Genomic DNA, 288358 nt, shown 5'->3' with positions numbered 1-288358 from the left:
AAGTTATTATAAATCACTTCTATTGCTATTTGAGTGAAAAGTACTCTTCTATAATGAAATTGCACTCACTGAATGATTTATTTATTGTCTTTTGTTAAAATCTGATCCGAAATTTTAAATTTTCTGAGAATCCTAGGTTCTTAATGCTGGTGAAATTTGTTCAATTCATAATTTTGTGACAGATGCTATGAATAGTTACAAGATTAGATGAGGGGCAGATCCCTTGATCCTAACGTGAGGATATAAGTGTTAAACTCTGCAGGGGAAAATAAAATCCTGGATGTGGTGGTTTGAACAGCAGGGATGTACCTGAAAAGAGCCCTGATTATCCTTGGAGTGGGCCCAATGACTCCTCAGAAAATGCAGGAGGAGGAGAGGAAAACTGCTAGATTGGTCAAAGAACTGTTGATCTAAAGGCTGGCTTATGCAGAGCTTGGGATGTAACTCAGAGGTTCAGCCCAGTGAAGGTGTTTGCCAGCACAGACAAGAAGCTGCAAGTGTTTGTGTTCCTGCTGCTTTTAACTTTCTGGTTTCAAATGCCAACAAGGAGGGCCAACACCAACAGCATGCAGCAAAGTGCCAGATCTGTCCCAAACTCCTCAGGTTTGTGAGGTGAGAGCACATAGTAAGTGTTGTTTTCTCCACTTTAAGGATGGGCAGCTGCAGCAGCTCTTGTGCTGAGGAGCTGCTCTGTTCTGCTCAGCCTCAGCTCCCGGGCAGCCAAGGGCACCAGGCAAAAGGCAGTGTGCATTTCCCTGAGTTTCAGGATGTGTCTCTGGTGGTGCACTGAGATGTGTGTGCAGGTGTGCCTGTGCTGAGCTTGAGAAAGCTCATGAACAGATATGCTATTTGTCTCTCAGAGTCCCAGGGCACAGCAGCATCATGGCACAAATGCACCTTACTATTCTCCTGCAGCTCCAGGGTGTTCCCATCAAGCAAAAATACTGCAGCCTTTATCCATGAATGGGGTTAAATGTATCACTGAGGCCAAGGAATTAGAAGGACTGACTACTGCCCTCCTCCTTGTGCAGCACTGATGGTGGCTGCAGGACACGCTGAATCCGTTGCAGTGGAGCTTGGGCTGAGCTCTTCACTTTCCTGACAATTAGACTGGAAACCATACTATGCTGATCATCTGCTCTCCTGATTACCTCACTGCAGGAAAGACCTGAGGTGTGAGGGAGAAAATGCCTTTTTTTGCAGCCCTTCTCTGCCCCAGAGGTACTCTGACTTTTCACCACTGTCAGGCAGGAGGGGATACTGCCCTGCCAAGTTGATCTACCCATGTAAAATACCAAACAAAGGCCATGTTTGCCTCTGTACCACCTCAGCAGTAAATGCCCTTGTTCTGGCCACAAATTACCTCACTCTTGTAAATCTCTCTTGCTGCTTGGAGATTGCAACATCTCAGGTTTCCCTCTGGGCTCTTAGAACCACAGGCAAAGACCCTCCATGCACATACAAGACTAAAAGAGTGAAATAACACAATGTGTTGTACAGGATTTGGTAGCCCCACGTCCTTCCACGGGCTGTGTTCCATGGGCCAGTGGGGAGTGGGTCTGCCAGCACCTCCCAGCTCACCAGCCTCTCTGCAGGACTCTGCCCTTCACCACAATCACGGCACAAAATTGCACGGAATGCACAAATGCCATGGGGGCCTCCAAGTACAGCAGAAGCCCCACCACTGTCCCCCCTGCAAGAAAGCACTGGAAGTACCTGCCTGTCCTGTCTGCTCTGCAACAATGCCAACCCCATGGGAATCTCCCTTGCTAGAGAGATGTCCCATCCCACTCTGACATTCACTGTCTTACTTTTGTCTATGGCTTTCAATGATGAGATGGCCATGACTGCTACCTCCATCTCTCTCAGCAATATGACATCTTAGATTTACAGAGTCTGATGCTAAGCTAATGTCTCCTTGTGAAAAAGGGGTAAGGTTTGGGCAGAAAAAGCAGGCATGAAATGGAGAAGGATGACTGCTATTGCCTATTAAGAAGGACAACATGCAAAACTGCATGAATGTGACGCTGAAGGTGTGAATGCAAAAGGGCAGGTAATGCGGAAGTTAGACCCCCCACTTTTAAACAAGCAAAAATAATGAATTAAGTTGCAAAGTTGTGATACAAAATACTCTGTGTGACATGACCTCTGTTCATGGATTACTTTGGTATGCATAGTTGGGGCCAGAAAGAAAATCACTTGGAGATCTCTGTTAAAATTTCTTCTTTCACCATTGCTTTATCTGCTTTTATTCTGATGTCATTTATCCTTGTTTTTTTCTGGGCAATAGTGACACATCATCCATACAAGGTGCAAAAGCAAAACATTCTCCCAACTTTAGACACCAATTCTCACTAATATACAACTGAGATTTTTCAATTGAGTTGCGCAGTGCTATGTGCTTCATTTGAGTATGTTGGATCCAACCTTGCTTTGGTTAAGGAGGTGTTTAATTAAAAGGACAAAATGTTAGCAATTCAGTAAATATCACATTAATTTAAAATCATGTCATAACTAAATGTGCATTAATGAAAGATTCATAAACTGCACTCATAGTTGTTACTTTAAAGATTGCCTAGCTCTTTTGAATGATTATGCAGTGGTTACAGTTGGTCTTGTTTTGCAGAGGCTGTCCTGCTCATCAGCAGCCATCACATTGCAGCATCTGGGGTTCAGCAGCCCCTCTACTCTGGCTGCCATTTACACCTTGGCACTGCAATGCTGCCGTGTTGCCTGCAGCAATCCCCAGGCTGCCCACAGGACCCTGCCGAGCGCTCCCAGTGCTCCCTGCAGTGCTGTGAGCAGTGGAAATGGCTGCTGGTGAGGAGAGGATCCTGAAGGTGCTAACAGTGGCATCATAATGAGTGTGAGGCACTTATGTATGGGTTTCTTAATGCTGCTCTCCTGGAAAAATCTGACACAGTGGTGCCTCTTTCCACAGGGAGTTTGCACCACCCAATGACATCCTAGAAGAAGTGTGAGCTATAAATGCTGCTTGGTTCAATAGGTTAGCTCTTCAGTTCTCCAAAATTTAAATAATTCTCTAGTAAATCCCATCTGTTATTCAGAGCAATTTCTTTGAATCCCATCGGTTTCACCCCTATTATTTCTCCAAGTTTCACTGCTCATGGTGAGTCAGCATGGTCTAAAAGGCTGAGTGCGAAGAGCCAGAAATGAGACATTTTTCCAGGAGGAAAAGTACATAAGCAGGATGTCCTTTCCAGATGCTGAGTTAGGGAATTTCATCTCGCTTAGCTAAATTCCCCTTGCAGTTTCTGGTAGGTGCAAAATTTTTCTTTATGTTCTGTCATAAACTCCTCTTCTGTTCTGCACTGCTGAGTACTTACCTCCAGCTCCAGGTTGCATTTCAGTGGTAAGAAGAGTCCTATTGGTTTGTGTTTCTTTGTGTTTGTAAATGCTTGGATGTCCCTCTCTATAAAAGGTGCTGCATAAAGTGTAAACTATATTTTAGTATTATGAGCACCATCACTTGCATGGGAAGCTCTAAATATATTTCACACTCGTTGTAGCCTATCAAATTAATGTAATGATGAACATTAAGGACTTTCAGCTGAAGGATGTAATTTTTTTTTTCTCAAATTCTTAGAGAATGGAATAAATCCATATGCAGAGATAGTCCAAAAAGCCCCATTTTAGTCTCCCTAAGATCTCTCCCTCTAAGATATTTTTTGCTCTTGTTCTTTTTCTTAAAAAGTATGAAAAGACAGGTAGTGTATTAGATTTACACCGTGGCCAGGTTATGGCAGAAAAAGTCACCTCTGGAATTCCTCAGTACAATTTTCAAAGGTGGAGATGTGGTGCTGGCCTTGGGGGAGGAGGGAGGTGTTTGTAAACTGGATGTGTTCAAGTCTATATGATTTGGATAAAAAAAGACCTCATTATTCATTCATGAAGAAGGTGGAGCTGGTCGCTTCTATCAGGGCATGGTGAGAGGCCAAGAGACAACAGGGACAAGTTGAAAATATGACATTGTAATATTGATACAAGGAGGAGAATTTCCCCACACTGAGGCAGTGCCACAGGCTGCCCAGGGAGCTTGTGCAGCACCCATCCTTGGAGCTTTGCAAGGCTTGACAAGAGAAATCCCCAAGCAGCTGATCTGACCTCATGGCTGAGCCTGCTTGAAGATGGTTGGGTGAGGATCATGCTGAGGTCTCTTCTAACCTGAATTATACTGTGACTCTGTAGAAAATTTCTGTTGAAATTTTCCAGGCAGAAGCAGTAACAACTGCATCAATAGTTATGGCTAAACAGACTGCCACATCATGTTTACAAAAAATATTTTCTGGGATTGGGAAGATTTCCGAATAATTTTCTTTCTAAAATCCCTTTTTGCAACTTGTCCAAACTCGCTAAGGAAAAAAAAGTTTTCCTATGGGCTGAAAAAGAAACTGTTAGGAAAATGGTTTGCATGGAAAGAGGGGGACAGCTAGAAGAAAATCAAACATCGGGTGCTCAGCAGGTACTAATTGGGTGGTTAGTTGTGAAGAAACTGTTTCCCTCAGGTACTGAGATAAGGCAGCACACAAATGACTTGAAATATGGATGTGACCCAATACCTCCCTTTTAATTCAATCTTTTTCCAGCCCATCGCTGGAATTTACACAACGTTTTATTGACTATGGTATCAGAAGCTATCAATTTGCTGCAGCCTCATAAAAATAAAATAGTGATACAGAAGAGAAACTGCTGTGTCAGACACACTTCAGCTATTCCCAGCTTTCCTCGCCCCTTCATCTACCCTCTCATCATAAACATCACTATTCTGTTTGCCTCTTGCTTCTCCTAACCATTAAAACAGGGAACCAAAACCACAGCCCATAGGCTGTTAACATAAGATCCAGAAATGTGTCAAATATTTGGTGTTTGAAATATTTCTTGGCTCCAACTAGTAGAAAGGAACAAACAAGAAAGCAAATAGCATAAAATCAGGTGTGTCTGTGGGCAAGAGAGAGATAAAAGCAGGGCTATATATTTAAAGTGGAGCAAGAGTGTTTTCTCACACCATGATTGCTATGGTAATCACCCATTTTAACGCATATTAGTGCAAACAGCTGTGCAAAATTCATATAAGTGGTGGAACATAAGCAATACTCTTTAATTAAAAAAAATTACAAGGGGTTGGGGTTTTTTTCAATGAGTTAAATGTATTTTGCTTATCGTGCTTGATCCCTTTCGACATTTGTATCTCTCAGGGACCAGTGACAGGATGCACAGCAATAATTTACCTCTTGGTTTAATTCCATGTGTATTAAAAACACCTTTTTTTGGTGAATTCAACAGTGATTTTTGGAATAATACCTTTGATTTGGCCCTGAAAATCATATATTTTCAGCAGCACTGATGCTGTTTACTGCAAATCATGCATAGTCACACGTCAAAGACAGAGTATTTAACACAAAAAGTAAGATAGTTTGGGGTAGTTATAGTGCTTCTGTTGTGACTGTGCAAAGTGGTTCTAGTAAAAAATATTTAGTAGTGGGAGCTGCAGGTATTTGGACAAAAATTGCCCTGTGTTGCTTGATGCCATGAGGAACCACAGCATTTTTTTTCATAAAGAGACAAAATGTTTAGGACAAAACACAAGATGAGATCCTAAAACTGCAATGTTCCCCAGGAAGTTTCAAGTCATTCACTATGGCATTTGCTGACAAGAATTGTTCCCATAAGTATATACCCAAAGAGATAAACTTTATGCTGTATGCCAACTTTATGATGTGATAAAAGTTTGTGTTTGAGGTACCTTACTGATTATCTATTAGGTGGAAGAAAAAGAATAAAACAACCAATTAAACAGTAGCTCTTGTATCTGTAACTTAGCTAACCTGGTAATTGAAAAATGGCCCCAATTTTTCCCTCCCCCACCCATTTCCATGTAGCATTTCAAGAACTCTGTCCAAGAATATCACTATATGAAAAAAACCCCATCATCTCAAAATTATTAAAATCTCTGTGGGAATTCATGATTAATTTTAAGGCCTGGCAGATTAAAATACATTATTATGTACACTCTAGTGCATCCTTTCAGATATTTTCAGAATCTGATTTTGCTCTCTTGATACACACCAATGATTCTACATGTATCTAGTAGATTGCAAGGAATAGATTAGCATTAAAGAGGCAGTATTGTGTTGTTAGGTTGTTATGTGTAACTTGTGCTCATACATTAAGAAAAATGTAGCTGGCATTCCCTTGGACATGACCAGACCCCTTAAAAAAAGGAGAGAATTATTAGCAGTTGGTTGTAATGAATTTGTAGAGCACTTCTGAAATTCTGACCTTTAGTACATTAACTGGCTGTTTTTACCCAGCTCCCAGGTAAAGTAAGATCTACAGTACCCTGTTTAGGGAATGGAAATAATGAATTTATTAGTAGCATTTGTTAAACTTTTGATTCCTGAACATTCTGCCTTTAGCTCTGGACCTAGCTTTCCAATGATTCTATTGCTCTAATCAGCAAAATCAACAGCATTCAACATCAAGAAGACCAAAAAAGGTGGGTTTTATTTGGGACAGACTGACCACTTGCTCATTAGTGCAAAGTCCTTCATTCACAGTTCATGTATGGTAAGGTTCCCACTTCTGCCCCTGCAGCTGTTGTATTTCTGACTAGAAATCTGAAGACCCACTTAGCATCAAAGAAATACCTTTATCCTCCATCCTGACCTAGTGAGTAGAAGTTTTCTCATGTAATTCTAATGTAATTATGTTTGATGCTCTTCCATATTCCACCTACAGCTTGGCCTCAGCCCGTGTGAGTTGTGGTCACATAGGCAGGGCAAAGGACTCCCACAGCCCTATGGCTGACACTGCAGTCTCGTGTTGGTGTGCTCAGAAGTTACACAGGGTACAGGATCAGATCCAGCTGACTTGTCATCACAATTCCCATCTTTTTCCCTGGCTCTGTTAGGAAGATATTCCCTCCCTTTCAAGTATTTTCCCCCTAGGTACCGCATATATGGCTTTGTTGAAATTGCTGGTGTTTTGCACCCATTGTCCCATCAATCAGACCCTCCTGCAGCAGAGATCTCTGCAGGTCATTATTTAATATGGCCACAAATGTCATGCCATCTGCAAACTCTTTCGTAATGATTTTATCTTTTCTTCCATGTCACTGATAATGTTAAATGATAGACAGCCAAGAACCAATACCTGCAGAACCCCAGCAGCAACCACAAACACAGGCAGTGGTGATTGTTCCTTATAACTACACCTTGAGGCTTATCTTTTAACTAACTTTAATGCATTTAATATGAGCCACTCTGGTTTTCTGTCGCTGTACTATGTTAATCAAAATACTTTGAATAAACAAGTAGAATACTTTACAGAACTTCATCTATACTACCTCAATGTAATTATCAATTAAATTAGCAATCTCATAAACATCTTAGGAAGTTAGTTTTACAAGAACAGTTTTCTATAAAACCATGTTAATTGTCACTAGTTAAACTACATTATCTATCAATCAAATTCTCTGTCAATAGTCCCATTTCAGAGCTCAGGACTAACACCAGACTGAGGGTCCAAGAGCTAATGAGGCCATAGTATTTTCTCTTCTTTAAACACTGGCAAAATGCTGTCTTTCTGTTTCTCCTCTGCAACATCTGACTTGTTTCAAAAATTACTGAAAATCAATCTAAAGGAACTAATCTAAATAAAACATCTCTACATCTGATGATTTAAAATATTTAGCATTCAGATGTCTGTCTATCTTCAGCATTACACATTGCTGGGAATGCTGAAAAACAGTTCAGCAACAGTTTCTTATTGCTTGGATATAGATCTATTTTTTTACCCTAAATGAAAAAGACACAATTTTTGAATGTTTCCACCATCTTGTATTATAAATGTTTATTCTAATAGCTTCATCTTCTTCATTATAAACCCCCTTCAAGTAAAATTTTTTATTCTTTTAAGTCTAAAAAGATTCTTCTTTTATTTTTCTTTTAATTTTTTATCCGTAGATTTCCTCTTGCTCACTAGCTTGGATTCTAGGGTTTTTCTCATTTTCTACTTAATGTGTATTCATTAATATTGGCATCTCATTTTATAACTTTTTTCCTTTTTGTTTCAGTGTTTATAGTGTCTTTATTTCCATGCTTTCTTAACTCATATAGCCTTTCTTTCTGGACTTATGTGAATTTGGTGAGATAATGATTTCTCAAATAGTTTGTAGCTACCATTCATATTTTCTGCTTAAATTACGCAGCTCAGATATTTTAGGCTGTGTGAAATACACCTTTCCTAAAGCAACAAACAGATGTACTGGGGGGTTAGGCTGTATTCTGTTTTCACATAACAAACGCAGCCAATTTACAGTCCTGAGCAGTTGTCAGATTTTATTTCAGACATAAATTTCTCTTCTTCTATTAGATGAATTCCTGTATAGCTCTCACCATGTTGGATACAACCAACATGGGGTCTTTTGTTGTTCTGTAAGTTACAAAGCTGTCATCCATGCTTTTAAAAAATTCCAAGGACATTTTAGTTCTACCAGCCAGACACTTCCTGCACATGTCAATCACACTGAAGTCTGTTCATGTAATTATAGATTTTTTCCTCCTACATCTTCATATAAAGAAAGATGCATAAAGGAATGGCCATCCAGTTCTCTTGTGTGATTCGGAAACCCAGAGAAGTTGTCAATTGTGACTTCATCTTACTCTGTATCTGCTGTACTTTTGATCACAGCATTTGAGATCATTTCCTTCAGAGCTTCCAATGACTCAGAAGCAAGCAGTGATGTAGTTGAGGCAGAGTGCTTTTCTTCCTCTTCCTTTGCTCATCTGGCTCTTCCTAAAAAACAAACAAACCAAGAAAAAAACCCAACCAACCAACTGAAAACCCCACAAAAAACACCCCCAAAAATTTGAACAAAAAACCAAAAACAAATGACCAAAAAAACCCCCCACACAAACAAAAAAACAACGACAAGAAAAAACAATAAAACCTAAAAAACCCCTTATCAAACCAGGCATGAAATTATTTTTATTTCATAATAACCACTCAGTCAAATAAAGGAGTTGTTTGGGTTTGAAAATCACAGTTGCTTTATTGATTCACAGAAACATTTTCTACATAGCATTGCTTAGACTCAGGACATTCCCAAGCCAGGGGGACTGTCTAACATGTGCTTCCATTTCATTGCAGAAATACATAAGCAATAGCAAAATACAAGACAATTCAGAATCAGGCTAAAATGAGGGTAGATTTCACACCCTGTTGTTTTCAAAGGTGGTTCCCTCTCCAAGTGCCTCAGTTCCTGGCATCTGAGCAGCATGAGAACATCTGCACTATCAGAGGCACCACACTTCCCATTCCCACTGTAATTTACTAAGATCTCTTACTCTGGAGTTCATTCCCTCCTCTCTCAACCTTAGGTGCCTCTGAGGTAGAAGTCAAGCTCTGGCCATGTGGGCTGCTCCCTCAATTCCTACTCATGAGCTCCAGACATTGTTTTTGCTGGTGTGGCTGTTTTCTTCCCTACACTTCAATGCACCTGCTTCTATGAAGCAGAAATGGTGAGAATAGTGGGTGTGGAGAGAGAATTCTTTGAGGGCCCTGACACCCTAAGGGATGTGAGCTGTAAAATGGATTATGGAACATGCTTCTGCAGGTCCAGTGGTACCTTCTGAAAAATGTATCATGTTGCCTTCTGTGAAAGTCAGGAGCACTGATGAAACTTTGCATCTTATAGGCACTGATCTACTGTCAAATATTACCTTTTGTTTCTTTCGCTCTTTCTTTGCTTCCCCTTACCTTGCAGAGGAGTTATGTTTGTTTCTTAGTTAGTACAGCTCTGAAGAAAACCTCTCCTTCCTCTGCCACAACTAGAAAGTTGCCTGAATCTTGGAGTTTGGTTGAGCAGCCTCAGGATTTCCAACCATCCCCACAGCTAAGCAGGTACAGCAGCTTTATGTCCTGTCACCTCCCGTAATGACTGGGTTGGCTGCATGGGCAGACAGAAATAACAGATGCACCTCTTCAATCAGAGAAATAATGCATGTATCTTTAAATAAGGGTTGGAGAAACTACTCTGCAAGGCATCAGATATTGGGGTAGAACAAATTTGTGACTCTTGCTCACTACCCAGATCTGAGACTTGCATCCCTACTACAGTTGTTACATGCAAAACTGAGTAGGTTGATGGGCTGCTGCAGTATCCTGCACCAGAGGCCTCACCTCACCAGCAACCATGGGAGAAAGAGAGAATAATGATAGAGAATAAGGAAATAAGGAAATAATAGAGAGTAAGGAAAAGCAATGAAATTGCAGGGCAGTTGTATAAGATCAGTCTAGACACAGGAGAGAGAAAAAAATCAACAAACTGAGGTAGTGGTCACTTTTTGAGATGTATCTGAAGGTTTGTTTCGAAAGTGCTTCAAACTAACTGAAAAGCTCTTCCATATATTTTTATTTTCTTGGTTATGTGGGTCAGAGACTGAAGAAATGTATGCAAGAAAGTAAGTCAAAACTGAATGCAATTAGTCACAAAATGGAAATGAAGATTTAGAAGAGAATCACATGAGAATCAACCAATAAACTTTCATTTCCTAGAAAAATAACTGGCATTGGTGCATATTTTACTGCCCTTGACACTCTTTTTAACTAAAAAACCCCAAACCTGCAAGAACTCAAGCAGTTTGCAGTGTGTGTTCTTTCCTTAACAATACAAATAGCAAACTCTTTTCCTATGTAGAAAAACCTAAACCATCTCACTGCATCATTTGTCCACTGGACCTCAACAGCAGGACTATCTCAACTTCAGAGAGACCTCCTCTTCCTGCCAAACATGTGAGACCACAGCTTCTCCACCAAGCTGTCCACACCTGGGTGGGAGGTACCATTATTTTGTGCTGCTGCTTTGCACCAAAACTGAACCCTTTTTGTCCGCCAGGTGGGAAGAAGATTAAATATACAGCATCTGCAGTGACTCAATAGGTACATTTAGTGCTTAGCAGCTTAAATATCTCCACAAGGAGTTTCATCCTGGGTACTTATCTGCTGGTGACCCAAATGGACTAAAGAGGAGGGACTTGGGCATGGAGGAGGTCAGGGTGTGGAAGTTACAGTACTCATGTCAGGAGGTGATCAGAAAGCTGATGCTGTGCACTTTCCTGCTCCTCAGTGAACTGATTCACTCTGAATGGTTCATTTATTTATGTGACCATCTAGGGGGAAAAAGTCTTTAATTGCAGGCTCCATAATGTGCTCTTCACATTAAATTCCAAAGTGCTGATTTCAGTGGATTCTGTTTAGAGGTCCATATAGTTTTGCTGGTGAACTGTGCTCATTCTTTAACTCTCTTGGTTTTGTTGACATTATATTTTTTATAACACTATAAATCACCTTTGGAAGGCAGCTAACTGTTACTAGCCCCTTTGTACAAAGGAAAAACAAATTATGACACTAAAAATAGTAATATACATTTGTCCCAGTGAAATCTATGTAGGGATAAAGTATAACTCAATATAGAAAAGAGAAGTGAATTCCATACTTTGAAGTGAAGATCATCTTCTTAAACCCTAGTTTATTTCATATTTTGGCAAAGGTAGATACATTTCTTTCTCTCATCTCTCTTTCCACCTTTGAGCAAGTAGAGGTTTTTTGCCCCCAAAGACACTATCTTTCCATGTCTTCCAACAGCTTTTGTAGCTGTTCTTACAATAAACAGGAACAGTCAGAAAAGGCCACCCAGAAGTTCACTGTCTTTCAATGCACCCAGAGATCAGTCTCAAGAGTGCAGAAAACTTCATGACGTCTAAAACAAAAAGACCAGTCTTGGAAGTCAGCTTTTCCAAATGTTAGAGATTAGTTCTTCAGGAAACTAAGTCCTGCCAAGGATTTCTCTGACACAAGTGTGTTTATTATGTGAGTAAATTTGCTCACATCTCTTTTCCAGAAACCCAGGTGTTGTGTATGACACACAACTCATCTTCTAGGATGTGAACTACGTTTTACCCCTCTTTCAGAGATGCTAAACCCATGGATGATGGTGAAAAACAGTAAGGTGAACTTGCCTTGCAGCCCAGATTTTAAAAGCATAATAACTCTACTTTTTAGGTAGTCAGAACTTAGTGAACCATTGAAAATGACCCAGTTCATTGAGCACAGCCAAACAGATGGAATTCCAGCCTTGCCATGCTTGGATAACTCTCTGAACAATACAAAATCTTCCTTCAAATCTGTGTCCACCGAACTTCCTGCCTCATGCACATAATATTTGGGTACATTTTGGTCACTTGTCAGTTCAGATCACCATGTCTTGGGATAGAGTAGGTGGCAAATTATTGGTCTATTGTTAGGGGTTTTTTTTTCCCTACAGCTTCTAAAACTTTGACTGTTTTGCTTCAGGCTTTAAAAACAAGAAAAAAAAAAGAATCCTATAGTATGGTCTTTGTTGGAAAAAACTCTGGTCCCTGAAATTTAGTGGCTATTTTTCCTTTTTTTCATTTGACTTTCCTACCCCTGAATGCTGACAAAACATATTTACTGCACTTTTGTGATTTACGGCAAGCTCCCTGTTCAGCAGCTTTAAAGGACATGGTGGCCCTGTGGCCACCAAAGATAAACCTTCAGTACCACTTGTGAGGTGCCTGCTGCAGCTGGGAAATGAGGGAGAAGATAGAATAATTATGGCAAAAGTGAGCATAAATACAGTCAGAAGGCTGCCGTCACTTCCTGTGGGACAAGAGCAGAGAAAGATGAAGGACGGAAGACTTAGAGTAAGGTATTGTTTGCTAAATCAGTGCTGAGCATGGCAGAGACCTTCTCTTGGAGCCTGAGTACTGTATGTTTGCCTAAGAGCAAATTGTCCAGGGCTCTGGTGCTCATGGACTGGCAGCAGTGAGCAAGCCTGGTTGAGGTGGGCTTCAATCTAAGTGCAGGAATCTGTGCTCACAAGTACTGTAGGGTATAAATCTTCCACCATGCCTGAACACCTTGGAAAAAGATCTCCATTCCAAATTCATTTTTAAGTACCTTTAGCAAGCTCCCTATTCATCTTGCTCAAAAAAAGTAGTAGAATCTAAAAACTAGTAGAATCTCAGTGTTTTTTTTCTGTTTTAGTGAATTGGGAGTTGATTGAATAGATACTGCTTGGTGTCCTGGTTTTTTCTGGGATAGAGTTTGTTTTTTCTCAGTAGCTGGTACAGTGCTCTGTTTTGAATTCAGTATGAGAATAATGCTGATAACACACTGATATTTTAGTTTTTGCTAAGTACTGCTTACCTTGAGCACTTATTTGCCAGTTGGGGTTAAAGAGTGACACTTGGGAAAAGAAGGACCCATACTAGTACATCAAAGGGTAACTCAGGAAAAACAACCTGCTGAAGCCATTCAGCCTGGGCAGTGTCAGATCACATAGCTGTGGCACGAAGAGGGAAATGCTCATCCACTGTGCAAGGACAAGGCATCATCTGAAATAGAGAGGTGACTAAAACACAAGAAAAGGAGCATGGTCTGGACAGGCACAGACAAGGGCTGGAAGGCTCAGGGGAATGAAGATCTTTTTGTATGTGAGACTATAGGGCATTTATTTTGTGTAAAAAACAAAGGCTCTGAAGAGATATTTCCCCTCTGGCTGTGTGCATCCATAAGGCAAGTAAAAGATAAACATAGGGATGGAGAAGAGTGTACAGGACAGTGTAGGCAGAGTGGGTATAGTCTGATTAGGAGGGCTTCTACTCAACTAGAAGGTGGCTCTGAAACACTTGAAGAAAGCTCATTGGCATCCTGCTAAACTGGGATAAGTAAGACCAAGCAGAGCTCAGTGGCTATATCTGGCATGGCCTTGCATTAAGGAGGGGCTCCCTGGCCCAGGGGTCATTTCTCAAGTAAAGATGCCTGCACCTGTAACTAATACTTGGTATTTGTCCTAGGAGATACCTCTATCAGGTGTAAAGGCAAAATCTTTCCTCTTTTCCAGGTTGGTGTGATGACCCTCTCCCAGGGCAATGCAGCCAGGTTTGTCATCTACCTTTGCTATACCCATTTAACAAATGAAAGGCTGTTATTCATATGCTTTCCACCTGTACTGTCTTTTCTTTAGGAATGCATTCCTGAAGCCTGTGTGGCAATGGGGGACAGTAGAAGTACCTGTAATCCATTAACCCCAGCACCAATAACAGTGATAACAGCGTTCTTGGCATGTGGGCAAGTCCCTATCTTCCTGGAAAGGTTTTAACCAATTTGTACAAGTGCCTCCCTCTTGTGTTCCTCTGTGTATGTACACCAGCTAGGTCACAGACAGCTCTGCTGCATGCAGACAGCTGCAGCCACACCTGTCATGGCCCTGTTCATCACAGCCTTGGTCAGCAGCCCCTCCTCAGACAGGCATCCAGTGCTGAGTCATGAGCACATCTGCTCCCTTCCTGGGAGCTGGCACAGATACCTGCTGCATTACCTCCTGGGTGAACCAAGAAGGGAAATAAAACGCAAAGAACTTACTGATCATCAAAAATAGTAACTCACATGAGAGGAGCTCTCCTCTGGTAGCTGTCAGCTCACACTATAAAACACATGGGGATGCTCCAGTGGCTGGGTGAGGTTTATATCCATCCCCTGAATTCTCCAAGTACTCCTTTTTGGGGTACTCTGGGATTCACTAACACTAGGTAAGCCACACCATAGCCCTGTGGTAGGCAAAGTTCACACAGGTTTGTAACCATACACTGGCCAGATAGGATGCTGGGGTAGCCTGACTACTGCCTCACAAAACCATTTTCTGTCCTGTCTCCACCAGGGCAATTGCCAGCAAGCTCTCCCAGCTCCATGCAGCCCCTGAACCTTGCAGCAGGCACCCTGGAGTCCAGGGCTACCATCCCCTGGCCCCCACTATCAGCACAGATGGGGTTTGATTTGCTAGCTCCTAACCCCTTTGATGGGCTGCCCTCACTGGGCAGAGGGCAGGGCAGGCACTGCCAACCACCCTGGTCTGGAGCACCTTCCCCTCTTGGAAGGTTGCATATTCTCTGCTGAAGGCAAATAATCTTTGTTAAGTCTCTGCCCTAGCCACAGTGGCACCCATTTAACCAATAGAGAGAGGCAAAAAGCAATCATCTTGTGTGATCCAGCGGGAAGCTGGACAGGGAGAAACTATTCACAATATATTAATGCCTGGCTTGAGCCTAGTAAGTGTTATAATTAGGTGGCATTAATTAGTGCTGGAAAAGACTGTCATGTTTTATACCAAACCTTCAGCTAAAAGATAGGGGCAGAATACTTTTCTTGAAAAAAATGCCATGTATATTTTCTTGTTTTACTAGTAGGGATTTTTAATCAGTTGAATGAACTTGTATGTACTAGTTAACTTCGCTGGAGTTTAGTGGTTGTATTTAAAGCAGATTTTATCCTAGAATGATATTAATTTGATAGGATCCCTGATCTGTAAAACCATTGGTTATCTTGGTCTCTCCTGATAAGAAAAAAAAAGTGCCGAGGGTTTCCAGTTGGTGAGCACATTTGGGCAGAATCTTTCACACGTCACAAATTGCAGATGGGAGGCAGTGATCTCGAACATGCAGTCACATTGCGTGACCATCTGACACCTTCCATTTAGAAAAATAATACTTTCCTCACAGCATACGCTCCCTGCTGCAACCAGCACCAAAAATTATGCCTGGGAGAGCTGTTCCTCCTAGACTAAGGTCTTAAATATTTCTTAGGCTGCTTTTAAAAGATTCATGCAGCAGCACCACCTCGCTCACATCCTGCTAAACCAGAGAAAATACTGAAATTCTTCCCCAGACGGTGTTAATCACAAAATAGCTGAAAAGAACAAAAGGGGGAAAAAGACAGCTGGGAAAATTATATACTCACACTAGCAGAGTGAACAATGGAAGGCTCTTGTTGTATGTGTAATTCAAACATGTCCATGTAAAACACTGCATGGAGTTATTTCCTATTGCTATCAGTTTCTCAGCTGCATAAAATCCCATAACTATGTGGAAGTTCAGCTTTCAAATGCCTTGGTTTTGTGGATAATTCCTTTTGACAATGTGGTGTACTGATGTTCATTCATTTGAAATAGCAATGACCATTTCAGGGTGTCCTTTGCTATATATTGAGGTGTCAGTAGTGATAAAAAGAACCTTTACTGTTTAAGGACAAAGCCATGTGAATTTATAGGGTGACATCTCACACTAGCCTATTGTGTCCTCTTTGTTACCAGGTCCCAGAAAAAACCAAGAATAAAAATTAACCAACACTCATTCTTTCTACCCAAATTACAAGGCTGACTAGGAACATACATATTAACCCATGTTATTATCAGCTGTAGCTTGGTGTGACCTGAACCAGGAGGCAGCTCCTTCTGTTCTGCCTGAAGAGTGTAATCTTAAAGACTTGACCATGCTTTCCTATTCATCTGCCTAGTTGATGTGCCCCACAGGCACACCAGCCAAGTATTAAATTTCTGCAGTGTCTTCCTTCCCTCATCACACCATCACCATTTCAGCCTCTGAGTGCCACTGAGATCTGTGAAGAGGAGGTGCCTGTTTACTGTTAAAATGTTGGTGTTTTCCTAGAGGGTGGGGTGCTGGCTGATTTTTGTACAGGTGACATTTACCAAATTGATGGGAGGGCAAACAGCTCACCTCATTTTGGACTCAGGCATATGCTGCTCTGGCTGCTGTGCATGTCACATGAGCCACAGAAAATCCCTGCAAGGACCTCTCACATATACCTAGCAGGCTGAGTCAGGACCTAGGACATCTCTCCTCCCGACACTCTAGCAGGGGCTCCTCCAGCCCCCAGCAGTTTTATTGGCAGCTTTATGTCACTGCAGATTTCCAGCCATTTTGGCCATCCTGAACCCCCATGCAGAAATAGGGGTGTTGTAAACACCCATCATGCAGAAATAGCAATCAGTGTCTGCCACCATGGGCCAAGTGTGAGCTCATGGACCAGAGAAGAAAGGCTCTATCTTCTTTCCTGTCTTCCACATCCAGATGTGCCAGTAGCTCTGGCGAGGCCACACCTCAGCACTGGTGAGGCTGTGCCTTGAGGGCTCTGTCCAGATCTGGGTGCTTACTACAGGAAAGACAGCGTTGTGCATGTCCAGGGAAGGGCAGTGAAGCTGGTGAAGGGTCTAGAGAGCTTCATGTGAGAGAGATGGGGTTGTTTATCCTGGAGAAAAGGACTCTCAGGGGAGGCCTTATCACTCTCTAGCACTGCCTGAAAGGAGGTTGTGGCCAGGTGGGGGTCAGTCTCTTCCCACTGCAAGCAACAGGATGAGAGGATATAGCCTCACACTGGACCAGGGTTGGTACAGGTTCAACATCAGGAAAGGGTGGTTAAGCACAGGAATGGGCAGTGTAGAAGGTTGGACTCACCATCCCTGGAAACTGTCTAGAAATGACTGAATATGGTGCTTAGCACTGTAGTTTAGTTGGCATGGTCATGTTCAATCAAAGGTTGGACTCAGCCTTGGAGATCTTTTCCAGCCTTAATGGTTCTATGATTCTATGATCTCAATGCCCCAAGCCCCAAACTGGCCCTTTGAGACCCAGTTTGAGAGACTAAATTCTCCAAGCTCCTGTTTTGTACTTTCCAGCTCAGGCCTCTACATACTTCTTCCTTCCCACAGCATCCTCTCCTTCAAGGTCTCCCTTGCTATGCTGCAGCTGCACCACTTTCACAAGGCACACATGACTTTTGTGCATGGTGTTACCCACTGCCTCTCTCCTGGTAGAAGAAGGTGAGCTCCCTCCCTGGCAGAGAGGTGTGTGCTGCACCTCTGGTGCTGGTGCTGCATGCAGTGTGCAGTTCGTGGGTCTACGCCAGGATCTACAGGCAGGGAAAGCACTGTGCATGGAAGCTGGGAGGATAAGGAAGCACTGGCTCATGGCAAAGAGCCAAGATGGGCATGAGGGAGATGTGCAGCTGCCTGATTCCTCCTCTAGCCCCCACTATGGATTGCACACCATCGTGGCCAGCATCTCTGCTTCCTTCCAGGTGGGTGTCCCCTGTGTGGTGTTTGGCTACACAGAGGCCCTTCCTGCCCCTTCCACCAACAGCCTTGCTGGATTGTGCTGGTGCCTCCTGACCCCACAATCAGCTGCTCCATCTACCCGTGTGGTCACGGGCTGCCTTGCACAGCGTTGTGAGAGCAGGGGTTGCAGTTTTAGGGTGTTGCAGGACTGGTTCACTTTGGGCACTGAGACAAAATTTTTCCCCTTGGAGCTAAAATTATCTGATTCTGAAGTGTCTCCCTCCTGGGATTATTTAAGCAGAATATGGACTCAAACCTTTCATTTTAACAGTTTATAGGCACCTATATAGATCACCACAGACTATGATTGCTGCCTTGTAAGGAACACAGGCCTCAGGTTTTCTTCACAAAAGCAAAGACCAAATGGTGGTCCTAATGTCCATCACAGAAAGGAAAAAACTAATGACTTTCCAGAATAAGCTCTCCTCCCCAGTGGTGGTACTGGCTGCAGGATGAAGCCTGGGGGTACTCAGAATGGGAGCCAAGTCCTCCCTGTGGCTCAGGACAGGCTACGTTATTTTGGGGCAGATGGTTGGACACCCAAACCCCAGACTTTTCCATCTTGAATCCCACTCTTCTGACCTATCATATTAAAAGTTGTGACCTGCTTCTTAGATCTCATCCTTGTGCCTGCCAGGAGTCATCACTGTGTCTGGATCAGTAAGGCTGAGCCAACTGGTGAACTTGTCTCATTATCTCCTTGCCGAAAACTTACAAGCGTTACTTATTCTTGGATACTTGTAATTTTTATGCTTTTCCTACCCAGAAGATTAGCTCAGGCATAGCAGAGCTCAGAGCACAAACCCATCTTTTGGCATTAACTTATCCTGGGCTGGCTGTCATTTTACAGTACTTGCACAAAAAGAGTAACTAGCAACAGCACTTGCAAATCATAGATTATATTGTATTGGTTTAGCTCATATTGTTTGCCTTAAATTTATATTGTGCTTTAAATGTCATCCATTAAAATTATTAGGGCAAGGTTTGCCCTCAGTTTACAGCCCCTCTCCCCAGCAGCTCATAAGAGAAGCTGCTGCACAGTTGTCCTCACCTCATTTTAGTTGTGCCGTAGAAGTCAGAGAGAGTGTCCAGAGAGTTGTAACACAGCCTTGAGCTGTTTCATTTCCAGAGATTTCAGTTTGTAAACCCAGGTACCAAACTAGGCAAAGTGCCTTAGAAAGAAGCATTTCCTTTCATTCACCCCACCCTAAATTCTTGTCTTCTGCAATTATTCAAAAGTGAATAAGGGACCAAAAATCCCCACCTTGATTTTGGCAATAGGTTTTTCTGAGTTCCCATCTAAGCCTAAGGAAGGCCATTCCTTTTTCTAGGAGAGTACTTTAATTAATGTATTCCTTCTGACTGTTGTTATTCTGTCTCATGTGTTTCTCTGCATTTTTCTGTCTGTCCTCACATTTCCTCTACAACTCAGTTCTTAAATAGCTTCAGCCATGCATACAGAACTTTCTGTGGATGTTCTTAATCTGTGAAAACAAGATCTGCAGCAGAGACAGTAATGCAGCCTTAAGCACAGAGATGGCAGTGACACTTCTTTGGGGCCTTTAAACTGGTGAATGTGATCTTATTTTGGCTAGTGACAAATCCTGGTGATGAAATGTCAGCAGTCTTTACACAGAAGTCAGACAGTGAGAAATTAACCCTTTCCAGCCCTGCTCTCAGAGCAGAACAAAGCTGTTGTTTCCTTCTGTGAGGATGAGGATGGCAGAAAAGAAAGAAACTGGTATGGAAGAATTGCCAAAGGCCCATCTGGAGGGTCAGCAGAGACCACGTGAAGCTGGCCATGCTCTGCGTGACAAACTGAACAAGCCATGAGTTTCTTCTAAGTTGTCCTGGGCAGAGTTTTCCAGACACACCCGATGAGGGCAACATCACAATTTGTGCAGATTTCCTTGATGTGAGTTTGAACCAAAATCACAGCTATCTTCCAATGTCATCTTTGCCATTGTATACTTGACACCCTGGTCTCTCAGCTTCTGTAGAACAGTTTAGGTGTGATACAAAACTAGGCAAAGTTTAAGTGAGAAACTGGAAATATATTTTGCCACATAACCCTCTGACTGCTCATTAGCAGTGTGGGTAGAGCCTTGTGCAAACCTGATGTTTTATTTCTACTGACCAAAACAGCTGTAAAGCTGAACTGAAAGAATAGGTCAGCTTTGAGTTTATGTGCACAGCAATACACAAAGGATTACAGACTTTGTTGCTCTCTTGTTGGCTTTCTCTGGAGCAAAGAGAAGTGCTAGCTGTGCCTGAGAATCTGTAGGGTTCCCTGCACTGGTAAGGGAGGAAAGTGTTAATGAGGAATAATTTACTTAGTCAGAGCTATTAACCTGTCTCTTTCAGAGATTTTATTACAGCAGCAATACCTTTTTTTCTTCCAGATGTGCTGAGCAATTCTAGTTCCCCTGGAAGTTTAAGGTAGGTGCAGACATTTAGTTGCTTTGAAAATTGTGTTGTATCACACTCACCATGTGAGCTCAATCCTTAAAATGCTGCTTGGAAGCAACTGCCCTATAGCTCTTGATTCTGAAATGCAAGCTGAATTAAACATAACCACCAAAGACAGACTAACTGTGGCCTGTGTCTCAGCTCATGCTTTGGCAAAATGCAGGTACCTTTTACACGCAGACAAGTAAGATAAGGCATAAAGCTTCACACCTGATGCAATACACACTGAAAAGCCAAAAAACAGTGATAAGAAAGAAAACTATCAGGAGAGGTCTGAATGTTTGCTTCCTGGTACAGTTTCTTTCAGGAATTCCTTTTAGGAATTTGATTTTAGGAATTTGATTTAGGTTTCAAATGCCCCTTATAGAGAAAGAAATGGCAGCCTTGTTGCTGAGGCTTTAGAGTAGCCAAACTCCTCTCTCCTTGCTTTTTGGTCATTGGTTGTGCTCTTCAGAGGCCATTTCATCATGTTGTAAGGTAAGACAAGACTGTGACCCAGATTCTTTTCTCTTGGGTGCTGTGGCTCAGCTGTATATACTAATGTTGCTTGGGGTTTCACTGTTTCCACCCTTCCTACTGTTCAGTTAAATTTGATTTCCCAGTGCAACACATAAAGAGCAACAATACATGCTCCAAGGCATCATCTCACACTTCTTTGTCCTCAGCCATGAGAAAAAGTCCCTTTAAAAGGCACTTTGCTTGCATTCATCTGGCTTCTGCTCTTCTTTATATTATGTAATATTTTCATTGTGTTTTCCTGTGATTCTTTCCCCATGATCTTAGATAAACCACAGAACACTAAACAGACTTGCAGTTACTTCCCAAGGCAATAAAAGCTAAGGGTCAAATGAAGGAGAAAACATGACTTCAAGGTAGATGTATAAAACCTTGTTCATTTCAGGGGCAGCACGGGAGTGTGCAGTAGAGATGTCTGCCTAACAGCTGGTTGCCATGTCCTACAAACACTTTTCCTGCTGGAAGCATGTTGGAAGGCATTTTAAGGGCAGTGCCAGTTAAGGAGAGTCAGCCCAAAACTCAGCATGGAAAGACCATTGGAGTCCTGAATGCAGACTAATTCCCAAAGGATCCTTTTATATTTCACGTGACATAGTATTCTTCAGGGTTTCATAGTTCTTTAATCAAATATCTCATGTGCATGTGGTGGTGTACATTTTTCACTGGTCCCTCAGGGGTTCCTCTGTGTCCCTCTTGACTTGGCAAACTGGAATTACATATCCCTTACACTTGTCAGTTGAGAGAACACATTATTGACTGCACCTCTTGCTGGTTACTTATGGATTGGAGAGAACAAAACAAGCATAGGGCCAGGCATGGCTTGAGAGGAAAATCCCCCTCTTCGGAGCCATGGCCAACTTACTTATTGTGATGAAAGACAATAATAATGCTAAAAATGAAACAGACAACATAGTGCTGACAATGTTCCTGAGAAAGGGATAAAGGATTTGAAAAGGTTCTGAAGTATTTTTCAAAGAGGCCACTTTGCCTATGACAGAAAAGACAGAAATGTGGCAGCAGCGGTGGTAGCACGCTAGAGCTGGGGAATAACATCTCACTGCTTAATTCCAGGGTCTGAAAGGGTCATATCACCATCGATTCCATTTCAGCAAATCATCTTCTATGCAAAGCTTGTGCCTGTTTGTTGTTCCTTTCTTAGCAGCAGAAGAGATGCTTCTGAATGTGCACGTCTGCCCTACACTAATATTTTTTAAAGGCTTTAAGTTTTATGCTCGACATCTTCTCTGCGTGAAGTCCCTTTCTTCAGACAACTCAAGAATACTTTGCAAATATTTTTGTATTGTAATTCTGGTGGCCACAGCATAGGGAGCATTCAGAAGGATGCAGCTCACTGGACTGGAGCGACAGGGAGGGTGGAATTCAGCCCCCAGCATGCTTCACCAGGCTGTGCCCTGCCAAGCTTTCTCCTGCCTTGCCTCTTCAGAATTGCCCTGTGCTGGTGAGCTAAAAGAAAACTGCAGCCCTATCATGGGGGCCAACAACGTGGAGGGACAGCGTGAGAAGCACTTGTCACCATGAATAAACATTGAGATGTATTTTTTTTAAAGTTGCTAATTCCACTTTGGCATTTCTGAGTCCGGCACTGGAAGCATCCATCTTGTTAAAAAGTGATGTCATTTGTGACAGTAGTAGTATTAGAAGAGACTGCAAATGAGTTTTCAACCTGCTTTAATAATGATTTAACAATGAGGAAAGTAATCTATATTTTAGGGAAAAATTTTCTACCATGCCTTCAGTAGACTCCATTTTTGCCCACCCAGAACCGTGTCTACAGATCTGCTGGTGAAAATATCTCAGTGCATGTGTCAAAAATGTACATGGGCAATAATAAACTTGCAACACTTACAGCCCAGCACTGAGTTTATACTATGAATTCATGAAGTGAATTAAAAATCCCTTTGTCTTTATCCAGTGTTTGATAAAACCAATCCTATCTATCTCTCTGATGAATCAAGAAAATAAATATTATTCCTGTTTTCTCTTACATATTCTTGTGTTTAAAAACAGCCAAAAAAAAGCTGAACAATTTTTGATATAGTGCAATATCTAGTACAAGGCACCAAAATGTCATTTACTGATAGAATTGGATGACATTTGAATTTCACATCCTGGTCACAAAATGAGATTATGGCATTCTAAAGTGCTTGGGTAATTGATGTGCAGATGCTTTTTTAAAAAAAAGTGGATTATCCAAACTGAATGGTTTACAAAGGAAAAAAAAAGGAAAGCTCAGTTTTCTTTGTTTTTAATACTGATTCATTCCATTGCTATGCCACTAAAACCAGAAGCATTTCAAATGGCTTTGGGGTCTTGTTTGTTTGCTTGTTTTGGCTGAGTGAATTGTTTTTACACCATTTCACTCCTACATCAGAAATATTCTTATAAGATTATTTAATCAGAGAGAAAGTTCCTGAAAAGGTAGGTGTGGAATCTATGTCCTCCCTTCTTGTGAGAAATAGACTAATATTTTCTGGACTGGGTAATAATTAGATTAGTCTTAAATTAGTCGATATTTTAACTGAAAAGTGCTCTGAAGTTTTTAAACCTGAGTCTCTCAAAATCATTATTCCCCTAAAAAATATTGGTCCTGCAGCAAAATTCTCTGTCTGGCCTCATTTTCCTGAGGTTCTTTTAATATATCCCCGAGATAGATAAATATTCACATTATTATTAAGCAAGTCATACTAATGCTAATAGTAGCATAATGAACTTCGGTTGGTTTATAAGAAGCTTAAAAAGAAGCTTAGATGATCTTTTAGATAATTAGAAAATAATTAGGCACAGAATATCCAAAGGGTTGATTTCTAAGGGCCTTGTTTCATGTATGTTCAATTCATTAAGTCACATTCCCACTTTGAAGTTAATGGGAGTCACTTTCCCTACAGCATCACAGGATTTGACCCAAGGTCGTGGATGCCACAATACCGATGAATAATTTTGCCATCTTTTTTTTCACAAATAAAATCCTTGTGGATATTTGGCTAGTGAATGATTCATGGTGATAGTCTTAAAATCTTGTTTATGTTTAACAAGAATAATAGCTACATTTTCATTTTAGAGCATATGCGATAAACACACCTTTGGAAACCGATGCTCAACTCCCCTGGAGCTGGATTAGGATCTATTTTTAGTGGCAAGGCAATTGGATTATTCCATGCAGGAGATGCTCTGAACTTGACATCATCATTAAAACTTAAAACTTGACATCATACACGATTTTACAAGTGTAAAAGAACCAAATGACTTCTCCCTTTTTCTTTTAATTAAGACATTTTCAATCTGGAGGTGGCCCAGCTGTCATAGAACACAACAAGGGAAGTCAAGATGGCATGGTTGGGTTTATGTTGTGGAGGCTAGGAGGGCAGGGACAGGGTGGGACAGGTGCTAGGGAGCTGCTGGAGTCCCCACCTGAGCAGAAAGGCTGGTCCAGAGACCAAGCTGCAGGTGTGCAGTCCTGGGTCAGGCGTGATGGAAAGTGCCACGTGTGACAGGAAAGGGATGAGGCTGTGGGTGGTGCTGTGCACCTCTGTCACTGTGCCCTGCTCAGCTCTGTGAGGGGATGAGGGGATCCCTCACCTGCAGGGCAGATGTCAGGTGGAGCAGCATTTCCTAGCAAGTGGCAGGAATTATTAGGCAGGTGGTGAACAGCTGTGGATGGAACACAGCATGAAATGGAGTCACATTGCAAGGGGCAAAAAGTGAAAATTGAGAAATCCCGACACTGGGACATTTTGCTTAAATGATATGCTACAGTAAAATCTTTCTCTGTTGGGGGACCTGAGATAAAAGTTGACAGTAAGCGTCCCAGAAAGCTAAACATTTCCTTTCCTCTGGTCTTTACTTTAAATTTATCTCAGATTTGATTAGAAACCAGAGCTGCATTTTCTGACTACCATTCACCAATCCTCATACAACAGTGGCTATGACCCTACCAGTCATTCCAGATGTTACTGACTTAGAATATCTGTGTCTCCACAAAAACATGTGCACCTGTGTGGGAAGATATGTGAGAATCTGTACTCCCATGCCTAGCACAAAGCACCAGCCCAAGATTTCTTTGCTTACCAACTCTGAAATCTGTGAAGTAGAGGAAATATTTATTTTTAGAGTGCAGAGTGACCTTTCCTGGAAGTAGAGAGGTTTAGACAGGATGTCACAGGTACGAAGGCAAATGTTTCAGTTGTCTTTATGAGCATGTTTCCAGTAACTTAAGTGAGTGTCTACATGTATTCTTGCAAAGTGAAGCCTTCACAGAAGCAGGCAAGGCACCTTTCAGAGAGGATGGTGCAACTGCTGGGAGGTGCAAATAATCCATGCAAGCTTCAGCGTGGTGTCTTTTTCTCCTGCCAATCAATCAGGCTCAGCAGCCAGGCAGGGTGTGCCACTGCATACCAGGGCATCCAGGCTGGGAAGTGAGAAGATTTGGGAAGCTTTGGTCCTCTGTGATCCTGAGGAAGCTCCAGCTTCCCATTGAACAGGAAAGCAATGCCAGGTATAAGGTGTTGCACTGGTGAGCTATTCAATACACACACAAAAAGAGAATGAAAATAAATCTTGGCTCTCCACATTGGGCCAGTGCAGATATCCAGTCAACTTAACACTGGAGAACAAGGTTCCAGTCAGCTGGAGTCTTATTCTTCCCCTGAAGAGCCCTGAAAAAAAGTTATATTGAAATAAACCTGACCAGAACATATGCCAGAAAAGGTTTCCACTGGAATATATTACTTCCATGACTTGATATCTTCCTGCAAAAAATATCCCAGAGGTCTTCACTAGCTTTCCTACTTTATTTTCTGACTGTGTGAACCCAGATCCTCCCAAAGCTACCCATTTGCCCATGTTCTCTCAGTCTACCAAGCAAAACATTTGCAAAGCACTTTACTAAACCAGAATTTTTAACAAATTTCTCTTCCCTGTGGAATTAAACAACACAACCCTACACCCCAGCAAGCACCCTAGTTTGGAAATTTTCATTTTGAATAAGAAATATTTTAAATATGTAAGCAGGCAAACCGTGATGTTTCTATTCTTAATATTTCTATAATGTATGTGTTCCTAGAAAGGAAGAGGAGTGGGTATGAGGAGGAGTATCATCACACAGATCTCAGGGTTCACTGAAAGGCAGAGAACAGGGCAGGGAAGAGAGAGCCACAAGTCTGTACAAGTATACACCATTAGTTACAGGCTGCAACATTCATGATGGGTTCCTGTTGTCTGATTTTGTTGCAGGTGTGCTCAGCCCTTGAAAGCCTTAAAAGTACAGGAGCAAGGGGTGACAAGTGGTTAAACGATTACAGGATGGTACAACCAGGTCACATGTTCTTGGTCCTTGGTCTGACCCATCTCCTGACCTGTTACACAACTGCAAGCAAATTCTTTAACTGTTCCAGGCCAAATCCTGCAGTCTGCATCCAGGTGAAACAGTTCTTGCAATAAAATCCTGTCCTGCTGAATGTTTTATGGGTAACCACAACAACACTCTTTCCTTCCTCTTGCCCACAGCAAGATCTTCTGGTACCACAGTCCCCTGAGGGACAAGGCTAAATGTGCCACGATTTGGCAACAGGCTGTGATCAAAATCAAATCTAACACCAGTGTATAGCAGTGGTGACCCACTTTCACTCTTTATTTTCTCCTCTCCTCTGTGGTTCTCAAAAATCACTTGCCTCTAGCATAGTCACTTCTTTAACTCCCAGCCTAGGAGATCTGCTGTGCCAGAGCACCCCATGACTCAGAGAGATCCAAAAAGCCTGAGCTTAGCAGCATGCCTACTGAACTGAGACAAATAAGATGAGCAGGTCAGTCTGACGAGCTAATCAGAACTCTCCTCTAGGAAAGATTATGCTTCCAGGACATACTCCACATATTGCAGAAAGCATGTGGAATGGTGCCAAGGCAGAGATACCAACTCCAGCATAACCCACGTTCCCTCAGTCTTGCACATCCTCAAGGACAGTTTGTCTTTTGACCTAAAACTACAAACCTTTAGAAATATTAAATATCTTCTCTTCCTTCCCGGTGAGGGAGTGTTTCTCATCCCACCATTTTCTCTGGTCCAAACACTGGGATTCTGCAGCTGCAAAAAAAAAAAAAAAATCTCCAAGTGCCCAAAACAGAGTAGGTACAAGACAGGCCCTCTGATATTCCTCAGTTCTCCATGTGAGCCCACAAGGCCTGCATTTGTGACCCCAGTGAGTCTTGGAAGGTTGCTTAGCTATGGCAATAGAACTGAAGCTATTACTTCCCTGTCTCAGGCAGGAAGAGCACATGCTGTGACAGAAGAGCTGCAGACGGCACCTATTGAGTCTATACGGCCTCATGAACATCATTCCAACTTCAATTCCAGTAACATTACCTAGACAAACATTCTGAAGCCTGAAACTCATCGTTCCTCTCTCTATTTTTTTCCTTAATCACCCTACGGTGCATTTCTCAGTCTTGAAAGTACAACAGATCTCTGTTGAAAGAGCAAATAAACTGCTGATTTACACTCCCATGTTTTTGAATCTGAGCTTGTCTTACCTAGACAACGATCCAATGCTTACTGTTTATCAGTAGTCCTGTTCAAATATAAAAACCACATCATATGGGCCAGATGGTGCTGTGGGACTGACCCACTGTTCAGATCTAGCTGTGGTCATATCCGTTCTGTGCATGGTCTGGCTTGTGTGGCTTTGGGAAAATGGCACAGAACTGATGAAAAGCAGCCCCCCTTTGCTATGGTGCATAGTGATCCACATACTACTGGCTAACACATGTGTGAACCCCTTTGGAAAAAATAAATTACACAGCCCTTCTAAGAAGAGCCATTAAATGACATAGCGAGATTTTGTTTTTCTTTGCTTCCCTTATGTTCTGCTTAGGAGAACTAGTGCTAAGTCTCCATTTCAGAATTTTGGAGATTGCTATTTTGCTTTGGGCCACAAGTGAAACAGCCATTTTCAGTTCCACTCTTTATAATTTCTGCACTGGACAGAGCCAGTAAGACTTTGCATACTGATACCCACATGCTGAGGAGAGATCTGTAAGAATAATGCTGCTTTTATTTGTGATATGGCTTTTTAAAAAGACTCACCTACCACTGCTCTTTTGTTGTTGTTGCACCAAATTTACATGCAGGTCTAACACTGAAAATAAATAAGCTCGTGTGGCTTGTGTGTGCGTGTGGTGTGTGTAGTGTAGCAGATACTGGGGCAGATCGTCAGCTGGTGTAAATCAGCCTAGGTCCATTGACTTTAATGGAAACTTGCCAACTTACCCCAGCTGAGAATCTGATTATTGTTTTGCAAGTTCTTGCATTAAAGATAAGCATTCACACTCTGCTCTGTTACACTGGTGTAAATGGGGGTAACTTCACTGAAGACTGTGGAGTTTTGTTACGTGTACCTTACCTGAAAAGCAAAATTCGATTCAAAATTTTAATGACAGTTAAAACAGTCTTTAGCTCTACTACATTTAATGTCTCCCCCTTTCCTTAAAAAAAAAATAGAAACAAGGTAAGAAGGAAAAAATATCAGTCTGTCATGGAAAATCTCAACTAAATCTTATTTTTCTCTGACTCTCATTTCCGGGCTTTGTGCAAATAGTTTCTTTGATTTGACACCTACTGCACAAAAGGTTGCCCCTTCTGTTCTATCGAAGCTGGTATCAAGAAAAGAGAGAGAAAAATCGCACAGCTGGTAATACAGAGAACCCAAAAATATACAAAGACGTACCAGAGGGAATAGTCATCAACATAAAGTGAACAAGCACCCAGACTATTGATTACATGCTGCTCACAGAACACTAGGCATTTCTGCCAACTTCTTTCCACTCTTACGCTGAGCTGCAGACAGCATGTTGTACTTTGCATCATCAGTTTTGATGAATAATGCACTGATAAACACTGCAGCCAATATTCTGGAGGAGCTGAGAAGCCAGATGTCATCTGGACCTCCAATAGTTTTAACCCTGGGTCTCTGACAGATACTGAAATAAACACTAGACATGCACTGCAGAATGGGCGATGCCCAAATGTGAGGTTAGGCACAATATTACACTGGCAGGCGTATGAAAAACGAAGGGACCTTGTAATCCTTTCAACTAACAACTTCCCGAGGCACTGAGATAGTGAGAAGGCAGCACCCTGGTGTGAGCTGCTCACTGGAAACACCTGCCAGGTGCAGCATCCCTGTGTGAGCAGGGGTGCCTGGACAAAAGGAATGCCATTATCTGTGTCATTCTGGCCCTGCAAGACACTGCTGGCTCCCCATGGGAGGGACTGAGCAAGGGGCTCAGCAGATTTAGCCCCCTGAGGAAGCAGGATCCTTGTTTGAAACACGGATGAGCTCCTCCCGTGGCCGCGGGCTGGGTGTGTTTGGATGTCAGCACGGCAGTCAGTCGGGCACCTTAGTGATACACCGCAGTCTTTCTGCTCACAGGCAGCAAAACCTAGCAAGGGCTCTCAGGCCCTTAAGCTTTATTTGGTATTTATTTTACCTGCATCCTTAACTGTTTTAAGCAACAGGCCCCTTAGCCCCCCCCCCAGTAAAGCCAATGCTCAGGGGACCTTGAGACCTGTGAAGGTTTCGTTTCACTGAGTCTCAGCAGCACCAGGCTCCATTTAAAATCGCACACAGTTTAGCAATATCAGCAGTGAGATTATGCAGTTTTGGAAGTAAACTATTCTACCCACCCACCTCAATAATCCAAGATCTCAGCATGCCATGTAAGAGTAAAACTTTCTCTTTTTTAATAAATGAGGGGAAAGGCTCTCTCTTGCTCAGAATTACAGTGTAAAGGACTGATTGCTACCTTGAAATTCTGTTTAAGGAAGATCTGCTTATACAAAAAGCCAAATTAGACTCTCAAAGGCTGAGTGTATGCCTAAGCAATGGAAGAGTGGTTTCTCTCTGCTGGCACTGCAGCACTGCTAGGGTCAGGAAGCCCCCTCATGGTTTGCTCACCAGGAGGAGGGTTGTATTATTTGAAGCATCCTAAATGTTCTGCTTTATTTTACCACCAGAATTTTCCAATAAAAATTGCCTGTCGAAAAGAATATATGTGGTTTAAATATGGAGGTGTTTTCCCTCTATTTACGTTCACCACTTTCTTTTGCACCTGAGTAACCATCATTGGCAAATTCTCTGAGACATGCCCACATTGAGGGGAAATCCAAAAATAGGTAAAGTGCTCCTTATAATGCTATTTCTTTTCCATTCAGCTTGTCAAATAATTGAAAAATGTGAAGCATGAATAAGGACCTCTTCAAGGTATGAAATAATCCAAAAAGGAAACTGACATGCATGTGAGAAGTGGTTAAAACAAAGTAGTAGATCAGGAAACACTTAGATAGATAAGGGGTAAGCTGCAAAAAGGCAGAGGCAGTGACTACAGTGGAATTTCAATTATACTGACATTGATGGGCATAGCAGTAGTGGAGTCATTAAGGATGGATGCGTGCTTCTGAGTGCAGTACCAAAGAGGTTTTTTTTCGGTTTGAGGAGCAATCAACAAGACCAGGGGCTATTTTGGACTTAGTCCAAGGAAATGAGACTAGGTGAAATGAATAATGTGGAAGATAATAAACCCTTAGGGCTAGGTTATAATATCATCACATTGGAAGCACTTCTGAAAATATTTGTGAATGGTTATAAAAGTACAATAATTCTGAGGACAGAATGAGTTGTAGAAAGTTGATTGGAATCAACTGTTTGTGGACAATAATGGAAAAGCATGCAGTATTTAAGAAATGGAGAGACTGCTATTTCTATTCAGTTTATTAAAATCAAAGTCAAAATGATAGCAAAAACAAGCTAATGTGGCCTCAAAAAATGTAATAAAGGTATCAAAATGCTTTCCTTATTTAAAAGGCCAGGCATCCTTGAAAAATGGGAAGGTTTGGCAGTTTTAAAATGAATGAGAACAACATCAGGAGAATACCAACAATGAATAATATCCATTAAATATTTCAATCAAGACTGAAGCCAAGTTGTTCAACTGAATGCATGCAATGTAAATGGCAAAGAAGAAGAAGAAAAATAAGAAATAGGATAGTGAAAGATGGAGCACTCATTTGTATCTATTTCCACAAATAAAACGACCAGGTCTCAGCCTTCCATTCTGAGAGTAGCTGCCATGGCTGTGGCAGAGAGAGGACATGAGTTGGGGCTGTTCAGGGAGTATATCCTTAATGAAGCTGCTGGCAGTGGGAAACCAGGTTTACTACTTTCATACAAAAGGGTCTGATCCCACTCTTGTGGTGCTCAAGACCACTTAAAAGTGGATGCATAAGAGTTGGCACAGGGTCTACCCTGGTGATAGGGTGGCTATTCTCACTTGCCGTGACAACGTGGAAGAGTCAAGAGGAAGAAGTGCATCTTGACCCATGCAAATTACTCCAAATGGTTAAATGGTCAGAGATGTGGTTCAAGCACACACATTTCATTTCACAGAGATGCAGCCAGGTACTGTGCCTCTCCTCAGATGGCTGCTGCATCCAGGCGATGGGTGCTGTAACCTTTCCCAGTAAGCCAACTCAGCCCTTCCCAGTTTACCTAAGCTTTCAGCTGCCTTTTCTGAGCAAACTGAATCTTCTCCTGAACACCACAGTTTCTCACACCAGAGAGGCTCCTTTTCCTTCTGCTCAGCTGGTGGTGGGTGGGTCAGAGTCATATGGATAAGTGTTACTCTGGGACGGAACAGGAAGATGTTGCCTTATAAGAGACCCAGCAACGAAATGGACAGACAGCAGACGGATGTGAAAACAGGAGGCTGTGTGGTGGGTAAAGGGGAATGTGCTGGAATGTGCTGACTCTTCCTGAGGAGAAACAGGGTGCCCTTGGTGAGAGCATGCTGCAGTCAGCAGAGAGCGTGGCCAGGCAGAGCCAGGGCTGGTCGTGCCTGGCTAAGCAGCACTTTGTGCCCCTGTAGGGATGTGATGTTCAGCTGGCAGCATCTCCTGCTTCTGCACACAGCCTGTGACAGGGGCTGCTGCTTCTCCCTGGGAAGGAGGTACCAGAGCCTTCTGTCTTCCTTCCCCACAGTCATGTATTTCTCAGCCCACACCACCAGCCAGCCACACCCTGAAGTTAAACTCCAACCTTCTCCAGTATCCAGAAAGGCTGGAATTACTTCTTTCAGTTCAAACTTGCAAAGTGGAGAGCTCAAGACACCAAGGTGCATATTATATCCCAGATTTCAAAGCAGGCCTCATAGCTGGCACTCAAGCTCCAAGACAACTTTTCTGATTTTACAACATGCTTAAGCTGAGGACAAAATGGTGACCTTTCCTCTGCTGCACTTGTACCTATCAAATCAGAATCTAAAAAAAACCAATTTAATTGTAGGGTTTTTCCATCACTTACAAATTCTGGCCTCCATGCTCTCCAAGTGACTTCAGAACAAAAGACTGCCATGTTGTTTCAAATATAAATATGAAAAGTAGTTGATTTTGTCCAGTTATACATTGTAGTAATGAACCAAGCACAAATTAAGCTTACCAAGTCCCCAAGTAGATGGGGATCTTTTAGTTTTGTGTTGGGGTGTGAAATGTGTCCAGATATGAGCAAAGATCATTCCTTTGTGTGGTATCCTTCACCCATCTCCTTGGAGACAGAGGATGGCACAGTGTGGAACAAGAGTTTATTGCATGAATCCTCTCCCCCTAAGCCCTTTGGCACCTATCAAGCACTGAGCATCCCCCACCTTTCCCCACAGCCTCCTCTCCCTGCAGCTGCTGCACCACTGATTCAAATGCCTCACTGGAGCTTGCAGGACCCCTACTAGCCTCTACTGTAAGCTGGCCTGAGGAGATGGTTCACACTGTGCTCACAAAACCCACAAAACTCAGTGGAAATTTCAGCCCTGAGATAATGATCCAAATTTCCATGAGCCCATAAAGCAATCTAAAAAATTAGCAGGGAGAGTGCAAGATCATGCATACCTGTGCAGAATTACTTGTCACCTAGGCAGGGAAGCAGAGAGAGGATGTAAAAGGAGGAGGTTAGTGCAACAGCAGGGCTACATTTCTCTCTCTAGAAAATTCAGAACCGTGGAGGTACAAACTACTGTTCCCAAAGAAAATGGATACCTTTGTTTATAAATCTGGCGAAAACAAGAACGGCAGTGATCCACGAGACCCTGGAAAGCCCAAATCATGATGTCCTCCTTTTATCAAAGCATCCATATAAATTAAGAACAAAGAAAGGATTGCATAAGTGCAGAAACCAGACTGAATTATTATTTTAATATTTGAAAAATTCTACCATACAGCCTGGCCATGAAGAAGAGCAAGCCCCAGCCTTTGTGGCAGTAGAACCTGCCACATATTTGCCCTGGGTAATGAGCTCAGAGGAGGAGATTTGAAAGAAGACTTTGCATTGTTCGAGGAGGCTCTGGAGCAGAGGGAGGGTGGAATTCCATCTGTTCACTTCCGTGCGGTTCAGTGAGCTGCTTCACTTTTAATGGTTCACTAGGCTGTGACACTTAGCAGAAATTACGGTAAATGTTTTTTAAAACCTTTACATTATCATTTAAGAAGCCGCATGACAAGATCACTGAAAAGCTAACCCTTTGATCTCTGTCTCTTGTGAGGTTTTTTTGTCTGATAATGGAGACAATGTACCATGTGCTATTGAGGCTGGATAATGTGTTGATGTGCATACGTTCACTTTGTCCCTTGTCCTAATGACATTCTCTATGGGGTTTTTTTTTATGCCATTGCAAAAATAAAAGCAGATTTTTTGCCCTTATAATCTATAGTCACCTCGGCAGTTCCCATATAGCTCTTGGCACGTTAGGAGAGCTGACAAAGAGCTCAACTTGCACTTATATGCACTCCAGCTCAGATGGGAAGTACCCCATGTTACTGATCAGGTGGAATTCCACTTTGCCTGCTTGAGTGACTCTGTGAACAATGTAAATCATTAAGTAAGTCTTTGAAACAGTGCAGAAAGGTGATGGGGGAAGGGAGCTCTGTATCTGGTGCTCGTTCAATGTAATTTCACAGGAGGACTGTTTATTTTTCATAAACCTTAGAAAAAGACCAAGTGGTAGCCAACAAACTCAGTTTGACTTGAACACTGGGACAGGAAATCATGGGAAATGCTTCTACTTTTCTGTGTTTAATCAGCATTTAGGACTTTTTTTTCTCTTTACATTTTATCCTCTCCATCAGAGTTTTCAGCACTTTATTGGTCTTTTCCATCTGGAGAAAAGTCTATGGAGTGCCTGGAAGACTTGGAACAGCCATTTGGATATCTTCACTGCTGTAGAAATTGGCTAGAAGTACCAACAGAAAATCTTTATCTTTTTGCAAAGAAGGGAAACAAGTAAAAACGAAGTCAGGCTCCCCACAGATCCATGGCTCTCAAAGCTCTCTGCTGCCTTTGCCCTAGTCACAGGAAAAGGTTTGCAGCTTCTCTAGACAGACAACACTTCCCCATCAACTGCACTGCATAGGCAGCATGTCTCAGGCAGCCCAAAAAACAAATATAAGCTACAAATTCCAGACCTTAGAGATCATTCTTATGTTTTCAGACCTTTAAGCATTAAATTTTAACTGCTGTTTTGGTGTTGGGGACAGTTATGTGCAGATTCAGAAACACTTTTTTGCTTTTGTCAGTTTTGTCTGATCCAAGTCATGGGCATGAGTTCACAGCACGAGTTCAAGCCCTCCACTATGTGAAGATATTCCATAGGAAATAGATATCTCTGAGATATGGATTCTGAACTGGGATGGTGTCCACAACACTGGCTTCATTCTGTTCATTTTACCAAGGATCATGGTTGTCAACACACTTTGCAAGTAGGAATTTGGCCATCACAAGGGACAATTCTGCAGCAAAATATAGTTAAATGAAACCAGTGAATTCTTGCTATATCTCTGCTACTTTGTTGACCCTCTGGATTAAAAACAACCATTTTCCTCCTACAAGGGGAAATAGGCCAGAAAAGAAAGGCTGCTCAGATCATTAATGAAAAGCCTGATAACTACTTGCTGAGAATAGACAAAGAGAGGTCACCAGAGAGGGAGAAGGAGAAAGAAGGAAGGACTGCAGCTGAATTTCAGGTGGAAGAGTATGATACTTTGGATAAGCCAGTAATAATGGAAGGGAAGGAAGGAGACTGGCTGGTTGGGATTCCAGCTATGAGTATCTTAACATCGTCCCCTCTAGCTGTTGACTTGAGTAAGGTACTAGTGATCTTGAGAATTTGCCTAACATTTAAAAGAGCACAAACAGATTAAACAGAAGCAAGCAGCTAAATGTTGGCTGTTTTGTATTGCTCCCTGCATCAGCTCCATGCTGTTCTCTGCCCCTGATCTGAGATCAAGCACACAGCTCAGGAGAATCCAGGCTGGGGAAGCCCCCACACAGCTCTGATCACAACATGGTTGCTTCTGGCTGTCTCTGATTTGTCCCAAGAGGGCACAGAGGCAGCAAGACACCCCCATCTACTCTCCCTCAACTGTGCTGAAATGTAATTTCAAATATTTCTTTCCAAGAAGTTGCCAAGTCTTTTTTTTCTTCCCCTCCTGGGGATTTGTAAAAGCTTATTTGAACTCCAGTGTCCCTGTGTTGGTGTAGTGGCCAGTGAATGCTTTTACAGAGGGACATGCTGCCTCAAACTGAACGTGGAATCCTTCCTGCAGAAATATCCCGGTCTCATGAAATTGGAAAAGCATGGCCAATATAGAGCAAATAAATCTATCTGCATGTGGACTTTGACTGGTATCAAACTGGCTCATTTATTGCCACAACTCTTTGCTGGGAGATTTTTGTTCTGCTGTAGAGCTGCTAAATTCCCCTTGAGTACTATTAGTGTTGCTGCTTTTTATGTCTCTCTCCATGACACTACTCAGTGCAAGTTATAATTAACTCAGAGAAAGTAGAAGGGGATGGACTCTGTCTGTTTAGGGGGAGATGGGTAGAGATTGGGAAAAGATAATGCCAAATAACCTTTGAGCTTTCTAGTATCCCCTGAACCTCAATTATTTTTAGACCTCACCTTTCTACTGAAAGACAGCCAAAAAAAGCCTGTTGTCTGCTGCAAACTACAGCAATCAGCAACGATTTTCAGGGCTGAGGGAGGACTCGAATAACTTGACTTGTAAGACCTTTGTACTGGCCTTTTTGCACAAGACTAGCTTTTAACATTGGAGAAACACAGAAGCCACCCCTGGCTGGGATCTTAGTATCAAAGGTGAAAATGTTCCCATTTTCCAGCAACGCTGGACAGTCTGGAGAACAATTTACTGCTTAACTATTAAAGATATAAACACCAAATGCAGGAGCTACACTAGGCACACTCAAGCTGAAGGGCTTGTATGCAGCCCAGGGGTGCAAAAGTAGGCTTAGAGAGGGTAGCACAAGATTTCTGAAGGTGCATGCACATATAGAGGAGCCTAGCAAAGTTTCTTGCATTTCTTAAAGTAATGAATTGTGGAAGAAGAAAAGCACAGAAAAAATAGCATACTAGTGGTCATATATGCTTTGGACACAGAAATATTTCTCCTGGCAGCAAACAGTGAGTGCTAACATGGTCTTTGTGATCAGCTCACAGAATCTTTGGAAGTTGACAAGGAAAAATAAAGTCTCCTTTCTGACTTTGATGTCTCTCCTTCAGGTAAATTCAGCCATAAGCAACATTATATAGCTGAGGAAACCTACCGAGTTCAGCAGGACCACTTTCATGTGCACATGACTCACATGGGCCCCAGGAATGCACACTCACAGTCGAAATAGTTGATACTTTTGAACTATTCAAAAAAGTGAATTTCTGAACCAAGAAGCAATTTGAATAACTAGTGTGCTATTTTGATCTGCATTCTAATTTGAAAGCTCATCATTATTTACATGATAAATATAAATGGTGCATTTGGAGTTGTTATAGTCCATCATGTAAATCCGTATTTAAGCATTATGAAAAAGAGGATTTGTGACTCAGTAGATCATATTAGCTCTAGGGCAGTTATTCCTGTTGATCAAATCTATTTTCTTACTGCCCAATGTGCATCAAGTCCATGTGATAAAAAATCCTTATGACATATTTACTGCTGTGTGAAATGATGTGGTCATTTTTAATTCCTTTGATTTTTTCCTATAACATTCTAAGCAGCCTGGCATTCCCAGAGGAGAACAGCAGTCTTACTCTAGGTGGCTCTACTTTAATCTCAGCTAGATGACCACGAATGATGAGATGCCATAGGTTTAACAAAGATTCCTAGAAATATTTTACACCTCACCTGATGATGCCTGTGATGCCTTCTTCACAGAAAAAAACCCATGCCCATTCCATATATTCCTTTCCCAGACAGAAAACAGCAAGTGTCTACTCTCATTTCCCTTGCTTTGTGCCATCATCCAGACTTGTTCACCCCAATAGCCTGGTAGCACTTAGAGCTGGTCTCCTTGCCCTGACACTGTTTCACTAAACTGATTCAGAAAAAATGAGCTTGGTGGTCTCCTGTCACCACTGCTCCCTGGGGCGCTGCGCTCTCCTGCCAACAATGACTCTACAGCAGTGGCTCTCACAACCACTGGGTCTGCACTACCAGAGGAATAGGTAGTCAAAAGGCACACCCATTTTCCTTCTGTTCCTCCCAGGCAGGCAGATGAAGGTGTTTCCCACATGCTGGAAAATCTCTACAGCTGGTGCTGAAGGGAGGGACAATCTCTTCTAGCTGATGCACAGCACTGCATGCTTTTATTGCTTCATGCTGGGCCAAAAAGACCAATTTCATTCTTCTTGCTGCTGCTGTCTATGTGGCATCAAATACATGTGCATTCAGAGGAGGCTTTCAATGTAAACCAGAGAGATCAGCTTTAGCATTTGACCATTCCTTCTTGTTTCCACCCCAAGGGCAATCAGAAAATACCCGCAATTACTGTGACTTTATTTATATGGCACAAAGCTTTTAGGCACTGTTAATGAGCTAATGTTTTTAGGATAATCTTAAATGCCATCATTTTGTGTACACTTGCACGTTTGAAGGGGGAACAGGGATGGATTTTTTTCCCCTCAGTCTCCTGCAGCAGAAGGACCCTCTGCTCTTTCCATTGTCTCCAGTTTAAGTTTAAAGTTTAAGCCTTGTTTTGCCAACTAAGGGATAACAAACTTAAGTCCAGATCATCAAAGATTTCTAGTAACCTACACACTTCAGAAAGCCAATGCTTTGTTATTAAAATTGAGATTATCTTCACAAAGCCCTAGTGGTTGTTGCTGATAGCCAAAGCTTGTACAAGACCCCCCAGAAATCCTGTTTCCATCGGATATGAGCACAGCAAGCAGTGAGGCCACACCCCATGCACCATGCACCCCTGGGCATTTTGACCTTCTTGAGTAAAATCTGAAGCAATCTGAAGCTGGGAAATGGGTCAGAGAACACTGAAGGAAGATGGGAAAGGTAAACAAATGAAATGTTAGGATAAGGGCAACATTTTTATTAGCAGATGTCTGGTATTCCCACGGTGTTGTTACCTTTGTTTAAATATTTGAGTAATCACTCTTAGTTTAATAAACAAAACAGATGCAAAATCTGCAGCTAAGTGTTAGGAGTGCATGTCAAGGCACAACAGGCAACCTCCATCTCCACTGGGACTGTGTTTTTTGGTCCAGGATAGGAAAACTGTTGTTAAAACTGTTCCCAGATTATATCCCACTGGCCCTGATTACCTTGATGTTGGGAAAATGTCTCAAGGGACGTAAATTGCCTGGAATCATTTGCAACAGCTGCCAGCAACTGCAATTCTATGTTATTACAAAAGCTCTCTCCCTTCCTAGGAATTTGATTTGCAAAAATAGAAGAATTAATAGAAATAGAAAGAAAGGTTTTTAAATCAGTTTCCAAAACCAGGCACCCTTTTTTGACACAAGTATTCCTTATACTCGTAAATGGGAATAATTATAGAAATGACTGTCACAAGATGGTACCTGCTTATGAAAAATAAATCTCTCCCTGAAATTTAGGCAGGCTCGAGTCAGTATTTCTTGCAGAAGAAATCTCTCTTTTAAGCTCAGTATATTTTCTGGAACAATGGATATTGAATTGTGTCTGTTAATATAATCACTTGACATCTACCATTTTGTATATTTCGTGTTCCAATGAAACCTTCTCTGTATTGCTAATGAAATAATTTTTTTATGTTCTCAATAATCATTATTCTCTTTAATGAAAAGTTAGGGCAGATCTTTCAGTCCTTACATGTGGGAATAATTTCTACCCTCACATTGCTTTCTTGAGTTGCTTAAACTGACTTGAGTGAATTAAAGTTTTGTAGGGATGGCTTGTTCATAACTTAAGTGTTAATTGACATCTATTTCAGAACATGATATTCTGGAATAAACCCTACTGCAAGACATTATTGCAATTACGGTTTTTATAACAATTAGTGTAATTATGTTTGGGATAGTAACTAGTAAGTCACTGCAGTGGAATGTAAGGCAATGTCTCCTACCAGCTGCCTTTGAAAATCTCACTGTCAGAGACAGTGAGAAAGATGTGTCCTGAGTCACATAGAACATCTCCCACAAATATGGTGAAATGAAAGGAGACACAAGACTTCTGTCCATTAATTTTGAGGAACAACTAATTCTAGTGCTTGGAAATTTCAGAGTTCTGTTATCACAGATGAAACAAATTGTTTCACTTCCATGCCTTTGCATCAGGTACAGTGGTCAGTATGATGAGTGATTGGAGAGATAAAGTGAGCCACTGGTACTTTAATTCCTATGCCCTGCTCTGCCTCCTCTTTAACACCCAGGTAACTGTCAGAAGGGGACCCAGCTATTACAGATGACAAGGGGTAAATGCCTTCATGTTGTCCTCCAAAGGTTAAGGTTTACCAACCCCAGTTGGAAGCCACAATCTCCAATAACCATTAATCCACTAAACTCCAGTATGAGTGAACATATTTATGGCTGCAGTCACTAAAGGGTGAAATAAAGATTAGTTTTTAGTTAGGAACGCAAAGCTTTTTAGATCAATATAGACCCACTGCTGAAATCAATCTAAAGTTTGGAATTTTTAAGTAAAGATTTACTGGGCTTCCTTGTACAGTTAATTTTCCAAAGGGAGAATAGTCTCAGCAATGTTACATAGTAATCAAATTGAGTAAACACTAGTCAGTTCGTAAACTGACCTCAGTTATGCGCATAGCAAATGAGTGTACAGCAATAAAAATACCCATAATGTGGATAGTAAACTTGCCAATAAACAGGTAAAGCCAAAATGCACATATAGACTAACATGATAAAATATTAGTAGCTACATTTGCCTATTTGAAAACATAAATAATCAATAGACATTAATAATGAAGTTGTTCATGCATTTCTTTATTACTGTGCATATTAAGTGTTTCAATTATTTCTACTTAGTTTGATAGATAAATGTATATGTACATTTTGTGCCTTGAAAAGAACATAGGATTACTCTTCAAAACAACAGCTACTGTTTAGATGAAAGAACAAGTGGACTGGAAATACACAGCTTGTTATACCCCTCTGCTGTTCATGTTTGATGCATGTATACAATTTATTATGCAATTTCTTGAGATTTGACAAAGTAATTGTCTGGCAAACCATAGCTTTAATGATGGTTTTTCTGCTTCAGACAAAAGGTCTGAAGGTAGTGTAGGAAAATGACTTAATAGATCAGTGTCTATAAATGCTGTTAATGTGTATTTTATATATATATATATATATATATATATATATATTTGCAATGGTAACCCAAGTTATTTTCTGAGTTACCGCACAATATGTTGTGAGATTCCATGTGGTAAATTCATTTTTGTCATCAGAGCTACTGCATGAAATCTTGTATGTTGAGCTGTAACTCCAAAATAACTCAGGTCACTGCCCTAGTTTTAGTCTGGGTGTCTGTCACTAGTCAGTGTCTGTCTTGACAGTGGACCTGAGGCTGTGAAAAAGCCTGGATGTTACAGTAGTGCCATGGTGGCTTAAAGACAAAAAAAGACAAAATTTCCATTGTTAACCCGATTTTAAAGGGTTTGTCACTTGGCACTTAAAATCCATTCAGGTCTGAAACCAAAGCCAAGGAGCAATAAATAAATTTCCTTTTAATCTCGTTCTTTTTTAATCATCATCATAGCTATTCTTGAGACAAGAAGCACAGAAATCCCAAGTTTTTATTATTTTGAACAGTTTTGCAATCTTTTGTAACTAAAATATGTCTAATTTGGAAAAAAAAAATTAATTTCTCAGCAAAAGGATGCTATTAATTCTGCTTGTCCCCCGGTTTTATCATAGGAAAAATAGTAGTGGGCCAGATTCACAGCTTGTGTGAGCAGTTACTGGGTCCACCAGGACTGTCCCTTTATATCAGCAATGAACTGTCTGCTGAAGAGCTGTATCCAAATGAAGTTAAAATGGAAGCCTTTTCTTTTTTTTCTCTGGTGTTACTTCTCAGCCCTAGAATTTTTGGGATGCTTATTTATATCTTGGTGTAAATGAATAGGAGGCATTGGGCAGACAGGAAGATGTTATCTTGTGGGCAATAGGTACCTGAAAATCACCCAGGCAACTTGAGCCTAAGGGGAAAAAAAAAAAAAAAGATTCAAATCTCATGACTGGGCTCCAACATCACATATTGCTTTGTTTTATTTCATCACCACTCTTTAGGATTAATGACATCTCTCTTCACACCCACTTTTTTAACCTTCAATACAGGGCTCATGAATGAGTTTGTTGATATCTGAGAAAACTAGTCTTCTCTTCATCCTCTGGTACAACAGAAATAGAGCTGCTGTTGATTTCCTCACTTTTCCCATTTGACACCATGGAAATCTTTGAAAAGGTGCAGGGGAACAATTTCCAGCTGTGAATGGCTGGCATATCCTTCCTGACAAAGAAGAAAGCAGATGATCTGCTTGTATTCCAAGGCAATGTCACTCAGAGCCAAATAAAAGGATATTTTTATTATGTGAACTAAATGCTGGGCTGAACGAGCTGGCTGGTGACACACAGAGCCATGCCAGCCTTTCAGTGATGACTTCTTTTTGGTTTCTACTGCTTGGGCCAGATTTGAACCACAGAGAGCTGGACACAACTTCCCACTTTGCTGAGAAGCAGAGGAACACCTGAACAAAGGAAAGGGATTCTTTTCCTTCTCACAATTCCCCTCCCCCCCACCCCGATTATCTGATACCAAATTTATATAACCCCAGATTAAAAATAAATAAATAAATAAATAAAAAGTGGTGTTTTTACAATGCTACACCAGCCTCAGACAGCTATTCTGCAGTTGGACCTGGTGGAAACAAGACAGAGGACTTGTTTATCTGGGTAGCTAGTTGGGTTCAGTTGGAGCCACTGCTGGATTTCACTAAAATCACCCTCACCAGCTAGTGAGGGTCAACGCCAGTTAGGGGAATAATGCTTGACCTTCACTGACTACATAAAGTTAAAGATTACCTGGTTTTAATCTCATGGAGCCCTGTCTCAATGTTTTGTGTTTGTGTTTTTTTCTCTCAGCAAACTTATTTGAATGATGAAGTCTTGAGTTTAAGAATATAATCTGGGGAAGGGGAGAAGCAGCACATTCACTGTTTCCCAGTGGTGCTAAGTCTGGTTACTGAGAAAGCAATGGCACATGCTCTCCACAGAGAGACCAAGAGACATCACCTTCTTCCCCTCTGCAGCAGAACAGGACTGTACTATTTAAGCACAGCCCTAGTCTACAAGCAGCCAGGTCACAAGGTGCTCTGTGTTGTCTTAGAAAGGTGGAGAAAACCAAGTGGAAGCCGTAAGTCTTAACTCAACTTTCCTTTTATTTTTTACACCTGTGCCGCCAAAATTGTTAATGAACAAGCATTTTGGTGGTCAAAGCTAATGCCACAATTAATTTCACGTCATTATTCCACATGAAGGACTGGACATCCAGCGAGTCCTCTCTGCTGCATCCAAAGGGACAAGACAATCCTGGGTCAGTTAAAATGGAGCACTATAGGAAAGATTTCTGTCCCCAGAGCACTTAGACTGATGGAGAACAGAACTCTTTGTCAGCAGATTTTGCTTGAAAGGGATTTTAAAAAATTTTTTGCAACTCCTCTCTCCCTTAAAAACTGATAGTGCTCTCTTGGGGCTTATGAGAGTCACAATAAACCTATGTATTATATATTTCTTCAGTAGAAAAATGTGCTCTAGCTACTGCAATCCAGTTAGCTCCTGTTGCTCTGAAGCTTGCCCTTTCCCCCATGTATCTCAAAATGCTGCCTCGAGAAACCAAGCAACTGGGATGTAACACTTACAAAGCCCGACTGTGACTTTTGAGAAATCATCAGTGTCACTTGCTCCAGTGTATCCTCCTTTTAGTTTTGCAATGAGTCCTGTGGTGCACCAAGCTGGGAAAACTCAGCCAAACTGACTGGCAAATGCAGACACATATCCCACAACAGGAAGGCATTCCCTTTCAAGAGAGTACTTAAGAATATGGTTTAAGAAATGCTTAAATGCTTTCCTGAACAGAAATGGACTTAAGCACGAGAGAGTATCCCTTAATTGGGAGTACAGTGCAGACACAATCACTAAAGCTCGTATTATATGCCTGAAAATCGAGTCCCAGAGCGTAAGCTTTTCCAAGTGATGGTTAGAGGGTTCCTAGTTGTAGCATGGTTCTGTACAGAAGGATTTGCTTAATCCACCTTGCTTTTAGATTGCAATTTCCCCAAGCTTAGCTGCTTCTTTTAACAGTTCTGAGTTCTGCCTCCCCCCCAAGTTATTTTAATAACTCTTTCAGAGGGAATACCTTATATTTTGATATCTCAGAAGCTGGTTTTCTACAAACTTTATTCATGTCATCTTGATTGCACAGCATTGCATTAAATTACTTTTTTTTTTTTTTTAATGTCATTTACTCTATTGCCTTTTTGTGGACTGTGAGAGAAGGAACAACTTGCCTTTCAGTCCTCTTAGGAGCACTCATTTAGGGTACTACGTAGCAGCACTCAGTCCACCCCCATTAGAATTTTGGGTAAATAGGGCAAAAGTCTGAATACTTAATAGTATTATGACTCTTTGTTACAGTAAAATTTCTGGGTTTTATACACTCAGGCACAGAAACAATACTTCATAATGTATCTGTGAGTATAAATAGAACCAGTCAGTAGTCCTGGAGGAATCTCAAAGCACTAGGCAAGCATGGATTAATCAGGGCACCTCACAGGCAAGGAGGATGCCTGTGACACCTCAGGACCCAGTTGTGCCAGTCTCTACAGTCACACGGTGCCAGTAGCCACTGGCATCACAATTGCGATAGTAAACATTCAGAAATACCCAGCTGGGTGTGAAGCTGGGCAGATGTGCTCAGCAGGGCTGAGGAACCACAAGCTGGGAGAGGCTTGGACTGCACTAATGAAAACCCTTTTTAGCATTTGTTAACTGAAGCACAGAGATATTAAAGAATGCACCTGGGTCAAGGTTGTTAACATCTGTATTATTAGACTCAAGACAACTTTTCATTCTCTTGCCCTCCCAGCTCCTAGCAGTGCCTCAGATCTCCTTGGTTTCAGGGCAAGGGTTTCCTCAGGGAACCACAAGGCACTCAGGAGCTTTGGATAGTTCCCAGGTGCTAAACTAAAGTGTGCAAGCCAGCATAAGTACAGTCAACTGTGTACCAGTGGTGGGAATCCAGCTGTCCAGACTCGTGGGTCTAACAACCACCACCACAGCCTCCTGAAATCCTCCACTCCTGCCTTACTCCTACACTGACACTGCCAGGGATGAAGTGAGTAGTTAATCTGTACTCCAGGAGCAGTGCACTGGGATCCCAGGTCTGCCCTCAGAAGTGTGAGCTTACAGACTGCCACGTCAGAAGCCCCAGGGTGGATTATACAACAAGGTTCAGCAAGAGTAGCAATGCCATTGGGAACTGCCACTACTGCTCTTGTTCATCTCTTCGTGCAGCACTTGTACCTCAAAATGTGCTCATCTCAAAAGGGACCCGTGTGCTCAGATCTGTCCAAACAGTACAGCTTGCTGTCCAACAAAAACAACCCAGCCCACCTGTAGCCTTTACCTTTCTGGAAGGCCCTTGGAAAGAACTTTCTTTCCCTGTGGTGGTAGATCCCATCCACACCCAGGTGGCTCTGGTGAGTGCCAGAATCACTGTTCTACCATTTGAAATGCAACACTGGCAGAAATGCAGGCTGTTGTTGAGAGAGTTCAGCAAGCCAGATGACTTGCACAAAAGACAAATTCTGTGCCCCAGAGAGGGGAGGCAGCTGAAGCTCTGTTTCTGACAGCAATCTCAATGACAAAAGGGCAGGTGTTCAGAATTGACACTTACTTCAGTTCTTAACAATAAAGATACTGTGCATGTAACTTGATTTTGACATATATCAGGATACCGGTATAGATCACAACAAAACATGCAAAAAAATCCTCCATAAAACATCAGTTGTGCAGAGATATATTTTTTATTACAAGCAGAGACAATAAAAGCATTCAAAATTTCATTTTTTTATAAAATTAATCTTACTGAAATGTATTTCACTTGTATATTTACTGAGTTTGTTCTCTAGGATTTCAATGACTTTTATCCTGTCTTGATAAAAGCTTCTTCTGCACTAGGACCTCTTCCTTAAACAGCAAGATGTGATTTGGATCTTTTAGCATTGACCTCCCCATCACGAGCCTCTGCAATCGAACTTTGGTAAACTGAGGAATCTGCAGGGATGGAAAGAGCTGAGGAAAAGGATGATGACTAAAACCACAACATCCCCAAACCTCTGGCTTTGAAAAGATGAAGGCATGGGCCACTGCCCACTGTTCTTTGGAAATCCAGTTTAGGAACAGATCCCTATAGCTATGATAGAGAAAACTTCAGGGTTCTTACATATTTAGTGCCTCAGGGGAGAGGGTCTTTGCTCCCAGTGGTTGCCCTGAAGTCTGTGACTGTTTTAGATAGATATATAAATTAGAGATATGAAGTCCCTGCTTAAACAAGTATAAAGTACACCTACTTTTGCTCCAAAGAGAAAAAATGGATAATTTTTACATGATGCAGGTCTGGGAGTAACAGATGAAGAAAGCAAGCACATTCTGTTAACAGCTGCCATCTGTAAGAGATGAAACTTTAATTTTCTACTTTGAAATCAAGCACCCAACTTAGAAACTTTGTAAGTTTCCCTTCAAAATATTTAAGACTGTTTAGAAAATACCATACCATACAGGATTTTGGAAATATTTCTCCAATGTATTTCATAAGTCACCACAAATCATACACGTAAGTTAAGACTGAACTTTATTTCAACCCGAGTTAGTGTAGCGAAGTTAAATAAAAATTAACCAGGTCTTTCCACTAAAGAGCAAAACATACCAGAATGCTAGTCCAAGAAACTTGCTACCAGGATGTATTTTGGCAGCTTACAGTGGTGTGTGTGACACATCAGTCAGTGCAAACTGATAAAAAACCACATGGGGTTTATTTACAGCAATTATGGCAGCAAAGTTCAGCATAAAAAGCGTGATATAAAAATCATTCTTCCCATCTACTACAGTTGGGAGACAACTCACATCACTGAAGACACCAGCTACTATCAAAATGGAGGCATCTTGTGATTCACATTTCTCTTCATCTCAACAGGGTCAAAATCTGTGTGGCCAACACGATACAGCAGGGAGGAAGCCACAATTAGAGCAAATCAAAGAAAATGGTTTTAGAAACAGCATAGGATGGTGTCATTGTGGGAAGAATACCATTCCCCACAACACCAGCTGCCTTACCTCTCTTGGAAATTTCTTGCAGAAGTAATTGACATCCAAGGGAGGGGGAAGAGATCTATCTGGCAAGGAAAAAGAGAGGGATATGGCAGAACTTCTTTATTAAGCTCACCAGAAAATAAATAAAAGTAAAAACTGCCTTGATGCCTTTCAGTTCCAGTCCTTTGCATTCCTGAGCAATCTGACTCCAGCTCTGTAAATGCATTGGCATCCTTGGCCAAGTCAAAGACCATGAGACCTGGCATTCGAAGTCCCACTCCTGGTGTGTGTTTTAATTAATGGGAGCCTGAGCATCATCTGTGAAAGGGGATGGGGCTCAAGGCTTTCACACCAGGTAAAACTTTCTGTGAGTGCTTGTTCCAGTCTCCTTTCATGTGCATTTCATTCAAGGGCACACATTCCACCTTTTTTTTTTTTTTTTTTTTTTGACAATTGGAGGTTTGACAACAGAAGAACAGAGCCATAAATGTGAGGGTACAATATATCATGAGATAAAGTGTGGAGAACATGTCCTCGACCAAAATGTCCTTTGGTGGAAAGAAAAAGGCCAAAATGCCTAGAATAAGAATTCCCTCTGCTTCTTACAACTATAAAGGAGCAAAAACCAAAACAAAGCCCTAGCCCATGGGCTGTGCTATGCACGTTTCTAGGGTATCAGCTCTGGCAGAAAGTTGAAAGGTTATGTTTGTGAAATAGCAGCTGCTTTCCTGCCATTTGGTTCAGGCTTCTGCTTTGCGAAGTCTTGAAACCGAAAGACAAATCTGACAATATGCTAATCTTCCAATAAAAAAATGTGACTTCTGAACCCTTATCTGTTGAAGAGCTGACAGTGAAGTTCAGAGACGGTTGTCTAACCAGAAAAAACGATAGAGAAAATATGCCTTCAAACAAGATCATAAATCTTGAACAGTGCAGGGGAACAAATGTAAAAGGAACGTTTTACCACTAACACCATTTAGTAGCCTCACTTTCTCTCCCTTCCACCCCTCCAGCCTCATCAGACTTGCAAGGAAGGAGGATGTATCCTGTCAAAGCAATAATACGAATACAAGGGGATGGGGGGTGACAATGTATTGGCTACTGAAACCAGACATTATTTTCATCACTCCTGGGGTGTGGGGGGAGAACAGAAATACAAAGCAAATACTGTGCAACCTGAATACAAGACTTACTCCCCTCTCCCCATCCATCCCCCCCCAGCAACACATACACACAAAAGTTTGCATATTGCACAGGGCCCTTGAAGATCATAAATCTATGCATGAGAAAGATGTAGTGGAAATTTTTGGGGGGATTAGAGTTTATTTTTGTCATCTCTGTGAGACAGCTACTCATTCATCCAGATCACAGCTAAGAAAAAAGCTGGTCACAGAAATTAGCAGTTTCAGCTCAGCAGCAAAGTCGCCAGCCTGTGAAGGCAGAGAGAAATTGACTAATTAGCAATGCGCACTAAAACTTGACGGTTCTTTATAGAGAGAGAGAAGAGAGAGGGAGAGCGAGAGGGAGGGAGGCGGGGGGGGGGGGGGGGGGGGGCTCGCTTTTTCCCCTTCTTTCTTCCAAAGATGTTTGAAATCGCAGTCATTTACGCTCGACAATTTTTACAATAGCCTTGAGCCATAATTTTGCGAGTCTCTCCAGCATCCATCCCCCTGTATGGTCTCTCTCCACTGGCCATGCACGACCGTTTCTCTCCCCAACCGTGGATTTCCTATTACTCTCGTTACGACTCACTGAGCCCCAGGCCCAAGGATAATGATGTGTTGTTTCTTGGTAGCATAATTTGTCACACGTACATTTTTTCTTCTTCTTCTCTTGCAGAAAGCTCTGCGCTCTCTCTCTCTCTTTCTCTCTCTCTCCTTCTCTCTCTCTCGTACATTTTCTTGCTGTTGCTAATTCATGGTGATCAAATGATGTACGACAAAATAAATTGTAAAGAGTGACTGCTCCGAGTTGGGAACCAGAAGGTTTTTTTTTTTCTTTCTTTCTTTCTTTCTCTCTTCTCTCCTTTTTTTTTTTTTTTTTTTTTTTTTTGGAAGGAGCGAGCAAACCTTTAAAAAGGAAGGACAATTGATTTTTTTGGGGGGGAGCTTAAGTGAACCTTTACTTTGGCAGCTGGTTGTGGAGCAGGTAAGTTTCTGGCCTTGTGTCTAACCGTCTCCGTGCATTTGCTAGTGCCTCCTGATTTGTTTGTTGCTGGGGGAGAGGAAAGGGGTGTCTGTGTGTGCGGGGTGGGGGGGCAGTTGTGTAACGAACGCGTTTGCGGAATAAACTCCGATTGCAAGAAATGGGCAAAACGAGAAAGAAAGAAGGGGAGGGAGAAGAGGAGGAGTGTGTGTGTCTGTGTATGTGTGTGCATGTATGTATGCGTGTGTGTGTGCGTGTGTGTGCGGTGGGGAGGGGGGGATTGACCGGGTCCACTTAAAGGGAGAGCCTCCGGGAGGTTTCTGTAGCCGGCGGCGGGGCGCGGAGCGGGGCTGAGCGGCGCCGGGGCAGGGGAAGCGGCTGGAGGGAGCCCCTCGCTGTGCCGATAAATGGGGCGAGGCGGGGGTGAAGGGAGGCAGAGGAAGCCCAGTATTGGCGAGAAGCGACTGAGCGCGCTGCAATGGCAGGAGCAGGTCTCGGCGGGATCCCGCTGAGGAGGAGGAGGAGGAAGAGCGGCGGCGGCGCTCCGCGGGGCGGGATGCGGTCAGCGCGGGTCGGTGGCTGCGCAGCCTCCGCAGGTGCGGCCGCGGCTCGGGGCAGCCTCGCCCGCCCCTCTCCCCGGGCCGGGCACGGGGCCGGAGCTGGGGGGGCGGCGGGTCCGGCCGGACCGGGGGCCGCCGGGCACGGCCCCCGCTCCCCGCCGCCCGCTCCCGCCTCCCCCGTCCTTCCCCCAACTTGAACTTCACGTAGTTACCGGAGTTACGGCCGCGGCGCCGTCGCTGCGAGGAGAAGCAAGCCGGGCAGGACAGCGCCGGGCGGCCCCTCGCCGGGCCCAGGGCTGCCGCTTCCATCCCCCCGTGCCCGCTCCGGGGTGCCAAGTATTGCAGCCCCGCGCTGGGCCGAGCAGTGCGGCCCAACTTCGGTGCCGGAGGCCCCGCTCCGGGCACGCCGCCCCCGGGGGGAAGCGGGTCCTGGCGCCGCCGAGTTGCCAAAGCGGCCGGAGGGGAGCGGGGGCTGGCGGCGAGCGGGGCGGGCAGGGCTGCTCGCCTGCCCGGCAGAGTTTCACTCACTTGGTAGTTTCTCTGGGCGTCGCGGAGTTGGGGGGCGGGGGTGTGGTGGTGTAGGTGTTATTTGGGGTGTGTTTGATTGCTTAGGTGTTTGGGAGGGGGGAACCTGCGGGGGGGTGGCTCAGCCTTGAAAATGTCCCCGGCTTCCTTGCTCCTCCCCTGGAGAACTGCCCGGTTTGCACCGAGGAGGGAGGAAAACGGGGGCGGGGGTGAAGAGGGGAGAGGCAAAAAAACCCCAGATCTCCTCTCGCCCTCCCAAGTTGCGGCCCCTCCGAGCGAGCCCGTCCGTGTCCCGGGCGGGGGGGGCGGCTCGGCTCGGCGGGCAGAGGGGAGCCCGTCCCCCGGCTGCGCCCCTCGCCACCCTTGCGCACACAGCCCGGATGCGCCCTCCGGGCCTCTAAAGCTCTGTGTTTATTGTTGTGTCGTCCCGTGTGTCCCCCCACCCCGCTCTCCTCCCCACCCCTCTGCCCAGGTTGGAGGAGGGTTTAAAAGGCAGGTGTGCCGGAGGCCGCTCGCCATGTCCAGATCCGGGGACAGGACCTCCACCTTCGACCCCAGCCACAGCGACAACCTGCTGCACGGCCTCAACCTGCTGTGGAGGAAGCAGCTCTTCTGCGACGTGACCCTGACGGCCCAGGGCCAGCAGTTCCACTGCCACAAGGCCGTGCTGGCCTCCTGCTCCCAGTACTTCCGATCCCTGTTCTCCAGCGGCGGCGGGAGCGGCGGGCACCCGCACGCCCTGGGGCTGGGGCCCGGCGCCCAGGACGGGCTGGGAGGTCCGCCGAAGGAGCCGCCGCCGCCGCAGACGCAGGAGGAGCCCGGCACCCCATCCTCCTCCCCGGAGGACAAGCTGCTGGCCAGCCCGCGGGCCATCAACAACCTGGTGCTGCAGGGCTGCTCGTCCATCGGGCTGCGGCTGGTGCTGGAGTACCTGTACACGGCCAACGTGACCCTCTCGCTGGACACGGTGGAGGAGGTGCTGTCGGTCAGCAAGATCCTGCACATCCCGCAGGTCACCAAGCTGTGCGTGCAGTTCCTCAACGACCAGATCTCGGTGCAGAACTACAAGCAGGTGTGCAAGATTGCCGCCCTGCACGGCCTGGAGGAGACCAAGAAGCTGGCCAACAAGTACCTGGTGGAGGACGTGCTGCTGCTCAACTTCGAGGAGATGCGCGCCCTCCTCGACTCGCTGCCCCCCCCCGTCGAGTCGGAGCTGGCGCTCTTCCAGATGTCCGTGCTCTGGCTGGAGCACGACCGGGAGACCCGCATGCAGTACGCCCCGGACCTGATGAAGCGCCTCCGCTTCGCCCTCATCCCGGCGCCGGAGCTGGTGGAGCGGGTCCAGTCGGTGGATTTCATGCGCACCGACCCCGTCTGCCAGAAGCTGCTGCTGGACGCCATGAACTACCACCTGATGCCCTTCAGGCAGCACTGCCGGCAGAGCCTGGCCAGCAGGTGAGCGGGGCGGGCAGGGGAGCTCGGACCCCGCGGGGGCTGCGGGAGCGGGGAGTCCCGGCGGGCTCGGACCCCGCGGGGCCGGGGCCGGGGCCGGGGGCGGCGCGGGGGCCGCAGCGGCTGGAGGGGGGCGGCGGCGGGGCCGAGCCGCCCGCCCCCTGCACCACCAAACTTTTCGTCCCCTCCCCTCGGCCCTCTGGCCACCCGCGCGTTGGGAATCTGGGTTTAGGGTTGTGGGTTTTTTTTTTTTTTGACAATAATTAATAATTCTTTTCTCCCACAATGTTATTCCTTAACAAGGAGTTAGGTCTTTAAACTGTAATAGCCAAGACCTACATCTCTTATTTTCATAAATAACTGCATCATCTATGCACACCCTGATGTTGCTGATGGTGAGGTGATGTCCCTGTTTGTGCGTGGAAACTTGTGACTTCATAGTCCTTACATCTACAACATGTCAGTTATTTTCATTTAATAAGGTCATGAATCATGATGTCAAAGATTGAATATGAGGTTGGTGTTAGGAAGTGAACACACGGCACGTAGTTTAACCAGGACTAAACATATTCAAAATTGTTATCTTCTTTTAAAATATGTTTGTACTTCATTCACAGATGGAAAGATAATACCATCTTCTAGTGCTGGTATAATACAGTGGTGTGGTAGCACAGAAATCAAACCACACTTTGTATTATTCAGCTTATTACAGGCTTTTCAACTAATGGGTGCATATTACTAATGATTTGACAGCAGCAAGAAAGAAACTAGTACATTAATAAATATTTTAAATAATACACTCTATTAGCATTAATGCACGGGATTCTTTATGTAATGGGCAGTACTCAGATGGTTTAACTTTGGAGATGGTGTGCCCTCTTATTCTGGCTAGCTCACTGTGTTAGTGTTCTGTCATGCTTATCATCTTGTTGTCTAACTGATTCTCACTCTGAAATCAAAAACATCAAATACAACTATTCTGCAGCATAAAGTATATCTGAGATGCCGCTGCTGTAAGTTGGTGCCTACCCTTTGCATTTCAACACTCAAAAGTGATGACTTTCAAAAATGCAAACCCCATGAACTCCTCAGGCAAGATTCTGCACGCCACCGGGGGCAAGCTGATGCTCGTGTCCTGGTGGATTGCTGAGATACCAGCTGGCTTGGTTCAGTGGAGATACCTTTCCAGCTTCAGTGGTCCATGTCATTTGAAGGATATGTAGTGGTGTTCTGACCACTGAATGCTTACAAATGTCATGGATGCTGCAAGAATCTGATACTGCTGGTACTGGGAGCTGCTTTCCCTGTAAACGGGAGCATACACTCCCGTTTAAAAGGAGCGCGCTTTAGGTAGTCCTAGATGAGAGTCTTAAGTTGCACTTAATGACTTACAGGAGACTCCAAATACCACAAATGCTGCTCTTTTTATTTGTTATAGGTCTGCATGTCTGTGCAGACAGTGGTATTTCAGAGACCCTTAAACCACAGTGGGTGAAAACATGCTGTCACCTTCCCAACTTTACTGTGTGTCTAGTAACAGTCTTGTAACTAGCTTCTCTTGATTGGGTTCTTTAGTGGCAGTGAAATGGGAGGAAAACTGTTCTGGTTTATTTATAAGCAGGCATTAGAACTTACTCCAAATGTTAAAGTGTTGGAGATGTTGAAATGCTGAGTAATGCAGAATGAAATTGTTATATTTTCATTTTCAGTCTTGGACGATATTCCTGGAAATTCATAAAGGTCACAAAGGCCCATCTTTGAATCTTAATCACTTTAGGATTTTGCCAGGCTGCCTAAGTACAAATGCCTTCTTAAACACTTAAACATGAAGGAGTAAAAAAAAAGAAACATTCAAGACTACAGAGATTTCCAGATTTGTCTTCTCTGTTACTCATAATTTTTCTAAAGTAGCAATTTTAACAGGTTGACATTCATTCAGTAAAATTTTAAGGAAGAATATCTGCAAAGAGTTCCTTAAGTTACTAATTTCCAGAAGGAAATCTTTAAAGTACCTAACAGTGAAGTACATGTGCAAATACATAAAAATTATTACGCAGAAAAAGACTTCAAAACTCGGATTACTTTTTTTCTGTGAGTAATGGTGACTTTGGTAATTTGGAATTTAATGAAAGGTCATTCACCAAAGATGCACATGTCTTTAGAAAGAGATTAACTGTTCCTCTTGTGCTGTGTAATAGCTCCTGCATAGTACAGTAAGGGTTGGTGAGAAATGCAAGCAGCCCAGTGCTATAGCCACCTGCTTCCTGCCTGTTCAAGAAATGGGAATTGCACTCAGTGTTAGAATTTGCCAATAACTTTTCTGCATTTTTAAAAACAACCTTTTTCTTTTTTAAAACAAGCTACTATAAAAAAACCCACCTATGTTATATATCCATATGCACACTTTGGAGTACATTGATATCAGGGCTACTTCTATTTCTTAATGGAAATGAATGTAATGGGAAGCTCAAAATATGCTGATTTCCCTCTGAAATGTAACTATAAAGTTAGTCCTGTGGTCAGGGCTGGAGGAAAAAGAGATTTAGGCTAACAAGAGCCAGTGTGTGCTCTGTGAGTAAAGGTATTTAAAATGTTTGTGCCACAAATGCAGATCCTGCAGTGCAAGTGATGCTGGGTTTAAGAAGTACCTGAGTTGTCTTTTGTGCTGCAGCGAAAAACAGTGTTTCCCTACAGAGAGCCTAGGGCTTTTTCATGAAATTTCCTACGAGAAATGCTTCAATGTCCTGATGTCTTTTTGTAAAATTAACTTTCAAGGTGCAACAATTAAGTGATCAGAATTTAAAAAGTTGAGGAATTATGTTCCTGACTTGTGAGCCTTGCTGTGCACTCTGAGTTTTAGGACTTCACCATAGGGCAGGGGTGTTTTGGCTTTGATTTGACATTTCATCAGGTGCTCAACTCTAAGCAAAGTTAGTAATACTGCTGGCTCAGTGATCCTCAGCTCACCAGGGCCTCAGCATACAAGCTGGAGACACAGTCAGTTCTGATGTCACTAGGAAAAATCATAGCTGATTTCAACTTGGAGTGGGATGAGTGATCCTGAACATTAGGCTTAAATTATGTTTTTCTATCCCTGAAAGAGACACGTAGCTCTGTGCTGTATCATCTTCTGTAGTTCTGGGAAGAAAATGCATTTAGATCAAGAAAAGTTCATATTCCAGACATTTATTTGACTGTCGGATCTTCACCAGAGTATTGAGTTTATTAAAATGTCTCTGTGCTTTATTGTGTAATATAATGTACTTTATGAAATATATGGTATGTATTTTCAATTTTTTAAAAGTTTGGAGATAGAGCATTACCACCTGCAGCTCCTCTCACCAGTGTTTGGGCTGGTCTGTCCCTCCCAGGATCTGCGGGCAGAGCAGCTGCAAATACAGCTGCATATCTGAAGGCGGAGGGCACTGAGGGAAGTAAAACTGGGAGAGAGGGGGAAATGCAGAAAAAGAAAGGAGTTGAGATACCCCAGGGGGGTAAGTAGTGGAAGCAGGAAAGTACAAATCAGGGAAAACATGAGAGAAGAATAGTTTTGAAGGGAGAAAAATGTAAAAATACATACCAGACAGGATACCAGACAGGAAAGGAAACTAGCAAAAGAAAAAACACCCTGGCAGATAAAAAGAAGATAGGGAATGAAACAAAAGGGGGAACACTAATTCTTAAAACAGCAGAAACAGCATCTGTTGTCAATGGCAGCTGAGTATTGCAGTTTCTGGAAAAGCTTTTTCAGATTTGGGGGAGGAAAAATGGATGGAGATCAACCAGCTGACATAAGATAGGAATAGTCCTAGGCAGAAAATACAGAATTAAAGAGCACAAGAGAAAAGAGGGGAAATAAGGAGACAAAGAGATAAGAAGGCTAAGCCTACCCGTGCTGTTTTATGGTTTCAGCAAAGTCCCAGCATGTACAGACCCAGCTGTTTTTTTATACTTTTGTTCCCTGGACTACTAGACCTTAGGGAGATTAGAAGTGCAAATTCTGATCCTGCTAAAGCTAGTTGTAGAGGTGATTTGGTTTACTGTTTGTTTGGTTTCTTAAGTTTCATTTCAGTGGAGAGAGGGTGTCATCCAGACTGTTTGATGGTAGGCAATATTAGTGAAAGTGATAGCAAATTAAACAGTGACAGGTGATGAAGATGATATGAACAGTTTTCATTCAGTAGGAAGATGATAACTGTTGATGAAGAAGGAAAATGTAAGGTGCTGAACAACGTGAGACAGTGGCATTTATGTGGAAGGCATATATGCCTGGTCTGTTTTACTTTCTACAGAGGAGATTAAAAATTTGAAGAAACCAGCTACATCCCTTGGCAATTAAATAATTTCCTTCTTGCATACACTATTTGTCTCCAAATCTCACAGACCGTAGTTCAGTTTGACTTCTTTTTCTACTGAGATTTTTGTAGAATCTCAGCAGGACATGTTTGGTGGTTGTAAGAAAAGTGTGTGTTTTTTCATTGAAATGCACTCTGTCTTCTGGTTACAACCACCTACCTGTCCCTTTGGGATCATAACAGCAGTATTTGGATTTTTAACTAATATTCTTATTCATGATTAATTGCAAGTGAGAAATACTACAGATCCTGAATTTACATCCTGATAAGAAAAACACATCTTAAAATGTATATGAATTATTAAGTTTTGCGTTGCAGTATGGATGAAGTGGATGTGAGGCTCTGGTTTATTTTAGTGAGCTTTGGATCAGTTTTTATGTGCCTGAATTAATATCAGGAAATTGTACATGTGCCGGTACTCTCTCAGCTGAGCTGCAGAAGGGAGACTGACACATTAGAGGCTGTGGGGTAGTGAACCACAGACCTGTAGGCAGTTTAATCCTAGTTAGTGTCACCTACTTTCCTTACCTGCCTCATGTGCATTCGTTTTCCATTGGAGACAAGCTTATGCTGAAGTGTAAGTGGAGAGATGTGGAGTTTCCAAAAGGGTGGGAGCCCTGGAGCTCACATTATGGACAGAGGGAGAACCACTGTCCTGAAAGGACTGCTGTGTGTCAGGAAAGTCCTTGGGAGCCTTTTTAGAGACATATGTGTCCTGGCTGATAAAATCCTTGAGAGCTGCAAGGTGATACCATCCTTGAGGTGATAGCCATTTTTTTGGCTCAGTTATAGTATTTGTTAGGAGAAACATAATTTATGAAGAACATTTAACAGCCTTTTTTATGGACAGCCATCTTGCCAACAGCTGCAGGTGAAGAAGGGTTGCCAGGCACATTGTGCAGGTACTTGCCCTGCCAGCCAGTTTCCCAGTCAGAGGCACTACCTGGAATAGTGTCCTCTGTGAACTGGCAGTCCCTCCTGATTCATGTCCTTAGATGGTAGGGCTCTTCCCCAGTAGATCCCATCTACTGAATTTTATCTGTCCCCTCTCCTGAATCCTCTGTTACCCCAAATCCTGAGTGTCCCTCCCACCAGGCTGCCAACCTCACACACACCAATCCCCACTGCTCCAGACCTCTGTGCTGGGATCTGTTCAGGCCGTTGCAGTTCGCTGAACTCTGCTCTTCCTTGGCTTTGTCACCCTGCCTTTTTAGCACTTGAAGCAGCTTTAAATACCTGCATCTGCATCTCCAAACTCTTTTTATGAGGAGAAATCTTTCACTGTATTTCATAACAGCTTGTTCTAGAGGGGATATTAAACTAAGTTTAAAAACGAGTAATCTTAGTAAGCCACTCAAACTCATGAGAAAGTGCCTTTGAAAATGAGAACTTCTTCCTCAAGTGCTGGGGCAAAAATGCCCCTCTCCACCACCCATGCCAGTCTATATAGCAGCTTTACAAGTCATGCAGGTTCCTAAAAGCAGTGTTGCCTGCCATGAGTTCCTGTGCTGTTCTTGCCCATCCTTTGGCAACACAATCCATCTCTGTCCTGTTGGGAAGTATGTAGGTCACGAGTGGTGCAGAGCCTTCTAGACAAGGAAGTCCCATTTCAGACAAAATCCTCCTGGAATGATTTCTGCTAAAGTGTACCTTTTACAAACTGAGTGCTGTAGGATCATGGTGAGCATCAGACATACATGTCTTTGCTACTGATTTCTGACTTTGCTGTTCACTCTTTGCCTGATGTGCATCCCCTACATGTGGACAGAAGAGATAGAAAGGAGAGGGTCTTAGAGGGCATGTTGTGGCCTGGGGTCATCATAGTTTTTTCTTTATAGCAGAAGAATATGGAGGTTCTGAGTCTGTAACTGCTGAGCAGTAAATGGAACAGAGCTGTGATGGTGTATTTGTTTGGATTTGTACTTGAAGAGAAAGCACAGGGAGCCTTGGGGGTAAGGGGAGTGAGGAGAGGTAATGTAGAACATAAAATCAACAGAAAAAAGTTTGCCAGGAAAAAGCTTTGGTTCTGATAAACTCATGTTATGAAAAAAATCATACAATCTGTAAAAAACACTGTTTCGTCTTTTCAAACAACTCCTGTGTTTTAAGAATCCAAAATGTTTTCTAATCAGAGCAAGGTTTGTTATTATCCTTTGCTCAGCATGGCCTGGAAAGATTGAGCAGGGAATAGGAATCCTAAAAGAAGGGTTTGAGCTGGACTCCCCTGCTCTGTAAACATCTCTTATGATGGTTTTGTTGAAACAGATTCTGTCTGGTATTACACTTTTACCAAAGGATCATCTGAAGAAACTGAAGACTATGGAAAGTTGAAAACTATTGGTAGATACTTCCTGGCATAATTTTTCATATTTGCTGCTTCCCTGAAATTTTCTTTAAAGACTGTCATGCCTAGTACTTAGTAGTCAACACTTGCTGTATTCTTGGAAAGCAGACAATAAACTGAGCAAATATTGTCAGCTGCCAAGTTCAATGGAAGCAGACGGTTTGCAGTGAAGCTGGAAGTAAATAGAAGTTAGTGCCACAGTTGGTTCTTCCTGTGTTCCCCAACTGATGCCTTCTTTCAGTTAAAAAAAAAAAAAAAACCAAACCCAAACAAACCAATGGAAAAGGTAACAAGTCATACCTTGAGTGAGCTGGCAACAAGGTGCGTTTCTTTCCTTCGGCTTCCTAAGGAAAATGAGCCTCAGCTGGAGAGAGCACAGCCTCTGATGCTGTGTCTACCTTCTGTTGACATGGACATCCGACACAGAATCAAATAAAAAAGGACTTTCTTGACTTTACACAGTCTGAACATCAAAAAATAACAGTTGAAATTTCATAGGGGACAAAATTTAAAAAGATGATTTGATGACTTTGAAATATTCTATAAAGCATTTCCATTTTACAGCCTCTGTCAGAAAAATATAAAAAAAAATCCCAAACAAACAAAGCAAAAAACCAAAATTCCCCAAAATAACCAAAAAAGGGAACCAGCCAACAAACCAAACCCAAAAAAAGGCCAAGCAAAATGATGTGAGGAAGGGAAGCAATTTGCAAAAGCATTTAGCTTTGACATTTTCCTTTTTCTTTTTTTAAATTCAGGATAAAGATAATTACTTAAAGGTTTTTGAGAATTTCCATCAGTGAGGAAAATCTTTGAGCAGTTCTACCAATAAGACTCATGAAACAGGAGATTTCGTGTCTCATTCACCAATTTGCCTTGCTAGTAACATTCCTTTGGATTCACTTCCCTTGCAATGCTCCAGATGCTCAGTGTGTGGCTAGTGAGGATACCTCCAGCCTTCAGATCTGGTAGTGCAAGGAGGCAAAGATGAGAAGGACCCTTCTCTGTGTTCTTCCCAAAGGAGCACTGGATAGGTGTCACTCTTCCAGGATAGTTGTCACTGCTAAGCTACATCAGAGGCCTTTACCCCAAAAAGGAAGGGACATTGACTTTAAAAAATCTTCCAGCTAAAAGCTGGAAGGTAACTCTTAAATATTAACTTAGAGATCAACAGTAGTGGGATTGCTTTCATAAAGAAAAATGGGGTTTTCAGAGCTTTAAACAGCTTCTAAGTTATTTCAATACAGGAGATGGAAAATTACCGGACAACTTTAGAAATAAAGGAACATTTAACTTGCAAGGTAACTCTGTAACAGTTAAGTGTGGCCTGCCAGGTAAAATATTCACTTACCCTTAGACTTCTGCTTTTAGAAGGAAAAGGAATGATTATTGTTAAAGCAAACATTAACTAATTCTTTTCTATGCTTTTCTTATAAGTATTGGACAAAATTTAAAAAAAATTCAAGTAGATTCAGAGGAGGAAACCAACAATCAAAGCCTGTAGCAAATCATTCTCAGCTTAGTATTTGTCTTCCTAAACTTCATTCTGTCAGTGGTCAGCAACATGTATTAAATGAGCATCCTCTTGAGTGAACATTACTGTGAGCTCTGCTGCAATGAAAACTAGGGTCTTCTGCCAAGCCTGCCTACATGGAGAATAAAAAGATGAAAACCAAAATCTTCATGATAAGACTGGTTTCCAGGTTTTTAGTATTTCTAGAAAGCTTTTTCACATTCATTCTAGTGTGCCTGGGGCAATAGGTGCAAATTAGAAGAGTCAAAAAAATCCATTCATAAAGCAACTTCCATACATTCAGGAAATTTTTGAAAATTCTTTGAACTGAAGAACTAAAAAATCATTTGCAAGAGACTTTATCGTGCTTTACATTTTGACAAAATCAGGATGTTTTTAATGTCTGTACTTTATCCATAAGGGGAAAGGCATTATGCAGGATTTGGTCTGTTGATTGTGAGAACTCAGGTCCTTCCCCTAGCACTGATGTAGGGTTAGGAAGAGATTCTGATGCCTATTCACCTATAGGTTATGATGTTTGTTAATTCATTTTATGTGATGACAAAACCTCATAAAATTCCTTTGTCCAAAATAAATTTTTCATTGTACCTTATGGCTTTCATTGAGTTCATAGTTAAACTCCTGGATAATTAGATTTCCTCTCTATTAAACATGTGTTACTAATCATGGCTATCTTTGCAGTCAGCTATGGAAGCCAAAATCCATTGAAATAAGCAGTTTTCATATGACACTTTTGTTGTACTGAAATGCCCATCCAGGAGCTGGGAAGGTAATTGTTGAAGATCACATCCCATGTTCTCGATAGCAAAACATTTTTTTCAGTCATGGGCAAATGGATGCTTGCAACATTTGTTCAGTTTTGCAGCCTGAAACTAGATTGTCAACTACATTTTTTGTTGAACACAGCATCCATTCAGATGCCTTTTGAGAAGAAAAGGGTTGCTAAAGACCATCCTGGTTTCTGAAGATGAAATTAAGTTATTGGCGCTTACAAACAAAAGGTCTGCAACTGAAATGTTGATTGGGATAGTATGTATCTCTTCTTTTCTATTACCAAGAGGTTGGTATCTAAACCACTCTGAAATAATTTGTTTCTGCTGCAGGTTAACACAGCCCCCTCTTCTGAGATTCTTGCTACTTATTTTGACAGTATCGCTGTCAGACTCTGGTTTCTCAAATCCTTTGATGTAATGAGATATGAGGATGTAAATAAAACTCATCATGCATTCACCTGCCCTTGCAGAGGCTGTGCTGCTCTTATGGCTGATTTTGTCTGTGCTTGAGTTCAGTGGGCAAACACTCGGGAATTCCATTTGGCTCTGCTGTGTTTAAGGTCAGCACTGAAGCAGGAGCAAGGATGCCATCATATCTGTCAAGTCCCTGTTCTGAAGAGCTACCCCTACTTAAAGCCATGGTGATAGCCTATATGAAAAGATAATTAATGATCCAGGCTTCTGGGTTTACTATAGCCCTGAGTTAAGAGAAAAGTATACTTGAATATGCTTTTTTTTTTTTCATTGATGACCATGATCACTTGTTTGTCTTAGGATGCATTTCTCTTTCTGCTGTGTAACACTACACTGGATGCATTAAGAACCACAGGACTGCTACTTCATGATTGTATTCTTTCCATTTATTTGCATTCCCTAATACAGGGGGCAGAGCATTGTTTAAAAACTGGAAGAGTCTGGAGCAAACCTGTTGTTGAGGCTTGTTTTCTTGCCAGCTTTTGTAGAATAAACTTGTACTAATTGCCCAGATAAGGAAAACCCACCAGTGCAAGATTGATGGATATGTTAATAAAGAAAAACAATGTACAAGAAGAGTATTTCCCATTCATGCTTGTTTTCCATTAACATGAGGCCATCAAGGTTGCAAAAGAGTAGGAGCGGTTTCAGGAGTGTTGAGGTCTCTTACAGCCTTTTCTACTGATTTCTTGTGAGTATATAAACTCTCTTGGGCTCAGCCTCTTGCCATGAATACTCATGGTTAATTTAGACCATGGACTGGTGATCTGAGTTTTAGAGCTGACGGGCATCTGCTGCTACCTTTGAAGTGAGTAGGATTTACTTATGTTGATGGGTATCTCTGTAAATTAAGCCACTTCTGCGAGTACTCAAATTCCTGGGTTTGTGTGCCCGAGGGAAACTACACAAGTTTGAAAATGTTGACTTTGAAATATACTTTGGTTTCCAGTCTTGTAAGTAGACAAAATAAATTTCACACCACATGAGGTACCCAGGAACTTAATTAAGGTGAATTAAGTGTTTTAAAATCTTAGCCGAACAGAAACTGCAAAGTGTGTGCAGAATAATAACAACACATGCATGTTCATCAGTGAGAACTAGAGTGTTGGAGTCTAAATCTAAGTAATGCTTTCAAGATAACATGTGGATAAATTTATCTCAACTTTTTTGCCATGGGATCAGCCTGCCTGTCCACAGTTTAGCCTTCCCTGACCAAGACCCACTACTGTTAATGGAATACAAGGTGATCATAAAATCCTTGCTGGGGACACTGTGAACCATAGCATTAACTGAATAGAATATTAGACTGTAAAATAAGGACTGTGAAAAAAAGAAAAAAGAGTGTGTCATATATAATGAAGAACCTTTCACATTGTAATCTTGAGTTATCCAAATAGCAAACATGTAATAACACATGAGAGGGGGAAGCTTTATCTTGCTCAATGTATTACACATATTTTTGAATCCTGTCTTCATCACAGTGTTTCACTGAATAACATTTTTATTAATATTTGGAAAAGTCTTCTGCATGTAAGCAGTGGCCATTTACATGTTTTTCATATTTCAGAATGCATTGTAAGATTCTAACAGTACTGCTTAGTGTGATATGAAACATAAATATTATATAATAAAGAAAATCTTTTTCAAAACCTAAATTGCAGCATTTCACATTAAAACTTAAATCTGGATTTGGCTCCAAGGAGACATATCAGTTTAAAACCTGCATGTCTTTAGCCACTGTATTACCTTTACTTGGTTCATTGGAAGAGCTCTCAATGCAGATGAATTAGATATTTTGAGTATAAGTACCCATCTCTTCTTTGCCATGTGAAATTTCCCTGTGCTTTTGGTAGAGACTTTGCTGACTATTAACTTCTTACTAAACTTTTACTTAAAGTCTCTGTTTTTGCTACTTCCCATTTTAAACATATTTTAAAAATTAGTATTTTTTAAGCATACCAATATAGCAGCACTGCTCCTTCTCAGGAAACAGTAGCTTCTCAGGCTGTTTGGCTGAAAAAGTAATGTTAAGGATAGTTGCAACTGCCAAAGTCTGGAAACTCAGAGTTATATCTGACATTTCATTCTTCACCTTAACTATTGAGCCTTGGCCATTCATTGGATTTTCACAGTGCTTTGGAGTTAGAAGGGAGTTTTACAGATGAAAGATGAAAATCAAAATAAACTCCTTTATCAAGTAAACCTTTGCAAGGGCATTCTGAATTTTACAATGCACAGGGAGTTGATTGTGATATAACATACAACACAGGAGGGTTGGAATAAACAATTTATTCTCTATTGTTAGGGATGGTCATGCATAACTGACTTATGGCTCTGGTTTGCTCTGCCACTTGTTACGTGTGCAGTCATCCCTAACTCATACCAAAAACAGTTTATCATACTCCCATGTTGCATAGAACATATCAAATGTTCTCTCATTAAAAACTTTACTGGGGAGACTGAGTGTTATAAGATGCTGGCAGTGCTTTCGTAAGCTTTCCCTAGAGCTTGCTCTCACTATGGAATCTGTGCTGACAGTGATCATGGGATGGTTCCTGATATCCTACAGAGCCACAGTCTGCTGGGCAGGTAACAGTGCTCATTGACAGCACATAGCAGGTGCAGTGCAGGCATCAAAGGCTGGCTTGTCAGAAAGACTGAGGGACTGCAGGGGCTCTCCCCAAGCTGGGAGAGAATCAAGGGGTAGGACAGTGTGGGACAGTGTCACTGTCCCCATGGTTTAACCCTCCTGCTCCTGCACTGAGGGTTTTATTTCATCCACTGTCAATTCATGACCTTCTCTGAGCCCTAAATTTGTTTAAAAAACAGATAAGGCCATATGCCAGATAGTTCCCCGGCCATCCTTGTCATAGATGCATCTGTAGTCAATAGTTGTCTTTGGGACAGCCATTTGACAGATTTTATTCTGGAGCATTGTGTGGATCAAGCCCTGAACTGTGTGTTCCCTTCCTGAAGGATGTTCTTTGTGGTTGGTGCATGTCTACAGCACAATCTAGTTTGGTTTTGCCCATTCTTCTCAAAAGAAGATGCAGTTCTGCTACAAATGTGAATCATTGGTTCACCAGCACACATTCTAGGCAGCAGCTGGAGTGAAGCCGTGAGTGTGCCTCAGTTGTAAAGCTCCCACTGCTGGGGTGCGCTACTGAGCTTGGAGCTCCTGGGTGGTGCTTTGACTCCACCATGAGCATCTCTGATGGTAGGCTTTGGTTCCTGGTGTTCTGTGCCTTTATTGGCCGGGGTGTTTGCTGCAGGCTGACACACGGAGTGCTACACAGGTGTTGTCATGCCTGGAAAAATGGTGTTTGACAAGGGTGCTTTCCATCAAATGCATGGTCCCACTGCACAGTCATTCACATGGATGGCTGTTTTCCAGGCTACATCACCTTCCTACCTTACAGGAACACTTTGAGCCTAGACCTTTATTTCAGTGTTATCTCACCCAAGCTGAGTATAACCGGTGAAAGTTCAATTATATGCAAAGTGACTATTAAAGCATCAGGGCTCATCTGGGGGTCTGTGCCTCCCCTCCAGTTTTCACTTACAATTGTGCTGAATCCCTCCATGCTGCAGAGAAATCGTACGTTCATCAGGTGGGGCATTGGAGGCCAGGGTGCAGATAACCACTTTTACTGCAGATGAGACATTGCAGTCCTGTTCTTAAGAACTGCCAGGCAGATTGGGAATCACGGTCACGGTTAATAGCAGCGAATTGCCAGCTCTTGATGGGTGGGTAGTCACTCCTTTCAGTGGTTGCCCCCTGGGGGAGAAGGTAGAAAAACAGAGGGAGGGAATTAGAGTGACTTTGCACAGTTGAGCAGGTTCATGCCGCTGGATCAGTGGCAAGCATTGGCAGGGCTCCACTCTGGGGAGGCTCACAACAACATCACAGTCTCATTTTTACCAATTGGTGTTGCTATAGCCAGTGGTGCACAGGGGGAGAGCAAAGACGAGGGGGGCAGCCGGGGGGGAGAATGAAAGCAAGAGTCTGGACTAAATTAAACAAACAAAAGTGCTTGTAAGTAGCATTTAACCCATAACCATTAGCCCAGTGCTGCTAATTGTACTAAACTATATATCTGAAGTTCAGTGTGTGATTAAAGAGTTGGCTCACAAACTCTCTGCATAACCTTAATTTTTTCAAGGTTCTTTGAGTGTAGAATGGCTTATAATAATGATTTTGACTAATACAATTTTTGACATGCAACTTTAATGCTTAACCTTAGTACAACTCCAGAGCATTTCATGTGTATTCAGCTGTAAAGAGTGATGATTTAAAGGGATAATATAAGAAAAAGGTCGTTCTAGAATGAACCTCTAACAAATTGCATAAAGGAAGCTTATTATTCCATGAGTAGAGAGATACGCAGCTTTTCTGATCATTTTTCTGCTTGGTTCAAGAAATTGTTGAGACATGATTGGGAAAAGAAACACAAAAAAATGAAATAGAAAACTGCAAGCAGTGAATATTCTTTTGATGGTTATGATTTTGTTTCCACTAAAAATACTCCTCAGTAATGTGGTTGTTCATCTTTCCTCTTGTTTTGGGTGAAGAATTCGTTCCAATAAGAAAATGCTGTTATTGGTTGGAGGATTGCCTCCCGGACCTGACCGGCTACCCAGCAATTTGGTTCAGTATTATGATGATGAAAAGAAGACGTGGAAAATACTGACAAGTAAGTGGTTTATTTTTGTACAGTTGTCTTGATGAATTTAAAAACATGGTTAATCAAATTAGACACTTTATTGATTTGTTTCTCTTCAGAGATTTGTTTATGTATCACAAGGGGCTTCACAATGGAGCAATAAATTGAGATTGCAGAAGATGCTAATTCTATAATAGGATAGGCCTAAATTAACATTGGCTTAAAATCATTCCAGTAAGTTTTTTTTAAGTAAACTTGTAAGTCTTTCAAGCTGCAACATAAACCCATGCATATTTATGTATATATGAATAAAATCTGGTTTAGGAAAAAAAAAAGGCATTTTTTTCAAGACATTTTTCTCAAGAGTCAGATCCCTGGTAAGCCTTAGTACTAGAGCACACCTTTGATTCTGTTTTGCATTTTCATTTCCTTCTTCCAGCTTTATCTGTTGTCCACAATCATTAAAGAAAGGTTTCCTCTGTACTACCCTGCGTCCATTGCTGACAGAAGCATTGGTGGAATATATCAGCTACAAAAAACAGTGCATGGAGGCTGCTATCACAAAATTCTTTCCCACCTTCTTTTAATAGTGGATTGGTTTTAGAGTAAGTATTTTGCCTCGAGCATCGAGATTTGGAACTTATTGTTATGTTGGTTGTGATTCCCAGTCTGACTTGGTCATGGAATCAAATCATAGCTTCTTGAGTGCAGCAGGCTGTGTGTGCATTAGTCCCCTTGTGGCTAAACTGGCTGCATTGGTCAATAAAACTAAATTTTAACTGTCAAAATTGCCCAAAGCAGTATAGATAAAATAATAAATGAGCAATTTTGATCCATAAATCAAAACCATACTTCTAAAACTGGACAACTGGTAAAACCTGGATTTCCTATTAGACCTGCTTTTTTTTTTCTCCCAGTAAAATACATTTTACAGAATTTTTTTCTTCTCCCTTATCCAAAGCCATATAATGGCATACATCCACATTAATATTACATGCACAGATTAGGATGATTTTTTTTTTTTTAATTGCTATGATGCAGGACTTGAAATGATGCCCTTGTAGACTGATTTTCTCCCACGGTATATTTAGGAGCCTTTTACAAAGTGGTGCCACATAAAGACTGTTTACATATAGACGACCTGGACTAATAGTTGAGGGTGTTGTAAAAGAATGACAATTAAAAAAGGTTATATGAGGTGTACATTATAAAAGTTTATCGCATCTGTGCTAGGGAATATATTATGCTTCACATTTTTCAGAATAATGAGTTACAATACCCACCTCTGTAAACTACTTCTAAGAAAATCCTGAAGATGGTAAGTCAGTGAAAAATCAATGATACTGCCTAAGGCAGGTGTTTTTTTCATTTGCTGTGTCTAATCCAGTGGCTCAACAGGAGAGGCAGAAGGAATGGATCTCTTGCTTCAAGATCTGAACTCTCTACTGAATTAAAGTAGAAAGCTTTTTTCCTGAGTCTTAACTAGCTGTAGATTGTCAGATTTTGTAAGAATGGAATTTACTCAGCTCTTGGTTATTTACATTGTGTTGCAGTTTCCAAGAATGTGGGAAACTACCCAGAGGCAGGATACCTTAATGCTCTGGTTTAATGTCCAGCATCTCTAGTGTTGAACCAACTGTCTGTGGTGGTGATGAGAGATGTTTCAGGATAATTTTATGTAGAGAATTTAGTCTTTTCTGTGTTACCTTTAGAAATAGGGAAGAAAAGTTCTCTTTCCACTATGGAAGTGCACATAACATTCTGCGCTGTGGTTAAAACCAAGGCATTTGTTACAGTCCTGGCCAGCTTGGGCTCAAGCATTTGCTGATCAGCACTGGAAGCCCTGGAGGTCCCAGGATCTGTCCCAGTGCTGGCTGAGGCAACAGCTGCCAAATACAGAGCCATCTCTTGACATGAGTAACTCTGTTCTTACAAATCCTGCCAGAAAAGGATGCCCTCTTGGCCTGGGCTGAAGTTTGAAGAACACAGAGGAGAATGCCTGTCTTTTCACACTGAAAGACAAAATGTTAACAAGCATAATTTCTTAGAAAATATTTTACTACTTACAAAATGGTAACAATAGCTATTTTTTAAAATAGCTGGTTCAAATAAGAGTTTCAAGTATCCCTTTTTTTTTCTAGCTTATGAGAGAATGGGAGATAAGTCCAAGCAGATCTTCTGTCCTTTCTGTGAAACATTGAAGAACTACAGCATAGGAGTGTAGGGACTTGAAGAAGTGTGACTGAAAAGTCTTAGGGAACACAACAAACTGTACAAGCTTAAAACAATAGTGGTAGTTCATTGCAGCCATGGTGTGCTGTCAACATACTGTGACATTTATGGGGGGTGTAAATTTAAGGACATAGTTCTGTCTTTATTTATCATGTATTTTATTTTTGCAATTTATCAAAGAGTTTTCTTTCTTTACCTTTTTACCTCTCTCTCAATCCACTGTTGTCTTATCAGAGATATACAATCAGCAGCAAAGGCAGAAGATTTTTTTCTGTTTGGTTTTTTTTTTCTTATTTAGATAATACTTTCAGTCCCAATGTTGCAGTTCATTCTCAACTTGTCAGTGCAAATGATGGGTTTGCTCCTTAGTGAATAGGGAGAGAGCAAAAGCTATGTCCTGCTCATGAGGCTCTGTGATGGGAAGAATTTCAGTTCCTGTACTCTGGTATTTCAAGATGTTCTATTTTATTATCACCTTAGGTGTATTTGATTTTCTCCTGTTACAAAGTTTTTTCTTTAACCTTCTGGCTGCCAATAGGCTCCCCCACACACCAACAAAATGCCACATTTTACACTTAGAGGCTTACTGATCCAATGTAAGTGTGCACAGAAAGTCCCTCTCCCTTCCTCCAAACCCATTTGCATTCCTCATTTTCTGCTCTCTGTGCCAGTGGCATCTGGGGGTAGGGATGGTGGAAAGGAGCAAACTCTCAGTCTTGGGTGCTGTGGCAGGGCCATTAAGGAGGAGGTGGATGTGAGGAGCCTGAATCTCCTCTTGTCACTGTCCGCTGAGAGGAGCCCCAGCAGTTACTCTCAGGGCTTGCAGACCCGTTTGAGAGGGAGCTGCTTGCCTGTTTCCTTTTGCCTTCTCAGCAGGGAGAGTGGCTCACTCTCAGCACTCAGTTGCTTAGGGCTCTGTGTCCTGCCTTGTGTGATGCATAAGGAGCAGGAGCAGATCAGCCATCAGGAACTACTGGCTCCATGGCACTGCAGCTGGAGCTGCGGGGACGGGTGCGGGTGGAGCAGCACGAGCTATCGAGTATGACAGCTCAGCACAGGAGCAATCTCATTTTGTTCCCTAGACAAGACTAGATCTATTGGCAGGGGATCCTGCCCACCTCTCTCTGCCTGGGTAGCCAAAGCACCAAATGCATCAGTACTAATGGGAGTAATTCGAAAGGTATCAGGAAAACAACTTGCCTTGTTCATAGACCCGGAGAGGAGGGGAAGCATGCACCCATTTCCAATTTTTTAATGTCATCATCTATAGGCAAGAATGCTATGGCTCAGGGGATCGGTAGATTTTTCACAGTCTAGTATTACTGTGTATTTTTCCTATCTGGTATTTCTCAGAGAGTTATTGTTTATATGTTGACAACATAGAGGCAGAATAAAGAGTAAAAGAAAGGAGTAAGTTAGTGGCATTCTACAAACATTTTTGGCCACCTAATTTTGCTTGATATGGGCACAATCCTAATCTGAGATTATAAATAATATTATGCACATCATAATGTGTACGTTGGTGTTTAATTTGAAACACTTACTGCACAGTTGTGCCTGAGCAAAGTTGAGGCTTTTATAGACTTTATCATAAAGTACAGCAAGTATCTTCACTGCATGGTTTCTTTTCAGGCTTGCCTACATGTGCACAAACACTGTTCACTTTTTAGCTGGGTACTACATAGGTCACGTAGCAGCAACAGGCTACCATTGCCCAGTGACAGAAATGGAACAGCTGAAGGGGGTGTGACAGACCTCAGTAACAGCAAAAGTCGTGCTCTGTTAATGGCTTTTCATTATTTTGTGATATTTTGTAGTCTTCATAACTACTTTCTGGATGTGGGGCTTTGGGGGGGGGGGTCTCAGTGTCACCACCTCATACCTCACTGCTCAGAACCAGGAACTGCTGCTTGGGTTTTAATTACCAGTTATGGTCCTGCCAGGAGTCTAATTGTGTTTAATTCTAGAACTCCTTTGGTTGTTTGTTTTAACTGAAACGTTTAAGATTAATTAAACTTTAAGGAAGTGAAACAATGTTTTGTTTGTTAGAGTTATTCTATAATAATTGCAAAATCCAGAGCCTATAAAGATTTTTTGTGTTCAGAATTGCATAGCTTTCCCAAAAACCCTACTGCTAAGGCAATGATGTATTACTTTCACTTTCATTATATGTTTTTAATCAGAGCGTGACTTCACACTAGACAAAGCGATGCTTTATGCATGGTCTCCCTTGTTTTTTGCTAAAATCTTTTGACATGATTAATTTTACTTTAATGCTTTTGTCTTGTTGTAATGGTAAGGATGATGGGTATAAACCAGGGCAAAAAAATGCATGCTTTTCTGTCATAATGCTTCTAAGCATTTAAAAATATATTAAATGAAAGAAAAAAGTATCACAAGAGAATGATCTAACTGGAATTAAATTCCTTGCTATGTGAACAGAGAATGCAAGAAATAAATAAAAATGATGCAGTCATTGTTTTAGGTGAGGTTCTTTTTTGTTTTTTTTCTATAGCAATTTATCCATCTGTCTGATCGGAAGTGATGACTAGAAGAGAAATTGGGTCTTATAGGTTTCTAGATATACAGCAATTCCTTGCTTCAATCTAAAAATTCCTTTTTCTCTGAAGCACAAAAGGTAAAATGTTGGAAGCATTACTGAACACTTACATGGCATGTTCCATCCATGTGAAGCTGCAGCTGCAGCAGGTACTGTTTTCATATCAATACTTTCTTTTTCAATAAGATGTTAATTGTAAAATTGCTTAACTTCCCTAGTTCACCACATCATGTGGGTGAACCACGGAGAGAATTCAGTGAACTTCACAATAATGGCAAATATATGGATGGGCCATAATGCATTTATGCTTAGGGATTGCACTAGGTTTGGATTTTAATCCAGCATAAAGGCCAACATCATTGTCCAATGAGAACTGTCTCATATTTTTTTTGGGAAAGACAGGGAAATGTCCAGAAATTTGACAGATTGGAGAATTTAGTCAGGATGATCAGCATCTATTTTCAGGTTTCTTCTTCTCCTAGTTATCCCTTAGTCTTTTTTTCTGTTTGTCTTGGCCTTCCTGCCCTTTGCTAGGTATGTTTAAGTCAGCTGTGTTTGGTCCATGTGTAAAGACAAACAATGAAGCAGGCACCTTGATTTCCTTCCCAAGCCCTCTCCTTCCTGCCAGCAACAATCACACAATGTTAAAGAGTTGTCATCTTCATCTGATTCCCTGACCATAATGAGCAGTCAGAAACCTTTCCACCCCTGATGCTCTGATAAAGGCAGTCCATCTTTTCTTTCCTTCCCCAGGCTGGATGTGCTTTCATTTTTACATGAAGCAGTCCCCTGCAGGTAGTCTGGTCTAAATACAACATATGTTATTTCTGTCATTTTGACTTTTTAAATTTCCCTTGAATGTGTTCTGTGACAGTGCAGCAGTCCTCTGTCTTCAGTAACAACATTTTTGCATGTCAGCCAGCATTTAGGCATACTGATGGTTCTCAAAACCCTTTGAACATCATTATTTATGTACTTTATCCAAAGAAGTCAAGTGCAAGGAATTAGAATGGTTTACTTCAAAGTCAGCAATAGAGAACCCAGGTCACTCCAGTCCCCAGCCTGCATTGTTTCTGCTGGAATAGGTCATATTTCTTCCTTCCATGTTTTCTTTGGCAGTTCTGTGGTTCTCAGTTGTATCAGCCTTTCCTATACTGAATGATACTTTGTCTTTCCTGAGGAAATTAATAACAAAACTCATGTTCATCCTTTTCTGAAATGTCTTTGGAGTCTCTGAGAACTTCTCAATCCTTCATGTGTTGGAGTGTTTTATCCAGTTTTCTATTTTCCAGGTTGGCTACTTATAAGACAAACAGTATGATTATAGCTCACATCAGAGGTTCTTGGAAGAAATTTTCAAAGGCTTAAGTGTCAGCTTGAGTACTACTAGATGCCTAGCACACACTGTGCCTTTGAAAATGTGGTGTCTTTCAAGTAAATACATTCAATCACTGTAAAGCTTTTGCTTTTTTGAAGAATGGTATTAGAAGTGAAGGTTTTCTCCTTCAATTTACCCCAAAACAGTTGGTAACTGAATAAAAGAAGTGATGTTTGCAAAAAATGTGTGAAATCATATGGACAGGTTGTCTTGATAAATGCTTGTTCTAATTTCTTTCTTCCCCCTCCTTTTTTTTTTTGTAGTTGTGAGAATAGTGCACACTTATGTTAGTCAAAAAATGTGTCTTGATGAGCACTTCTTGGCAGCCCTGATAAATTTCATCTCTCTTACTCCATTTATCCAGCAGTTGGGGATGCTGCAGCTTCTGCTTCAGTGCTGTGTCAAGGATGGTTTCAGCACTGCATTGAAAAGCTTGAGCAAGCATTAGCATATTGCTAAGCCAGAAGTCTTTATATTATCCACTAGACAGGTTTAGTAAATGTGGTAGGTGTATGTAGAAGTTGTGCATGTGCACATATACACATGCTTCTATGTATCTTCCTTAAAGAAACACATGGATTGCACTGAAAGCTAATTTTAAAACATAAATTCTATCTATATTTTTCATACTTAGACCTTTTTAAAAGGTTCAGAAGCAGGAAAATACAGTCACAAAGGAAGGAAGATTCACACACAGAAAACTTGGCTGGTTGGTATGACTATCCAGCTTTAAGCCTGAATTTAGATTAATTCAAGGTGGTCATACACACTGCCAATAAACCACATGTTTTACACCTACAGGGAAGTAAGAATATAGAAGTGAGGAACAGAAATACAGTGAAGAGTATTTTCTACATGTGACATAGCAGAGGTTAACCACAGCTCCCGTTCTGAGGATGATGCGTGGGAGTTCAGCTGTGCAAGTGCCATTAATGGCGCACGCCTGCGTGTCTAAGAGCAAGGCAGAAGTCTGAGAATGAGTAAAACCTAGCGGCTGAAAACATAGCAGGTTCTCACAATGATTGCTTTATTGATGTGTTAAATATTATTTTCTTCTGCACTGCCGTTTGAGATAACTTCCAAGAAATGTCAGCCCTCTTTCAGCGCGTTTTTGTTTTTGATTACAATGTTGTCAGCTTCTCCATTTACACAAGTGTTACTTGATTGTTTCTTCTATTCCCTGTGCCTTACTTGTAAAAAATGTGGCGTGTTGTAAATTCTGGATAGCGTTCTATTCCTGTGTTCCCAGTGCCTACACATGTTGCTGTGGTGTGTCTTTGAAACAACTCTTTTCACTGCATTCAGTCTGTTTGTGCTAAAGCTCTCAACAGCCTTTCAGCTTCTCTTGGCTGCTCTCTGTCTTTTGTTATGAACTTGTGAACACCCACCCGTGTGGAAACCAGGCTGTTCATTTCCTCTTGCATATACAAAGATGCCTGAAGATACCTACTAGTCTTCATCCTCAAAAATGCCATTGGCAAACAGTTACTTCCAGGGAGAGTCCATAAGTGTTACCTGAATGTCCCGTTCCCTGCCTGTGCTCAGCCAGGACCCTTTATGGTTGAAAACCTGAGGGGGATGAGAGAACAGGGCACAACTCGCTTCCAAAACACTGAGGAGTGCCCCTTCCTCAGGCAGGCACTCAGGCAGGGGAGAGCTGAGTGAGAAGGCAGCAGGGGTAAGAGAGGTGAGTTACCCCATGATTGGTGCCATTTTCACAGCAGATGCTGATGTCAGGCTGCTGTGGGGACATCTTACAAAGAAAGGTGCTGGCTCCTGGAGATGCCACTCCTTGTTACATCCTTGCAAGACCATCAGAACCTTTGACTCAAAGCCTTCCTCCTGTATCACAGAACTTACCTTTTTCCAAGTCATCTTTCAACGTGAGTTACATATCTTTACAGATGGCTTGAGGATGACAGTTCCATTTTGCAGCAACTTCTACTGCTTAGTTCCAAGGCAAAATGAACAAAAATATTTCAGATGTTTTGGCAAAACTATAGTCACATCAGAACATCCCTTCTCTTCTCAACATCTCTTGTGAAAGAGGGTCGCAGTTAGAGCACAATTTTTTAGCTTGTGAATTCTTCATGTATGTCCCAAGGGGTATTTCACAGCTCCACCAAAGAAAGTTTTGTCAAGCTTTGCAAGGCTAACTGCAAACCAGAAACTGTCTAGCTACAAGTGACAAGTTGCTTTGACTTCACCAGGTGATCTACAGAATGTAGATACGTGGGCTTAGCGCCACCCTAGAGGCTCTGCAACATTTTGAGTCCATCTCAGCCTATGGGCATTGTCTGTCTGCTATGTAGAAACATCTGGTCCAGTAGGAACTGGGAGCTGCCTTGTCCTGTCTTGTGTCCAAAGCAAGTGTCCCACCTGGCTAGATACAGACTTCAATAAAGTCACATCATTTCTACCTCACCAAAATGTTCTCACTAGACCTGTTTGTGTAGGTCCCTCAATAGTATATGGCCACTGTCTCTAAGAAATAAACCATTTGGAATAACTTTAACACAAAATTGTATGTCACTGTGCAAATTCAGTTCTCCTTGCAAACCCATTGCTTTCTGGTTTTTAGTTAATTCTAGGTAAAATTTGTGTGTTTATTCTACCTACTTGCTCTGGGATTATGTAGCATTAATGGGAGCTAGGCACGTATGGAGATGAAAATGAACTCAGATGTGTTTCTAGATTCTTACTTTGAAAAGCATTCCCTTTTCCAGTGGCTAATGTAGCATTTATGTAAAATGGGTTGAAAACAGGATGGCAGAACTCTTGTAGCTGGGTAAAATGTAACAATAAAAAATTCTCATTGAAATCCTCTGATTTCTTTGAGAGATAGGTACATTTTATGAATTTTCTCCTCTCAAATGTTATTAAAAGGCAGTTTCCTTTTCAGAAGTGTACACAATTATTTGCAATACAGATTTTTGAAGCCTGCCTTAGCTTTCTCCATTTTTCTAAGTGCTTTAGTGGTAAGAAGTGAAAATTTTGCGTCCTTGACTTTATTTGCTGTTGTACGTTCTTACGGTGTTGTACAGGCTCATTGTTTATAGGAAGTCATTCTCTTTTCAATTTTCCTCTATTTTCTCACAGCTTAAGTTCCTTTCTCCCTTCCCTTCCCATCACTTTCCCCTTCCCTACTGCCTCTCCCCATTCCCCTATCTTCCCCCTTTTTAAGACAGAAATAAAATTTATTACATACTTGAGAAAGGTTTTCTCTGAGCTTTCTGTCTCATACCAGGTGTTGTATGAGCTACTGCTTTGATTTAACTGAATGCTGGAGTATCTGCAGGAACAGACTAATATGTCTTTACAGGGATGGGTTTTGGTATGTTGTTTTGTCATATTTATATATTGTGATTCTGCTCCCAAATGGGGATTGTGCTACTATACAGGGTATGCAACTGCAGAATGACTGTTCACACCGAGAAAAAAAGTGTTAACAAATTGAATAGTAATGAATTAACCTGCAGAAAAAGCATTTTGCCCTAGTACACAGAAACCCTGCATAACTAGAGCATATAATTTTAAATGAAGCAGGCTCTAGGAATGCCTCAATGGATGTGATGTCGACAGTAGCTCATAATTCATGGATATGAATTATGGCTGAATATCAGGAAAAAACTTCCTGACATTGAGATCTATTAGGTTGTGGAATAATCTCCCATGGGAAATGTTGGAAGTCCCATTGCTTACAATCAGACTGAACACTGGGAAAGGGACAAATCCTGGCCTGGCCTGGCCTCAATCTTTTAGGGCAAATTAATTAATTGCTTTAACATATGCCTTCCCATCAGTCTAGACAAGTGGTCTCTTCTGGTATTTGCCAGGCAAGAGCAACAAAGGCAGCCCCACAGCTGTGCTGCCTCTGCTTGTGAATAGATCACCCCAGGCTGATAAAAAGGGGTGCCTTTGAGCCCCTCCAGAGCTGTTCTGGAGAATTGCTCTGATGGCTTCTTGGGGGCTGAGCGTGAAATAAATGGGGCTGTGTTTTTGGCATGGAATGGTGGCTGGTTTCCTGCTGCAGTGCCCTGGACTAACCTGCATGTGAGGGCTCTGGTGGGTGAGCAAGCCCAGCACCCCAGCTGCTTGGCATGAGAGATCCCACCCAGGATCCTTAAGGCCACAAAAGGGAATAGTAATCTTTTCCACAGTGCAAACATCTGTTTTCCATGGAGTGGGTAAGCTACCCGAGCATTCCCTGGGCTCAGCAAACGCTCAGAGCGGCCAGTGGCTGATGCAAGCCTGTCGTTTGCAGCAACAAATTATCTGTGACTGAATCATCTTAAAAATTCCCATTTTATTACAAGTAGATAATGTATTTAATGCACACTATTTAGCTTTAATTTGGAGGGGGGGGGAAGTCTTCAACTCTTGAGATGGCTGTGGCTCAAACTATTAAATCAAGCTTCTTTCCTTGTGAGCAGAAACTGCAAGTAAATGCAAGTGATGGTTCTGCAGTGATGAAATTAATGTATATCAGTTCTGATTGTTTTAAATATATATATACATGTACATATATATATGTATATATATATGTATATCTATATCTATATATTATATACATATACATATCTTTGTTAGTCTATAATCAAGAAAAAAACCAAATCTGGTTCTTTCTTTCTGATCCTGCAGCTCTTTGACATTCCTTTCATGTCACTTCAATCAGAAAAGTATCTTTTACATTTCTTACAAAACACATTCACACACATACACACACACACATATATATATATATATATATATATATATATATATATATGTATGTGTATTGAAAATGGATTGAAAAAAAGGTTTGACTCCAGAACTTACTAGAAGATGTTCCTCCTGGACTAAGCAAAAAAGGAAAAATTGAGAGAGAAATGTGCTTGCACCACTTTGAGGTGGGGAGGCTTGGCAAATTATGTTGTTAGAAATCATTAAAATATATTTAAATAGAATTACCATGATGAGTGATGTATGAGCCATGTTTCTTCTCTTCTCCTCCCTCCCCCCCACCCAGTTTTACATGCAGAATAACAAATGTGTGGCTCCAATCTGTACTCAGCAGCAGCTGCTTGCTTGTTGGTCAAGAATTGCAGCTGCTGTATGTGCACGGCCTTAACCAACATACACACCGTATGTAACAAATACTTTTCTGATTGAAGTGACATGAAAGGAATGTCAAAGAGCTGCAGGATCAGAAAGAAAGAACAAGATTTGGTTTTTTTATTGATTATAGACTAACAAAAAATAAGTCCAATTAAAAAGAAGTCTTCTGCCCTCATGCATATGAAAGGCATTGTGCAGGCATAACTAAGGCAGAATTTGACTCCCAAATTAACTCATTTGCTGGATGCAAAACTGAAAGAAAATCCTTATGTCCAGTTTATAAGTGTATATAATGAAAAACTGCAACAGCAGAAAAATGTATTCATATTATATCTCTAATTCAGCAAAGTATTAATCACACTGATGTTCAGCAGCCTGTTTAAATACATGCTTAAGTACTTTACTAAGTACTGCCTGTAAACAGCTCTATATGATGGTGCATTAACATAGGGCAGAGTTTATCTATAGACTCTCTCCAGAGGACTGCAATTATTTTAAGTACTGTGGCAGCCAGTAGCAGAGAGCTGGATGATCTGTGGTGTCCAAATCCCAGCCTTCTGGCTAGTTCCCCTGCAGCCCTTGTCTGCCAGCTGCATTACCACTAATGTCCACACCAGCTCACTTAAACTTTGTTTTATTCAGCAGAATCACCACTGCTGGAATCAGCTGGGCATTTACTGGCTCCCATCAACTTCAGCTCCAGGAAAGAGAGACATGTTCAGGGCAGAGATGTCCCATGTAAGGGTTTATCCAATGCTCAAGCCTCCAGCTTAAGTCCTGTTAATGTGCAGGATGTTTTAGGGGTTTTCTGCACCAGGACATATTTCACCCAGCAAGATTGGAGCCACTGTCCTTTTTTTTGTCATCTCCCATGCTGTCTCTAGCACTGCTCCAAGAAATGATCACTTCAGCACTCAGAAATTTGATTTTTCTTAACTGCAAAGATTTACAACGTCAATAAAGCCCTGACATAGCATCCGTTTTCCTGAAGCCACAATTTGGCTTCACTCCATCAGCTTTATTTTAGCAGCCTGGCTTTTCCTCAGAGAGGCAAGGCTGCCATGAACAGGGGTTCTCCCCCAGGTAATGCATTGGTGCCCACCTGAAGTAGTTGCAGTCACTGCAGGGCTTTGATTTGAAACTTTCAGTATTGGAAAATAATTCATTGTCATTTGAGAAAATAATGGAGGGAAAAGTGTTCTGGCTTCACATGGCACAAAGCAGTGCTGTTCAGTGGGAATGAAGCTACATCTTGACACCATGTTTTTTTACCTCTTCTTCTGAAGTCCCTAATTATCTTTTAGCAGTATGCAAAAAATGTTCTTGAGGGCTCTGTGTTTCCCCTGAGGTTCAGAGGTTTTGCAGGGTGCTGCAGGGTTAGGCTTCTGTGGCTGCTGGAGTGGCCCAGGGGTGCAAAGCCAGGGATGGGAATCCTCTTCCTCTTCACAAAAGCAAGGCTGCAAAAGTAGCACCAAAGTGGGGAATGAATGATTACACACCAGTTTTGGGTGTCAGGAGCCCTACAGAGGGTGCAGCTAGGGTTGGGGAGTGACTGGTTTTGGTTGGTTGGGTTGGACAATGAGGGCAGACACCAGAGCTGGAATCCTTCTTGGGTGGCCTCCAGAGACTGGTGCAAAAATGTCAGGCAAGTGTAGCAGGAAGTAAAAAAAAAAACCCACACAAGAAAAGGAGAGTCTGGGCTACTAGAGGTAAGCAAAGATAATGGTGTGCACCAAATTCATATCACTCTGTGAAAACTATTCGTGAAACGTATTAATAATTTAATGTCTGTTCTACTTGTAAATGATTTGTGGTTATCCAGTAGAGCAACCCACAGACAGATACTAAAAACTGGGAAGAAATATTCAATTTACCCATTTTTGGTAATTTATAGATGCCTTTTTAATGCACTTTTTCCTGCCACTGGTGGATACAGTACCTACTGAACTCAGGCCCTTGACCAACTGGGACCTTTAAAACAAAGGAGAACTCGAGAGCACACCAGTTGGGGCTGGGTCAGTAACATGAAGTTAGCTCAGTTATCACTACACCACACCATAACAATTTTGGTACTCACAGTTCTCCCCTGGGACTGTCCCCTGAGAGCACAACAATAATGCTGCCCTTTGTCATGGGCCCAAATAAAGCGTAACTGAGTACCTAATTCTGATTACTTCAGGGAACTTGCTGCAGAGTTACATTAGCTGTGTTGCCAACAACTTTATCTCTGATCTTGCACATTTAGTATATTAAGACAAAGCTGTGTGATTCAACTGATTGTTTTCAAATGAGAGGTTTTGATCTCATGGTTGAAAATTAAAAGACAATTGAAAGCAAATTGAGGAAAGTAAATTGAAGGGGCATCAAGCATATGTAGTGTCTTGGATATAGTGGTGTGGCTTGTAATTTTTGAAAATGTTTTGGGTTATCAGCACTTGTACTGTAGAGTAGAGAACAAATAACTAAGCCTTCATGGTAATATGATTTGAAGGCAAAAATTTTATAAACTTGCTTAGTATTCATTTTTATCAAAACTATGTTTATGCACCCTGGTGCTGCAATAGGAATGAATTTATTTGTGAAGATCCAGTGAAATGGATCTCAGCACGTGTCCCAAACAGGTTTTTGCAGTTGTTCAGATGTTCCACATATTGCAGAACACCAAAAAGTACTTTATATCAGAAAACAAAATAAATCAGAGGAGTTACCATTTGAAAGCTTACATGCAGCTGATCATGTGGAGCTGTCTTCTCAGACTTAATGGCTAAAGTTTGACTTTAAGGACTCTACAGAATTTTAACAAAGTTATTTCTGCAATAAATATTCCATGCTGCTTCTTGGGATGGGTACAGTCAGTGCAAAATTTCAGAGTTTTAGTAGTGTATAAATAGGGTACACTGGCACAAAGAGTAGGTTGCTTTCATCATCTCATTCTGCAGGTGGTTGCTGTTCTTATCACCTGTGGAAGTTTATTGAGTCAGGATCTTGTGTAATTCTGTTGTGGCCAAAGGGTTGCAAGAGATCCAGTCGATCTGCTTTTCCCCGAGGTAGCATCCAGTCTCTGAGCCACAATGCCTGCTAGTGCTCTGCTCCTAAGTGGTTACAAATGTAAGGTAAAATGTGCTCATTTAAACAGTGTAATCAGTGCTTAAGGTAGTTTAAGCTAGTGGCTTCTTCTAATTGCAAAAGGCTAGGAGCAATTACCACAGCCCAGCTGATAAGTGGTGACTTCCTCAAGCACAGTGCTGCACCAAAGCAATAGTGTTGATCATCTGTTTGTGCTCTGTAGGATGAGCCAAAAGTGTTTGTATCAGTGGTAACCTAATTTGTGTAAAAACACATTTATTTTAGCCAGATGTGGATCAGCAGTCTCCATATTAATATATATGATCAAATGCACTGCACTTGGGATTATATTCTGTCTATTAATTTATATAAAGACTGCAAAGTCCTTAGGCAGGATCGGTTTGCATTAATGTCTAGGAGTGATGCACTGCACATTTCATCAGCATTTTTGCAATGAATTAAAAAAACAACAGCTCAAATGCACTTTCTTATTTTATTTCCTTTGTGTTTCTTTCTCTGCCACATTTTTTACATCTGCTTCTCTTTGTGAAAGTCCAAATTCATCGGGAACGAAAGTTAAATTGAGTTTTCACCTGCAGGGTATGTGACAGGACTCACTGTTGGGCAGGCACACATCTGTCTGCCTGTGCTCCTCTCCCAGTTCACAACTCAAGTGCAATCCTCACAAATCCAAGTGCTGCACAGCCACTTGGGTATACCCCTGCATATGGCTCTTTCAAGGTGGTTTTTCACTTGCAGGGAAATCAGTCTGTGCAGTATTGTCTGTGACAGACTGCAAAATTCAAGTTGTTCCATTGCTGGGGTAAAGAGGAGAACAGAGGGTGTGGTTACCTGTAAAAGCAGTTCCCAGCGCTGTGAATTTTTCCTTATATAGTCCTTGTCTTGTATTTTTGTCAAGGTTTAATAAACCTTTTTAAATTTTCAAAGTAAGCAGTTGTTTCTCAGACCCCTGACTGTACTTCTGCCCTGTGTTAGGAGCATCCCCAGCAGCTGCTCTCAGGCAGTCTTCCTCTGCTGAGCAGGGGGACTTTCCCCATTCGTACCATACAAAGAAAAGACTGACTTCAAAATCATCCTGGCTTTTTGCTCTCCTGCTCTTGGCCCTGGAGAAGGAGTCTGTATGAGCTTCCAAGGCCGGGCCAGGTCATGAGAGGGTACTGTGCAGGGGATCTCGAGGGCTGGTATTTTTGTGGGAAGCTGGAAGAAGCTGGATGTTGGGAAGGAGGGTTTGGTTGTATTTCATATAGAGGTTTAATATAAGTATTGTTATTGGAATGCATGGTGCCTTCAGAGGGACAATTCTTCTTGTAAGCTGTTGGGGAAGAGTGAGAGAAGGAGTAATTCAGCAGCGGTGGAAATGCAGGTAAATACAAGTCCCTTCACTCCTTCCTGGACGGACTAGGCATGCTTCAGCTTCATCACACCTTCTCCAAAAGATCATTCTTCAGGAAGATAAGAGGGCTGTAATCTGGCCACCATTATGCAGTTCACTTGGGGACTGAGTAAAGCACTATCTTCCAATTGGAAAGGACTGACTGTTTTAGAAAGGATTTTTTTCCTTTAGTTCTGTAGTTGTTTTTTTTTTTTTTGTGTCACAGTTTCCTCACATCCTCTTTCCTCTTCCTTACCCTTGTAATGAGGAAGCACGCTCTCTGCTAAAAGCAAGCACGTTGTTTTTGCCCAGCTTCCAGATCATTACTGAGAGCGAGAGGGAGAGAGATTTGGCGGTGTATTGGTGGGGACGGGAAGCGTGCCTGCTGTGTTTCACTGGGACTGGCGCGTGGAGTAGAAAAGCAGATGTGTGTGGACTGCCAGGGAAATCGCTGACTGATCCTTGCGCAGCCTGGGTTCGAGGAGCTGAGACAAGACGAGGCAAAGCAGGTATGACTGATACCCGTGCCAAAGCCTGAGCACCTGCCGTGCCCATTGCAGGCGGCGGCGGCTCCGCATCCGCCAGCATCGACGCACCGAGCATTCCCGGGGGTTCGCGTACTCCGTTTGATTTCTTCCCTTTCACGCCGAACACGAGGAACAAGCAGAAGTGAACTGCTTGGGAGGAAGCTGGCTATGCCTTTTTTTGTGCTGCGTTTCACCTCTTTTGTTTTGTGGTTGGCTGCAGAACCTGAAGCCAAAAGATGACTGAAACGCCTCTCCCCGGGGCGGGGGGAGCCGGGCACACCGCACCCCATCTAGCGGCTTAGCCTCGCACTGCCGGCGGGAGAGAAATGCGGCAGCTCAGGGAGGGAGAGCAGGAGCAGGAGGAAGAGGAGGAGGAGGAGGGCTCCTGCAACTCCGGCCATGGGCTTCGTAGGCCTCGGACTCCGCGACACCTGCATGGGTGATGCGGAGATGCTGAAGCAGCGGGAAGGTGTTGGTGTCTGTCAGACCGGGGGTGAAGCACACACCGAGGGACTCGCACCCAGCTCGGAAAGAGTGTTAGACAGACAGCGATACTAAGCCCTCTGGAGTTCAGAAATGTGAGAATTAAGCTGCCTCTGCAACCTTAATTCGGCCTCTGTTTGCATAAGCACTAAGATAAAATCTCCAATGATATCACACACTATTCTTTGTCACACATCAGTGCACAGAAGGGACTGGCTGCATTTCTCCTCTGGTGTTCAGCAAGTAGATCCTGTCTGTCACAAGCTTCTGAAATACTCTTCAGAAGATGGAATCTTTTCACAAGGTTTTCTTCACAGACTTCAGAACAAGAGAGGCCAACTGCTTCATGGACATTGATTGTGGTATTTTTGTACCATCCTCTTTGTGAGGAGCATGGTCTATCATTGTTCCCATTTTGCAGATGAGGAACAGAGGTGCAATGTGATTAAAGTAAAAGGTATCCTTTATTTTGGGGTGCCTATTTTAAGACCCCCTCAGACCATGCTTTCCAGACGGCCTCTCCCACCTACTTCTGTTACAGCAGTGAGCACAGAGTGCTCCTGCGTATCAGGCACAGGCGTCAAATCAGGCTCTGAAAATGAAGCACAGATAATCAGTGTTCTCAGAACAGGAGAAATGGGTAGCTGTAGAAAACAAACAGCTTAAACTGAAATGAAAATACACTTTCTTCTTTTCAGGATCATTTTTCTGCCAGATTCTTGCTTTGAAAGGACTCACTGGGGGATTCTGGATTGCCTGGGCTGTAAGAGGGACAGGGCCACAGCAACCCTGGGTTAAACCCATTTCAATGGCTTGGTATTATGTGCTGAGGTTCTAGTTTCACAACCATTCCAAGCTGATCCAAACTGGTGCTGCTGTTAATACATCGGTCCTTCACTTCTTCTTGTGGCCTTGCACTCCTGCTCACTCCAATTTGTGTGGCCTGGCAGGGAAGCCTAGTGGGGAACAGATCAGGGTTAAATTCAAAGCACCTTAAAAAAATAATGTGTTTTCTCAATTGTTTATTTCTTGGCTTCATGTGTGCACAGGCCATCACAAAGAATGATGGATCATGAGACAAGAAGAGGCTGAAGTGTTTTTTGCAGTGGCAGTTTCCACAGACCTCTGGTGTGCATGGGACTGGACCTACAGGAAGGTTCTCCTGGGGGGTGTAAACATGACTGGGTTCCACCCAGATATGCTGACAGCAGAGGAATTCGAAGATGGCAGGACTCAGAGTTCTGGATCAGTATGTGCTGCTGAGTTTGCAGATTTTGCTGTCTCTTCCTTCCAACCCAGTACTTTTGCTGTGTCCCCTCTGACCTGTGCTGATCCATCCATGCCCTTTTCAGTTTCATTCCCTCTTCAGTTCAGTCTCCACCAGAACCTGTTCCAAGCCATGTTTACTAGCACAGCGAGTCCCAGTTCAGTTCATGCAGACTCTGAGTCTCAATCCTCGCTTTTCCTTCACCTAACTAACTGAAAATTACACCTTCCTGAACAATTCTCTTTGCAAAATAAATGTCTTCAACAAAAGATGCAAGTTGTTTGTTATTTATATTAAATATATTATTATATTATAAAATACACCGTTAGGTATATTTTAAGTCTCAGGGATTGATCACAACAGCTTTACTTTAGTCTGCTGTCTGTGTTGAATCTGGCAGTGCCAGCATGGCCAGTGATTTGAATTAACATGACCTTTCATCCTGTTTGTCAGCAGCCCACAGCCATGCAGTAGTGTGTGATTTGTGAATTATTTGTGATTCTATGTGAATGTGGTTCAGCCCATGAATTTTGACACCTCTTGATTTAAATAGCAGCCACTTGTGCTATGATACTCAGCTTGGTGTTCAGTTTTGAGAAGCATGGTTTTTGGTCCGTTTCCTGACTGGATGCTTTATAAATCCACAAAAGATTTTTGAGAACACAGGGGTATGAGTACTTACATGGAGTGGAGTTTTGGGATTGTTATGAGTAGGCATCACAACACATTTTTCAAAACTGTTTTTTTATGAAAATATTAAACAGTACCATTTTGATACAAAGCAGAAGAAAATTAATATAAATTTAGTCCACATTTATTAATGGATTTTTTTTTCAGCTATACATTCTGATTTTGTCTTCTGTGTATAGATTTGCAAAGTAAATCTGTGCAAATTTTACCTAAGTGTGTGGTTTTGCTGCCTAGGTCATTTCTTGCCCTGAATTTGAAAATTTTCCGTGAGGCTGTCTCTCCCTTCCTTAGGAGGTCAACTGTGGAGAGAGGTCTAGGGGAGAAACATTTCTGCCTTGTTTCTGTTGGAGAAAGCAGTCTTTGGTGTTTCTTAATGTATGTGGTTCAACTCTTGTGCTTCCTTCTGTATTTGTATTTGTCTAGCTACTATGTGGACAGTCCTGCTTCTGCGTGCTGTGATTGGGCATGCTGGAAGTTAGACATGTTGGAGTTTTAGACTTTTCTTCAGATACCCATATGAAGTAGATGTCTTCTGGGAAAGGAAGATTTTTTTCCAGGTGGTAGGCATTGGACAGTTCCTTCCACCATCTTCTGCTTTAGGTCTAGTGCTTTAGGTATAGGCTGGACTTTCTTGTAAACAAAACCTTTCATTTGCAAATATTGAAGTATTTAAAATGAAAACTTGAAAAATATGTAGCAGTGAATTTTAGCAGTGAATTCCATTTCATCTGTTGTGAATGAACTTAGGTGTATCAAAACTGCTTTTTTAATAGGGTGAAATACGGGTATATCCTTCCTCCATGTAGAGTTTTCCAAATGGAAAATCACATTTTTATTTCCCTGGGATGACTTCAAGAGTTAGTGGGAAGAAACAAAACCCTAAATAACTCTAAAATTATATGTCAGTCAAGAGCTGAGAGCAGAATAGTGAGACTGAGAGAGAAGATTGTGGAAGACTTGGGGTGGTAGGGGCCAAGTAAGATACTGCTGCATGTGATGAATGCCTTTAAAGACATGGGTCCCCAAGGAGCATCAACAGGATCCAGCCAGGGAAACACAGAGAGGGCTGTGATTGTTCTGAGCTTGGAAGGTTGCCATCAGAGGGGACCAGGAGAATGTGTGCATCTCAAGGTCAGGTAGAAATTGGGCCATAAATGAATACAACTGGTCACAAGCAGTTGGGCATTAACACACCACTCCTGGTTACAGTGTTCTGCCCTGTGGCACTGTTGGAGAAGGGAATGCATGTCCTTGAGCTGACATCTTGGAGAATCTGAAAGCCCCCGCTGGGACAAAATAGTATTTCTTTCCAGAGCTTTCTGGGAACTCTGCAGTGGTTTTCTCCCATCAGGGACTGCTCATCATTTCGTCCATGAGAAGCTTTTGTTGTGCAAAATGTCACATCATGAGACTGTTATGATGTGACGAGATGTCATTTCCCAGGAATACATGTTGGGCTCCACTTCAGCGACTGCAAACCCAGGCCTGAGTAGGTACACAAGATATTCTACTGGGGGGCAGCCATCACTGAGGTAGCATTGCATAACTCATGGTGGTGGACAAGTGTCCCTTGATAAATGCTCTGTGGAAATCCGTGGGGCATCTGGATGGTGAGGGGCAACCTTCAGCAGGTAGGTGGGTAAGCAGGGAGTAATAAAACAAGAAAAATTTGTCACTTTGAACCTTTCTGCAGGACCATGCATTGCATCCTCTGCTCCAAGTTGTGCCAAGATTTTTGGTGTATTCACTTACATGAGCTTCTGAGACCTATATCAGCAGCTCAGCTGCACAGAGTCATTCCCATGGGGGAGGCAGCAGGAGAGCACAGCAGGGTGTGCATAGGTTTTCTGTGCACTTCATGGGGAAGATTGTGTCAGGTTTTTGATATAGGAATATCAGTTTTTAAGGTGGGAGTGCAGTATTTATCTACCTTATTTAAACACTGTTGATCCAAGTAGACAGCTTTATTCAAATGAAATCCAAATGGATGCTTGCAGCTTTGAAAATGTATGGATAAAATTGGTCCATGCAAGCAGTCAAATGTATATGTTGCTGAAAACCCAATAGAACATTCTCCCACATAGGATGAGTTTCACCTACAGAAACAGACAGGACTGTACTCAGAATTTGTGTCCAAGTAACTTTAAACAATTTATCTCAGGAGGGAGCTGAGCATGCCAGATATTCCTGATGTTATGTTTGCCTGATGTGTTGTGTCAGCATGAATTTAAGTGTCTTATTTTAGATGCTCACATACGAAAATTTTAGCTCACTAAAACAACTAAACCAAGGAACTCCCTGACCTCTGGCAAAACATGGCTGGTGTTAAAAAACCTGGCTGAATGTATAAAAGAATAACTCTTGACAGTTGAGTGAAAAAAAAATTGTTAAGAAATATCTTTACAATGAGAAATACCATAATTGACGTGAAGTATCATTCACTGTGTTGTGAATGGACTTTGATCTGCTCAGATAACTCTTTCTTGGTGCTTATGTTATCCTGTAGCCTCAGGAGAAGTATGGACTGTATCCTAGATGAACTCAGCAGCTCTGCACCCATCCTGCTTGTGATGGCTTGGATGAAGTTGCCACAAAGCTGGCATGGGAAGGAAGAGGTGGTGAGGTTTCCAGCTGAGCTGATGATGTTCTCAGTGGTGCAGCTGGGCCAGAGCTGTATCAGTCATAATCCCTCAAAGGTGACTTTGAGACACAGTGCTTCATCATAAAAGTTTCTGCTTATGGTAACTGCTGTTGGGTGGTCCCAGCCTTCCCCCAATGAGTTGAGCTCAAACTCAAGGCTGGCATTGGTATGTTACTAGAAAAAACATTTTGCATGTATTTCCGTGAATTTGAGGTGACAATGCAGTTTGGCCAAGAATATTAACAGGGGTATTTTCCATCTATGTTGATCATTCTCTTAACTTTCTTTCATTATCTTTTGAGCAGAAAATAGCAGTGGATGAATATCTGATGCCTTTAAAGCCAGTGCAAAACTACCACCATGTTCACTGAGGCTAGAATTTCATACTTGTTGTGGTCAGTCTTTCCCCACAGTTATTAAATAACAAACAATTGAAGAGAACAATTCACAGAGGAATTGTAGTGTTTATTTATATAACCTCCTTGGTGAGAAATAACAAGTAGCATTCTGTAATAAATGCGTAGTCTTTCTGCAAATGATATATGAAACACAGAAAGGTGAACAGTATCTGATATTTTGTTCTCAGGAAATAATTGGACCAGCTGTGGTCTGCCCAGCATTTTGCTGATAGCATTGGTAATGAAATGAATATTGTGTCTCTGCATGAATATTGTGTCTCTGCCATGATCAAATCACAGTCTCCTAAAGTGAGTCTGTGGGTGCCTTCTGTGCTGGAAAGAGACATCTCTCATTGCACTGCCCTCTTCAGAGCTGTGGAAATAACCAGTTTTCAAGAAGCTGTAGTTGAATATTATGTAGTCAATAGGATAGGCTGTTAATATTGTGGAAGGTCATTATTGAATCCATATGTCCTCTGATAATGACATCTTTGTTCTGGAAACACTCTCTTGCGTCATCTGCACAGGTCATTAGAGATGCTGATCATGACTTCTTGGTGTGTATTGAGTCTTGAAGGGGCTATGCTCAAGCTGTGCAGCAGTTGAGGAAGAGATTAAGAGATTTCTTGGCTTTCCTTACAGTACCTCCTGTATCTCAAGCAGCTGACTGCTTCAGGGCAGTGAAAAATCTATGGTGTTGGGATTTTTTGTTGTTGTGGTTTGATTTTGGGGGGTTTTTTGGTTGGTTTTTTTTTTTTTGTTTTGGTTTTGGGTTTTGGGTTTTTGTTTTTTTTTTGAGTAGAGGAATCAAGTAGAATTTCTGGAAGGAGTTTTTAGCAGAGCAGGGGAATCAATATAGCCTGTATCACAGATTTCAGATCTCCTGGGACCTGAGCTCATTCTCCTTCTGTCTTGAGAAGTGCTATTCTAGTTTTCCCTTTTTCCCTGGTAGTTAGTCTTGAAGCGACAGTAGATGGGGAAAGGTGTAAGGAGGAGGAGGAACTGATGACCCTTTGATTAATTTGTGGAGAACAACCAGATGCTGTTTCCTAAATGTGCAATAATTGGCAGAAACTAAGCAAAACTGGGTAAGACAAAGAGCACACATCATTGCTTGTTAGGTGCATAAGGTGTATCATGGAGGTGCCTTTGAAGCATCATTGCATCTGGTTGACCTCACAGGCTCCATATTTGAGAGTGTTTAATTTCATGAGCATTTGGCTATAACCTGTAGTCTCTGATTTTGACAGTAGGTCCCAGAACACTGTCTGGTACTTTTTATTAGCTGAGCTTTGGCATATATGAGGAATTTCTTCTTGGGATATCTATCCTAATATGCAGTGCTGCTGTGTCTTCGTCCTCATCTGCATCTGAAGAACAACTGAGTGTCACCTCCTGCACAATGTCACTGATGTTTGTGAAGTATTTCTTAGCAAACACCACTGTAGTCTTGGACTACACTGCCTTCCAGATCATTCTCAAGTATAAATCTTCCATTTGGTTTTGACCTAGACAGCTTTGCATGTTACATATCTGTACCTGAGAAATTTCCTCCCACCTTACCAAGAGTCTCCTACCAATCATACATCAGTGCATGGGAAGGAGGCTGGAGGGAGTGCTGTCTTTAGCAGGGCTGTTTGCACTTGTTTGTGCTCTTGGTGCAGGAAAGCGGGGGCATCCTGAGCTTTGGGAAATGTGTGTGAGGGGCAGGGACTTGGGAGAGGTGGTTTCTGCCCACTGCAACTACTCTATATCTGTCTCTCTCACATATTTCCCTGGCACCTATCACCTTGGAATGTTTCTCAGATGACCATGGCTTTTTTTATCTTCTCCTCCTTTTAACAGTGTTTTCACCTTCTTTTTAAATCGGTCTTTAATAAAGTTAAGAATTTTTGCCCAGGGTTTTATAAACATGTGTTATTAAATTTTAAATCTGTTTTGAAAGTGCCTCTATCCTACTCCCTCCTAGTAAAGTGACCTTTTTAAATGGAGGGAAGTGGGTTTAGATGACAGTCATGATAAATGCGGTCATGTTCACTCAATAAAATAAGGCCCAGTGCATTTGAGGATAAATCAGTGAAATGTACAGCCCCACCTGTCTGTCTCCATCATTCATTTCCACTGTCACTTTCACAGTGGCTGATGGATCACAGTTGCTGTAAAATTAGACAGCCTTTAATCTCATTTCATCCTGATTAGCTTCTCCTTACCCTTTCCCTCTAACTCACTGACTGACACGCTAAAAACTCATGCAGGGCTGTGTTTGAGCGTGGCGTACAAACTTCTCTTCAAATACCCTTTTTGTGGGGCAGGCAGGTGTTCCAATGAGTTGAGATAAAAAAATGAGAAGATGGGATTTTCACACTATTAAAGCCAAACAGCAGACAAAGACTCATATAAAATTAATGAAAGCAGCAGTTTGGCCAGACTGTGTGATGGGCCAAATTCTTCCTGTTACACCCTGGCAAGCCCAGTGAGTTTGAGAAGATTGCTACTACCAGATACTGAATTTAGCATGCCCACTGCCATGTAAATTTGACTGTTGTCTATGAAAGTTAGGTTCTATCTGGGTGTATGTCCATAAGAATCATAGTTTTTAGTGCAAGTTTTCTGTGCTCTTAAGGGATATTTTATAACAGAAAAAAGGAAAATGTTCTTTTGATTTCTGTGTATAACTGCCAGTTCTGAAGGGTCAAGGAGAATGTGAGGTGGTTGATTTCTCAGTAAGAGTCCCTTCCCTCTTAGATGTCCACAGTGCTGCTCCATTCTCCCGGTTTTGTCCAGCTCCCTTCAGTCCCATGGGTAGATTCACGAGACTAAGAACAGTTTTCCCCAAAGCTCTGAGAGAAACAAAGGTCACAGTAAAGGTCTGCAGTGTTTTATTGCAGTCACCTTTCTTTCTGAAGGCCAAATACTACCCTTCTTTCTAAGGCAAGCCTCCTTTTAGCTTTCCTGTGAGTTATGGATGGTAGTTTGGGTTGTTTGGGCCCAATCCTATATCATTGGGAATGTTGCCATCAATTTCAGTAGGAGCCAGGATTAAGCCATTAGTTTTCAAGGTTTAATTATCATAATAATTATGGGAGTCTTATTGCATACCTTATATGCATGGTAACAGCAGAAAAGCTTAAAGCGGAATTTCTTCCTCTGCTGATTCTGTTTGTGTCAATATGGTGGATAAATAAGCACAAATTTTTGCAAAAGTGAAAATACAATGGAAAAATATGCATGTGTGCTGCCTGCAGACAGTTTTTCCTATAAATGCTGGAGCTCTCCAGACTGACCAATAGAAGAGGTTGAGGGTGCAACCAGCAGCTTGGACCTAATTGGAAACCATAAAATAGAGCACTGTATTACTTAAAACTTGAAGCCCTTACAGACTGATCCTGGGGAGTCTCTTCTTGAGAGGAAGGGTCCCAAAAAACGTCTAAGAAAGGCAGCAAATTTCTCATGAGGGACAAAATTCTTTATTTACCATAAGCATCCACAAAATCAAGAAAAGTTCTGTGGTTTTGAGAGAGAAGATTTTAAAAGAGGAAAATTTCTAAGACTGAAGAGTGAGATAATTATCATATGGTGTCTCAAAAGATAGCAAAAATGGACTTCATTCTTTCATCCTACTGTAGGAATCTCTAGGTAGTATAAAATCTTTGCAGTGAGATTAGTTCCCAGTTAATATAATTGAATCAGTAACAAATAACCTTAATTAATGAACTTTCACTGTACCTGGCTGCCTAATTTAAGAACTGCTTCACTTACATGACTTGTAAGAGCACAGACTATGAAAAAGATATTCGACCTTCACTAGAAACTAAAAACATACCTTATTTATTCATCATTGCCTAGGCAAAAACTTCAGTAAGAAGCTTAAATGAGCCCACTTGATCTTTAAGAAAATGTGTCCTAAATAGCAAAGCTGTGCGTATTTCTTCTTATTATTATTTGCATATGCTATACTGCACAACTGCATTCTGAGAAAAATAAAAGATAATAAAACAAATGAAATGAGAGATATATCACCCAAAATAATCCAAGTGTGAGATAGGCTGCCTCTCTTTTTTTTTTTTTTTTTTTTGGCATTGGCAAAAGAGCACAAAGTAAGAGCTGGCCCTGAGTCATATTGATTTCCCACTGCACTGGTTTCCTAAGTGCTCTGTTGATCCGTGTCAAGCAATAAGTTCCCTGCCTGTACATGCACATCACCTCCCCATTTGTCCTCACCTAGATTTAAGGTGCCCATATGATGAGCTGAACAAGGACATCATTTTTCCTACTGGTGCCACTGGGCCAAAACTACTCTATGTGGTATAGTAATAATGCTGTATAAGTTTGCATTTTCCATATAATATCATTAAAGTGGGTATGGCACACTGCAGTAATATCTGTGCCATGTACACGTAATCCTTGTTTTTTGCATTTTACCATTTGCAGTGGAAAAAGTAAATATTAAGAAATAGATGTTTGCATCTGTAGCTGGTCCATAGTAATCATGATACCTCCCCCCGCCAAAAAAGGGATGTTGCAAACCTAATGCCACAGCTTTGATCTTTGTTAACAAAGGGCTTCCTGATTAGATGAATAGAAGATGTGTGATCGTGCTGCTAATGACATTGTACAGGAAATTAAGCGTATACATTTGTAAAAGGCATTAAATCAGCAGGACCTTAATTTAAAAACTTAAAACTGTATGGAAATGCAGCTTGTTCATTGCTGTGTAATAGAAAGCTACTGAACATACTGACTCTTCTTGTAGAAACATTACCAGCAGAACAAAGCATGGTTGAGGTTTTTTTAATGTTTTCCAGCATACCGGGATTCCTAGCATCTGCTTATTTTCAGGGAAATATCATGCAACTTCACCCCCTTTTACAAGTTATTTTTAGATCAGCATGTATGGTACTTGGGCAGGTGAGGGGGCACTGAGGGACCAGAATTCCTGATTTTTTTCCTTAATTATTTGCAACATTGAATTGCGTAAGTTTACTAATAAGTGGCTTTGTCTGCTGCTAAAGTCAGTGTTCATACATGCCTGGGGTGACATTCTCATATTATTTCGTACAGATGGTAAAGAGGAAATATTTGATAAAATCAGTGTCCTGAGCTGACAAGTAATTCTTGCTTTGTTTGCAGTTATGCCATACAACAGTGCCCATCACTGCGTCGTGGAAGTGGAAAACTTCTTGTTTGTGCTGGGAGGAGAAGACCAGTGGAACCCTAATGGTATGTACAGAATACTAAAAGGCAAAGGGAACATCTGCCTTCCTGTGCCTCCCTGGCTGTCAGGTCAGCTGATGTAGTGATTAGCAAGGGATTTTGAGGACCTTCAGCCCAATTGTTAAACCTAGTAAAGGCTACTCTTTGATATTGATGTTATAAATATCTGGTACTTTAGCATTAGCATCTCTGTCATTCATCAGCTCCCACATCCCTTGAGAAATGCCACAGGCAGCAGAACAGACTCTTTCAAGTGCATGCACCAGGCAGCAGCTGTTAAGAATTTTAACCTTCATTTCCAGGCTCCTTCCAGTCATAATATAATAATGCAATTGCAGTAGATGAATGCTTCTTTTCTATTGTCAAACAAGATACTCGCAGCTCAAGTTGTTAATGTGTTAATTATCTATACTTTGAGATTCTTAAACTGATCCTTTTTTCAGTCTTGTGCAAGAGCTTCTCATATAGATTATCTGCTGCTACCTTCTTTCATTTGATTACTTCATAAATTTACCGCAAAGAGAAATTAAACAATTTAACAGACTTCTGAGCAAAGCAAAAGGAGAATACCATGCCTTGCAAAATTCACAGAATTGTCAAGACACTGTTAAAAAGCTTTCACATGAGGAAAGAGTTGTAGTTGTAGCAGTCTGTGTAACAGAGATAATTATGACTGAGAAACCATAAAACAGCTTGCAGGTACACATTTTTACTTTAAAACACCAGAGGATCCAGCTGAAATTACATATACTGCATATATTTTATTGTGAATGCCCCATTTCAGCATCTGCACCAAACCAAATTATAGAATATAGTTACATCTGTTCACTCCCTAAAACCTGAGACAAACAATCCAGGCCACCCTATAAGCATGTTTCTGGTGTAGTTAAGAATATCACTATATGTCTTAGGAGAGGGCCCTTTAGTTCTATTGTTGAATATTGCTGAATGTCTTTAATTTGAAGCAAGAGATAGTGCAGTATGACAAGAAATGACAATTTCTTTTAGGATCATTGGCCACATCCATCCAGTGAGGAGCCCTGTTGCATTTGGTGGTAGGCATATGGACAGGCAGACTTCATTCCAGACAGTTTATAATTAAATGGCCATGTCACATGGAGGGTAAAAGAAAAGAAGTGTAATTACCCACATTTTGAAGATGTGGAAACTGACTTGCAAGGTGATGGAGAGATGGTAGAAGGGGTAAATATCTTGCATCGGAGATAGGAGTCAAACACAGTTGTTTGTGAGATGAATAGTACCCAAGGCCTGAGATTGCCTAGATCTGGGTCAACTCCTGGGCTGAAGATGTTGCTGAAAACATCTTCTAATTTCCCTGACCTGTGAATACCAGTGCTGGGATTTTTTCCGTAAAGAAGATAGCAATAAGAAAGGTATGAGCCTTGCTGTACTGATCTCTTTATCAAATGGATCTTACTTGTCACTGAAAGTGAACCTGAAATCATAAACTACATCCTGTGCTGGGCATATTCTCTCTTGTAACCATTTTGCTCTAAATGTGCAGCTACATGGGGGCAGCTCACACATGCCCACTTGAATTTGTGTAAAGGCCCTTGTCTACTATCCTCAGAGCACAGGAGGGACTTCAGATGGACCTACTTGGATTCATCTTGCCAGGGCTTTACAAAGCTTCTGCTTCAAATTAGACTGTTCCAGGTGTATTTTCCAATGTAAAGAATTATATTAGAGATGGTGGCAATGGTAAGATGTTGCTTTAGCCATCACACCATCTGGTTGTTGAGAAAATGTGTGGACCCCAAGGAGTGCTCACACCTCCTTCATGCTCCACTGACTTCCTGACAACCCACAAAGTATGGGAGACATTTTTTCTCACTTTTTTGCATCCTCCAGTAGCTATGCCTTTCCAGTCACAAGGGGTTCTTGCATGAGTAAACACTGATGAAAGCAGGGTGCACACCATAGGCACAGATTTAAAACCAACCTTCATAACCTTCAGAGCCCGTCACCTTCTAGCATGGCTGCCGAGCAGAGAACAGTATCTGCCTTCTTTTGTGCCATCATCCTGATTTGCTAATCCTGATTTTTGTTCACTTGTCCCAAGTTCTGTGTTCTGACAGAACAGATGCATCCTAAGATGTGCAATCTCCTGGCTGATAAGCAAAGCAAAACATAGATAGAGTTCTCTTTCAAACAGAACTCCAGACTTATACTGCAGTCAAACCAGTTACATCAGGCAGATTAAGTAGATCACCAAGTCCTTTTCCTGCAGTCACAGGCATCATACAATCCCATTTTGTAAATTTTTAAAGCTGCATTTGAAAAGCAGTTGTATTTCCAGCCCCCACTACTCCTCTTGGAAAGCTGTTACAGAATCCAATTGCTCTAAATGACTAGGAGTCTTATTCTGATATCCAATAAAATGTATTCTTTGACTGTCTAAATCACCTTGTTCTTATGCCAAGGCTGGCCTTTAGTTTAACAGTTTTTCCCCTCCTGGAGATTTGTTCCTCTAAAGAATTACAGGCAGCACTCCTATCCCCTTTCAGCTTTTGTATTTCTAGGTGCAACAGGCCAAGTTCTTTGTCTCCTGCCATAAGGTAAACTTTCTGTTCTTCCTGTTGCCATAGTAGCTCTTCTCTGTGACTGTTCTAGTTTGATTTCATCTCCCTTCCTGTGAAGGACCCAGATTTGTATCCTGCACTCCCAGTCTAGGCTTACTAAACCCTTCTTCTACCCTGCACTTTACAATCTTCTACATACATGGTGTTTGTAGTGAGTATGTGTATGACACATTAGGCAGCCAAATTATAGATCTGTATGACAACAGTGAACAAACTGCTGTATAACTAATGAGCACTGAAGTCCCAGTAACTCTGAAGGAAGCAGTTAATTACAGCAGCCTTAAAACCTAGGAAAAAAAATAGAAGTTTGAACTTAGGATCTATATTTATATTATTTTGAATTCCTGCTTTTTGAAATACAAAGAGATTAGTAAACGTCTTAGACAGTGAAACCTAGAACCTGTTCAAGCTTGCTGTTACTGTTTTGCTGCTTATTGAGTCTATAGCTCTCGATGCCTCTTTTTCTAAATTGTCTGTGTAGACTAAAGGAATCCAGATAAGGACCAAAAGCAAGGCCTCACTTCACTAAGCCCAGTGGCAGAAGGATCAGTTGCCCTTACAGTGGGGGAATCTCACCCTGTGTCTTGAGGTGGTGCTGAGATGGTCTTATCTTTGAGTGGCACTCAGCAAGGTCCTCGTTAGGCACCATGCTGGATTTGAAGGGTAATGCTCCATTATTCATCAGTCTTCTGCTTTACCCTCCTTATATAGAACATGCTTATAACATGGCTGGGAAATCAGTTTACTTCCAAAGCGGTCAGTGTGGTTTCTTTCTCTGTTTTCTTGTAGAACATGAACTTAAATTATTACGACTATAAATTCTAACTGTATTGTTATTCTTCTCTACTGTCTTGATGGTGTATTTACACATGCTGAAGTAAGTGTGGAATGAAGCAGGCAAAGCGAGCCAATGCTGCAGAGGCTTGTCTGATGCAAAAATATTCACCTTGTAGAATGCCCAGTGACCATTTATAGAACTGTGACATACGCAGTTAGGTTATTCTGCTGGCCTGTGAAGCCTCTAATTCAATTTTTTAGTCACACATACATAAACAAAGGTTTCTGTTTTCAAAATGCTCATCTATTGAAGTCTCAGGTGTTACAGAAATTGCCATGCACTCTCTTGCTTCAGTTTTCTTGCTTTGGTGTCAATCTGCATGTAAAATAAGGTGAAATCTTAATATCGTGAAGACATGAACACAGTTCTTGGTCTTGACAGCAGGGAGAAGCTAGTTAGCTGGTGTATGTTGCTCATGCTTCATATTTTAGCTAACAGAGTTGGAATAAAACTCTTAAGAGTGTATTCCCCCTTCGATGCACATCTGTAATTCCTTCTAACTTACACTGAAAGTACATGGTAGAATAAACTATCTAGTGCAAATACTGCATACCCCATGCTGATGGCTTATGCAGCTCCTGGTTATTTGCACAATGGGTTTTTGCCATGTTCCACACAGAGAGAATATAAGGAGAAAGAAAAGAATATGTTCTCCCTTTAATTTTTTTACCTGACAAAATTCTAGTCATAAAAATACTGTGGGGATGCCCTCTTTGGGCAGTAATTTTGTTTAGTGCTGTGATTTATTGTGGCTGTGAAAATACCACAGCTTGTGTAAGTAAATTTAAATACACATTTTCAAGATCTTATTACAAAGACCAAGAATAATCACTATCTGCTTTTACTGCTAGTGACTGCTAATTCAAGCCTTGCAGTGCCCCATTTGTTGAATTATTACTGTACACACAGTGTAATCATACATTGTTGTAAAAGGGGGAACCCTTCATAAAAGGTGTCAACTTGTGAAGTATATGTAATATATATTACAATCATGATGTTAAATACATGAAACAAACAGCTGAGTGTCAAAATAATCTATCTTTACAGGGAAACACAGTACAAACTTTGTTAGCCGATACGATCCCAGGTTTAACAGCTGGATACAACTTCCACCCATGCAAGAGAGGTAAAAACCTGCTATGTGTTTTTCAATTTCTGTTTTCTCATCCTAGGGGCAGCTGAGGTTTGTCTTAGTTCTGGGAATAAGGAGGCCTATAGAAGCATTGAAAACACAGACAAAACTGCAGCATGCAGTTGTGTCCCATTTGCTTCCTAATTTTTAAAACTTTCCAAATTTGGAACTCCAGTTGCCAAGTCCTGCAGTGCTAACTCATGCAAAAGCCATGGACTTTATGCAATTACTGGTTGCCTGAGTACAGTCTGAAAGATTTTTCTGAAGTCTCCATAGTGTCCTGTCATGTTCCCTGACTGAAGTGTCATGATGAGTTTGGCAGTAAACAAGCAGTAATTATAGTCAGATATCTTAGAGGGAACTGAAACCTTCACATGTTGACTCTGTCCTGTTTCACCACACCAGCTATGAAAAGCTCTCCTGAACATGTCTCCACTTGTCAGAGGACTCTTAATCCTAGGTGGTCTTTGAGTGAAGTTGCTGTCAGTAAATGCATATTAGAGTAGCTCATATTTTAATCTTGCTGTGTACTAAAGAGCAAAGGTGGATGTGGACTTGAGCAATGACTTGTAAAGATGATGTAAACTGAACTGTGGATCCCAAATGCCACCCTCAAAGGAAAAAATTCCATAAACCTGAACAGAATTGTGCATGTTTTGTAAGAAGAATCTCAAAGGCAGAAGATCCAAAGTTACAATGTTATTGGAAGAAAATATTCAGTGACCTTCCTTCACTTAAACACCCATCTTCTCATCGATCCCATGTACAAAAGATCTCACAGTGTCTCCCTCAAATGCTTTCTTTATTCCGTGCCACTATTACAGTTCTTTTTTTTGTTGACTGTCTACACTATTCAGGTGTCTGGCAGTCAGAAATATATCGAATTCAGTGCAGTGTTGTGATTCAAGGTGTGTCTTATGAGATGCTTGGAAATATGGCTGTTTTTTCAAATTTGTCTGCAGAAGTTTTGAAGGACCTTTGTTCAAGATTCAGTTTGTTTGACCTAAGTCCCTGCTTTGGCAGCACCTAGCCTTCTCCCTCATTCCCACCAACACTGTGGGATAACCTTCACAGCTGTGATTGTTTACTTTAAAACAGAGGGACACCTTCCCCTCTGGTTCAGCTTCCTAGAGTGAGTCACCACCAGTTTGGGTGTTGACATGGGGGAGACAGGAGGTGAGCTTCAGAGTGGGCATCACTGTGCAAGTCATCCTTGCTGAGCTGGGAGACTGTCTAGAAGACCAACTGGTGTTTGTATGGAGCCTGGAGCTCTTCTGTGGAGCCTAATCTGAGTTCTAATCAGGCCCTCTGGGTATCTCTGAGCCAAATTCCTGAGGGGTGTTGGCAGCTGGCTGAGCAGTTGGGTTTATTTGGCTGACAAACTTCAGAAAGCAGAAGTAGGCAGCTGAGGGCTGGAGAAAGGAGGCAATAGGAGTTTTCTCACCTCCACATTGGCCAGTTGTGTTTCCCTGGAAAACCATGAGGCAGTTGACTGGCTCTGTGCTCTGGTGGAAGCTGCTGCCTTCAGCCAAGAGGCCAAAACTCATCTGTGCCCCACAGCCCTGCCCGTAATAAACTGTAATGTGTGAACACCACAGCTCCCTACAGAGGGACTGAAATACAATGGTCCACTCATACATAGTTCCTTCTGCAAGGGGCTTTGCTATGACAACCTTAATTGTCACCTCTTTTGTTCAGGATACATAGCTCATGGGCTTGCATGTTGGTTTTTTTTAAAGGCTCCTAAGCATTAGGGCTATTGTTGGAAAAAAGAGATTTTACACTCACTTTCTAAAATGGCTTTGATGGTTTGTTTGCTCAGTCCTAATGACTTCCTCAGAGTTATAGCAGCTTTCAGAGGTATGGACTGGCCCAGTTTGTAGAAGATCATGCAAATAAGAGAGAGCTTTTATGCAGTTTTCTTTCCCAGCTCCTTTAGTGAGATAAAGTTCCCATTAAAGTCAACAGGCTATTTTCCCCCTGCTAGGAATACGGGGTCATGCCCTGTCTCTGCTGGCATAATGCAGGCACCATTGACAAGACAGACTGTTAAATGGGTTTTTCTGAGTCATTATGGTCCATCAAGTCAAAACCTATTTAGGAATTTTAGTCTGAGAATAATTGGCTGCATAGACTATAATAGCTCCTTTGAAATGACTGCCAGGTAAATGTGGGACTTGTTCACAGGCAGTATATTCTCAAGTCAAAAATCTGTATGAAATATTTGATAAGTAAGCTTTTATCTCACATGCCAAAATCCATATCTGATTGATTTTACTGTGTGAGCTATAAAGAAAAGTCTAATCCCATTATAGATTCAATGTTGCCAGTGTATTTTCTTCAAAGCTAAGTTTGGTTCCTTTTCCCTTGAAGAACATCCCAAATATAAACGCTTTTGAAAAATACATACTATTTTCAGGAGTTTGTTGTTTAGAGAACAGCAAGTGACTCACAAGCTTTGGAAATACACATCTGCCTGGATGATGCCATAACAACAGGAAGGTTTTTGGAGAAGAGTTCAGTTAGACTATGATGGCTGCTGAAGGAGCAGTGTTTAGAGCAGTTGTATCTGAACTTGAGGTGGGAGCCTCAGCTAGACACCTCAGGCAGAACTGCTGCACCTTGCCAGCTCAACACAGAGCTTTTCAAGGTGTGTGGAGCAAACCAGCATTTTAAACCAACTTGCTTTTTCTTATATTCTGAGTTCAAAATTTTTGTTTGAAGACCAGCTAAAAGCATGGCATTGTATCAAGTTCTGAAGAAGCACAAGTGGAAGTGGGAAGTAAGCAGGTCAATGTACTCTCTGAGGCTGAGTTGAGAAAAGGCGCAGAAAAAGAAATACAAAAATTTCACATTTTATTTTTGTCTTTGACTTTAATAATAGTAATGTCAACCCCTATTAAGATTATTTATTTTTTAAAAGCAAAGCATGCACTCTATAAATTACTCTGAAATCTGGTCTAGATATTGTGACAATCAGTAGCAGCACTGGTAAATTTAAATCTCAGACTGGTAGATCTATTTGGTGTTTCAGGGCATAAATTCATCATGTGTGAAAATCATGAGGAAAATCTTCCCTTTTATATGTGTATACTTAAAAGAAGTTGGTTGGGTTAGTGGTTGGGTGAAGAGGTGTGAAGGAAAAGCGTTTAGGAGACCAGTGAACATCGAGTACTTTCAAGTTCTGAGGAAAATCACAAAATAATTGTTTTACTGTCCATATTTAGATCTTGAGGTACATTCTAGTTACCTGATTAGAATGGATAGTGTCTTCTCAGTAGTGAGGGGAACGTTGTCATGCAAAGATTGCTGTATTATAGTTTAATCTGAATCATATTTTACAGCAGTTTAAAAGTCATCACTTGACAGCATGCCTTTGCATGCTGTAACAGCATGCCCTTACACACTGTATCATTAAAAACTAAAAAAACCCAAAAAGCTTAAAATATTTGTGACAGAAGCTACTGAGTGAATGTTCACATCCAAGCAGAGGAGTGAAGTATGCTGATGCTTTCATTTTTGCTCCTTATAGTGACACTGTGTGGATGAAACCAGGAGTACACATACAGAATATCATCAGTGAAACCCTAGTTAAGAGAATAATGCATGCAAGTTGTGTCTACCTCTGGTTATTAAACCTGACCAAAAAAAAAAAAAAAGGCAAAACATGCTGAGAGTTGTTTGGTAATGGGTTCAGCAGAGAAGGTCAGAGGAGTGGATGTGGGAGCACTGACAACAGGCACCCTCTGGTTTTGTGCCTTGTGGTTGCTGGACACAGGAGGGTTGAAAAATGGGCACCTGACTATGCAGGCTCTCTCATATCTAATAGGAGGTGACCTCTGCAGCTTTTCCTACTTTTGGGGCAACTGTGGGCTGTGTTGCCTCTGGCCCATCACATATTCTCAGAAAGCTTATATACATTTGATTGCCTGTAACACCTATAGCCTCTGTCAAATTAGAGTGAAATCAGTCAGCAGAGTTTTTTTTAAGAGACAACAGTAGGCAGACATGGGTACATGTACAGTGTAATCAAATTAGCTTTGTTTCCATAGAATATCAGGCTAAAAACATAAATGCACAATTTGCTGCCCGACCATGCAGAGCAGAATATGCCATCAGCTTCTATCTGCCCACTGACAGATAAATTAAATAGTCTTTTTTAATTCATCAGTTGATCTGAAGACACTTGCCAGTATTCCTGTCCTGCTATTTAAACAGGGTTTTTTTCAGAAGTCTTCCCTATGGTGGAGCTCCGAGCCCCACTCAGAATGGGGTTCTGCCCCACACCGTCCAAGTTGCCCATGTGCAGGCAGGGTGAAAGCAAAGAAGTGAACAGGAGATGTCCAGTGACCCTGGCTGGTGAGGAGCCCTGTCAGCTGTGCACCAAATCCAAAAAGTAAGGTCAGAAACTGGCAGTGATGCATCAATCTGTTCCCTGGATGCCCAGCCAGCCCTGCTGTTTCCATGGCTGTATCCCTTGGTGTCTGCCTGACTTCTCTTCCAACTTATAAACCACCAGCCAGTCTCAGACTTTTAACTAAGAGGAAAATTTCTCCAAAAGGTTAAAGGATGCTACAAACTTTGTGAAAATAGGTAGCTGTGCAAAAGAGCAAGATCTTATTCCTGCATTCACTGAAGAAAATGCTCCTGAACATGCCTGACTAGATGCCTGGTTAGGGACAGGGCACACCAGACTTTGCCAGCTCACCTGGTCACAGGATGGCTCTCAGGAAGCCCAGGAAGGAGTTGGACTTGGAAGCTGTTCACTGATGATGCTGCTGTGTGTGCCACTGCTCATCCAAATGCTTTGCAGTGGTCTGCAGGTTCAAGTCCTTGATGGTGCAGCTGACCATCAAGGCCCCAAGATTTATTGCATGATTCAGGAGTGAAATATGCAGCTGCTCCCAGATTCAAATTAAGGCATCTGGGCAGGAACCAGAGTGCATTGAATCAGCCACAGAGCAGGGTTTGGCAAGCTACAGCCGCACTCCAGAGTGCTTTGCAGGAGCTGTCAGAGCTACACTTTGCTGTGCCTGGCCTGCCTGCTCATTTCTGGGCTCCCATGTCATTCTGATTTCACCCAGGAGAAAACTTTATGTTGGGGACTGACGACTCTTCTCATTCAATATTTTGTTCAGCTCTTCATCCTAGCCCAGCTGTGCTCTTTTGCAATTTTCTTCCTCATGTTATTGCAGCTTGAAATTAAAGGTCTCTACTCTAGCAAACCTTCCTGTTGCTGAATGATCCAGGGAGCTTTCCCCAGAGTGGATTACACCAACCAAGGTCTCTCAAAATCATCTACTGCTCAATTTTTACTTCAGCAAGAAACACTCACCATTGATTTTGGAGGCACAAGGAAGACAAACTAATATATGCCTGACAGTCCTGACCAGAAAACTTAATTGTTTTCCTACACACCTGAGTTGCATGTAAAAGCAGACAGGTGGCTAAAACTTTTCTCAGGGTTAGTTGGATGGAGACAGACCTCATTTGAGTTAAAGGGTGGAAATGTAGTGTTGTGGCTAGCATAAGGAAAGTTGTTTGCAGTACTGCAGAAGGAAGAAAAAAATGATAATTGAAGAAAAATTTTGATGATGTGGTTCTCTTAGTAAATTGGGAACAATGACCCTTGAAGGACCATAAAGAAAGTGAATGTCAAGATAATTTATTATTGTTACATTATCTACCTCATTTTTCACTTTGTCTTACTGAGTTGTTATATCCCTTACAAGGTAATGCCCCATACATTAATGAGCACCTTTTTATCTTTCACGGGTGTGAAAAAGAAACAAACAGCTTTGAAAAGGGGTATTTTCTGGCAGCTTTAGGTGTGCCTAATTGTTTTGACACAAAAAATGAAGTATTTTTTGATGTGGAGTATTGTGTATTTGATTAGCACAGCAGCCACAGTCTCTAGGATAGCTGTAAGCACGCGAAGCTTTCTGGAAGCTACTTCTCCCTGATGTAGCATTTGAAGGAGCAGCTCTCTTAGTTCAGGGAGTCAGCTGGAGAGGGGAAAGAAATGTTTGACATGGCTAATTGGTTTGTTGTTGGCTTGTTTGTTTTGCTCTGCCCTGTCCTCCAGGAGAGCCAGTTTCTACGCCTGCCGCCTTGACAAGAACTTGTATGTCATCGGTGGAAGAAACGAAACTGGCTACTTGTCCAGCGTGGAGTGCTACAACCTGGAGACAAACGAGTGGCGCTACGTGTCTTCACTACCCCAGCCCCTGGCAGCCCACGCAGGAGCCGTCCACAATGGCAAGATATATATTTCAGGCCAGTGTCTTGAGTAATTCCTGCTGTATGACCAGAAAACTAACCCAAAACCACCATAAAAAATAAATAAACCGCAGAATCCCAAAACCAGGGAGCTAAATTCCTGCTGCAGCTCAATGTCTTTATTTATATTAATGAGCTGATGTGTATTTACTTTGCAGGAGGTGTTCACAATGGAGAATACGTCCCCTGGCTGTATTGCTATGACCCTGTGATGGACGTCTGGGCCCGAAAACAGGACATGAACACAAAACGAGCAATTCACACTCTGGCTGTAATGAATGATCGACTGTATGCAATTGGAGGGAACCATTTGAAAGGTCACATTTTTAATAGCAAAAAAGTATCTCAGTGTCCCACATCTCTGATAAAGAATATTTTTGTTAGACAGTCACTGTTAAATACATTGAAAGCCAAGCAACACAATTTAACAGGACACTTGAGCCAGCAATTTTAAAAACATTTTATGCAAATTATTTTAAAATTATAACAGTACATTAAATATATGAGTAATGAATGCTTTAGATAATAAAAATGGGAGCTTCCATTACTCAAAGGCATGGACAATTTGTCATTACCAAGAATTCAATGAAACAAACAGATTATTCTTTGACCCGAAAGTACCAGCAATATTTTCCTCTGTAAATCATTTTCCAAAATGTGCAGTTAAAGAGAGCTTTATTCAGAGCAACACACAAAACCCAAGCTCCTGATTTAATGAAGAGAAAAAAAAAGCAAACTTCCAGCCATTAAATAATAGGACTAGGCTCTTTAAATCCCTTTTTAGTATTAAATGCAGCTTGTTTATTATAATTCTTTTTAGAGGTCTCTTGTTTTCATCTTTTGAAAAGGTCTCATATTAAAATAACTATTGCTTGGGCATTTGGTAATTTTATCCTAATACCTGTATGTCATTGATGTTAAAGATGTTTTTTAGTCCAGCCACTTAGACAAAAAGCACACCTCCTGCTCCTTTCTCCCATGATAATATTTGATAGTTAATATTCAGGTTTTTTTTCTTCTTTCTCCTTTAATGTTGAAAACCAAAAAATAAAAGACTCTCAACAGCAAAAGATAAAATCATGATATAGAAGAAAAAGTAAAAAAATGTGTTAACTGCCAGTAAGACCAGGTCATGTCTGACTCCAGTCCCTGGGTCCCCATGACACTGTAAAGCCACATGCTGCTTTTGGAGATCTGAGTGTCTGTGGAGCATGCAAGGGACAAAGTCCCAGATGTAAATTTTCCCTGATAAATAGTACTGGTGCATAAACCCCTGCAGGCAGGTTCAGTGCTGCTGTGCCTCCACTCCTCACCCTCAGCTGGGATGGGTGGTTATGGACTGGACCTTATAAGGTGAAGAGGGCTTGCACATGAACAACTGCCAGGTTTCAGTGCTTCCCAGTGTTGGCTTTTCCTCCTACAAAAGTAAAACCTGTCACAGCTCTCCTCAAGCTAAAGCACATGCTTTGGTTTGCAGAGGCTCGAATTGCTTCTATTCTGCCACCTTCTTTTTTTTTCCACATAGTTTCACCTACTTCCAATAAGCCTTGCATTTTTGCCTCTACGGCTGTTGTCCTGGGTGCCTTTGTTATGCTTGAACTGCTCACTGTTGTGAGGAGTGTTTAGCATCCAGGCTTCTGGAAAGATGTGGCTTTCTGGTAAAAGAACTTTTTGGAAAAAAATGGTTTCTCCTATACAGTGAAACAAAAGGAAGAGCTGCAAGGACAGGGAGGGGACTGAAGTGTGGATGAAATGTTACAAATTCTCCACTGGCAGGGAATAGCAGGGCTCCATGGCAAAGCCCTCCTTTGTGAAGCTGAACTGTGTAGTAGTGTTAGCTGTGTATTTACCACATCACAGCAGTCATGTGCATACTGCAGTTTGTTACAGAGCTTTTGACAGCTTCTGGGTGCACGGCAGTGGCCTTTTTATGGTGCCTTGAAAACCTTAAAGCAGCAAGTAATTATTTCATATGATTATGAATGATTTCATATTATTTCATACTCATTCCAGACATAAATAATATTCAAGCAAGCAGCTCCCTTGTGAAGTGTCAATATCACCAAATACCCTGTTTTACAGAAAATCTTCCTTCTCTTTGCTGTCATACTTTGAAGAGAAGACAGATGGGTTAAGAAAAGCACTTCAGCATATTAAGAAAGCCATTCTTTTACTGCAGTTCTCTGATAAAGAAGGTAGTTTGAAATAGGGAATTGCCTAAAATTAGAGCAGGAACCAGGACTCTTGTGTTCAATGTCTTTGTTTAGCTCACTTGATTCATATTAACTGATACAGTTTGAGAATCTTGAGCTAAGACCCCTCTGCCCTTTGGTGATCAAACAGCAGCAGTTGCTTGGAGCATTTTTTGGCCTACCAGGGAAAGATGGGACCACCATTTTTGTGGTTACATTTTTTTGTCACCTTAAAGACTTTACCCCAGCTGTGTGCTTTAGAGTATACCTTAAGTCAGCTGGAAAATTGAAACTGGTCCTGCACATCATGTCCATCATGCTAAGCACTTTGTCCCTCTAGAACCAATTGGCTTCAGCTGTCTAAGCTCTCCCTGGACTTGTTAGACATTGATTTCTGAGCAAAATTCAATCTGTTCAATTTTGAATAGATTGGATCTGCTGAATTTTGAGAAAGACTGCCAGGACAATCTTTTCCTATATGGTCAAACTTGTATTAGCACTCATAGGCAAGGAGGAATTTTGTTTGAATCTGCTTGTGTCACTGATAAGTTATTACTGAGTGTTTTCTGGTGTAGTCAGATTTTATATGGACTCATGATTTGTAGAAGACTGTAGAACTAATGGTAAAAACTTTCAACAGATTTATTTGAACTGAAATTACAAAGCATTAATATTACAGAAATTGGCTTAAATGTATATGAAAATATTTTCTTTAAAATGTTTACAATTATGTTATAATTGTAATAGTATAATTGTAACTATAATTTAATAAGTTTAACAGTAAAATAAGCAATAAAACAGTATGTCATAACACATGTTCTCTTTCCTGAATGCCCTCATCCAGGTTTCTCCCATCTCGACGTAATGCTTGTGGAATGTTACGATCCAAAAGGTGACCAGTGGAACATCCTGCAGACTCCTATTCTGGAGGGTCGCAGTGGCCCTGGCTGTGCAGTCCTTGATGACAGTATTTACCTTGTAGGAGGCTACAGCTGGAGTATGGTGTGTACCTGCTTTCTACAATCACCTTTCTATTCCTTCTGAGTTCTTGTGGCCAGTCCATATCATATGCAGATGGGATGGAGAGAAGAGGGGAATTAGCTACAGGGACAGGTTCACTTGGTTTTCGGCTTATACAGAACATGGAGTGTTTTTTCACCTTTGTGCTTCTCTATTTAGATAAGTTATTATTGTACTCTATTCACTGATATGGAGTAATTTAAAAATCAGAAGGAATTTTGAAAAAATGATTGATGGGACTGTATGCTTACAGCTCTGCTTATGAGGTGCCTGTAAAGGAGACTGATTTTCAGAGGCTGGGTGCTGAAAAACCCGAAAACCTCTTGAAGAGCTTCTAAGTTTGAGTGACCCCGAGTCACTTTCAAACATCGTTAGAGCTGACGTGTGACTTGGATTTTACCAAAGCCACATTTAATATGACATTTTCTTCTACTACCAGGGAGCCTACAAATCTTCTACTATTTGCTACAGTCCTGAGAAGGGGACTTGGACAGAGCTGGAAGGTGACGTTGCGGAGCCCCTAGCAGGACCTGCGTGTTCGACTGTGGTATTGCCGGCCTGCGTCCCGTACAACAAGTGATGGGCCAGGAGCACTGACACGAACACTGAGTGCATTTGGGAAAACAATGACGGGTGACCTAAATATTTTATTAGAACAGAGTTCCTGTTAAAACAAAGCTACCATAATTGACCCCTCATTCCATGTTTATGCTTTAGGAGCAAACTAAAAGAAAAGAAAAACCAAGTGTTGTCCCATCTCAGATAGGTGCCGGTGTCTTATGAAGCGAGACACTAAAACACACCGAACATTACATGCTGACAGACTGCCATTTCAGACTGATTTAAACTTTTCCTGCTGCAGAGACACTCCTCACATCAAATTTAACTTAAAAAAAATGATGGCTAACTGTTCAAATAGAGCCTGAAGAGACAAGATCAGTATTGTGCATTGTATCTACCTGCATGTGATCTGTGTTGAAGTCATGAGGATGTTGTTTTCATGAATGTTTCAGAATTCAGACAGTGAAAAGCTCACACTGCATTGCAGAATTGTCTCCTCCTCTGTAATCCTAACCTACAACTACTTCATATGCTCTGCAAGCAACACAGCATCAGAAGATTATAAAAGGTAAAGAAATATCATTCAGTTTTTGCACAGCTTGGCAACTAATACACTCTGCCTTCAAAGTCCCCATGTGCAAGTGCAGCAGAAAGCAGACTACAATGAAAGCTATGCTTTACAGAGCACTTCTTGCAATAGCAGCTTAGGGATTAGGATCAAATTCTGCTAATCACACTCGTGTAAAGTCAGAACCATTTCACTAAAATCACATGGAATGACTGGTTCTACATTAGTATAACAGAATTTGGATCCTACAGCTTAAAATCTGGCTTTGAAAAGTAAGTTATTTCTATGACCACTTAATGAAGCACCAGAAATCTTACTTCCTTTTCACTAACCTGTTAGATATCAGCATCTGTGCAAGTTCTTTCCAAAGACAAGAAGACTGCATTTAATCATAAATTTATTGCTTTGGACTCTGAAATGCTTATGCACATTTTTGGAGAGACACTGGTAAGTAGTTAAAGTAGTCCTGTGTGGTTGATCTTAAGATGCACTCTGAGAGAGTTTTACTATTGATCCAAAGTAATATAAGGCTAGACTTTCCACTGCCTTATAGCCTGTGTAATTATTTACACACTGCAAAGCGAGTTCAGAATGCTCCCACATGGGACCAGTAGCATTTAGGACTTGCTTCATGAAGTCATAGCTGCTTGCACAAATCAGATTGTCTGTGTGTTAAGCTTATGTCTTTCTGTCCTGGCTTTGCAAAAGCAGTGACAAAATCTGAGCCTGATTCTTCACCACCTTGCAGCTAACAGACATAATCATCTTCACCTCATTAAAGTATGTGCATAATTCTTCCACTGTGGTTTACTAGTGCTGCATCCATTACTCTCAGGACCATCCTCTTTGCTGGTGTAAACTGACATTGCTCCATCAAAGCCAATGGATGTTCTTTATGTCAGATTAATATCTGGCCTTTAATTTGCCTAGCTGTAGCTGGCTGCACCAGATAAAGGCAAAGGACACTCTGATCCTGCATTTTCAGCCCTGCACATATCTTTCACGACAGGACTTAATGCTAGTGCATTAAGCAAGGAGTAGGCAGCTACTGGAGGTTGGTTTCAGCTGCAGAAGCAATAGATGGGAAATAGACTTCATTATTTGCTTTGCAAAATAGAAAAAGGGTGAATGTACACAGAAATTACACTATATATTGATGCTTGAGAGCAATATAAATAACGGAGAGCAAATATCATGGGACTGTTTCTCTCTGGCGTCAGTCCAATTTTATTGCAACTCCCTTGCTTGCAGCAGAATTACACAACTTGTAAAATTGGAGTAATGCAGTAAAGACTGGTACCACACAAATGCAATAATCCAATTGATGAGGTAGCTGCACGCCTGGAAAAAAATGTTTAAACAAAACAATTATCTGAAGATGCTAATATTTGAATGTGCCCTTGGTGAGTTCTCCAGTGAGCATCACTAAGGAACTCATAAAGGTGGAGTGTATATCCTGAAATCTCAATCCATTTCTCCTACATAGTGCAATCTTAGTTGGTTTTGTATTTATTTATATTGTTCAGATCCAAGGGATCCCTTGTAAAATATATTTGGTGCAATCATGACTTTTTTTCCTTTCCTGTTGAAAGTATATAAATATAAATATATATAAAAAGGAAACTGTTAAGATACTAAATGAGGAAACCTTGTATGACATTTAAAAGGTCTGCCACTGAACATTGTCTGTCACTTGTCTCTACTAAAATGTACCATTTTTAAAGGATACTTCTTGTCCTTTTAAATGGTTCCTTTTTTTACCAAGATAATTTAAAGATTTATGAGGATTGTATCTAAATCTTTCTATCTATCAGGAAGGCATGACCAAGGAAACAATGCTAACTAAATAAGTCACACAAAAAATGTAAATTTTGTACAGTACTAGACTGTGTAAATGAAGCTTGCTTGTAGGGGGGAAACTTTAAATAAAACTTTATGTACTAATTCAACTGTCTGCCATATTCCTACTTATAAAGTGTATGTATAAATAATATCTACATTAAATTCTTTGGAACTTTTTTTATCATGTAGATGTGTGAACTTCCTTTATTTTCTGGTGTTACATAACGGCCTCATTGTTTTCCAAGTGTCATTACTCAGTGCTTGTCAGTGTGGTGGCCACAGTAAAAGGCGGGCTGTAGTGAGTTGGTCTCCCCCAGAGCACAGTGCCTGGCCTGGGAAAGCAGCACCTTTTTCCAGCAGGGAAAGCTCCACCCCTGTGCCTGCTCTCACTGGAGAAGCCACTACATGCCTGTGAAGTGCCTCTGCCTTGTGCTGCTCCCTCTGTTCCTCTGTCCCACCGTAAGTGAAAAGGACCCTGCTTTGTTAAGCCCAGTCTTGCTTTGGGGAATTTAGTGCTTGTGGCAACTTCATACCTCTTCAAAATGTTCCTCCTGTGGCAACTGACCCTTCTAACTGTGGGTATTTCAGTTCTTGGAGGGAAAGTGCTGGCTTGGGTGTGCTGTAGAGGAGTTGGGACAAGAGGTATTGTGAGGCTAAGACAAGGTAAAAGCAGGAGGTTCTACCAGGAAGCAGAAGCATCATCAATGCCAATTACTATTCATGCATTGTTTATTCATGCCTACACACCTTAGTCAGGGACCAGAATCTGCCTATGCAAACCAGAGGGGTGCACTGAGCAAAGTGGCCTCTGTATTTAAAGCAGGTGTGGGCTGTACTGGATAGCACTAAGATAGCACAATGAATAGAATTGTTTCACTAATGAGTTTATTGCAGCAGAGGAAGGAAGGGAGATTTATGCTTTTCTTTAAGTAATGTGGGAGAAGGATGAAGAGGAGAAACTGGAAACAATGGGCAGAGATATGATTTAGAAAGGAAGGGAACACAGTAAACAAAAGGAAAAATCGAAAATGAGACTGTGAAAGGAGAAGGTGGGATGTTTTTGAGAATCAAGGGCACAGAAAAAAATCAGGATTAATGAGGAAAGCAAAAATGGTTTTTGAGAAGCACATATCAGAACAAGGCTGAAAAAAAAAACTAGAGGAAAGGCAATACAAAGGGCAGAAGCGAAACATAAGAAAATTCAATAGAAGACAATATGAGATAAACATGAAACTAACTAAAAAAGCCCTTGGGTGATGGTATTCAGCTAATAATTTTCAGTGGTCCTGCTGTTAAGCAGAAGGATAAATCAGCAGAGTACTTAGGTGTTGCAGTGTTCAAGTTCTAATGCACAGACTTCAGCACAACAAAACCTATCAAAGACCTGCCCAATGACACCTCTCTGCAGGGCCTGGGCTGTGGCAAACACCCAACCACAGCCAGCCCCTGTGACAAGGGAGGAGAGCTGATGCTGGTGGTGGGAAGCACAGGAAGAGCAGATGAGCCACAATTCCTGGTCCCAGCTGCATTGAGAACCCTTTTCATTTCTGATTCTCAGATGAGAGTCATCTTTGGGAGCTGGACACATGGACTGTTCCATAGTTCTCTTGGCTGCCTTTCCTGCCAAACATTAATCTTCTCCATTTCATCCTCAGCATGACAAATTTGCCTAAGTACTTTTGCAGAGTGGGACCTGAAAAGCTGGATTGGTGACTGAAGGTATTTTCCTGATCTTGAGCTATGGTCCCATCCACTGGGTGACAAGTGTGAGAAGTATGATTTGCTGGTGACTTGTAACCTGTACCCATGCCCTTAAGAATGACCAAGAGGGCATTTGAAAAATATGCTTTTCAATAATTACAGTGCTGTCTTTGAAGGTACTCTGCACCCACCTCGCAAAAGCTGGCATTGCTTTCCCTCATGTGTTTATCCCCCTTTCTGCTTTTAATACAATGGTTTCCTCTGCTAGCTGCATCTGTGAGTCAATTTCTGAGAAAAATCCATGCCAAACCTCATTATATATACTGGTTTCTATTGTATTATAATCACTCATCAATAAAGTACTCTATTTCCCTTGCTTTTAAGAGAGAGGCCATATTTCAATTTAAATAGAGCTTTCTGGTACAGACAAAGGAGAAGGAAATCCCAAGCAGTGCTAAAATACCCAAGGTAAGTGCCAATGCACACACTCCAGGGCAGTTTTAAGAAACACATTTAATTTCTGTTATTAGTGCAGCAGTGGAGAGGAGTCAGTGTTTCAGCCTCTTGGGTCCAGTCGAAGGAAGCAGTGATGGCAGCGCTGGAGGTCAGGGGGGTTTGCAGGAAGGGAAAGCACACTAATGTATTCTGGAGGGCTTGTAATGCCATAAAAGATTCAGTTAATCTGCAGCATAGATGTTGATCAGCAAAACTGAACCTAACTCTCTGGACCTTGTCAGATGTATTCTGTGCATGTCAGTGTTCCACACCAATTACAGATTTTAGAAGATGCTCTCATGCAAAACTATGCGCCCTAATATATAAGCCAGCTCAGATGTAACTAAAATTAAAATCTGACTGTGGCAAATCTCTGTGATCCTGATATATGAAAATCCAAATAAATGATTTGTTCCCAGAAATGAAAAATAACTTCAGCAGGAAATTTCAAAATTACTTATGCAGGATTAATCCAGTTCAATGAATGCATCTTGCGTTGATTAATAAAGCAATCCTGAATTGCAAACTAAAACGAGAGGAGACTTCTGGTGCTGATATATTTGTGTATTTCTGAAGCTGGAGAGAAATGTGCACTTGTGAGAGATGTGGTCAACCGGTGTAAACAGAGATTGAATACAAATAGTGATTTTCTAATTGTCTGTCTTCTCCCTGCAGCAGAAAACTACCTTTTTGTCATTGATCTTTTCTTGAAGAACATAGGTGCTATGTTACCTGCCACATATTGAATGAGAACAGGGCATCTAACATGATTGTACAATGACTCCAATTAGTATCCAAATGACATCTGCAGTTTTATATGGCAAAGAAAAAAAGAACTTGAGCTACTTTCTGCTGATTTTCTTGCCATACAGAGTAGAAATTTTGTCTAGTAGCATTAGTTTTTGTGATCTGCTGCCCTTGAATTTAATTTGGCTTAGAGGTGAACAGATACAGGGATCCTATTTAGAAAGGAGAAGGAGATTTAAATGAATGTAACATTTTCCCAAAATTTTCATCAGTGTCTACACAGACAAAAAAAAATTGTTTTATTTATTTAAAGGGCCCCATCATTAAATCCAAGAACCTGTTCTTCAGTTTGGAGAATTACCTTCAATCATTGCAGTGTTTTAAAAAGGAGTAGTTATGAATGGTTGAGGTATTTTGCAAATATCATGAAAATCCTTATGGTTTTATCTTTAAAAAACGGTTTCTCATGTCACCCTTAAACATATTCCAGAAAATCACACCTGCGAGATTGGATTTGTAAAGCTTCCTTAATATCTTGGTATGTTGTGTGGTATTCGGTTCCTGATCTTTGAAAAAAAACTGATTTCCATTTTTGTTTCCATTTGTGCAAAATAATCCAGTTTTCAAAAAACTTGGACTGACCAAGACAGTTTTATGTGAATGGTGAGTGAACTTAAAAGGTTCTTCACTGCGAATAATGAATACCAAGGCTGATGATCCTTTTCATAAACCTTAACAAGAAAAAAAATGGTTGCTTCCTATGTAGGGGTTTTGCAAAAAGTATACAAATTTATATGTACACATTTGCACTCAAAAAATGACAAGTTCATTGGCCATAGCAAGGACTGCTGTGACATTGTTTTTGCTAAAACTGTTAACTCAGTAACAGCACTGAAACTTGGATGTTTTTCTTTAAAAACCACCTCTTTAACTGCAAAGATGCCATTAGTCACAGCAGGGAGCATAACCAGAAGGAGGATGTCTGTAACTATAGCAAGAGAGCACATTAAACTGTAGGTCAAAATCACGACTGACTGATTACCTTCAGGGTGAAAGTAAATCTTCAGACTTGCCGGAGTGAGAGGGAACAGCACTGGCTGGGGCTTGCCAAGGTCATCCCTGCCTCCCCCAGCACGGCGGGGCCGGCGGTGTCCGGCGCACTCCCAGCAGACATTTGCTGACTCGCCTAACCTTCGTAGCCATGTGTGACGGGATGGAGTCACCGTCATCATCAGAAAATGCCTCCTAATGGCTAGCTTCAATGTCTCATTAGTTTAAAGAGGTGATTCCTGGAAAAACCTAAAATAGAAAACAAATATTTTCCAAAAGTCTAAGCCCGTAATTGAATAATCTAAAACTTTCACAGCAGACAGAATCTTTAAAGCTGCTTTTTCTTCTCCTGCTTTCAGTGGAATAAACAGGAGAACTGTTTATTCTCACTCTGCAACAGCTTTTTTTTGCAAACCCAAAGACTACCAATCTTCACTATTTTCTAAGCCTGTGACTCAATCTCTCCCTGACTATGGAATTTATATCCACCAGCGGTTCTGGTTTTCCCTTTTTAGCTGATCTCCACCTGGCCCACATCTTCACCAGGAGGTTTCTGTCTAACTTACAGTAATGCAGCCCAGCATTGCAATGGACTGAAGCTGTGGAATGAGGTCTTTCCATCCCTTGGAAACTTCATATAACTTGCCCAGGTCACATCTGATCAGACTGATATTTTGGCACAAGACAAAACATCTCCCTCTTACCAGCGCTTCCACTGAAGATAAGGATGAAAGCTGTCATCTGGCTGTGCAAGGTTCAGGTAGGGAATCCAGTAAACTTTAGTGAATGGAGTTTACATACAGGACTGTGATTAATTAACCTGCTGTGTGAAAGTGTGGCACTTTAATCAGTGGGCACTCAGAACAAAATTACTGATGTCTTTTAAGTGCTTTTGCTTCTTCTAGTGGAATAATATGAAAGATATTGGTGAAGAAGTATGTCTGGCACATCATCTCTTGTGAATTATTCTCCGAGCATTCACTTTTGCCATGATATATTCCAGTGTTTTCAAGAGCTGCTGAGCACTTCTGGTACCTGAACTGAAAAGATATATTTCTCCAACAATGGTCTGTTTTGACTAGCACAAGGGTTTCATGCTCTGGACTGCCTGCTGTTGTTTTTAGGCAGTTGCTCAGGGCAATTATTTTCATAGACTGATGTATTCATGCTTCTGAAAAACACCAGGTCTCCTGCTTGCCCTGTAAAAAATGTCATTGGACATCAACTTCATTTGATTCCAATGTGGATACTTACTCCATCCCTGGCCCTGTAGTTCAGAGTTTAATCAGAAAACCTTTTGTTGCAATCCTTAGTGATACTGGATCTAGTAACTAAGTCTGTGCATTCAGGGTTGCAGTAACACTGGCCATTCCTCTTACAGTGGAGGAAAAAAACCCCAAAGAGCTGTAGCTTTGGTCTGCAAAGTGAACAGTGTATTAGACTCCATGCCTAGTCCAACCCAAAACATAACTGAATGAAGCCTTGGAGTAGCCCACACCCCAGTCACTACAAACAACAAATTTCCATGCCAGCCTATCGGGCTGTGTGGCTTCATTCCCTCCTCTCTCCTCCATTCCCTGGAGATAAGTGACAGCTCTTCCAAATGCCCCGTCCCTGCTGTCACTCCTGGTATTCCCCAGGCTGTGCCCAGCCCTGGCCTTCCCCAGGGCCCACTGTCACTCACGGATGGGCAGCAGGGCTGGCATTGGCCATGTGTCAGTGTCTGCCACTGTACCCTGACCACATTCCTGTTTCAGATGAAGTAATTAAACTACGTTGCTTTGGGGAATTAACTGTGAAAACATTTTAGGACCCAGCTCCAGAAGAGAATTGACACCCTCATACTTTACCAGAGGGCACTTATTGGTAGCTGTGGAGATAACTCAAAAATAATTTTTAAGACCTGAACAACATTTAACAGATGAGAAAAAGAGTAGTCATTCTGTACTTATTGGTTCCAATTAGAGGATGAACTGTCCTCTATTTTCTAAAGCATGTTTAATTTTGAATGGGTTTCTCATGAGCAGTGGGCTACCATAGGCAAATCTCATTTTGACAAGTACTAATTATGGACAACGCAGTGGCAGACTGTAATCTCTGTCATGAGAGCTATCAACAGGGATACAGCGAAGGCTTTAACAGTGGGTGGCAGTACTCTGGGTCAAATTAATCACCACCATAATGACAATGAAATCAGTAGAGCTTTGGGATGTTAAGTTTGATAAAAGAAGCCATTCTGTTCTCTGTCTGGCTATTTACATTAAAGCCTGGCCTCAGCTTGAGCTAATCCTTTGTCACGGTGTTCAGGGCTGGATTTTTTTTGGCATGGGGGAGAGAGAACAAAGAGCAGTCCTCCTTGCAGAAGAAATGTTTTCATGTCCAGGTCTGAGTGGCTGAAAATGGATTACCTAAGTGTGAAGGAGACAGCCCCACAGGCTGCTGTTCTGAGGCACGTGAAAGGACTGAAAAATACAAGTGGGATTTTTGGGGGCACAGCATTGGAAGTGCTGATGTGCTTGAAGCCAGCACTGTTTGGCTTTGGATTCTTGTGAAAGAGCTTTAGGAAGGTCTGTTTTCCTCCTTTGCCTCCCTTTGCCATGGCCACAGGTTGAGGTCTGAACAAGTACCCATCCCCCCTGGAGCACAATGTAGGCAAATGCCAAACAAAGAGAGACACAGTGAGTGCAGACACAGCTGGAAAAAAAAAAAAAGAAGAATCTAGAGAATCTAGGAATAACCAGGTGAGACAATTCTGCATGTAATGATGCTACATAAACTGTGTCAAATCTGAACCCAAGTCAGCTCTGCCCTACAGCTATGGACTTGCTCACCATGAGTGCCTCATAGCACTTAATTCTGCTTTAGATACATGTTTCATGCTCTGCTGCTAATGGCAGTTTCTATAATGCTGAGCCTTGGAACATTCCCTAGCAGTGTTCCATGTACCAATGTGTACCAATGCACAGGCTCCCTCCAGACCCACAGGAAGGGCAGGTGCAGAGGTTGGACAGAAGCTGCTGCCTTCCCTGACAGCTCTTAAGGCTTCACATCCCAGGCAGTGGGGCCCAAGGCGCTGTTCAGTGCATTCCACAGGTCCATGTGGACACGGACACAGCGATAAGCTGTGCTGCTTGTGCTCTGCTGTGGCACAAACATGGAACACCTCCTTGTTTAGCCACACAGGGCTCCCCAATCCCCTCTCCTGCCCCCCTCAGGGTTATTGTTCCATGTTCTCTGCATCTTCTGGCAACTTAACAAATACCGCTTTGATGATGGTGGTGTAGCCCAGCGTTTTGTCTGGGGCTACAATAGAAAATTTTAATTCCACCATCCACAGTCTCATATAAATGGAAGAATCAAATGTAAAACAGTGTCTTTCCATTCATCTATTTAGTACCAGACTGGTTACAAAAATATATAAGTACCCTAAAACCCAAATAAACTGCCAACCATCCGTTTTGGATCCATTTTGTAACTGTGCAGAATAATCTATTCTTTTATTAGTATTTATTAAAGGAGATTTAGAGGGAGGAAAGAGCATGGTGACTTCCAAGGGAAGAGTGAGTGATTCAGTGCAAAAAGGGTAAATTTCATCTGCACATTCTTAACTGCGAGGACATTCTGCACATCTCAGGAGTGCACTAAGTGGTGCAGTAAACCAGTAAATTAGAAGAATGTAAATTCTTTAGTAGGAATTGCACGCAAGGGAAAAATGCTTCCTCATGCTCATATTTGTTTTCATGAAAATAATGTACACTCTTCCTAAAATCATACTGGTACAGGGCTGAGTAAGACATCAAAACCAGTAATAGATATTACACTGGACTAAGAAATGGCAATGACACAATTATCTTCAGTGTTTCTGATGATCACGGTGATAAAGCCAGGAGCTGGAGTACTTAGAGCCAGCTTGTAGCACTGTAGCTCCCTTTCCCTCTCACTCTGTCTGTCTTATTTATCTCTCATTAAACTAAATTGTATTCTTATTGGCTGACTGACCTCTGATACTGTTATTAATTGATTTATATAGTGCCTTTTGCAAGCCTCAAGGCACTTCAGAGAATTGAAAATATATATAAGGATCACTTCACCAATCACCTCAGTGCAGCCACCTCTGGGCTGGAAACTGATGGCCACTGCAGTGTCACTGGGAAAAGTTTGGGTTAGAAAAGGAGGCAGGGTTGTGGAACCAACACTTCCAGCAGTTCTACTGCCAAGCTGCTGCCTTGCTATCAGACTAAAGGGTAAAAAAACTTTAAGAAAAAAGACTATTTCTGGCAAATAATGAGTCAACAGAATATGTTCAAAGGCAAGCTTGAGGCAAAATATTTTCATGGTGAATTCAGTGCCCAAGGTCTGTGGAAAGACCTGTGTTTTTTCAGGAGGTCCTGAAGACCACAGGAACCCCCTGGGTGTCGTAGACATCTTTTGTGAAAATCCTTTTCTTTCGGATTTTTCCCTTCTGAGAAGCTGAGGCCTCAGAAACAAAATGTAAACAATGGTTATCTGCTGCTGTGGAATGCAACAGGTTTGTCTGTGATTGGGCCATCTTGAATGTTTACAATTAATGGCCAACCACAGACCAGATAGCTTGGACTCTCTGTCCAAGCCACAGACCTTTGTTATCCATTCTTGGCTATTCTTAGTTAGCTTCTGAGGAAACCTTTCCTTCTATTTCTTTTTACTATAGTTATAATGTAATATATATATATCATAAAATAATAAATCAAGCCTTCTGAACATGGAGTCAACATTCTCGTCTTTTCCCTCATCCAAGAACCCCTGTGACACTGTCACACCTGGGCATCATTCCCTCAGAGCGTCTGCCCAGCATCTGCCTCCTTGCAGCACTGACGACTTCCCCACTGGCTCCATGGCACACGTGCAGTGTATCCCCAGAAGCTCAAAGGGCTGCTGCAGGTGCTGCCATGGATAAATGCCATGCACAGGCTGGACAACTGAACAGCTACTGGGAGCCAGGTCTGGTGCTTCCTCCTCTCACCATGCCAGGCACTTGGGACCCTGAGAGGGATTTCAGAACAAACACTGGGGCTTCCTGGCTGTCTGAGCCCTGTTTAGCTCAGGACATAAAGCATCCCACGCAGTGTGGGATGGCTGCTAGCACCGCTGCTACGCTTCCTTGATGCCTGCACTGTTATGAGTAATGAAGAAAAAAATGTAAAAATAGGCAAACACACATAGTGGGTGGCCACCCTGACAGGAAGGGATCACATACAACAAAGAAAGGATGAAGATCTTCTCCACAGAAGGGCACCCCAGCCCTCTTTCCCTTACCCTCGGTGGTGATTCCCAACACCACAGCAGAACCACACCTGTGGCCCCTGTCAGCATTGGTGCCAGCTTCTCAAATGTAGCAAGGCTGTAGTTTTTCTGTATAATAGCTTGAGCATTCACAATAAACATTTTTAAGACTTTCCCATCAATCACAGATGAGAGGGCTTTGTGTTTTTTCACAATATTATAGTTTTGACTTCATTTGAAACATCTGAATGCCTCTAATTAAAAAAAAAAAAAAAGAAAAAATAAAGAAATCTTTCCAAAGGTGCAACACAACAGAGAATATTAGAAATCTCCTTGATTATGTTAGGTCATGAAAGCCACTTAGCAAAATGCTTTATATAGATCTGAAGGTTTTGAACCTTTCCCCATTAAAATGAACCCTGAACATGAAAATGTGCACCCCTTTCCAGAGCAGAATTAATTTCACTAACTCCATTAACAAGCAGGTCTGCTCTCGTCTTATCTTTCAAGAATTCTCTACCTGATTGCATTTATGTTCTCATTTAGCATCTCAAAATGGGCACTTTCTCTCAAGAAGGGTTAGTGCATGACTCACCTGCTTAGTTAATCTGACTAATTAGCATACAGTCACCCATTAACAGCATTAGAACAACAACTGTAGCTCTCACTACCTCACTGTCTGGAAAACAGACCTCTTTTAGACTGCAAGGACATTGGTTGCTCCCTGTCTTTTGACAAGTGTGGGGTTATTTATCACACCAGTACAGGATTTGCAGATAGCTCTGGAAGGGGTGATATAATTCTTAATATCCTGCAAAAACCCTCAGCCCATAATCTTTCCTAGCAACTTATTGAAAATTATTCTAAAATTAAGTCCTTAAGTCTGCAAAAACCTCTCTGACATCCAAGCTGCTCCCATGCATCTCTTCCAACTTCATTGAAAGAAATCAATGGTGGAAATGAAATAAGTTTTTCTGATGTGTGATAAGCCACAATAAATGTATTAATATTAAAATCTTTCATACTTCAACCATTCACAGTTGTCTTGGACTTATTTCCCACATCTATTCTAGATGTATCAAGACAGAAGTAAGATTTGTGGGTGCTTAGAAAAGTAATTTTCTGGGAAGCATGCCTTGCAAACCAGGAACATTTTTATTCATGGAGGTGCTGCTGGGAACAGCGGGTTAAAAGACTGAACTAGGGAGGCAAAGCCAACAACTGCCAGAGCTCCTTAAGACAACTGCAAAGTGCCCAAGGTACTCAAGGAGATTTACACACCCAATTTCAGCCTGCCCCAAATAGTCTGAAAAGCTGTAGAACCCAGATAGGTGTGAATTTCTATTATTTATTTCAAAGGGTTGTTCACTGGAAGCCTAATTTTGGTCACTTAAATGCCAGGACAGTTAATCTTTCCACTGCTGCTCACCACACCAGAAATCCCTATAACAGACTTCTCCTGCGCCACCAGCACACAGGTGAAACCCACCAATGCTTTCACACACCTTCACACCCAAGGAATAGACCTGCAGCTTGACTGTGCCTGCCTGCACAGTCCTCAGATGGTCCTCAAAGCATGAGGGGAAGTATCTAAAGCCCCTTGCTGTTAGCATGAAGCTGTTGGATGCTGGTGTTTGCCTGGGTTTTTTAAGTGGCTTTGTTGGGTGCCTTAGAGCCAGCCCTGGTGCCTGCAAGACCTTGAGGTTTTGTAACCTCTGTACCTCACGTCCTCCTCAGCCAGCAGTGAGAAGCAGCAGACATCATAGTTGAAAACACAGTTATTAAACACAGCCTCACAAACTTTAGAAATCTGAAATGCTTAGTGGACCTGCAGGTTTTACCTGATGGCAATGTCACTGTTCACTGTCAACATCAAACCCAGTCTTTGGGCAGGCTCAGGCTGAACAGTGCCAGAAGTTGTGCTGAGTGAAGTTTCTATCTGCTTTGAGCAAAAGCTGAGCCACAGATCCCCTGACCAAAGATCCCTTACAAGAGGTGATGCTGCTTGCACCCCCTCTCCTGCTGCACAGCCAGTGCCATTCGTGATGACTGTGCCTCCACAGCTGGGACTGAAAAGCAAAAGAGCTCCTGGCACAGATGGGACAACACCAATGTCCCCGGAATCTGAGTCAAACTCTGGTTTCAAAGTGCCCCTGATGGTACCAACAAAGATTTTGTGCAACTCACATTAGCAGTTAAACTAGTTTCAGGACCAGTGGAGGGCAATATTGCTTTGGCTTCCTTGAATAAAGGGACGGAGGCACTAGCTAGGGCACAGAGCTGCTGTTTGCAAGGCAAAGCTCTTACTCTGGGCACAGGATGACACTTTTTGCTCCACAAGAACCAGCCCCCAGTGTGTACAGCCTCTGGAGTACCAGCACCGCCTTGTGGAACGCCTCACTCGCTGAACACCAGCTTGCTGTAGAAATTGATGGTTTCGAATAGACACCATTTCCCCAGACTCATACACAGGATAGACAGAGGTGGAAGCAGCTCCAGGGTGAAACAGATTCTCTGTATTTACCAGTCCTCTTATGACTTCTGTTGTTTTCCTTATTAGAAGCTTGACTCAGCATTCAAAAATTTCCCAGTGCTGCATTTACCACAAGTTCATGTCTAAGTAAATATATGAAGGGGGCAAAAAACCAGTACTTAAGCTGTATTTTGTGGAAATAGAGTCTAGTTAATTCAGGACATTAAGTACTTCTGGATTTGAGCAAAGCATTCAGAAGTTGAAGTCAGCAAGTCTGCAAAAGCAGCCTGTGACTTAAAATACTTGCCCTTTGTAGAAGTGGCTCCTTAGACCCCTTTCATAATTTCACATTGCTTATTTTAACTTTAAGAGGGAGTATTCTTATTTTGTGTTGATTCTCTTAGCACTTTTGAATCAATCTTGCAGTTGTATGGCTTATTCTGCTATAATTTCTCTCCCTGGAAAGTAATACTTTGCACTTGAACTCAATGAAGAGCTGTGGCATTCCTCCTTTTCCATCTTTGGTGTCTGTGGCAAGTGATGGCTGCTTGTTGGCAGTGATGGAGCAGGTGGCTGCTGCTGGGGTGGTGAGTGGGCTTTCTGGAAAGATGGGACAAGAGCAAGAGGGCTGAAGCCTGGTTGGATAGACATGGCAGGACATTGTCCAAACGTGGGACAAAGCTGGGGCACCTGAGGGGAAACTAAAGTCTGATGGGGTTTGCAGGATAGATACAGGGTTTGTGGGGGCAAATATGAGGTTTTTCCTTCTACCTCCTCATTCACTGGCTGCTGCCACATCCCTGCCTTGTCCTACTTCCACTGTGTCAGGAGGACCACAGTCCCCATGAAAGGTCCCACAGCTGATGCCAGCACAGTCCCAGCATTGACCACCAGGCTGCAGTGGGGCAAATCTGTCAGGAGAAATTCTATTTCTTGTTAGACCCGTTACTCAGTTGTAAAACCACAGAAAAGCTTCCTAGCTTTTTTTATCTGCAGAGAAATTTGTGCCTGAAAATGTATTTCTTCCCAGCTATATCAGTTGCTGCAAGGGAAAAAAAAAAGTTTAATTTCTTAATGCAATCTGTGTCTGTCATATCTGTAGATATGTATCACAGCTACATCATGATTTGGAATTTAACACATGACATTCAGTGTGAGCTGCAGATCGGTGCCTGCTGAAATGCTATCCAAGAGCCACAAGTGCACGTCAAACCATTTTTTAATTGCAACCTGTATATGTTCAACCTGACCTTTAAAGACACCAGAATTTATTTACACAGCATGGAAAGTGGTAGAAGATTGGAGGCCAGGAGAATCTTAAAATGCTATTGGGATTCCTTTCTTCATGAGAGAAGCACCTATATTTTTTACATATAACTATTACATATAACATATAACTAATGACAGGATAGCAGCAAAGACAAGTGGCTTAGTGGAGGCTAGGTACTTCGAAATTGACAGAATTGAAAAGATTGACAGAAAATACCTGCATTTCACCTTTAACATGTGACAGCAAAGAACAGGTTTGCAATGCACAAATCATTCCTCTTATTGTTTCTGAGAGAGTTTTGATATTAAAACTATTGTCAAAAGCTTTAGTGAAGACCTGAAATAATCACCAAATAGATTCTTCAAAAAACTTGAAATCAATTTGAAAGTTGTCTGGTGATTTGGTGATTCCACCAGGGACACAGTGGAACCACGAAGGTTCAGCTGCTTTTTTCTTCCTTGTTGTGGTACTTCTGCCCAGGGAGTTCCATATTATTGTAACATATGTAGAATGTTTCTGGCTCCAGAAGACAGGAAAGAACCCAGTTGAAAAGCCTCTACTTTTAATGACAAGAGGGGCTCAATGTTCAGTGGTTTTAGACTTCAAGAAAGAAATATACTGTATGTGTGAAGACTTGCACCATTGCCTATCTGCAGCTCTGATCATAATGAGAGAATCCAAAGAGGTTGTGCAGTTAAAAGAGTGCTGGCACATCACATGGCACAAGAATGTATTGATTTTACTCCACTGATACCATTTAGTGCCTCTTGAAATCTATGCTTGTCCATCCCCTTTAATTTGCATACTTGCCAACAGCCATGTCACTGCTCATGTCAAGCTAAGCACGCAGGCAGGGTTAGTCTAACTCACCTGTGAAAACCTGACAAAGAAAATATTCTTTTCCTCTATTGCATTTAGTGTTCCATTACCAAAAATATTGAATTAGACCTTTACTTAATTAGAATTAGTAATTATCACATGGGTCTTTAGCTCATTTGTGAGTACAATTATCTTCAATTCACAATCCTGTTGGCTTTTAACACATGATCACAGGGAAGGTCACCATACATCCTCAGGTTGTCATTTGATATGTCTGTATTCCTCAGGTCACTCTAACAAAAGAATCACTAAACTTTTGGCAGCTGAGAAAGTCACAGAGAGAAAAGAATTTATCATTTATCAGGAATGGCATCTCACTCTTCTGCAAAACTGGCAAAATCTTCTCAAAGAAGGGAGCTTTAGATCAAAAAAGCTTTGTTCCCTTAATCTTGTTTAGAGGAAAATAAGAAAATTTCCAGATCTACCTTACTTCTACCACCTTCATCTTTCTTTAGGTCCTAAATGTGTTCAAAATTGGACACCATTCTCCAGCTGAACACCACACCTGCACTGAGCAGAGGAAGAAAACTTCATCTACATTGAAGAAAAAGGGCATTTTTTAAAATACATTTCAGTACAATATTTGCAGTTTTGCCATATAATTAACTCATTTTCACGGTGACTTCCAGATCTTCTCCATGGCTTTTATAGTGTTGCAGCTATTTCCAGGTTTGTGGGGTTTGAAACGCAGATTCTCATTTCCGAGTGTAGGGTTTTTCCTTGTGAACTCACCCAGTGTTTTTTTCTTATCTCCTTCTCCAAGACACCAAGAACACTCTAGATCCTAGCTCTGTCCTGAAAACTGTGTGCAACTCCCTTAGCTTGGTGTTTTCTGCAAATTTAATAAATTCACTATTTACTTCATCACCCATGTTTCACTGAAATTTACTCTGAATGAATATTCAACACTAATACCAGGTCAATGACAGATCTCTGGGACATTCTCTCTTGAAACATGCTTCAGTGTGACAGTCATCTACTAATTATTCCCTTTAGTTTTTGAAGTGGCTTAGGACTGATGTACCCAGAGTGTATTTTCCTTGCGTGCTTATGGGAATTCCATGTGTAACCATGAAAAAATCTCCCTGAAGTTGTGATTTACAGACTCTTATTCCTTCTCCCCTAATCCATAAGGCCTGTTATCCTGTCACAGAAAGAAATTAGGCTAGTTTAATACAATTTGTACTTGACAAATCCCATTTGTCCTTGAAGCTTGTTTGATTATTTGTTCCTTTAGTCTCTGGCTCTTCTTTTCCCTGCTTTCTAAAGATAAGCTTTACATTTATCATTTTCCAGGCTTATCCTGTGTAACTTATCTGGCACACATTTCATTACTTGTTTTCATCTCCAGCTTCCTCTGAAGGTGAGATTTGGTCAACTTCACCGGCCATCAAGCAGCGCTCTTTTAAGCTGACACACTCCTGTGCACTTTGTAATGTGCATGATCAATGGCTCCAGAAGAGCTTTGGAGCACTCCCTCAGTGCTAACTATCCTTATTTCACAGAAGGTATCAGTGCTCACGCTTGTGGATAAACTACAGCCACAGCTGCCTTAGTCTCCACAACCATAGCACCACTTGTCTGCTCTTCTTTGCTTAGCCACAGTCTGCAGTAGCCCACAGTAATTTTGTTCCTCCATCTTAAAAACCACAAACTCCAAATTTCAAAGTCATCTTTGAGGCAGGTGACCTCTTGGATTTTGATTTAATTTAAGAAACGCCATGCCACCAGTGTAGCACAAACAAGTGTGGTTTGTAAAGGACAGAAGGGTTAAGTTTCACAGTCTGCTTCAATCTTCTAACAACTCACCAGACCCTGTGTCTCCCATCCTGGCTCTTCTCACCCTTTTGGTCTTTCCATTTCACCAGGCCCTATCTATGCCTTGTGAAGCACAATGTTGGAGAAATATGCAAAGTGGAAAACTCAGGAGGGTGTGGAAGATGATGGATGAGGCAGCAGTGAAAAGAGAAGAGTTGTATGCAACATCTGTGGTGGTGCATTCGACCCACAGTCCACCTCCACCTGCCCCCCATCCTCCCTATTCAATTTCTGTTACAGCATGAAGCAGAATTTAGAAAGTTATAGTTTATTTGAAAAAATGACAGACTGTCTCCAGAACCATTGGTTTCAGTTCGAAAACAAGATGGGAGGTGATGACATTCTATGGATTATTGGCGCTTAAATACCAACATGGCCCCACTAAAAGCTGCAGTACCCAATGCTGCAAACCCAGCAGCCACACTACAAGTAGCCACACATCTATGGATGGCAGCACTGGATAGAAAAGATATGATCTTTATGGTCTCCTTACAGGAAGACAATAAAGAGAAATTTGCTTTTACTTGGGAGGGTGTCCAATGTACCTTCAGCAGACTCCCATGGGGGTATAAACATTCACCCACCATTGCTCATGCTCTGCTTGCTGAACTTGCTGAACTTTTACAGACAGTCTCACTTCCTCAGATGCAAAATTATGTTAATATAGACGATATTGTAATTGCAGGAGATTTGCCTGAAAAGACATGGTAGCATCAGTAACAGTGCAAGCCCTGCATAAAGAAGGTGAGACCTCACCAGAAACACATGTCAAGGGCCAAGTGAAGAAGCAAAGACTCTGGGCACTTGGTGGATAGCAGGCAGTGCAGTAAGAAAACGCCTTAGGAAAAACAGAACAGCTGCAGTCATCCCAGTCTAGGAAAGAGTTACAAAAGTTAATGAAAACTTGGGAGAAAACAAGTATCTGGATTTTCTACCACTGCTTGCACATTATATTCACTTTTATGAATGGGAAAACTGTGGAGGTGGAATTTGGAACATGAAGAGGCAGTCAAAACCTTAATGCAGGAATTAAAACCATCAATCACTAGGACCAGTACACCTCCATGACCCTGTCATAACAGAATGGGGATTTGCTGAACAGGGTACTTCCAGTAACCTATTTCAAAATGTTTCACTGATGCTTCAGCAAAAAAGATAAATGGTAAATGGCAATGTAAGGCTGCTGCACTAAACATTAACAGTGGCAAACAAAAAATAGAAGAAGGTGAAGGTAGTACACAAGTAGGAAAATGAAGGGTAGTTATTTTGGAAGCTCAAAATGGAGGAAAAAATATATATGTGGAGTCCTGTGCTATGTAGATAGGCACTGCACAATGGTTCAGTCAATGGAAGTATCTGAACTGGGAAGTAGGCAGATCTTCAGTTTGGAGAACTCAAGACTGGCAATTACTTCTTGATATAGACAGAAAACATCATTCAAATTGGGATGGGTGAAAGCTCATGCCAAGGGTAATAAACCAGGCACAAACTGCTATGAAAAGGTGGATGATTTTGACTAAAATTAGGGAGATAAAAATAGGGAACTCTTTAAATCCTGAGTGGTATCAATTGGGAGAATAGTCACATCAGAGATTAGGTCACAATGGCAAATCAGCACATTATTTTGCTGCACAGACCAAAGGCTGAAAAACTTGTCGAGCTACTCTTATAGAATGTCATCAATGCAGCTTAAAATACAACCAGATCACCCTGCTAAAGCATCAATCAGGGGAAAACTTTATGGTCTACATGGCAAATTGATTGGATCAGGCCATTCAAATCCTCTGTAGGATACCAACCTATTCTCACAGAGTGTAGCAGTAGTCTTCCAGTTTACCAACAGTGACTAAGTGCTGAAAGGATGATGGATGAAAGTGCAGGGGTTATGATCTTGGTTCTTGAGTCTACTTACTCCCCATAATGTGATACTGGCTCACACTTCTCATGTGCAAAGGTGGAAGGATGGGCCAAACAAGCAGAAATTCAATGGGTATTACCCCAAATTACCCCAAATAAAATGGGATGGTAGAAAGACCTAAGGGTTTATTGTAAAGGAGCCTTAAGACACATAATGTTCAGTGGGATACCTGACTTTCCAAAGTGCTTCATCAATTGAATAATCGGCAATCTGTGAGTCAAGCATTCTCTCTCTCAAAAGCTGAACTTGATGCTTTACCTTCCACTCGTAGAAAATATCAGATAGCATTACAGCCAGGACAACCCAATATGGTAAATTTACCACAAATAGGAACTGTGCCTGTGACTCTGACTAGACCCTATGGCTTACTTGCATGGGAAGCTACTGATAGGAGTGTTGAAAAATACAGAATCAATGCACAGTGGATTTATCCTGCATCACAAAAGGGATAACCAATTCTACTTTCCCTATCAAAACCTTTTATTTCTTTTCTTTTACAGCAGATATATATATCTTTATATTGATAGCAATGAAAACAGCTGTATAACCCAAACACAGTCTTGGTTTTCCACTTGATTGAGAAGATATAATCCCTCCAGATCAAACACAAAAGCCTTGGGATCATGCACTCCATTATACTGGAACATTGGGGGATCCTGCCAAAAGATAAGGCAAGCTTGAACCTTACCACTTTGTTTATACATTGAAATGAGGTATATTTAGAAGATAAGTGAAGATGGAAGAATTTCATGGGAAAATAATTGGAATAATAATAATTGTAATACTAGGAGAGGAGATAAAAAATAAAAATAGGGCATTGGGCAATCAACGGCTCTACCCCAGAAAGTCCCATCAAGATTAATAAACACTATACTGATTTTTTCAAACCAAGAAGTAATGATTGTCAGAACCAGAACATTGGTTCAATTTTACTTTTACACAACCCATACTCACATTTTGCCTCTGGATAAACACAGTGTAGAACTATTATTTGATTTCATGATTGTTAAGCACAAAATGTGGAATTTGTGTACAACAGGGTGTCTATGGGTTGATGCATATGTAATTCTAAACGTAGCTATGCCTGATCTAAATATATCAGCAGTAGCACTACGCAATAACTTCATATGTAGGCAGGAATGAATTCATACAAATGAAAATGATAACCAATAACTTCCATCTTTAAAGGGACCTGAAGGAGATACAATTTTGACAATACTTTGGGATACACCATAAAGCTAATCATTGTGATGGGATCAAATCAGCATGAAACTATATCAGATAGAACATAGACTATGGGGCCAAGAAAATGGGCACAAAGCTGTTGATGTTGGTGCCTCTGCTGTTCAGAAACAACAGGGATTTATTTGTGAAAGTAATACCCTTAAGACCCAAGACATTTGTTTGACACTGAACAATTGTTTGTCATTTTGAAATGCATCCTGATGAAATCCCAAAATTGTACTTGTATATGTCAGAATTGGATTTTGGGTATTTTGAGAACTCTTTGTGATTCTATACTTAGAGATAACACCACTGTAGAGACAAGCAATCAGTCAAATATCTGTGTCTGTAATTTTACCAAATTTAGATGCAATTTTAACCATTCAGCTCCTGCCACAACCCATCAATTGTTGCAAATTAACTGCATCTCACATCAAGATTTACCACCACTGGCATGAATTTTACCTTGGTAAAGAAACTACTAGAAAATGATGACCTGAGTCAAAAAGCACAACATACATGTCTAAAACCATGGACATAGGAATCTAAGCACTGTTCATTACACCACAGAAGATATATACCCTGTCCTAGAAAGAGCAGAGAAGGACAGAGAACATCACTAGTAGGATACTTTATTTGGGTGGTTCTCATCACCAACAGGAGCCCTAAATTGAATACCATTGTAATTTTATTTCTTTATCTCATATTATGGTTGTTATTCAACAGAGTGTGGAAAATAGCTAGATGGGTGGCACAGTTGCGAAGTCCTCCTTACATATGCAATACTACTCAATCATGTTTAATAAAATCTAAATAATTACATAACAACCAAAAACTTCCCTCAAATTATAACTGGAATATGGCATTAATTCCTTTATAGGCCCAGAGGCAAGAGGTGACCCCATCACCACTCCGTGGAGCAAGACAAATTGACTTTAAGTCATGGTGCGGGTTGTGGTGGTGCATTTCCCACACCCTCATGGCCCCCTTGGACCTGCTCTGTGACTTCAGCAATTCCCATTAAGCCTTGACCATACCAGCTGGGCAGTGAAGCGTCCCTTGACTGTACGAGTTGGGCAGTGAAGCATTCCTTGACCAGACCAGAATTACTTGAATTGCACAGCTGGGAGCAGCCCTGTTCATACAGAGGACATCCATTTCCTGACCAAGGTGGAGAACAAGGGATAATCAATTATGCCCTGACAAGTTGGAACATTACTTAGCTGCATTGTAGCCAAAGTGGAATGGCACCATTGTTATCAGACTTTTGAAAAACTTCAGTGGTTACTGACTTGGGTTGTGGCCAGGATTATGGCCATATTGATTAAAGTCAGTCATTTTGTGACCCTATAAACAGGGGACTTAAGGGAGGTCCTTTGAACTCTGATGGACTGTAGTGGACAGTACCCCTGTCTGAGGGGGATGCCTCTCAGAGCCCACAAACTCTCAAGTCCGTGATACTTGAAGGGCCATCACCAAAAGCTGATGGGGCATGAGCTGATACCCTCCACTCTTCTGATGCTCAGCCCTCACCCTTTGAGAAGTGCAGTGCACAGACCTTCAACAGGAGTATTTCACTGAACTTAAGGGGGATGTTTAACAGATACCTATATACATACATATATATACCTCTGCATCTGTGTATATGCATTTCTTATTTGGAAGTATTCATATTCATATTTGGAATCGATCCAAATTCCCTCTAACATGCATAGTATGAATGTTGCCATCCTCAATCTGTAATTAAGTAGTTGTCGTGGGTGTAGTAAACCCTGTAGGATCACTTTATAAATACTAATCAATAATTATGTGCTGCTAAGCCCTTTAGAATCGTTGCTCAAGTATGGGACTTAGATTGGACTTAGCTACATCTAGGATGTTTCAGGAGTTTAGAAAGCAATGGGGTCCTCTTTGAACTTTGTGACTTAACAGAAGGTTCTCCCTTATCCTATTGCACTCTTACCCTTTTGCATCCTCAGTCTCAGTGTAAATCATTCTAAAGTGATTCTAAACTGACTTTCCTTTGTATTCTTCTTTTCTGTAGTGAGTAATAGAGTGAACCTTGCCATTGAACTGTGTTAAGCCACACTTTTGCAAATCAATATTAAAACCTGCTTTTTCTAATACCTTTGGTGATGATTTTTTTTTTAGTGGCCTAAACTACTTGTTTTCAAGAGTAGCATATGGGGAAAATGCTCTGCGTGTGGCACACTGGCCAGAACAACAGCTTCCTCAGCCATGCTCCTTTAAAAAGTCCTAGCAGTGACTTCAGAATTTTTGGTGTACAAATAACCAGAGAAGGTTAGCAATAATAATATTGAGCAGAATGGTACTGTCCAAGAAAGCAAAATTTCATTGGCTTGTTCTCTCTCTTAAAGGTTTCCAGGCAAACTGTGAACATGAATTATAACAGAATTGCAAAACTGATAATGTGCTTTCTGTTGGAATGGAAGAGAGCTTGTCATGCACAGGTGTACAACCTGTGTCCCCCACTGCAAGAGTCCGTTTTGCTAAACAAGGCACATACCGCCTTTCTCAACATTTTTTTACTCTCTCTCCAAATAACTTTCAACTGCTTGATCAATATTTCAAATGATGTGCACAATAACTCCTTCACCTTTGTGTGTGTGTGGGGACCTGGATGAAAGTTTGGGGTTTTTTTAACTGTAAATCAAAGAAAATGTTCTTGATTTAGATGTCGCTTTTACTTAAGGGAGGCATGCCTTTAAGAAGGTCAGACTGAGTTAGAAGTGAGGATTGATTATTTCATACCTTTGTGTCAAAACTGCACCTTCTGGTTTTTTCTCTCTTCAATGGGTAGTAAGCATTCATGTTTCATATAGCTTCCCTCCCCTGCATACCACCCTCAAGGCATTTTTAATATTTTTTAGACAGGAAGGGGAAGATACCATCCCTGTTGCTTAGGAAGCTGTAGAGACCAAAAGGCAATTTATTTATTCTTTCTTGTTTTACAGTTATTGTTCTAATAATTCATCAGAGGGTGTGATTACATTAATTACATTTTACTTTCACCAAGTGCTTTATCTCAAAGAACAGCACAAGAATGTTAATCCCCAAAGTAAGGTTTGTGCACCAATGATGTGACCAAAAAAGAAAACATGAGATGAACTATCAAATTTTCTCAGGTATCTTCTACCCCAAAGGTGCATTTCAGGCACTCTGGTTCCAGATTCCCAAGGAGCAGTGCCAATCACAAACTGATACTGGGTATCAGTGGTCAGCCTGTCAGCACTGCTGGCTAGACTTATGTGCAAAGTCCCCAAGGCTTATACTAAATATCTTTAACTGTATCCAAATTTTCTTGGAAAAGCAACCAAAATGCGAATGTTTTACATGGCTTCATGTGGGCAAAAATACTTTTTTTTCACCAGGGCAACATGGAAACCATCTACTCCAGCAACAAGCAACTGCATAAGTGGCAGCAAACAGAAAAGCTGCTGTGGCCACAGTGACCCTCTCAGCCTTTACAGGAGCACCAGAGGATTCATCAATCTGTGACCAGATCTGGGCCCCAAAAACTGGATCCTGACAAAAATTCCAAGCATAAGGAAACCCACTGCACTTGTGTTGCTCACTTGAGACAATACATCACTATGCAAGATACAGAAAAGAAAGTACATTAAATTCTTTAAACTCCCAACATATTTAAGATACTGTTAAGAACTTGTAACCTTAAGTTACATCATAAATTAAAAAAAAAAAAAGGCAATAGCTTAGTATTTTGAAGTTATCATTAAACAGATTACAATTTTCAAACATTGTAATTTACTGCATAGTTTTATCTGCTTTCAAAAGTAGCCTTAAATAAAAGCTGAATAAGAACTGAAAAATAACTAATGTTTCCCTGACAAATACTTAGGACTCAAAGTTGTTTCAGTCAACATGTTATTATGTAAGAAATAAATAGACTGCATTTGTTAACACTAAGAAAACATTGTATCAGAAATACTATTTGTCCAAATGGTGCAGGCAGTGATACCAGGGAAAATGAGATCTTCCAACAGTCAAACTACAAGGGAAACTAGAGAGGAAGAAAGACAATAGTGAAACAAGTTAAGAAAGAGGAAAGGAATGAAATATGCCCCACAAAAATCCTATGTTTCAAGGGCTGAGGTTCTCACATTTAGAATCACTGCTTTAAACCTGTGAGGAACAAGTGAGGCATATAAGAGAGGGCCGCAGCAGTTAGTTTCTGTCTGTCTAGCGTATTATAATTTCATTTTTACAGAACTGTTAGGTTCCTCAGCTTCTTCTGTGTTGACCAAATATACTTCCCTTCAGCTGAATCATGCAGTAAAATCCCAATATGTCTTCTTTCCAAGGCTGTTTTCTGCAGCCAGTGCTTTTATGGGACTTAGATGAGGTTTTGGTGATTCATAGTACTTAAACTACTCAAGAGCACTTTTTCAATTGGAAAATTCACTTGAAGTAAATGCATCATCAGCATGATTGTTCATGCATGAAAGAACTACAAGCAAAACAATGAGCACCATTTTTTAAAACCTACACTTAAGCCAAGAAAAACAGTTATCATGAAAGATATTAAAAGACCTTATTTTTCAGTTTCCATGAATCTCTTATGGAAAACATGGGTTATCCTTGTCTCTGCATCTCCTATTCTGAGAATCACAAATTGCAACTGAAAAAGAAATATAATGTGCACATTGGTTTAGAGTCATTAACATGATACATAGCAACATAAATTAGATTATCTACAACAGATTAGGGTACTACTGATTTAGCCTTATTCTTCTACCAGACTTTTCCAGGAAAAAAAGTCTATAGGATCTAGGCATCAAATAATCTTATTATTCCCTACTTTGCTTTCAGAAGGCTAAATATAATATATATATAATATATATAATGCAATTTAAATCTTTTCACCATTAGCGGAAGCTGATCTGATTTTTGCCAAGCACTGTGGATTTGAAGACTATGTCAGATACTTAAATGAAAATGGATGCCTGAATTTTTTACATTTATCCCAAGGAAAACATACTCTCTGGGGGTTATGCATGTGCATGTGCCTATTCGGCATATTCACAGATGATTTGATAGTGGTACTTCCAAAATATTTCTACTCCTAATAGCATCAAGGCAATCTTTCACTCTTATTCCATTCTGGGAGTGTTTATTTAATTATTCACTTAAATAGATTTATATGATACATAAAAAGGTCTATCTGCAACTCTGCATGCTTTTGATATATAGGAAGATATAGTCATACTAGTGACAACACGTATAAATGCAGCAACCTCCATTAAATCAGAAAACAGTCACTGAAAAATAAATTAAAAACCATTGCCTGCTCCAGACAGTCATTCAGATAACCTCCACTAACCAAAACCAGGAGGCCACTTGGAGAAGGTGGCTTCAAATCTTAAGAGCATTTAAAAAATGCCCAGCTCTGAGTACACCCAACCCAGTCCCAGCTTTTTGTTCCATAACTAGTGGGGGACTGGAGATGGAGCCATCAGATCTGAAGGTGAAAGGAATTAGGCAATTCCACAGGGGAATGGTACAGTCCAGATGACAGAGCTCCTCACCAGGATGCAAAGGAGAGGATACAAGTTCATGTTGCCATTTATATGTAGTTTTGGGGAAGCTGGATGCTTTGGACATGTATGGAGACTCCTGCCATGGAAAGCTGAATTGTCTGGAGAGCTGCTAGCTACCTTACAGTTTGCTAATCAAGGTTCAGAGGATTAAACACCACCATCAGCAACTACCAACACCTCCTCTCCAAAAGGCCTGCTCCACCAAAGGCAGCAGGGCTGTGTCCTCAACTATCTGTGATGGGCTGACAGTCACCTCATAGCTGGAATAGCAAGTCTGGATATAGAAGAGAAGCATGTGGCATGGGAGTTAGCAGGACCAGCTGTGGCCCAACACATGGAGACAAGAGCAAGCCAGTGATTGACAGCCAGGGGAAATGAGCTAATACCTACTGGATAGATGGAGCATTTTCACTGGTTTACTCCTCTAGCAACTTCGCTTGGTGAACTTGAACTGAAATATGGATATTTCTACTGAAGGTGATACAGATGTAGCCTGTGTATTCTCAGGCTCATCTATAAGCAGTCTGCTTGCATGGTTTCCTATTTGTTTCCATCACTGGGTAAAAAAAGTAATCGGAAGAGTACATCAAAGCTTACCTTCAAAGATGACTGTCACGGCTGCTTGGCCTTTAGTTTGTGACCTCTCTAAGCCACATACTCCATTTAGATCCTCTAAACTGCTGTAGGAAATAATTCCCATAAATTGTACCTAAAGGCCCCTGCGAGGATGAATTCAGTCCTTCACCTCTACATCTGCTCTAATTTTGTACTCTCCATCCCCCTGATTTGGAGATCAATCATCTCCTTCCATCCACACCGCTCCTGACATTACAGAATAAGCGCATGTACTTAGCGTCTCCCTCCTACTCCTAATATCTCAATGATAACATTTCTTTTCACTCCTCTTCCTATTACAGGGCTCTTTTGGTAATGCGAGGATGCTTCCCAAGTTTGTTTTTTTTTTTCAAATAATAGAGATTCCTGTGGCAATTCCTGTGGATGCTGTTTACCAAGATATCTTCTGTATTGTTTTTGTAAAGCCAGGTTTTTGTAGGTGGGGTGGGCCACATGGGTGGCTTTCGTAAGAAGCTGATATAAGCTTCTCCCATATCCAGCAGAGTCAATGCCAGCTTGCTCCAAAATGGATCTGCAGCTGGCAAAGGCTGAGCCCACCAGCGATGGTGGTAGCACACCTGGGACAACAGTGTTAATCACAGAAACACAGAATGGTTTGGGTTGGAAGGGGCCTTAAGGATCTTCTCATTCCAAGCCCTGCCCTGGCAGGGCTGCCATTCATGAGACCAGGTTGCTCCTGGCAATAATCCAACCTGTCCCTGAACACTTTCAGACGTGGGCTGTCCACAACTTCTCTGGACAACCTGTTTCAGTGCTTCACTATTCTCTTTTTCTTCCTAACACCTAAACTAAACCAGCCTTCTATCAGTTTAAAACTATTGCCCCTTGTCCTGTCATTATCTGCCCATATAAAAAGTCCCTGTCTCTCCTTTTTATAAAGTCTCTTGAGGTACTGGATGGTATCTGTCTTCTTTCCTCCAGGCTGAACAACCACAGTTCTTCCAAGTTTATCCAGGTCAAGAAGGTGGGGGGGAAGTTTGGTGGGAGTCCCTGGGCAACTGCAGCCAGAGAGAGGAATGAGAATATGTGAGAGCAACAACTCTGCAGACACCAAGGTCAGTGCAGAAGAAGGGAGAGAAGGTGCTCTAGGCACCAGAGAGAGATTCCCCTGCAGCCTGTGGTGCAGATCATGGTGAGGCAGCTGTGTCCCTGCAGCCCATGGACATCCATGGTGGAGCAGAAATCCACCTAGAGACTGTGGAGGAACCCACGTTGGAGCAGGTGCATGACTGAAGGAGGCCATGACCCTGTGGGAAGCCTGCACTGGAGCAAGCTTCTGGCAGGACTTGTAACCCTTCTTTCTCTGTAATGTATCAGAATCCTTCTTACTTGTCTTTATAACTAAAACATTTCTCTTAGCCTCAATTACCTCTCCTTCTGATTACAGAAATCATCACATCTTTCATGTATTCTCCTTGCTGTTCTTGAATCAGCTGAAATTGCCTGTTACTGTGACCACTGCACTGCCTCTTTCAAATATATTGAGAAACATGGCTTGGAATCCAGAGATATCAAGGGATACATGAACTGAGGAAAATAAGCCAAGGCAGAATGTAGTGCCGTTGAAGAAAGTAAAATTAAAACCTATTGCAAATCCCAAGTGGATCGTGAGCTGTTACAAACAATGGGTAACTCATCGCAATCACTTTTCAGCAGTTTTTATCAGTAACCACACATTTGAGTCATTCTGATGTGTAGAGAGAGATGTCCTATTCTCTGATGAAATCTTAAAAATTATATACTGGTTTGACAGAGAATCCTATCTCCTAAATAACTAAAAGACTTTACAGTTGGCCTAGAAATTTCATTTAAGGATTAGTGAACCCTGTTTTGCCTATCATGAGTAATTTACCTCAATTTTGTCCACTCAGAAGTGGTTTTATCTTAACAGAAATGAAAGCAAAAAGTTCCACTTTGGTCACTTAAGAGAATCTATTCAGTGAGTAATCTTGACATGAGCAGTGACTTAGTACTGAGCATTTTAAATCCAAATTAAGCCTCGCTCTTTCTTCTCATTATCATTTTTAGCTTATATCTCCAGCTCAGGAAAACTTTCATGAATATGCTGCTAATATTTGTAATTGCATTAGTATTCTAATATTCCATCAAAATAATTTCAGATGGAATACATTGAACCACTTTGCAATATTTTGTAAGCTTTACTTCATGAAGGAGGAAGCTTCATTTATTAAGGAGGCTGTGGCATCTGTAACAATACTATTATGTTTCAAAAGAATGCTTCTTCATCTTTGGCTCATATTTATGTTCTTCTCCTAAAATTTTTTTTTTTAATGATGGTTGCTAGCAAGTATGCGCAAAGCAGGGTTAGTGACAAGATTATGCTGCATGGTTTGCATTAAATATTTTGCTGAAGAATCTCTGTGGTTCCTTCCTGCATTCAGAGCACTTTACAGTACTTTCTGTAACTGCAGTGAGGAATTGGCCCACTTTTGTGGGGGTTTGGCTCTATGAAAAATCAGCTTCTTTATCAACTTATCAGGAGAGACTGGGGCTATATGCCACATAGTGAAAATTAGGAGGTGTGAGCAGTTTGAAAATTTAAAATTATGGCATTATTTGCTTTGAGACCAACTGGAAAAATTTACAAATATTGAAGAAAAATTAATGTGATGTTTTCATAATCTAACATTTTATAAAATTATATTATAATAAATCTAGTAATTTTTCTGTATGAAAATTCAACAATCTCCCACTAAAACCCCCTTTAAAATTATGTCTTTATTACTAGTACTATTAATCATGTTTTTGGATAGAGTCAAGAAATGTCAGCGAACAATCAAAAAAGCTGAATGAGAAGAAAATGCATTATTTTCCAAAGATATATCAATAAGCATAATGGAAACTTCATTTTGTGCTTTGCGCTGATTATTTTGTAGCCACAGTCATTATTTTCAAGTCATTAACTTCATTAAACTAACTTTGCTTATGATTAGCCCTGTAAGAACAGTAATAGCATATATATAAAGTTCTGGAACTTTTTTCTAAAGCACGAAACATGTACTTTAAAAAAATAAATTTCATTCATTGAATGGTAGTTTTTCAAGGAGCTAACTTTTAAATGGTTTTAGTCAGTGGTAAGAGATGGAAAGACTGTCCCCTTGTGGATAGGAATATGAGGAAAAGTGATACTGTAACTCACTGAGAGCAGCAGTAACCCCAGGTATTTGGAGTCTCATTAGGAATTTGGCTAGAATCCTGCCTTGCGCATGGCTCATAAATCAACACTCGAATGTACAAAATGCTATGGAGAGCCTTTTTATTGAAATTGGTTGGCCTGATAGACAGCAGAGGGTAAAGACTGAGCTAATGTAGCATCCTTGTTAACACCATCAGTTCAGGCTAACACGTAAATCTAAGTGCTGCAGGCAGCTGCAGCATTGCCTGCCTTTGAAGAAAGCTATTTTGAGAAGGACAACCTCAGAGCAGACAATTGAGAAGGCTCCACAGCAAAGACAAAGCCTTAAGGAATATCTGTAAAGCAGTGTGCTGCTCACATGCATGCATGCATCTGTCCACCCCTGCTACAGCACCCATCAGAGGACACAGGACACAGCACCATTGTCCTCGCTCCAGCAGCCTCACTGACAGACGGACCAGAGCAGGACAGACACACAGCTGCCTGCAGGAACTTGTCTGTGCCTGCTGATGTTACATTATCTGTGTTGGAGTTCCCCCATACACATCATCACCTCTGACCCATGAGAAATAGCAGAAGATGCCAGCACCCCATCTTCCCTCAGATTCGGGATAAACAATGGTAACTTCAAATTTCCGCATGGGAAAGCAGAACTTCATGGGGCTGCTGAGATAGCAGGGGATCTTTCTCACAGGAAGTGTTCTGGTTGATGAAATCCAGTCCTTCCTTACTGCAGGCAGTTACAGCCTGCCAACATGTTCTTCTCGTTTTGCCTTTATGAAGAATTTTCTCCCAATTACCTCAACTGCAAGAATTTTCTGAAATATCATTAGAACCCTCACAAATTTTGGCTTAGATATATTCATGGTCAGTGTATATCTACCTATTCACTATATTATTCTTTATTTTATGCAGCTTTTTTTGCCTCCTTTTAGTTGAATCCCTGGGAAAGAGTAACCATATTCCCTCCTAGCCTTTATTTTGTTGAACTAAGCAAGCCACATGCCTGCTGCTTTATTGTACAAGTCAGGCTCCCAAAACACCTTCATTATGTGAGGTGTCACCTGAAAGTATCCTGTGGGCTCAACTTTTTCCAGCAGTTACTTAAGAATGTATTCAGACTCATCAATACACAACCTTACTCTGTCCCTAATGGAAACACTCTAACTGATGCCTTCTTTTGCAGCGTTGGGTTTTTTACACAGAGATCACTCCTAAAAAGCCCACTGAACTCAGTAGTTGATTTCATCTGTTGTTTCCTACTCCTTATTTCTCAGCTTGTCGCAGAAATTCTCATTTTTCCAGCAATGAAGGACATCTTACTGTCTGAGAAACAGGTTAATGACATCCTTTGGAGATTTTCTACCACAAAGTCCTAAAGGTCACCAAGTCCAACACTGGCAAGCTGAGGTGCAGGTTGGTGTGAGGGATGAAGGGGACATAGCCTGAAATAATACTTGGCCTTTGATAAGAGGACATTTGTGAAGTCAGCACATCTGGAGGTGTTTAAGAGTTGTCTGTATCTGGCACTGGTGATACAGTTTAGTGGTTTAGGGGTTACAGTGGCAGTGCTGGGTTGATGATAGGACTGGATTATCCCAAAGGGCTCTTCCAACCTTGATGGTCCTGATTCTGTAATTCTGAATCATGCTAGGTGGAGCTCACTGAATCTTAAATTGTCCTCCACAGAAAGCGAATGTGTCACATCTACAGCTCTGATACATAAAGTCATCAAGTTGTTGCTTGAAGAGTTGAAGGTGAAATCCCATGGGAAGTCATTGCAGGCCTAGATAGACACAAATATTTGCAGATATACATTAGCACTTTTCATTCAAATATATCCTGTTCCTAAATTTATGACATTGGATGAGTTCCATGCCCATGCTGGCAAATGGCCATGGCCTTATAATCTGGACAATGCGGGATTCTGATAAAAAAAAACCATCCAGACACAAATGCAGCAAACCTACACTGTTGATATGGGGTTTTTTGGTTTGGGTTTTGTGTTTGTGTGTGTATGTGTGTTAGAGGTCACTTTGACTGTCAGATGACAATAAACTAAAAGTGAAAAAGAGGAAATTATTAAAACCTGTTTCCTCTGCCTCTGACCTAATGCTAGGAAGCAATGTGAAACCACTGTTTATTTCTGTACTTCACGGGGGAAGCGTCATGGGGGTTGTGAAAGTTCCCCGCTTCCTCCCTGGTGATAAAACTTCTTAAAAAAGAAAAAAAGTGTATCTTTGCATAATTTCATAACGCGGGCTCGGGGCAGCGGCTGGCGCTGGGGAGGCTCCGGGCCCGCTCCCGCCCCGCCCCGGCGCGGCCCGGCCCGGCCGGCACTCGGCGCCCGCCATGGCAGGGCTGGGGCCGGCCGCGGAGACGCGGCCGCTGCTGGTGAAAATCGTGATGGCCGGAGAGTCCTGCGTGGGGAAGACCTCCATCGTGCGCAGGTACACGGAGCCCGGCTCGCCTCCCGCCGGCTCTCCCGCCACTTCGTATTTGGCCACGATCGGTGAGTGCCCGCCTGCTCCGTGCGCCTCCGCCCGCCTCGCTGCCGCCCCTCGCCCTCCCCTCGCGGTGCCCGCGGCTCGCACACGGCCGGACCGGCGCTGTCAGCGCGGCTCTGCCGGGCTGGGAGGTGTCGGACCTCCCTGCGCTGAGCTGTGCGGGTCTGCAGCCGCGTCCAGCAGTCAAACCTTTGCCGGGGTGTCAGGACATGTGTCACACTGGCTCCAGAGCCACTGCAGAGAGCTGGCTTGTTACACTGTCCTTGCTGCTCGTCTGGGCGTTGGGAACCTGCTCCTGGGGTAAACTTGTGAAGACTTGTTCCTTCTTATTGCCCACTGAGGCCCTGCTGCTGTACATCGGTGCAGGTGCAGAGAAAACAGTACAGAGCCCCAGATCAGCTAGGTTGGAAATGGCCTCTGAGATCATCGGGTCCAACCTGTGACCAAACACCGCCATGTCAAACAGACCATTCACTGAAAAGTTGGAAATAACAACCAGAATTAAACACCTCCGGGGTGACTCCACCACCTCCCTGGGCAGCCCATGCCAATGTCTAATCACGCTTTCTGTGAAGAAATTCTTCCTAATGTCCAACCTAAACCTTCCCTGGCACAGCTTGAGGCTATTTTCTCTTGTTCTGTCACTTGTTGCCTGAGAGAAGAGGCCCATCCCCACCTGGCTACAGCCTCCTTGCAGGTACCAACCTCAGAGAGCTGTCAGATGTCAGTAGTAAAAAGCCCAGTTAATCAATATTTCAGGCTAGAAAGGGCTTTAACTTTGTGTTTATAAATTTAATAGTATAAGGATATCCTCTACTGTAGTTAGCAGTGTGCATGATGATTAAAGCAGAGCTGTTGCAATGATGGAAATCATTAACCCTGCCAGACCACGTTATTTCTGTCCTGGCACGCTGTAGCTGGTGGGTGATGGGGAGCTCCCCACTGCCTTGGCACTGCCAGGCTCACAGTGCCATGGGGAATGGCAGGATGGCAGGATGACTGTCCACATGCTGAAAACCTTGTCTCCAGCATGAAGATGTGTTATGTGAGCACAGTGGTTTGATTTGCTGTGGACATTTTCCCACATCCTCATTAGGAAATTTTAATTTTTAAGAGTTTGTGTGTAAGAATATTTTTTCTTTGATTTGATTTGATTTGATTTTGAAGAGAAAACTAAATTATGCCAGGAAATGGTGTATTCGTGCATTTGGAATATGCATGGTTCATTTACACTGTTTCAATCTGGGAGATACTGGCATAGTGGAATTAAATACCAGACAGTAGCTGTGGCAGTAGTTTGTCCAGGGAATACTTAATGTACACAAGATGACTTGACCTGCCCACATAAGAATGGCTGAACTTTGACCACTTTCTATTTTCTTGCCCTTTCTTACAAACCAGTTTCTGAAATCAGCACAGACAAAGAGGGAAGAACACAACAGTAAAGTCAGGAAATTGATCCTAATAATAGGCAACTTGTTGCCAGGCTTAGCAAGAAACCCTAAAGAATGGCTGTAAAAATAAATAACAGCTTTGTTGATGTGGTTTACCTTCTGACCATGAGGTTATTTATTATTTTGAGACGTAATTTATTTTACACCTGATTCAGTCCACCGCAGACTCAAAAAACTTTTATATGCTATTAAGTATATATTTCCCAAGTTGTGACTTGAACTATTTCAAGGAATAGTGAAGATAATAGTTTTTGTGACAGTTTATGGACTAAGATTAATCTCTTTAGTTTCATTAGTGGCAGCTATTATTGAGATATTTAAAAACTTTTTTTAAAAGTGCTTATCTGTAATATAAATGAATAATCCAGACATGGTATTTGATACCTGAATGTGTTTTTAAAGTTATTTCTGAAATACTGTGTTACATTTAATTCCATTTTACTATGTGTTTTAGAGCTTGGACTTTGAAAACAAATGGGATTATGAGTGGTGTCTTCCAAAAGTAATGTTGGAAGTGGAAGGTTCCTTCTTCATTGAGACAGCTGGAATGGAGAGGATGCTCTAGAGATTGTGGCTCCTAGTGTTGGAAAGGAAGAAGACACATAGTGTTTTCTCAGTTTGTGATGTCTCCTTCCTTACTGTTGATACCATCAGAACAAATAACTGTTTTTATCTGGATGCCTGTTTCATACAAACTCAGTCAAATGATTCCTTTCTGTTGTAAAACCTATTAAATGCTCAACTGCTCTCAGGTGATTTTTCACCTTACTTGTCCAGTTGAAACAGTGATTTGAGTAGAGGGAAGATTATCCTGACTGTGCAGTCTTACAACTTCCTGAGTTCCTTGTCAAAATCACATGCCATCACCTTCCTTGGTGGCAGAGGGTCATAGGCACAGAAGTTAAAAGGTTGTTGAAAGTCTCTTTTCTATGTCATCATGAATCACAAATTTGTGTTACTAGGAGAGATCCTATTGTTATTGCAGGGGGGAAAAACCAGACAAGCATTTTGTAGTAGGCTCTGGTAGTTTCTAAAATTATGTATTCTATGAGAAAATGCAAAAAATACATCCACTGTAAATTTTCATTGAAAGATTCTAATGCAGCACTTAAATACTCAAGGCTGGGTGCCCTTCCCCCTCTTCAATGACATAGTGTGGAAAAATGATCAGGAGTTATAGTTTTCTAATTAAACTTAAATGCGTCATAAGGTGGATGCATTGTATTATGAATAGATTATAAAGAATAAATGGTTTTGTTTGAACAATATTATTGCTTATAAATTCATAGAGGTTTATGAACAGAAGAACCTCCTGGTATACCAGTGAACAGAACTGTGATCTCACAGAGTGTGAGGTTATTTTGCTGTGTTATGGTCGCTGTGGTCCTTCAGCACATGTGTTTTCTGTGAGAAACTTTTCTGCAGAGCTGTGAGTCCTCCCAAATCTGTTATAGTTGAAAGTGGTGCAACTTCAACATTAGGATTAAAAAGTCTGTGTAGATTCCCTGATATTTACTTTAGAAGGGAATAAAGTAAGCAACAAAAATGAACCATATTGAAGGTAAATGTGTCTTGTGTTAAGAACATCAGTAGCAATCCACATCTTAATTTTTTTTAACAAAACTGGATATTTTTGTCACTCTTGTTTTCCTAACAAACCATCTTATCCCATGAGTTGTTTTTCTCAGCAAACCAGAAATTACCAGTACTTGTGACTGCTCAGACACCTCTCTGCTTCAGACATTGCTTGATATGTTCATTAAAGAATCTGATGCAAGTAATGCACCAGCAACTAGGAGGGGGTTAAATAGGGGTTAGGAGTAACAGTGGAAACTCAACCCACCATGTCTCACTGGGCCCTTGCCCAGTTTGGGCACAGGAGCTGCTAGGAACTGCTTCCCTGTTCCTGGAGTTGAAGATGCTGTATGACAGGCAGTGGGCTGGGTGGAACCTGCACAGGGGCATTCACCACCCTCTGTCCATGCTTTCACTCTTGTGTCCTGCTTAGCTACTCAAATTTGCATTTTCTTTGGATAGACATACGTTTTTGAGCATTTTCTATCAGGAACCCACCAACTCTGGGTGCAAAGTGTGATGTAATTTTCCAGCTGCAAAAGACCTCTTTGAAGAGGACTTCTGCAGTTGGCCAAAGGGAGGGAAGAGAGGGGCATTTCACAGCTGAATTACCCTGTGGCTGACTATTTTTATGCTTTTTAGACTTAATTGTCTTTAAGGTGCCTCAGTGTTAATATGAGCATTATTTACTCTTTGGAATATAAGGAAAAGAAATTTTCATGGCTATAAAAGTTGGAAATAACAACCAACAATTAATTAGAGCTTGCACCCAGCATCCTCCTTCTTGGTTTTATTTGACAGCTTAAAAGAAGCAAGTACATGCTGTTGCATTGCAATAACATTTATCTCAAGAGCTGTAATCAATGCTTTCTTTGTTATGTTGATCAGGTTATATACCAGGTAGGCCTTAAAAGCATCTGAAATCCGTGAGCTGTCTTTGGCATTGTGTATCTCATTTTTCTTTTCTGTCTTTCCAATTTGCTAAGTTTGCTGGAAATTTCATATAAAGACATGAACAATTCATGCATGCAGAACATATTGACTTCTGTTTTTCACTAACATTCATTGACCTTTTAGGTCAATAAATTTTGAAGTTGACTTAAGAAGTCAATATGCCTGATTTTAATTTAGATTAAGTTTTAGTCTGATTCAGCACTCTGCTTCCCTTTTTACAATTTTTTTTTAAAAGCTTATAGCAATTTATTATTAAAATGTATGTCAACTAAGAACTTTTCCCTATAGTTCTGGTAATCCCTGTCTGGAATATAACTTTTTGCTGTGTTCCCAATGCACCATTTGTAAGTGACATTCCAGCCTCCCAGTGTATACTCTGTTCCTCTCAACTGCTTCAACATCAATTGTAGAAAATTATACAGATAATTAAACAAAACCATGTGAATTTCAGGAGCAAATGTTTTCCATCACGTTGGAATTTCACCTTACATGAGCAAATTTTACTTTAATCACATTTCCTTCTGACAATATTAATTCCATCAAGGAAGCTTTGTGTAATACTAATTACCAATACCAATTATATTATTTCATTCCTTTTCATTGAAGCTTCAATGAAAATTCATCAAGTGAAGGACATGATTATCATAATAATTTTTAAAATCCACCTCAAGTCCCTTACCACATACACAAAAAAATGGTAATAGCTTGAAAGTGCATGTGAGTGCATGCATGTGAGAGTGTACTTGTCAAAATTTTATGCACCATACATCTGTCAGTACAAGGGAAGGGAGCATTTCCTCTGTGTTTTTGGTTTGCTGCCATGGGTTCTTTCCTTTGATAAAGTAATTTGGCTTGCACATTCTTACAGAAATCAGTTCAGTGGTATTAACTTAAATTTTTTGTGATTTTTCAATCTGTTTGGTTCCTTCAAATGACATTATTACTGGTGAACAGACACTGTCATTTTAAGTAGCTATAATTTGATCTTATGGAATTTTGCCCATACAGTATGGTCAGCTGTCACAATGTTACCTTAACTTCATTTACTATAATTGACAAAAAGAGCCTAATTGTTTTTCAATGGGGGACAAAAGCAGTCATGGAAATTATCAAATGGTATTTCAAACAATGAAGTAATAGGAGAAACAATGCTTTACTCTGCAAAAATATGTCACTCTAAGATAGCAGCTGATAGCTGGCAGATTCTAATTTTAGAACTGGAACTTCAACTGTTCATAAATCTAGGTATCATCTAACACATCTGGAGTACTAATTTGACGATTCAGTAAAGGAAAACACTATAAATCATAAGGAAAATATCTTTGAGGAAGGATCTGTAGTTTATGTAGAGACAACATTCTGCATTGATTTTAAGTGTTAATGCTTGCTTTTAGCATTGGCTTTCTGGATCTGATTTAGGCTGTAGAGCCAGTCCTCTTCATTTTGAATTAAATCCCATGTATGTTTGTCTTTGCATTTAATGTGTACAGGCAAGTCCTATTTCTGCTCATGTACACATGGATATTTTTTTAGGGATTTGAAAGTAAGGACAGAAAAATTGTGTTGCACATGTGGTAGCTGCTTTGTAAGCATTTTTACTTTCCCACTCATAGCTGCCATGCTCTTGAAAATCACCAGTGTATTTGCACAATGTACTTCTGTGCAAATGAAACTGCTGTCATGTCCCTTGCCAATCCATGGTAATACTTGCAGTTTCAGAGTATCTTCACCTTTGCTTTGACCTGCCCTTTCTTTGCTTGGTATTGGCATTGCTTTGCATTGTATTTGTGCAATGTTTTGGCACTCAGCAGTGAATAAATTCCTTTTAAAGCTTCCATTTTGAGTGTATTGGTTGGCTAGTTATTCTTTCTATGGTATTGTTCCTTTTCACTTTCTGTTTGAAATTGCATGATAACTAGAGCTGAGAACAATCTTCAAAGGGAATCCATGTTATTATGAGAAATGTTACAGATTTTCCTTTTTTCTTCTAGGCATTGATTTTAAAGTAAAGCCAGTAATGTTTAATGATACAAGAGTGAAACTTCAAATATGGTAAGTTTTAATTAGCATCACAAAAGAAAGCCAACTAAATGGCATTATGACATGAAAAATCTCATCTACTTTGAATTGTGTGTCTTCATAATGTGCAGGTGCTCCTACTAGAAAATTTTAAAATTTGAGTTTAGCCTGGGAGAGTATATTTTTTTGCAACAACTAATGTACGTTAAAAAGAGGGCTGTCACCAGGTTGCATTAGCAATAAAACTTGCAGCATACAAACAAGTGCAGGTCTGTGATCCCTATGAAGTGTACTTAATTGTGTAGGAACATTAAGGAAAGTGACAAAGAAAGAATATGTTACATTTCATTACCCATCAAATGTGTGTCCAAAAGGGTCACCAAGAGAAATTACTTTTGATAAGATGAATCTTTGGGAATGTGCACTATTTATGGTTTTGAAATTTTTCTAAAGGTTATGTAAGGCTTCTGACACCTGACTTTCCAGGCATCTAGTACTGAAGATTATCTCTATATACCAGTATTTAACTTGTCAAGGAGTAAATCTGTGTATGAATTATCTGACCAGTATTGGATCAGCACTTATTTCATCTCAGGCTTTAATGCAAAAATAATAGAGGCTTGTTTATAGTTTTCTTAAAGCATAATTCATAGAATCATAGAATATGCTGAGTTGTAAGGGACCCATCAGGATCATTGAGTGACTTCTGGCCTTGCACAGGGCACCAAGAATCACACCATGTGCCTGAGAACATTCAAATGCTTCTTGAACTTTTGTCACGGTCAATGGGTGACAAAGGTTTTTCTCTGGCTAAAAAACCTTTTCTTGGCAGCCAGCCTACCTGCCCCTGACTCAGCATCAGGCCATGTCCTCAAGTCCTGTCACTGGTCATGAGAGTGAAGAGATTGGCACCTGGCCCTCTGCTTCCCCTTGTGAGGAAATTGGACTGCAATGAGGTCTCCCTCAGTCTCCTCCAGGCTGAACAAACCAAGTGACCTCAGACACTCCTTGTGTGGCTTCCCCTATTCTCATGGCCCTCCTTTGGATGCTCTCTAAGAGCTTGATGCCTTTTTTATATTGTGGTATCCAAAACTGCCCCCAGTACAAGTGAGGTGAGGCTGCCCCAGTGCACAGCAGAGCAGGACAATCCCCTCCCATGCCTGGCTGGTGCTGCTGTGCCTGATGCACCCCAGGACATGCTTGGCCCTCCTGGCTGCCAGGGCACTGCTGGCTCATGTTCAAATTCCCAGTGACCAGGACCCCCAGGTCCCTTTCTGCAGCCCTGCCTTCCAGCAAGTCATTCCCCAGTCTGTACACAGGACCAGGACTGCCCCATCCCAGGTGCAGAATCTCGCACTTGCCCTTGTTAAACTTCATGCAGTTGGTAATTGCCCAGTCCTCTCATTTGTTGAGGTCTCTCTGCAGAGCCTCTCTGCTCTGGAGGGAGTCAACGGCTTCTCCCAATTTAGTATCTTTGGCAAACTTGGTGTCCCTTTGAATTCTGCATCCCAGTGGTTAATGAGGATGTTGAAGAGAAGTGGGCTGAGGATGGAGCCCTGCAGAACCCCACTGGTGACCAGACCCCAGCCTGATCACCCCATTCACTGTAACCTTTGTCCCCATTCTGTGAGCCAGCACTGAGCATGGTTATCCAGCTGTGTGCTGGACATTTGGTCTGTAGGGTACTGTGAGAGACAGTACCAAACGTTTTGCTGAAGTTCAATGAGATCATATCTATTGGCTTTCCTAGATCAACTAGGTGGATTACCATTTTAGAGAAGGAAGTCAGGTTCAACAAGCAGGACTTTGGCATGCTGTGCTGTCTGTGGCAATGACTGTGTTGTCGTCCAGGTTTATCTCCCAGAATAATATTTTTCATTATTTTACTGGGCACTGAAGTGAGACTGACAGGCCTGTAGTTTCCAGGGTCTTGCCTTTCTTGAAAACTGTGACAGCTTTACCCAGCTTCCAGTCAGCTGGGACCTCTCCAGACTCCCAAGACTGCTTAAAAACCAAGAGAGGCTTTGTGATGACATCAGCCAGCTTTTTGAGAATTCTCAGATGAATCCCATCAGGCCTCATGGATTTGTAGGGATCCAGCTGGAGAAGCAGTTCCCACACAATTTCAGGGTCGACTAGGTGTTGATCATTCACACAGTCATGGTCCTCCAGCTCAGGGTGCTGAGACCCCCTTGGTCTGTCATCTGTGTTGAAGACAAAGAGTGCATTAAACACCTCTGCTTGTCCATGTCCCTCTAGGTGAGGTGACCATCCTCATCCTGTAATGAGCTGATGTTGTTTCTACACCGCCTTTTGCCATTCATATACTCGAAAAAATTTTGTCTCCCATGTTTCTGTCAGCTTCAATTCCACACAGTTTCTCCCTATGGTGGCAGACAGAATCTCTGTGTTCTTTCCATGTCACTTGACTTTGCTTCCCCTGGGCATGCACCTTCCTTGTTCATTTTATTTCCCATCAGGTTTCACTCATGCCAGTGATGTCATGTCTCTGGGACTGGGACAAAGCTTGGAGCTTGTCTCATTTGTTCCTCTTGCTTGGTGTAGTAGTATAGAAACATTTCAGGTGTGGTACTTTGTAGCCAACATCTCCTGAAGCAGATTGAGGGATCCCATTTGTGTTTGTTTCCTCAAGTTTTGGCATTACTTATAAGAACCAGTGTGTCCTTATATTTTATGGCTTTTTCCCCAAAACCTGTCTTCCATCTAAACCAGGTTGTTGTTTGTATCACAGTTTACAAATGGGTTGTCAAAATATGGGGATCTCATCTGACATGTTTTTATCACCTCAATTGTTTATATAAAGAAGGAATGGTGGGCTTGACATTACTCTCAGGTTTCAGCCACTGGCTTGGCTTCACTAGTAGGGCTGTATCATACAGAATGAATTTCCAGTGTATTTCTTTTATTGCTATATCTGGCACCCAGATTTTCTGTCATCTGTGTTTTTTCTTCTTCCTTTCGTGTTAGAGTACATAATTTAAAATTTGAACAATACTCCTTAAAGTAAAGTAGTCTTTCTTGGGGATTCTGCAGTCTGATAATCTCTTTTTTGTTTGTTTGTTTGTATGTGTGTGATTTGTTACAATTTCCTTCAGGGATACTGCTGGCCAGGAACGGTTCCATACACTTAGTACCAGCTATTTCCGTGGTGCACAAGGCTTTGTTCTCGTATATGACATCACAAATCTGAAGAGTTTTCAAAGTATAACAATCTGGATAAATGACATATATGAGGTAAATATATCTGTCAGCAATTGATCACTAAATGAAGGTAATTAATGTGTCATTTTAAATGACTGCATGAGAGGTATTCTTGTTCCTGTATGTTTCTGACCAGAATTTCTTGCATTTAACTCAGCACACACTATGATAGTAGAATTACTGTCATCTGAAACTGGAACATGGTTTATATTTAGGCAAGCCCATGTTGATGGAGGAATGTTTTCTGAAGTACTTCTAAAACATAGCTTCCAATCCCTCTTTGTGCATGCTGCATTATGGTGCTCTTGTCACTGGTGTGGCTGTGCATAGGTAGTCTGCATGAGCTCATCCTGGGATTTTAATTAGATTCCATATCAAAATTCTGTATCACAGCCAGTGATTTCCCTTTCCTAATTTCATTACTTCAGTGTAGTTACCTCATCCCAAGATCAAAGGAATTAAATATCCTCTTTGTCCTTGCTGCATATTCCTGGAGAGGATGGTTTCAAGAGGGAGGAAGTGGGGTGGGAGGCTGTTTGGTTAGCTCAGCTGCTCATGCTGCTGCAGCCAGAAATACGTGCTTTCATGTGACATAGGAAGTGATTCAACAGCACATGGCTGCCAGACAGGGTATGTGTTCCCACTGGAGCTTGTCAGAGCCCTCTGTGCTTCGCTCTGACTTCCTAATGTGGTAGAAAATTATCACAGCAAAAGAAATTGAGTGTTTTTTCTGCTCTATTATTGAGTTTGAGAGGCTCATAGAAAGGTCTGACACTTACTGGAGCTGCAGTAAGGTAAACAGGTAAGAGTAGGAAGGCCAGAAGATGAATGTCTGGAGACAATGTGAAGGGACAGAAGCATGGGTAAGCCCTTAGACAAGAGATCATTCAGCTGACTCTAACTCTGTATTCCAAGTCTTTTTTGGTAGGTCTCTCTGGATGTGTTCTCAATTAGATAGAGGCAAGGCAGTTTTAGACTAGAATAGTTCAGCTGTAAAGGACCTTCAATGATCATCTAGTCCAGCTGCCCAGCCACTTAAGCACTGACCAAAAGTTAAATTATATTATTAAGAGCATTTTCCAGATCTCTCTTAATTTGGCTTGGGGAATTGACCATCTCCCTAGGGAGCCTGTTCCAGTGTTTGACCCCGGCAAAGTAATGCTTCCTAATGTCCAGTCTGAATATCCCTGGAGCCAACTTGGAGCCATTCCCATGTGCCCTGTCTCTTGATATCTGGGAAAAAAGATCAGTATTGTTCTCTCTACTTTGCCTCCTGAGGAGGCTGTAGGGAGCAGTGATATTTCCCCTCAGCAATAGCACAGCAGTTTGTAGTTAGTATGCTTATGGAAGTTGGTGTAAGAATACAAGCAAGGTAGTGCTCTCCATTGATCAAAATCAAGTTAAGTTTAAGGCAAGTTTTTTAATACTCTTGTGATTTTGTGGGCATGGATGGGTAAGGGGGCTTTACATCTTGGGACAGGGGGTTTGAAATAAAACCATCAAATGCATTATTTTCTCTCTTCACAGCTTCAGTATACAGCTGAATTAATGAATTACACATGATCATATATCCAACAGTATATACATGGGATATCTTATACCCTTAGGAAAACATTACATGCACAATATCTCATTTTTAAAAACATTACTCTGGTAACCTACTAAATCATTGTTCTTGACCATAGAGGCATCTTAAAAGTCCTAGTGGTAACAAAGCCTAACTTCAGTAATGTGTTACAAAGGAGATTCGATGACACAATATTCTTATTGGCTTGTCTGCACAAACTTTAAACTAACACATCTGTTTTCTTACTCTTTTAAAAAAAGCATGTGCCTTTCTTCTGTTGGCCAAATAAAAGTCACAGCTAGATATGCCACTACAGTTGTACAGTTTCATGGTTAACATAGATTTAGCTCAGCAAACAGTATGAGGGCAGTTTGAAACTGCAAATGTAGATTACCTGCATATATCCTTTTCTGTCTGTCTAGCTATCATCCATCTATCTATCTATCTATCTATCTATCTATCTATCTATCTATCTATCTATCTATCTATATTTCAACATAAAATATTGTTCTGGCTTCACACTGGCTCCAATGGGGTCATATTGTCCTGTCATCTTCAATTAGATCAACAGGGTGATTGATTCAGTGGCCTACAGTGCACAGCCATAAACAGCAAGAAGGTATCAGGGCTGTATGGCCAGGTGGAGAGAAGGATGAGAGTAGCTCCTGTGGCCACCATGCAGGTTTAGATCTGATTTAGTCAATCAGGAAATGACACCTGCACAAGCCTCCTCTCCATTTGTGACATTTTAAAACTTTCGTGTAAATGTACTCAAGGTACTGAAGCTTAGACTGTTTAATCTTAACCCCTGAAGGTACTTCTGTTAAAGTTTAAAAAATGGAAAAATAATCTAAAACAATTTCTAGGAATGTAAATTGCATGATTGATTGTACCAATCTCAAAACTAGCAATTAGTGTTGTAATAGAGCTAGATAGTAATAAAAAATTTAATTTAGTCCTAGTGGGATATCAATTTCTGAAGTGTCTTGGTGAAAATATATGGGGCTATTCATTGCAAAAGAAATGTTTTTAAGCAATAACTGTTAAAAGACAGGGCATTTCATGAAAATTAATTACTTCCTGGAGGTTGGTGACATTCCTTGCACTTTCTTTGGTCTGTGAATGTAAACCAGTATTTAATTCCCTACAAATGCCCAAAATCAAAGTGACTGTTGCTACAGCACCATTTAAATTATGCAAGTATAGAAAAAATAAATAAGTTTTTAAAAGGGAAACAGAGAGAAACCAGACTTCACTAAATACCAGACTAATAGGTGTAAAGCTTGCACCTGAACCAGTCGAACAGGAATTTTGGAGGCAATTCAGTTATTACATTATGCTCTCATCTTTTGGTTCTTTGCACATAAAGATTTTAAACAGAAAGTTTTCTAAAAATCTGTTCAGTGTGCTAAGCCATTTTTGCAACAGTTGAAAATAACAATCCAAGCAATTTAGTATTCTTAAAAACTCCCATTGATTTTAAAAAAACTGGCCAGTCAGTGCAATTACAATCAGATTACCAGTAATGTTCTCATTATATTTCAGTTAGTTTAAGTGTGGAATACAGCAGCTTCACTATTAAAAATGAGTTATTGTCCAAGGAAGTACAAGACACAAATATGCTTCCATATCTGTATTGCTGTAAAATTTGAATTCAGAACTAGAGGGAACTAAGTAACATAACTGTACTTTTTAAAAGCTTGCTAGAAAAATGTACTCATACACAGATTAATATTTTAGGACGTTACTGGCAAGTCCAATATAGGAATATTGGATTTGTAATGCATTCATTAGGAGCATGATAATTGCAGGAAGATAACTTTAGAACCTGAAACCATTCTTTATTTGTAGAATTTCAGGTTATGTCCAATTTATGAAAGTGTTCCTCCTGCTGACCTGGCTTTTAGCTACTGTATGCAACTGTTCTGAAAGGCTGATGCTGCTTGGCCTTTGAAAATTAAATAAATGCAAGCAGCTGTGTACCAAATCATTTTGCAGAAAACAGTTTTTTCCAGGATGTTTTAAACAAGATTCCAACTAACATTGTCAAAAGGTTCCTCACAATAGAGTGGCTCAAATGCTCAAATAGGTGCCCAGAGAGGATCACTTAAATGAGGCACTTAAAACTCCATTCAACAAGGCCTTGAGCAACCTGACCTGATTTTGAAGTTGGCCCATCTTTGAGTGGAAGACTGGACCAGCTGACTTCTAGAAGTCTTGCCAACCTAAATCACTCCATTATTCACACATGGCATCTGGGTCCCCAAAAATGGTTGACATAGATGGTAGGTCATAATTTACTTCTAAATACCTTGAATTTGTTTTAATTGTGCTAGTCTCCTGATGTGGCCATCGAGGTGGCAATACCAGCTCCTAACAATTATCTCTGTGCTGGAAATTGTCAGCCATCACAGAATTTTCTGCATGGAGAAGATAATTTTCTTTTCTTGTGCAAGTCTTGGTTACAGTAGTTTAGTGTTCTTTTAATACATTAATTTTCTATTTGTCCTACCTGAAGAAGTGACCTCTCAACCAGGAGGGATATGAACTGTATGAATTATTGAGTTGCTCTCATTTCTGCATAGTGGCCTTTTTTGGTTTGGTTCCTCTGGTGCATTTGGGACACTAGACTGTGTTTCAGCATCATACTTAAATAAAAGCAGCACAGCAAACTGCTTTATAAGTGCAAATTAGTTTGACTTGAAGCTCTTCTCAGTTTTTCTTCCTCAGGTGGGAAAGCTTGATGTCAAAAGATTGAATTCTCCCAATTCATAGATAGGTTTGTCATTATGGCTCTGATTAGAACTTAAAATTCTTGCTCTTGTCATTTTATTAAATTGGTTTGTCTGTAGTCCTGGGTTGGCTTTGGAATAAATTGGTTTATATCTACTGCATTCTAAATTTGCTAGTAAACAAATAAATTTGATCATTCTTTTATTTCCACTGAGGTCCTGGAAACCAAGCATTTGTAATGGAGGTCATAAAGTAGCACTTAGGAAAAAATGTGGAAAGAGATATGTTTGGCAATCCTAATATGAGCACTGCCCATGATGCTTTCAAAGACACTCTGAGGACAACCTATTTCTAACAAATTGTTCTTCAGTACTACAAAGGGTAGGTTTCTAGTGTCATTGTCTAATGAGTAAGAAGTTTCCCAGTTTTATGGCCTTCTCCAGCTCTGCCTTCATCTTGATGTTTGACCATGTACATCTTCTTCAAACGTGAAAAGCTACATTTCTTCCTCAAATACAGACTATTTAAGAATTCCTATAGTTTATTTATCAGGCATGGGTTCTCAGTTTCACTGTTTGGACCTACAGACAAACTTCTGTTGCCTTTTCAAGCTGTAATTAATGAGTATCACTATCAAGCAGCCCTTCACAGCTACACCCTGGAGATGTGGTGAAGGGACAAGGTGGTGTTCTGCAAGATGTATCCCTGGATAGAGGGATATCTATCCACTTTATATGAGGACTCTGGGTGAGCTCATAATCATCCTGGGGAGTTTGCTGCAGGGGAGGTTGGGATCATTCTTGGTAGATCCGTGTTCACCATTTAAGAAGTGAAGGGATAATTTCTTCCAATAGTCTCTAAGTACAGATATGGTGTAGTTTTCTCACAGAAAAGGTGTCTGCTACTTTTCATACTCACATGAATTCACAGCACTTCTGGAAAATAAAAACTTTAAAAAGGGAAAAAGGGAAAAAAAGAAAAAAAAGACTTAACATTTGAAAAAAAACCCACCCAAATCCCCAAATAAATTATATATGAAAGGAATGAGCAAGATATTTTCACTTTTGCATTTTTGATTTCTGTTAATTCTGGTGGTGTTCGCAAGGGTCTTAGGATAAGGGAAGAGACGAGAATGTTGACTCCATGTTTCAGAAGGCTTGATTTATTATTTTATGATATATTAAAACTATACTAAAAGAATAGAAGAAAGGATTTCATCAGACGGCTAGCTAAGAATAGAAAAAGAATGAATAACAAAGGCTTGTGGCTGACTGAGACAGTCCAGACAGCTGGACTGTGATTGGCTATTAATTAGAAACAACCACATGAGACCAATCACAGATCCCCCTGTTGCATTCCACAGCAGCAGAAAACCATCGTTTACATTTTGTTCCTGAGGCCTCTCAGCTTCTCAGGAGAAAAAATCCTAAGGAAAGGATTTTTCATAAAACCTGTCTGTGACAGTTAATAGCCTCATAGTCAGGTTGTGTATTTCCCTGGCTGGGTGGACATTAAGCAGCTGGGTGAAGGGCATGGGTGGGTGGCCCCTGTCAGCAGTGTGCTACAGAGACTGTGGTGCTGTGATGTGAGTGTCCAGTGTTCCGAGTCCAGGATGTGGCACTGCTCGGTTGGAGTCTCTGCTGCTGCTCCCTCCCGTGGCCACTGCTCAGAGCAGCCTGGCTCTGCTGCTGCCACATCTAGCTGCCTGGGAACCCAGTGGGAGAAAAACCCTTCTGCCAAAACGTGGTGGCTCCAAGCTGTGCCAAACACTTGAGAAGACTTGGTCAGTCTCAGTAAATCTCTTGGCTCCATTTTTTTCAGAAAAATACAATGATGATGTTTTCCTTCTCAAAATATAGTAGTGTAGGTATTCTTCAGGTTCAGATTATATTTAATTTAACCTTCAGTATAATGTGAACTTTGAAATGTTAAAATGCAAAGAAAAACTGAAAGAGTGAATCAAAAATTGGCATTTTTTGAGATACCAGAGTAAAACTTTATCTGGAAAAAAATTATATCTGCCTTGATGAAATTGATGATTTTTAATAGTACTTTTCCATAATATGGGGGAAAAATGTTTAGTGAGTCTATGAGCTTATTCAGTGCTGACTTGCATAATAGGATTTTAACTGTAAAATAGCCTTCATCTTTTTAGCTATAGATTTTGCATTTGGAAAGCTTATTCCTGAGCTATAAATAACAGAGCATGAAAATGTACAGCAAGCTTTTGGAAGCACTGCAAAGCCATATTTTTGGCCAGTTGATATCAGTGTACCCGTGCAGTTTTTATGCCAGCTGAGCACATGGTCAAACTTCTGCCTAGTCGTATTGATTTAATTTTTTAAGACATCATACATAATCAGTTTTCAGAATTTAAAATGGCCATCATTTTGACTAACAATCTTCAGTTTTCTAAATGCATGATACTGCAAGATACCGTCTTTAAAAAAAGAGAACTGTAAGTGCTTTGGTGGAGGATCCAGACAAAGTGAAAATACATTAATACATTATATTGAGGTAGAAATAGTAGTTATTTGCAGAAGTAAATACTTTGTGATTGGTAGTACTAATAAATATTTGCTGAAAGGCCTGCTACCTCAAACCTCATTTAAATGTTGTTATTGTTTGGTGCTGTTTAGAAAGAACATTCCTACTGCAAAAATTTGTGCTGTTAATAGAGAAATTAAGTTACAGAATGGATGTAGTTGGTTTGTACATGCAGTATGCAAGTATTTCCCTCTAACTTCACAGTGAAGTCAAATGTGACTTGTAAAACCTTCATCAGCCTTCAGTATTCTTCCAAATTAAAGGTTGATTACATAATGAGATTTAATTGTCTATTTAGCCTATTTTGGGGCTGATATATGTGGTTTTATGTAGGAGAGCCACTGATCTTAATGAGTGAAGCTTCAATGCATTCTGAAACAGCCAACATTTTGGTCTATTAATCCAGGTTAGAATAATTCATTATTTTAGGCCTCTACTCTGTACTCTTACAGAGTTTACTTCATTTTAATAAACTGTGGGTATGAAATAAGTCTAGATGACTCTAAAAGGAGAATGGAATAAGAAAAAAGAAATAATGTTCCTTAATGTTAAATTGTGCCTACTGATGAAGTCTTCAAAAATTGTTGTAAAAGTAGAAATAGACTAAAAATAGTATTCTCTCATCCTTTAATGAATAGAGGTTTTTCTGTGTATGCTTGTGGTGGATTTTGTTTTATGGCAAATTTACAAAAGTTAAGCATTTGACAGAGATCAGAGATTTCATCAAAGTCCTATACAGAGATCTGCAGCCTGAGACCGGGCCTTTTGAGTCTTCAGGGAAGCTGTGGGAGCATGTACCTCCAGAATAAAAGCCATGGCATCAGACTATAGTAGCTTCAGTTGTTTGTAGATTGAGACCCTCAGTGTCCTCCATTTAAGCACCAAAAGCAGTTTTAAATGTTATGATTTTCACAATGACTGTCAGTTTTCAAATTCCACATGCTGTTGCAGAATTATTCCCTTTTCTTGTCATTATTCTAGTCACGTATAGTTAAAATTACTTATCTTAAAATAACACTGATGTGAAAAACCCAGTGCATTTCACAGTCATCATGCATGTGAGTGGATTAGAGGAACAGAGAAGGAGACAAGGTCAAAAAGGTAGATTTTTCTTCCTTTTGAAATCAATGAGGTTTTTAAATTTTACTTCATTAAAATCTATTGCCTTCTTCCTAGTGTCTTGGAATAATCAGACTTTTATGTTGAGTTTGAACAGTTTGAAAGTAATTTTACTGTCTGTGTGCAAAAGTGAAGCACAGAGAGGTGCTCTTTCAGGTGCAGCAAATTCCTTCCCTTTTACTTGTGAGTGCTGGATGTAGAGCAGAGTCATATGCTAATCCATGAATCTATTATTTTTAGTAGGGCAATGTCTGTGAATTCAGGGCATTTCCAGTCACTTTAAAGCCTCAAGCTGAAGCATTCATCAGAAGATGGTGCCCATGCACCATATACTTTATATCTTATGAAAGAGGTTGGAAATTATACGTGGCACTTCCAAGTAGCTTTTTTCTGCTCTTTCCATCCTTGCTGTTTTCCTCCAAATCCCAGTAACTGGTGGAAAATATTTGCACATATGAAGGTCATGAGAGAATTTAGCCTTTACTTTCAAGGAAATGGAGTGCTGAAGGTTAGTGTGAGCTTAAGGTGAAGGGGTTTTTTTTGTTTGCTTTTTTCTTCCTTGACATTTATTAATGCTGGTTCTCTTTTAGAAAGCAGGTGATGAAGTGGACGTAATACTGTTGGGCAACAAGTGTGATAAGGAGTCAGAGCGGGTAGTTCCAAAACAGAAAGGAGAAAAGGTATCTTTAGTACTTTCTTTGGGTCCTCCTGAGTTTATTAGTGTGTGACTGAGCTGTTAAACTGAAAATGATAAAAAGCTCCTGAATTCCAAAAGTTCTATTAGGACTTGGCTCTAGAAGAACAGTTGTGAAGTTCTAGAGTGCTAGAAATACATTAAGTAATCCCTTGCTGATGTCATCAGAATACCAATTTCTCTTTTAAAGGTTAAAATGTACTTTAAAAGTTTTAGATGTTACAACAGAAATCTTGTATAGACTGCATTTTCAGAGCACTGTTGTAATGTAGATTATTAAAATGAAATACATTCTGCATACTTTTTCTGATACCACCCATCAGTGAAAGAACTATTCTGGCAGCCTGTGCAAGGTGATCTGCATTGTCTCCTAAATAGCCTTGAATAAGACTGGACAAATACTGAACATCCAGCTCCCCAAAACTGTGTATGTGACATATAGTTGACTCAACTGCAGTAGAGTTTCTAGCTGCTGATCATGGGTGGGGGAAGAACTTACTAAGTGGGGAGTGCTGGTCTAAAGGGAATGGCAAAAGTCTTTCACTGAGTGCCAGTTAGGAAATTCAGAAGCCATGCTATGACAGAAGAAACTAGGATAATAATTAAATATTGCAGGACAGCGTGTCCTATATACCAGTAAATTTTGCTACTGCAAACTGTATGCATCTGTTCTCTGGAACTTGGAATTAGCCCTCCTGTTATGCTTTCAGGCATGGTGAGTCAAGCAGGATGTCTCATGTTTGAAGAAAAACACACAGATAGCTTTTTGCCAATTATATAATCCCAGATTAGGAAACTTTAAAAAAATAACATCAGCTTTTGGACAACATTACACTCCTGAGAGTTCATAGTTCACATGCAAGATGCTGTCAGTGTTAATGTACCATATCTGTGTACAAGGAATAAGGTTACTGAAAAATACATGTTGTAGTCTCACACAAAGCATGCACTGTCAGAAACCCAGAGTCACTGGATGCATGTGCACCAGAGGGCAGTAGTAGGGTTTTGCTTAGGGTATTAACCATGACACTTTCTGACTTCTGGGTCCTTAACCTTGCAACCAAAATTCCTCTTGATGTAGTATTTTTTTTTCAGAAAGAAATCATTACCTCCTCCTCAGTGAGTCTGCTTTCTAGATTTCGCCTGTGTTTTGAGAAAAGGCAACTCTTCTGTTATACTACTTCTTCTTTTAATATGATTTACAAGTGCTAAAGGATCTGACTGAATGTGCTGGAGAAAGATTCTGTTAGCAGAGAGAGAGAGAGAGAGACAGTAATTGTCCTCTTACTCTAAAGAAGAAAATATCCTAATTAAGAGGGGAAACAGTTTAATTCCAACTTTGACAAATAATGATTTGTAGTTACATATTCATATTACCCTGATAGAATGAGCTTTAAGTGCTGTTCTGTTCAGTCTCTTGCACAGAAGAACTCTAGGTTCCCTGGGAATCTCATAATCTACATTGGCATTTCTGTAAAAATCTGTTATAACTGAGTGGCTATTGTGTATATTTCATTTCAGTTTAATGCTGAGAAATTTTTTTGTTGCTTCTTTTTGCACAAAATCATGTAATAATTCATTTTGTACAAACGTATGTAATTGTGATCACTCAGAAATTGAGATACTTTATTTTAACACTATGAAGTATATTTTTCTTGTATTAATTGCTTCTTATTCACTTAGATAAAAGTTCTAACTCAACCTTCTTGGGCTCCTCTGTTCAGCCCCCAATATGATTATCATTTTCATTGAAAGATAAAAATGCTGAAGGTTATATGACCTGGTAGAATGTGGCTGGTTTTCTCCTATCCAATCTTTCTAACAGAAGAAGCCAAGTAAAATCCTCTTTCTTTTTTTTTGCTTTTGCTGTCTTCATAGCTGAACCTGATTTATAGTTTCAAGGCTATAAATCAGGTTCGGCTATCAGATAGATATCACAGATCTCTCTGATTCAGCACTAAGAAATCACACCAGCACTTTGCTAGGAAGTAGTATTAGCATTACTTATTTTATTGTTGTTGGTAAGATACAAGCTTATTTCAAGACAAGTTCTCCAAACTGTTATCAAGGATATTATAAAATATCATTTCTCAGTAGCATAATTCCCACAGGTTTGTAAATGTATTTAGGTATTTTATTTATGGATCTATTCAAGATGCTCCCAAAGGGAAAAAAAAAAGTAGTTATTTGAATACACTTTTCTATGGTCTTTCAGAGAGGGAGTAGCCAAATACATGTTCATACTTTCAACTGCTTTACCACTGGACCAGTGGGGGTTTTTGCGCTGAGCTACACTTTTGGAGGACTTGCTTGCCACAAAGTTCAGCAGTATGCAGGATGAAGTTAAAAGATACATACATTAATCCTCTGTGACCAATATTGTGTGCATATAGAGAAAATGGGGGTGCATTGGTAGGTGTAGTGGGCAGTGTAGTAACATGATACAGAGAAGGGTCAAGGTTTTTTATTTGATTTGATTTGATTTTTCTTTTCTTTAGTCTTCACAAATAGAGCTTGCTCCCAGACCTCTGCAGGTCCCTTCTTGGTTTGGGAAGGAGCAGGTCAGCCAGCAGTGTGAAAGCTTTGGATTAGAAATTGCTTAGGAAAGTTGATGTGCCCATAGACATGAGGAAGTTCTCCCAATTGCGCTGAAAGAGCTGATCATTGTGATTTGAGCCACTGTCAGTCAACTTTGAAAAATCATGGTGGTTAGAAGAGATCCCTTTTGTTGCCATGATGTGTCTTTTAAAAAAGGCAAGGAAGAAGGTTCCAGGAACTATAGGCAGTCAGCCTTGCCTCAGTCACATTGTTTGGCATCTTCATTGGTGATTTGGCTGATGATAGAAGGAGATTTGCATGTGACATGAGATTAAGGGGTGTGACTGGCACACCACATGGGAGAACACCAGTTCTGTGGGACCTTGATAAACTTGGGAACTGGGCCAGCGGAAACATCGTGAAGTTCATGAAGTGCAAAGATTTGCACCTGTGATGGAATAATCCAAGGCATGAGTCACTGCCCTGCCACAAAAGTCTGATGAGTTACAATGAACACCAGCTTGAACATAAGTCAGCAGTCTTCCCTGATGGCTTTAAAGGTGTTGGGCTACATTAGAAGGATGATGGATGGTGGATCTGGGGAAATTATTATCCCCCTTACTTAGTGCTGACAAGGCCACATGGAATATTGTGTCCAGCTTTGGCTCTCCCATTTCAAGAAGGGTGTTGAGAAACTGCAGCTGGTCCAGCAGACAGGTATAAAGGTGATTGGTGTCTAGAACTAGTATTCCATGAGGAGAGGGAGGTGGGTAAAGAGCAGGCTAAGGAGCAGTCTGCTGCAACTGAAGAAGCACTAAAGGAATGACAGAAATAGACTCTTCTCTGTACAGACAGACAATAAACAGATGGGGAGCAGACACAGGTCCTGGCTTGGGAGGTTCAGGTTGGAGTTGACGAGAACCAGTTGCACTAAAACGTTGATGTAGGCATTGAAGAGGGTCCCATAAAAGCTACAGAATCTCCATCATTGGTGGATTTCAAGACTTCTGTAGGAAAAGCCATGGCTGACCCAGTATTGTGTGGGCAGTAGCCTCATTTCAAGTGGCGTTGTCTTTCCAAATTATTTCTGCAATTCCATGATTTAAAGGGTTGGTATGTGTTCATCAAAGTTTGTAAATAGGTAACTTCTAGGAACCTGTTACATGATACAAGGAAGGAAAAGGGCATTTAATAGTAGTTTCTGTGTACTTTATAATCAGTGACCCAGTAGTTCTCTCTACTTTATTAGCCCAGTATTCTTTTATTGCTTGTCTTTTTCTTTATGAACCCTTATGCATCATTGTTTTGTACTGGCAATAGTTGAATGATCTTAACTTTCTGTAACAAGTTGCTGCAGTACCGAAAACAGTTCACAGCAGTCCAGTGAGTTTCAGAATCCCTTATGAAGTTATGAAGTGGTCTCTGTCTAATGAACCAGTTAGATCTCATCTTTATTTTCAGAACTACAATTTCTTGTAGCATTTTGGAAAAGGAACCATTTTACTTACTTTGGGTTTTTTTACCTTAAGTGTAATCTTTATTATATTTTGACTAAAACTCTGGAGTCTGATTATTGTATATAAATTGTGTTGAGGTTCTTTTATTCATGCCAACATAACTCAAAGCTATCTGTAATGGAAATACACTGGAAATAAGACAACAGGAGTAAATTAAAGAAAACCAACCAAGTCTATGCTGCCCATCTAAGTATTTTCTCTCTTTGCCTTTTACCATAATATCATTTTACATGCATATGTTTTATTTGCTTGTCTGTTATCTCTGTGCTTTTCTCTGTCTAGCATAAGGGAACATCTCTTTTTTGTATTTCATCCTGCCACTTTTTTTCAACAGTTCTTGTCATATTTTTATCTGCCGGCACTCCATTAGTTTCCTCTAAATAATTGCTTAGGAGACAGTTAATTTTCCAAATAAATCAAAACACTGAGAACAGACCCACTGGATTTTATTCTTGTTATTTGCAAGTAAAGATTGGTTTAAAAAGCTGTTTTGAAAACACACAAATTTTAGAAGAATGTTTTAAAAGGTACCAGAAATTTATAAACTGAGGATCAATATAGAGTACTTTACTGAGCAGTCATGTACTTAATTAGGGTTTTTATGGAGTGTTAGCAGTCAGAACACCTTCATATTGCTTGCTACTAGTATTAGGAACTGTTTTTTTTCCTGAAGAATGTTCATCCCATTTCCTGCATTTGTTTTTCAGCTTGCTTGGGAATACGGAATGCCATTTTTTGAGACCAGTGCTAAAGAAAACGTGAACATCGAGGATGCATTCTCAGTCTTGACTAAGGAAATCCTGGAAAAGGTAGGCTTCTTTTCCAAGGAGAAAGAAGATGGGAGATTTTTCTTGACAGATTGGGTAAACAAGGTTGTAACTACAGAATAGATTAAGCAAAGCACAGCTGATGCTGTTTTTGCATTCTGGAGTTAGTACTTTGGGGGGATCCTGTAACTGCAGGCATACAGAGGAGGAACATGGGGGAGAAGAATCATGGGAGAACAGAAAAATAAAAAGGTGAGCAGGTACAATACAGTTCAGAGAGAAAGTGAAAATTCAGGAAGACTGCATTTGTGGCTTTATTTCCCATACTCTCCTTTAAGGGTGAGGTTAAAAGCTCCCAAGTAGTTCCACTTCTGTGCCAGGAAGATTCCTTTTTCCTCTATGTTTCTGCAGAGTGTGCACACAGTGAAGATGCCGCATGATGATGAAATCAGTGGAGCTTTTATGTTCAGCAATCAAATGTTTTATCCAAGGTTCATAGCTGTTTGTTTGGTTGATTTACACTAGTGCTTTTGAAGTCAGGGCCTAAAGATTTGAGTTAATTAGTGGTAGAATCAATATTGTATCTGTCAGAATCAGCATCTCTCTAACTTGAGTGTGTTGGCTTAAAGGCCCTTACTCCTCAAAGTTGCAATTCTTTTGTAGGACTGAATTATTGTTCATTAGCTCTGAAAATATTTTGCATTGCAATTTATTTTTAGGCAGCAGAATACTATTTTAGACTTTAATAGATGTTCTTCATGCAATGTATTATCACTGCCATTCATCACCAATATTAGTTGTACAAAACTAACCTTCCACTCCAAATACTCTTCAAATCATAATAAAGATAAATGAGCAAAATTACTGACAAAGTCACAAGTAGCAGTGTTTTGATTAAGTAGCCATAGGGGTTGGTCAGGGGATGGTGCTTCTAAATTGGGGTCTTGTCATGCTACATATTAACACAAGTTGTAGTTGGTTATTTTGGGGCAGGAAAAAAAAAAAGGCAAAAAAAAATTTTGGTTACTTTGACATAAAAGTGAAGCTCAGCAACTGAACAGTCAAATATTGTTTAGAACAGGAGGATAATGGCAGACCCTTGAGTTACTGAGCTTGTTGGAAAAAAGTCTCAAGTAAAATAACTGATTTTGTTGTAAATGAAAAAGACAATGTCTACTGTAAATAGAGAATATATTGTTAGTATGAAACATGAAAACTACAAAACAATAGCTCTGATCATAACTGCTGCAAAGACAAATATGTGTGAAGTGAGCATTTCTGCAGAATGTGTTTGGATGATATCTAAGAGAATTCTCTGCACATGCAGAAATGATGTTTGGGTATTTTTCACATTAAGATTGCCTACACTTACTTTACGGTAAGTGAAACTTCAGTATTGCTACTCACCTTCATGAAAATTCATGGAGTTTGTAGTGTGGACGTGGCAAAAAAATTCAGGCCACGTTGAACATGTTACACTACTGCTTGGTTTTAATTAGAACTGCTTTGAACAGTTGTATGCTCTGCATGTATGTGTGTTTGGAAAGTGTGCCCATGAGAATTTGTCATATTTGTCTGTAGTAACATTTCACCTTAGCTAAAAATATTTGGAATCCTGATGCGGTATCGTGTACCATTACTTTGGTGTATAATTTGCCATTTTTAGTAAAATGCATTTGTTGATTTAAACAAGAACCCCTTTAGCCCAATTGGTTTTACCACTGGCCTGATAAGAAAGAGTTTGCTAGGAAAAAAAAATTCTACTGTACAGTTTCATCATGGTTTTCAGGTTCGACAAAATAATTTGCCTGTTCACAAAACTGTGAAATCTGAATGTACTACTTGAATTTTAACTTCCTCTAACTGATGAAATTTTGGAGAATGGAAAATGCAGTAGCAAGTGTGACTAGTAGCTGTGAAAAATTACATGATAGATGCCAGTCTGAGATAATTTCAGTCATACATCCATTTGGTAGTGGTGAAATACGTATTTGCTGGTTGTAAAAAGGAGATACAGCTTTGCACAGTATTTTGGCCCAAGGCACTTATGCCTGGGGATATCAGGCCTCCCTGCCCTCTGCAATGGACCATCTGTCCCAGACTGATGAGATGCTTCCGTGGAAGCACATCATTGCTTTCCCAGTCCCACAGAAGAAAGGAAATCCCTAGGACAGTCTATTATGGCCACACTTTTGGGAAGTGCGTGAAGCCTACTCAGAGATAAGATAAATAAGCAGGGTAGGCTCGCAGGCAGTAGACCATTCTCAGATGCATTGCTGTAGACTGTATTAATCTGAGGAAATCTAGGACTTTTTATGTACATTCTTGCTTGCCATCTACTGTGGGCATGTCCTTAGTAACTTCATTTACACAAAGCACTCCTGTAGATGGGGAAGATTGATGTCCAGAGTTATAGAGCTCATACAGAAGTACTAAACTTCTTGACTCTTTCAAAATTTAGAAAAGGTGATGGTTCAGTGGTGGGTTGGGGAAAAAAACCATATTAAAAGTTTCATATTAAAGACATTTAAACAACACAAAACAAAAAAGCACAAGTGTTTCAGTGTATTGTCACTATTTTGTACTGCATTTTCCCATCTTTTTTGCAGTTTGTCTTGTAGTGGGCTTAAGGGGGAGAGAAGACTTCTATATCCCAGTGATCTGGATAACTAAAGTGCTGCTTGACCTTTTAGATACTTCTCATCTCAGCTATTCTATGGTGGGTCTTGGTCCTGCAGCTCTAATTTACATGGGCAGTCTCATGAAAACCATCAGATTTTTTTTTGAGGGTTTTTTTTTGCTTACATTGGTAACAACTAAGGAGTCACGCCATATTTCTGAGAACTCACAATTTTCAAACCAATCAGTTAATAATAACTGAATGCAGAGGAGTTTTAACTTCCTCTGACTGATGAGTTTTTGGAGAAGGGCAATAATAACCAATTTGATGGTATTGAAAGGCTGCTGTGGAAATAAATGTTAATGACATAGATTATTCCAGGAGTTTGCTTAGGCATGTATAAATAACAGTATTTTATTTATTCACAAGTCTCATGAATCTCAGATATGCCTAAACCTGTTCATTAATAGATGACAGCTGTTCTTTGACAATGCTTCTGGTTGCCAGTGAACTATTTGAACTTGTGAGTCAGTCCTCTAAAAACAACCAAAACCAAAAAAATACCACCCAGAATGCAGTTAGCATTTGCCCTTTTGTGTTCTTTGGTTTCGTGCCTGGCAAGCAGTAGTGTTCTCAAGTAGGTTTTCAAAAAAATATTACAAGCCTTTGTATATGTCCTTTTGGGTGTGATTGTTGGTATTTTTCTAAACTAGGATCGGGAGAGAGCTCCATTAAAAAAACAAAAAGAAGAATGGAGTTGTCACCTTTTTCTGAAAACTGCAATAAAACTAACCAAAACTTATATTCTGCCTACCTCCCAAGAGTGATTGACTACTAAGACTATTTTAATCATATTAAATAAACACGTATCTCCTGAGTAGAGAGCAGTGAAAATCCATTTAAGACCTTGCCCTGTGCTGTTGAGAGTAACATTTAATGTTTAACAGCTGGATGTCATTTGAGATGAACATTCAGAAGTAGCAGGCCTCAATTTTGCCCTTCCTTCATTTCTTTACACTTCTTTCCTATGGCAACAAGATTGTTGTGATTATACTGTGTTTTCTATTCCTTTGCTCTTAAAGTACCTTTGGAACTTCTTAGCTGATTTTAAACAAATTTGACAGATCAAACTAAAAGATAATTAAGTTCCTGAGTAGTTCCTTGAAAATAAGGTGAGAGGCAAAGTACTCTGCAGAAGGAAAGTCTCCAGCATTAGTTCATAGAATATTAGAGACCACTATACAGAGAGACTGAAAAATGATTCAACCAGCTACTCCAGCTGGAACTTGCATCACAGATATCAAATTTAATTCACTTCAAGACCTAAATCCATAGGAAATCGGATTTCATTATTGCTGAGGTTCATGGAATTGTTAGTTTGTCTAAAAGATCCCTGCGTCTCCAGCAGTGCATACTCGGTGTTTCTTTATTACTCTTAGTCATGCATGGAGCCCCAGGCTTTATTTGCCCTTTATTTATCTTGTACTGACCACAGAATAATAATTCCTTCGAGAGGTTTTTCATAATGCTTGTACTGCTGTACTTTTTATCCATTTTAGATTTTTATCTCCTTAACTTTCTTAGTAACATTAGGTATATTCAACATTGCACATGTGGGAACAGAGGTACAGAGATTAAAGCAAAGAGGATAAATGGTACCAACCCACTTAGTGCTGGTGCAATGTAAGGCAAAATTTAACTACGCTATCTTATTTAATTTTTTTAAAGTCTGTTCTGGACATTGAATGAGCCAGATATTTTTCTGGAAACAGTAGCATATAATTAGGCCATGTAAATCAAAACTTAATCACATCATCTGTGTATGGGGATGAGACTCATCTTAGCATGCAATCTTAGCCAGCTAAAATTTGCATGACTGGTCTGGTTGTCTGGAATCATCTCTATTCAATGGAAAGAGATGAGTCTTTAGGATAAAATTGTGTTTTGGAGGTGCCTTTCTCCCTCCATTGATTATGGAGGCCTCCATATATCAGCCTGTATGGTTTCATATGATTCAAATTAAATAAATTAAACTCCAGGAACAGAAAAAAAGAAAGTTACAGACTTGGCTTACTTCTGGCATTTGCCTCTGTGGGATATTGACTTTGAAGATATATTGCTCTCTTAAACAGAGTTTTTATCATGCAACTATATTAAATATCACCTAGATGATCTGTAGGGTTGAGAAACCTCGCAGGAGATCCACACCTGTTTTCTCAAGTTTGTGAAAAACTAATTGCAGGACAACATTGTTACAGTCTCAATGGTAGTAACAGGAGAGGGAGATAGAGCCCCAGGTTTGCCAGTGGGTTAGATGTTTCAGACATGGTGGAATAGCAGGCTTTGGGAGCAAGACCTTCATCAGCATTCCTTGAAGAATGTAGTCAGCAGTTAGATCCTGCTGTGCCAGATCTCATATCCTCCTGTCCTGCTCCTGTACCTGTTCCCACAGTGATTGATTGCCTTCCCTGCTAATATATCCCTAGCCCTTGCTTAGTACTGCTTGTGCCATGTCCAGCCTATTGTGATTGTGAGACTACTCTCTTGTATTTTGAACAGGTAATTTGAATTCCCGAATATAGGGGAAATACATAAAAAGTGTTGGGACTATTAATAACTGAGCTCTCTCTAATGGCAGGTCAGGCACTGAAGTCACATGGGACTTAATTTCATGAAGTTCTCTGCCAGTCTTTGTCAACTATCACCATTAAATATAAACAAAATTATTGCAGTAATTAAGTAGGATCATTTTTTAATAAGAGTAAAAATCCTCAAATTTAAAGAAGTTATAAATAATAGTAACCTCAATTCCAGTCTCTTCTGTTTTTCTCCAAAGCTTCTAATTTTTCAGCCAGCACTCTAGGTCTGACTTTGACTGGGAACATGATATGGATAAAGTAAAATCCTGTCACTCTTTCAAACCCACAGTGAGCCCCACCTTCAAAATAACTTAACCAGTATCAAAATACCAAAAACTGGTGCTAGAGAAGGTGGATCCACCATTAACCTGAGTAGGTTTTCAGCAAGGAATGTGCAGCTGAGATTAATGAAGATTTATATATTTACTCCATTAGAAAGCTTTCAGAGAGGTTGTTGGGGTTTTTTCATTACATTTTCCTTTGTATTCTACCCTAGTTTTCTTGCCTTGATTAAAAAAAAAAAAAAAGGTGACTGAGCCATCTCATCACAATTCCTGTGTCTAGGTATCTATTGCATGCCAGTGATACAAATTCTGCTTAGAAGTGGGCAGGAGAGACAGCCAGAAGGGGAGTTTTAAGCAGGAAGTTTAAAACTGGCTTGCAGAGATGCCTGCCAGTTAGGTGAGACATGTCTGCTGCACTATTTAACAGGAAAAACTAGTATTTAATAGCAGGAAATTTCAACATCTTACTGAAATCACTGCAGGGTACAGAGGCATCTGTGTCCGTGGCGGTATTTTCAAAACCTCACTTTGCCCAAGATACTGAAGTGGAAACTCCAGCTTCTTGGTACCATTTTGGTTCTTCTCACCTTTTCAGTTTTTGGCTGTTTGTTGGCTGACTTGTGGAGCAGTGAGTTCCAAGCAGCTGAGCAGAAATGTGAGCTGGAAGTGTTGGTGTTCATGGAGCCCTGGAGGAGGAATGCTGCCCGCCTTGTTCTCACAGGTGGGAGATTTGCATACCTCCCTGCTGTAATTTCGGGAGAGGGGGTGCCCCACCTCTCCCAAGGCTTGGCTGAGGCTGAGCACTACGTGGGATTGCCCAAATCTGATCGTGGCTTCAATGCTTTATGCAGGACTTGATGTATCTCTTTAGATTATGAACGTGCACTTTTTAAATATGTGTGCAGCACATTTGCTTAAATGGATCCCAGACCCTTATTTGCTTCACAAAGGCCCTATATGGAACAGTCTTACAAACTGAAGTGATTAATAGTCCTCAACTTTTAAATTAATTTTAAAATGACTGTTCTTTATTTGTGGAGTGGTGGTTCTTGTCTGTCTGTCCTGGCTAGTTTGTAGATGAACTAACAAATAATGATTTTAGAGATTGTAAGAACTGTTTCATTATCAAATATGTTTCATCATTCTTAATCACTTAACAGTAGTGAGGATCCTTGCCAAGGATATATGAAGAGCTTACTTACCATCTAAAAGTACTATTGAGTAGTAAAATGCTAAGGATGCAAATTAGTATCCTTAGTGTTTAAGGAAATGTAAGTTTCTCCCCTTTGACTGGAAGTTTGGTCTTGAAGTACAATCTGCAACATCTTCAAATTACCTGCTGTTTCCTCTAAGTAAGTGAAACTTGAATTTTGAAACTTACACATAGAAAGTCACAGGGTAATTCAAATGGGGATTTTTCTAGAGCTCTTTTACTACCTAAACTGATTGTTTTCTCCAGAAAAAGCATGGGTGAAACAAAACCTATTTAGTTGATGTTCACAACAATCAATGCTCAGTGTTATTTCTTGGTCTCAATTGAGTGAAATTAAATTTCTTACTGTACCATTGTCTTCCAAAGCTTTTATTTTCCTCTCAGAATCTTATCTCTAAACCAGAGTGGTATCTTATTTTTTGAGATGACAAGGTTATGTTTGTGTAATTTTGAATCTGCCTTGCTCCCTTTTTTAAAAAGATTTTCATAAAAAATTATTTTACAAAAATGTACTGTCTATGCTTGCAGACTACCAAATACTGTCTCTGCCTAGCAGAAATCATAATAGCCACACCTGTGTAAAAAGTTAAAACTAATCAGAAGCTATAAAGCTGCATGTTGGTATTTCTAGGAATTCTCAAGGGTAATAAAAATGCTATGCCTTTTGGTCCTTCCCACTCAAAAAATAAATTTTAAAAAAGCCAAAAAAACCCAAATCAGACAAACAACCCCAAGTAAAAGTGCACCTGCTGTATTTCTTCCTTATGTGGAGAATTCATTATGACAAGAAATTTCTAAAATCAGTAAGCAACAGTCTTCAGATATTCTAGTCAGACCATATTTGCTAATAATTTTGTTTATGACAGCTTCAGCATCCATCCTGGGGATTAGACACCACAATACATTTCCTGCCCTCTGCTCCTTCCTCTATCCATCACTTTTGATCCCTTCCCAGATGTTCAATGTTCTCCCCCCAGCACTATGCACTGTGGAAGCCTCCCTGGGTCCCTGCAGCCTCAGGGAGGAATGAGCTCAGCCACTCTTTGTGGGGACAGCTCTGGCACAGCGAGGCCAACACTCTGTAAGAGCTGGAACTATGGCTACAGAAGGAAAAAGGAACCCAATTCCATGCATCTTCTCCAGAATTTTAAGAAGTGATGAATATTCTTAGCCAAAGAGGCATAAAGCTTATTTGTAGCATGGGGGAGACTTTATATTTTACCCTGATTCTGATGCAGCTGAGTAATTTTCGGTGAAGCTTTCTGGATGTAGTCAATGTTCAACTACCCTGTGACTTTCTATGTGTAAGTTTTCAATTCTGAATCATGATTAGTACTGTACTACATTATGCCCTTTTTTCCCTTCTTCCTTTCTTTTTCTCCTGTGCTTTGGATTTCATTCATTCAGCTTAGATTGTTGGAAGCTTTCTTTATTGTCAGACATGGTTGTTTATGGCTGTTGGGTTTGGGTTGAGAGAGGAATGTGGTGAATCCAGAGGTTGTACTTATTTCTCTGTGAACCTGCCAAGACACGGCAGCAGAGTGGCAGGTAGAAAAGTTGGGGCTTTCATTTTCCTGGGCATGTGACAATATCCTGTGTGTCTTTGTGCCCTAGTTCAGGGTTCAGTGTTCATAGTTTCAGAGAACAAGATTGCAACATGTTCTGCATTGCACAACTGGGTTTGATTGTTTCTCTGGTCAACATTAATTATCTAGTTCAGTTCATTGCTGAAAGGAAGAGTCCTGGTTTTGATGATTTTCATTTTTGTTACAATCTGCTTTTGCAATCAGTACATAAATGTTTTACAAGGGTGGAGTGCTATTTTGATAGTTTATCATGATAAAGACTGAGCTGTTTCCATTTGGGGGTATTCCTGGTTATTAAATAGAGGCAAGAAAACAGAATTTTAGTGAATTTCACAAAACAAGTTAACATTCTTTATAATAGTTAATAGCCTGTGCATTTTCTTTAGTGAGTACTAATATTCTGTATTACCTGTTCCTTCCAACTGGACTTTTCCAACCCATGCTCAATACTTCAAAGATAATGGTACTTAACTGAAAATTAGCTAAAATTTGTAGTCAACAGAAGAACCTGTACTTATAGAACAGTTCATGTGAGTAAAGATTTACAGGATTGGCACGTATGGTTTGTAGTGACTCCTCAAAAGACATTTTCTGTTCCCTTCAGATTTAGGAGAGGTGTTTGAGGCAGCTAAAGAATGTAAAGATGCCAAATGGGACTTGCGTAGGCATCAGTTTCCATCTAATTTATTAGAAAACTTGAATAATTTAATTAAATATTCAAAGGAAAAACATATCCAGTGACTGCACCAAATATTTTACATTAAAGTATGTGAAAAAGCAAACTTTTCGACTGTTATGTTCTAGTTATCTTAATGAAGTGTTTGCTTTTGTTTGTTTTTCAGAAATCCGGTGTATTACATGACTTAGACGTTGTATCTCTAAATGAAACTAAGAAGAGAACCTGCTGTGCATTCTAAAATACTGTTTCTTATTCCGTTTTCTCTTCAGGAAATATCAAGTGTTACAAAGGAACATATAAGATTTTAAAAGTGAGCCTGTAATCCAAAAATACAGTGTTTAAGCATTACACAGACATTGTCACCAAATTTTTTTATATGTTTATATTATATTTTCATATTTTTAATGTGAAGATAAAACAGCTATCTGATTTAGGAATTATTGGGTGCTTCACAGGGTGACAGTGCTTGAATGTAAATGTTTGCAGAAATGAAGTCTAAGTGTACTAATTTTCTGTTATTAAAAAAACGCCCTTCACTTTTTTTGTGTGTTATTTATACCAGATTTGCAATACAATGAACATTGACATCATCACACAAGCAACTTTCTGATATATGAAATCATATAACATCTCTTTCAGTACCTGATATTTACTGCAATCCCTTAAGACAAGTCTCAGAGAATTTTTGGCTTGGTTTCTTTTATACTAATTTCAGACACATACATGATACTTCAATACCCTTGAATAGGGACTCTGCAAAGGTGATGTCTGAAAGAAAGGGATATACCATATAAAGATTGGTGTCATAGAATGGTTTGGGTTGGAAGAGAGCTTGAAGATCATCTAGTTCCAGCCTCCCTGATATGGACAGGGACACCTTCCACTAGAGTATGTTGCTGGACCTTCCTAAGAATTCTGAAAGCATAGAATAACAGAATACATCCAGCATCAAGTAATAATAATAATGTTTCTGTTATTTAAATTTCATAATTCCTTAAAATAATTTACATGTTAGCAGCACACCTGCATTTTCAAATGTTCTTTTTGTCACAAATGATCACAATGAAAGGCTTTCTTTGATATTGTGTTTATTGTATTTATGTTGTTTTCTCAAAGTGTAAATAGAGGAGGTATCTGATTCTGCTCACGTAGATTTGTTTTATACAGACTTGTAATATTTTTAAAATCTGTGGAGAATATCTTATCTAATTTTAAACAAGGGCAGAATCAGGATGCTGGTTACTTTTTCTTTAATCAAAAGCAAAGCAAGCACAACTCAAACCTGCAAGATAAGCAAAAAGCAAACATAGGTTAAGAAATCTAAAGAATTGTGGCGACTATACTGTCTTCTTTTTTCTCTCCTTGCATAGGAGATGTGGTTGTTTTATCATCATTTTAAAGGACTAATGCTGTTGTGCAGAATTGTGTTTTGATCCATCCCAGCACATCCAAAGTAACTAGCCCCACTGGCTTACTGTTCTGAAATGCCACTAATCTTCTGAAATACTCTTGGTTCTTCTTGAGGGCTGTTTGCAGATTGTAATAATGTCAAAATATTACTAAATTTGGTATTGAGAAAGGGAGCTCAAATGGAGCACGTGGGACCAAATGTGCCTGAGCATAGTGCCCGGTTTATACACCCCTAGCCCAGTTAGTGTGCCTGCAGAAATGTTACAAAAGGATGGGCTGGGCTCTGTATTTACAGCTGCTCCTGACTACTCATCATGGCCAGTCACTGAAGCTAGTGCTTTTCACAAAATATGAAAACAAGGAACAAAGGATAATCCCTACCTTCATTAAAACCATAGCAGAGGGAGGAAATAGTGCTGGAAGGGATTTTGAGAGTCTGTCTGGGTTCTCATCATATCTCAACCTCTGATCAGCTGCCCCTGATGAAATGCAAGAAGCTGGTCAGAGACCTGCAGTGGTAGAGATTTCAGAGTGTCTCTGAGTGGCAACAGTCCTTACTTAACTGTTCTGGTAAGCAGGAAATTTCCTAATACCTAACCTAACTGGTACACATGGAAAGTAGGTTCTCCCTTTCCTCTTGATGCAGGCAAACACCTCTACCTGCTCTCTTCTCTTCTCTTCTCTTCTCTTCTCTTCTCTTCTCTTCTCTTCTCTTCTCTTCTCTTCTCTTCTCTTCTCTTCTCTTCTCTTCTCTTCTCTTCTCTTCTCTTCTCTTCTCTTCTCTTCTCTTCTCTTCTCTTCTCTCTCTTGAGAATTCCCAACCTTCCTACCTTCCCTTGTAGTTTGGATTTTCAGAATCTTTGCCCTTTTTGTCTCCCTCCTCTTAGGGCTCTTGAGTTGGTTCTCAGCTATCCTGGATTGTAGACCTCAAATAGAGCCGACTATTCCAGTTTAAATAAAAACTGATAGATTTAAATTATGTTTTCATTATCTTACTTGTGATACTCCTATTTATGCATTACAGCATCAGCATAACGCTAGGTAGCCTAGCACCACTTGTGATCCATAGAACTGCTTTTTTTTTATCCTGCTACATACTTGTGCAGTTGATTATTCCTTTGGATGTGTAAAACCTTCTGTTTCTCCTTGTTCAGTGGCATTTCAGTTGCTCCAGTCTGCCAGATCCCTCTGAATTGTAAGTTGTGCTCCAAGATAGTTGGAGCCTCTTCCTATAAATACTGTCTCCAAATAGAAGTGCACTCTGTTCACTCATCAGTGATGTTGATGAAGGTCCTGGATAGTTCTGGATGCAACATGGATCTAAGTGAAATTCTGTTCAATGTATCCTTTCAGCTTTGTAGTATTAATTATTTCCAAATAATTTCATATTTATATTGCCTAGACTGTTCATTTGGAGTTTTTTTTGTAATAGGAACACATTATAAGAAGCTCTTATGATCCTCAGTCTTTCTCCCCATCCACAAAGCCTGTTAAAACACCTTTATTTAGTAGAAATTCACTTGATCAGTTTGTATATTAGATCAGTTTGGTATTTCCTTCCCTCCTTTGAGAGAGATGCAATTCCTTTTGTGTTTTCTGGAACCTCATTCTACTAATTCTTGGAAATATTCAGTAGCAATTTTAACATAATTTGAACCATAAAGGAGTTTCACCAGGTTCAGTCTGTCCAAGAATCTTTAACTTGTCTATGTATTTTCCAGTTTATTTGTTCCTTTTTCTCACCTTAGACTTCTGTTGGTAGTGGTAGAGTGAAATCAATTTGGCTTCTAAAATTCAAGGCTGAAGTTGAAAGTATCAGCATCACCAGTGATGATTAAATAGTTTCCCCTCTGTGGAATAAGAGACCATTTTTTCCTTAGTATTGTTACTATGCATCTTATCAACAGGCTTGCTATCTTTAAAATCCAATTTTCCAACTTTCTGGGAGCTTATCTTTCAGGTTTTGTCCATACATAATCTATATATTTATTAAAAATTTAGTAATTTGACCTACTTTCTATTTTATTTGTCTATCAGGTCATTGAAGACCTCATGGATCATCCAACTTAATCTTTATCTCACTTCCTTTCCCTACTCTGTACAGATCAAATTCTGCAGTTTTGCCTTTCAACAGTAGTTCTGTGATAAACTTTCAGCTGTCCTAAACTCACAGTTCATCTACTGGTTTTCTAGGTTTAAGCATCCATGTAATTCCTCCTTCTTTTTCTAAGAATGAAAATAGATTTAAAAGGGTCAGATTAACTTGTAATTTTGATTTCTTCTCTTTATAGCTAATGAGAATTTCAAGTAAGGAATTCCTTCAATGCATTTTTCCTTCCTGCAGAGTTTCCTACTACTTGTGCTTAGGTTTGATCCAGTCCCGCCTGAGGGAGGTGCAGATACTCAGGTTCCCATGGCAGGTTTTTGTAGGTGCTCTCCTTTTCACATCTCCTGGAGCAAAACAACTGCCTTTTTCCAAAGATACTCAATGTAGAGTACAAGAGTGTGCCAGTGGGGAATAAACACCACTCTAACTAGAAAGGGCCAACAAAGGTTCAGGTTGGGCATCAGGAAAAATTTCTTCTTGGAAAGAGTTGTTAAGCATTGGAACAGGCTGCCCAGAGAGGAGGTAGAGACACCATCCCTGGAAGTGTTCCAAGAAATAACTTGTGGTACTTAGTGCTGTGGTTTAGTTGACAAAGTGGTGTTTGGTCAAAGGTTGTGCTCAATGATCTTGCTGGTCTGTTCCAACTGAAATAATTTTATAATTCTGAGATTCAGAGAAAGAAATTTAGGATCTCTGAAATGATCACTGCATCTTCTGTTATGTCCCACTTTATTTGTAAATATTGAGAAAATTGGGCCTTTGGTATAAAAAAAAATATAGGCAACAAGGAATGCAAATTATTGGGGCTTTTCTTAAAGAAATAGCAAATATTATGGCTTCCCATGAAACTTACTGTATAAAGCTCAGTTTCATTTGATGTATGCCCACAACACTGTAAAGCATGTTACCAGACTCATACTAAAATGAATTTGTTGTGAACAGTTCCTTTTCAGATGTTAACACATATATGAACTGAGGATGAAATGCTTTAAAAATAATGTTACTGGCAATGGAATACATACATACTACAGATTTGACAGACTGTTGCATAAATGTGTTGTGAAATCAATGTACAAGTCAATTCAAAATGCATTTAAGAATAATTTCAGGGATTATTCTGGGTCGTTTTGCCACTGCTTATGGGGTTTTATGGCAAGAATTTTCTGTTGATTCATAAAGACTGTCCCTGAACACCACCTGAAAGGCACATAGACAAAAACTAAGATGTTGTGAAACTGAGGCCCTGGCCCTAGGGTAGATTTGCTCTTCAGGTCTGATGGCTTCATTAGCATTTTACATGAGTAGGAGACTGCTAAGAGATCACACTAAGGCATTGCTAGACATCAGGAAAATTATCTCTAAAGTGTTAATTATACATAAGGCGCAGTTAGAACAAGAAATTTCTGTTATGTGCTGGTGATTTGAATGCCATTTATGTACTATTATAATATATTCCAAGGAGGTGGAGCTGGAGTACAGTTAGGACACATATAACAAAGTGACTCCAAGAGCAAGACATTTAAATACTAGTGAGCATTATGAACTCTCTGCCCGGAGACAACTGAATGAAATTTAGATAGTATCTAGAAGTTACAATCTTTTTAAATGCACATTGTTCCAGTAAAATGGTTCAGAGTGGGCTGGTTTTTTCACGGGTTGGAGAGAGCACAAACACAGTTATAGGAAGACAGATTAAAGGCCCTAGGACATCTAGTACAGAAGAATGAAAAAATGTTTCAAGAAAAATCAACAGTAACTATTTCTGCATGAAAGATGCTTTTCTTCCCAGACAGCAGAAGTGCATGATGTCTGAGAGAGACACATCCTGTGAGATGGTATCTCTCCTGGAATTAATGGTACTCAAGATAGTGTTTAAGAACAATTCCTGGCGGACTAGTGCTTCAAGTCCTGGTGAATCTCAGTCTGATCTGATCTGCTTCATTTTACATACTGCACCTGGAAACCTCATCAAACCTGAATGAGCTAAACCCATGCGTTCCATATTTCAGCAATAATGCTCTTAGCAACAGTGCTCAAGTTCACTGATGACACAGAGATGTGTGGAGTGGCTGATACCTGCTGGGAAGCAGCTCTGAGGAGAAGGACCTGAGGGTCCTGGTGGACAACGAGCTGTCCGTGAGCCAGCAGGGTGCCCTGATGGCCAGGAAGGCCAATGGTATCCTGGGGTGCATTAGGAACACCATTCCCAGCTGATCCAGGGGTGATCTTGCCCCTCTACTCAGCCGTGGTAAGGCCACATCTGGAGTGCCGTGTCTAGTTCTCAATACAAGAGAGACATGGAGCTTCTAGAGATGGTCCAGTGAAGGGCAACAAAGATGACTGAGGGGCTGGAGCATCTCTCTTATGAGGACAGGCTGAGGAAGCCAGGCCTGTTAGCCTTGAGAAGGGAGAAGAGATAACTTCAGGGCACTTTAACATTATAAATGTTTATAAGTGCCTGAAGGGAGGCTGTCAAGAGGATGGAGCCAGGCTCTTCTGGGTGATGCCAAGCAAATAGGACAAGACGCAACAGGCAGAAACCGAGGCACAGGAAGTTCCCCCTGAATGTCAGGAAGGCCTTCTTTACTGTGCAAGTGACCATGGACTGGAACAGATTTCCCAGAGGAGTTGTGGAACCTCCCTCAATGGAGCTATTCTAGAACTGTCTGGATTCAATCCTGTGCCATGTCCTCTGGGATGACCCTGTTTGAGCACAGACGTTGGACCAGATGATCCAATGTGGTCCCTCCCAAACTGAGCCAGTCCGTGATATTGCTTTGCACTTCAATAGCTTGATTCACTGATGTTGTTGAAAAGCATTTGGTGAACTTGGTAACAGGAAAAATATTTTGAAAAGAAATATATTTTCAAGGTAAATTTTAAAAAATCTTAAAAGCTATCTATTCTGGTAGGTACGATCTAACAGCAGAAAAACCTTCTTTGTAAAGAACGAAGGTTTTTCATAGTGTTGGGAAAATCCAGTGCCACACTTTACAGCTAAACCATGGACCCACAGTAGGATGAGCTTCAAGCCAACCTTGATCCACATAAAGCAAGAAAACTTGGGTTTTCTGTAATCTCCTATGTCGACTAGTTTCCACGGGCTTTGTTTCATCTTGGAGGCCATGGATAAAGTCCCAGTCTCTGCGGCAGAGCAGAACAAGAGCGTGTCTGTCTCAGCCCTCCTCGTGCTGGCAGTGCTGTGCCACCAGCAGTGACAAAGGCACGCAGCAGTGTCTGGCCCTTTACCCAGGCCATGAGGAAGGGTGAGCTGCGGGAGGGCTCTGGAGCCACAGCTCTTCCCAGAGCTCTGCCATCCCCGGTAGTCTCAAGGATAGATAGAGAAGCTGGAGCCTGGAGAGAGATGTTGGCTGTGGATGTTGTCAGTCGTTTTGCTAATCACTGCAAGGCACTTTTATTTCTCTAGTCAACAGTAAAGGCTTAAATGTAGCCAAGTTTGCTGCAATAAAATAAACAGTTTTGACACAGAAGGGAGCAAAATAAACTTGAACACAGTACAGTGCAACCACCCAGGAGTTTTGCTGGTTTCATTTCCCAGAGTTTTTGCAGTCTGGCAGCCTGGAGATCAAAATGCATAAAATAAAGGATAACATTAAATAAAATATCTTATGAAGATCATATAAGATTTCATCACAGAAGCCACTTTGAAGAACGAATATCTGCAAACCTTCCCATGGTGTGAAGACCTTTGAATACGCAATATGTGTAATACCTGCGTGTGCAGTAACAGTGCGCAGCCTGTATGCATGAACTCACACGTATATACATGACTCACAGGTGAAAACTAAAATAAGAGATGCATAGCCCAAGTGCGGGCTGCACGTCGGGCGAGCGGTCGGAGGGTGGAGTGAGAGGGACGGGCTGGGCGGCTCTGGCAGGCTCAGGCTCAGGCTCTGGCTCTGGCTGTGGCTCTCCGCGCCGGGCGGGCGGGCGGGCAGCCCGGCACTTTCCTTTTCGGCGCGGGGAGGAGCGGCAGCTGCGCAGGCGTTGCTCGCACCCTGTTGATTAGTCAGTGCTGGGATGGCGCTTCCTGGGCCAGGCGCGGCGGCGGCGGCGGGCGGCCCCAGCCGGTCCCGGGGGGCGGCGGGAGCAGCAGCAGCAGCAGCCGCCGCAGCAGCAGCAGCGGGCGCCCGGCGGGCCTCCCTCTCTGCCTAGCCCCGCGCGTCCCGGGCGCCTGGCGCGGAGCGAGCCCCGCTCCCTCCCTCCCTCCTTCCCTCCGTCCCTCCCGGCGCCCCCTCCGCCGCCCGCCCCGCTGGCAGCCGTCCCGCCGGGTGGGAGCACCCCGCCGGCGCTGCCTGTCTGGCTGCTCCCTCCCCTCCCGGGCCGGGAAGATGGACCCCGGCCCGCCGCTGGGCTGCAATCTCAAGGACGTGAAGTGGAGCGCGGTGGCCGTGCCCCTGGACCTGCTCGTCAGCACCTACCGGCTGCCCCAGATCGCCCGGCTGGACAGCGGTGCGTGGGGCGGGGAGCGGGGCCGGGAGGGCGCCGGGCTGCGGGCGGGCTGCCGGACGCGGTCCCGGGAGCGCCCCGTGCCTCCCGCGGCTCCCGGGAGCGCTCTCCCGGCGCTCCTCGGACTGGATCCGCCGCTGCCGGGGCTCGGTGCGAGGCTCCCGCTCGCTGCGGAATCCGCGTTGCTGTGTACCAACATATCTGGGTAATGTGCCCCCGTGCCCCCTCCGCGGGTGCGGAGGGCAGCTCGGTGCAGCCGCTTTGCTGTCGGCAGCCTGCCCCACTGAGAGAGGTCCTCGCCCTCCCAAATTAAGCGTGGAAGGGCACTTTGAGCACTGGAGACCCGGGGTTTTGATGAAGTGATGCTACAACAAGGCCAAATAAGAAGGGATACAAAATAGCCAAGTGGGCTAAATCCCTTGTGTTACAATTCCCTAAGAAGGCCACGGACCTGTAAAAAAAAAAAAAAAGAGTAACATATGAAGCCTTTGCAGTCTCCAGACAACTTTTTATTACAGTTCACTTGGGTGCTCACCTGCCGTTTCCAAGTGTGCAGCTTTTTGTTTACTCAGGAAATATGAATCAGGTCTGACAGAACAGCTATGACAGCACCGTTTTACCGTTCCTAGATCCATGCCTTGAAAAGTAATGTGTCGGCACAGAGAACCAGGGAAATATGGGAGTTTTTTTATAAAGGCTCAGACAGCTGCTTTGTAATAATGTGTATGTATGTGCATGGTAGCTCCATGAAAACTGTCCAGCACTCTAAAGGAATGCAGAAGATAACTCACAAATTGTAAAAAAATTCTAGGCTTTTTAATTCATTAGCTTATGAAGTCACCATGTACTTTTACGATATAATAGAACAGTTATTGATTTATCAAGTTTTGTATTGATTTGAAAAGTTAAAAATGAGCACAGGCATTATCCTCTGTTACTTCCCAGTGTACAGGTCAAGACCAAGACTGTTTTATTACTTAACTGCAATTTCCATACTGCAGTGATGATTTTTGACTTTGCCCCTGGATTATGCAGTATTTTTCCTTTCACTCGTAGTACTTCCTCAGAGCTGGTACTCAGGAGCAGGTTAAAGAAAAGGGTTTTTTGCTTTTTTTTAACTGCATCTGCCTGTTCATCATACTGTCAAATGTATGTTGTCCTGTGAGAATGGCAAAGCTGGTATGTTAAGGAGTTCCTCGTGGCAATACCTCCTGTCACTAGGAACAGCTAAGATGGCCTCCAGTCACTGCACTTAAGGCTGTTAATTTACTTGAGGCTCCTGGCACTGACTCAGGCTGTAACAGGATGTATATATATTGATGACTTATTAATTTCCCTCTCTGTGTGTTGCACCTCCAAATCTCCCCGCTCCTCTTGTCTTTCTTCGTTGGAAGGTACCTGAAAAAGCTTTGTGGGTAGAGAAAGTTTATGGCTTTTGAAGCAGACAGCTCTTGGGGTTTTTCTGGAGGGGAGTCCTTGTGTTGGAGCTGTTGATGGGAATATCCCATAATTGTTGGGGAGACAAAGATGTTGTGACATTTGTGCAAAGGCTTCTTTGTCCTATGTGCCACATTTAAGAGCATATGCACAGGCAAGTGGATGTAAACAGACCCGAGCTCTTCTGCCCATGCCCTGAGATGGCCAGACAGGAGGCAGCTGTTGGTGTGGGTGTCCTGCTGTAGTGGTTGAGCCCTGCACTAAGCCCTGCCAGGAGGCAGGCTCAGGTGGGGCTCTGTGTGAAGGGCTTCTGGTTGGAGCTGATTTAGGACTGCCTGGTTCAGCAGCTCGTGGGTCTGGTTTTACCCACTCAAATGCATGTACTTTTAACTTGGGGCACTACAGACAGCAGACAAATCAATATTTTATAAAGAACACAGACGCCATGGTCTTGGGGATAGGAAGAGATTGCTTTTCCTTTTACCAGAGAAGCTTGTCTTGCAATAAGAGAAAGCAGCCATGAATCAGTGCATAGCCTTCTAAAGGAGGAAAGTTGGGAATGTGCAATGCTTGTGGAATTGACTGGAGCACGGGCTGTTACGGGCTGGTTGCTCTGCATCCCAGTTCTTGTCTTGCAAGGTTAACAAGTGGAGCTCTATTGGAAAATTTCTTGATGCAACGCTGAAGAAAATAAATGCAGAGGCCAATCCAAATGTGTGTCATCCAGTGCTTCGGAAGTTTAAGGCTACCTCTGTTAGCAAGGCAGTGTTGTGTGCCAGTTTTATCAGGGTGTGGCTCTTATCTTTGGGTCAGGGTTTGTTTGCACAGAAATGCCCTCGTGTCTTCTTCAGGTGCTGAATTCCTCTTCAGGTCAGTGGAAGCTGCATGTGTTTCAGGCTGTTGGAAATCAAACCACCTGTAGATGTCTGTCTTCAGTCACCTTTTGATTCTGTGGTTGGCCTCTGTCTGTAGCAGCAAGTTGTTTCTTGGCTGTTGTTTCATTTTTCACAAGGCTTTGTGAAAGCCAGAATCTGTTTCTTCTGGCAAACCAGGATGTAGGAGAGGATTGTAAAGCTGGAGCTGTATTCTCTTCAGAAGATGTCAGTCTTACTGTGTTGTTTCTACATTTTTTCATGGAGTTTAGCACTTGGTGGATAATGTTCTTAGATGACACCATACAGGATGTCCAGTTTTGCACTGTTGCTTCACCTTCTGGCCTTTCAGTATGAAGTGGAAGAATGGGTATGATCAGTTCAGTTTTATTCTTCGAGCTTGGATGTGCAGCTCCTGGAAAATTGCCCTAAGTAATTCAGTTTGATTTCTTGACAGGATGAAGTTATGAAATATTTATGTGCACTAAATTTGGTCCTCTGCTGAGAAGGGAGGGTTTTTCTTGATGGTATGGGAGGAAGTAGTCTTTTGTTACATCAAGATATAGTTGGAAGTAGTTAGGCATTCATGCCTACCTTATCCATCTAAAAATGATAAATATGTCAACTTCTGGGTTTTTTTTTTTTTCAGAGTTTGAAAACCTGAAAAACTTTTCAGGTTTTTTTTTATTTTTAATTTTAAGACTAGTTTTGTTTCAGGTTATGCTTTTGGATGCTGTTAAGTCATAAATCAAATTCTTTTGGTTTCAATGTGTTCATGTGTTTTATTGTTTTCCTGGTGAACATTGTTATATTAATTGAACAAATAGACTGAAAGAAACCCAAACTTGTCACTCTTGAAGGGAGCAAATGGGTTTTGTATGTGTTTTTTTCCCAACCTCCATAACAACTTAAATATTTCTAGATGATAATTCAGATACAAAACTGCTAAAAAGTGCTTGAACACCCTACCAGAGAAAATGCATGGACTTGATCTCACACTGTGGAATTCACTGAGTGGGCTCTTTCAGATGAAAAGAAGCAAGACTTGAAGAGCAAGAGAGGAACGTGCTTTGTGCTGTGTTTTTCCTGTCCTCCCCGCTGTGTGCCCCCTAGTCCCGATTTGCATTGTCACAGCTGAATACCACCCCAGTGAGAGACCTGTGGGTGGGTGCAGTGGGGGAAAGATTTTGCTCTGGGAACCCGCAGCAGAAAGAGATCTTATCGCAGTGTGGTTTTTGCAACGGGGCAAAAGGTGAGCATGGCTGGCCTGTGAGAACCAGGGCTGCACGTGAGCCTGGGCTTGGCTCTCCTCAGACCATCAGGAGAAAAAGCTGATGGCGAAGCTGGGACCGTGTCTTGTTGCTAGTGCATAAATGATGTTGTGCCTGGTGATCTCAGGGCTTTAGATTTCTGGTAATTATTTTTCTAAGGATAATTTTGGAGGGTAAAAGAGAAATGCTATCAAGGTTAAGATCGAGAAAATATTGCTTTGCATAGAGCTGAGCTTTAGGCCAGGCTTTTTTTTTGTAAGCTTACTGCTCCCTTCAGACTCATAAGAGCCTGTCATTCTTTTTCTTAGTGGAACTCCCTTTTTCCCAGACAGTCTTGATATGTTTTCACAAGTAAAGATCAGCCTTTGCTTGTAGGTATTTTTTACCCATATACTGAATGTGAACTGGAAGAGTTCACAGAAATTCTCAGTTTGTGTACAAAGATTAAGGTTTATGGGATTAAGAGGCCATGTGGTCCTGTGATTATTTTTATTTTTTTCCTAAATGATATCTTGGAAAAAAAAAGTGGTGGTGCTGTTGGGATCACATACAGTGGCACTTGACCTCAACTGACAGAGAAGTAATTCCCTACTGTGCATGGCAGTGAAAACATGCTGAACTTTCCTGTGGAGGAGATGATGGATCTCAGTGAGCTACCAAGGCAGTGAAGGAAATTCTTCCTTACGCATTGTAAATGTACTGTAAGATGAAGTGGCAGAATTGGTGGCTATAAAGAAAAAATCTGTAAAGGAAAAATCTGTAAAATGGGTAACAGATTTAAAAGGTGATTTTCTTCTTTCTTACCCTTAAGTGAACCTCTGTGCATATCAGTAGTGGGTGAATAGTGAGTTTGTACTGCTGTTGCTCCTGGGGACAAAGGGATTTTATTTAGTTGTATTTCAGGTTCTCTTTTTCTCTTCCATTTCAAAACTTTCTCATGGTGACAACTGTCTGCCCCAGTCTTGTTCAGGGGACTATTGTTCTGTTCAGCACATTACTGCAGAGCTGATTCCAGTTCTGGAAACTAAGCACCCTCACATCTTATCAAAAAAGATCATACTCAATAGAACAGCGTGGCCATGTACATAATGAAAATTTTGCATTGCGTCACTCCACAAATGTGGGTTATCTGTGCAGCTGAACAATACTTTGAAACTACAAAGAGACTTATTCTTTAAAGGTCTGAATGCTGCTATCCGTGCTTTGATTGTCTTGAATGACCTCCTTCTTTTGCTAAGCTAGTGCAGCATGTCTCAGTAGTCTGCTATTGAAGAAATCTTTAAAAGGCATCATGTGGGAGTAGGGCAAAGCTTTTGAACGGACCAGAAAGAGGTTTCAGATATGCTCAGACCCTGGGTAATGGCCATGATCTGATTGCCAGCTGTAGGTGTGGCTGCCTTGTCCACTGAGGTGTGGCAGGTGATAGTTCTTATGTATGGGGCAGACAAGACAAGTGTTTGATTTGGCAGCAAATATCCTCAAGGTCCATTGTATCCACATGGCTTGATTTCTTCCTGAGGTGCTGAACAGCTTTGAAACTCTTGACTGTTTATACTGTGTGTTCTGCCATTAAAGAATAATTCCAGTAGCATCTCCTGCTTGCTTCCTCTTCTTTCTACCTTCACAGTGCGGTCTGCTCTTTCCATCAAGACAATTGAATGAAAAAAACAATTGACAGGTTGCCACTAACCACTGCTCCTGGGTTTTTGTTTTGGTTGGATTGGTTTTTTCCTTTTCCCCTGCTGGCAGAGATGTGTTCCAGAAACATTTTAGTGAAAAAGCTTTTAATTCATTTAAAACCTGCAGCTACTGAATGGTGTCTGTGAAGATTATCATGCCTTTCTGGAGATGGAAGCCAGTAGCCTGGCAAAACCTGCTCCCAGGAGTACCCTGGGAGAGGGTGAGATGGATAAAGAGTTCAGCATCATACCCATTTTAGTAGCGTGTATTGTGTGTTCTTAACCAGACATTTGAACCCTTGGTAGTGTGTTAGGGCTGCTAGGATGGAAAATAGTTACATTGCTCTTACTTCTTGTGTGCTTAATAAATGTTCATATTCTTCTCTGTTATCCAAGGTGTGAAAGTACTAGCTCTTTGTTTCAATTTCTAAAGTTTTGACTTTGTGAGGTGAAGCCTTTGTGTACATAACTCGATAAACACTTCCTGGATAATTATGTAGTCCAGGTATTGGAAGGTGAAATACCATTAGTCTTTTATTAACTGGAATTCAAGTGCTATAACTAAATTCTCCTCCACACCCCCCCCCCCATTTAAATTACATCTAGCTTTCAAATAAAGCACAAGGTGCCCATAAAATCTAAGGTATTAAGGTGTTTCAAACAGTTAGTCAAACCCCTAAGCTTAAAACAAATGTGGTGTGATGAATCATATGCTGCTGTTGCAAGGAATGGTATAAGTCTAGCATAGGAAAGAAGGGCTTCGTTGTTTTCTGCTTTGTCTGTAAGTGCTGTTCTGGAACTAGGTGTTCCTGGCTTCGGTGATTACGTGAACTGGCACTCCCTGTAATGCCCCAGCAAAGGCAGCTATGCCAAGATGAAATGCTGGAGGATATTGGACAGCATGGTCTGGTGCAACAGGATTTGATGGAAGTTGTGGGAAGAGTTGCAGTGTGTTCCAGTCATTCCAGTGGTGGTTTGTCAGAAGCAAAGGGCATGGGTGTTGCTGTATTTCCTTTTGGCATTAGGAGTAACAAGTTGGTTGGATTAGGGCAGCTTAAGTCTCTCCCCTATAGGAAAATATTCATCATCTTAATGTGGATTGCATATGACTCAAAATCAACCTTCATAAAACTCAGTGAGCCAATATTTCAAGTCTGAAATTTTTTTGCTTTTAATGGTGCTTCTCTTTGGAAAGAGTTTTACGTAGCATTTGTGGTCTGCGATTTTCATACCATTTGCAGTATGAAAAACTTGTGGAGCGAAATTCACTGTGCCTCCACCTGTAAGCCACGTCTGCTCATCTGAAGGGCTTCGCACAGAAATGCAAAATTGAGGTGTATAAGCAGATTGAAGAGTGTCTTTGCTGAGGATTAGAGCTACATCTGCACTGCAGTCTTTGAGGTGGTGTGCAAGTCGGCATAAAACGAATAAATCACAGCTTTGTTAGGGCACCTGTGTGCTTGGCTGAGGCTTTGCACCAGCAAGAATAGCTGCTGTGTGATGTATTGCCCTGCCAGGCTTGGTGCTGCATGCTGGTGGGGGGAGAAGGGTCTTCCTGGGGCTGGGGAGGCTGTGGAGTCCAGCCTCCTCATCCTTCAGGCTGCCTGTTATGTGGAGAGGGATGCTCCTGAGACTGCAAGGTGCACACTGAGTGGATCAAGCCACGATGAAGATGTGAAATGCCAACCAGTATCTGCCAGAGCTGTGTGTTTGGGGGTGTGGGGAGCCCTGTGCCAGGGATTGCAGCATCTGCATCCTCAGCAGAGGAGTGAATGGTGGTTTTCCCAGGAAAAGCAGCAAATCTTGTTGCTGTGGGGAAGGTCACTTGGAGCTTCCTGGAAGTGCAAACGTTCAACAAATGCAAAATTACTTGAAAAGTGTCCTTTTTGGTTTTGGGGTTTTTCTTTCAGGATTTTGTAATCCTGTAATCACAGGGAACTTGGATGTGTGTGGATTTCCTTAGTCTGTAAGAATGTCCCTGGGCTTCTAAGAGAACCAAGAATAAAGATCTAAACAAGGTCTCAGAGGCTGGAAAATGCCCAAGAGCTCAACCTGATTAAGTTGATACTGGAGTTGCTTCATAGCAGGGCTGAACCCTAGTGACTCAAATGTTATATAAAACGCAACATGCTGCAATTCTGTTTGTGAAATGAGCAGGGAAAACATTGTGGTGATGGCAAGGAAGTTGGGGCATTTCTCCTTACAGACAGAGCTGGGGGAGTGGGAAGAAAAGCTGAGTAAAGAAGTAGAAACCCCTTTTGATGGGCCATTTTGTGCCATGTGCTAATTTGCTCTCTGTCTTGGTGCCCTCATGGCAAAACATCTACCTGACATGGGTAAAGATATGTCTCTAAGGGTGACAGGTTTCCAGGGACAGGCTGGGAGACTGCAGCCACTGTTTAGAGGAGCAGCAGCTGCTGGCTGGGATACAGTGTGGGGGTGTGCACCCTCCAAAGGTGATGTGCTGGACAAGAGGCTGTGTGGGGACACTGTTCTGCTCTGCAAGGAGCATGTGGGCTAGGTGCACAGAGTACAGAGATTAACCACCCTGAATAGAGTGCATAAGCCTTCACTCTGTCCTGAAGGGACAGGCTGTGTGCCCAAGGCTGAGCCAAGGGCACAAGTGGAGGGAGGTCCCTGTGTCCAACCACAGCCATCATTTCAGAACTGCCCCCACTCGGTGTTGCACTGCCAGGGCTGCTGCTCAGCACTGCCTGAGCTGGGCAGCCAGAATGAAGCAGAGCAAGTTTGCCTTGCAGCTGGGTTTGTAAAAGCTATGCAGTCTAAATACTCAAGTTACTAACTTCCAGGAGCTATTTCCAAAGTAGTCCACAAATGCTTGGATACCCCTTCTCCTGTGTTTGTGTTTCAGTTTGCAGCTTTTCTGTTGTTGTGGTTCCAACTGGCAGTTTTGCTTATTTGCCCCACTGAAAGCTAGTCTTGTTGCTTCCTGGCACTTCACCATTTTGGATATGAAGGAGGGAAGATTGGAGTGGAAAAATAAAGGAAACGTTTTCTTTAAGGAGGGGGAGGAAAATGGCATTTGTGCACAGATCTCTTTTTGTCCAGCTTTCCTGTTACATCTTTCGGTGTGTCCCTTTAGAGCATGGTGGGTTCAAGGAGCCCTTGGTTCCAATCTGTGTCATTTGTTCCATGCCCTGTCCTGCACTTGTGGGCTTGCAGGAGGTGTTGCAAGGTTATCTTCAAGGTCACTGTCAGGTAGAACTCCCAGCAGTGGCAGAATGGAGCAGCAAAAGGAGCTGCTTCTCTTATCCTTTCTTTTCTTCACATAGGATAGTCCTTCCTCTTACCCCTTTCATCTGTTGTGCTGTCTTCTTCCATCACCTGTGCAAACTCTGCTTCTCCATCCCTCCATGCCCCCATCTTTTTGCTCTGCCCTCTTCTTTTTCCCTCAGCATGAGGGAAGTCAGGCTCTTTGTTGGACCAGAGAGCAGTGTGGTGCTTTGCTGTGTGTGTTCCAGGAGGGACAGCTGCCTGTGTGCTACCTTGTGGGAAAGCAAGCAAGCAAAGTAATTTTAGGCATTTCTAGAGACTTCAGTGTTTCTGGTCACTGGGAGCAGAAGCTGGAATTGCAGCTCATTGCTGTTAAAAGGAGCTGCAATTCCTTCCCTGCTGCAGAGGGGTGGCTGCTATCAGTGCAGAAAATGTGGCATCTCCCCCTGTGGAGTCCTGCACTGTGCTGCTGACATGATGTTTTCTTTCACTTTGGTGAAGGGAGTTTTGCTGGCAGGACTCAAATGTGAACTGATAGGCTTTGCATGTAATTCTTCCTTTTCTTAGCCCACATTGATTGCTGGCTTGACCTAGAGAATGAGAGTGGGCATGCTGTGTATTTGTAAGAATAATAGTAATCCTTGTCAATTTGTGGTATGATGTGATGAGCCAAAAGGAGAATCTTAGGTGTGTATCCTCGCTGAAAGACTGGCTTCCAAAGCACTTTATTATATTCCTGCTTCTTTCTTAACAGTTTTTGTTTAGGCTTCTATGTATTCCAAGGACAAACTGCCCTGTTTCCTCTTTGAAGGGGCCACAGGCACACACAGAGAGTTAAATCTGAGATCTTACCCAAGGTGCACTCACATAATTTCATTATGGTCAGACATATTTTTTTTCCTATCTTAGTCTCTGAATGTAAAACAGAAAACTCGTAGCAGGAAAATATAAAAAGCATCTGCATGTGTGTGACTCGGAGAGATGAGAGGGCTGAAAATACAAAATGTGGTAACACACACATGTTACTGCAGCCCCTGGACACAGGATGTGGCTGCAGAGCAGCAGCAAAGCTGTGACAGCACTGCAGCCAAATGTAGGACAGGCTGGAGGAGAAGAGTTTTCTGTTGCATGTCTTATGGGTTGCAATGTCAAATATCATTTGGAATCCTGTCAATATATAATGAAATATCTTTAGACCAAATTGCCTGTGGGCAAAGATAAATGTGCCCTCAAGGGGAGAGTGAGGCATGATGGCCTTTTTTTATTCACTCTGTGTTCTGCATGCTGCTTACCAAAAGTAAAAGCTTTCCTTTCCACAGGGGGGTGGGTTGTTTTTTAGGCTTTAGTTTTATGTGTGTCTTCTTAAGGTGATAGAAATATTATCAAAGAACTGTTAAGAGCTGTTATTCACTTGTCCCTTATGTTTTATTAAAAGTAAAATCCATTCTTCTTATACTTTACAGCTGAAGTATAGATTTCTCTGAAACAATGGAAATAAGCTGCATTCAGGATTAAGACTGTTCTTATCAGAAAAGGTGTAGGGCTGGGAAGGTGTAGGAACATTAAATATGTTCCTCCTGTTAGTATTCCTATATTACCCAGATACTGTTCCAGGATGTAAGCAGACCGAAGAAGTGCCTAATTAGAATTGAACATCCATACTTCTGTCCCTGTATGCAGCCAGCCCGTGCTTGAAGAGGCATTACCTGCCTGTTAGTGACACTTGAATTTTTCCAGGTTGAGCAGAAGGGGTGGGGTGGGTGTAGCTAAAAAGCAGAGGCAATGGCAGCTCCAGCAATCAGGGGCCATGTGTGCACAAGCCATTAGTGCCTGCTTGGGCTGAGAGGGCACAGGGAGGTGGGCCAGGCCACTGGGCAAGCAGCCAGGTGGCAGCGCCACTTCAGAGCAGAGCTGAACTTCTGTTCACTTCCAGCTGTTTTTATTTCATCCTTAAACCCAGGCTGCAAGAAAGATGAGAGACAAATTAAATTGTAATGATGAGTTCTCTGAAAGCCAAAGAAAACTATGCTTGAGCAGCTCCTGCATTTGGGGTACTTATTTTTAATTGGGAACTTGTCCAAGATGCCCTAAGTTCAAGCAGGGATCACTGCTGTGCAACACAAAGTGCCATAGTGTCCCTTTAGGACTTGGGATAGATAATGAGAGGATAGAGCATGTTTACTTGGATGCTATTTTAAAATATCATCTAATTATAAATAACTGTCAATGAGAGCTCCCCAGCTCTCATGCTGTGCCCAGGAAAAGTCTGAATGAATAGACTGTTTCTCTGTCTGCCAGGGCAATCTGGAATCAAATTCTAGCTCTTAAATCCATGAGGTTGGTAGGGTTAACATTTTCTTCATTGGCATCCCAACTCTGGGGAGCTTTCCCCAGCCTTCCCTGACCTCACTGCCCAAGACCTGTACAGCAGCCAAAGGTGTGCAGCTGCCTCTGGCTTGATCAGCTGAAACAACCACTCTGTATCTGTGCTTGGACATAAATAGGAAGTCAGTGACAGTGTGTTAAGTGCAATGCTAAATGCTGACCTCCCACCTCTTAAGTATTAAGCTTCTCCAGCTGGGCACCTGATGCTAAACAGGCACTTGGAAGAGTGTCCTCCAGTGGACCTCTCAGTATTTATAGACACATCTGAGCAGGAGCTCTCCAGAATGAGGAATGCCTGCCTCTAGTGAAAGAGAACCTCAGTTCTCTGAATGAAGTGTCTAAAGGAGCTTATTTGTATGGCAGCAAACTGCTCAGAGGTCTTGTTACTGCTGTGGTTTTCCTTTGGTCAGGTAGTGCTGTTGTTCTCTTTACCTATCAGACTGCTTTTGAAAGCTGCTCTTTGCATCCTTCATTTCCAGGCCTGGTGCCTTCATTGTAAAGGGCAGATCAATATTTTAACTTTTTTACCCCTTTGACTTTGGCCATGAGAATTCAACGACATATGGGATCAACACAGTTCCTTTCTCTCACTCCCTATGGTAACAATAAACTAAGTTGGAACCTCTCTTGCATGCAATGAAAAGTTATTTAGCTTTCTCCTCAGTATTTCTAACCTGTGACCATTTTAAATGCAGTTAAACTTGTCATTCCTTGCTGTTTTTCTTAGCACTTCAGATTTGTGGTCTTAGGTGACTTCAAAACCAGAGAGCTCTCTTCTGTAAGAATCTCTTTTTTTTTTAAGGAATTGAGTGGTTGTATGATTTTTTTCCTTCCTTTTTTTACCATGACAAATAGTTGCCACTAATAGTTGGCAGACATTCAACATGTTGCAGAGTATCAGAATAGTTTAAAGAATTGCTGATATTTTCTAGGCTGTTGTAAGTAACCATGGTGTTTGACTGTTTTGTTTGATCAATCATAGAATTAAATCTGTCATGAGGATACAGCAAATCTGCAGTTATATCTGATGATGCTCAATATTAATAAGAGTAATTATGGTAGCAATAGCAAGTTACTCTGTTTTGGAATGTGAATGTTAAGATGTTGTTGTACTGAGTGGTTTTTTCCCCCTGTGTGGGAGTGAAGAGCAGTCTGTGTTGAAAGATGTGTTTTGGCTTGTTTGGCTTGAATTCATAAAAAGTAAGGTTTCTCATTCTGGGATGTTAGTTCTAAAGGCTTGAAATAAACACAAACAAAGCTCAATGAAATCTGTGTTGTTACTGCTCTTTCTTTTTTTTTTTTCTCACTAGTTTTCTTATGAACACAAAGAAAGCAAGATGCCAAGGTTCAAACTGTGAGATTGCTGAAGTCAGCAGAGAGTTTACCATCAGCAGCAGTGGCACCAAAATTCCAGTTACTGCTAATTTAAAATATTTGTCCTTCTCTTCCCTGCAGTAGGTCAAAGAGGTTTTTTTGAAGACTCACTGAGATGCTGTCTCTGTATATTTGCAGCTAGGGAAAAGCTTGCCTTGGAACAAACTGGATTTTTCAGTGGATTAATCTGTCCCATAGCTTTGTAATGAGATTATGGTTTATGCTGATTTGTTGCAACAGTACTGGTATATCCAGTCATTCCAATAGCAAAATTCTAATCCTAGAGAAATAAATCTGTCTTCTTGCTGGCAGGCATAAAAAGAATAGGTGGCTGGGAGTCTCTGCTCTCTTGTTAGGTATTAGTGGGTGATAGCTTAAGTTCAGCATCAGTTGGATTGAAGCAATTTGATTTTATCAGGCTTTTGCAGAGGGATTGAAAATTGCAGAAATAAAGCCTTATCTGCTTTCTCTTGATTGTGAAATATTTAATGGCTGCCCAGAGCAAAGTCTGATCACAGTACTGTGAGGCTGAAGGATTACATCAATGCACAAAGTACCCCAGGTAGTAATACAAGGCACTCTGAGGGTGTTGCTGTCCTTGCTCCTTCCTTGCTGAGCAGGTAGGGTCAGTGAAGTAAGCTGCATTCCCTGTTCAGACAACTGAAAATTGTTGCAGTGCAGCCAGCAGCAGTTGTGTTCAGCCAAGGTGTACGGTGGCAAGAGGCTTCATCTGGGACAAACTATTTCTTGGGTAGATGCATCTTGCCCAGCTCTCCCTGAAGCTGCAGAGAGATTCAGTGTCCCTCCCTCCACCATCCAAGGTGGGGACAAGTGTAATTGCTGGTGGCAGACCTTGATGCAGATGAGCAGCTTTTGGGCAGCACTGGGTGAGGTTGGGCAAGTCTCATGGACATTTCCTACATTGTCTGAGCAGTGAATTAATGAAGAGATGATGTGAAATTGTTGTTGAGTTTGTGAGGCACAATCTGAGCTGACTTTGATGCCTAGCTCTCAAATAAACATAATTTTTAAAACCTTTTTTAAATCTCTTTTTGTGATTCAAAAGCAACACTGAACACCAGTAGATTGAGTGTTAATCTGACAGACAGCACAGAAGAATTTAGACTAATTTTAACTGGACTTCCATGCTTATAACTTTTCCCCACTTCTTGTTTTTGCAAAAGAAGGAAGTATGTAAGTCATCTTAAAATCAAATTAAGTATGAATCCTTATGCTGTCAAAGGAAACTTTTCACCACTGGAAGATATGAATTCTGTGCTGCTGATGGAAGGTCAAGTCAGTATTGCTTTGGGTTTATTTTTTTTTGAGAGAAGAGTGTTAAGTTGCAGTTTGAATCGTGACAGAAATGCTGGTTGATCCAGATAATGGGAAGCAGCACAAATGAATGTGCTGCAGGAATGGAAGTGTTACATGGAAACACATATAGAAAACTACTTGGGAATTTGTTTGAGAAGGATGAAGAGAAACTGAAAAGTGAGGCTGATTATCAATAGATATAACTGGAATATTTTTCTAGATCTTTGTGTTGAAAGCTCAAAAGATTGTGTAGCTGGGTACAGAGCCTTCTGTTTTCATCTCTTCCACTATGCTCAGACACAGAAAGTCAGTTGAGACCACTGTCAGGCTTGCCTAATGAATCTGCCCACTTGAAATTAAAAATTTAGTACACTACATTATATAGCCCTGAGATGTTTAAATTTTAATGTGGTTTGTTTTGGTTGGGTGTGTTTGTTTTTTTCATCTTACTCCTAGAAACTACAATATTTGCTCCTAGAAATTATAATATTTACCCTTTTAACTTACTGGCAGGCTGTATTTAGACTTTGCATGATATACTCCCACGCAGGTTGCTGTGCTTTCTTTTAAACAAGGAAGTTTCTCTGATCAGCTTGATTTTAATTTTTTAATCAACCGCTTTTGGGTGTCTGTATGAAATCAAAAAGTCAGACTGATAACATGAAGTGGCTTTCAGAGAAGGTTTTTCTTCAGTAGTAGTAGTGTTTTCTCCAATTGCATGCTCTTTCTACTTCTCTGCCATTAGGCATTTAATGCAAGAGTAACTCTTTTGAGCATCTGTTCAGTCACAGTGACAATAAAAAAAAAATTCAATTTTTGTAGGTCTAGTGTTGCTACAAGTGGGCTTCATCATGTAGCAAAATATTTCTGGGATGTTCTTCCCCTTCCTTTAAGAAACATTACAATTATGTGATTTTTTCCCCTACAAATTTCCTTTGCTACTTCAGACTTGAAAAATTCAGATGCTCTTCTCTACCTAATGAACTTTTTCTGCTGACCTACATCTCAGACCAGTGCTTTTGCCAAAGAAATAGCACTGACAGGCTGAACGGAGATTTGACTCAGTAACAGAGGACAGTGCCAAAGCTTAAGCAAGCAAACCACCCTAATTTAATATTTATTAGTCTTTGACATTCATTGAGGTGCGTCTCCATAGATAAAACACCCAGCAGATAGTGTGCAGTATGATGCAGTGTACAGAAAACAAAAGGTTTGACTTTCTCCCTCCACCCTTCCTCAGAGTTCAGATGGAGTTCTCATAAGGAGAGGTGGCACAGCCTGCTAAATAATAATAAAATAACTTGTCCTAATTTAAATATTCAGACTTAGCAAAAACTTTTTGTTTCTTCACCCAAAATGTAAATCCCAGACTCATGGTTATAAAAGAAGAAAGCTCTAAGTATCAATGAAATGGTCTGTAGGAGAAGAGGCAGCTGTTGTGCCAGGGAAATGCTGTGGCAGTAACACAGCTGAGTGCTGGGGGTGGTGAAGGATCATGTGTTGACAGCACTGTGCAAGTTGGATGGAAGCTGCCCCGTGCACTGTTGCAAGGAACTTGGAGTTCTCTTTCAAGAGCTTGTTGCCCATGCTAACACTCTGAGGCTTTTTTTGTGTATGTGTGATCAGAGAACTTGTATTCTTAATACCATGAAAGCAACAAACTCAGTGCAGTGGTGCTTGAGTGCTGCTGGTGCTTCTGTGTGTCCCTGAATCAAATGAGTACAAATTCAAATCAACAGTGAATGCTCTTTGTGATGCAGCCTGGTGTACATATTTTTGTTTTTGCTTACTTGGTTTGTGTGGGACAAGAAGTTGCCATCTGCTGTTTTTTTGTGGATGTTATGCCTTGTTTTTTGTTGTGTTGTGTTTTAAGAGATCAGAAGCCCAAACAAACAACTGACTAAACAAGAACTAAAGTGCTGAGACCTCTTTGAAGATTATGTAAAGGATTAGCCCACCAGTGAGAGGAAACAAAGACTCTCAGATAGGAATGGCTCTTGAGTTACGATTGATCTTTTTTTTCTTATTTAATTTTTTTTAAGACAAAAATATTGTGGTACCCAGCCTTGTTTTAACACCTGGTGGTACCTTGGAAAGGCTTGCAGGTACCTGTGCTGTTCCCAGCCCCTCACTGCCAAGGAGACTGAAGTGTGTGTGATGCCTGCAGTTCACAGCTGCCCACAGGTGCTGGGTGTTTCTGACCTGTGTGTGGTCTCTTCAGATGTGCTGTCTCATCAGTGCTCAGCCCTGAGCTTCTGGTTTTTAGATGGGGTCTCCCCCAAGCTTTTATGCTGAGAGGAGGCCTTGGCTTCATCTTTTACCTTCTGTGGATCTCCCAATAAGATGAAAAGAAATTGAATTCATCTTAAGGTGTTACTTTGTGTGGGAGCTATGTGACTAGCTGTGTCTGTTGAAACACAAGTTTGCCTTTCCAGAAACAAGACAGCTTTTATTAATTTGCTAGTGTCAGATTTTGTAGGTTCCTTCTTTTGCCATGAAAAAGCAGCACTGGCATTTATATTTGTCCTAGCAGTGTGACCTCCCTCTGACCCAAAACATCTCCTTGCACAGAGCCATGCAAGTCTGTAATAATGTCTTTTTTTCTTTTTTTTTTTTAAACAAGAGATAGATTATAACTTTATTTCATACTGTGTGGGGCTGTCCTTTTGTTTTCATGATGGGGTAGGGTAATGTTAAGGCTTATCTTAATGCATGGCTTGTTTGGTCCTCAGCTAGGTAAAGTCCAGGCAAGCTGCATGCCCAGAGAAGCAGACAGTGTGTGAGTAGGGCTCTGCAGTGCAATGGGAGCACGATGAATAAGTAAGAACCTCACCTCTTTCTTTTTTCTGGCTTCTGATCATTTTGCTTTCTCTTAGTTGTCAGTTGTTGCCAGATAGACCTCCTTCCCTTGTAACACTAGGCACATGCTGACAGTTCTGCCTAATTATTTCATAGCACAGGTGCTCACCTGACCAGCCAGCCACCTCTTTTCCCAGTTGACACATCATTCCTAGCAAATGTTAGTGCAAACTCAAGGGGGAATAAGGTGGATGCTGTTCTTTTGTGTGGTTTGGTAGGTACCTGGCTGAGCACCCAGTCATGATTTTTAATATTGCTGAGATTTTTCTATGTAATGATATGTAATGTGATTATGGAACATTAGATGGAATAATTAAACTCACCACCTACTTAACTGACCAAGACAGTCTGGGTGATGCACTTAATTGTATGGCATCTGTTACCTTGCATGCAGATGGTGTTCAGGCTTAATGAAAACACATGGCCCCAAGTCTTGCTGAGTTTTCCCTGGGGTTTTCCCAGGCATCTTTTTCATCAGTTATTTCACAAAAGCCATCTTAAGTTTCTTGTGAGCTCCTGGTTCTTTTCTGTAAGCCTTTTCATTCCAGAAAGAGCAGGTTTAGCGTGCTTGAGCTGATGTGCAAGGGACAGCACTAAGCTCACTTTGCAGTCTTCTGTGATGAATGAGATGAGTGGAATGTGTCCATAACATCTTCCTGGCAGGAGGAAATGGTATCTAGCTCACCTGGTGTGTGTAAATGGAATCTCTTGCGTTACTGGAACTTTGCATGAGACAACTTCTCTTTCTCTGAATTACCTTGTTACCTACTATTTTAATGTCTCCAGACGCAAAGCTTGTGCTTTAAGGCAGTGATGCAAACTCTTAGCCACAATGACAAAGTATGTGGCATTATAAAGCATTTATATTCCTGTACATCACTGCCTATTTTTAGCTGTGTAGTTTCTGTGAGTGAGTGAGTGAGTCATATTGGCCTGAACATTTTGCAGTGACTTGAATGTTAGTTTTTCCAATATTAGGAGAAGAAACGTAAAAGTTTTCTTGTTGGTTTTTTGGTTGGTTCTTTTCATTTGTTTCATGAATTTTCTTTAGTGGTTGGTGTTGAAAAGTCATTGTTGTCTTTGGCAAGCAGAGTTATGTGGGACCTGTGAGTTTTCTTTTGTGGACTGTAATGGGACAATAGGAAAAGGCTCTTCTCTGAGAGGGTGGTCAGTCACTGGAACAGGCTTTCCATGGAAGTGGTCAGGGCACCACACCTGTCAGAGTTCAAAGAGCATCTTGATGATACTTACCCATATGGTTTAGTTTTAGCCAGTCCTGTGAGGGATGAGCAGTTGGGCTTGATGATCCTTACAGGTCCCTTCCAACTTGAGATATTCTGTGATCCAGGAGGAAGCAAAGAGGAGACAGGAGTGCTCAGACCCTTCAAAACTGAAATGGTCTTCAGTTCTTCTCCCGAGGCTTTGGGGGAATTCACAGACATTTTGGAATTGTGAAATGCTAAACTAAATAAAAATGTGTGTGTCTTTAGAAATTAAGCAGTGACAACAACTTGTGGAAATGTCTCTTTTCAAGAGAAATTACTTTCTTTCTGTGCTGCAGCATAGGCATATATAAACTCAGTCCCTGCATGTAATTGACTTCTGTTTTCTCACCTGGTTCTCAAAAAGTGGAGGTGAAGACATAATTTCATCTCTGAATTTGTAGATGAAGGTATCCTGTTCCTCCTTCATCAGTCTTGCTACAGTTGTTAGCTGTTAAATTGAAATTAGAATATTTACAATGACAGAGTCAAGATTTGCCAAATGTGGATGATCCAGTTTTGGAACTAGAAAGAATTATTCAAGTAGTATTGGTATTTAATGTAGATAGTATTTAATAAGAATGGGACTCTTGATTAAGCAATTACCTTTTTTTTTGTAATGACTGTATCACCATGTGAATGATTTTCCTTTCCTGATCAGTGTTTCCCCTGCAACTAGCCTTCAACAAGCGTGGTGTTGGCAATATTAGAGGGTTTTAGGAATTGTATAGAAATGGGTCATGCAATTCAAAAATGATAGTGAATCTTATTTGCAATGAACACCTGAAGACCTATTACAGTGCTGCTTTGGTGGTGCTAAGTGAAGTACCCAGATATTGATTGTGGTCAGAGTGCTTGTGGGAGATCAGCTTGTGTTAGAACATACAGGCTCTAAGTTTTCAGTTTAGAGGCGCGAGGCTTTTAATCTCCGGCAAGGATGGGTGTTGACACTTCACTTAGGGTTTAGGAGCTGCTAGCAAATCATGGGTGTCTTAGTCTCAGGCATTATTATGAATAAACTTGACTCATATTTTGGAAGGAGGGAGGCAACTTGGGGAAAGGTGGGGAATTGCATGTGGTAGTTCATTGCTTCTCTTGACTTTTATTTGGGGGAGTAAAAGACCAGCACAAGTATTTGCCTGTCGATTCTTTGTAGTGGTTTAATTATATTGCAGGCATGTGGGGCAGGGAGGAGAGGGTGAAAAGATAGAGCAGCTAATCCACACTGGATCATAAGAGACAAAACTGTTGCTAAAGATGAGTGGCCTGTGTTCTCTGTTTCCTCATGTTGTCTTATTTTTATGTAAGCAGCAGCCTAGGATTGTGTTGAATAGGTGAGAACTGAGTTGCATAGCTGGTGAATGTGAGGGCTGCTGAGTTCTCTCCCACACAGCTAAAATGTGATTAATGAAAGGCTTGCACAACTTGTGCCACTGGGGCGGGGGGAAATCAGATGGAGTGTGTGTGGCTGTTTTGCAAGGTATGGCTGGCTGAGAGAAGTGTAAAGGGATAACTGAGCCTGGGCTGGGTTGGGCTGGGACAGGAGTCTTGTAGCAAGGGTCAGAGGGGTCTCCAGCCCGGAAAGTCCTCCCCTCCAGGAAGAAAGCACTTTAAAATCAGTGAGCAAGTCTTATGGGGGAGACAGAGTAGAAGAAAAGGGAAGAAAGAAGTGAGTTGCTTTGTTGTCCTCAGTCACATTTTCCTTGCATAGATTGGATACCATGATCAGCCAGGTGTTTTTGAGAGTCCTTTAATCCCTTGGTGACAAGGAGCCTCTTCCTATAAAGCAAACCCCAGGAATCTGTCTCACCTATGGTTAGGAAAGATCAGGGCTTGGTAAGGGCAGACCTGCCCTTTGTTAAGGAGCCAAGGGGAGTGTCAACTCCTTGTCACATCTGCTTCACCTTGTCTCCTCCAGTCTCCTGTGGCATAGCACGAAATTCATTTCCGATGTAATCGGTTGCAGCAAATAATTGGTGTAATGAGGATTGTGGTTTCCAAGGTTCTGTTTAAGAAAATACAGCTACTTCCAGCTGCAGACTCAATGATGTAGTCACTCTTGGGCCTGCCTTACTAATTTTTTTTTACACTCACCTGTCCCACCCAGTTTTAGTGGAGCAACCACTTAAACAGATCACAGCATGTGAGCCATGGCTGGAAGCACCTTTTCATAATGGGTGTCTTTATTTTCCTGAGAATATCTTCCTCAGATTCTTTGAGGGTGACCCATACTGTAATTATTTCCCTGCAATTCTGGATATAGAGTCCAGCCACCCTTTAGGTAATATTCTGAAATTATACCCACAGATTATAAGGCAGAGAAAATGTATACCAGAGATGCTTTGTGTTTTATTCCAAATTTGTTCACCACTGTCAATGAAACTAGTGAAATACTAGGCCTTCCCTTAGGTGTCATTGGTTGGATTTTGTTGTGGGACAGAATAATTACTTGTTGCTACGGATTATAGGAAGCATGAGTGTAACTCTCAAAACTGAAACATGAGTTTCAAATAACACTATTATTAGTAGTAGTAGTAGTATTAGTATTATTATTATGCTTTCCCTCAAAATCAGAAAGCTTTGCAGCAAGGTGAAGATAATTTTTATACATACTGGAGGTTGCCCTGTCAGCAGAAAACAGGAGATGCCCAAAGTCTGATAATTTGCTAAAACTTAGCAGATGTGTAATTCATTCAGCAAATATATCTGAATTTCTTTCAAGATATGGATGGGAAAAGAGTTCTCTGGTGCTGCATGGTAATTTTGCCACTCTTCCCTGGGCTTTACGAGATCCTTTATCCCACTGTGCTGTGGGTGGAGGGAGTGGTGCTTCCCAGGGATCAGGAGCTGGTGTTAAGCAGCCTGCCTGTCTGGGCTGCCAAGGGATGTGGTCCAAGGAACACCTGGAAGCCAGTTCATGAGATGGCCTGTTTACCTGGAAGCTACTTTCTCTGCCGTGGAAAAGAAGGAAACCTAGAAATGTGCTTTGGTATGAGCAAGCATAACTGGTCCAAAGGAGCTTTGTATTCCTTCTGGCTTCTTTTTGTTTCTCCTTTATACTCCCATCATAGCAGTTTACCCATGGTTATAAGTTAAAGACACAAATGGGCAAAGCAGGAATGTTTTTAAGGTTTAACAGGCCATGGAACAGCAGACCCATGGAACTCCATCTATTGGACTCTGCAGGTTTGGCCATGTCTCTCTCTTGTTTAGCCAGATCTGAGTTTCTGGGGGAGACAAGCAGAATCCTGTGGCCAAAGGCTGTCAGAGCAGATGGTCCTAATGCTCTCTTCTGATTTAAAATCTTAACAATTCTCACACACACCAGTTGCTCTGTTTAAAATCGTGTAGGAGGGTGCTTTCTGATAGAATGGGAGCATGAAATCAGGCAGGAATGGGCTATGTAGAAGCTGTTGCCTACGGTGGAAGAGTGCCTGTTGCCAGCAGAAAAAAAGCTCAGTGGGAAGTAGCTGTCCTCTGCAGAGATTGAACAGAAGAAATGTCTGCTGCCCAGGCTGAGGAAATTCTCATTCTTCCACTGAATTTTAGGGATATCAGGACAATGTGGAGAAAGTTCAGTTTGTTGTAGTAACCGAAGGCGATGGGTTTTGTCCAAACTTGATTCCAGGGCTAAACTATTTGTGTTATTTTTGGCTGTAACTGCAGAGAGCTGGTGGGAGAGAAGTAAAATGAAATTTAAAGTTTCATTATTCTTGGACTATGTTTAGTGTCTACTGAGTGTTCCTGAAAGTCCAAGTGACTGCTTCAAAGACACCTGGAGAAAGGCTGTTTTTTTGTGTGCTTAATTCAGAAGTGTACTGAGCAGGACTGCAGGTGTGTAAGAGCAGTTCTGTGATGATACACAGAACAGTTTCCTGCTCTGTGAAATTTTGTTCACATATCATATCACACTTGACGTGTGTAGCTGGCACTTTAAGTGGTCTGTCTATTATGGCTCTTGCAGTTGTTGGAAAACCTAGCAAAGCACTCTAGACCTGATCATACACTGCAAATTGTAGAACAGGGGAGGATACTCTCCTGCAGAAATGCAAAGTTGTGAGGGGCAAGGGAAGAAAGGAGAGCTTGACTGTGTTTGGAATGGGTTTGACTGACACCAGAGTAGAAAAGTGTAAGAGAGTGCCTTAAAAAGGTGAGCAACACATTGTCTGGGTAGGCTTCTCATTGAATTTCAGTCTGAGAGGGGACTTAGATGTTTGTGAAAATTTTTAAAATATTTATTTATTAATTTCTCTTCCTGATAGGATTAAGTTTATAGACATCTGAATGGCTAATTAAGGAGTGGCTTGCAAAGGGATAGAATGACAAAGATGAAATCTCTGTGTATGAAAGTAAAGTGATATCCAGTTACTACTGTATGGTAGTGTGATACTTCTCTTTTAAAATATGGAAATGTGTTGGGGTTTTTTTTCTTTATTTAAAAACTAAAGGACCTCTCGAGTATTTGTATCAAGTGAGGCAGGCAAACTGAAATAGAAATATGAAAAGTATGTTTATGCAGAAAGTTGAAAAAGGAGCCCCAGAACCACTACTCAGTAATCAGGATTGCATCTCTGTGATATTGTATGCGTGCACTGAGGTGTTTTGATTCTTGTTTGTTTTCTGGAAGGTAAGGTGCTTAAGTTGCAAAAATGAATACTGGATAGAGTTGAAATTTACTTAATTGCATTTTTAATTATCAAAAAGTCAGGAAAAAAATAAACACCAATAAGAATAAAATGCTTGTTGTGATGTTCTCCTAATTCATCATGCAGTAAGTGTGGTTTGTTTTAATTTTTTTAAAAAACCCTACATCTGTTTTACAGGAGAAACTATAGAAGGTCTTCGGGAGAGCGATTATCTTCTGATTCATTCGTGCCGGCAGTGGACAACAATTACAGCTCACAGTCTGGAGGAGGGTCACTACGTCATAGGGCCAAAGATAGAAATCCCTGTACATTATGCAGGTAAAGCCAATGTTCACCAAAATACAAATTCCAAAAGAATGAATTGCCTACCAGTCATACTGATCATTATATTTGAGAGGGTGAAGCTAAGCCTCTCATGCCATTGTCTGTGGGTTAACTTTTTAGTAATGTTACAGAGCAAGAGATACTGACTTGCTTGCAGGGCTGCTAAATAGATGTATTTCATTGAGCAACACATTGGCAGAACACGTAGCTATCTAGAGGAATTGATTTCAATTTGAGCATAATGAGTTGCCAGCACTTCTCATGTGTGAATGTGGAGACACAAGTGTGAAAGTTTGAAATTGCCTTGAAATGTTTGGTCAAAGATGGAATAGATTTTACATTCAAGCTGGGGGGGATTTTCTGTTGTTTTCATGTTAAACACCAGGGACTCTTCATAATAATACTGCAGTTTTAAAATAATGCTCCTCAGTAGTGCCTTATCTTTGTCTGCCTTCTTGAGTGATAGAGTAATACTGTTGTTCCAAGTAGCTATGATCCAACTAATCCATATTTATTTTATGATTTCAAATTATTTTTATTTTGCTAGGAAATTATTTTTAATACTTTTTTCTGCTGTTTAGTTCTTATTCACAAGCTGAACAGAGCAATACAATGAGTGGGAGCTGTTTATGTAACAGCAGTACATAGAAAACTTTTCAAAACTGGAAAGTGTGAACTGAAAGAGCCATAGCTACAAAGTAAAGTTGTGGGCTTAGAGTTTTCATTAGCCTTCTGTATAAACAGTTATCAATTGAATAATGTGTTTGGTCTGCTACAGTCTCCTTTAAAACAGTGTGCACTGAGGGTGTGCTGAGTTGGACAGGACCTGACTGAGTTGCTTTGTGTCAGTCACACAGTGCTGCAGCAATGCACCCTATTCCAGTGATGGAAATTACACCACTTGCCTTCTTAGGTATTCTTTCTCCTTGGAGTTCACTGCTGGAATGTTAATTTTTCTAAGATATGTTTAAAAGCTTTGGTCTGATGGCATATAGTGTCATAATGCATGTGGCTTTAAAACTCTCCAAAGTTAACTTTCTTAGGATAAACATTTTCTAGCGCTTATGCTTAGTAATGTTTTTTCTTCTTTTTTTTACACCTCCTGGCTGCATTAAGCTCCAGTGGTGTGGACAGATAAACACTTCACTTTCTTTGAACTGAATGCCATGTTTTAAAATCCTTACACTGATTCCTGGAAGGAGAATGGAAAATAAAATGGTTAATGGCATAAGAGATCTTAAGGGGTTTACTGAAGGCTTGGTTTGGTTCTTCACTTTTAAAGTTAACAAAGATATGCTAAGCAGGGTTTCCTGACTCTTCATGTTTCCATTCATTCATATCTTAAATTTACACAGACACCAGAAAAATAAAAATCCATCCCCTGAGATACAGCAAAAGTGTCAATGTGCTTTTCTTCCTGGCTTGTGTTAATGCAGGAAAAGAGGGTGTGTTTAGTTAGCAAAATACATTTTGCTATCAAAGAAAGTTCCCTGCACAAAACCCTCATTAATGACATGAAAATACCTGAAAGTTCAGAAGCTTCCACTAGTGAGGACACTTACTGAACACGAGATGAGCTCCAATGTTGCCAAAGGACGTCACAAAAATGATCTGGGCTACCTTGCAGAACCAGAGCATGTCTGATGAGCTTGCCTCCATGAAAGGAGAGATGAATGTGAGACATGTGAAGGGTTAGTTAGTGAAGCCCTGCAGTTTGGCACTTGGATGCTGACATCTAAATGCAGTTAGAGGTGCCTTCCATACCCTAGAGATGAGCTTGTGCTGCTGTGGAGTGCCATCCAGAGGTGTGTGAGCCAGCACTGAGTGTGCTGGCAGTGCTGCCCTGTGCAGTGCCTCATGTTCACTGCGCTTGGGATCCAGAACCCCCCGCTGGAGAGGCCAGGTTTAATGGAGCTGCCTGAGCCAGCCTGCTGGGCTGGGTGCTGACCTGGATTGTGGCACTGATTCTTGCATGATTAAACTGTAAACTCCTGTCAGCTAAAATGTACTGCCTACCAGAATGATCCCTACAGATGGAATATAAGAGTTCATTGAAATGACTTTCAGGGTTTGTTTTGGCTTTAATAGAGTACCTTTTTTTGTTCTTTAGCCCTAGAAGAATTTCAATGTCACAAATTGCAACATGATTTTCATTGTAACAGTTGAGCAGGAAGAGACCCTGAAACTGATTTTATTTTCCTGAGATTACAGTTTAAGTACCACAAAGTCATCACTCATGTATATATAACTATGAGCATAAAGTAAATCTTATTTTGCTACTTGCTAAATCAGGTTTTGATAGATTTATTAAACAATACAATAAAACTAATACAAAACAAATACAATAAAGCCTTACTAAAGAAGGGGAAGGCTTTATTTTACATTTAAGTGAAATTTTATTACCACAACCTGAGTTGTGCAGTCTTGCTGGTGGTGCTTTCCCTACTATGAAAGTGCTATCCTGGTTGTTTCTTTTGGTGGTGGCAGACATGGTTAACTTTTGCTCTTAAAGATCATATATGACAGCTGTTAGTGTAACCATTCTCTCTTGAATATTCTCTCCAGTCTGCTTCTCTTTAGAGTAAAAGTTAATGTAGCATCAAGTTAAATTTTATGAATTTTTATGTAATTAAAACCAATAACTAATGTGTTTCTGGCGCTTAAAACAACAAAAGTCTTCACATGCAAATGGAATGGAGAACATATTGAAATTAATGTCCTGATAGTGCCCTGTCTTGGCCTGAAAGAATGGGTTTCACAAGAATCCAAGGTAAACCATCTCAGCAGATGGACATTCCTTTGGTGGTGTTTCCTTTCTTCAGGTTCACAATTCACACTTGATACTTACAGGAAGGTCTTATCAGCTCTCTGTCTGAACTAGTTCTGTTTTGTTCCTGTACTCTGGTATCCTTAATTTCTACTCTAAAAGCAAGTGTATGTTACCAATACAGTCTAGCTGACATTAAATATTACTGTTAGGTTTTGCTTAGGCAGCACAGTAATCTTTACCTTGATAGATGTCTCCCCTGGTAGCACCTGGAAAATACTGGTTTGTGATTTCAGTTTGGAAGATACAGGGCGTGTTGGTATTACACTTTGCTATGCTGAATTACACTTTGCTGTGCTGCTGCTTGCCAAGAAGGATACTTTTCAGTCTTCTGCAAAAGTTCTGCATAGGAAGATGTGTCCCAGGGACATGCTGGTGACCACAACTCAGACATATTCTGTGATAACTGAAAGGCACTGAAGACACTCTCAGGGTTTTAACACTGTGGCCCTCAGGTGTTGTCTGATTCTTCTTGCATTACTTTCCAGGACTCTACAGCTCAAAACTACCTTTCTGAGGATTCTGAGGTTTGTGTGTTTCTGTTTCTGAGGATTCATCAGCTCAAGTCACAGAGGTGTTCTGCTCTGACTGTAAATGGCTTGGGTTCAGTCTGTTGTAAATGCCTCTGCTACGTGGCCATAGTTGTTTATGTGTGCAGATTATTGATGTGAAAGTGGATGATCAAGTTGGATGTGGTTGCTTAAAACCTGCTGCACAGGAAAAGTGGCACAGAAGGCTGTGGAGTGTGTGCATACCCCACCTACACAGTGCAGTCTTCTCTTTCAAAGGCCATGCTAGTGTTGGTGAGTGCATGCAATGAAACAAAAAAGTACTTTGGGATGAATTGGCAGCATCCAGGTCATTTTGCCCCAAATACTCACTCCCATGTTTAATCAAATCATAACAGGACTTTTAATGTTGGGGTTTTTTAGGGCCTTATCTCTGTTGTTGCAACTGATGGTTCATCTTCTCAACTGTTTGTTTTTTCCATTCTGAGAGGAAAGCTGTTCCTTTGAGATTATGTTTTAAAAAAAAGACAGACACACAAATGTAAAAATCCTTTTCTTTTTCTGTAGTCTTCTACTCAATTTTGCTCAGAGTTTGGAGGGAATGCCTCTTACATCTCTGCTGCCATCTGTGTGCACACAGGAGGCAACTAATAACAAAAATATTTCTATAAAGATATTAGAAAGTAACACCCTACTCCAGGGTGTGCCACACTGTAACACATCCAGGATGTTGAAAATACTCCTGTGAACTCACACCTCCCTACCACAGACTGAAGGTGTGCAGTTGCTAATACAGAGTAATCACTCTGGTTGCTTACCTAAGTGAGCTGATAGCTTTCTTAATGTCTTTTAAATGAGGAAATATAAAACCTTGTCATGTGAACCTTCCACAGGTGGGGTGTTGGGTGGGAATGAGTCAGAAGGCCCTTCTCTGGTGTTGGAAGTGGTGTACAACAAACACCCCACTGAAACCTGTTTCTACTGGTTTGATTAGTTAATCACGGAGCTGTGCCTGCTCCTCCCCGTGTCCTGCTAACACAGAGGAAGACGCTCTCTGCAGGTCTTCTCAGGAGTGGACTTGCCTTGGCAGCAGGAGAGCAGGACAGCTCCCTGAGATTTGGCAACCTGCAGCTGCAGAAGTTCTCTCTCGGGTCCAAAGGCATGGCTGCCTCCAGTGCACAGTTTGGCCACTCCTGTAGGCTTTTTGCTATCCACTCTGGAAGAGCCATCCCTTGGACACTGAGGGAGGAGGGCAGGGTGTGAGTTTAGTACGTCCCGGTTGTCTTGAGATGATGACAGTGACAGCAGCTGCTGCTCCTCATTAGCCACCCTGAACCTGCTGCATGGTGGTTTGGCAGGTCTGGAAGAGCTCAGGTATTTCCTTCAGTGATGCTGTGCACTTGGAGATGTTTATAAATATGTTGGGTCTTCTTGATGGTTTGCTGTAGAGCTCTCTGCCTGGCCCTGGGGAGAAGAGCGAGCATTAGACTGGCACGCATCCTTTGCCTGTCAGCATTATGGTATCTGCTGCCAGCTTGTGCTACTTTGGGGACAGAGCCTGCTTAAGTTCAGTTCAGCCTCTCCACTCCCTCAGATGCAATTTCATGCTGTCTGCTGCTCAGGGAAGGTGGTGCTGGACAAAGAGCATTTTGTCCTGTGCCGTGCCTCCATTGGAAGAGCGGGTGGTGCCAGGGAAAGTGATGCCTGTTCTTCTCAGTGAGCTGAGCAGCACAGCTCTGATGGGGTAATTTTAAGTTCAAAGAGGTGGGTGAGATCTAAGGCAGGGAGGGACACTGCCTTAGAGAGAGAACTGAGTAAAGAACTTAGGTGAGTCCTTTCCAGCCAACAGGCACACCACTCCCTGATATGAAATGTTTTGCACTTTAATTTGTGTTTTGCTTTGAACTTGACCTGGCACCGAGCTATCACATAGTTCTCCTGAGGCTTTTGTGCTCTGCAGCTGAATATCACTTTCTAGAGAGCAGGGCCCAAACGCAATGCTCCTGAGAGAGGCAGGCTGCCATGTGTACGTGGGCTGGTAAATGATTAATGAATGGATATCTTCTTCCTCAGAAGAAAACCAAGAAAACAACCTTCCCACACATTTAATCCCCCCAGTACTCAAGTTTTGTTTAGTTTTTTTTTCTTTTTTTCTGAAGAGTTGCGCATCTGCAAAGCAATCTGAGGTTTGAAAACTTTTCACAAATACTTCTAATAAAAGAAAGCATTGCCACCAGCATATAGCCTTCATGCTTTCAAAAGAGAATTCTGACTTCTGTAGTTCTGAATATTTTACTGTGTGAAGTTTCTTGAGAACAGCAACCTTTCTTTCCCCATAAACATATAGAAGAAAGTGTATTTGTTATTCATTTAAAAGTCTGATTGTAAAGTAGTGCCTGAATATTGCAGAGAGAGAGGGCATTCATTTTATTGAACAGTTTGTGCCTCCTCAACTCTGAGATCAGTAATGTCCATAACACTTGTAATTGTCCATACAGCATCATTACATGCTTTTCTGGAAATGTTTATACTTTAAAATATATTTCTTGTCTTGATTTTAGTTTGTTGCCACCTCATTTTCTCCACAGAGACTTATTTTTTTTTAATTCTAGGAAATCACAGCTTTGTAGTCTGGAAATTCTTCATGTTCCTGACTTCTCAAACCTGTCACCTTGAAAAACTGGATGAACTCTTCTAATATACAAGCAAATATCCATATTTGTCTTCTTTTTTTTTTCCTCAGGGAGTTACCTTCAAGTTGTCAGACTTTCCCATGGTTCTGTCTGTTACTTTACTTTCTGTATCCATTTAAATTTTGGCAAACACTTCTCCATTGATCTACAGTGCAATATCAAATGGCTGAATCAAAATGCAGTCGATGAGATTGCTGGCAAAAATTGCTTATTTCTTTTGAATCTCTGGGTGCACTTGTTCTTCCTGTTCTTTCATCTCCCCCTATTAGCCAGTCTGGTGAAGCAGCAGCTTTTTACCTAATTTTAAATATTGAAATATGAAATATTCCCCTTTTGTCAGACCACCTGTGTTGGAGAATCTTGTCTACTTTGTGTTTTGTTTTATAACTGCTAAGGAAAGTATACATATGACTTCTCTTTTTTTTTTTTTTCCTGTTTCTTTCTTTGTGTATTTACAACCTTATGTCTACAAGAGATTCCTGGTATCCCCTACAGAACTTGTAGAATTTGCTTGATGTTCAGTTTGATGGGTGGATATATCAAAGTTTGTATCCAGCTTTTTAATGATACCACATTCAACATTCTTTTAGTTCAAATTTACCTTTCAGATATTTCAGATGGGCCAGACAGCAAAACTGGAACTGCTATAAGAGCCTGCAGCCCTCAAAGACTGTTGCTCTTTGATGTAATGAAAAAAGTGGCATTAGTTCACAGGGTAGTCATATTCCAAGCAATGGAGGAAAAGTCTGTGTCCCAGAAGTTCATGGAAAGAAAATACTTATATTTTCTCTCTTTCTTTCTAACCTGGAGTAAGAGTCTGTGGTTTGTAGGCACCAATTCTACTCTAAAATATGCTTGGTGCCTTAAAGGGACCAAAAGCTTGTGATGATGGGGACATTTTTCAATCCTGTTATTACAGTGAGGTGCTACATGGGAAGAGGTGTATGCTTTTAGATACAGCTGTCTTGCCCTCATCTACCTCGACTTCAGCACAAGTTTAATCTTATCCTTGTTTTAAAAAGAAAAACCCTGAGTTTTGTCTCAGCGTTGAAATTCGTATTTTATTTGTGAGAAAAGGAGGTAGGAGGAGGGAAAACTTGCAGGTTTTACAACTAATGACTCCTAATATCACATGTTCCTCTCAGACTTCCACAGTTCTTGGCTGTTACTCAAAGTCTGCAAACTTGAAACTTGCTGAAATTCAGCTGACCTTACAAGCATTCACTGTAAGGTGGTTGGTGGGTTTTTTTGTTTCATTCTGTTTGCTTGTTTCAGATCTCCATGAGCAGCAAAAAAAGCCAATTGGAGTTGCATCAATTAGGAAAAAGTTCTAGAGGCTTGTACAAAAGAAATTAACTGGGGAGGATGACTTTTTGAAAGATTGCAATTGAGGGCAGGGTAGAATAGCAGCCAGGAAACTGGTTCCCAGAAGACTGGGAGATGGCCTGAATCACACAGGATTTGCTTGGCGTTGCTTGAATTGCTTTGCCTGAGCTCTTGGCTGGTACTGTGGAGTGCTGGGCTCATTTGCATGATGCTGGAAAGACTTAAGTGCTTGGGAGAGGGTTTTAAAAGCTGCCTAACTTAACCACTGGGAAGCTGAGAGAAAAAGGCTGATCCCCACTGGGAATCTGAGGTGTATTCAGTGCTGCACTCGAGGTTCTGGTCTGATCCCACATTTCTATCGATTTGAAGCTACCCTAAGCACTAGCTACAAGAAAATTGGAAATGTGGCTCCTGAGTTCCCAAGAGACAGCTGTTCTCCTCTTTCATGGGGTCTAACTTCAGAATTCAGAAGGGAGGAGTTGCTTGAACACTACAGCCTACCCAGCTGATGAGCTCCTGCCAGCAAGGTTGGGGCAGGGAAACAGTTCCTGTTTCTAGGCACTGAGCAAGGCATGAATAAAGGGAGGAGCTGCTTCACTCCTTGCTTACCTGACAGGCCTGTAGAAAACCATACATTTAAAAGTCTTTAAGGATAGTTAAGGAGCTCAAAAAGAGGGTTTCTTAGTCTATACTCTGTAATTGCAATCTAGAACTTCACACCAGTTTTCCTAAAGTAGGAATTTTACAGTTTTAGCACCACCCATCTGGCTTTGAAGTTATCCCTTAATAATGTAAAGGGAATTGTAAAGGCTATGTTTAATCAGTTAAAAATATGCTTTCTCTTCTGTGCAAACTTGGGGGGGAAGAATTTTTATTAAATTCTGAGAAATGGGATATTTTGAGTTTATGGTTCATATGGGCAGTTAGGCCTTTTGTTAATCTCTTATGTAAGGCTGCATGAAATTTCATTTTTACAGAGTACCAGGTGCAGTAGAAAGCCAGCACATGTTACTGCTAGGAATGAAGCAGTCACCAATGCAGCTATCCCATGACTCTTACCTGAATCACAGTTCATGCTAGTAGAGGATGAAGACTTGCAAAGAAATAAAGCCCTTAATGCTTGGGGAATTTGGTTATGGACTACTGCACATCTCTTTTCATTTGGTTGATTCTTCTGCTTTTGGTTTCACTTTGTTTCAAGTTCATCCCCACTTTTTCCTTTACTGATGACTTGTTACATGGACTAAATCTGCATGGGAATTTGTGAGGGAAGAAATTGCCATGAGCTTTCTATAATTAGTCTATGAAATCTCTTTCAGACAGACTGTCCCTTTTCCTTCTGGGGGCCGGAGGGGGAACTGTTACAACTGAGCTGACATGGCAAACAAGCAAGGCAAAAATTATTGATGTCTTTCCCTTCTGTAAATACAGAACCCAGCTGGCAGGAATGTAGAGCAGGAATTTTGATAGGTCATGTGTGCTTAGGGAGGGAGCTGTAGAGAAATCTTACAGGGTGACGTCGTCTTGTGAATTTTTGTTTGGATGCCCAAACAGATGTTTTTTGGGGGTTTTAGGGTTTTTTTTCGTTTTGGTTTTTTTTTCCCTGCTGGAGCCAGTATTTGCTGCTGAAAACAACTGATAGGAAGTGTTGTAGGAATTCTTCAGTCAGCATCCTCCCTATGGAAACCAGCACACTTCATGTCTGGGAACGAGAGCTGGTCACGTCAGTGCTGCCAATTAAAGCAGCTGACATCACTGATGTCCTAAGCTTTGACTGAACTACTGTGCCAATAGGAAAATAAAACCATGCTATTTAAGTCATGTATAACTGTTTATATGGAGAATGTAATTTGTGTGATTAATTTAGCCTGTGATCCAAAGAAGTGATTTTGCTGTGTCAGGGAAAGGCACTTCTGTGAGCTTTGAAATTTAAAGAAGTGGAAAAACTGGCGTTTTCCTCTGTTGTGGGCTATTGTGCAGAGATTTTCTGTTCTCAGTTGGCAGAGATTAACTTGTTTCAGTGGCAGGGAGGGGAGGGAAGCTATTAACACTAATAGCAAAGGTGACCATTATTACCTGCATAGGAGGAACATGGATATTTAACTTCTTGCTCTGAAGGACCTGTGCAACAGAGAGAAACTGAAAGCCTGTACTTACTTTTTTGCAGCTTTATGTACAGACATGAAGCTCTGTCTTCCATTCATCCCCTTTACTGCAGGTGAGCCTCAACTCTTCTGTTGAGCCCAAGTGTGCAGTTTGGCTCCAAAGCTGGGTGGAGCAGAGGCAAAGAAGGAAATCCATTGTACGCTGTAAAAGGGCTTCCATAAATGTCCTCAAACTAGGAACACCGGGCTGCTGACCCGCCTGTCATGAAATCTACAGCACTGACAGATGCTACTGTCATCTTGGATGGTTGATAGCCTATGTAGAGTTAAGAAAGACCTTTCAAATGAATGTGTTAAGGTTATGTTTTACAGGGGAGGCACCTTGACATCACGCTCTTTAAATGTTTGTCACCAGTTCAACCTTTCCGGTTCATCTCACATGAATTCTATACTGCAGTGGACTGGGAATAGCCAGCCAAGGCTGGCTGGCTGCATTTGAGTGGCTGAAATAACTCAAACCAGCTGCATCTGTTCCTTGTTGCCTTATTTCATGGCACTCACCTGATCCTTCTTTTGCTGTGTGTGGACCAGCTCAGCATGTGAAAGGTCCCATTTTTGTTATGAGGGCTGCACACGTGCTCAAAAAGGAAGAGGGATGTGTGAGTAGGATGCAAGATCCCACCCGAGGGTCTTCATCAAAATGATTGGAAGTGCATTTGTTGTGTTCTGCCAGAATAATTGGTTTGTGTATTTTATTTAGTTTTTTAAACAATTTATAACTTTTTGAGCATAGGTGATTGTAAGGTGTGTGTCTGTGGAGGAGAAAGCATTCAGCAGAAGGTACTGACTGAGAAAGCTGTCTCTAATAAAATGCTGCCTAGGCCTCTGCATTTCCAGACCCAGAAAGTAAAGTCTGTGTAGGCCAAGTGGGATCACTGTGAATCTTGATGGGAAAAGTGAAACAGGTGAGATGGATGGGCAGGATGACTTGAATAATCCAGTTCTTTAGCTACTGTGTCTCTGCTGAATTAATTACATGGGCTCAAAGTTTGTGGGAGAATTAAGACATTGGCTACACAAATGGCATTGCCAAAAATAGAAGAAAAACAAAGTAGTGCTGCATTAGATTCATGGATTTGAGTTGAGAGATTCTTAAAAATGTGGCTTAGAAACCCAGAACCAGCTGCTGGGAAGGATGTGCCCCTCAGAGTCAGTGTAGGAAAAGAGCTAAAGCAAGCCCTGAGGTGTGGGATGAGAAATACTCTGAGTAGGAATGAAGTTGCTGTATGATACTAAATCAAGCCTTAGGCTTCACTAGACACTGTGGGACTTTGGATAGGGGAAATGGTCAATACTTGTAACTGTTCATGGTATCACATTTTTTCTGTGCTGTTGAACCATCCAAGAGGAGAGTTGCTATAGAAACATAACACAAGAATTTAGACAAACTTTCGAAATAAAATCAACAGAAAACCTGAATTTGAGTTCAGACTGCTAGTGTCTTAAAACAGAATGTAAATAGAAGAGAGAGGGACATTTATAATAAGATCTAGTATGCATATGTTCCTATCTGAAAAACTGCTTTATTTGAGTGTAAAAAAGGCTGAGATGAACTCGAAATCCTAAGGGTTGGGGTGGATTGCTTGTTCTCCTTTTTTTTTTTTTTCCAATTTGATTGCTGCTGACTGACCACTGTCCCACTTTAGGAATTTGTGGCTGCCTGTGGGTTACCTGTTTGTCTGCTGGTGTGTCAGTACACACACTGTCAAAGACACACAAAGGTGTCAAAGGATCTGATGGATCTAATGAATCCAAAGGTCTGCAAGAGCTGTTCTAGGCAGATGGCTGGGACCAGATGTGCTTGTGCTGACTTTTGTCACCCTGCTGGCTGTGGGAGTGTTAGGGCAGTAGCAAGGAGGCAGAGGTGTAAGCAGGAGGTGCTGGTGGAGGGGGAAGTAGGGGACATCTGCAGCGGCAGCATGGGTGGTGGTGGATGGCAGCAGGAGGAGGAGATGGAGGGACAAGGGCTCCCTACTGGGAGGTCAGGAAACACCAGCCTTGCAAGGATGAGGCATTGTGCCAGCCCTGCTTTGGGGTCAGGGTTCCCCTGTCAAACTGATAACTTGCTCTGAGCAGCGAGTAGCTCTCAATGCTCGGCTTAGGAAAATTTCTGGTGCCATTTTAGCAAAAGTTGCTTTGCTAATCTGCATTTCTGGTCAAAATTTTAATGACTAGAATTAGTCTGTCTAGAAGAAAGAGACATATGGCAAGCAAATGGCCTTTTTAAATGAGCCTCCCACTCAGCAGTTGGCTGCTCATCCAGTTTGCGTGTGGCACAGTCTTAGAGCAGCATCTTCTTGCCAGATTTTAAAAGAAAAAAAAAAGTTAAAATCCTGTAACTTTTTGGTGAATCTCCTTTCAGGAAAGGGGTTAGGAAACATCATCATGTAAGTATTAGAGAAAGACAAAACTTCACTGTAGCTTCTGCAACAATTTGTTACCAAAGCTGTAAGAAGATATTCCAGAGGCTGGTTTAGAAAACTGGAAAGCACAGAGTTCTTTAGCTCTCAGTGTTGGCTGGGTACAATATATATATTTTTAAAGCATGTGAAACTTTCAATGATAAATAAAACAAAGTAACATAATGTCTGACTTCTGAAAGTCACAGTAGCCTGAAAGACTGTAGTAAATGATTGCAGCTGGTCTATAAAATCCTATTAAAATTAATTTCAATAAATACTTGTCAGAAGATACTGTATTTGATAGCCAGTAATGGGTCTGGAGGATTGATGGGACCATTGTTTCTGAACCATGGGTTCCACCAGTGTGGGAGCATAAAATTTATGATGATCGGTCTCTGCTGTTAGTAATGGCTGTATGAGTGATCTAAGAGAAATCCATTGCCAAGGTGTAGCTGTGTAAGGATTCATGCAAGTAAAAACTTACTTGTTTATGCCCAGCTTCCTCATGCAGCCTTATGACTTCAGATGAACTTGTGGCAAGGTCAGGCTGTCCTTCAACACTTAACCTTGCCTGCTGAAGAATATTCTGTGCTGTGGCAATGACTTTTAATATTGGCTCTGACATTAGTGTTCTCATGTTGGAATTAGTTTGTGTGTAGCAAAGGGAGAATGCCTCCTGCTCCATCACCTTGCTGCTAACCCCTTCTGAAGTTCTGCCTCACCTCTTGTGCAGTAGTGCTGCTTTTCCTTCTTGTTGTGACTTCTGACACTTGTATCACTTTTCACTTAGTGATTGCTTTGAAAGCGCAAAGTACTTTACCACCCTCCGTGTGCATTTGTGGCTACCCAGCCCTGAGCAACCTTGAGTAAGGGCTGCTCGTGCAGTCCTTTGTCTTGAGCCCTGCCACTACATGGTGGGTTTGTTGGATCCTCTGCAGGAAAGAGGCTGGTTAAGTACTTCTACAAGAAAAAAAGAGAGAGATGTTTCAGACCTGTTTCAGTAGGACTGCCTGAAAAAAAGAATGGGAGGTACTGGAGTTCACTGGGGTGGTAGCAGCAGCAGTGTGCACCTAACCCGTCACCTGCTGCTATTTACTTTGTCTTTAGTTGCCATTACTAAAACCCTTGTGGCTCTTTCAGAAGAGAAGAGGAAGCTATTAGCAGCAATGACTGTGTTCATCCGGCTCTTTTGATAACTATGAACTCGTAATTGCAACTTAAAATAACTTCTCCCAGTCCATCCCTTGGCTGCACAGTTGTTATCTAAGCAGCCTGGAAGCAGAGCTGTGCTGCTGGCCTCAGGCACTGCCAGGTCTGGTGTCTGCAGACTGGTTTAAAATCTGGGGATGAGGTTTTCAGCTGGCTAACACAGTCTGGGTGTTGGAGGTCTTTTTGTAGACTGTTAATCTTCAGTCTTGCTTCAGGCTTTCTTCCAACTGTGTGTGTCTAGCAGGGAATCTTGGGAAGCTCTCCCTCCCCAAGCTTTGCCTGGACATGTGCCAGCTGAGTGTGAACATACAAACCTTTTCTATGTCACATTGCTGGTGACCAATTATAGCAGCACAATATGGAGGGGGGGAGTGGAGGCATTTGACCCTCTGTATTTGCCAAGTCATATTATCATAGCAAGGTGTGAGTAATAGCCTCTCTCTCTTTATATATATGTATATATACACACCACAGTAGCAGATCTTACTTTGATTTGATTTCCATACTATCTGTATAGCTGAAGGCAGACTTCTCCCAGATACTTCTTCTTTGTCTGTAAGCAGTAAAAATCATTCAGTCTGAGTGGCTTGAACTTCTCAAGGGGGGGAATGGAAATATGTTTTAAGGAAGGTATGCTCTTATAGGCAAATAACTAAAAAAAGCAATGTAGCAAAATTGCCTACCTAATTTTAATGTTGCTAACCTAAACTGTGTTCTTTGCTGTTGGGATGCTCATAGGGGATTTAATTTTTTTTTTAATCTAGGTCTTCCATTGTAAAGTGCAAAGGGTGTGTACACTCCTGTAGCATGGTGAATTAAATAGGATCAATGAGGAGCTGGTAGGTCCTGCTGACTGTACAGAAAGTAGCTGACAGTTTCCTACCTGGGACTAAGCTCTTAAGGTATCTAGCTTATTTCCATTGTCTTAAACTCATCTGAAAAAGGGCAAAGAAAATTTTAGGCAACTCAAAATCAGGTTTTTGCACTTTCTGTCTCTGGTTCTCCAAAAATAGCCGGAAGAATTCTTTCATGTGCAGTTTTCAACAATACTACAGTACTTTAGTATATTTCAGTATTTCATTTACTTTCAGGTGTTTAATGTCACAAATTTCAAGAGCACAGAATAAAGTAACTGATGTGTTTGAGGAAGATGGTGAAAGAAGTACGTGATGATGTGAAATTCCTCTATGACATGTTGCCACAACTTGTATACATCTGAGTGGGTGTGCAAGGAAGCTGGTGTTTCCATTAGAAAGTTCCTGCAAAAGAAGTTTGAAGTCCACACTTTCCATTTTGGAAAAAGCTCTTAAAGGAGTGAGGAAGGAAGGTTAAGTCCTAGAATTAGAAACTTAGTAAGTGTTTAAGGGCTATGAAAATTAAATTTCTCTTCCCCAAGTTTTGATAACAAAGATACTATATGAATGCTTCTGAGGGGATTGCTCTGCCCAAATCACACAGAATTATCTGCTGCCTTGCTTAATAGAAGGCTATTGTTTCAGGGTAAGAACATTTTCAGCTTTAAATGCCTGTTGTGCTCATAAGCTGCTCTGATGGATAGGAGTTGAACTGCATGTAAACAGAGACCCTCACTTTGAAGGGGCTGTGTCATAGGAGCCATATGTGTGATTTATGTGCATATTTCTAGTGTTTGCATTGTGTGTGGTGAGGATGGGTATTGATTGTTTTCCCTACTTGCTGGTCCAGTCACAGTGATACTTAAATGCATTTATAAAATGAAGTGGAGGAGAAAATAAGCATTACTGTCTGGGGCCTCCCCTTGAGCACCAGTAAGCCTTGCTCTTCCAAATCTGAATCAAAAGTTTCAGCTGTTGCCTTTTGAAAGACAGCACTTGAGTAATACTTGATCTTGTTCATAATTTAGTTGGATCAGTTTAAAAAATACTCTCTTTGTAAAGGCTTAGTTGTTTATGAAGCTCAAAACCTTGTTTGGATAGCTATTTGGAAAACTAAAATGGGGGACCTGGTTGGTAAGCATTTGCCCAAGGCTTCAGTATCATTGACTTCAAAAGAAATCAACAATAGAAACCATTTGGGCTGGTTTTGGCAGATGGGGCTTTTTGTTTCTTGCTTTCCTCAGTTGGAGGGATGATCTTGGGAACAGAGACCGAATACTTTGACTAGCGATGTTATAAATATTAGTCTCCCTTGCAGGAATTCTCTGTACTAAACAAATAAACAAAACTGGTTTTAAAGTTTGTTCTTACATGTGAGGAACCATTGAAATGAATGCAGACACCCTCTTACCTATGTCCTCAGACAGTTTCTCTGAAATAGATTTAAAAATAACTTTGTGTGTTGTCTTTTTACGTTTAGGCTCCACGTTGTTGCATGCTACAGCCTGTTGTATCATGGCTACTTAAGCCAGATGAATTTCAGTAGTTAATTATGCTTAAAATTAACAAATGCTGTAACTCTGAAATTTATCTTGAGTGATTTGGTTTGTTGTTCTAGGGCTTAGTAACCCTTGTCATGTAGTTCTTCAGCAAGTATTGTCTTTATTTGAAATGCTCAGCAAGTTGTTTCCCTTGGTAATTCCTCACTGGAGGAAAAATTCTTCTTTCTCTGCCCTAAGAAGGAAATGGCTATGGCACGTGGGTGATGTCAGAACTTTTGGGGAATGTTTGGAGTAAATGAAAAAGCAAACAGCATCAGGGAAGGATTGGGTGAAACTCTTCACTGGCCTTTCAGGAAAACTTTTGTGGATGTATGTAACATTTCCTTAGCTGAGCCACTGATTTATTTTTTTATCTTTCTCTTTTTCCAAGACAGTGATAAAAGTCCCAGTAAATTCAATGGGAGCAGAGCTGGATTACTAATAAGGGCTCTTGAGAAGAGCCTATTTCTGAGTATTTGGAAATACTTGTATTCTCTCTCTGGTGTTCTGCTCATACTGCTGTGGTTCAAAAAGTGAGAAATATAAGGAAGCAATGTGGGTGGGTTTTAGTTGTATGAACACAGTGCCCTGGATTTGTGGGTTCACATCAGTGAGAGGAGGTGGAGGCTACAGATGGCAAAGTTTCCAAACCTTACTCAGGGACAACTAAGGCTCAAAAGCCTTTTGCCTTAAACATTTGAGCTTAATCCAGTGGCTATAAAAGAACATCCACCTATATACAGATAAAAATGATAGCAATATCAGTTTAATGCCCAGGGATGAATGGAGATAATGCAGATAGGAGGGTGCATATATTTGTTTAACTGATTTCATATGAAATATAGTTCATATGTAATGGCAGCAACAACAAAAAATGTGTCCTTACAAACTCAGAGCATGTAAGTACAATTACTAATTTTAAATGCACAGAATTAGTCACTCCCAACCACCCACAGCAATGAATTTATGTGTGTTGCATTTTGGGAGCACCTTTTAGGTTCCTTACTCTTGGCTGCTGTATCTCAGAAACACTAAGGAGTGAACATTATAAATGTGGTTTCCACTGAAAAGAGCAGGTGCAAGATCATTTACAAAGGATTTGTATTATTTAATGAGAGCACCTCTTTAAAGAGTTGAACTGCAGACTCTTTGAACCATATCCAATCAAACATTTGGAAACAGATGCCTTCAACTGTTGATTCTTCTCTCTTTCCTTCCAGTGGATAAAATTGCAAACTTTAAACTAGCTGGTAGAGGTTAATAGTGTATGATCACTTTTTAGTTTGAAAAAGAACAAGAACAAAAAAACCCTACACATCCAAACTGTAGTAGACAAGTCTCTGTGTTTTCATGTGCATTCACAGGATTTTTCATTGTAAATGGAATGTGTACTGTGCAGAAGTCAGTAACTCAGTAAATGTAAAACCCCACAGTACTATTTTCATGGATGTCTTTCAGTCCAGTGGTGATGTTTTCTTTCTTCCTTTTCTGCATGGGAGTTATCACTTATGATTTGTGGAGACCTATTAACTTCACTGTTTGACTATTCCAGAAGGTCTGACTAATAGAGATGACAAAATTTTGTCTCTGAATAGTTACAGAAGAAAGAGTTCAGGCCAACATGGAAATCAAACTTTGGGTGTTGACATCAGTATTCTTCTAAACAGTGTAAACAACTAGACAGATTATTCTTAGCAATGATTTACAAACCCACCAGAGATTTGATTGCATCCAGATTATAATGCAGCATTTCCCTCTGAGCGGCAAAGTCAGTTATTTTGTCAGTAGAGGCTGTTAGATTGCCACTATTTTATTTTTTTTTCCTGTTATTTTGTGCCCATGTGTAGTATCACCTCGGTGTTTCTGGCTGCTGAACAGTCTCACAGTAACTAAAGCAAAATCAAAGTAAATGTGTGAAGAATAGCTAAGAGATTGCTGAATTCATGTAAAGATTTGGTAAATTCCCCCAAACAAAAGAAAGAAATTCCCCAAAATCAAAAAATTTCTTCTGTACCTGGCAAATTCTTTTACTGGAAATCTTTCCCCTTGTGTTATCAGACTGATTTAACTGTTAATTTATTTAATTATTTACTTTTTTTTTTTGTCTGCAAATGTACTCGCTCCAGGCATTGGCGACTAACCCGAGTTATATTTGTGGAGTTGATGTTTGTATTGTATTGATTGTGCTGCTCCTAAATATAGCAAAGTCACTTTTAGACTGTTCTCTCCCTCTTGTTTTGCAGTCATTCAGTGATACATGTTCATCTGTTAAGCACCACTATCCTGCAAGTTCAATACCTTAGCATTTAAGTTTTGAGTAAAAGCCTTGTGATCTTGAGATCTGTGAAAAGCAATAGTGGAAAAAATACCTTTATTCGGTACTTGCCTATGAGAAATTTGTAATGATATTTTTGAATAGCTCTTAACTGTGAAAGCAGATTTTGGGCCATTTAAAAAACCCCTAAACATTCCCCTATTTCATGGTGCAGTTAACAAGACCAACGTATTGTTTGACAAAATCCATTATTAATTTCCTAAAAAGTTACTAGTATATTGTCTGAAAGGGTGCTTTGTGTTAGAATAAATCCTTCTCAGGTCCAGAATGGTGGCAGTAGGTTTTCCATGGTTTTTAAGTTCTGTAAACCTTCCAGTAAGAGGCTACTTATGGTTGTAGCCTTGTAAGGACAAGGCAGTGGGGCTACTCCCGTGGTTCTTTGTGTGATGAACTGCATTCTTGGCTATGAATGTGCCATTCAAAGTCTTCTTCTGGAGGCATCTCAACATTTAGACCCAGCCAGGAGAAAAGGAGAATTTCCCAGGTGAAACAGGAAGGCAGTTGAGGCTGAAGTTCCACAGGCTGGACACAGCAAGAAAGTGTTGTAACCCATGTCTAGATAAACTGCTCCTTTCAGATGAGAGACTCTGTATTTTTATTTACCAGATGCTACAGGCTGAGGTGATGGAAAATGAAGGGGAATTCCTGGCTCTGGGCTGAAGTATTTGTGTGGGCTTGTGTAATAGAGACCCAGAATTAAGAATAGTAACTGAACTAGCCTGATCCTGACCAGAGACCAGCTTTAAAAGTACTTGGTCTCTGGCTAGAAAGGAATATTTGTGAGAACAGTTGCAATTTGGCACTGAGTTGCAGTGTATTCATGAACACAGATGCAAAACTAGAAGAGCATCGTGTAATTCCAGTGGAAAATGCCTACCCAACGACTGACATTTCAGAAGCAGCAGCAGCTTTTGGTTACCTAGTGCTGGGTTCTGAATCCATTCTCATACCCCAGCTGTGCCTTGTCTCTGGAGCTGTCCTCCATCAGCAGAGATGCCCCACTGCTGGTGTGTGGTCCATGGTGGCCAAGTGGGACACTGCTGCAGCACAGCAAAGTGGAACACCTGCTATATGAGTTCCTTGCATGCTATTTCTGTTTGGTAAACAGAACATAAAGCACTAGAGGAAGTAGTAAAGACAATAATTTATAATCTCTTAAATTCATGACGTAATCAGGACTCTTGCAAGAAGAGATTTTGTAACCATCTTTCCTGTTTTATTAGTGTTATCTTGTGTTGCAAAACTCTTCCTATTATCAGATCAGTTTGTAGGTATGTTTATTCTTAGGGGCTGGAACTTCTCTTTCATCTACAAACTGAACTGTTAATGTCTGGTGCATTTACGTTACACCCATTTGCCATTTTTGAGTCTTTGAAAGATTGCAGTCTGCAGTTTAACATTCTTCACTGGCCATGTAGTATTAGAACTTTCTTGAGTCTGATTTATATGACCTTTCAAAGGAACAACCAGCCTAGTTCAGTATTAGCACCTCATGGTGCTAATAACACCAAGGTTATGGAGTTGATTCCTGTATGGGCTGTTCAGTTAAGAGTTGGCCTTGATGATCCCTGCGGGTCTCTTTCAACTCAGAATATCCTGTGATTTGTGAATCTATACGGTGCATTTCCTCTAAAAATGCTTAATTACATAGCCTTTTCTAGTCCTTTCTTCATCCTGCTGAAACTAACTGGTAAAAATCCCTTCATATGATCTGTATGTTGACTGCTTACACATAAATGTGGATTTAACAAATCAGTTAGTTGTTAGCCTGCTGTATGTCTAACATACTGACAGAGGTTTTAAGCAAAACTGAAATCAAGCTGACAAGGGCTTAAATCATACAGCTAAAGGATATGAATGCAAATTTGTCAAGTGTTATAGCCCTAATATCTAAATAGTCCTCAAAAAAGTAGTTGCTGCTTTGTTGCCAAGATTTTCTTGAGGAGGTTTTTTTGTTTATATTTCTTTAACAGAGGTGGACAAGGTGCTTGGGCTGACTTTTTCCCCTAATCTTGGAAGGTAATACATCCAGAAGTACAAATGTGTACTTCTAACCACTTGTTTTTAAAAATGTATCATTTAAAAAGAATTCTTTGTGCTGCAGAACATTGTGGGCATCCAGAAAAAATGCTACTGTAACTTCAGAAACTTCTTACGTGAACTAAGCTGTGACTGGTCTTAAACTGTATTTAGTGGGTATTTCAAAATAAAAATAATACTTGCAGAAGCTGGTCAGAACATGGAGCCATGAAACCATTTTTTATTCCATGCCTTGTTCTCGCATGCTGACACAGCAAGAAATGTGTTTCCAGGTCTTTGTACATGTGTATATGCACCCAGTAATACCCATGATCAATCACCAGACTACAGCTCATTTTCTTACACCTAATTCTTTTCTGAAGAAAAGTGAGTATCTGTAGGACATGTTCAATTTCAAACTTGGTTTAACCAGTTAGAGAGCTTGACAGTCCTTTATTATTTCTCTCTGTAGAGCAGCCATAATACCTGAAGCACCATTCAGATAAATAGGCAAGTAGTTCTTGTGGTGGGAAACTTTCTTCCTGCTAAAGGGAAGTTAACAGAGGAGAGGTGAAGAGAAGATGGCAACAGAGTATATATGTTCAGGGTATATGCATGCAACTCTTTAGAGGTGCATGGATCTTCTTCAGATGGCTGTATGACTTTTTTTTAATTTTTTTTTTTTTTTTTTAATCTGGCAACCTCTTCCTCAACTGAGTGATGCTTCCTGCCTCCCTTTCTTGGTAGGGAGCCTGCGTGTTCTGCCAGAAAGCAGCTGTCACTTGACACAATCTGTTCTGTGCTCCGGCGTAGGCTGGCTGCTCAAAGGGGAGCTCTGTTGATTCTTACACATTAGGAGATTAGAGAGTGACTTCAACCTCCCTTGGTTATTAGGGCTTAAAGACCAGCTGCAGAGTAAAATATTTGGAGCCTGTCTCACTAGCTTTCTGCAGTGAAGTGTGTCAGGGTTATGTGTTGAAGGAGAGAGGGCTGTGCTATTCTGACATCTATTCCGACATCGACCGATGCTTTAAGTGTGTCGTGGTAGATGTGGGAAAGGGAAAGCAAGGGGAAGGAAGGTGTGAGATTATGGGTTTATGAAGTGGGGTTTTGGTTTTGTTTTTTGCAGGGGTTTAATAGGTAAGGTCCATGTTTTAAAATTTATGTCATGTCCTTGTTTTAAAATTTATACATATATATGTATTCTCTCTATATATGCACTCATATGCTCGTACATATCCAAATATACACACACACATCTGTCTGTCTATCTCTTTGAAATTGTGGTAAGTAATTACTACTGCCACCTTTTTTTTTGTGCCTGTTAGCAATTCAGAGTTGCATGATGTTCTTCATGAAGGCCAAGTTCTTGTTGCAAACAGAAGAACAATGAGGTAGTAATACCAAGCTTCCATAACAGCAGCAAGTGAAAGAAAAAAAAAATACTTCTGCAAAATAATTAAGCCTGTTTGGAAGGTAATGAGCTCCAGAATCACGTGCCAAGACCTAGTTGCAAGGAGTTTCTGAGTTACAAGAGACACTTGTATATAAGCTTTATTCTCTAGAATAAGCTTTAATTAATAATTGGCAGTACAGGGAATTTTGCCATCTGCTGAGTCATCTGAGAGTCGTGTCTAAAATGTCTCCTCAGGAAAACTTTGAAAGAGTCAGTAGTACCCTACATAAATATCTCACTAATGATCTGTTTCTGTGATTAATGTCCAGACAGTCTGATATGAAATTAACACATTTTGGGGTATATTAATTACATTTAATTGGAAAGGAGTGTAGCTGAAGGATATAAGAAGAATTGATTATCCTTTGGCATTTTTCATACTCCTAAATCTGAATGAAAAAACATTATTTTTGTGTAATTTTAAGTCATCCTTACACTTGCAGTGTATGCAGTGTTAAATTTAGGAGAATTTCTGCTACAGACATCTTTTTTCATTCTTAACATTTATACTTCCATGCAAAGACAGCACAATTAAAGCTTATTAGCTAAACTAAAGTGGTTTGAGAAGGTAATGTGAAAAATCAGATTTCAGTGTATATTTAGGGTTCTTCAGTGGTCTCATAGGAAAGCAGATTGTATACAATTTGACCCATTTATTTTACTAGAAAAGCAATTGTAGACAACATGGGAGTGACTCCCATCTTGGAAAATGATGAAAAATATTTCAAAGAATGCAAATGGCTCAACAAGAAAAGTTGTCTGTTTAAATGGAACCTCATATTTAAATGACAAACTGTGACATTTCTTGGTTTTGTAAAGAAGTGGTTACTTTCTCCTTCAGGTTGTGAAATTGAGATTTGTCACAATAATTCAGAAAATTCATGAGTTCCACAGACATTGTCCATGACTGTTTCAGCTGTTCAGCATTGTTAGAGATCATGAGATTCAGGCTCCTCGCCACTTTCCCACCCCTTCCCTCTCTTCTGTCTGTATAGACTGTTTTGTTTGTGTAGTTCCTTGGAACAAAATCCACTGACAGCAGTCTGTGCAATAGATTTATTAAGCAAATACAGTAGCTCCTTCTGTAGCTCCCTTTCCTGTATCGTGCCTGTGACCCCTGGAGTTTTTCCAAGATAATGTCAGTCTTATGCTTCATAGTTGGATCCATTAATTATGCTTATGTGGAACTGAGCCTCTTAGAGTTCATTCATTCATTCATTGCTTCTCATCACAAATCTTGCCAAGTTAGCTGGTTCCTAGAGGAGGTTGGTTCCAGCAGAAGGCCTTTAGGTTAGCTCTGTGGGACCACCTACAAGCTGGTCACTGGTGAACTGGCAGAGTGGTGGTGACACCGTGCTGCTCCTTGTTTCCAGCTTTTACCTAACAGCTGAAAGTTAAAAACCAGGACTACTCTGGAAGCTATTTTAGTACAGTAAAATCGTATGGGCTTGTGTAGCTGGAGATAGTCATTGTAACCTCACTGAAGAGGCTGGACCACTTACCTGCTGTTGAAGTTGTTCAGGGCTCTCTTTTTATGCCTTTTACCCATTTGAATTTTTTTTTTTTTCTGTAAAGATCCTGATATTTCTATGGCCAGTATAAGCTGAATAACAACAACAGAAAAACTCCTTACTTTTCACAGTTGTATTAAGCGTAGTCAATAAAACATTAAAACTCACTACTGCAGGGTAACAAACTTGGAAGTCTTCCTATTCCCTCCAAAGTCTCTTGTGTATGAACTGTGTGTACTCTTAACATAATTTCTCTAAGCCTCTGCAGGAAAATATAAGGCAAGTGGTAGAAAATCAAATGCAAAGCAGAAATTAAGGGTCATGCCTCACTGATTAAACATACCTGAAAAAAATACCTTGTCTTTTAAGTAATGTGTTGATAATCAACTATTTGTCAAGCCAAGTAAAAGACGAATGTGTGGTGCTTCTCACCATGTTCTGCTGCTGTAGGTGTGAGCTGCTTGGTGCTGCACAAACCTGGAAATCTTCTGCAAAGGTGTCCACTGGGTTCATTTCTATTTAAGTGGTGAATTGAAGTAAGAACCTGAATGAAAACAGAGTGGAAATAGTGATGGAGCAAGCCTGGCAATACTGAATGATGACGTCTTTCATGTGATGGTAGGAACAGGAAGCGCAGCAGAGTAGGAGGACATAACTGAGCTCTGGCTACTAAACATGTTGATTGCTCTCAGTTCTCTGCTAGTCTGATTCTTCCCTAGTGGGTGAGTAGGATGTGCAGGGCTTGCTGCTCTGGAGGTTATTTTATACATAAAAACTGCATTTCCTTTGCAGGCTGATCAGGCTGATGTGTGCTTACATCAAGCACACAGGCTGATGTGTGCTTACATCAATCAAAGGGCAAGCTGGTCTAACTTGGATGATGAAACTTCTGTTTATGAGGACTCTTGATTGCATATTGACTCAGTTATGCCTAGCTGATTGTGATGACACCCTACCTCGTTAAATTGAATTAATTTGCATATTACCTCTGGAGTAATCAAGAATAACTATAACTACCAAGTGCTTGATTTTGTTCACATCATTACTCTAAAGCATAAACTTTCAGTAGTGACAAGAATGGAGAAGAGTAGATTTCCTAGCACAGTTTTCCTGGAAACTTGAAGTTTTTGATGAAGATGGTATTTGGGGCTAATGGATTTGCCCCATTATTTTAAAAGTAGTAGATGACAAATCAGAATCTGTAGTGGATGTTGATTGCTACCAGTAAAAGAATTGTTGAGGGCCTGCCAAAACATTGGGTTATCTGGCTTTTTCCAGGTGTGTTTTTGTTTGTGAATTCTCTTACTTTACTAAATGCTTCCTAAGGGCTTTCCTGGAGATTCAGGTGTTGTCTGTAATCTTATAAAGCAGTTTGTAAACACATTTAATTAAAATCTATATAAGGACTTAAGGTTTATGGGTAATTATGGCTGTCCTGCAGCAAATGAAAAAACTGCCTGACAATTTTGCATGGGTGAATAAATGTAAGTAGACTGATGAAAGCTTCCAATTGAAGCTTAAAGTCTCTGCTTGTCCTCTGTCTGAATTGAAACTAGAAGCTCATGACTTCTATGGGATGCATCAGTTCACATTCAGAGGCTGTTAATCCTTCACAGATGAGCCAAAACTGAGGAATACTCCCCAAAGTGTTTATTAACAGGAAAACTAGCTTTTGATGGGTGGCCACTCTGTCCTTAGGAATGTTGAGGTGGTTTTGACCTTCTGTTATCAGAGGAGAAAGTCAGCCCTAGGCAAAGGTCTGAGACTTAAAAATGGTGACAGATTACTAGTACTTGGCCTAGTTGTAGATGGTGAGGGAACTCAGGATTAAGATCTTAATGGAGTGACTCTTGCTTGGGAGGAGTGGTAGAGAGCCTACCTGGAGCTACAGCTGCCAACCACCTCTTCCAAAGGGCACTACAGGGGGTTGAGAAGCCAGCCTGGCTCTGCAGGGAGTGTGCTGTCTTCTCTGGGATGTGAATGGGTTGCTTCGGAGAAGATGGAGGCCTACACCTTTATCATCTGGGTGCACAAACACGAGCTACTTTTCTGCTGAGGCTGTTGGAGAGCTACATCATACAATTATAGAAGGGACCTTAAAGATCCTCTAGTTCCAACCCTGCTGCCATGGGCAGGGTCATCTTCCCCTAGACCAGAGCCCCATCCAGCCTAGCCTTCAACACTTCCAGGGATTCTCTGGGCCATCTGTCTCAGCGTCTCACCACCCTCACAGGAACCAATTTCTTCCTAAAATCTAATCTAAGCCTTCTCTCTTTCAGTGTAAAGCCATTTCCCCTTATATGTCACCACACATGCCCTGGTAAAAAGTCCATCTCCAGCTCTCTTGCAGACCCCCTTCAGGTAGTGGAGGGCTGCTCTAAGGTCTGCCCATAATCTTTTTTCCTCCAGGCTGAACTACCCCAACTCTCTCAGCCCGTGCTCCAGCCCTCTGATCACCTTTGTGGCCTCTTCTGAACTTGCTCCAGCATAGCCCTCCTTTGCTACTTGCAGCAAGGCCAGTGCAAAATCCCTCTGTGTCCATAATGAGACAATCAGTGCTAGTTGAATATACTGGCAATTTTGGTGAACTACAGAGCTATTACTGTGATGGTCTGTGATTGATCAGAAACCTGAACTTAATGGCCATGGTGACTTTCCAGTCCCACATTTCTGTGGATTCTACATCTTGCTAGTGCCAAAATGCCAGCTGATATTTGAGGTATCAGAGAGCTTTGGCAAGCAGTCTGACCAGTTTCTGGCTTTTCCTCATAAATCAAATAACTGACAGCTTTTTGGGTAGCTGTCTAATCTCTGACTTTAAATCTCAGCTAAAGTTTTAAAACCTGGATACGCTGGAATGTCCTATTTCTTTCTCTGTGGAAGAAGTGAGGAGGAAGGAAGGGAATATGCAGGCAGAGAGGGGCAGTAGCTGTAGTGTTTGTAGGTATGTTGTCTCTGTGACAACAAGTTATATAGAGAGGCATAATATTTTTGTTAGACCAGCTGGAATTTCACAAGATACATTTGGAAAAGGCAGGCAGACTTTTGGGCACATGGCTCTTTGGGAGGAACAGCTATTTTTGCACTGCATGGGAGGGATGAGACACATGGAGTCCTTGGCGGGAAGAATAAATGGAGGATTTGAGTATTGAAAAAGGAGGGCAGAACAGTTTGATGTAGAGCAGAAAATGTTCTCAGCCTCTAATCTCATCTCTACAGGGTGAGATTTTACACTTTCTCTTCTCTGTGACTAGGCATTGTTATTACTAGCAGATAGCAGTGTGGAAGCAGCCAGTTTAATCCTCAGGTTGTTTTTTATGCAGAGAGGTTTGTCTTGGAAGGGACTTTAAAGACCATCCAGTTCAAGCCTCCTGCCATGGGCAGTGACACCTTCCACTAGACCAGGTTGCTCAAAGCCCAATCCAGCCTGGATGGAAAGTGGTGCCTTCAGCTAAGACTAGTTCTGAAACTTGGTTCTTTGGCATCTGTGAAATTTGCATTCTGTAGGAAGGTGCAAGTGAGGAGAGGAGGCTTTCTTGTTACACAGGGAGAAGAAAAATAGCTGTGTTGGAGACCTCCTCACAAGTAGCCAGCAGTGCTGACCTGAACATGAGTCATCTCCACTTCAATACCTGCTCTAGCTGAGTGGAAAGACAGACTTCTTGTGTTGCAGGGGAGCCAGATGACTGCCTGGTTTTTGAGGCATGAAAGAGAGACGCTGCCTGTACTCCCAAATCTAAAAAGTGAACCATGGTGAAGGATGTTGTATTAAGAAAATCAGTGAAGACTTCTTAGAAATAGCCATTATTTTTTTGGTTTATACAGTTAAGATAGATTTTTTTAAAATGAAGATGTTCTAATAATATTTTTTAAAGCAAAAAAAAAAGCCAAACAAACCCTGACTAATGTATCTCTGTGCTGTAATATGTCACTAACTGCATGTGCCTTCCTTCCCTAGTCTCAACCAGTTCTTCAGAAGAGTGAAGGTGGTTGCTTACTGTGTAGTTTTACACTTACTTGATTGAGAACGGATTGAAGGGGACTTCTGCAAGTCCTCCTCAAAAGCATTCATTTACCAGCTACCAGTGTAAGAAGGGTTCAGAGAGTGGTCTGGGTGAATGTTATTATATATTGCATGTGTTCACCATCTGTGATTAATCTGGATTAAAGAGGTCACACATGCAAGATTTTAATCTAGGCACTTTAACCATGTGAAAAAACGTTACTGGTATTTTCTAACAGGACAGAACTCTGAGTGATTTTATGAAAATTTTGATTCTCTTAATAACATCCTAGCACCATTTTACTGCACACCCTAAATAGTATAGTCACTATAAGCATTGTGTGGGAGGCATGTAACAGAAGATAAGTGTGTTAAGATGTCTTACATGCATATAGAGTTCTAGATTTGTTTTGTTAGTCTTTATTGGGAGTAGTAGGCTTAATAGTTTTTGAGCAAACAGCATCCTTAAAAGTCAGATGAGCCAAGGAGCTTTTAAAGATTCTTCTTGTTGATGGTTAGGGGGCAGAGGGATCTACTCACTTGATTTAAAAGAATATCTGCTGGACATCTAGAAATATTTCTAGAACTCAGAACACTTTCCTATGCTGTTTCCAGACAAGACTGTTGTGGAAATTTATATAGTGTTTATGTTCGTAAGAATAACACTACTTCCATAAAAGACTTTGAAATGTTGGCTGTGGTTAAGTCAGTTTCACCCTACAGCTGGAAATGGGTTCACATCAGGAAAACTGGAAAAGTCATGGTTTAATAGAAACCTGTTTAGTAAAATGTGAAAAATAAAGTTGTAGAAAAGGCTGAACTGTGTTCATTGACAGAAAGTGCAATTCATATCTGTTGGTCTCATGTAAGTCAGTAGCATCTTTCATTATAAATGAGCGTGCTTCTAATAATATTTACTACAGTTTAAAAGCACTTCCCTTTCCTGTCAGCTCTGAGTGTTGCACAATGCTGTATTTGGACATTTTCGATAAAATCTACGTTAAGTAGCAATTCAGAAACGAGCCAGGCAGAGTTGTTTCTTAAATGATGTTCCTTTTTAGAACCAGGAGGACTTGCACTGTGTAGCTCCTAATACTTGAAAGCAGCTTTGAAATTCACGCTGGTTTAAGGATGCCCTCTGCACTCCATGTACAAAGGAGAGGAGCTGGCTCACTTCAACTCCTCCATGCTACTCTGTTTACAACAGTTGAAAGAAGAATCCAGGGATTTTTATTTCTTTCTTGAAAGAAGGATATTGCTAAGCTTCTAGAACTTGTATGGGTATATGAGGCAAGGAAAATACTAATCATTACTTGGGAGGCACCATGGAGATGTCACATTTTGTAGCTCTTAATGTTATGGCTCATTTCTGCCTTTTATGGTATTACTTCAGTTGTTATTTCTGTAAATTCTTACGTATTCTTAATGCTTCTTGTGACTACTTTCCTTAGGAGGGGAAAAAAAAATAGAACATGTTTGCCTGACACATTTCAGAAGGAGAAACACATTTCAACAGAAGCTTCTTTGGGTTTTTTTGTTTGTTTCTTGGACTAATTGACTTTGAGGGATTCAAAGCCCATGTCAGAACTTTAGGAAGATTTTAACAGCACCTTACTAGGTGATGAACAAAGACAGACATTCAATTGCTTCAAGCAACAGATTGTGTCTGTCACTATCTGTCTGCCCAACAGCATTTAGAAAAAAATAGGAATATTTTTCTATCAAAATGAAGGCTTTTACAGTTTCTTCATAGTGTTTTTTCATCTCTTTCATTAGGAACTATTGAGACTTAAGACACACTTACATATGCATGATATATCTCCTACCCAATGCTTAATGTATTGAAAATGCTGCTTTTGATTCTTCAACTCACTGGTCATTTCACTGCTCTTGCACACCAGCATCCCTTTTGGAAAACTATTGGATGTTTAGTACAAACATCATACATTCTGTGAAGCTGCAATGCAGTACAGTTTGTAGTGCATGTTATTTACACACATTTCTAAAACGTGGGGAGTGTACGTGAGATGACAACAGTTGTTGTTATATGTAAGGAACACAGGCTCTCTGAACTCAGGAATGTTTTGGAGGGTTGTAGCCTGAGTGCTCCCTTGCTGGGTTTTTATAGTCTAATTTGGTGTTACTACAAAGACAGAAATCTCTGTGTGCTACTGAACACTTTGCTTGTTTACCTCAGTGATCATTGCTGGTGCCTCTTTTTTGTAGTTATTGGTCAGTTCCCCAAGATGTTCTACCTCACAAAGCTCTAAAGAAGAGGGCAAATAAAGAATGTGTTTCTTTTGCTGTTCCATGTGACACTTGAGTTGTTTTTTTAAAATTACAGTGTTTGGCACCATTAGCTCTTTTACCCTGGTCTTCCTTTGTTGTTTATTTTAATGATAGATTTTCTTTCTCCTGAAGAAATAGCAGATATTGTCCAGTGGACTTGGTATGTTGGAGGATGGCTGGGGGCAAGGAAAATGAAATGCCCTTTCACCCATACAGACGACTGAGATTCAAGCAAGAAGTGTTTATGGTCTGCATCTATTGCTTTGCTCTGCTTTTTTTTTATTATTTATTAAGAAAGTGGTCTTTTGATATGTCTGAAAATCAACCATCCAAGCTCCTGATTGTTCCAGTTTTAGAGTTCTTGACAGCTGAAATGGAATCTGCTTTAGAACAAGAGCATGAATAAAGGTTAAAGGCAGGCATCAAGCACATTGCTGGCAGCAGACATCAAAGATTTTATTTTCAGCTGGATATTTAGAGATGGAAAACAAATTTAGTAATAGTTTACTTCTGTTTATAAATCTGAACATGAGTCAACTGTGTCATGCTGCTGCCTCAAGGAAAGAGGAGGGGTGAAGTGTCTGAGATGGAAGTCAGTCTGTGGGATGATACGGTTCTGCTCTCCCAGCTCTTGGTAAGGCAGGAGCTGAGCTGCATGTTCACTTCTGACACCAAATATCGAGAAAAGTGCAGGCAACTGGAAATCCAGATGACAGCAGCAAGAATAACCAAGAGCTGGAAAGCACAACCTCTGAAGGGAAGAGTCCTAGCAAGGGAGATTTAAATAAGTTATTCCAAGTAACCCGAAAAACTTTTCTGCATGTGAGGATGCTACACATTGGCTTAAAGTGCTTTGACAGTTTGAAACATCTCCTATATTAGAAGCTTTAAAAACAGGTCAGATATTTGCCAGAATTGGTTTAGAGACAACAAATTCTGCATTGGAAATGAGAGAAGGGAGGGAAAAGAGAACCTTTGGACATCTGCTCTTGTTTCCTGTGATTTAAGGAACTGAGCTATGATAAAGTTCCATTCATACCCATTCTTTCTCAAATGTGTATGTGTTTTTTAGCATTTTTATTAATGAATTGAATATCTGACAAACAAAGGATCAGGCATGGGTAGAAAATTAATTTAGGTTAAATATTATTCTAAATTAAAACAGCATTCATTTCATTTTAGAGAGATACAAAAATTATATATGGGGGAAAAAAGGCATGGAAGTTACATTTACAGGATCAAAACCCACTATTTTAAGAAGCATCATTTCTCAAAAGGTCTTGATTATCCACTGTGAGATTTTTTTAATCTAATTTCTGTGGTAAATGGGCCTTATAGTAACCAATGGGTTGAGAAAACAGAGGCATATACAGATTTCTCTTTTGGAATGATGTGACTGCAGCCAGAATACAATTTATGTCTAGTTTCCACACTGGAGCAGATAGTAGGGGAAAAGCAGGATTCCTAGAAGAGGCACAGTAACATGATGGGCTGGACAATAATATCACTTGCAAACTCTGGGAGCTTGGAAGGAAAGTTGGTTTTATTCAACTGTAGTCTTGAAGAGCTTTCCCTTATTGAAGCAGTGAGATTAAGCCATGCAGTGTTAAAGCTAGAAGAGCCTGCCAGGCCAAGTCACATCAGAACTGGAATTGAAAGTAAACAAAATGGTAGCAGTCAGCACGAGGACAAAAACATTAATTTGAGGGTAAAACTTCCTTCCCTGGAAACATTTCAGTCAAGATTGATAGGGGAATTTTTTTCTTCCTTTTTGGAATAAGCAAAAACCTATAAGCCTTAACTCAAAAGAAGTGATTCATTGCAATCCTCTGGCTTGTTCTATCAAAGAGATAAAGACTTAGATGATTACATTGGCTCCTTCTGGCTTCATAATTTATTTTGCAAAATGAGGGAGAGGGGGAGGATTAAATGGGAGATTAGCAGCTCTGGTGGGAGTGAAAGGAGGGTTTTCCCATGACTGGCATTTTGTAATATCTCTCTGAAAGTGGTGTTTTCAATCTTTGTGCCTGTTCTTTTCAGGTCATTAGTATTTCTATGAATTTTCATATCAGGGAAGTATATTTTAGCTTTTATCCTTCTCATAGCTGGGAGGACACTGTTCATTTGCCATCAAGGGAATCCCTCTCAATTCTTGATTTTTTTTTTATTTTTTTTTTTAGTAATTGTTTCATTTGTTATTTTGTTGAGCACCATAGTTTCTGGAGTCACATAATTACAAGCAATCTTCTTTCATAGTAAAGAAACTATTATACAAATATGTCCTGAAAACTGTAAAATCTGACCAAAAGGCAGAACCAAGTAGTTGATGGTGTGAATATTGTACATGTTAAATATATAAATTTGATTTTTTTTTGGGGTGGGGGGGAGGAGAGGAGGGTAGAAAAGGCTTGGTTTACATTTCCAGGAGTTAACTATTTATAGATAAAACTATGAAACTATACATCCTTCATGTTGAGGGGAATTACAGTAATTTACTATATAAAGAGAATGTCAGAGAAGGAAAGTTGCTAACTTCAGAATTATTTTACTGGCAAGATTATTTAGCTGTGAAGAGCTCTCTGCAAATTTTGGTCTATCTGGAATTAGTGATGATCAGTAAAAAGTCACTGGGATAGCTGAAGGGTGTAGCATGTGGTGTTATGAGAAAAGCTGGAGGAAGTTAGGCTTGTCTGGCGTGAATAAGAGAAACACAGGGGGTGGTGACAGTGTCTGTTGTCATCTTATTGCAGGGGTTCCATGCTGTTGTCTCCTTATCACGAGAGTTCCATACCTTCTTGGTGTTTCTCGTGGGCAGCTCCTCAGAGCACTGACTCATTCTTCTTCACAAAGGAGCCAACCAACTCCAGTTCCCTTCCAACCAGCCACCCCACTCTTTTATAGCACTCTTCTTCTCATTGGTAACAGCTGTGGCCTGTTAAAGTCAGGCCTGTTCCTAATCTTTGATAATTGGCCCAGCTGCAACTCCTTAGGGGTAAGATTACTTTCTACACTATCTTTATTTTCTTATATTCTATCTCCCTACAAGTGTCCACCAGCCACAGGGAGTTTTGAGGCAAGACAAGTGAAACACTTTGAGGTGCACAATGGAAGAGCAATGTATGCCATGTCCAACAGAGAAATTTAGGCTTGGATGTAAGAAAAAGTTTTGTCACCATCATTGCGGCTAAAGCTGGGAAAGGATCTCCCAGAGGTGCCATCCATGGACACCTTCCAACCCTGATGGAACTGAGTGCTGCAATCCACCTTTCAAGTTAGTCTAGCTTTCAGCAGTTCATGACCTGCAGAGGTCCCTCCCTGATTAAGGACATTACAGATTTGTCTTGTAAGGACAGACATCCCTTCCTGTAGCAGCCTGAATTGCTGCTAGTAAAGTCCAAGGTAAAGAAGCAAAAAGGGCCTTTGCATAATATTATTTCCTGCTTATTACTAAATGCTCAATCTGTAGCACTGAAACCTTACTTTGAAATGGACAATTTTATTCTCATGTTTGTCTTGTTTTTTGAGATGCTCTTAAGAGTTGGACAGCAAGAAGAGGAAAGGAATGGACCTGTCTTTATCACCTGCAGTATACTGGTGATGTTTCTTTCTGTGGGAAAGGAAGTTTGGTGGTGTACCACAAGGTATAGTGGTGAGGGTTATAGCCATGTAGTTTCTCATGTTTCCCAGCCTTCTGAATTACTGCCTGAAATCTGGAGCTGGTGTTGAGATTCACTGTTTTCTTCCTTTCTGTAGGGAGCTGGGGATGTGTGTGGGAGGCTTTTTGTCTCACTCCCTTTTCTTCTTGTATCTCTCCAAAATACTTCTTCCTAAACTTTACAAATGCTGCCAGGAGAAATTTTGGCACGTAGCATTAACTGTTCTCCTATTCCTGATTGATGAGAATACACCTTCAAAATTACTAATAATTTTTTGCTTTGGAGTTGGTTGTAAGGTTTATTTTGCATCTAATCTGTGACTAACTGGCTGTAGCATTTATTTTAAAATAAGACACCTCCATGTTTATTTCTTTTTTTCAGTTTTGTTGATTTAAAGGAATTTTTATGTTTAGCTGTTGGTGTTTTCTGGACACTTCTATTAATGTTTGAGCCTAGTAAGGGCAGGTCTTGAGTTCATAGCTGAAGTTCACTTAACAGATGGCCTTCCTTGGCTAACTTGCTTTTTCTCCTCCCCCTCTTTTCCCTTCTCTAGAGAGAGAAGGTCTCTCCGCTCATGGCTGTGAACTTGTGAAAACTGGATTCTACTGGTTTAAGCCCTTATGCATCCAAGCTGAGAATACTCATGTTCATCTGAGTAGTTGTGCTGATGTACACAGTTTTCTTTCTTTTTCAACCTCTTTGTTTTCCTGCTTCCATCCACAAAAATCTTCCCCACCCTTCCAGGTTGCCTCTTTGGCTACTCAAACATCCACCGTTTTTCACAGAGCGACTGGGTGATTTTCACAAAGCAGAAAGCTCTGTATTTTAGGAATTAGGGTTTTTTAAGAATAAACAGCCTTTTGTCTATTTTTCATATCACCCCCATAAACTATCTGTACTCTAAAACTTTCTTGCCATCAGACGTAATGACCCCGATATCCTTGAAACTCACGGTTTCCTATTTTGTAAGTGTGGCTCCAGATTTCCCTCTTAACTGGGGCATAAGTTAGTTCCTTGGAAACTCTTCTTTGTGTTCTGGTGGGTTGGGGCTTCAGGCAGGGGTAGAAGGAGAGGGCTTAGCAGTTCTCTGGGATGGATGCCAAATAACTTCCTCTGAATCCTCACCTCAACTCTCTTTTCCCCTCATTTCTTGGAATAGAATAGATTAACTGTGCTAAATAGGGTAGAGTTTCCTTTTTGTAGCTGAAAGACCATGATTTCTAAGCTTCGTAATTTTATAATTTTATGTGAATTTAGTTTCTTGGTAGATATGACCATTAATATCACCGATCTTTCTTTTTCTTTTTACTTTTCTATCTTCCACAATTTCTTTGTTGCTGTGCTGATAATGACACTTGCCAAGAGTTGCTAATAAAAGACAAAATTAAATACCTCTCAGTGCAGAATCTTGTACAAGAGTGAATCCCATGTCTCCTAGCTCAGCGTAGGTGTCCTTAAAAGGTAGGTTAGTCATACATTCTCCTCAGGGGCAAGTGCATGAAGTGCCAGTACTGTGTTTGGGAGCATTTGGGTTCAGAGACCTGAAGCTGACAAGTATGACTTTAAGATAAGAAATGAGTAAAAGAAGTCTTCGTGTTCTGGAGGGGTTCACAGGACGTCTTTGCTTTAGCATGCTTGAACAACTCTGTGCTCTGTCACACCTGCTTCGCACAGCAACTTCCAGCCTTGCACCAAATGGCAAAAGTTTGACATCCTGAACTTCCTTACTGAGCAATAAATTCCATCCTGTTTAATGAAGTATGAACAGAGGTCTCCTGCTGATCATGTTCGGTCGGGTTTTTTCTTGAAATTAAGGATGTCTTTCTGTTTATTTTACAAAACTTGAGACCAATATTGTTTTAGGGAGCCAAGTACTTTTTCCTTTACCAATCTGAAGTGCTCTAAAGCATTTAATAGTAACCAAACCATTTTACAAAGTGCTATCTCAAAACAGATTCAAATGCAGCTTTACCTAGGAAAGCCATGGAAACACATTTATTTTTTGTTTTTCATATGGAAACAAATGTTCTGTTCTTGTACCATGTGAAACTGGAATAGATTCAGGTCAGGCAATGCATATTCATTCCTTGAGACTCCTTGACAGTTTTAACTACAGTCATTTCCCTCTCCAGCCCACTCCTTTCACTTCTAACTATGAGAATGGGAATTCCTTCATCTTTTGGGAATTGTGCTTGCATGTCTCTATGCCTTTATGGATAAAAATCTGTTAAACTTTATCTACATTAAACAGATTTAGCATGTGAATTGTGTTCTTGGGTGTTGTGATACAAAAATATCAGCATGCACCAAAAATGGCTTTCAGTGATAGGCTTTTTTTCTGGATTATTGTGGGGACTTTTTATACTTCTTTCAGTATTACAAAATTTGTTATGGGAAGTATTAATCTCGGTGAGTCATGGTAGACAGCAAAGATTCCTCAGCTGTGATCTAAAATGTCACTGATAAAGCCTAAAACCTTGTCCTTACATAAATGAATGTATCTACTAGTCTGCAGTGATGCCAATGAATCATGTGTAAGCAGACATGTAATGCCTGTCCTGTCTGATCTTCACCAAACATCGGATTGGAAATCTTTTCAGGACAATAGCAACTGTCTCTTTTCTTTGGAAGGTTGAGAAATACCCATAGGGAGCGTTTGTACAAACTACCAGGTGTGAAAAATATTCCATAAAAGCTTTTACTAGCCCTTAAGCTGGGATGTGACATTACACCCAAAGGAGACTCAAATCAGTTATTTGCTTTATTCATTTCAAAATTGTTCTTCTCTCGCCTGTTTTGAGGGTTTGTGGGTTCAAGTGGCAGCATTAGGAGTTGAGAAGGCTGTATTGTACTGAACAAAATGAGGGCTGTTCTCCAAAACCCTGTTCCCTGTTACACAGGGTCCATCTATACTGCAGGAGAAAAGAATAAGTAACAACAGATTAGTTGTGCAGGGAGCCACACAAAACACATTGCCTGTGTGGAAGGTTCAGGCCTCTTCTGAACACTGAATTCATGTGCTGCTGAAAAGGTCTCCCCTCCCCCAGCCTCTGTGAACCAACACCTTCTCTTCTCTTTCTCTTCTCTTTCTCTTCTCTTTCTCTTCTCTTTCTCTTCTCTTTCTCTTCTCTTTCTCTTCTCTTTCTCTTCTCTTTCTCTTCTCTTTCTCTTCTCTTTCTCTTCTCTTTCTCTTCTCTTTCTCTTCTCTTTCTCTTCTCTTTCTCTTGTCTTTCTCTTCTCTTTCTCTTCTCTTCTCTTTCTCTTCTCTTTCTCTTCTCTTTCTCTTCTCTTTCTCTTCTCTTTCTCTTCTCTTTCTCTTCTCTTCTCTTTCTCTTCTCTTCTCTTCTCTTCTCTTCTCTTCTCTTCTCTTCTCTTCTCTTCTCTTCTCTTCTCTTCTCTTCTCTTCTCTCTTTTTTCTCTGTTACAAAACCTTAATGTGCTGGAGGTGGTTTGATATTTTTCTTATTAAAATTTGTGTTTTGAATAGTTACCAGGTCACCAAACTGGCTAAATACAAAGAAGGAGGATTTAGCTGAATCTGAGCCAACCATTTACAAATAAATCTCCTGGGGTCTCTAAACACTGGTGGATCTCAACATCACTTTGATTTGAAGGCAGATTAAGGATTACAAATACTTTCTAAATCTATTTTTAGCTTTGCTGCCATTACATGAAGGTGAAGGATTCAGTGCTACTTTTTCACCCTTTCTTACCTCTAGCAGCAGACTGGAATGAGTTATTTTGATAGGCTGAAAAATGTTAACTGTTTACACTCCATCTGTACCCAGTGTATGGAACAGTGGGGAGTGGTGTGGCCAGAATGCATTGCTACAGAACTCAGGGTATTTTGGTATCACAAATTGGGGAGACATGGGAAAAAAAAGGGGTTTACCTGGTAAGCTTCTCTTTCCCACAAACTGGATGTGGGTGAATAGTGGATGAATATTTCAACTTTCATGGCTCTTTGTCTAAAGTCTGGATACTTGTGCCTGATTCCCACTGAGGAGCGTGGTCTCTGTGGGATACTGCAACTCCTTGACACATCACTCCTGACTTGCTCTTGTGTCTGGTAGGGAAACATCTCTTGCAGTACTTTGCCATCATCCTCTTAGATACAGGGATTTCTAATAACAATAGAAATTGCCAGGTGAGTTTCTGTAGGAATAACTAGGGGTTTGGATACAAGGTGATGGACCTGCCTGCTCCTACCATTTATGTGATTTGCCTTTTCCAGACTTCCAGGAGCCTGGTCTGGCAGTGTGAAACTGCAGGAATTCTGTGAAATTCTGTCACAGAAAAGCCCTGTCCACAGGGCTGCACAATCAGCATCCTTTAGTTCCCCAGTGCATTACACCTTTTCCCCCTTTCCCCTCCTTGTCATCTGCACCAATTGTTTGAACCATTTTGCTCTGCCGTGTAAACTCAATTCAATCTCAAAGCAGAGTCAGGAGGGGGTGGGAGAAGGCTTGATGGCTCCCATTTCTCTGAAACCTTCTTAATTTGGTGCTTTATAAATTTTAGAAATAAAATTCTGAGATTATATGTAAATGTTAATGAGCCTTAGCTGGGCTAAAGGCGTTGAGATTTGCCTGCAAAAGCCATCTGGATATCTGTCAGCACAATGTTTGTTCTTTGTATTATTCTTTCAACCTGCTGTAAACAATTTCAATGGCTTCTGGATTTCCCCTTGATATACAAATGAATTTTCAGTGCTGATCCTCCCTTTGTCTCTCTGTATCAGTTCAGATGCCAAGTGGAAACAAAACTCCCTTCTGTGTAACCCTGAACTGTGTGCTCCTGTGGGACTAGTCCTGACAGGGAAGGAAAGGCAGCCCCAGCCCTTTCTCTGCCACCAGCCTTCAGGAGAGTCAAGCCAGAAGAGTGCAGAAAGTCAAGGTGGAGACCTGATCCTTGAAATCTGTCTCCAAGGCATCAGCTCTGGCACCCCAGGCAAGGAGGAAAAACAGGGCAGAGGGCGAATTGCGCTTGCCCCTTCCACAGCTTTGTACAAAGGCTTTGAACCCTTGCCCTAAGGGGAGCCAGGGTGCCCCTGCAAGGCAGGGGGCTTCTAACAATGTGCCCCTTGTGCTGGCTGGCTTCTCCAAATGCTGCAGCATCTTGGATTATCTTGTTAATTGCTTCATCAGAAGAAACTCCCTTCTGATGTAAGAGCAATTTCCTACTCCTGTTGCTGGATGGAAGCTGAAATAAAGCAGTTTCATCTTTAGAAAACTATCAATGCTGAAAGAGTTGGGCTATTATTTTAAGTAATGTAATGAGCAAACGCTGCTTGGAAATCATTAAAAGAACATATTCACAGCTCAAGCCCCTGCTGTCCAATGTGTATTGATGAAGCTTTTCCTGAACCAGGAGGATGCAGGTTAATTTTTTCTGCTAAATTGACAGCAGTGGGGGCAAGATATTTTGCTGCTGCTGTGTATTGCATTTCCATCACAGGAAATCTGCAGTCAAATACAGGCTATTAGTGTAAGTGTGGGTGAATGGTGCGAGGGAATATTCATAATGATTTCTTTGTAGAGGTGTGAAATGAGACTTGGCAGAATTAATTTTTAGCTATACCATTTTTTTCCTGGGAATGCTGAACTGTTCGCACTTTTGTAGCATGCTGAGTTCAATCTGAATAGGTAGGCTTGTGGTTTGGTTTTGGGGTTTTTTTTTCTTAATTGAAAAGCTTCTCAGATCTGCAATAGAAATAGAAAATCATACCCTACAATAACTAATGATTTAAAACTTTTGCAGATAATATATAAGATGTGTATACTCATGCATTCCTGCTGGATGTGGAGCAATGACTTGAAGCTTTCCATTCCTTGACCATAAAGATGTATAATCAGCTACCCTGCCCCAAGGATTGTATTTGGAGCAGTTATTTTCTTTTTATTCTTAGGTATATACAGTTCTGTCTATGGCAGAAAGATTGAACTTGTACCAGGGATGTAATAAATTCAGGTTTATAGCTCAGCTGAAACAGAAGAGGGGTAGAGTGAGCTCCAGCTGCCCACCACATCCATCTACCCAAAAGATGTAGGCTTTTCTAAGCCTAGTTGGTGGCACTGAGTGCATGCAGGCATCCCATGCAGGCTTTTAACCACTGGGGAAGTATCTCAGAATAATTCTCTTGCAGAAAAAAAAAGAAACAACTCTAAAACGTCAGATCAGTATGAGGGACAGAAAAGTTTCACCAAGTTTCTGAATACAGAATTCATCTGTACACTCAATGCAATACAGTTTTCAGAGGAGCTTCAAGATCCTTTGGAAAGAGGCTGCTGAAAAACATGGCAAGCAAATTACTAGCATAAGGTAAAAATACAGATGGAATATGCAGGCTTGTGCTCTTCCTTCAGAAAAGCACTCTTCTTTTTTGGTGTTACAGCTTTGTAAAATAACACCTACAGCAACTGTTTTTCGGAACTATATCACCACCTCCATGGTTCTCCTTTGTATAGATGTTGTTCAGCTGACAGGAGCTGGAGCACTGATGTTTCTGGATCCTCACAATGGGCAGGTTGCTTTGTGTTGCTCAGTGACAGTAGGGGACGGGTGCTGAAGGTGACAGATGTGCTGATCCAGCAGAAGCACCGTGTCATTTCTTTGTCTGTACCTCACACATGTGCAGTCTTTCTGCAAGGTTTTCTCAAGGAGACAGCCAAAACTAGTGAGAGAGCACTGCAGTGTGGGAGAAATTGTTTAATAATGGCTGAGACCCTAATTAGCTGGAGTCCTAAAGAGAGAAAATGAAGACAACTTAGGGTATATTTTTTGAGGGGAAAAAAAATCTGATTATTCCTGCATTTCACTATTGCTTTCACCCGTGAAGAAAGAATTATTGTATTCTAGGATTTTTAGTATTTAGTGATTGAACTCTCAGCTATAAGGCTAAATCAGATGACCCAACACTTGTTCTCTTTCACTCACTTCTTTCCATCAAAGATGAGCTGAGTTTGCTCCTTGAGTTTGACCATAGAGGTGGAATCAGATTTCATAAGGGAAATGAAAATCTCATTTTCTGACAGATGTTGGATATTAAAACCAGACGCATGTTAGGGAGCTTGATCTGAAGAGCTATGCATATGGTTTAATTTTTTCAGTAGAAAATGTAATTAAATTGTCTGGTATTCCTGGATTAGCCCATAGTGCTTCATGCTGTAATCTTGCACGAAGATCTAAAGTATGTGGTTTTGATATTTCTGGTAAATATAATCTTTTTTTATTGTGAAGGATTGGTATCTGGCTCAATTTATTTACTAATTAACCTTTCTTTTTTTCACTGATTGTCGGAGGTGGTGTGCTATGTGGTCATAGATAAACTTATCCTCTGTTGTTACTTTGGGAAGAATGTGTTTAAACTTTGATTTCTCTAAATATTAATACTAACTGTGAAGCTTTTTCAAATGGTAGAAGAAAATAATCATTTTGTGCAGCATAGATTTCTTTACTCTATGTTTTTATAAGTTTACTATGAAATTTGGGTCATACTCTGATTCCTGGGTATGCCCCTTCCTAGAGGAGAATCACAGAAGATAATTCCAAACATACTCTTTTGCTTGTTTTTCTTTTTCTTCAAAGGGAAATAATTGTGGATGAGGGAGAAGGGTAGCAGAGAGGCATTGGTGCACATGATTTTTGTCAGGGAAAAAGTGAGTAAATAAAATTTAAAGGGCCATGCCTTTAGCATGCATGAAGATGTGTGCAGGCTTTGCAGATGAGCTGTTTGCAAGGGCTGAGACTTTCTCTAGAAACCATGGAAGTGAAGCATGTAAGGTTCTGGTCTGAAAAAACAAGTTACCACATACGCCATGGATGTGTAAGAACATCTCCTTGCCTGTTTAACAGCAGCAGGGACAGAGCAGCAGCCCCACACGTGATGGCAACCAGGGTCTGTGTGCTGGGTGTCCCTGGAAGGGAGGCATCCTGTGCTGCTGGGGGAGGAATGTGCTGCTGCTGCCATGTCTGCCTCGCTGCTGTCAGACGTGCTGGCTCAGGGGAGCAGCAGAGTGTGGGAGGTGACACTTGTGTCTGGATGTGCCACTCGTCTTCTCCACTGTGGAAAATGAAAATAGCCACCTTTTTCCCCATAGTGCAGATGTTTGTCACTTTGTGGTGTTTGGCTACTGTAAGGCTCATTTAGTGTGGATCAGATGGAAAGTGTGCAGAGTGGTTTTCTGACTCCTGTCCAAGGAAAACCTTGGGTCAGCTGGCATAGAATGTTCTGAGAGCTGGCTCAGCTGAGTCTTCCTAGAGCTGGCAAATGAGCTGCCTGTTCACCATAAGGAGCCTGCAGCAGGCAGGGGTGCATCACTGGGGCACGGTAATACGTGGGTAAGACATCAAGTAGCTGCTGGAGGTATTTGGACTCCCAGCCACTTGGGCAATTCCATCTTGAAGAGTGGGAGGCCAAAATAATACGTGCTCAAAGCATGGAGAGTGACTGCAAAGAGGAAAAGTGAATTGCTCGCTTTGATATCACTCAATGCCTCAAGAGAGCCCCCAGCAGACAAAAAGACAAAGATTATAAACCAGGTTGTATCTGGCTTTGCTTAGGTGGTCACAGTCTTTCTGATGATTTAAGTAAATGTACTGATCTATTTAGGCAGGCACTGAAGCTTTTTTCTGTGAATCCTCCATGTTCTGCTGGCCAAGCAGAGACCCTCACCTTCAGTGGCAGGGTTTTGGTGGCATGGACACTGTCCCCTCAGGGCAGCTTGGTGTGGTAGGAGGAGGTGGCAGAATGAAGGGGTAAAATGAGTGTTGGTCTGCCTCCTTGGGGCAGGTGACCCTTCTCCCAGTGATGTTCTGCAGCACGGCGATGACTGTGCCACTGTGTGTCTGTCAAGACCTTGTGTGCTGTTGGGTTTTATTCCACTGGGTGTGCAGGAGTGCAGTCAAAAAAAGGAAGGACTGGACTTCTCTGAGGAAAAATGTGCTTTAAAAGAGCATAATTTATATCATTTCGAAGGCAGGAGTTTTTAAACATCTCTGCCTCTCTGTTTCTGTTTTTAAGCACCTTTGCCTCTATGTTCAGAAATCTCAGCTGAAATAGTCGTTTTCCTGAATGGAATATTAAGCTGTTGGGAAAACTTTGAAACAGGTCTAGCAGACTGATCTTATGATGGGTTTTGGTTTTGAGTTGCTTTTAGCTTGGGATGTCCCAATTTTTCTGGTCTCTAAGCACCATCTGCCTCCCTTTCTAAATACCTGCAGTAACCAATTCTAGTTGTCTGAAATCCTAATATAGTTTTTTCCCATCCATGGCATCTTCACAACTTTAAATCTATGTGCTAAGGCAAATTATCTAGTATTGATTTAGCTTCATTATTCAAAGAATAACTTTTATTTTTTAATGAAAGTTTTAATATTTTTCCTAATCTTAGAGGCAGATTTAAGATCACCTTGTTTTACAACCAAAGTTCTTTTGCAGAAATTTAAACCACGGAATTTCCCTGGAACACTTGCAGCTGCTAATGTTAGATTTTACACTTAGAAATCAGTATGTAATAATATATCTCATGATAATCTAGCAGCTGGAGAAGTCCATGAGCACTCAAAGACAAACAGGAGGCCAGACTGTCAGCCGCTCTGATAATTACCACTTCACAGCCCTTTCAGTGAAAGGCTACAAAGTGGGATTGGTGCAAAAATGCCTTTTAACAGGAGATGCCCAGTACTAGAGAGAAGTTTTCACTAGAAATTACATAGCGGGAAAATATTCACTAGTACACTCCAACTCATGAATTATCATTTAGATGGAAAAAAAACAAAATCCCATAAGTGGTGGTCTGAAAACATTTTTGGAATTAAACCACCCCATGTATAGTCTGTAGCATTTTTTTCCATCAAGCTGTTTTAGGCTAGGCTGGCAGCCTCTAGTAACAGGATTCATTTGGCTCTCAGCAAGCTGGCAGGCATCTTACAAGAGGGAAAATTTGGCTGGGCATTCTGTTTCTTTATACCTTTTGGATTCAGCTATGGTAAGCTGAGCTGCCAGAGAGAGGTTTAGATGGTACCCTCCTTATTTAAGGTGTGTGACGGAATGCATTCAAGAGAACTGAGGCAGATGCATATCTTGCTTAGATCTACATTTTAGATTTATCATCTTTGTTGCCTTCTTGAGTAGCAGTGAAAATTAAATGAAGTGGCAGTGCTGAAGCAATGTGCTCTTACTCATCATCTCTATTCACCCACCTTTTCAGCTCATCTCTCTCTTCCCCTTTTTTTCCCTTTTTTTTTTTCTCCTGGTGACACTTCAGCACATGCTGTGAACATATGCCAAAAAGCTCATTCTTAAAAGCTGCCTTCATTCATCTTGAGCTGTTATCAAGAGCTTTGTCTGCTCTGTGGGTAAATTGCACAGCGCTGAATCAATGTCCTCTTGTACTGGAAACCAGACAATTCTGACAAACTCTGTTGCATTCATAGGGAGTGAGTGAAGAGATGGCTTAGCTCATGCAGAATGCAGGGATCAAAACACCTTCTGCCTCTCAACTGAGGCGGTGACACAAACGTGACTGCTGATCCTAAACCAAAAAAAATTAGAAATGTTTGCCTGCTGCAAGTTACTTTGTATGCTTGATAGATATTCCAGCATTACAGATGACAATTTTTGGAGCATAAGCTCCTATGTGTACTTCATCAAGGTGATTTTCAGATCATGTATTATTTTGGCTCTGCACTTGTTTCAAATTCTCCTTAATGTAATTTTAGCTGTAGCATGAATGTACTTAATACTCTCCTTGACAGGAAACCTCAGATGAATAAACCAGACCTATTGTGTAATTAAAGAGTTTCTTTGGAATTTGGCTGCATTTCAGTTTTTAAAATGTTGTTTAATTTGTTCCAGAAGTAAAGTGAACTTGTTTTTTCAGAACTTGGTCATGATTGCTGGTGGTCGAAGCTATAATAAATTGAATTCCTTCCTAATAAATTTAATTCCTTCCTAATTTAAACACATTATAAATATGTAAACTGAGCTGTAGTCTGCAGGCATTGACAGATATTGGCAATACAAAGTGATGGTACCTTTCCAAAGAAAATTGTCTTTTTAATTACACAGAATAACAGAAACTGCTTCTTCCCATTGCAGATACACAAATGTTGGAAACTTGTTTGAGTGACAGGTTCTGCAGTAATTTGAGTACAATAGTTTAGCAGATTTATGTTTAGGGAGAGGAGAGAAGGGGAAAAAATACAGGCTCTGCTAGAAACTACATATATATTCAGCAAGCAAATGAGATACAAGCTTTGAAACAATAAGCTGCTCTATAATGCACAGACAGTCTTTCAGGATACCAAGCATCAGCTCTGAAGTCTCTCTACACATTGATAAAAATGTCTAACTGAATGAAATAAGTTTATTCTGTCTCATGTTAAAGCCCTGTTAAGCTACTGAGAACTGACTGAGCTTCTGACTCAGTCATTGTTCCTGGTTTTTTACAACTCCTCCCATTCAGTTAATTAAAAAACCTGTTCCTGAGCAGGGAACAAAAGCACTTTTTATACAGAATTGGTCTATGTGCATTTTAAAGATTTCTGCCTGGTGAATGCAGTATTTCTTTAGCTTTGTTTACTGCAACACAAGTGGCTGCCAGGGGCAGTGCTGTGGATGTGGCTGCTCTCCTTGGGTGGAGGACACACCGTCCCACGCTTGGGCCAGGGTGTGCTGCCCACGGCATGGGGTCAGAACCTGAAAGGCACAAAAGACTCTCAGTGAGCAAGAAGTCAATGAATGGTGCTCAGGTCAGGCCACAGAGATGAGGATACGCACGTGGGAGTAGCAGGAGGAAAAAGATCTGTCAGCAAAAGAGCAGAAAGCGTAAAGGATGGTCGGTTTGCAACTGAAGAAAGTGTCTTTGCAATGAGGCAGAACTATTAAGAGCTTGAGTTTTGGTGAGTGCTGGCTTTGAAGCTTTTTGCCAAACCAATAAATAAAAGCTGTTACTCAGACAGGCAAAGTTAATGGTTAAGCTCAGTGGTTGCTGCTGTTATTTTAGTGAAAGTTTTGACTTACCAAGAAATAGAAGAATTTGTATGAACTTGTTCAGGAGAGCTGCTCCCACTTTGCAAATTTATTTTTTAAGAGATGGATACCAAATCCAAAAAGTTGTCTGGTGTAAATCCACAACTTGTTTGTGGTTAGGATCCCTGGAATCCATATTGTGGTAAAAATGCACTTCTGCACATCTTAAATCTCTCCCTATAATTGCACTCTCTCAGTTTTTTAAATCAAAGTGAAATTCTAGGATTCAGAACAGGCCTGACACAGAGGCTGGAACTTGCTTGTTTCTAATTTGCAGAGGTTGGCTCTCTTCAGTGCAATCAAATTTTGGTCCCCTAAAATTATTAGCCCTGTTTTCAAACTCATCTGTTTCTCTAAAAATGAAACCTCTTCCACCTGTACTATAACATTTTTCTGTTGCCACAGGTGAACACAGTTTCTCTTTTGAATGCTGTCTGGTTTTTATCTTTCTGTCAGTGCAAAAATTAATTTTCATCTTTTTGAAAAAATTTAGGCACTGGAATTAAAAGAAACTGTTCCATTAGAACTGCACTGAACTCAGGTCCTGAAATATTTATGCCCTCAGAAAATATTCCAGTTTGTTTCATTGACACTTCATTTGCACAGGGAACTGAAATTCACTGTTTAGCAACCAAAATGACAAGGTGAAAAGGTGGATTTTCTGTGAGGAGGCACCTGCTGAGGCAAGGGGAAGGATGTCATTGGGTTTCTGTACTCATTCGGTGCTTGCAGTGCATAATCCCCATGCAGATTATGGACTACAACTGCACTGTTGCTGGTGTGGGCATCAGCCCACAGGAACATATTGTGTTATTGTGTTTTCTCCAAATTATTAATTAAAAATTTGTTCTGAAATAAAAGGAAAAGGGATTTTCTCTGCCAACATTGAGGAGGAAAAGTTACACATTCATAATTTCTTCTGAAATCAGTTTTAATGAGGTGAGTAATCTGTGGTATAAAGGCAAAATATTTGGATGCAGCTGTGATAGAGAAACCCAGCATGCTTGGCTAACCTTTAACAGGTATTCTAGCATAGTCTGTTTGAGCCTGCTTGAAGCTAGTAATATTAATTTCAAATTAATTAATTTGCTTGAAACTAGTAATATTAATTTCAAATGTTGACCAGGAGTTTGTTCTGTTACTCTCATCTCAACTTTCTTCTGTGCTTTAATTAAATGTTAATCTGTTGTAGACAACCCTGTTTGTTTAATGTCTGTATGTCTTGGGATGGGTGTACACTGATGATTTGGGAGGAGATCACCTAGCTAAGACTAGATCCAAAGGCAGATTAGGTCTGTGTTGCTTCTTACTTTTAAAGGTATGTGATGTCTTTCACTCAAATAGAAAAATTTATGAGCACAGCAGTATTCTGTTAAGGGTCTTATCTGCCACTCAGTGAAGGGTTTCTTGTTCAGTTTGCATTGACATATCTAAGCTCAGTCTCTGCTCCTTAAGATTGATTTTTAGCCCCAAATCAGCGTTAATGTGTAAGTAAAAGCAATGCATTTACTTAGTAAAGCAAATGTTTCAAAGTATAGTAAGAACTGTAACCATAAATGTTCTCACCTTTGATTGTGCCCCAATTTCTTTTCTGGTAGTTATTGCTAAAGGCTACTAAGTGAGGGATTAAGTTGTCTTTGTCTTCTTATTAAGTTTTCCTCTCTGGTGGCAGGCAGTTCCATTGGATGTTCCCAGAAGGATCCTGGATGCTGCTGCAGTAGGTTGGAGCCATTAGCTTTTCAGTGACTATTAAACACTGTCATAACTGAGATCTGCATGGATATTATCCACTCCAGTACCAAGGGGATGATGCTCATACAAGGAAGGATTTTGCCATTGGGCAGCTGCTGTAAAATGTAGTCACCTCAATACTGTTTCATGCAAGCTCTGGGTTGGTTTAGCTGGGCTTTCTGTAACTCTTTCTCTTTGTCTCAATCCCTTTTTGAGCTGTGATCAGGGTAAGTGCTGATACTCACCAGGAGAGCATCCCATCTTCATCTGTATGTCTTTATATTCTTACTCTTCAACAGGAAACTTTCCACAGCTTTTGTTTACAGTAATTAGGAAAGTCAGACAGTGTGGTACTCATCAGAGTCCTCTGCATGGTCAAGTGAGTGTGTGAACTAACACACTGCTTAAGGAACATACTCTTCATGTCTGTTGGAAGCACATGGGAAAGGAAGAAAATTATGCTAATTACAGATTAGATTGATGATAACCCAGTAAGTTAAATCTAGTTAACTTACAGTCCAGACTCTCAAAAACATGTGACCCTGTAAAATGGAACATTTCATTGCGGTAATCTTGTATTTGTGATGGTAATAACTTATGAAACAAAGGTTGGAGGTTAGGCTTGTTTTCCCTGTCTGTCTTTTTACATGATCTGTAACCTAAAATTCCCTCTCTTGCAATATCTATGAGTTAAATCTGCTTTAAGCTATCATCAGTCACCATTTGAACTGATTTTTCTTTGTTATGCTGCCAACAGAATCTTTCTCTTTTTTTTGTTATGTTACTTACGAATCATAAAAGTAAGATAAGACAAAAGAGAATGCTAGGCTGTACCATCCCCTTTGCTTTGCCTGCACAGGATTAGAGGGTTTGATTAGCAAGCATTGCATTGCTGTGTGGGAAACTTGGTTGGATTCCCTTCCTTGATCTCTCAGATGGTGTCTGTGCATATGCACAGGTGATGTGTCAGTGGGCTGATGCTCTGCTTCGACATGTCTCACCAGGTTGTGTGCCTGACTCATTCTTTCTTGTTTGATTGGGTATTTGTGCCACAGACATGACACAGTGAGGAATAAAGGCATTTAAGCCTTCAAAATCTTCATAAGATTTCCAGGAAGTAAAACTATTCATTCTGAAGGGCTCCTTCGCCATGAAATGTTACACAATATCTACTGACTGAATGTGCCTTTGTGCCTTGCCCTCTGCTTTTCAGTGCCATAAGTTTAGCTCCAGTACACTTGATGAATTCTACTGGTGTCATGTTTACTTAGATCTGTCTCTAGTTCATGTTCCGTCTATTTTTTTTAATTCATTCCCAAAATTTCCAGAAGATTGGGTCTAGATTGGGACACACGAGGTCCTCTTCTTCACCCGTCTCCTCAAGAAAAAGTACTGACAGGCAGTTCTTAAAAAACAGAGGGAATATTTCTGTTTCTTACACCTGTTTCAAGGTGATTATGCCTTAAGAATCAATCATAGCATTTCTAGTTTGTATCCCAGTGGTCATCCTTTGGAAGCTGTGCACCAAAGATATACTTGTGTATTTCCTGTTGTATTCTCCACACTTTTATAGTTTCCTGTATGCCTTCAGCAGGCTACAATATGAAAATAAACAAAGAAGTTCTCATGAATAACTTCAAAAAAATATCTCCTCTGCCCCCAAGCCGTTTTTTTCCGTAGCTCTCCGAAGCTATCGGTGTGGCAGACAAGGATGAAACTGTGCTGCTGGGCTGTCTTGCTCTTTCTTTGACTGAGGGGTTGAACTTACCATGGCACTGCATCCATGTTAGTTTGCTGCCACATCCCAACCTCAGATGGAATCAGCAGCTCCTTCAATGGAGAGTTCAGAGATAGCAGAGCAGGTGATTCACTTTCCTGTCTTCTCTGTGAGCACTGAGCCTGCCTGCACTAGTCCATTTGTGGCCTGCTGTCTGCTCCTGCTGTTGAAAACAGCATTCTGTAATTCCATTTACACTTGCAATGCCTCTCTTTGCAGTGGGACTCTGCTGCTGAGTGTGCCTGCACTCTTCTCTCCTCTGGAGAGCTGGGAACAAATGCTCACTGTTGACAAGCTGGAAGATGACAAAAGCGAAGCAAGGCACTTATTTCACACTCATCATGACTTCTGCATGTCTGCCAAACCCTTTCACCTTGGCTTAGTGATAGGTCCCTGAAAGAGCTTCAGTATTAATTTTACTCTCTGGTCCCAATTAGCCACATGATAGCTCTGTCAAAGATTGTGATGGGCTTTTCTTTCTTTTCTCAGGTCTAGACAGCTACAGCCACTGCTAGGACAACACTGCTTGCAACAACAAAATGCCACATTTTGGTTCTGTGCAAAGACATAATGGCAGTGTCAATTTAAATTTAAAGTTGACTATTTTTCTTTAAATTGCAGTGTTGTGGTTATAGCTTAATCTATTATTTTGGAGTCTTTATTTTGCTATGCTCTCTCTTGACTGGCTGCCTTATCTAAGGACTAGTTAGGGATGAAATAGCTCTACCATATGATCTAGTTGATGGGCTGACAGAGTAGACCATAAACTGAGATTTCCTTCCTTTGTCCCCCCACTAAAATGAATTTATATCTTTATCAGACATTGAGGAGAGTTGTACACACAATCAAATAAAGACTGTACATCAAAAACCAAATCTGCTAAAGTGTACTTTTGGCTTATGCTCTTGAACTCTGCCCAGTTATATCAAAGATCATCATTTGGTGAAGAAAAACAAAGTAATTTGCTATCAGTGTTATTATGCACAGGAATGCTGAAAAATGTAGGCAAGAACTATCTTTTTCCAAAATGATGTTATTCTGGCAGGTAGAGCCTTTCCTTTTTGAGTAGCTCTGCAGTTCCTTGAAATACTAAAATGCAGTCAGCAGTCAACAAATAATATGAAACATAAACCTCTGCAGTACTTTTGCTACCCTGCTGTGCTGTCTGTGCATTCTTGAGGAGCAGTGGGCCTTGCACACAGCCTCACAGAGGGCTGTGAGACTTACTAAATAATCAAAGACAGACAATACAGCTCCTGCCTCCTTGGAGAAACATTTAGCAGCAAACACAGCTGAGCAGATGTTTCAGTGACCTTCCATCTTTCCTATTGGTGACATGCATTTATTTTTTTTAAACAGAGTTTATTTTTACAGCTTTTCTTTTTAGTGTATGAGCATAAGCATGCTCTCATGCTTTTATATCAATGAAAACTTGACAGTTTGTCCAGCCAGTGAATGCCTGCCATAGATAAAGACTGCCTGGGTCTAGGTACAGTGCAGTCACTGTACAGAATGTTTCTGTTTCAGGAACATTCTGGACTGTTGGAAACTGCTGGACTATTTGAGGGTAAGGGGTAAGTCACTGCAAAAACCAGGGGATCTTACAACACAGAAATAACCTGGATGAGCTGCTAGGTTGGAGTTAGGAACATGTGTAAGCCTGCAAGACTTAAGCAATGGAAGCAGCAGAAGCTTGGACAGAAAGGACTGATTAATGCCCCTGCTCACAGCCATTCCAGGGCCAATCTGGCAAGAAGGAAGATGGACTGATCTTTCTGCTCCTAATGGGTTTTTATAAATGCCTTCATAAACTGGAGAATAAGCACTGTTTTAGGTCCTTCCTTGCCTTTTTATTTTTCCAGACTCATTTCCACCAGTAGTAGATTTACTGTCTTTGCTGTAAGCACCTTCACAGAGAAATAAGAATTCATAATCTACAGAGATAATATATACTAGGATGAAACTGTTTCCAATACTGTGCCTGCCAGAGGCCAGACAGAAAGATAAAGAGATATAAAGGTTGCAGGAGTTGTTCATTTCTCCCTAGCGTTTGGCTGCAGAGGAATAGCCATACCTGCTCAGTGGAGCATGCAGGTATTACGAATCTTTGATCTTTCTGAACCTTCACTGATTTACTACAGAAACATTTCATTATTCTTTTTGTGCTAGTGAGAGAGAGGGGTGAGCTTCTATAAAAGTATAGTTTTAGCTTTATATTTTCTTTTTTTTTCTTTTTTTTTTCTTTTTTTTTTTTTTGTTAAATTCCTAATTAACACAAAGTGAAATTGCCCTGTGGTTTGTTCAGGCTTTCTGTCAGTTTTGTCAAGTGTCCCAAGGAAATTGTGGAAATTGTGCCTTTTTTAAAGTGGAAGAAATTTCCACTTTAACATGCAGTCAGGCCATACTTATGTCCATTAAACTTGTGTTTCAGCCATGCTTTGGTCTTTTATGGAGGCTTGAATAGAGACCAGGTAGACACATAGGAAGAAATTGTCTTCTTCCTCCTCATTAGTTAGTTAGTTTAGTTAGTTAGTTAGTTTTACTGACATTTGGTTCAAATTCATATTGTAGGCTCTTCAGCCCTTCTTTCTCTCCTTCCAATAAAGAAAAGTCTGCTTTTTTTCAATGAGGAAATAAATTTTTAAAAGCTGTCTATAGAAAATCTCAAATTATAAACCCATCTTTTTCACGGAAGAGGCATTTTAATGTCTAGCCCTGACAGCTCCCATGCCCAGCATACTTCTTGATTTTGTAACAGCAGAGATTAATGCTGCCCTTCTCTTCTGTGCTTTGGGATCTGTGTGTACTCCTCTGTCGTCAACCTCCTCGTGAACTGCTGCTTATTAGCAGTGAGGGCACAGACGGCTTTGTGTTTGTGAGGCTCAGCTGAAGGACGGGGAGGATGGCACAGATAGCGACACAGACAGCTCTGAGCGTCGCTTTGTACCCAACCAAAGCTCCCAATGATGATTTTCTTTTTTTCTTTTTTTTCTTTTTTCCTTTTTTTTTTCCGCAGGAATGTGTAATTCTGCAGTAAAGAGCAGAGTCTGCTCCCAGTTGCACACAGCCTAAAGCGTTTGTTCTGTGTTGAGGAATTTGGGACTTTTTTGTAGAACTCTGGGTTGCAAGGAGTAATTGGCCTTGTCTTGCCACCAGATTCACTGTTGTTAAATATATAACAGTCATAGAAAAATAGTATTATTATGCTTCCAAACAGAGTAACTAGAGAACCTAGAATTAAAGGCCACTGTCTCATTCAAAGGGCAGGATGAGTATTGTTCATATCATGTATTACTATTCAGTATTTTGTTTTCCTTCCTTGTTCATGTGAATTCATGCTTTGTTACTGTGGCCAACTCAGTTCCCACTCTGAAGTGAGAATTCTCAATTTCTTTCTGAACTAGTAAAATTTTATTACTGCAGTTTCAAAAAACTGTTTAGCTTCCATGCAATATCATATTCACCTCGGTTCTGTGCATAAGCATGGAGTATCAAATCAGAAGTAACTCCACTGAGTTTCGATCTGTCTGAGATGACCTAAACTTGCTGTAGTTTCAGCTTGGGATTTTTTTGTCATTAAAAACTGTAATCACAGCTTGCCTCAAGTGGTAGCCGCAGCCAGGAATGCTGCAAATCAGACCCCTGGATCCCAAACTGGGCAATCAGTTAGGGCTGCTTCCCAATGGCTGTGTCAGTAGTCAAAGAGGATAACAATCGAAAATAAACACAGCCTTAGGTCAGCCCATGGTGAAGGAACACTGTGTGACATCTGTTAAATTTAAGAGCATGCTGCTCTTAGTGACTATCTGAAGTACATCTACTGGCTCTGTGCTTTAGAGTAGTGGTTTTTCTGTGCTGTCAGATGCTCCCTGGTGCAGCTCATAGTCCCTGCTACTACACGATGCCCTGACATGTCCTGACTCCATGCACAAGGACACCTGACTTCACTCATCTTCCCCACTCCTCATTTTCTTTTAGAGGAAAGTGGAGTGCCTGTGAGGGAAAGGACCTGTTCAGCCAGGGAATGCATCTTCCTCTTGCTTAGGCTGTGGCTGAAAGGGAAATTCTTAAGACAGGATTTTCATGGTTTGTGGCAGTCTGGGGATTGAAAAGCACAGCTCTCTCTTCGTCTCCATGTGCATGCTTTGGCATCAGTCATAATGCACTTCTCAGCACCAGTTAACTGAGCAGCTTCCTGCTAATTTTTCAGATTCCCTTAGCCCAAAGGTGTTGGCTGCCTGACCCCTCTATTGCTTTGCACCTAAAAGGGCTCAAAGCAGACAGGCTGAAGAATTCAGCTTTAGTATGCTGGCATGGTTCTATTGAGTATATGAAGCATTTTCCAAATGCTTGTCTGCTGTCAGGTTTCCTGTGGCTACCCATACTGTCTGCCAGGTATAGCTTTATCACTCCTGCAGTTTGTAGTCTTAATCCCAGAGGTACTTTAAAGTTTGTGGAAAAAGAATTTGTGAAAATTTCTCCAGATAAGAGGGTATGTTGTCTACAATGAAAGTTTACCATCAGTAAGCAATTAAACAAATTTAGAGGGAAGAAAACCTCTGGGGCTGCTAAGCCCAAAACCTCTTCTCTGCACTGGCACTCATCCTTCAGCCATGAGTTCCTCTGAGAGCTGGGAAAGAGATTCTGGGTAGTATTGCTAACTGTGCATTAACTCCAACCTGCTTACACTGCTGTTGCTTACTCCTGTCTAAGGTGGAATGCTGCATGACCTGTGGTCTGACCCAGAGAAGCCATTCCTGCTGTGGTACACTATAGAAAGAGCTTCCTCAGGTCAGACTAAAAGTCCTGTGGCTTCTACCCTGTGCTGGTCTCCAAAGTACATGAATTGCCTTGGTTGAATGTCACATCATAGCATGTCCTGAAGCAGATACAAAGCTGGGAAACTCAACTGATTTTAGGAAGTGTAATGAAGGTTAATAAAACATTTGAAAAATAGTCCTGCAGTGAGAAATACCAGCATCTGTAGTTACCCTGCTGATAATACTTCAAAGTTACCATGATCACTTTAGAAAGACAAAACATATGGAAGGGTATAAAAGGAAGTCCTCTGCCTTGCAAGCTGATTTTCAGGGTTACAATCACAGAGCTTTTAACATACTGATTAAAAGGGTGTGCCCCTGGCAGCAGGTACAGCTGGGGATGGGCAGCAGTGCTGAGCCTCTTGCTCTGGCACCTCTCCTGAGGGGTGGGTGGGTGGGTGAGTGGGTACACGTGTGTGCACACACCTGGCAGGGGCAGGACAGCTCTCTCTCATGGGCGCCAGGGCTCGCTGAGTTTGCGTTGTCTTCTGCTGTTGTGTGGCCTGAAATAGTTCAGTGTGGGTGAGTTCTCCCAGCGTGTCACAGAGGTCTCAAGCCTGATGGGATGTAAAGGGGCAGCAGGGTGCTGAGCACAAGAATGCTGAAGGAGTGAGAAAATATTTCTGTAGGTGGCTGACATCCTCATGTACTGGATGTATTTTAATGAAGTTCAGCGCTATTTGGGAACAATAATCCAGTGCATGCATTGCAGATTTTAAAATGTGATTTACAGGAGCTGCACCAAACATAGATTTTATTCAACCTTTTTCTCATTTTCTAAAGTTGTTTTTTACATCAAGTCTTGCTGAGACCAGCCTTTAACTTAGTAATAGTTACCATTTCTAAATTTGGAAAGATCACTCCAGTGATTTTAAGCTTAAGTCATGCAAACAGTGAACTGTCTAAACTTTTCTTATCTCTGTATTTATAAAATAAAATTTTAAAGCTTGTGTTCATAGTGCACACAGGTGATTGATGTGCCTGGGTCTGCCTGGGGTGGCTCCCTCCATGTTAGTTCTTGCCTTTTACAAGAGATAGAAAATAGACAAAGTTTTCATGCTGGAGGGAGGTAAAGTTAGCAAGAAACACTTCTTTCTCGTGCTCTTCTGAAGGCAGACACCTTCAAAAGAGTTTTAAATGTCTGTGGTTTAATATCTTATGTTAGCTAAAGTTCTCAAAGGGTTCAGTTTATCATTAAGGAAAGTTAGATGCTGTTCCATTCTTAGGGAAGCCCAGGGGTAAAAGGGCTTAGGTTTAGCCTGCTGTTTGATGACACTAAAAACAAACCCAAATTCCTTATGTTTATTGTTTTGGGGTTTTGTAGGTGTGGTTTCTTTCTGTAAAACTTTTAATATTAAAGGCCCAAAAGTGCTATCTGTACAGATACTATGACACTGAATTAAGTACACAAATGCAAATGCCTCCATAATTATTTACTATTTCTAGACAGCATGTGATAAACCAATCTTTTTTAATTTCACTTTGGCTGCCACATGTTCTTTTCATTCCAAGGCAGTGAAAGTGGGTGTCTTTCATGGCAGGTTCAGGAGACTCTACAATCTTTCGTCTTCTTGTTTGGTTGCTAATAACTGGAAAAATTGACCGAGCAAAATGGTGAAGAAGTTGAGCCAGCAGTTGCCACAGTGACAGTTGTCCAATATAAATATCTTACAATTCTTCTGTTTATCATCTGTTTTCAGGGCAGTTTAAGCTGCTGGAACAAGACCGAGATATTAAGGAGCCAGTGCAGTATTTTAACAGTGTGGAGGAGGTGGCTAAAGCATTTCCTGAACGAGTTTACGTCATGGAGGAAATAACATTCAACGTTAAGGTAGTCCCTGAATAAATATTTGTCCCTGTCTAAATGATTAACTGTTGCAACCTTTATATACATGGCAAGTGAGCAGCGGCGCTGAGTGGGAAGTGTGATTTTTGAGACAAACGAGCCTTTAGCGTTCCACATTCGGTGATGGTGCTCTTTGGGATCATTTCTGCAGTCTTAAATCAACATGTCCTCTAAGGGCTCTCCTGCCCTATGGCACTTTGGGGAGCAATCCTGATGATCCATTCAATAATTCATCTAATTAGGATGCTCCTGCCAGATTTTAAACAAATGTTGTTTGTTGCCCCCTTCCTCCTCCCCCTCCAGCAGTCTGAATTTCATTCTCTGCTAAGCAGCAGCTGCTCAAATCCCTCTCCAGAAAGCCTCTTTCTCAGAGAGCACACAGGGTGAAATGATGAGGTTGCTTGTCTCAAAATTACTGCAGCTAAATACCATTGTGAATAAAATAACAAAAACCAAAAAAAAAAAAAAACCCAAAAAAAAAACCCAAACAAACAAAAAAAAACCCCAAAACCCCGAAAAACAAACCACGCCAAAATAAAAAGACACAGTTGTTCTCTGTGTGCATGTGTGTGTTTGTTTGTGCACAGCTCTTGGGCTCATGAAAGGGTCACTGATCCCATGAGAGGGTTTGCTATCACCAAACATGCTGCAGTGCAGGGCCACGAAACAGTGAAATCACAGCTTGTTCTTCTTTGTCCTACCTACACATGTGACACTGCACAAGGTAGGTCAGCTCTGCTGTGAGAGCAGAGTGGTCTCCAGGCTTATCTGGTTGGTTTGAGCAGCAGCACCATCTCAGACTGGTAGAAGAGCATCCTAGAGCTGGTGTGCAGTGGTGGAGATCCACATCATATACCCTGCAGGGGAAACTGGCTAATACTGGTGGTGCAAAACCAGCCTGGAATTTCCTGGTTCTTTGTGTATCAGGTTGGGTTTTGTTTAACAACCTTTTAATGGCTTTTTCCTTTTTCTTGCACTGCTACAGCTGGGAGACACCAGCTAGTTCACAGTTTTTATAGGTGTAAGTGGAAGAGCTCATCAGTTAATTTACTCAGTGACTAAGACTCACACCTTGCAAGACAGTAGGTTGTTTTCATTTGTGCTCTGCATTAACCTGAGCCTGTAAAACAGAGGCTTTCATTAATGAAGGCTAGGTGAGAAAGTTGGAACACTTCTGTAAATTTAGGCAAGGGAGCAAGAAAATTTTATCTCTGCTCAGAAAAAATCCTTGTGACTGCTAGCCTTATCCAGAGCTGTGCCGTTATTTCTCTTTTGATCAATGACCAAACCAAGAGAATGGCACAATAGAATGTGCAGCTTTGATTTTCTAGTGCAAAAAAGTATTTGTCTACAGGCCTCTTTAGACGTAAAATGCCGTATCTTGAGTTTACCATGAGTGGTTTTAAAACTCTTTTTCATATGTGGCAAACTGAGAAATAAGCAAAACTTTCTGTTAGATATGAAATCCATTTTTAAAGGTTTTATAGTGATACTCCTTAATGTAAATAACAGTAGTAATAATCCAGGTTTAACCTAGTTACACAGTTATCTTGGCAGTATTCCTCTTGGCAGTTTTTCCAGTTTCATAGAAGTCTATTCCAAGGTTATCATCTTCCAAAAAATAAATGAACTTAGCAGGATTTATTAAAGTGTTTAATAACCCTTTACATGCAAGAGAATTATGTACGCTAAAATTTTAATATGGGAGAGATTTTGTCAAGCTGATTAGAGCAAAGGGAGGAATACTAAGTACAGCTGATTCCTGTCCAATGTAGCATGCCTGTTTAAATTCAGAAGAGAGTATCAGAAGGCAGCTAATCCAATAGAAAAAGAAAAAAAAAGTGCCCAAAATATCTGATGAAGCACTTAAGATGAGAAGGATCTCTAAAGTCTGGGAATTATTTCTTATTCCAAACACTCAACTCTTCAGTGGATGATTTTTGAAGAAGGAGCCTGTAGAGTTCCAAGGTGACCAGACAGTCACTGTGTTCTTTTGTCTGTGCTTGTTGAGGTGTGCCTGCATGTGCCAGTACACCATGGTTATGATTCCACTTGGTGTGAACCTTGCTCCTGAGTGTAAATCCTTGGCAGTTCCAGCAGGATTTCACAGCTACCGCTGCCATTCTCCAAACTGCCTTCTCACTGAGATGGGCTGCGAGATCATTTCCAAGGGGCTTACTTTATTTTTGCTTCCTGTAATAGTCGTTGAAGGGAAAAATCAGCCACCTTATCCTGGCAAAGCAGGGGAGATGGTTCTCCCTTCCTTCCCTGTGGTTTTGCAGATGGACAGGTTCTCTGGGCAGTGCCCTGATGCAGAGGGTTGAGGACCTGATGGGTGTTTGAAGAACAGCTGTAATACATGCAAGCAAGTACCACTAGGAGGGAAAGGTGGTATCTTTTCAGAGACTAGCAAACAAAAATTTTGGGTTAAATAAAACTTTTGTAATGGCTAAAAGTACTTAGTAACTTTTTTGGCCATATGTACTGCACTGGATACCCACTTGGTCATTTCGAGTGGTAGCAGCATCTACAGGCACAGTAATTTAGAGTGTTCTGGGGATAAGTGAGTTTCATTCAGTCAATAGTTTAATCTCTTCCTGACCAAAAAATAGAGGCATTCTGTCCTTTCTTCACTGACCAGATAGGTGAGAACCCTTTTTTTGTATTAGTATTCAGTGCATAATTGAAGAAGATTTTGTTTACGTTACAGAATTATGCTACAAATACATGATTTTTTTTTCTATTGCTAGGAACAAAATACTAAAAATGTTGAGCTACCCCAGGACCCTGTCTTTTGCTGAAGCAACAGCAGTAGATGTTTGCTTTCAACTGCTCTGGTCTCATACATATGGCAGTGTGTACAAACACCCAGGAAGCTATTTGCACCAGGTCTTAAAAACAAGACAAGGAACAAACACACCCCCCCACCCAAATAATACTGAAGGCAATTCACAAAAAGTTCCCTTAAAAAAGCAGCAGTATTGTCTGATAGAATGCACAGTAGACAAACTAGGAGTTCCTTCACTCTAAAAACCAGCTCACTTAGTGTGGCAGGACCCTTCAGATCTTCCAGAATAACATTTTTCTTCTGAAGACATCACTTGGTCTCCCTGGAGAGTCTGTGAAGCTGTTTGCAGACACTTTCTAGAATGGACAAATGGGTTAGAGAATTAGCCTTATAATGATTCTTTTCTTACCTATCAAAGATATTGTATGACTGATGTGAACTTTTGATACCTGATTTGTTCATATTTTTTAATGTAATCTTCTTTTCACAGTGATTTAACTGTGTTGGCCCATACAATGTGCATTTTGGCAGAAAAAAATCTGTAGTGAAAACTTCTCCCTTTTTTTTTGGGTTTCGTTTTTTTTTTGGCAGATGGTAATGCGGTACAGTGGAGCAAAATTGATTTCCTGATTATAATTCTGGTGCCTCTGATAAACTCACCCTGAGTTGCCATAAAGCACATATATAGGAGGCTGTAACTTACAGTGACATTCTTAAGTGCTGCAGTAGTGACTTTCTTGAAATGAGGTGCTGTGTAGATTTTGGCTCCAGAGTTTCAGGCAATTCATAATACTTCACCTCAAGAATTAGTGCTTTAGTGGCCTTGTGGCTTGATGCCAGCCTTACAAAGCAGCAAGAGTCAGCTCCAAGCAGTTTGGGTTTTTTCTTTTTCCCCTTTGCCCCCGGTACACACAGGCTCAACACCTCGGTGTCTTGCGTTGGCATTGCAGTCCTGTGGCTGCCTCTTTTCCTCCTGGAAAAAGGTTGGGTGGCTTGAGTAAGAGAAGCACTGGAAGCAGAGCTGCTGCTGCTGTGTGCCTACATTGAGGTACCTGCTCCAAAAGAAGCCTGGATGGCAAGTGCCACTGCCTCAGTGGATCCTGACGTCCCACATAAAGAGACACTCCATGTTACAGCTCTTCTGTGTTATCTGCCACATTTTGGGTCAGTTTTAGATCACTGATTTATTTGAGACATTCCTTAAAGAGCACTGAAGCCAGCTGTCAATGTAGTAATTAGGCAAAGTCCCTCTTATCCCAGAGGGAAATGCATGAAGACTTTTACTTGCTGATCCTCTCTTGGGAAACAGACATTTGTAAAAGAAAGATGGGATGCTGTCTCACTGAATTGAGCCAACTTCCTTGGAAATGTTTGCTCTTTTTTTTTTTTTTTCCTGCTAACAGCTCTCCTGAAGACACTGTTTTACATTTTAAAAATCTTTTCCAATTTTTGTGACCTGTAAAAAAAAAATATATATATCTAATATATATGATCTATTAAATATATGTGTAGTGCTACAATTGGTCCCTTGGCTCTAATAGTAAAAACCATATGCTGTAGCTATGAATCAGAGACTTCACAGTTACAAAGAGCTCTAACAATTAAAAAAAATTCCTAATTGTATTTTTAAAGTGAATGCAATGCTTGTGTTACTCTAATAAAGTCTAGTAGCTATACCTATCTATATAAAGCCACAAATAATTTTTATACAGGTGTTCTTATATGTCCAATTAAAGACTTCTGCTCCAAAGTATAACAAATTAGAATAATTGGAGTCCAAGACAGCATATTGACTCAGGTGTTACCAAAATCTATTATTGCTAGTTAGCCTTTCCTTAAGCAAAAGGAAGATTATACCTGAGCTTTTCCAAAAAACAGTTTCCTAAGTAATCATTCCTTGCTTTTCTGATGCCTGTCTTCTGCAGGACTTTGCAATGGCTTTTCAATGTTACTGGAATTGCATGAGTCTTAAAATATAAAATATTATAGTGACTTAGACCACTGCAGTTTTGCAGTGTGTTTGGCAAGGTGTCTGTATGCCTGTAAACTTTCTGGTTACCATCCTGGCATCAGCAGTGAACATAGTATGGATTAACAGCTGGCAGTCGGAAGGGAGAAGGCAAGTACAACAGGGAGGAAGTTCTGGATCTGTGGGTCTTGTGCATTCATTTTTCAGCTTAAATATCTACTCCTGATTCCTAGATGGCATTGGGAGTGTAGTGTGGCAAGCACTGCCTCTTTCACAAAGCTGGGGTCACTGGTTATTCTCACCTGTTACCAATGAAAACTGGACGAGAGGAGCAGAAGAGGGGCGAGTGCAAAGGAAAACTGCAGGAGTTCTTACAGTGCACGAAACATTGTTAAAATGTATAAAGCCCTCCTTGGATGTGTGATGCAGCTGAATGAAAGCCTCTTGGGTGTTTTCTGCCTTCTGTAGTGGTTACCTCTTTTCCAGAACTATTATGAGACTTTAGGAGTTTACCACAAAAATGTATGATTATTTCTGAACTGATCTGTGGTCTGGACCACCTTAACTGTGCCATTGTGCACTGCTGTCTTGAGTCCATCATATACCAGGGATATGCACACATTCACCAGCTGGGACCTGCACTAGCAGGTCCAAGTGTCTGAAACAGTGTAGGGCTCTGCTACACCCCAGCAGCAGCTGCATTGCAGGAAGCAGAGGGGGCCCAGAGAATGGTCTCAGCAGGGTTGTGAAGATGCAGATCCTGCTGGGTCAGTGCTGAAAGCTTAGAGGGTAGAGGGAGATAAGGCTGATGTGCCACTACCCCTTCTGCCTTCTAGGAATAATTTATGATATGCACTTTCATGTTGTCTATAAGTGTACTATTTGGCATGGAACCATAGAATCATTTAGGTCAGAAAAGACCTTTGAGATCATTAAGTCCATCCATTACCCCAGCACTGTCAAGTCCACCAGTAAACTATGTCCCCAAGTGCCACGTCTTCACATCTTATAAATGCTTCCAGGAATGGTAACACAACCACTTTCCTGGGAAGCCTGTTCCAGTGAATGACAACCCTTTTGGTAAAAAAAAAAAATTCCGGATATCCAATCTAAACCCCCCCGGTGCAACCTGGGGCTGTTTCCTCCTGTCCCATCTGTTCTTAGGAAATGCTCTGCATGACTAATTCCTGGGCTTCTGGAGGCCCTGTGAAGCTCACCAAAGGCAGTGTAAAACCAAGCTAGAGTCCATGGCTCTTTGTTGATTTGTCTGTAAGTTTTGTGGCTGTTGATAAAGTGAAATGTTTGAACAAGACAGAGCAAGTCTGATTTTCATATGTCATTGCTAGAAAGACAAAGTAAGGATCATTTAGCCTAATGATCCTTAGCCTTTGTAATCTTGAGAACAAAAGCTGAGCAGTATCTGTGCACTGTATGCTTTTTGAGAGAGATATGTATTTTATATATGGTATATCTTTGTTGCCAATATGCTGGAACACATATTTACCTACCATTTACCTACCAATTTTAAAGTATAAGCAGCCCAGTGGGATGTATCAGCAATCTTAACATCACCATAAGTAGAATTTAGTAGATAAATTTCTGAGGTCTTAGACTTTAATTTCATGTTTTCGGTTTTTATTATAATTTTGAGCAGCAACCAACACCTTCTATTTTTGTTTAGAAGAAAGAATGCAGAACAGTATTTTTCTCAGTGTGCTAAACTAGAACTATGGCATCATCTTTCTTTTCATAGAATATCATAGAATATACTGAGTTGGAAGGGGCCCGTGAGGAAAATAAAATCCAACTCCTTGCCTTGCACAGGACACCCCAAGAATTGCACCATGTGCCTGAGAGCACTGTCCAAATGCTCCTTGAACTTTTGTCAGGTTTGGTGCTGTGACCACATCCCTGGGGAGCCTGTTCCTATGCCCAACCACCCTCTGGGTGAAAAGCCTTTTCCTGATATCCAACCTAAACCTCCCCTGACACAACTTCAGGCCTTGAGTTCCTGTCACACAGAGAAGAAATCAGTGTCTGCCCCTACTCTTCCCCTCATGAGGAAGTTGAAACTACAGTGAGGTCTCCTCTCAGTCTCCTCTTCTCCAGGCTGAACAGACCAAGTGACCTCAGCTGTTCCTCATACGGCTTCCCCTCAATGCCCTTCACCATCCTCTTTTGGATGCTCTCTAAGAGCTTAATGTCTTTTTTACACTGTGGCACCCAAAACTGCCCCCAGCACTCAAGGTGAGGCTGCCCCAGAGCAGAGCAGAGCAGGACAATTCCCTCCCTTGCCTGATGCTGGCAGTGCTGTGCCTGATGCACCCCAGAACACAGTTGTCTCTCCTGGCTGCCAGGGCACTGCTGACTCATGTTCAACTTGCCATCATCCCAGGTCTCTTTCTACTCTGCTGCTCTCCTGTATCTCATTCCCCCATCAGATTGAGGGTTAAATTCAGCCTTATTTCACCTGCAATGATCCTGTGACTGTATTTTTTTAACAATGAAAAATATGTTTTCCAATGTTTTTAATTGAAAATAATTTTGTCTTTAAACGTGTCAGTTGGCTCTAAAAGCCCATTTGCTATTTGGCTGGTTGAAGTGGATGGCATCAATAAGTAGCTGCTCCACAAGACCCTCATTGTAAAGCTCAGCCATTTAGTTACCTCCGTGGTTTCACATCTGACCCACCGTTTCCTCCTGCAGTGGCTTGTTTGTTTGTGAATCATCAGAGAACTGTAAGCTGCCCAGGAGGAGCTCCCACAGCTGCAGGTTGTGACACCTGCCTTGCTCCAGACAGTGTCCCACAAGTAGTGAGGAAAAGCTGTGATAGTGCAGCATCGAGTGAAAAGTCCAACAGTGTAGCTGGCATTGTCAAAGCAGCCATTTGCAGGGACTTGTTGATTCTAGAAACCAATATTCCTAGAGAAAACACCCCCTCAGAAAGAGAAGGGGGAGATTGCATGGTACAGGCACAGAGCCCTGTGTGTCCTCAGCCCTTATCAGCCCCTCAAAGGCAGGGCTGTGTGGCTGCAGCTCCAGTGCAGCGCTCTGTGGCAGTGTCAGGAGAAACCAGCAATGGACGTCACATGGCCCTTATCAGCAAAAGAGCTTCCAGTGCTTTCATTTCATGTCATGGTGTTTCAAATGCTGCCAGGCCACTGGTGCAAACTGTGAGTGAGTATTATGTACCATAAACCCTAGTGGTTTCCTGGATTAGACCAATTAGTGTTTGTTTAGATAATTCAGGGTTTGAATGACTTCCTCTCCGGAAGCCCCGAGCCTGAAGTGCTAAGGCGGCGCACCTCGCCTGAGCTGCCTGTGCAACTGCAATTCTGGCTTGCAGAAAATAATCACAGCTCTGCAAATATGGAGGGATTGCAGGTCATGTCTTAGAAGAGGAAGCATTATTCACTGCGCTTGTCAGTTATTGACTTACTGGAATTACAGCTTTGATTTCATGCAGTTGTGTGATAATACCAAGGGTTTGAAGCCTGGAGTTTGAACTTCACTCAAGTCCATGAAGTCTTTAGGGGTTTTGGAGGTGAGGAAGGGATATACAATTTTAGCATATGTTTTCATTGGCAATTTCTTTAGTATGTTGAATTTCTCAAATAAAATAGTTGATAACAGACCAGTAGTGTTTATCTGGTACACTTTCATTTATGAGTAGGGATCTGCTGCTACCAAAGAATTGGGTGGGTTCTGTTAGGTCCCTGAAAAGGGCTTTTCACATTAAACCACTCAAATATGAAGCAGAGCAATCTTGTCTATAAAGAGTTATTTCAGTCGTAAGGAAATAACTTCAGAAGCAAATGAGCCTTGGACATCTGTTTTGTTGGGGGTTTTTTCCTGGTACAATTTCCATACTAGAAACGCTCACACATGGCTGTGCATATGTTGTTTAATCTCTTAAATTGCAATTATGATCAAAAAATGAGGAAGGAAGTCTATGACTAGGAGAGCAAAGCAGGGTGGGGAGTTAGGCATATGGGATAGACCGATATTCTTGATTTCTCCTTCACGGAATAGATGTCATCTGTCATTCCCCCTAGCCTGGAAAAAATTATATCAAAGGGATATGCTTCATCTGTAATGATGAGATCACCTTTTCTGCTCCTCAGGGAGCTGAAGATGGTAAAAGACATTTGTTTCCCTCAAGAGCCTGGCAAATAAGTTCTAACAAACAGCAAAAACAAAGGTGGGAAAAGATACCCGAGGGAATCCAGACATGGTCTGTCATAGCTGAATGACACAAGTGGCTATTTGAACTGCTGGGATATGTGGACTTGCCCTGTCTGATTATGGTTATGTTTGTTCTCATGCCTCCTTTGGCAATTTCAGGTGGCTCTTTCCTCTCAAGTAAGATGCAAGAATGAGCTGAACAATTTTAAAAGGTTACTTCAGCTTAAACACCTTGCACTTGACCAGTCAGCTGTTCAAATAAAGCTACTTTAATGTTTTCCAATACATAGTCTTGTAAGTTCAGTCTCAAGAGATTTGATGTGATTTGAAGTATTGTCTTCATTGGGGGGAAAATCAAATTTTTCATTATTATTTTGCAGGTAGCTTCAGGTGAATGCAATGAAGACACTGAAGTTTACAACATTACCCTTAGTACTGGGGATGAGCTCACTTTAATGGGGCAAGCAGAAATCCTTTATGCAAAATCTTCTAAGGAGAAGTCACGGCTCAACACCATCTTCAAAAAAATCGGGAAGCTTAATTCAATTAGTAAGCTAGGCAGAGGCAAAATGCCCTGCCTCATCTGCATGAACCACAGGACCAATGAGAGCATCAGTCTCCCTTTCCAGTGTAAGGGCAAGTTCAGCACCCGCAGCCCACTGGAGGTGCAGATGCAAGAAGGCGAGCACACGATTCGCAATATAGTAGAAAAAACCAGGCTGCCTGTGAACGTGACTGTGCCAAGTCCTACACCAAGAAACCCTTATGACCTGCATTTCATCCGTGAGGGGCACAGGTACAAGTTTGTCAACATTCAGACCAAGACTGTGGTAGTTTGTTGCGTGCTTCGTGGAAACAAAATCATTCCCATGCATTTTCCCTTGCACTTGACACTTCCGAAATTTATTCTGCCCGATAGCGTGGTCAAGGGGGAGCTGTGGCACGAGCCTCTCATCCAGCACTGGTTTAATATATGCCAGGAGCAGTTTGACATAGACGAGTATTCGCGTGCCGTGCGGGACGTGAAGACTGACTGGAACGACGACTGCAAGAGCCCGAAGAAGAGCCGGTGCGCGGGGCACAGCCACGTGCCCAACTCCCTCAGCTACGCGCGGGACGAGCTCACACAGTCCTTCCACCGGCTCTCCGTGTGTGTCTACGGCAACAACCTGCATGGGAACAGCGAGGTGAACCTCCATGGCTGCAGGGACTTGTGTAATGAGTGGGCCCTGTTCTCTCACGATGCTCTTCAGTACCAGGAGTCGGGGGACAGTGGCAGTGATTACCTTTTCCCTGAAGTTAGCGAAGAATCCATGTTTCTGCCCACGAAACCGGAGCTTCCTTACGAAGAGCTCTGGTTGGACCAAGGGTCTGGAAAGGGTGGTGATCAGCCTCTCTCATGCTCGCTAAGTGAGAAGAACAAGTGTGAGAACTACAGAGGATCCTTCCGATCAAAGTGTGGTACCGCGCCTCTTCCTGTGCCTGCAACCATCGGAACAACCACAAAGTCTTCAGATATTTCCCTACCTCCACCTCCAGTGCCTCCCAAATCAGAAGCAGTAAGTCAGGGTTATTTATGTTTGTTTGTTTCCTTTTCTAGGTCATGAAGAGTTTGCATGCAGATCTTTTTAGGGAATACTTGGTGGAGGGGGGAAGGGCACATACAGGGCAAGGGAACAGTCAGACTTGGCAAGATGTGCCAATTCAGCTAGTTTCCTACTGTGTGTAAGTCATGTCTTAAATATCACAGGAGTATATTTAATATTACTGATCTAATAGCTTAATCCTGATACTTACAGATGATATTTATTTTGGGTTTCTTGCTCACACAAACAAGGTCTAAGAATTGCTGAGTCACTTCATTCTCTTGCTTTTCACATCTCTCCATGTGACTTCATTGTTTTCTCATGTCTTCTATCTTCTGTGGCCAGAGTGTATGGGGCCTGACCCACTTGGAAATACCTCATATTACGTTGGTGTGTCTTCAATTAACAGGCTCTGATAATGAGAACAGCTAGAATTTTTACAGATTTTAAGTGTTTGTTAATGAGAAATTGTCTTATCTATTGTGACCCTATAGCAGATTTTGAAGAATACTGTGTCATTGTCCCCAAGGAAACTTTATCAAACTAGACCTGAACTAATTGCTCTGTACTGCTTATTGAAAGAAAATATGTTTAAATAGGAGCTCTGCAGAATTGATAAATGAGCCTTCTAGAGGACTCAGTTTTAAACAGAGCATGTTTCCTGGCCTAAGGTTTTTAATGAAAACTCATGGGAGAAATCACTTCTCTAAACCTGAATGTCATGGAGACTTAGGAGGGAAGAATGCAAATGTATTTTATCAACAGGAGCTTATGCAGGCTGGCTGGAGATTCCACTCATTATGTGGTCTCTTGACATAGTCCTAAGCATTATTTAAGAAAAAAAAAAAAAAAAAGAAGAAAAGAAAGTAAAGGAAGAAGATTCCCTAAGAAAGAGTGTCTAGGAGTCTTTAGCAAAATGTCAATGATACATATATCACATGAATCTTGGTGTATATCATTATTTAACAAATTTGTTTTGCAAGGGTTTTTCTGGAACTAAAAAAATATTCCACTTGAAAGTTCTATGGTGATTTCAAGAGCATGGCTGTACAGTAAATTAAGACTAATTTGAGACCAATCTGCAGCAAAAATGATGATCCCTTACCTTTCCTATTGCCATCTAACAGTCCAGTAGTGTTGGCTGTAGCCCTCACGAGTCAGGTCACAACCTGGTTGAAAGCTAAGATGTGTTCATTCATGCTGGGTCAGCCTGCAGTGGATTTCTGTGGGGATGCCCCTGGCCAGGCTCTGCAATGCCTGGGGAGGTGCAGTGAGGAGAGGGGAGGAGGACACCAGGCAGGCACAAAATGCCCAGCTACAGCCCTTGGACTGTGCCACCAAAACTTCCCCGAAAGCAAATGCAGGAGCTGGAGCGGCCAGGAAAGGCAAGACATTGTGTCTTCTCAGCAAAGTGTTTACGTGCAATGTTAAGTGCAGGAACCCAAGAGCACTTCCTTGCCTCTGAGGTCAGGTATGCACTGACACTTTGTCCAGACTCTTGGACAAGTGCCCAGCAGCACCATATGGAGATGAGGCTCCCTGGCAGCCTACACTGGTGTTAACTGGAGTGGGGTTGGTCCCACCCTCCTCCACCTCCTCCTCCTCCTTTCCCAGACACATCGTCCTGGCTTCCCTTTTGTGCTGGCTCTGGCACTCCTGTGCCTGGGCAGGCAGCCAGGTCTGGATCTGGAAAATGATTCGTTTCCTGCTGATTTGTGTGAGCTGAACTGCTTCTGCACAGGGTCAGAGGAGTGCTGCAGTGCTGGGGGTGGGTGGTGGGGGAGGAAGGCTGTCCCCACAGCCCTTGTGGCATGGGTCATGCCTGCAATGTGAGGGTCTTACCGCTGAGCTGTGGGCACTGGGAGAGCTGTGGAGCACCTGCACATCATCAGTGTGGACCCTCAGACCTGGGGAATCCTTGGGGTAGCTGTGTATGTTGCCCTTTAGAGTTATTTTGGAAAGTGTGCAATTTTGTCATGTGTGTCTTACATTACTGAGGTAATGTGTGACTGCTGTCAGCAATCTCAGTGTATCTTTCTAGCCATTTTGGAGAAATAACTTCTGCTAAAGATATTAGCTGGAATTTAGAGGTGGGCAGGGGGTGTAACCCCATTAAAAATAAAGCAAAACTAAAAACCTACATTTCCATAGATTATAATAATTTATACTTACTTTTATGGCTTCCTGGAACAGCTTTGGAGTGAGTATCAGTGACCTACAGAATTCGTCTGTGGGCTGGGGCCGAGGAGATGTTTGCATGGTTTCCATGTAGGTATTTATAGAGTAAGTAGATCTCAGGAGCTGCTGGTTTAGTCATCACTCCCTCTAGAATGATATTCCATAGCATTTCTGTGTAAAGGTTGGCTGGCAATTGTATTTTTGCACTAAATTTAAAATGTGTGTCCAGGAGCTGTTTGCAGGATGGGAAAGGACATCTGAGTATTTCAGAAGCTGTTCTGGTTTTCTTCTCTCCAGCAGGATGAAGCATTGTGATACATTATGTGTATTTTCTAAATACCTTTCAGAAAATCAAAGTAGCATGAAGGCAGAAGGCAGAGAGGGGGAATAACCTCTGAATTAAGGCCTGTAAATTAGTAATTTCTTCATTCCCCAAACACTAATTTGCATAACATCAGAAGCTGTTTTCCTGATTGATACAAAGCACATCCCTAATGGAGTGCGCCGGAAGCTCAGGCTGCTGTGGGCGAGGAGTGTGGAACTGCTCTGTGTTACACTCACAGTCAAGCTGGTGACAGGGCAGGTTTTATCCAGGCAGCCTCAGAGCTGGTCACTGCAATGGGCACCTGTGGTGCCCTGATTCAGCAGTGGCACCCCAGGGCCCAGGTGCTGCTGGCAGGGCTTGGGCTGGCAGCAGGGAAAAGGAGCAGTGGCCTTAAAATCAACATAGCACCTCATGCCATTGGAAACAGGTCACCATTCCTAGGTCACGGGAAGGAGGGTTGGAGCATGAGAGAGCTTAATGTCGAACAGAAGTTTCAGGTTGTGCAGTGTAAGTGTTTTATCTGTATCTGACAGCCATGTGACATTTAGTGCTTCCAGGGCAAAGAGTATTTCCAGCTAAGAGCAGCAGCCATCGAGGTCATTGTCCTGTCACACCGTGGCTGTTCCACTCATCTCCTGCATTTATTTCATTGCCATTCTCTTGGACCTAGTGAGCATGGCTTTCCTGAAGCTTCCCCTTGCTCATGACAGTTTAATCTGCAAAATTTCTCCTTTTTATTCCTCCACTGGGTTTCCTGGGGGCTGCGTGTGGCAGCTGTAATTGTGGTTTTGTGACAAGGACCAATTGGGACTGCAAACAGGTATTATTTATGGCTTCATTCTGATCTGCAATCTGGGTCAAGCAAGGGAGTTTGGCATAGTTTGTTATGCCAGCACCTTTCAATTCCTCAGTCTTCCAGGAAAGAAAAGCTTTAAGCCTTTGACCATCTGCTGTGCTCCAAGAGCTCCCCTGAATGGTCCCTCTAACCCCATGGATATATATTCAATAGCATTCACTATTAACTTTGCCTATTCTGACTTGGGGGGAGAAAAAGTCTTCAGGCGTCCTTGGGGCACAATATTAAAATGGTTGAAGAATTTTATGCCTGAATTCAATAACAAACATGAATAAAATTGATTCATTTTTTCCCCTTTCCTTGAAAGAGCAAATAAGATCCCTTAGAACAAGATTTATTTCAGTGTTTTATGCTGACGGGCATTTCCTGTAATTTTGACTTGTTTTGAATTAGGGAAAAAATGTACTACAATGTCCTAGTCCCCAGTTTTCCATTTCACTAAAGTACTAAATATGTTGTTGCATTTTGAAAGCACTGAAGTGGATTGCAAAAGGTTCCACATTTATTTTGTTTTTAAATAAATTAAATCACTTTAATTGCTAATTATGTGTTGCAGAACTGCTAAGATAACTTTTAGTTCTGCATTGTTGTAAAATTTAAAAATAAACTTCAGCTTTCATACACAAAAATAATTTCCTTTTTCTGATGCATCTAAGACTGTTTCAGACACGGAGAACATAGAGGTCTCCTCCTGCCCAGGGGCAGGTGGTGAATCGTTAAAAATCCTGCCTGGCAGCCGAATTCTCAGCAGCCTTCTCACCTCTAGCCCTACTAAATAAAGTTGCTCTCTCAAATATGTCCTGATGAGATTAAGTCCTTAATTCCATCATTTTTTTTATGGGGATGGATCCTGACATTTTGCTCCTACACAGGCACACCACAGTAAATTTCAGGTGATCTGTGCTACAGCTGTGTGTTTTAAGCTGTGAGGTTGTCTGGCTGCACAGAGCAGACCTGTAGGCTGGGTGTACACCTTTCCACTTGTACATTTTGGACAACCTTATCCTGCACTGCTTTGGCAGTTACAGAAGGACTGAAGCTCCTCGTTTGAATCCAGAAGCTGGTAAATATGAGATAAATTACTATTCCTGACGGAGGGAGGCTTGGAATCATCTTAGAGTTGGATGACTATCACTGGTGAAGTAAGTCAGGAAGCATCAAAGTATATTGAGATCTTTTCATTACATAAGCTTGGTTTATTACATCTAAGTAAACAACACTAATGAAGTTTAGGTGTAATGAATTGCTCCTTACAAAATGTATAATATCAGGAACAGTCTGTCTGATTTTCTGTGTTACTGGAAGCTTCTTTTACATAGTTTCATTGCTGCTACTTTTCAAATGAGTGGCTGTCAAACTGCTGAAATGTGCCCTAAAAAAGACTGCTGGTAGTTCTACCAGTGGCAAAGCGTTCCTTTGGACTTCCTTGACAGATACGCACTGTTGCAAATGTATATACTTCTTCATTTCTCCCTTCTCCTCCCTATTTAATTATTTCCCTTCAAAGAATAAGGCAGAACCAGATGTGCTTCATCTGGTTGAGGCTGCTGTTGCCCAGATTTTCCTGCTGCTTGCTTACATGTTCTTCTTTTGTGCAGGTAAAAGAGGAATGCAGGCTCCTCAACGCTCCCCCGGTGCCACCACGGAGTTCAAAGCCGTCCTCCACCAGTCCTTCCATCCCTCCTCGCACAGCGAAGCCTGCTCGACAGCAGACCCGCTCTCCCAGCCCCACTCTGTCCTACTACTCTTCAGGACTGCACAACATGTATGTGTTTGAGCTGTGGGAGCGCTGTGCTAGCTCTTTCTGAGAAAGTAAAATTTAGCAGCGTTCTTTTTGAAGGCACTTGTTTCTAAGGCACAGTGTGGTGTCAGACTTGCAGTAAAATGGGCTAACCTGTCAAGTTGTTTTCAAAGATTGAAAAGGAAGGAAAGCTCCAGCAGAAACTCTATTTTACTAGGTAGGACATAGCAGTTTATATTAAACACCTGCATGCATTGCTAGAGGTAATATCACTCTTAGGTGACATAGGCTATCTAGTTAAGAGATCATGTATAGTTCTCCATGTTTCTTGAAAGGTTTGAATCTTCAAACCAGACCACCTCAAAGCTAGTTTTTGGGTGGGATTTCAGTGCTGCATGCAGTGCAGCCAGCTGTGATAATCAGGGACACAAAAAGAGTGTGGTAATCCAGAAATGTGTTGTGCTAACTGTATGGACACCTGCGGGGTGGATGTGATGGAGGACAGAAAGACCAGCAGACACCACTGAGTGCTAAGTGAGGTGTAGCAGAGGGGGGCCAGACAGCTTCCACGTCAAACACACTTCAGCACAAACCCAACCCACAATCCAGATAATCCACCCAGGCTAGCTGAAAGTTGTCAGTAAATTCTGAATTATGTGGCTGCATAGCTTTTCTTAGTGGTACAGTGTCTTTCCTTCTGCTTTGGAAAGTATATGCACCTTCTGAAGCCTCACCTCCTTTTTGCCTTGGATGTCTTCTTGCCATTATTTTTGGTACCCCTTCAATGACACAGTGCTACCTGTGTGGATACTATAAATTCATCCAAAACATCACTGAATTAATTTCAGCCTGGATGCAGTCGGTCTAATAACTTATGCTGAAATTGCCTTACTAAGTCATACTGCACATTTGCAGCTTAGTGTTGTGGATCTGGCAATGATCACTCTAAATCAAGGCTTGCTTATTTTATGAAAGCCTGTTGGGTAGTTCTGTAAAGGTCTACTCCACGGGAGGCTGAGCACAAGACCTCCCAGCTTTAGGGGCCCACCAAATGCTGCTTTCTCTCTTTGTAGCTAAGAATACATCTGCCTCCCAAAAGCTAGGGAGAAAACTAAGAAAACAGAAGTGAAGTTTCTCAGGAATGCAGAAAGTTACAGTGAAATTGGGGTCAGTCTTTTCTCCCAACTAACAAGCAATAGAATGAGAAGAAAAGGCCTCAAGTTGCACCAGGGGAGGTTTAGATTTGATGTTAGGAAAAATTTCTTCATGGAAAGGGCTGTCAAGCATTAGAACAGGCTGCTCAGGGAAGCGTTAGAGTCACTATGCCTGGAAGTGTTCAAAAAAAGTGTAGATGTATCACCTGGGGACATGGTTTAGTGTGGACTTGGCAGTGCTGGATTAATGGTTGGATTGATGATCTCAGAGGTCTTTTCCAACCTAAATAATTCTGTGATTCTATGAAAAGAAAGCCTTGACTTTCACAGTGTTTGCATGAAATTCATCTCCAGCTGGGTCCAGATCAGATGTCTCCATTTTGGTAGAGCTTACCTGGTGTTGCAGAGGAAGCTACTAGAAAATTGCCATTGTGCAGAGTAACCAGATTGCTTTGCCATTTATATCAGTAAACTTGTTTTCTGGATCATGAAGGGTTGCAGACAGTATTTTAAACAGAAAGAAAGTCAGTATGATTTGTCCTTATCTGCCTCTAAAAATGCCTGATACCTGACTTCAGCTGTATGTGAGGCTTGTCTTGCATCCTTTTGCACTGAGTCCTAGGCAGCTCATTTTAGTGGAGGCCAAATAAGGAAGCACTTCGAAAATGTTAAAATGTTTTCAGAAATTCCATTAATCTTTGAACTCAGTAATATGTTCCAGTTCTAGTATGGAATTAGAGAACAGAAACAGGATCAATCAATTTAATTGCTCTGCATTGGTGGTTGTTTACGACACCTCACTGACTATTGTCTCAGCTTGATGGCTTGGTTTGTGAAAAATGATTTGCACTGTGTGCAATACACCAGTTGGCCTTTAAGCAGCCAGAAATAACCAGTTGATGGTGTATCCCTGTTGAGGGGGCAAAACTCCATGTCTCATATTGAAAAGATCCAGCTGCTTTACCTATCAGACTTGTATGAGTGACATAAACAGAGGAAAAGTTTGGAAGGCACAGAATGGAGACTGAGAGATGGTTAGAAAGAGGGAAACTGCATTTGTTGGGACAGATATTTTCCAGTGATGTAGACTAGGACTGTTTTTACACATCTGCACTTTGTATTTGATCTGGGCAAGTCCAGATTGGCCTCTCTGATCCACTGTAAGCACACAAGGAAGTAATTTTGTGTCAATCCATTGAAAACTGTTCTGTTTTTTTGATAGCTCCATTGATCCGTTTTGATAGCTTGATCCATTCTCAAGCAGTGTTCACTGAGCTGTCACGGGGTGACTACTGAGTTTTTACTTGAGTAGTTAGTTTTCAGGAGAGAGAGGCAAGTCATTAAAACAATTTTTTTCAGCTGTTGGTTTCTGTCTGTTGTGTTGAGTAAGGATTTTATAAGTCTGCTGATTGTTTTTCCAGTGTTCTGGTTTAGTTGGCCAAAATTCCAAAGATCAGCACAATCTTTCAGATTTTCTTTTAGAAGGTGGCATAAAATCAGCAAACATTTGCTTTTGATAACAGGTTGTGTGCTTTTGTTGTCATCCCCATCACTTGAGAATACCTGGATATAAACCATCAGTTCCCTTGGACAGGCTGAGCTTAGTTCACCGCCTGGAAGTGGATCCAGGGTAACTTTCTTTAGGTGCCTTTGAAGAGCAAGTGTTTAACATCAAAGCTTTTGAAAGATCCAGACACACCAACAAGTTACTCTGGGTAAGCTTAAAGCCTGATTCTTCAGCACATCCAGCCAGGTCTGCTTACCCGTCCAGCTAAAACTCTTCCTTTGGCCATGAGCATTGACTCCCTCCGTGTCTCTGTACTCTGCACTGGTTCACATGGCCTAGGGCAGTGGTGACCTGCCCTCATATGAGTTTTGCATACCATGACATATCTGTGGTATATATATAGAAAAGTGCTGGGTTGGAACATCTTTCTAGGGTATGTGAGACTCTTTCTTATCCGTGGTGATATCCCTCAGGAATTCAGCAGTGAAAAACTGAGTATTTGTGAGATGACACAGAACTGAATTGAGGCATCAACTTTTTTATGAGCTTGAAAAAACATGACATGGGGCTTTTGGGTATATCAGTATCTTGTCAGGCTTGTAGAAGGGGTAAAGGATCTGTCAATACATTAATTCAAACATGTTAATTCAAATGTGAAAAGTTCTGCTGGAGGAAAGAAGGTGATGGTCACCTTCTATCAGATGATTTATGAGTTTACTGAAATGTCAATTTTTTTCTTACTAACAACATCCTTTCTGCTTTGTTCCTTAAGTAATGTCACAGAGAGCGACAACACCAACCCAACTGAGAGCACACCTGTTTCCTGCTACCCATGTAACATGATGAAAACTGAATCCAAAGAGCCTGACAGCACAATGCCTTTGGGAAGCCCCTCAGCTGAAGCTCTGCCTTCAAGGTTATCTTGGCCAAACCATTTTTCAGGAACTGCTGAAAGCCTGAATAGGAGTGATTTCCTGCTTGATCCAAGCAGGAGCTACAGTTACCCCAGACAGAAGACTCCAGGTACGCCAAAGAGAAACTGTCCAGCACCTTTGACTTTTGACTTCGATGGATGTGAGCTCCCAACAGGGTACTCCCCGCTGACTCCAACAGAGTTCACAAACACCATCTCCAGCTGTCCAAAGTCAGCAAGTTACTCTCTAGACTGCACTGATGAGAAAACTCTGGGAGTCAGCAACACAAAGCAGAGCCATTCGTGTCCTGCCTTACCTCCTCGGGCACCGAAGTCAAGCGAAGATAAGACAGTTACAGATATGTGTCCCTTGCCACTGAAAATAGATGGTGCCGAGGAGGAATCAAAAGCCGGCTCTCCAGCCGTCTTGGAAGATCAGTATCTGGCTAAAAAGGGCATGCAGGATACGTTCTCTGTGTCTTACCCCTTCTCATCTCCCCTCCACCTCCAGTTAGCACCAAGGTCTTGTGGGGATGGCTCTCCCTGGCAGCCACCCACTGACCTTTCTGGACTCTCCATAGAGGAAGTCTCTAAATCGTTGAGGTTTATCGGTCTGTCAGAAGATGTCATATCATTTTTTGTCACAGAGAAGATTGATGGCAATTTACTGGTTCAGCTTACAGAAGAAATCCTATCAGAAGACTTCAAGCTAAGCAAATTGCAGGTTAAGAAAATATTACAGTTCATTAATGGCTGGCGGCCCAAGATGTGATGCTGGCTAGTTTTTAGTGAAACTGTTCTCGATACATTTGAGCTAATACATCACTTCCTGGTTTTTTTGCACTAAAAATCCTTCTTGTAAATAGTAGTAGAAAAATTCTTACTATGCAGATGAACATTTTTCAGTGGTGAATGGACTTTTTTTTCTATGTCAATAATAAAGGTAGAGAATCTGCAGAGGTGTGCCTTTGTGCATCCCTGAACATTCAACAGCTGCTAAAAACAGGACACTAAGGGAACTTTGGCTCCATAGTCTGTTAAGACTTAGTCGTATTTATTGCTGAACAATTTGATGCTGAAAGACACACACCAATCCAGTTTACAGTTTTGTGTTAACTGCAAAAAAAGATATTTCTTACGGGATTATTTCTGTTCACATAATATTTGGCAACATGCTGTGACTTGCAGATATACAAAAGCATTGGTTCTGACACTACATCTGAAAATGTTAAGAATTGCTGTGAAGTGCCACTAATACACTGTTCTTGCAGCATTATTTTTATTAACAGTATCTTCCTGACTATCTGTAACGTGGATGCATTTTCCATGTTACTTTGAGCAAAAAAGAGTTAAATGTTTTTAAACCAAGAGTCAAGCTTAGCTCGTTGCCCAGAGGGGAGGGAGAAGGGGGATTTTCTACTGAGCCACTCTGCCCTGGCCAATTAAAAGTTTATGACCTGTAGATTTCAAAAGTTGCTTTTGTCGTCGGATGACTGGAGTAAATAGCATGACTTCTGGTCGTGCAGCTTTCTCATGGGAAAAGCAATTCAGTGCACAGGCTCTTTTCTCAGCAGATCCTGCCTGCTGCAGCAGCCTGCTAGCACAGCCCTTGCAGGAGCCGTGCTGTGGTGAAAGGTAACAACTCCTTGTGTTTCTTCTGCTGCTGTTCTGATTGTCTGAAAATGTGCTTGGTCTGCTCTCCTCTTTCTGCGGTCAGACCTGTGTGGGAAGGTGACAGTGCTCCTGTGTCATGCCTTTGAAATAAAGTGCTGGCAAGGTGGGAGGGATTGGAAACAGAGCATGTCATGCTGCTGAGAATGGGCTGAGGGAGCTTTTGGGCCATGCCACAGGAAATGCTTGTGATCTTTTCAGTTCACCTGTCTTGTTTGCAGTGCCAGGGGGATGTGGGTGTCAAAGTGGGAGGGGCTGTACCATCAAAGGATGTGCTAATTCAGTTGCCCAGCTGCAAAAACTCACTGCAGTAGATGTCACACAGAAGCAGCAGTTAAAAGGGAGCACAGAGATGGTAAGTGGGCATTAGTCTGCCCCTGGAGACCTCTCAAATTTAACTGCTCACAAGGCCAGGAGTAGGAGTAACTTTTGATCGTCCTTTGTGGATTTCTTGTAGTTGACAGAGCTCTCTGAAATGAGTCTAAATAACCTCAGGATCCCCCTGCCTTTATATACTGGATTTATGGAGGTCCTCAGGAAACAGTCTGTGTTATCCCTTCCTCCTCAGTGCACATGCCCAGGATCCTCAGGTGATCAGAGCTAGGAATGCTAGAGCAACTTCACCTTCCCTTACTGCTGAGCAGAGCCCTGGCCAAGAGAACACCATCACCTGCCTTGCTTACCTTTTTGATGTATTAAAAAATATCTCCATTGGTAAGGCATATAGTTGGGAGCATCAAGAGAAAATACAGAGCTGAGACAAAAATGCTAGAGTTGCCTGTTTTCTCAACCGTATTGACTCATTGAGAATAATTTATTAGCAAATAGAGCTTTCTGTTGTTTGGGACACATTTCATATCATGTTGCCATGCCACAGCCAAGATGCATTTGTCTTCCAGTAATGCAAACCATCAGTTCCCACCTAGAAAGCAAAGCCCAGTTGTTGTGGGTGGGTATTACAGAGCCAACAAATATCCCAATAGAAAAACCCCCAAGAGTTTATAATCCTGTTTTTCGTAATGTATTGACTTTAAGCAACAGATCAATAGCTTTCTCCAAATGCTTTTTAATTAGCATTCTAAAATATTTTTGCTTCAAATAAGACTAGAGCAAATTCAGATACTGTTCAGATGTGTATACTTGTTGGTAGACCACATACAAGTCAAAACAACTGCCTTTTAAACTTCACTGTGTCAAATGAGTGTTCAAATATGAAAGGGCCAAATCTTTAATGTCAGGTACATTGTTTTGCTCAGCTTGTTAATTCCAGGTAAAAAACCCCAAAATATCTCAAAAAAAAAAAAAGAAAATATTACAATCTTGGTAATATTAACATTAAATATTGCTAACACCCCCCAGAATATTAACACCCCTCAGAAAATAGTTTTCTTTGACTGTGGATTCATCCCAATTCTATTATCTCTGCTTACCTGCTTGAAGTGGTTATTCTTGCGAAGAGACTGGTGGAATTTGCATTCATGACAGTGCTGCATTAACATCCCATGTGCATAAACCAAAATAGAACTGGCTCACAGAAAGGCCTAGAAATGTGCATTGATTGCAGAAGCTGAGCCTGTGTGCCAAAGTACAGCTAAAACCTCTAACTGCAGACTTGCTATTGATGGTCTTCCAGTTGTCTCATTCTGCTTGGCACTTCTTACTTACTTTTATGCATAATGTATTAGCATTTAACTTTTTCTTTTGCCCTTAGCCACTCATTGCCTTCACTTTCCAAGCCGTTTTTGGGGATTTAGGTGTTCCTAACATTTGTGTTCTGTGAATTATATGGCTCCGGTGTCGATCTGCCTGTTGTGGTACACAAGCTGGACTGAAGTGTCTGCTCTGGTGAAATCAGCTGAGTGATGAGCAAACTGGGTGTGTGGAGTGTTGTGGCTCAGCCTTTGGATCCTTGGTTATGGAAAGGGCTACCTTTCAATAGGTAGCCAGGCTATGGCAAGTCCCAAGCACAGCACTGAGGTCGGCAGTGGGGAAAACCAATCTGGTTTTGGACGGTGGTGGAGTCCAGCCATGTTGATGGGAGTTGTGTTGATTGTCTTCGGAGCCTGAGAGCTGTAACCATTGGGCCAGAGTGGGCCTAAAATCACTTACATTTTCAAGGCAGTCCACTAAAATAGGCCAGTCCTAACCTTGGATTTCTTTCCTCAGATTAAATAAATGTAAGGCCTGTGGTGCTTCCTTGGTTATCGGTGTCTGAGCTGTGTGTTGTCCTTGGGGTTTTTGTTTGTCTGGGGGTTTTGGTAGTAAAAAACACATCAGGTCATTCTGTATGGAGTTGTCTCTCTGTCCTGCACCAGGAAACACATCCTTTCTATGCAACTGTCATGTGTTGGCACATGGACTGATGCTGCCTTCAGCAGTGAAAGCTGGATTCTGGCATGGAAGCTTTCCTGGAGGTGGACACCAAATTGGGCAGGGAAGGGATGGAGAGGAAACTTGAGGCGAAATGCTAGTTTCTTTCAAGTGCTCATTGTGCCCAGGATGATGATTCTTTGTCTTGCTGCCTGCCTGGCTAACCAAAGCTGTGTTGACAGCAACTCAAAGTGCATATTTGCATTCTTGTTCTTGCCATATTGTAAAAATTGCCTACAGCTAGAAACTTAGACGGAAAACATTTGGTCCATCCAAAATTAGAAGGGAAATACATTTTGAAGTGTTCTTTTCAGCTAGAAGCAAGGGTTAGAATTTACTGTGTATTTTCTAATAGAACAGGTTTACTTGCCACTTAAAAGAACTTTGTTCCTTAACAACAGCTTCAAGAGAAACAGCGTAAACAGCAAGGCTGCCTGAAAACGCGCCATGTTTCAAACCTATCTATAAATAATTGTTTTCTCTTATCTTTTCATCTTGAATCAACTTCTTGGTTGTCCCCCACAAAATAAATTGTGCTGGCACCAGCTTCTTGTGTGCTTCCCAGTGGGTTGCCTGCCTGTAACACAGGCCAGCCAAGTCCTGCCTGCAGGCCAGGCAGGGGGTCACACCATGGTACTTAAGAGCCAAACACCAGCCCTGTGAGAGGACTACAGCTTAGCCCAGCTCTCCTGGCTCCTCTTTCTGATGCTCTGAAATTGCAGCATTCCTGTATGCAAACCAGAAGGTACAAATGAAATCCTAATAAGCGAGAGGGATCGTCCTTTTTATTTATAGGGATGGCAGGGCAGTGGGGAAATGCAGGCCCCTTGCTGAGACCTAGCAATAAATGACTCTCCATTTTGTTATGTCTTAAGCTCCTGGTAGCCCAGGAGTTATTCAGACTTCACAATTTTTGTGTGTAATAACCAAATTTTCAGTGTGAAAATCTGCAGAATGATTCTCTTGACTTGGACAATCTTCTGAATTGTATTAAAAATATGTTTGTTCTTAGCTCTTTAGATTCACTTCGGGTATGTCAAAAAAGTAACACTTGGGGAAGAAAAAAAAAAAAGAAAAAGCCCCAAAACTTTGGCTTAGTAATTTACGTTATAAAACGAAGCATAGGTTTTGTGGAAGTCTGTGCTGTTTTGGGCTTTTGTGTAAAAGGCTGGAGGCAGATTGTTATTTAAACCAGGTGCAAATAAATATCCCTGTAATGTATATGAACAAATTTAAACTGCGTATTGTAAGTATATAAACTGTATATTAAAGACACTATTTTCATGATACTTCAAATGCCTACAGATTTTGTTGTACTAAATTGGTCGGGTTGCATGTATTATATAAAAGGGTTGGTTTTCATTTAGTAATTTCACTGACTTATCCTCTTGCTCATCTCAGTATAATTTGGAAATAAGCACTTTTCAAATAGTGAATTTCGCAAAGTAAGATTGGGATAATTGAGAGGAGTAATCAGGCTTTTGCATTTAACCTCTCAAGACGTGTTACTTTTCCCTGTCTTGTAATTTCACTCATTCCCCTTCAGCAAGAGTACTGAGCTGTGTTTCCCCAAAGAATTTGTTGCGAGACAGCTTGCCAGTCTCTAGTAGACATCACCTAAAACATTATTTTCCCAAGCCCTATTATCTTTGTTTTGGAGGAAAGCATTCCATTATAATTTGGATATGCTTTCAAGCGCAAGACCATGCGCAAATATTCCTGCTTTGCAGAAAGTTTCTGAGGCATTTATTGGCTGGGGAGGATAATCAGAGACAAAACAATGTTGTGCTGTAAGGCTGCACGTTGCCTGTTCTCACTTCCTTCGATATTGGCAATGGAGGGAAATGTCAGCTCTACAACCATCAAGGTGTTAATGCAGCTAAATTGCTACTGTGCCAGATTCCTTTGGGCTGAAGCTTCATTGGCTGGTACCAGGCCAAGAGAAAGTTTACTACAGCACAGCAGTAGTTGTGGGAGGGTTTATGGAAGGAGTCATCAATATATGTTTATAAGTTATAAAGCAGGGCAGAATCTGACACAGTAGTTGCTGTTGGATTTGAGACAGATGGGATTTACCTCCAACCCTCACACCTGAGAGAGGAAAGAAGTGTGTCTGAAGGCAGGATGTGCATCACAGAGGGGTGAGGAGAGGGACAGAGAGAAGCAGAATTTCTTTCACAAGTTAAAATAAATCTCATTCACCATGAGCAGGTCTGTCTAGGGCACATCTCTGCTCCCCTCTCCTAAGAAGGGAAAGAAAAATATTTTTTGAATGCTCAATTGGGTCCAGCCTGAGCAAAAAGATCTACAGGATAGCATTCATTGCATGTAGGGGGAGTGAAGGGCTGTATCCAAATCAAAATATGTCCATCTCCCTATAAGGAAAATGCTGTTCTAAGCCAGGCAGGTATATTATTTTTATATATATATGATACATAGCAGTCACCAAGCCTGACACAAATCTCCTGATTAGTCACCATGGCTACCTATAAACATCAATAAAGAATAGAGGCAGTGTTGGGCTCTCTTCTCACAGCTCTCTTCTTTGGAAAGTGGAAACTTAATGCTCTTGGACATGCTCCTCCTCTAGGTGTGATACAATCAATTAGATCTCTCCTGGGTCTGTTAGGTGTGTATATCCCCTGTCCTCCCTCTCACTGGGGCTCCTTGAAGCAGTCGTTGAGCTGCTGTGGGACTCAGGGTGCTGACAGAGCCTGACATCCCGTCTCGTGTCGCTGCTGATTAATCCCTGAAGTCCTTGGTTGCAGAGGGCTGCGCTAGCTCAGGTCGTCACTAGCTCGGGGCACTCTACACCACGCTCTGCTGCCCAGGTATAAACACATTCTATGTCACCAGATGCACACGTCACATGCAACCACTCTCTGCTGTGCACTGAGTGACTCAAAGCTGCAAACCTGGGCGAAGCTCCCGTGTTCTCCCCTTTTTCTGTGCCGTGAGTGCGTGATGGGATTTGCCATTGCAGAATGAACATGAAATCAGTCCTGCTTGGGCAGTTTGCCCTTGGTGATTTTGCTTAGGCCCTCAGTGCTGCTGGACCATTTCCCTAGCAGCCTCACTTCTATGGCAGCATTATTTTCAGGGATTCCCTTGGCACCCCTTACTGACCACTGACCATAGCCTGTATGGGTGGCTGTTGGAACAGCAGCTCTGGTAGTTCCATAAAAACTTACTATTAATTGTACTCTGTATATAGAATTCTCTTTCCTGTGATTGTCTCACTCAATGAAGATCAATTTTTCTTGAAAGCTGGCAGGATTTATATTTTTATTCAGCTGCCTGGATCCAGCATTTCTCCTTTCCCCCCAGAATAAATCATTTTATATTCATTCTTACTTGGCATAATGAAGAGCTGACATGAAGAGTGGCTTTGAGAAGTAGGTGTCTTCTCACCATTCTCTCCATCAGATTCCAAAGGTGGAAAGCTCAAGATGGATAACCAGGCCACCACAATGGGACAACAAAATAAGACTCAAATACTTATTTATTGCTCAACAAGACCTCAAAATGCCCTTGACTCCTGGGCGGGACAAAAGGAATCTCTTGCCAAACACGCTTAGAATAAATGAAAACCACTCCTCACAGGGAGTCTGGGGTAGGAGGAAAGAGAATGAACAGGAAAAAAATAGAGACATTTTTTTCAGGACAAGGAGAAAACATTTCTAAGGTGCCAAGTCTAAGGAACTGGCAGTGAAGTGGAGGGACGTGTCCCCTGGCTGTGTGTGGCAGCGGTTGCTGTAGTACTGGTACGTGCCACACAGTGTCAGAGTGGCACACAGCCACTGAGAATGGAACCTGCTGGAGGGGCTGCCGTAGGTGATGGATGGGTTCAGGGACCTCATTAGGACTCTCTGCCAACCCCACAAGAGCTTTGGCATGAGAAGGAACTGTTTTAATTGTGCTGATGCTGTTCCATTGTACAGAATCAACAATTATGGTTAACGAACATGAGGGTCAACGAGGCAGGTCTCCAGGGCTGGGTTTTCCTGTGGATTAGTGCAAGCAGAAAGCAGGAGGAAACTCTAGTAGGTCAGCACTGTTAGACCTGGCAGAGCCCTGAAGAACTGCATATATCTTGGCTAATCTTATTTAACTGCAGCTCTGCAAGTGGGAGAAACATATGACAGCTAGAAACTATCCTAAGTGCTACTCCTAGACAGTAGCCTCTACTCCTGATGAATGAAGCCTTGGCCATCCTGGTAACTGGCTCTCCAGTTTCCTCCTGAAAAACATGGGTGTTTTTATCCCTCAAAAACGTCTGAAAAATTGCACTGGATTAGTATTTCATTGAATGATAGAATCATTTGGGTTGGAAGGGACCTTTAAAGATCATCTCATCCAACCCCCTGCCTTCCACTAAACAAAGCTGCTCCAAGCCCCATCCAACCTGGGCTTGCCTACTTAAAGGGATCCACAACTTCTTGGGCAACTTGTTCCAATACTCCATCATAAGAAATTTCTTCCTTCTGTCCAAACTTAATCTAATCTCTTTCAGTTTAAAACCACTACATTTTGTCCTCTTGCTACAGACCCTGATAAAAAGCCTCTCTCCATCTTTCCTGTGATCCACCTTTATATGTTAAAAGGCAGCACCAAGGTTACCCTGGACCCTTCTCCAGACTAAGCAACCAAAACTCTCAGCATGTCTTAATAGGAGAGGTGTTTGATTTTCATGGCTCTGAAATTTCTCCTTTCATAAAAAATCAGTGAAACTGCAATAGAGATGGGCACAGTGCTCCCTCTGCATCTTTGTAGGTCTGCAGTTACTCTTGTTTTATTGTTGATTGCTGAAACATTTTTCTCTTCTGATTCCTTTAATAAAAAGCAGTGATATTTAACATTTTTTATCTTACCTGTTGAGTAAGGCTTCCAATAAATCTTCTTTCCTGATTAAAAAGAAAAATAAATCCAATATTGTTTCTTCTTCTGATTCTTCTCTGCCACAGTTGGTTTACTGAAAAATGAAGTGTCATTTCACAGATTCCACAATGTTCATTTTTATTTTATACAATTCAATCTGAGCTCCTTGTACAATGCTAAAAACTAGGACTTGGAAACTGAGCCTCCAGAAGGAATGTGGCTGGCCAAGGATAAAAAGCATACAAATTTTAAAAGCAATAAACAGTACCAATCCAGGTTTCCCAATTTCACCTACAAACCCAACCCAACATGTCCTTTCACTTTGTCACCCTCCTTTGCTACCTTTTGGTCTTCAGAGCCTGACTGGCTGCCTCTTGCCATGGGTGATGTGTGGTTACAGGGGTGGGTGGCTGCCCAATTCTGTTCCCATGTGGACCCCTGCTGCCATGTCCAGGCAAACTTCATCCTCTTCGTGATCTGCTGCCACTGTCTGCACCCCTCCTCCTCCTCTGAGATCTTTAACCCCTGAGCTTCCACTGCAGAGAGTTTGTTGGCTTCCACCATGCCTGCAAATCCTGAATGAATCAGGTACAGTGATATTCACATATAAAAGCAGGTAAGTAATGCTTATAAAATACCCCCCACTGCTGTTAAAAAAAAACAGAGAAAGGCAAAGCACAAGTAAAATGAATTACATTTAGGCAGCAGATTCTTAATCTTAAACTTGAAATTTTAGGCCTGATCATGAACCTGCCCAAAGCCATGAATTTCCATATCCAAGATGCAACTTCTTTTTCAAAGCCTTGCCTTTGAACTGTGGAAAACCAGAGATGAGGAGCAGTTTCTAAAGGAAGGAGGAGAGGCCTCTGTGTCACACTGCACCTTTCATCTCCAAACACAAAGGACTGACATAGAAGAAAAGAACAAATGTAAGCCAAGCTGCAGCACTTCAGCCTGAGGTTGCAGCCTGGCATCACCTCCCTTGCATCAGCCCCAAGCAAAGGGCATGGCAAAGGAATGGGAACAGAAAACACCAGAATGGTTTTTGTGACTGCTTTCCCCACCTCTAATGATTTACATCTCAGGGGCTTTCAGAGACAGTAGTGGTATTTTGTATTTAAAAGTCACTGTCTTCACTAATGACCTTTGAAGTCTCATGCTAAAATGCAAATTTTTACCTGTGACTTGTGTTGGATTTTGTTCAGAAGCACTAAGCAAAAATCTAGGTTATAGGAACAGATGCATTCAAAGACCCCAGTGCCACCACTAAAACTGTGACAGTATGTTGTGTTTGTAAACAGTATGTGACTCTGCCTCTGGTATTTTTGTCCTTGGATGCTTTTCTAAGGTGTTACAACTTTCTGTTGGTACTCACAGAGCTTGACATTCATGCAATAACGTGTGGAGCACTTGGAATTAGGGGATGCTTGTTTCTGACTGGTTAAAAAAACCCTCCCAACTGACAAAGGATGCAGTTTGCACCAACTCATGGGGATCGAAAGGAAAAGTGCCAAATTCCAAGGAACAAAGAAAATGTTGCCTCAGGCCCCAAATCTCAGCATTTCTCAAGTTCTGTATGAAACCAACCTTACTGCATGGTTTTCTGCATTTATATCTAAGACAAAATTTGCCTTGAAATGAAATTGGATTTTTAGAAGCCAGAGGGGATTCCAGCCAAGAAACTAAGGTAATGTTCATCAGCAAAAATTTGACCCAAGGCATTATTGAGCCTCTTAGGCCTGTGTTTTATATCAGAAAAATTCTTCCCAGAGAGCTGTTCTCCAAAACAGCAACTGCTTATTGCTCTCCCTTTTGCCATAAGCCAAGACAATAAATGTATTTTTAATTGATGTAATGTAAGTCTTGGAGTTTTTTTGGGGAAAAAAAAGAACTATAATTTCTTCAGTTACGCTGAAATACTTGTGAGATCATTTTAAATAGGTGTCTTCTAGAAAGCTTTGCTATTTCTTCATTTTTAGTACTTACCACAAGCTATTTCAGATGGAGCTGTCAGAGCATCAATAAAAAGTTGTTAAATGCAGGCTAGCTTCCAGTGAGCTCAGGTTTCTGCTGAAGCTGTGTTATATATTACTGAACGCAGATGTTTGTATGCACCATGTGTCTGTCTATATATGCATGTAACTAACAAAAAATTTACAAATAAAAGATTCATCTGCTGCTTATCATACAGCTTAAGTGCTCCTGCAATACTGAAAGCTCGAGTTTTTCTGGCATGTGAGAACAAGCAAGTGAACTTGCCTGATAGATAGAAAGCAAAGTCTGCTCCTGAAGACAGACTGACAGTTCAAGAGCAAGGAAGTGGGGAAAGGGTAATCCAGGATCCCTTTTAAGTTTGCTTAATAATAAGGTTCTCTCCTCTTCTGAGAAAATCAAAGATTACATTCAAAGAGGTAAAAGGCTTTTTAATTTAATTGTTTTAACTGAGTTTCTTTATGCAATTTTCCATTTGATTTAATTCTATTTAGTATGATAAATGCTGCTTAATCTGAAATTCTTTTCCTTGTCGTTTTCACATATGAAAACCAGAGATGAAAGATTAGCTTCTAGTGACCTGCATCAAAACATAATTTGGTTGGAAATGAAATGAATTTGGATT

The 288358-nt window shown here is 41.2% G+C and overlaps 3 protein-coding genes across 3 annotated transcripts; all 3 read left to right on the top strand.

The window, feature by feature from the left end:
* Nucleotides 1-48833: 48833 nt before the first annotated feature.
* KLHL14 (kelch like family member 14) lies at nt 48834-109711 on the top strand. Its single transcript, XM_036395212.2, has 9 exons — nt 48834-48868; nt 50423-51405; nt 65455-65576; nt 92409-92498; nt 96981-97059; nt 103151-103341; nt 103503-103661; nt 106381-106538; nt 106996-109711. The coding sequence occupies exons 2-9, from the start codon at nt 50468-50470 to the stop codon at nt 107134-107136; spliced, it is 1878 nt and encodes a 625-aa protein (XP_036251105.1). The 5' UTR covers nt 48834-48868; nt 50423-50467; the 3' UTR covers nt 107137-109711.
* Nucleotides 109712-140088: 30377 nt separating this feature from the next.
* Nucleotides 140089-172510, top strand: LOC118701761 (ras-related protein Rab-10-like). Its single transcript, XM_036406628.1, has 6 exons — nt 140089-140248; nt 146218-146278; nt 149362-149500; nt 158024-158113; nt 162890-162991; nt 172134-172510. Exons 1-6 carry the CDS (start codon nt 140089-140091, stop codon nt 172206-172208), a joined length of 627 nt encoding a protein of 208 aa, XP_036262521.1. The 3' UTR covers nt 172209-172510.
* A 7162-nt stretch (nt 172511-179672) lies between these two features.
* Nucleotides 179673-282152, top strand: GAREM1 (GRB2 associated regulator of MAPK1 subtype 1). Its single transcript, XM_036378567.1, has 6 exons — nt 179673-179960; nt 202471-202611; nt 257475-257605; nt 266943-268121; nt 273106-273272; nt 276682-282152. The coding sequence occupies exons 1-6, from the start codon at nt 179840-179842 to the stop codon at nt 277592-277594; spliced, it is 2652 nt and encodes an 883-aa protein (XP_036234460.1). The 5' UTR covers nt 179673-179839; the 3' UTR covers nt 277595-282152.
* The last annotated feature ends 6206 nt before the right edge of the window (nt 282153-288358 follow it).

This window comes from Molothrus ater, chromosome 1, assembly GCF_012460135.2.
Source record: "Molothrus ater isolate BHLD 08-10-18 breed brown headed cowbird chromosome 1, BPBGC_Mater_1.1, whole genome shotgun sequence".
Taxonomy (NCBI): domain Eukaryota; kingdom Metazoa; phylum Chordata; class Aves; order Passeriformes; family Icteridae; genus Molothrus; species Molothrus ater.
This window is presented reverse-complemented; position numbering and strand designations above follow the sequence as displayed.

Bases quoted from the DNA above. Each gene is read 5' to 3' on its own strand.
- KLHL14 (XM_036395212.2), top strand. From the start codon at position 50,468: ATGTCCAGATCCGGGGACAGGACCTCCACCTTCGACCCCAGCCACAGC. The intron at 65,577-92,408 runs GTAAGTGGTTTA...CTTTGTTTGCAG, and splicing joins GACGTGGAAAATACTGACAA to TTATGCCATACAACAGTGCC. The intron at 92,499-96,980 runs GTATGTACAGAA...CTATCTTTACAG, and splicing joins AGACCAGTGGAACCCTAATG to GGAAACACAGTACAAACTTT.
- LOC118701761 (XM_036406628.1), top strand. From the start codon at position 140,089: ATGGCAGGGCTGGGGCCGGCCGCGGAGACGCGGCCGCTGCTGGTGAAA. The intron at 146,279-149,361 runs GTAAGTTTTAAT...AATTTCCTTCAG, and splicing joins AGAGTGAAACTTCAAATATG to GGATACTGCTGGCCAGGAAC. The intron at 162,992-172,133 runs GTAGGCTTCTTT...TTTGTTTTTCAG, and splicing joins CTAAGGAAATCCTGGAAAAG to AAATCCGGTGTATTACATGA.
- GAREM1 (XM_036378567.1), top strand. From the start codon at position 179,840: ATGGACCCCGGCCCGCCGCTGGGCTGCAATCTCAAGGACGTGAAGTGG. The intron at 179,961-202,470 runs GTGCGTGGGGCG...TCTGTTTTACAG, and splicing joins GATCGCCCGGCTGGACAGCG to GAGAAACTATAGAAGGTCTT. The intron at 273,273-276,681 runs GTATGTGTTTGA...TTGTTCCTTAAG, and splicing joins TCTTCAGGACTGCACAACAT to TAATGTCACAGAGAGCGACA.